The sequence below is a fragment of the Dendrobates tinctorius genome, unplaced genomic scaffold (assembly GCF_039654945.1).
Source record: "Dendrobates tinctorius isolate UK_male_01 unplaced genomic scaffold, ASM3965494v1 ptg000043l, whole genome shotgun sequence".
Lineage (NCBI taxonomy): Eukaryota > Metazoa > Chordata > Amphibia > Anura > Dendrobatidae > Dendrobates > Dendrobates tinctorius.
In genome coordinates this window covers 6,717,123-6,983,441 of record NW_027361711.1, presented here as the reverse complement: position 1 = coordinate 6,983,441, position 266,319 = coordinate 6,717,123, and the positions used below count along the sequence as shown (strand labels likewise).

Below are 266,319 nucleotides of genomic sequence, written 5' to 3'. Positions count from 1 at the left end.
CTATAAAGACCCCAGAGGCCGCTACCTCACCTGAGAGCAGCCTAATGTACGGGCAGAGACCCCGATTCCAACCATGTCTCACTTGGTTTTCTGGGTGCAGCAGTTGTGATACCAGACAAGCCATTTATTCAGTAATTCCTGTCCCACAAACAACGATACACCTTTAATTTTCAGTCTCGTTAAAGGGGTTGTCTAGGTGGGTCACGAAAGTCTGTAGTCAATCGTTATGGCCGCAGACTTAGGAAACCTAGCAGCACGTTGAGAGAATTGTTTGTGATGGCGCAGAGAGCGAGTGCTCATGTGACCATAACTCCTAGCTACAGCATGACTAGACGTGCAGCCTCGCTCGCCACTTGTATCGGGCCTTGCACGTCTAGTTGATCTGTGGCCGGAAGAGCGCGTACTTCTGGCCACTCGATCGCTCGCGCACTCTGCAAGGATTCCCACGTCTCTGGTTGTGTCGAGTGACTGCACACTTTTATGAAAAACTTAGACAACTCCTTTAATGGTGCAGTCCATATGTCACGAGCGCCATGTGCTTGGCCAGAAATGGAGAAATCCTGCACAAAACAAGAACGCCCTCATTGGAGAAATGGTGACCATCGAGGAGCTGCCATGACAGCTGAGCACTTATTTCATATGTTTTTAAAAATGTCCGTAACAAAATGAAATACTAAAAGAAGCAATATTCTAGTAACGGATTGCCAACACGCATGCAGAAGGTTCCTCACTGATCTCTTCCTTCTTTTTCTGGACAGCCATGTGACAGCTGCAACCAATCATTGGCTGCAGCCGTCACATTTTCCAAACCAGGCTGTTGCTGTTCTGTGCCGACGTGTTGCAGGATTTCTCAATATATGGCTAGACATAGGCCAACGGTAATAACTGACTCAGTATTATTAGTAACAGCAATGTTATAAAAAGTTTAGGTGAAACAAGTTCATTTTTATGTGAGTGCAGCACATAATAATCTTTATTTTTATATAGCGCTAATATATTCCACAGCGCTTTACAGTTTGCACACATAATCATCTCTGTCCCCATTGGCGCTCACAATCTAAATTCCCTATCAGTATGTCTTTGGAGTGTGGGAGGAAACCCACGCAAACACGAGGAGCATACAAACTCCTTGCAGATGTTGTCCTTGGTGGGATTCGAACCCAGGACCCAAGCATTGCAAGGCTGCAGTTCTATCCACTGAGCACTTTACTATGATCCAGTAGAATAGGAAGGAAGTCCTAGCATGACCCCATAGCATGGATGTCTAGGAGTAGGGACAGTGTGTGGTTGCATTTCTGTCATTCATTGGCCGCCAGTTCTATCTTTGCTTGCTTATGCAATGAAAGCCGCATCTATGCCTGGATATGCACCTTTCTGAACCCTTGACATAAAACACGAATGGGGTACGTTTTCTTGGTTCCATGCTTTCTTACTGATTGCTCATAGATTTGCTGCATATGATAAAGACCAGCTCTTAGAAATGATCAGATTGTATATATAAGGCCGGGGTCACACTTGCGATTGTGATGGGAGAAACTCGTGCATCAATACCGGGCACTCGGGACCAGAGAGTGCGGCTGCATGTGTTTCTGTGCAGCCGATCGCTCCGGTCCAAGCGCCGGGTACTGATGCGCGCGTTTCTCGCATCACACTCACAAGTGTGACCTTGGCCTAATTCTGCCTCCCACTTGTCATCCGAGGAACATCTGGGTCTCCAGTCTACAAAAGTGTTTCAAACTCACCCGTTTTGACATGCAAACTCTGTTTCTCCACTGACTTTTCTAAGTGGCTCTTCATCATGGCAGGAGGACAGTTGTTTAGTGGCAGTGTGGAAAAACCCATAAAGAGGTTAAATAAGTAAAGCTACTGTATGTATGATGGTGATGAATATCTATGCTCCCAATGCAGAGCGCTTCTGTAACGTGGACAAGGGGTACAGCAGCAATCAGCAGACACACACAAAGATTAGATAACATAATATGAATATGTACTACCAGTTTATAAAAACAAAGGAAAGAGTATAGCAGGTACAGTTACCAGAAATAACAGTTATATGCAAGCAAAATACATGCGATAAACCCAATCTATGCATAAATCAATATACAGTGTTGTTTCACTAATTGAATAATCGCCTACTCGGGGCAGTTTTTGAAGTGTCTCTTACAGAAGAGGCCTTTTCTGCAAACTATCTAGTCCTCTAGTAAGTTATTTATACATGCACATATATGTTCAGATATAAGATGTTCCCGGTACATCCTGAGACTGAAGTAGAAAGGCCCTTGCTGGGCTGAGTCCCGAATAATCAGAAATGCTGACTTGGAGCTTTTAGGGAATGCCAATCTCTCCATTCCAGAGCTTCTCTAAGTCCTTAGAGTTAAGGCCTCACGTGGCCTAGCACAAGATGCTGTGTTCTTGGTTGTCCTTACCAAGTCTACTCATGTCAAGCCGAATAACGCATGCCAGAGTTACCAAAAACAAATCCAGAGTCGCACTGCTCTATCCAGAACTTTTTCCAACAACAGCTTTACTCTCTCCTTGAACTCCTCTAGCAATCGTCACCAACTGCCAAACCCCCATGCTGCAACTCCGGCCTCTCCGCTGCCGTCTAATGGCCAGATCAAATTTTACATTGTACTACATACATGGTGGAGAAATCCTGTTCTGGTAGGCCATCAGTCAGTGATGAGTCTATAGAGGCTATGCGGGATAGCTACCTAAGGACCCCTAAAAAAATCTGTGCGTGTGCTCAACAATTACACCTAAGCAAGACTACAGATCATAAGGTGTTAAAGAAATGTCTCTGTTTTACGGGGTACAAATTGTGGCTGTTGCACGCTATCAAACCGGCGGATAGACCCAAACGATGCTCATTTGCTACAGATATGCTTCATGAGATCGACAATGATGCAAGATTTTTGCAGAAGATTGTGTTTAGCGGTGAGGTGACCTTCCATATCTGTGGACATGTTCATGGCCATAACGTCCGAATATGGGCTGCTGAACATCCTCATGCTTACGGTGAGTATGAATGTAACACCCGTAAAGTGAACGTGTGGTGTGGCCTGACGCATGATAAGGTGATAGGCCCATTTTTTTTCGTGGAGCAGTCTATGACAGCAAACACGTATCTTGACATGTTGGAATTGTATGCAGTGCCACAATTTCCAGAAGGTGTCGTTTTTTAACAAGATGGCGCTCCTCCACACTACACCACCAATGTTTGTGAGTTTCTGGATAGAACATTCCCCCAGCGGTGGATAGGCAGGGGTTCTGTCAAGCCATGGCCACCACAATCCCTGGATTTGACGCCCTTAGACTTTTACTCTTGGGGTTATGTGAAGCAACAAGTGTACAATAAGAGCCCAGGGAAATAAGTTCTCCCCTGATTACAGCTTTATGAGCTTCCCAAATATTAGGTGTTAGTACACCTTTTAGTTATGTTTTCATTAAAAGATCATGTGATGCTATCTCTTAATTTCCCTACATTGTCCGGGTTGTCCAACAACGATTCATTTAGCCTCCAATTCCCCACCGCACGAGGTAATGTGGTGATTTCAATACTCATGAAAACAGGTGCATGGTCCGATATTGTTATCTCTCCTATATGAGATGATCTAATTAAGTGGAAAACTTTCGTTTGTACAAAAAAGTAGTCTAACCGATGATACGAGAGATGCGGAGGGGAAAAGAAGGTGTAATCCTTTGTGGTGGGAAATAGCCCGCCAGGGATCAACTAAATGTAATGACTTTCGTTTATTTATGAATCTTTGTCTCTGTTTCCAAGAAATAGAAAGAAATAGAAATAGAAGACCCACTCGAAGCATCCAGGTTTGGTTGAACTGTTAGATTCCAATCACCTCCCACTATTAACATACCCTCTTGAAAAAGTTGGAGGGTGTCTAATGTTTTAATTATCCATGAAACCTGGTTCTGGTTGGGGGCATATACATTTGCAAATGTCACCTTCGTGTTTGCCAAAATACCTTTGACAAAAACGAATATGCCTTCCGGGTCACTTAGGCTATCTATAATTGTAAAGGGGAAACCCCTTCTAAAGGCAATGCTCACCCCTTTAGACGCTGTGGAGGCACAGCTGTTATACCATATAGGAAAATGAGAGAAAGACATATTGGGGACTCTACCAAGTTTGAAGTGGGTTTCTTGGATGAAAGCCACTTGTGTTTTTTGCTTTTTCAGGAGTGTAAGCATTTGGCTGCACTTAGCAGGGGAGTTGATACCTTTGTCATTATGAGTTGCCACAGTGATCGAGCCCGAACCCCTCCGACTAGTCATTTAAAGTGTCACCAAAAGAGCTCTCTGTCACATCAAAATGCCTGAAATGATAACAAATACAGAAAAGAACATCATTTAACAAACTTTTTACATTAACATGCTCGCCCATCGCGGGGCGGGGTATAAAGCACCCAAACATGAGCGAGAGAGTCCAAGTGGTGATCTTGGATTAATCAAATAAAAACATTGCAAGGAAAACTATCAAACATACCGATAGTGTAGAAATCTAATAGTGTAATAATATATTCATATATTTGTAATAAGTAAGATATGTCTTCGCTGGAACATTCCAGAATCTCCCATTGTTACACTACAGATGAGATCCTGCCTGTCACGCAGCTGCAAACCCCTCCTTTTCCCTCACACACAAAACCAGTCTAAGCCCTGTTTCACACATCCGTTTTTTGTGTCTGCCAAACGGATCCGTTTCCGTTTTTTGCCGCTAACGGATCCGCGGTAGCCGCTAATGCAAGTCTATGGGGAAAAAAAACGGATCCGCCAAAAACATGGCGGATCCGTTTTTTAACGGAAAACGACGGATTTGGACGAATTTAAAAAAACGGAAGTGTGATCCAGGCCTAACCTGAATCCCCAGTGTGAGCTCCTTCCTGCCTCACGGTGGGGGGTCTCTGTCTCTGAACCATGTGCTCAGCTACTCCCATACAAAATAATGGAGATCTAATCATTCGGTCATAAAACGCGGCGTGTTTATGATAAAGATATGAAAATTACATTTCTGCAAAATGCATCGACCCAGTATTCTGGCCCATAATTTGCATGGTTGTAACACCCCCAGGATCCGAGAAATGGATTCCTCCTTAACGGTGTGACATAACTACTGCATTTTTGGTTCTGAATTATTGTATTTGGCAAACTAAAAAGAATGATACCATGTGCGTGTTTATACGAGGTACCCTCTGCGAGATATAGTCATTATAAGTTTTGTAGTCAGAATTGTAACTTAGAGCAGGGGGGAGGACCGACCCCAGACGGACCCATTTATGATGTCAAAAACCCAAACCTATAAGGTACTCACCCCTGAAATTAGTCGAGCTGGAGGTTTTCATGCCTAAAGGACCCCAGATGCAGGGCGACGTGTGGCCTCGCCTCCTCCCCACATGGCTAGCCTACAGACCATCTAAGCAACTGTAAAGGCCCCATTACATTTAGCGATGCACCAGCGATCCCGACAGCGATCCGACCCGGTCAGGATCGCTGGTGCATCGCTAAATGGTCGCTAGTGAGCTGCCACACAGGCAGACCTCACAGCGATGTAGCGACGCAGCAGCGGTCGTTACTTACCTTTCAGACGCGGCGATCCTGACGTCCTCCCACCTGCGTCTACGCGTCACTCGTCGGCGCCAGCAGGAAGGGCCCGACGAGAAATGGAGCTGCGCGATCAGCGATGGACAGCGGGGGAGCCGGTCAGAGGTAAGTATCACACATAGCGATATCGCTGCTGCGTCACAAAATCGGTGACGCTTTAGCGATATCGCTATGTGTAAATGCCCCTTAAGTGTTGAATTATGTTAATCCATTTTATATTTGCATTGTACATACCTAATGTCTCAACTTTGTAACATTTTTACCTGTGTAATCACTGCCCGCCTTTTTTGGGAATAAATTCTAAAACTTATTAGTCTGTCTTCATGCTCTAAGAATGAACACGTGCCTTTAAGATAATTACACTACTGATTGGGTTGGCGTCGAACCAATCTATTAAGTCTATATCTTAAGCAGAGAAATCTGGAGCTGGTGGCAGCATGGTGTGTTTTGGTTGGTTGGGCTAGCTGGCAGTGACGGAGGGGTTTTATAAGCTGATTGGGTGGCTGCGGCCAAAGCATTGATAATTCCCTCACTGCAGCGGTCTAATCGTCCATGCACAAGCAGCAGCCCGTCCGGCGACTAATTATCCTAGGTGTAGTTCCCTGACTGACCTGAGGATAAGGGGGGCACCGGAGAGCTGCGAGTTCCAAAGGGGAACTGAAAAGTGGGATACACATAAATCCCCGCAGTTCGTGGCAGATTGTTAGCAGTGGTGGGACATCCAAAATAACCCCCTGCGATAAATTGTTAGGGCAAGACTAGCTTGCTGTTTTTATCACCTGGTGCCAGCGGTGGGATAACTAAGATAAGCCCCCTGCGCCTGTGATAGCCGTGTGTCGGCAGTGCGTCACATCCCTCCGTCCGTGACATACCGGTGTCAGCGGCGGGATCGTGACATTGGCGGCAGCGGTGGGATCGTGACAATATTCATATATTCAGAGGAACAAAAACCCATGATCCCTCGACTGAGGGTTCCCATGTCTCTGAAGTTTCCCTCTCCCCGTTGCATACAGACATAAAATGTCCTGCCCAGCACTGTCTAAATCAAACAATCTAGAAGAGTCTGAAGGAGCAAAGAAGGCATTTTCAAGAGTAGGAGCTATCCGAATGTTTACGGGCCCATACAGACCAAGTATTACAACTTCTATTCGACCCAAAGGGATAGCACAGGGCCAGGCCTAACGTTTTCTGGAGTCAGACTTTTTGGTTTAGGTGACATTTGTTTTTTCTTGAGAGACCACTCCTGTGGTCTTGTCAGTTGGGGCAAAGACCATCCAGTGTCAATCGGCTTCCAGGAGGGGATATCAATAGGATCAATACCCAACTTTTCCCAGGCTGTCTCCAGATCTGTCGGAGATCATAGTGTGATTTGGCGGTTATTCACAATGATCGCTAGGCCTAAAGGATACAGCCATCTATAGGTCAGCCCCTTTGTTCTGAGCTGAGTTAAGAGAGGTTTGAGAATGCGTCTTTTAGCAAGAGTTGAGGGGGCTATGTCCTGGAAAAGTTGGAGTTGTGAGTCGTCAAAGAGAATTTTATCCAGTTCTTTAGCACTTGCAAGTATGGCTGCGGTATCAACAAAGCTGAGAAGACTGCAAATAATGTCTCTTGGGGGGTCGTTTGGTTTCGGCCTGGGTTTTAAAGCTCGATGCACTCTCTCGATGACTATCGAGTCTGCACATTGTTGACCGAGCAGGTTGGCATAAATTTCTTTAGAGACGTTAACCAGTGTTTCATTCACAAAAGATTCCGGAGTGCCTTTCAATCGCATATTTTTTCTCCGACTTCGATTTTCTTGGTCCTCCGCCACCAACAATGCAGTGTTTAGTTGTTGTTGCTGAATGACTTGATCTCGGAGACATGATATCGCGTCCACTGCTTCCCCACTGGAGGATTCCAAGGCTTCCACTCTCAGACCTAGTTGTTGGAGGTCCGAACGTAAGCCTGTCAACTCCTCCATAAGGGGTTTCATGTTTTGGGCCAGTAATTTTTTCATAAATGATCTGGAAATTGGTGTAGGGTCACACTGATCCAAGTCACACTCCGAGTCAGCACCACTGGAATCTGACCCATCCATATTATCAGAGGAAGCAAGTCTCTTAATGGACGTTTTGCGGTGGCCTGCTGTAGCATCCGCTGTTTTTTTAAATATTTAGCAAGATCTCCCTGTGCTTTATGCATTTGTTCCTTAACTGAAGATTTAGCTGCCTGTTTGCCACGCTCTTTATTTGTTTTAACCATAATTGAGCTTCTGATAGCGTGGTGTGCAGAGATCACCACTTGAACATAGAGAAAAAAAGTTAGTTATACATGGCACCTAAGTATGCAACATTGTTCATATAATGACCAGTAGATGTCGCTATTGTGCTGTGATGAACAAAACGGTGCACACTTAAAATACCAGAAAACGAGATTTGGCTTGTATCCTAAGTCATACTACAAGACTCGTTAAAGGGTTGATTGTGACTTGTAGGATCGCTACTACCAATAGGTGGCGCTGTAGAGTAAAAGTCCTCTTTCTTTCTGAAGAGGCAATTTGCATATTATTTTCCCAGAGGAGCATTGCACGGCGAATAAGTCTCCTTACCTTGACAAGCCACAGCTGGCATGTCACTCTCCGCAAGGAGAAACCTTACTTCTTAGACCCTAGTCCAGAGCCTCTCACCTTGCCAAATCAGATCTCATACTTTGCACTGATGAGAGCCAACAGCTCAAAACACTGTGTCTGCAAATTGAGATTCTGATTTGGCTTGTATCCTAAGTCATACTACAAGACTCGTTAAAGGGTTGGTTGTGACTTGTAGGATTGCTACTACCAATAGGTGGCGCTGTAGAGTAAAAGTCCTCTTTCTTTCTGAAGAGGTAATTTGCATATTATTTTCCCAGAGGAGCATTGCACGGCGAATAAGTCTCCTTACCTTGACAAGCCACAGCTGGCATGTCACTCTCCGCAAGGAGAAACCTTACCCCTTAGACCCTAGTCCAGAGCCTCTCACCTTGCCAAATCAGATCTCATACTTTGCACTGATGAGAGCCAACAGCTCAAAACACCGTGTCTGCAAATTGAGATTCTGATTTGGCTTGTATCCTAAGTCATACTACAAGACTCGTTAAAGGGTTGGTTGTAACTTGTAGGATCGCTACTACCAATAGGTGGCGCTGTAGAGTAAAAGTCCTCTTTCTTTCTGAAGAGGCAATTTGCAGAAAATGAGAAGGAATCTATAATCCTGGAATGCTTATAAAAAACTTAGCTGAATGCTTGCCGTTAGCGGCGTGGGCTCAGATAAGGGATGTGCACTCAGTTCTTATGGAATGAGTCTCTCTAAGCAGCTTATGTGGTGACAGGTATCTTCCAATAGGGCGCTTGTTGTTGTTCCTTTTTAAAGATGGCGCCGTCCGCTCAACGGCTGGAAAAAAGAAGAGGACCGCACAGTACCGTGTATCTCACAAGGGTGAGCCCCCGCAGTGTCCCGGACAGGCTCCAGCCAGTTTGGTCACGCCACCGGGTTCAGAAGCTTCCCGCAGCACCTCCTCCGTCCGCTCACAAGAGCTGCAGCCGTGGCTCCATGAGTCTCCCTCTTCCAGCCACGCGCGCTCCCAGGCCGCGGCTAGAGAAAACAGCTCCGCTGCCACCGGGCAGCGCTGGTTAATCAAGCTCTTGCTCGCCTCCGCTAGACGTCGGGGGTCAGACTCCTAGCAGCCCAGCCTACCCTTTCCTCTGTCACAGCACTCGGGAAAAGGACGGCGTCCCCAGGCCTTCCACCAGAGCAACCACTCCGGTGAGTCCGCGTCCTCACTCCCCTCTCAGGGCTTCAGATAGGGGGTATTATGATCCGTTTGGCTTGTAAAAATCCTTTTTATAGCGGATTTTTGTGGCCTCAGAGTGGGAGCTCAGACAACTCACATCCTGCTCTGTTGCTGCCTAGGCCACACCCCCTCTTTTTTCTCGAATTTTTTAATAGACTTTTTCCTTGTCTTTTTTTCTCAACTTTTTTTTTTTTTTTTTTACTTTTTTCTCAACTTTTTTCCACTTTTTTAATCGACTTTTTTCTTGACTTTCTCCACTTTTTCATGACCTTTTTTTCTCAACTTTTTATTCGACTTTTTCCTACTTTCTCTTTGTCGACTTTTTTCTTGACATTTTCATCGACTTTTTTTCAACATTTTTCTCGACTTTTATTCTCAACTTTTTTTGTCGACTTTGCCTCGACATTTTCATCGATTTTTTTTTTTTTTTTTCTCGACATTATCAACTTTTTCTTCACTTTTTATCGACTTAATTTCTTAACTTTTTCTTGACTTTTTTATCAACTTTTTTATCTAATTTTTAATCGGGCTTTTCCTTGTGTTTTTTTCTCGTTTTTTTACTTTATCGACTTTTTCTTTGACTTTTTCCTCAACTTTTTTTTTTTTCCTTATTTTTTTCTCGATATTTTCATAGACTTTTTCTCATTTTCTCGACTTTTTTCTCAAATATCGACTATCGACTTTTTTTCTCAACTTTTTATTCGACTATCGACTTTTTTTGCACTTTTTCATCGACTTTTTCTCAACTTTTTTTTCAACATTTTCGACTTTTTTATTGAATTTGTAATCGACATTTTCCATCGTCTTTTTTTTTTTTTGCAATTTTAATATTAGGAAGTGGGCTTCCCATACTATTTGCCTATGCAATGGCTGCCAAAAATTTGGATGCACCTCAATACCCCTTGCTGAGATGTACAGTAGGGCCTAATGAAATCAATGTTCCCCGCGGGTCTCCTATACTTGTAATGCCCATGCAATAAGTGTATGGGCTGACAAACATTTACCCCTGGGGGGTGTACAAGAACATACTGCATAACGATTTTTTTTGGTACGGGTGTAGGAAGACGGACCGGACCGTGGGTACCTGCCCTGCACTGGGTTCGGAGCTTTCGGGGCTGTTTCCTCTGTTGTCTGTGGGAAAGCTTAGATAACCAGACTGACCTTTGCCTCGGGAAGTAGGGGGTGTGGCTAAGCTGCTGGGGACTCACGCGCAAGGAAGCAGTCAGCGCACAGCAGGGATAAGTGTGTGCTCGGTACCTAGGGTACCGTAGCAGTGCAAGCCCTTGCCCAAGCGGCCCCTCTGTCATCCGCAGAGACTGTGACCATATACAGTACATGACGTGTGCCAGTTGGTCCCCGCAGGACAAATTGCCAAACACTCTGGGCCCGTTAGTGCTGCGCATGTACTGCCAAATAGAGACTAGGTGGGTGACCATGAACTGTGTCCTGACCCCCGGTGTATGGTTACCAAGCCACATTGGGCTCAGATGATGCTGTGGCCTGTACCCCTTCTGTCACATCAGTATACGGACTGAGGACTCCACAGAAGATATCAGAGACTAACCGCTGCCACCAAGACCTGGCCCATCTTCATCTTCACTGGACCAACCACACGCCGGTCGCTGCTGGCGCCATCATTTGCTGTGTGGTCCCGACTGCCTGACGGGATAAGTTACACCTTACTGAACTATACTATTGCCAAGTTCGCTGTTAATTTAAATCAATATATCCTGCTCCTCCGTACTACCTGTTTTCCCCCATTAACCTTTTAAACTCCCTGCGCGGAGTATAATTATGTTAATTAAAAACATTAACCCTTGCTCTGACTCCTGGCCATCAATGCATCCTGTAACCTGCTCACACTTGGCGTAGTCGGCAGGATGCAGTTAACCAGTACCGTGGAGACAGACCAAGCGGCTGGGGGTGCCCTAAGAGCCAGCATATCACTGAGGGCAATGTTGAGTAACCTCCCAAAATTTACATGAAGCAATACTCTGTTGTGTGACTGGATTGAGCGGGTGAGGGGTATGTTGAGGATGCACCCCATGACCCCCACAATGGAGGCTGAATGGAGAGGCGAGGAGCCCTGTCATGTTACGGCCCCCTCCATGGTCTGAATGAAAGAAGAAACCTTCAGTACCCCTGAACTCTTCCGGAAGCAGAACTGACCCTGATCCTTGCCGGGAAAGGAGAACGCCTCGCACAAATGAGCAGCCAACCTGCTACAATTGTGGAGACATTGGACATTTTGCTCGGGGCTGTGCACGACGTGGACGGTCTCTTCAATGCTGTCCGCTAAACTACCGGGCTTCGTGGCAGGGGGACGCTGCCCGGAGCCTGAGCAGTTAAGAAGGAGAACAAGAAGTCCCACAAGTTTAGTTTCCGAGTCCTCTGGTATGGGCCGAAATGGATGGTCGGGCCATCCGCTGCCTAGTCGATACCGGTTCGCAAGTCACCACTATGCCTGAGACCTACTTCAGATGCCATTTTCCCCAGACGATGTGGCCTGAATGGGGCCCATTGATCGTTCACAACTACTAATCAGTTGCCCATCCCGGTCACATGGGTGGTTTGGATGCAAATCACGGTGTGTGGCAAAAATGTAGGCTGCAAAAGGAGTAGTATTGATTGCTGGGGATTCTGGCAATGGCCCCACTGACTTTGGGGATGGACGTTCTGAAAGCGCTCCAACAATTGATCCGGGTGGTCCATGCCCAAGAAACCTCGTGTTAAGGAAAAACCTTGGGTTCTACCACCAGGTCAAGCTGTGCTCACCCTGCCTATCTGAGCCTGTACCCCTCTGAAAGGAGTCAAAGTCCAGATAGAGCCAGCTTTTGTGGAGCAGCTACCTCCAGGTCTTCTCGTTGCACGGGCGTTAGCCACTGTTCACAACGGTAATGTACCAGTGCGATGTGTCAACCTCGAGGAGGCCAATCTCATGCTTCCATCCAAAAAAGAAGTATGTCAGATTGTGGGCATGCCGGAAGAACTGATACCCCTAAAAGCTGTTCAACTGGTGGCGAAACAGGGGCACCCTTGGACAGTGGCTGTAACAATGTCCTCCGAACCAGAGTCCAATCACCTAAAGGAAGGATGCCGAATTTTGGAGCAGATGCGGGCCGAGCTAACTGAACTCTCACCACAACAGGTGCAACAGGTGGAAGCCATGCTAGAGCGATACCAGGACATTTTTGCTCATCATGACGAAGATTTTGGGTGTAACACAGCTATCACCTACAAAATCCCTACGGGAAACACTGCACCCATAAGGGAACGGTATCGACAGATCCCGCCACAAATGTACCAGGAAGTGAATGAGATGTTGACACATATGCTGCAGAGTGGAGTAATCTATGAGAGCCAAAGTCTGTGGGCTGCACCCATTGTTCTTGTACAGAAGGACGGGACTCTGCGCTTCAGTATAGACTATCAGAAACTGAACGCCTGCACCGTGCGAGACTTGTATCTACTACCGAGAATTGAGAAATCGTCTGCTCTGGGAAACGCGAAATACTTCTCATCAATGGATTTGGCCAGTGGATATTGGCAAGTGCCCATGTCCGTGCATGACCGGGCGAAGACAGCATTTATACTGCCCATGGGGTTGTTCGAGTTCAACCGGATGCCTTTTGGCCTTGCTAACGCCCCCGAGACCTTCCAGCGACTGATGGAAAGATGTCTGGGAGACTTAAACTTTGAGGAATCTCTGATCTACTTGGATGACATCATCGTTTATGCAGCCACTTTTGAGGAGCATCTGCAAAGGCTGGAACAAGTGTTGAGTCATTTACAGAAGCATGGCCTGAAAGTAAAGCCCCGGAAGTGTCACCTTTTCCACACACAGACTGAATACCTGGGACATGTCATCTATGCTGAAGGAGTAAGACCGTCCTGTGAAAAGATTGCAGCGGTGCAGGACTGGCCCACCCGAAGACTGTAAAGGATGTTCAGGCCTTCCTGGGACTCACTGGGTACTACCGACGGTTTGTGAAGAACTTCACTCATATTGTCAACCCACTACTGGAACTGTTGAAAGGAGTATCGTCTGGCGCAAAGAATAGGACCATTCAGTGGGGAGACAGCCAGGAAGAGGCGTTCCGAGCCTTAAAGATGGCTCTGACTGAAGCACCCGTACTGGCCTACGCAGACTTCTAACCATCCATTCTTCACACCAATGGGAGTTTACATGAATTAGGAGCCGCGCTGTCACAGATACAGGGCGGAAAAGAGCGAGTGATCGCTTATGTGAGTCGGTCTCTCCATAATTCTGAACGAAAACCAGACAACTACAGTTCATTTAAGCTAGAATTCCTGGCGTTGGTGTGGGCCATGACCGAGAAGTTTGCAGAGTACCTGTCTGGGTCCGAAGTCTTGGTATGCACCAACAACAATCCCTTAGCTCACCTGGAAAATGCAAAGTTAGGGGCCCTCGAGCAGCGGTGGGTGGCCCGGATGGCTAAGTACCGTTATAAGATCGCTTATCAGAGAGGAACCGAGAACACACACGCCGACGTTCTCTCCAAAGCAACACATGAGTGACCTGAACCCAACCGGGACGAAGAGCTTAGAAGATCCCTGAGTCACGTAAACCGGCAGGACAGTGGTGACCACACAGGGATAGATCAGGAAGGCGCCCAGAGAATGCACCCTGGGGTGACCCCTTGACAAGTGGGTCCGACATCAACAGGAAGATGGGGAACTTGCTCAGATGAGGCAGTGGGTGGCTCTTAAACAACTACCCAAACAAAGAGAGAGAGAGACACCAATCCCCGGGAATGCTGCACATCCTTCAACAGTGGGAAAGGCTCCAGCTAAAAGATGGTCTATTGTATCAGAAGATCCAGTTGAACCGAGAACTAGGAGTTACCTGGCAAGTGGTGCGTCCCGAAACATTGCTCCACAAGGTGGCCACGGAGGCTCATGAAAGAGGGACCCACTTTGGCCTGGAGAAGACGTCCCAGTGGTTACAGAAGTTGGCCTATCATCCTCGACTAAGAGCTGGGGTAGAAGCCTGTCGGCAGTGTAGAATCTGTGAGTTAGCCAAGCCTCTGGAACAGAGCTCCTACGCAAACCATCATGACTTCTGCTCCCCTAGAGGTGTTGATGAAAGATTACTTGACCATAGGTCCGGATCTCCTTGGATATAAACACTGTCTAGTGATGACCGACCACTTCACCAAATTCGCTGTGGTGACTCCAACTCGGGATCAAACTGCTGAATCAACGGCACAGAAGATTTGCAGGGACTTCATTCAAGTGTATGGCTGCCCGAAAGTATTCACTCAGATCATGTTTCCAAGGACGAATGATGGAAGAACTGTATTGCATGTATCAGATTGAGAAATGTCGGACGACGCCTTACCATCCTCAAAGGAATGGGGCCTGTGAACGGTTCAATCGAACCTTAATCCAGCTGCTGAGAACACTAGAGGAAGACCGAAAAGTTTGCTGGCCTGAGTTTGTGGCTGAACTAGTTTGGGTGTACAACAATCAAGTACATCGCACCACTGGGCACACCCCCTACACCCTACTGTTTGGCCAACCGGAACGAGAGATCACAGATAGAATTGGATCCCGAGGAGGACTACCAACCGCGGATGGGGATGTCCACCTGGGTCAGTGAATATCAACACTGATTGCAAACTTTACTCCACCTTGTACAGACCAAGCTCCAACAGCTTGAACATCCGGAGACAACTCCTCTGTGAGGAACAGCTCTTGAAGCTGGAGACCGGGTGTTAGTCCGAGACAAACGACCTTGAAGCAATTTGGACTATCGGTGGGAAAAGACCTCATATCGGGTGAAATGGCTTGGAACTAAAGGTCCTGTTTACGAGGTTCAACCTGAAGGAGAAGACGCTCCCACTCGAGTAGTACATCAGAAAATGCTACGTCCCTGCTTGTTACAAGACCCTCACCTGAGAGAGCACAAGTTATTCCCGAACCAGTCCCTGCTGCAGCTTTTGACTATAACGAAGAATTCTCAGACTCGCCATCCATTGACCCAGAGGAACAGGAGCCTGAACCTCCCGAAATGGCCGCTCCATTGAAACTGGGTGCGTCCCCGCCCACTCAACCCGACTCCACTACTCAACATGACTCTACTACTCAATCTAGCTTAGGCCACTTTCACACCAGTTTTTTTGCCATCAGTCACAATGTTAAAAAACCGGATCCTGTGTAGATTGCAAAAAAACTGATGCACAGGATCCGTTTTTTTGACGGATCCGTCACAGCAGCCGTAGGAATTTTAAAGGAATAGAATTCTGGAGAGCGAGAGAGAGAGAGATGGATTTTGGGGTTAAATTAAAGGAACAGAAATTATTCCGGGCATGCTCAGTTGCAAAAACCGGAATCTAGCGACGGATCCTGCGCCCATAGGCTTCCATTGTAGCCAACGACGGATGGAGCTGGATCCGTCGCTATCCGACTTTTCAACGTACACAAAAAACATTCTTATGTCCGTTGTATCCAGCCAACGGACAAAGAATTTCGGACGGATCCATCAAAAGACGTATGAAAAGTGAGGCCATACGTCACAATCCGTCGCTAATACAAGTCTATGAGAAAAAAACGTTTTTTTAACAAAACGACAGATTGTGACTGATGGCAAAAAACTGATGTGTGATGTGTGAAAGAGGCCTTACACGGCACTGTACGGACAACAGCTGGAATACTACCCAATCGATACGAGTAAGACCAATTTATTTGGCAGCGAATTATTCGAGAGATGGAAGAATGTCAACGTCTGCTACAAGAACTCTCGCCTGTGGAATGGCGAGCAAAAGTAGAGGGGGAGTGTAGGAAGATGGAGCGGACAGTGGGTAGCTGCTCTGACCCCCCCGGTGTATGTTTACCAAACTATGTTGGGCTCAGATGATGCTGTGGCCTGTACCCCTTCTGTCATATCAGCATATGAACTAAGGATTCCGCAGAAGATATCAGAGACTAACCGCTGCCACCGGGACCTGGACCATCTTCATCTACAGGACTTCACTGGACCAACCCCGCGCCGGTCATTGCTGGCGCCATCGTTTGCTGCATGGTCCCGACTGCCTGAGGACCGCCTGACGGGATAAGTTACACCTTACTGAACTATACTATTGCCACGTTCGTTGTTCATTTAAATCAGTATATCCTGCTCCGTACTACCTGTTCTTCCCCATTAACCTTTTAAACTCCCTGCGTAGAGTATACCTTTGTTAATTGAAAGCATTAACCCTTGCTCTGTCTCCTGGCCGTCACTGCATCCCGTAACCTACTCACACGGGCATCATAAACACCCTTTAATAAAATTAAGTGGATGTTGCATAACGGAGCACGGGCACCCTGGTGATATGGTGGTGTAGGATGAGGAGAAGGACGAGGACAACAGAAAATAGCCAAAATCAGGAAGCGTATACTCATATGTAGGTGTGAAGAGGTGCATGGGAATAGACCTCCCAAAAAAAGACACTGGATTTGAGTTTATGCTACGCTGCTATCATTCAGTGGTGTTGAGAAGTCTGGCCCAATCCAGCCCTTGCTCATTTTTATAAGTCAGCCTGTCAGCATTTTCACTTGACAGACGGATGCGCTTATCAGTTATAATTCCACCAGCGGCACTAAAAACCCGCTCTGACAAAACGCTAGCAGCAGGGCAGGCCAAGACCGCCAAGGCATAGAGAGCCACTTCATGCCACGTGTCCAGCTTGGATACCCAATAATTATAAGGCACAGAGAAATCACGGAAGATGATGGTACGGTCAGCAAGGTACTGCCTCAGCATCTTCCAAAACTTCTTGTGACACTACCCTGCGCCTCAGGGCCAGTGTGATGGGAGGGTCTGAAAAATCTCTCCCACAACTTTGCCAGTGTTCCCCTGCCTCTGCTGCATTGGAGTTGTGTCTCTCTCGCCTGTACTTCTTGCTTGTCCAAAGAACTGTGACCTCTGCTGCCAGCGTTTTCAGATGGGAATTTTTTTAATAATTACACAAGGGCCCGCTGGTACTGCCCCATTTTAGTAGCCCTGTCTGTGTCAGGAAAAAGAGAGAGAAATTTCTCCTTGTAGCATGAGTCTAGAAGTGTCACCAACCAGTAATTGCTGTCACACAAAATTTTGAGAACGCAAGGGTCACGGGACAGGCAGTGTAACAACCTCAGCCATGTGTACCAGACTGCTAACAGGCAAGACTTCTGCGTCCTCCCCAAGAGGATGACTGACCATGCTCTTCTACTCCTCCTCCTCTCTGTCCTCAGGCCCTCCACGCTGAAGAGACAGTATGAAAGTTGTGCTTGTAGTACCGTTTAGAGCGCATGAAAGTAGCTCCTGTTCTTCTTCCTCCTCCTCCTCTTTCTCATTGTCACCCTTTGCACGATGGGATGAAATGAGGCTGGGCTGTGTGTAATCACCCTATATGGTTCCTTGCTCCGTCTCATCAATCTCCACCCACAATGCATCCTCTTTCATTGTGAGCAGAGAACGTTTCAGAACACAGAGAAGTGGGCTGATGACGCTAATTATGGCGTTATCGCCGGGCTCACCATCTTGGTGGAGCCCTCAAATGCCACAATTTTTAGCCCACAGATAGGTAAGCCGTGTGAAGGACATACCAGACTTTAAAGGGGTTGTCCGGGCTTTTCACATAATCTCAGTGCATATCTGGGCTGCAGAATGCTGACAATAAGTAATTTACCTTCTGTGGCCAGTTTGCAGGGTTTGCTAGATATCAACTCTTGCTTGTAAGAAAAACGTCCAGGGGGGTGTGTTCTGGCATTGAAATGAGAACTGGTCGTTTCCTCCTACTCTACTAAAAACATGCCCTCTATAGCAACATCCCCACCCTCCATAGCAACAGGCCCTCCCCGTCCACATGAACAAGCCTAGCCCTCCTCACACAGTAACAAATCCTCCCCCTCTAGCAGCCTCAGTGCAGAGAGCAGCTGCTCCTCCCCCAGACACAAGCTGAACAGTGATCTATGGAAAGTGAAACTATTGAGGAAACGACCAGTTCTCATTTCAATGACAGAACACACCCCCCCTGGACGTTTTTCTTACAAGCAAGAGATGATCTCTAGCAAACGCTGCAAACTTGCCAAAGAAGGTAAATTACTTATTGTCAGCATTCTGCAGCCCAGGTATGCACTGAGATTATGTGAAAAGCCCGGACAACCCCTTTAAGTTATCTGTCCTCAAATTTTTTTTTGTTTCACAGCAAAATTATTTCAATAAGTAGGTTAAGACACAGCAAACAAAATTCAATGGAGCCCTCAAATGGCACAATTTGTAGCTAGATGAGCCGTGTGACGAAGATACCCCACTTTCAAATATCTGGCCTGTATTTTTTTTTTTTTTTTTCACAAAAAAATTGTGTCAATAACTAGGCTAAGACACGGCAAAAAAAGTTCAACGTAGGCCTGAAATGCCAAAATTTTTAGACAACAGATAGGTGAGTCGTGCGACTGAGACACCAGACTTTAAATTATCTGGCTGGTATTTTTTTTTAAAACAGAAAAATAGTGTCAATAACTACCCAAAGACACAGTGACAACAGTTCAATATAGGCCTGAAATGCCACAATTTTCAGCCCAGATAGCTGAGTCATGTGACGGAGATACGGCACTGTAAAATGCATTTTTTTTTACAATGAAATAGTGTCACTAACTAGGGTATCACACAGCAAAAACAGTTGAATTGAGGCCTCAAAAGCCACAATTTGTAGCCCACAGATAGATGATGCGCGTGACGGAGATTCCCCACTGTAAAATATGTGGCCTGTATTTTTATTTTTTTTTACAGCAAAATAGTGTCAAGAACTAGGGTAACACACAGCAAAAACAGTTAAATCGAGGCCTCAAATGCCACAATTTATAGCCCACAGATAGATGAGGCATGTGACAGAGATACCACACTGTAAAATATCTAGCCTGTATTTTTTTTTTGTTTGGCCAGTAAAATTGTGTCAATAAGTAGGCTAAGACACAAGAAAAACAATTCTATGGAGGCCTGAAATGGCACAATTTTGACTACAATGATATGCGATCCGCGTGACGGACAAAACCCTGTGGAAAATATCTGCTGTAACGTCCCTGTCGGCATCACTGAATATCTTTCCATCTCTTATCAGGCAGATACACCATCTTACTTAACCCTCCGGGTCATGCTGTGAGTTCTGTCCTCCACCTGCTCCATGCTATGAACCTCATATCTCCTGCCTGTGTGCTTAGGGTGGCGGCGCCGGCACTTCCTGAATCTTATTGGGACAGTGTGCATTTTCCTAAGATGTGCCCAGCCTACTGCCAAGAGGCATCAGGTACTAAAGGCATCTCCACCCATAGGGGGATGAATGAGAAACCAACTGTCAGTCTGTACCTTGCAGCTGAGTTGCCAAGTCTTGTCCTGTTTGCCGCCTCTGGGGGCTGCATACCCAGACCCATTTCTGTGCTCATTGTGTTTTAAGTTCTTTCTCCCTGAGGGCTGCATACTCAGGTCCGAACCCCGTGTCTCGAGCTTGTTCCTGTGTCAGTCCTTGTCTGTACCTAGTCTGTTCTTTGTACGTTTTCATCCCTACTCAGTTTGTGTAGCCTTGTGTCTACTCCTTCTGCTTTGCTCTTTGTTCTGCACCTTGCGGTGCTGCTCTGCTCCTCACCTTGCCGCCCCTGCTCTGCTCCTCGCTCCGCACCTTACGGCCCTGCTCTGCTCCTCGCGCCGCACCTTACGGCCCTGCTCTGCTCCTCGCTCCGAACCTTGCGGCCCTGCTCTGCTCCTCGCTCCGCACCTTGCGACCCTGCTCTGCTCCTCGCTCCGCAACCTTGCGGCCCTGCTCTGCTCCTCGCTCCGCACCTTGCGGCCCTGCTCTGCTTCTCGCTCCGCACCTTGTGGCCCTGCTCTGCTTCTCCCCTTGCGGTCCTGCTCTGGTCTTCGCAACTTGCGGTTCTGCTCTGCTCTTGTTCCACATACTGAGGGTCTTGTTCCTTCTAGTCTATACTACTTCCTAACAGTCCCTGTCCCTCCAGTCTGAACTGGTTTCTAACAGTTCCTCTCTTTCCAGTCTGAACTGGTTTCTAACCTTCCCAGTTCCTCCAGTCTGAACTGGTTCCTCCAGTCTGTGCCGTGCTCACCTGCCTAAGTGCCAGCCGTGCCCGCCTGCCTGAGTGCCAGCCGTGCCCGTCTGTACTTGTCCGCACCTGTCATTAATGTTCTGTCCCCCAGTGGGATCAGCTGCTACAGCCAGACAACGCCCTGGACCTCACCATTAGAGGCTCCAGTGAACTCCAAGGTAGCTGTTTAGTCACTCCCCTTCCATCGTCTGGTTTGGGGCACAGTGGGGCCACAATTCCACGCTTGGGCCACCTAATCATGGCGTGAGCGTTACATCTGCCCTGTAGCTAAATATTTTTTGGGCAGCTAAATTTTTTTTGGCAGCAAAATGGTGTCAAGAAATTGTATAAGACACTCCAAAAAATTTTTACAGTACCACAAAAATGGCAGAATTTTCTGCACACTCAGATGTGATCATTGGGACTGTATTCTGCTGTGTCAACAAGCAAATGGAGAAAAAAATGTGCTCTGAATTGCTTTTACCAAGGTTTTGTCCCTCGGACAATTTTGAGTGTTACTGATAGATTTTTTCATGCTGATTTCAAAAATGACTTCAGATTTTTTCTATCACGTAAGGTTTTTGAGAAATGATACGAAAAATTACAATATTCTGTTATAATTCTAAAAACTCATATGAACTTTTTCGGAAACAGTATATTCTGATTTTTCCACTGAAATAACAAATCGCTGATCTACACATATGCAAGCAGTTATTATTCGAATTCCGCGCAGGCTCAGTGAATAATTCGTCTGACTGTGTACAGAGCATACCACATCTCCTGGGCAGGGGAGGAATCAAAAGACAATACTGACACATACTTTGAGCATGGCTGAATGGATCACGACCTTCAATGCCGTTCACTGTCCCAATGATATGGCGAGAGCAGAGAGATCATGTAACAGATTGCTACTTCTGCCTTACAAATGTAACAGGATATTCAGCAAAGAACAAGAAATCAATAGAATATCCTAATCTTCCTTCAGCCATAAGACCAGTGCCACACAATGAAAGTCTTCGTGTTCCAAAGCCGCCCAAAGTATGGACAATGGAGGACGACGAAGATGAACTAAATGTCAGTGGAAAATGAAACTGCTGCAGACCAAGACTTTGAGCCTTCTACATCTAATCCACATCTGTTCAGTCAAGCTGATCTGAGTGACTTGGTCAGATTTGAAATTGTCAAAGAGGCAGGCAGAATTATTGGGATCAAGGCTACAAGAACAGAATCTCTTATTACCAGGAATAAGAGTTTCTCTTTTTTGCAGTGGTCAAGAAGACCTTAATCAATTTTTCAACCATGTCGACAGTTTAACCTTTTGCAACAATGTCTTGGGGTTGTTTGGTGCTCTTGGATGCGAACATCACCTGAAGAAATGTCGACTATTCATTGACTTGTCAGTTTTAAGTCTAAAGGCCGTTTTATTACACAACGGAAATATCTATGCTTCTATACCTATTGGACATGCCGTACACATGAGAGAAACGTATGAGAATATGGAGTTACTGTTGACCCACATTAATTATAGAAATTATAACTGGAACATATGTGGTGATCTAAAAGTTATTGCACTTCTTAATGGACTGCAGGTTGGATATACCAAGTATTGTTTTATTTGTGAGTGGGACAGTCATGCACGAAAAATGCCCTATTTCAGAAAGGACTGGCCACTTCGCGAAAACCTGGTTGCTGGACAGAAGAATGTTAAACATAATCCCCTCGTTGATCCAGCAAATATATTTCTCCCTCCTTTGCATATTAAACTTGGGCTTATGAAGAATTTTGTCAAAGCAATGAACAAAGAATCGGAAGCCTTTTTTATTGGCCCACAGATCAGAGATATAATGAATGACAGTAGCTTTGATGGCCTTTTGCAAGGTGCTGGCACCGAACTTTGAACAACTTGTGGACATGCTCATAGCATATCATTTGATGAAATGCAATATGTCACTAAAAATGCATTTTCTACATGCTCACCTGGACTTTTTTCCAGCCAATCCTGGTGCTATTAGCGATGAACACGGTGAAAGATTTCACCAAGACATTGCGCTGATGGAGAAAAGGTACCAGGGAAAGTGGAGTACGTCAATGATGGCTGACTATTGCTGGAATCTTATTCGAGAAGCATCTGACACGGATTATAAACGAAAGTGCAAAACACTTTTGAACAATTGCTTTTTCTACTGACATAGATGCACATGTATGTAGTGTCTTGGACGTCATAATGTAGACTATATACTGTTCGTTCTTAACACCTTACTGCCAGCTGATGGAAGAGTACGTCACGTGACAGTATTCCCCGCTTTGAGGTGGACTCCGGCAGTGAGCCCACCTCAAACCCGCTACATGTCAGCTGTTTTTAACAGCTGACATGTGCCCGCAATAGGCGCGAGTGGAATCATGATCCACCCGCGTCTATCAAGTAGTTAAATGCCACTGTCAAACTCTGACAGCGTGCATTTAAATGCACATCCGGAGACCGGTCAGGAAATACACACAGCGACGACCCCCGTCACGTGATTGGAGGTCATCGCTGCGTTGCCATCACATCCAGACGTCTCCTCCAGTCCTCTATGTTTGATGGCAGATTGCTATGAGCGCCACCCTGTGGTCGGCGCTCATAGCAAGCCTGTAATTCTGCACCATAGAGGTTATCTGAGCATCACCTCTATGTAGCAGAGGCGATCGCACTATGGCAGCTTCTAGTCTCCTATGGCTTATGAAGCATGCCAAAAGTAAAAAAAAAAAAAAAAGTTTAAATATATTTAAAAAAAAAAGTTCAAATCAACCTCCCTTTCACCCCAATTAAAATAAAACAATAAAAAAAAAATCAAACCTACACATATTTGGTATCGCCGCGTTCAGAATCGTCAAATCTATCAATAGAAAAAAAGAATTAACCTGATCGCTAAACGGTGTAGCACTAAAAAAAAAAAAAAATCAAAATGTCAGAATTACGTTTTTTTGGTCGCCGCGACATTTCATTAAAATGAAATAACGGCAATCAAAAGAACGCATCTATACAAATGTGGTGTCATTAAAAATGTCAGCTCGGCATGCAAAAAATAAGCCCGTGCCCAACCTGAGATCACAAAAAATGGAGAAGCTACGGGTATTGGAAAATTGCGCAATTTTATTTAAATTTTTTTTTTTTTTTTAAGCAAATTTTGGAATTTTTTTTTCAGCACTTAGATAAAAGGGAACCTAGACATGTCACATGTATGGTGTCTATTAACTCGTAATGACATGGAGAATCATAATGTCAAGTCAGTTTTAGCATTTAGTGAACCTAGCAAAAAAGCCAAACAAAAAACAAGTGTGGGATTGCACTTTTTTTGCAATTTCACCGCACTTGGATTTTTTTTCCCGTTTTCGAGTATACGACATGGTAAAACCAATGGTGACATTCAAAAGTACAACTCGTCCCGCAAAAAAAAAGCCCTCACATGGCCATATTGATGGATAAATAACAAAGTTATGGCTCTGGAAAGAAGGGGAGCGGAAAACGAAAAATCTAAAAAAAAGTTCTGGTCAAGAAGGGGTTAAAAGCCTTACGTGATACAGACTTTTGGAGCAAGTATTCATGTTCAAGCATATCAAAATCTATAGGATACAATAAAGTTCTCTCAGGGGACAAGAACTTCCCTGAAATTTGTTGCGCAGTGTAATCAGGATTAAGATGCAAAAAAAATGATTCCTGGCCACTGATAACTGGAGCTATGTATATATGTAATAGGCGCCGGCGGCAGCAGCAGACAGTAATGGAATGGACCCTCGATGTATGCAATTAAGTATGCCACATACAATGCCTGCCTGACTAGCAATGATATCTATATACCCACATACAGTGCCTGCATGCCTTGCACTGATATGTATATACCCATAGACACTCCCTGCCTACCTAGCACTGCAATCTATATACCCCGTAATTAGTCCTTAGAAGGACTGTTGATTTAGCTGGATTTGTGTATTCAATTATGGTATACCCACACTAACTTATATACCACCTATTCTGTCCCTATCTCTGCAGCAACTCTCCCTACACTGGTGATTCTGGAGCTGACAGGGACAAGTAGGGCGGTGCCAGGTCTGATATAGACCTGATGATGCTGCACAGCCAGTCAATCACTCTAATACCACAACCAACAATGCTGCGGCATTACAGTGCGTGGAAGACAATCCCTGCATGTTGATTGGCGCTCTAAACAGAGCCAAACATGCAGGACGGTGACCCGAACTCCCGCCCAACAATCCCAGAAATGCTCGATGAGAACAGTGATGCTCGGGCGACCACTGAGCATTACCGAGGATGCTCGCTAATCACTAGTCATAATCATTTCATGATGTCATAATCAACTCATGATGCCTATGATGCAGTTGGGAGAATTTTATTTTAAGTATTCTTCCACTACAGTGATATCTAGTCAGAGAATATAGAGTAGTCTTAAAGGGGTAGTCCGATAACTATAATGCACTTTATACATTTCTATCTTTAAGCCCTAACCACTTTTGTAATTTGCTTTACTAGAAAATTCCCTACTATTCTTCCTGTAGCTGCGTTTTTTCCCTTTACTTCCTGTGATGGTTCGTTTGAGAGGAATCTCGAAAAATACGTCACAGGAGGATGGTCTTGCTCTCACTTCTATCACTCCCCCTGAAACGGGATATCATCAGGTGATGGCGCTGCAGTCACCTACTATACCTTCTGTCACCATGGTCTCTGATGATGTGCAGTTTCTGGGGATAATGGGAAGGTGACCGCAGCTATTATCCCCACCGCTGTCCACATCTTGTGTGGCTGCCGCCACACTGCTTCTGTCCCTGCCGCCACAGTCCCTGATCCTGATACTGCCACCTCCTTCCCTGAAACAAATAGTCAGGGGGCAGTGATAGAAGCAGTGTCAGTGACAACGCACCATCCCCTGAAATGAATAGTCATCAGGGGAAGGTGATAGAAGCAGGGTGAGTGACAGTAAAGTCACCCCCAATGATGATTCGTATTGTGCCAGCCACTGGAGAAGCAGGAGGTGGGGATGGAAGCTGTAATGCTGCCCTCTGATGGCTCCCTGCTCAGGGTGGTGTTAAAAGTTGCAGAGAAGCAACTGCTGGGCTATCCTCCTGTGACATTTCATTTGAGTATCCCATCAAACTAGATGTCACAGGTAGAAAAGCAAAAAAGCACATATATTGGATTAGCTATATAGGAAATTTTATAACAAAGCATATTACACCAATTGATAGAGATGAACAACAGATATTTATTAAAGGGGATAAGAGGTATCAGACAACCCCATTAATGATCATCAGCCTATCAGTGTTATCTTTTGTAAATGAACAACAGAAACCAATGTTGCAGCTGTAAAGCAGACATTAGTTCTAGCACCTTCAGTTATTTTCACAAACAGTACGAAAAAGTAGAATTTTTTGACACAAATTTTATTTCACAATAATTAAAAACACTGATTTCCAAAATTATTTACATGTAGACAGCCAGTTAAATTTATATACCAACAGTATAGCTTCATTATCCTTTTACTGATTTACGGGTAGGTTATTTTAATCAAATTAGTAAATGTCTCCCACTAGCAAACTGCAAAGTGAGTCGCAAATAGAGAAGAGATGTGGAGAAAGAATGGTTTTAACATCCATACATGCACAAAACTGCGGCGTGCCTTCTGTACAGTAAAAGCTCAGTTTTGTGTGGAGCAAAACCATTACATTGGAGTGCAAAGCAAGGTCTCAAATTCTTCATTATGATACATTACAGTAAAGTCACAAAGATGACAAAAGATTCTCTGTACACAGGCACTTGACTTGTATTTACATAGGCAAAACAAATAAATTCCTATGTTACACAATTGGACATTGGTTACAATTTTAACACGGATGCCGTTTTTGTGGAAGAGAAGCAGAGCAGTACAAAATGGAGTGCAACTAGTTCATTTTCTTGTCATGCCATGACTGGACTGCCACTTTTACAGCACCAACCATAAAAGTGTTGTCGTTTCATAATCCTTTGGTTTTAAAACTGAGAAGCTGAAAGCATAGCCGTGACCGCTAGCAGATTCTCGCATATTATATTCCAGTGGCTTTGACATGCTACTTTCCCATCATCCGCGCCCCTTGCAGAATTCCTGTGCAGGATGCTCCCTCCATGAGATAATACCCATTAAGAGAAACCATCTAACCACAGCCAGAATGCTCAGCCCCGCTCATTTTGTGCCACAGAACATTTTTTAGTCTTCTGTCTTGCTGAGATTCTGACAGTCACATACTTGGTGATGAGGTAGTCTTAGAAGCAGCAATTCCTGTCTACACTTTACTTCTTCCTGGGCTGATTTCAATCTGCATTCTTCTTCGAGGAAAAATCTTTCTTTTAAGTGCAATTAACTGTGGAGCAGAAAAGTGATTCCGTTACAATAAAGCTGTTTAGAGGGAACCTGTCGGCTGGCCTAGCCCCCTTAAACTGTTACTTGTCTTTATTGCACCATATTTTCTATTCAAAACCATGGCTGCACTATGCAATTTATAGGATGACTAGTCAGTCTGGGGTGAGGGGTGTCAATTTTCTTGGGCTAATCCTTCCTCTCATCATGTAAGCACTCCCCTGTAGGCATGACTGTCAAGATTTGCAAGCGCTACGTCATCGCAGACTCTCTGCAATACTCATGACGTTCTGCCTCACTGGGCATGTGCAGTGAGAAATCAATGTTGTCCACTGATAGCACAGACTTAGGACCACAGAGATACAGAATGTGGTCTTCTTTTAAAGAGAATATGTCACCTCATTTTAGCCCTATCAGCTGCACCTGAAAGATAAGAAAAACAGTTATATTATACTCACTCAGGGGCGGTCCGGGTCCAGTCTTGGTCTGATGGGTGTTGCGGTCCGGTCCGGCGCATCCCATCTTGTAGCGGTGATGTCCTCTTCTTGGAATCCCATCGCGGCTCCGGCACAGGCGCACTGCTCTGCCCTGTTGAGGGCAAAGCAGAGTCCTGCAGTGCGCAGGCGCTGAGAAAGGTCAGATAGGTCCGGCGCCTGCGCACTTCAGTACTCTATACTGCCCTCAACAGGGCAGAGCAGTGCGCTTGCGCCGCGACGGGAAGTCAAGAAGAGGATGTCACGGCTACAAGATGGGAGGCGCCGGACTGGACAGTGACACCCATCGGACCAAGACCAGACCCGGACCTCCCCTGGTTGAGTATAATATAACTAGTTTTTCTTATTTTTCAGGTTACATCGGGGGCATTACAGAATGCTGTAGATAAGCCCCTCATGGCGGTGCCAGCAGCTGATAGGGCTAAAAATAGGTAACAGATTCCCTTTAATGTCTCCATTTTTAATGGCGAAAAAGGGGGGGGGGGATTTTAATTTTTATGCATTTTATAATGTAACAGCAGTGATTGCAGCTTGGCTTAGGTCCATTCGCTGTTGTTACAGGTGGATGCAGAGTTTGGTGCAGGCTCAGCTCCTCAGACCACTCCTACCTCACATCTGGCGAGAGATGAACATGGTGGAAATGGGTAATGACATGTTGGGCAAGTAAGAAAAAAATAGGGATTTTTGTGTCTACTCACCGTAAAATACTTTTCTCCGAGCAAATCATTGGGGGACACAGGACCATGGGTGTTATGCTGCTTGCCACTAAGAGGACACTAAGTGAACACAGAAAAAGTTAACTCCTCCTCTGCAGTATACACCCTCTCGCTGGCTGAGATTTCCCCAGTTCGGTGAAAAAGCAGTAGGAGCATTAAACAAATAACAGTAACTATGCCAACAGGGTGTGTGCCAATGATTGGCTCAGAGAAAAGGAATTTATGGTGAGTACATAAAAATCCCTATTTCTCCTACGCCTCATTGGGGGACACAGGACCATGGGACGTCCTAAAGCAGTCCCTGGGTGGGGAACATACAACTGCTAATACCCCATGTACCACTGACTTAACGCTGTGGTACTGCCGATTGCAGAATGCGTCTGTCAAGAGCTGCATCCGCACAGGCCTGAGAATGAATTTGGTAATGTTTTGTAAAGGTATGCAGACTGGACCAAGTTGCAGCCTTGCAGACCTGTTCTGCCGTCGCATGGTGCCGAATGGCCCAAGAGGCGCCCACTGATCGGGTAGAATGCGCCTTAATCCCTGCTGGGACAGGTGTGTCCCTGACACGGTAGGATTCCTGAATAGCCAAGCGAATCCACCTGGCTAGCGTGGCTTTTGAAGTGGCTAGACCCTTCCTATGCCCCTCTGAAAGTATGAACAGGGCATCTGACATGCGGAAGGGAGCCGTCCGCGAGATGTATCGTCTTAGAGCCCTAACCACATCCAGAGTGTGGAGGGCCTTCTCAATGCGATGGACTGGTGCCGGACAGAAGGAAGGCAAAACAATTTCCTCATTGAGATGAAAGGAAGACACGACTTTGGACAGGAAAGACGGAGACGTCCTCAGAACTGCCTTGTCCTGATTAAAATTCAGGAACGGAGAACAGCAGCACAGGGCCGCCGATTCCGAAACTCGTCTGATTGACGTAATCACCACTAGAAAGACAACCTTCCAAGAGAGAACAGTTAGTGGTACTTCCTGCAGTGGTTCGAAAGGGGCCTCCTGCAAGACTCCGAGAACCAAGGTAAGGTCCCTTGATTCCAATGGCCTTTTAAAGGGAGGCGCCACATGGGAAACTCCCTGAATGTCTTCACCTGCAATTTGGTGGCAATTTTGCGTTGGAATAGAACTGACAAAGCTGAAATTTGGCTCTTGAGCGAGCTAAGCGCGAGGCCTGACTCTAATCCGGATTGTAGGAATTCCAATATGGAAGGAATGGAGAACACCAGAGGGGATCGTCCATGGTCCTTGCACCACGAGAAGGTGGTTTTCCAGGTGCGATGATAAATGCGCATGACACGGGCTTCCTAGCACTAGTTATGGTGGAAAAGGAGAGAAACCAGCCTGTGCTAAAATCCAGGATTCAACAGCCACGCCATCAAAGACAAGGCCCCAGAGTTCTGGTGGTAAATCGGCCCTGTGAGAGTAGATCCATGCGATCTGGATGTCGCCAGGGAATGTCGGCGACCAGTTGCACTAGTTCTGCGTACCATGCCCGGCGTGGCCAATATTGTGCGACTAGAATCACTGGTACTCCCTCTGCTCTGATTTTCTTGATGACCCTTGGGAGCAAGGGAAGAGGGGGAAAAATGAACGGGAGCTAGAACCGGTGCCACGGCAGAACTAGGGCGTCCACTCCAATGGCGCATGGATCACGCGATTGGGCAATCAATCGAGGAACCTTGTTGTTTAGTCTTGAGGCCATAAGATCCAAATCCGGAGTCCTCCAGCGATGGCAAATCTGCTGAAAAACTTCCGGATGAAGAGACCACTCTCCTGAGGCAAGGCCTTGGAGACTGAGAAAATCCGCCGCCCAATTGTCTACCCCCGGGATGTGGATTGCGGAGATGGGCGAATGGTTGGCCTCAGCCCAATGGAGGATGTGACTCACTTCGTGCATGGTAATCCTGCTCCGAGTACCCCATGACGGTTGATATACGCCACAGCTGTGGCATTGTCGGATTGGATCCTGATGGGGTGACCTGCGAGGAGATGGTGGAAACTCTGTAGAGCTAGTCTGATCTCTCGTATCTCCAAGATGTTGATGGGGGACGTGACTTTTGAGTTGACCAACGACCTGGTGCCGTGTGGTGACGGTAGGGAGGACTTCTTTGTCCACCACCTGAGGGTCTGTCTGACCCGCAGAGACAGACGGAACCGACGGTCTAGGGAGAACGGGTTCTTGCCCCAAGTCAACAGCAACGCATGTTGTAAAGGGCGGAGATGGAATTGTGCGAATGGGACCGCTTCCATCGCTGCTACCATCTTTCCGAGAACTCTCATGCTGAAACGTATGGAGTGAGAAACTGGTCGGGAAAGAGTCCGCGCTCCCTGTTGTAAGGCTCATGTCTTTTCTGGAGGAAGAATGACCAACCCGCAGGAAGTGTCCAAGATCATTCCCATAAAGGAAATCTGTTGAGCCGGTGTTGGGGAAGACTTCTCGAAGTTTATCTTCCAACCCAGGCGAGATTCCACGCCGGCTAGAAGGGACGGACCCTTCTAGGATCAGTATGTCGTCCAGATACGGCAGTACCACCACTCCCCGAGCGTGAAGAATGGCCATGACAGTCGCCATGACCTTGGGTAAAGACTCTGGGGGCGGTTGCGAGTCCGAAGGGCAAGGCAATGAACTGGAAGTGTTCTTTGCGAATTGCAAACCGCAGGAACTGCTGGTGGGACGGACAAATTGGGATGTGAAGGTAAGCATCTTTGATATCGTTGTCGCCTCTTTTTCCATGGAGGCGACAACTGACCGGAGAGATTCCATTCGGAATCGCCGTACCTTGAAAAACTGATTTAACAGCTTGAGGTCCAGTATGAGCCGCATCGTTCCATCCTTCTTCAGAACCACAAAAAGGTTTGAATAAAAACCCTGGAACCTTTCGTCTTGAGGGACCGGAAAGATGACTCCGTCCTTTTGCAGCGCATGAACGGCCCGAAGGAAGGCTGTTGTCTTTGTCTTGGAAGGTGAGGACCGGAAAAAACGTGTCAGTGGGGGAGAAGAAAATTCTAATTTTGTTTCCGGAGGACACCAGCTCCCTGGGCCCACTCGTCGTGGACGACCGCGAGCCAGGTGTGACTGAATGAAAGTGGACGACCGCCTACTTTGTCGGTGTCCGCCGGATACCGCAACAAGTCATTGTGTAGAGGATCTATGGGATCTGGCTCCCCTAGATCCAGATGCCCTTGGCCTGGGTTTCCAAGAGCGGTTAGGTCTGTATGAGAACTGGGAACCTCTGTCTCCACGCGGGGACCGACCTGATCCAGAAGAGAAGGTTGTGGAGGACCAACTGGAATTGTTGCGAAAAGGCCGAAAATGAGTCTGCTGTTGATTCCGAAACGGCCGGACAACCTTTTGTTGGGGAAGGAATTCACTCTTCCCCCCGGTAAAGTCAGAAATGAGCTGGTCCAGTTTCTCTCCAAATAGGCGACCAGTTTGATAAGGCAGAGAAGTCAACGACCTTTTAGAGGTGGACTATGCCCGCCAGTCACGGAGCCATAGGGCCCTTCTAATGGAGACTGCATTTGTGGCTGCCTGTGCAGCGCAATTGGCGGCATCTAAAGAAGCGTCCACTACAAAGTCTCCTGCGTGAACTATCTGCCTGGCGACGCTGACTGCCTCCGGAGAAAGACTGCTATCCTGGATGGCAGTAACTAACACCTCTGACCAAGCGGCCATAGCCTTAGCCACCCAAGTCGCCTAGAAAGATGGAAAAAGTGCCGCTCCCGAAGCGTCAAAGACTGAGTGAGCAAGGTAGTCCATCTTGACTGAAGAACCTTCAGAAGTGGATAGGAGCGTTTTGGAAGCAAGACGCGATATAGGAGGATCCACAGAAGGGGACTGTAACCGATCCTTCATTAGGTCTGGAGCAAAAGGGTATTTAGCCTCAATAGGCTTTTGACCTGAGAACCGTTTATGTGGCTGGTCCTTATGTCTCTGGACAATGCTCTTAAACTCTGGATGGCTGGCAAAAACCCTGCGCACACGTTTAGTCTTTTTAAAAAAAACAACGTGTTCCGGAGCGGGAGTATTCTGCTCATCCAACTTCAGAATCCTGTTGACTGACTCTATAAGAGAATCAAATGATTCTTAGTCATTTGGGGGATTCTGAGGTACTGACGTCTCAGAGTCGTGTTCGCTGCGAACATTAGGAGAGGGAGAGCTAGAGCCAGAGCTCGCAGATGCTGAAGTGCAGGCGTGACTGGGGGACGCGTCATGAGTCTGCTTTCTAGATACCTGACCATCCCTGGAACGAGTACGCCCCCTGCTGGTGGACGGTTCCCGGCCGTCACCAGAGCCCTCCTCGGTCGGCGAAGGCGCGTTCTGACTTAAAGAGGTTTCCCGGAGGGAGTCTATAGCCTTGGTCAGTGACTCCACAGACCATGACAGGGACGCAGCCCACTCAGGGGGACTAAATACAGGGGGCCCGGTGGCAGCGGCGGCGGATGGCACATGAGCACAAGCCGGGTCACAATGCGTGCATAACAGATTAGTTTGGGCACTGCGCAAGGCAGTCTTGCAAGTGGCACAAAGTGTGCTTTTTAGTAGCCCTTTTGGCTTCCTTAGATTAAGACATAGTGCAGGGTTACAGGCAGAGCCTGGGCTGCATATAAGGTGAGAGTGCAGAGAAGGGGTTAAGCTTTCTTGCTAAGGCAGAAGCAGCTTACCCACGCTCCTAATGCTGTGTCCCCAGGAGGAATAGTGGTGGCCCTGCAGCGTCGTCAGGTGCTGTCACTCAGTGCACACCCCCCGAAGCCGTCCCAGAGCAGGCTGAGGTAAATAACATGGGCCCCGAGACTAATAGGGCGCTTCTCGTTCAGAGAGAGAGAAGCGGCAAGGACGTGGGCGGCGGCGCCAACGGTGGGTAGCGCTATGTAAATCGCGGCCTAGTCCGGCCGAAAAGCCGGGGACTAAGTTTCTGGGCCCTCCAGCACTAAGCGCCGGATGAAAGGAGAGAACGGAGGCGGCGATGGGGCGCCGATGTACCACCGCTGACACTAGGTCAGCGCCTCTCCCAGGAACCAGGACCCAACCCCATAATCCGGTGCTCACACAGGCCGCGCTGTCCGGGACTTTCCAGCTGCAGATTTCATCCTCCCGGGCAATGTAGCAGAGCCGGAGGAGTTCTTAAAGGGGGTATACCTCTATCGATCCACTCTATGGTCAGGGGGATGGGGAGTCCATGGGGCTAATTTAGGGCATCAGAAGCGCTCCTCAGTGTGGTTCTCCGTGCACTCCATATGCTCCGTGCGCTTGCCCTTTTGTCCGTGCGGGGAGATCGGGACCGCAAAGGAACTATCACCCTGAAGAATCAAGTATGCCCCAGTCGTCGCAGGATTTGGTACGGGGAGGTATACTCCGCGTTCTCACCTGTTGTTGGTTCGGGGGAGAGCAGACCCTTGAAAGGAACCGCCGCCCCCTTCACTCCGTTAATTAAAAAATAAAACTTTACAGAAAACTCAAAATTGAAAATAAAAACGGTGGTGTCTGAAGCCAGACCCAAGTGCCTCCTACAGACACTAAGCAAGAACTGGGGAAATCTCAGCCAGCGAGAGGGTGTATACTGCAGAGGAGGAGTTAACATTTTCTGTGTTCACTTAGTGTCCTCCTAGTGGCAATAGCATAACACCCATGGTCCTGTGTCCCCCAATGAGGCGTAAGAGAAAACTTCATAGTAAAGAGAAGTGTTTTCAAGAGTTACTCAAATGTTACTTACAGTTCAGATGTGAAATTTTATTGCAAAGTGGATTTTGACTTTAATTCCTTATACAAACTTACTTCGGTGAGCAATGTACTGCAGTTGTTTGCCATCTGAACTGGTGATGTGCAGAAATAGTAGGTCTTAAAGAAGCAATTTTTATAGTGCAGCTTGGGCCATTTATAAAGAGATAGTGTAGAGGTTTTGTTTATGACTCAGTGTTAGCGGATTTATTTTGTTTTCAATCTCGAATCCTTCCTCCCTCGCATATGGTTTCCCTAATGCAAAGTCCTTTTCCCATAATACCTCTGGCTTTGCAGAGAAAGCAAAGTCTGATCACATTGCTGTTATTCTTAAGGGCCTTTTACACTTAACGATATCGCTAAAGCGTCACCTATTTTGTGACGCAGCAGCGATATCACTAGCTATCTCGCTCCATGTGATACTTACCTCCGACCGGCTCCCCTGCTGGTTATCGATGATCGCACGAGAACATCCTGGGCCGTTTTCTCGTCGTAGGCTTCCTGCTGGCGCCGACGAGCGAGCCATGGACGCGGGCGGAAGAAGTCATCAACGCTGCGTCTGACAGGTATCGACCGCCGCTGCATCGCTAGTGAGATCTGCCTGTTTGGCAGCTCACTAGCGACCATTTAGCGATGCACCAGCAATCCTGAACGGGTCGTATCTTGGTCGGGATCGCTGGTGCATCCCTAAATGTAACGGGGCCTTTACAAATGGCAGTAAGACAAATCAGTGATTTAGAACTGCCGTCCCCTGTTGCATACATCAGTCTCAGTATCTTCTTTGTGAGCAGCTTTAGAACACAGAGTTTTAGTGACTCTGTGATGTAGCTACATGCTGCACATTCTCAGAGCATCATGTGTGATCATACTATCTCTTTCCCTGTCAGATTTTAGCTGTGTGAAGCTTCAGCTCATAGAAATACACTGGAGCCTAAAGTGATCCTGTTAACAGGTTTCTGTTATGAAATCTGAGAGCAGCATAGCGTAACGGCAGAGGGCCAAATTCCAGGGATCTTTCACTGGACTGCTTGGTGCAGTTTTGATAGAATTCCTGTTTTCTCCGCTGCAGATGTGTTAGTGGTCAGAACGCTAAACTGTTTGTAACCCCTCCCACACTACTGATTGGCAACTTCTGATGTACAGTGTAGATTGTGTCAGCAAGCTGTCAATCCGTGGTGGAGGTGGGATTACACATATTAGCTGGACTGCCTGGCATGGGATAGCTAGTCCACTAGTGATAATCTGCTAATAAAACACACAAGTGATATCTTTAGTTGTGTGTAAGGACATAGAGAGGGGCAGAAAGACTGACCTGGCTATACGTATGATCATGTACTAGACTAGGTGGCAGACTGGAGCTCACGGGAAATGTATGGATGCAACTAAAGACCCCGTCTCACATAGCAAGATCGCTAGCGAGATTGCTGAAGCGTCACCAATTTTGCGATCTCACTACATGTGACACGCAGCGGCAATCGGCTCCCCCCGCTGGATATCGCTGATCGTGCTCGAATGTCCTGGGCCATTTTTACATAGTCGGTATCCCGACGAGCGACCTCGCTGGCGATGCAGAACTCAGGCGGGACTCATCAGAAAAGCTGCTGTGTGACAAGGTACCAACGACCACCGAGGTCATTATACGGATCGCTGGAAGATTGCTGTGTCGTTGAAAAGATCTGCTTGTTTGGCAGCTTACTAGCGACCATGTAGCGATGCACCAGTGATCCTTACCAGGTTGTATCGTTGTCGGGATCGCTGGTGCGTCGCTATGTGAAACGGGACCCTAAGGCAAACTGGATGAAATAAGTTACATTGCTGAAATATTGAGAGTTTTCACTATACAGTACTGTGCAAAACTTTTAGGTATTCTGGCATAAAAAGCTTTGAAGGGTCGCATACTGTTGGTACAACTGATGGTTGCATTAAAGGGGATTGGAGTAGGAGTAGAGGCGTGTGCCACTTGTCCAGCGCTCCTGATTCATGAAGAGGTTTATGCCTCATTAGAGATAAGTGAGTGTGCCCGGATATCCTCTTATCAGGGCATGCTTGGGTGTTATATGAGTATCTTTGGCGTGCTCGAGTAATATGTTCAAGTCCCCGCAGTTTGCCTAACAAACATGCAGCAATCAAAGCTTGCTTAGCTTAGAAAATCTGCAAGTAAAGAAATATATATAAGGGAATGTTTCCACGCTGTGTAGTAGCAATGCTTAGAAAGCAGCGGAAAACCCGCTCCGCCCAAAGCGCTGCCCCCTTTCTTAGGCGCGGTTATAACGCATGTGTTCATTGAACACATGCGGAATCACCGCATCCTATCCATAGACTGGGTTATTTATTTTGTGGCGACTGAGCATCTCCGCAAGATAAGTTGACACGCTGCGGTCTATAAAGACGCAAAGCATGTCCGGTTTCGTGGGTGTATCACCCGCGTCTTTGTACGCATAGTGGAGACGGGATTTCATAAAATCCCCTCCACTATGCTGTAACATCTGGCTGCTGCAGATTAAGCGCTGCGGCTGTACGCAGTGTTCAATCGGCAGCAAATCCAAATATATTATGCCACGTGGAAACATACCCTAAAGCAGCTCATACTTGTGTTGCTTTATTGCAGTTTACCTATTTGAAGAAAATAGAGAAAGTGCCTAGAAAAAAAAATAAAGAGTGCATGCAGTAGTTACCTGTTCAGCAAAGAAAGAGATGACTGTAAATACAATCAATGTTCCCAGGACACAATGAGTCCAAAACTTCAACTTGTCTCTATAACTTCTCCTTAAAAATATAACAAGAAATTGTCATTATCCGTGCATTTCTTTGCTCACAATTAAAGGGAACGTGTGCATTTACAGTCTGGTATGCTTTTCTATGCAACGCTACAGTGTTTCAGAGTAAACACACTTTGGAAAGCCGGCCAGCAACTGTGACTTGGCTGACTACTCTTAAAGGGAAGGAGCTGAGATTTTAATTTTTGCATTAATAATTATACAATCAATTGTTTTTAATACAAAATTAAATTAACTACTTTTATAGTTTTTTATTAATTGCCATTTATGTTTGCCACTGTGGGGCTGCCATTTTCATTAGTCTGGGCACAACACTTGCACACCTCAGATATGGCAGCCATGGGCATAAGAGCCAACCGTCGAACTCTGACCGTGTCGCTTACATTGAGGCCACTTCTCCTGCCTCTTAGCTGTGACCTGGGCATGCCCTCCTGAGCTGTCCAGGTCACAGCTGTGGGAGGAGATCGAGGCCATTTTGTTGAAGCCCGCAGAGTATGCTGTGGGCTTTATTTTCCCCTGTCATTGAACACACTGCTCAGTGCATGCGATAACAGGAGATGGGGGGGGTCATGCTGTCACATGTCAGCGTTACCCCGCAGCTGTGACTGTCACCTGCAGTAACGCTACAGCTGGTATTGTTGGTCACAGCGCTGCAGGATTATGCTGGCAGATGTCAGCGTGATTCCGCAGCTGACTGCGATCCGCTGCGGTGACCTTCAGTAAAAAAGCAGGTGCGAGCCGATGAGACTACTGCTCCCATTGGGCTATGTCTGCTGGGAGAGTAGCATCATCTGCCGGCACCTGTGCTCACAGTTGAGGGAAAAAAAAAAAAAAGTTACATTACATATTCACATAAAAATAAAAAAAATTATACTCACCTAACGCCAAATCCCCAACGCCCTCATCTCCTAGAAATAATGTAAAATAATAAACCAACATATACTCCCTGTCTACTGTAGTCCAAGGTAATCCAGATTGTCCCACGGCGATCTCACGTGTAGAACAGTCACATCGAGAAATGTAACCGCTCTATCCGGCCTCCGGCGATACACTGACAGGAGATGATCGCCCCCTGCAGTGCATCACTGTGCCGCCACGAGAGTTCACCGAAGTTCATTAGCTCAGTGCTCTTTCTTACGGCACCGCTGTGTGGGAATGTTTGCCACGCAGCAGTGGTGCCATAAAGGGAGAGCACCGGAACTAATGAACTCTGGTGAACTCTCATTGCAGCTCAGTAATACACTGCAAGAGGGATTACCTCCTGTCAGTGTATAGCCGGTTGTCTTTGAGAGCAGTCATATCACTGGTGTGACTGCTCTCAAAGTGATCAGGATCGTCGTGGGACATTATGGATTATCTTCTCTTCGGACAGGTGAGGAATATTTGTGGCTTATTATTTTATTTTTGTTGCAGGAGATGACGGAGTCAGGGCTTAGGTGTTCGGTAAGTATGGTTAATTAAGGTTAATAAAGGACTTTATTCTGGCTGTGTCTTTATTTACCATATAACTGTTACGCCCTGGAGAAGGCAAGTTCCAAGAGTGGACCGTCTGGATCATGGTACCGAACTTCCCTAGAGTGAGCAAACCAGGTGGGACAAACCCCTATACAGGCATTGTTACAGACAGGCCCAGGGGTTTCAAACACCACAACTGCCGGTACAAGAGGGCGGCTCGTAGGAAGCACAAACTATAATACTCTAGGCAGAAGGTACAAGGAGGGCAGCAGGAATGGACACAAACGGGCTACAGAAGGACTAGAAGCGGAGAGGGACAGCAGCTAGGAACATGATCCGGGGACGGAGGGGACAAGAGAACGAAAAAGGTGCAGGGACCACCAGGAGCGGACGGAGGAGACTAGGGCTGTAGGAGACACAAAGGAAGAAACACAAGTAACCACAGGGAAGCCTGAGCAACAGGAGGAAACATACAAGAGAGGACCTAAGTACTGGCACAGGATAGTGCACAATAATCAGGTGCCTCCACTAAGAGAGGGTGGCCTGAAATACCTGGTGCAAGTACTCCATTGATCAGGCGGTGCTTCCGGGTCAGGTCATCGCAGCTGCTAAAGGTCCTGAAGGCCGAGCACTAAGGCGCATGCACGAGACTGCTGTGCGCGAGGCTGACCGTGCAGGAGGAACGCACCACGAACCCCGGGATGCAGGAGCAAATGGGTGAGTAGCGGAGGACCGTGCGGACACAGCGCTCGCAGCAGGAGACCGGGCAGCCACAGTACTGGCAGCAGGGGACCGGGTGGCCACCATTCTAACAATAACTATATGATTTGTAATGGATAGGTGTCTTATAGACACCTCTCCATTGCTAAGCCATGTGCTTGATGTCACCTGACAATACAAAGGTGACATCAACCCCACAAATATTACCCCACCTGCCACCACTACAGGGCAAGTGGGAAGAGCAAGGCTATGAGATGTGCCATTTTGGGGGCGGCTGACAGCTAACGTTTTTAGCCTGGGGCGGGGGCCAATATCCTGGTCCCCTTCCTAGACTATTAATATCAGCCTACAGCTGTCTGCATAGCCTTTGCTGGTTATTAATTATAGGGGGAACAACATGTCATTTTTTGCTGGGGTCCCCCATTTTAATAGCCAGTAAAGGCTAAGTATACAGCTGTGAGATGATATTAATAGCCTGGGAAGCTCCATGGATATTATCCGCTTCCCAGGCTATAAACATCAGCCCTCAGCCATCGGCTTTCCCTTTGCTGGTTATTAAAATAACGCGGGAGCCCAAGCAATTTTTTTTTTTTAGTTTTTTTCTTTAAAATTAAGTTGCTGTCTGGTTACAGCCTATGTACATTCGTTCAGTTAACGCTTCTACATTGGCTGGCGACAATGTGTGCATAGGTTTGTGTGTAAAAACACAAGTCCCATAAATAAATATTAAAGGGCTATAGAGGCTTAGGTATGATAAAAACGGAATATTTAGTTATGAATATTTAAAAGAATTTAATAAAATTTAAACAAAAGGGATAAAAACAACGGTAACAAGATATAACCAATTGAAGGAAACTGGGGGCTTAGCAGCAGTAAAGTCAATTTAATTAAAACCCTAGGCTGTGAGCTGAAGGTGCATAAAGACAAACACCTCTGTGATGGAAGCAATATGCTGCAGCACAATCACATAAAACAGCACTGTACTTACACACGAGTGTGCCCGGCTTTTGGTACCGTGAATACCACCTCGACAGCGCTGTTTCGCCAAGAGGGCTTCTTCCAAAGGGATTACATACAGCCCAGCACTTAATTCTCCGTACATATTGAAAATATAATTTGCTTATGTAAGGTTTTCTTTAAAATTATGGGCACGTCTTTATAATTTTTTCTTGCAGTTTAGCACTTTGCACTTTTTTCAATATTTATTATATGATTATGTTTTATTTAAATTGGCTTTATTGCTGCTAAGCACCCAGTTTCCTTCAATTAGTTATACCGAAATACAGCTGTTTCTATACCCTTAGTTTAAATTTTATTAAATTCTTTTAAATATTCATAAATAAAATATTCAGTTTTTGTCATACCTATGCCTCTATATCCCTTTAATATTTATTTCTGGGACTTGTTTGGTTATATAGATTTTTTGAGGTTGGTCGGAATAAATTTTGGATGTATGTGAATAAATAGGTTTGTGCGTGTTTATGCTTACTTATCGACTTAGTAATGACGGTGTCAGGCAGAGTGTGAGTGTTAGCATTTGAGTGAGAGCGTCATCGCGAGTCAGTTTGTGAGCATCTGCCTGAGAGTCAGCGTGTGAATGTTAGTGTCAGAATGAGCGTGTAAGCATGAATGTCAGTGTGAGCATCAGTCAGCGTGAGCATCAGCATGAGTGTCGGCGTGTGCATCAGCGTCAGTGTGTGAGCGCCAGCGTGAGTGAGCGTCATCGTGTCAGTGTGTGAGTGTCTGCCTGAGTGTCAGCGTGTGACTGAGCATCAGCGTGTGAGCGTCAGAATGTCAGAGCTTGAGCATCAGCATGAGTGTCAGCGTGCCAGCGTGAGCACACTCACACCATAGACCAGCACATTGCTCTCCTGAAATACTCTGTGCTGCTCTCACCCTGTTCCTTCTACCATATATCTCTCTCTCTGTGACCCCTCCTATAGACCAGCACGCGCTCCTGAAATACTCTTTGCTGCTGTCACCCTGCTCCTTCCACCATGCATTCCTTTCCCCCCTGCATGTCACTCACCCCATGGGTCGCTCTCCCTCCTATGCACTCCTCTTCCCACTGTATGTCTCTCTCCCCTTGAGTCACTTTCCCTCCTATTCACCCCTCTCCCCCCTGCATGTCTCTCTCCCCATGGGTCGCTCTCCCTCCGACGCACTCCTCTCCCCCTATGGGTCACTCTCCCTCCTATGCACTCCTCTCCCTCCTGCATGTCTCTCCCCATGGGTCGCTATCCCTCCTATGCACTCCTATCCCCCTAAATGTCTCCCTCACCTTGGGTTGCTTTCCCTCCTATGCACTCCTCTACCCCCTGCATGTTTCTCTCCCCATGGGTCATTCTTTCTAATATGCACTCCTCTCCCCCCACGCCTGCTTGATACAGCGAGCAGCACCAACTAACAGAATCGTCGCTACCTGCCCTCCTTGGTGACTGTCTACTTGTCAGTATAACTTTGCAGTCACCAACAAAATGGCTCCACACTGTGTTCCTAAAGGTCATCCTCTCTTATCCCTTAGCAAACACCCAGAAGGGGAGGAGAGGAGTTGTAGTGCTAAGATAGTAATGACTATCGGGAACCCATACTGGCAGCCTGTCTTTAAAGACTTCTTTAAGACAGCCTGTCTTTGAATATGCCTTTAAGACTTTTTGTTAAGAGATATTAGACAGTAACTCTCTTGACATCTGGTTATTAATGTTAGTCTGTTATCAGTGTTCAGAGAGAACATGTTTATAGTACCAGCCAATTACAGAAGTTCGCTATCAGTGTGCCTGTGTGATTAATGTTATTGAGAAACAAGTCTTATTGGTATTCAGTATGTAAAGGCCCCGTCACACTAAGCGATGCACCAGCGATCACGACGACACGACCTGGCAAAGATCGTTTGTGCGTTGCTACATGGTCGCTAGTTAGCTGCCAAACAGGCAGATCTCCTAAACGACGCATCAGCGGATCAGCGATATGTATAACAACCTTGGCAGTCATTGGGACCTTGTCTCACAGCATGTAGTGTTTTAACGATTCAACCTAGTCCCGCCTGCGCTGCAGAGATATGAGTCGCCAACGAGGTCGCTCGTTGTTTATAAAGGGTGTCAAACTCAGCGATTCAGGCGCACCAGCGGGACACCAACGATCAAAAAACGGCCCAGGACGTTCAAGCACGATCAGCGACATCGCAGCGGGGGCCACATTGCCGCTACATGTCACACATAGCGACATCGCTGACGATGTCGCTGCTGCTGCGTCATCAAATCAGTGTCGCTTAAGCGATATCACTAGCGATCTCGCTTAGTGTGACGGGGCCTTTAGTCTTTGTATTATGGTAGACTATTCAGTGCCAGGAAAGCTTTCGGGCATGTTTTGTGCGATGACTTATTTGTCCGGGGTAGATTGACATCTGATGAGCTGGCCACTCAGAAGAGAGATACTATACTGGACAAACAGAATTTCTTAGCGTTTGTGTAACGCTTGGTTAAGCAAGCATTTTTGCAAAAGTCAAGTTATAAAGCAGTGAAGATTTCAGCTAAGACAGAAGCCTGTAACCTATAGATCAGAAGGGGACGCCCGTGTGGGTCTATAGTGTAGTGTGGATATATCCCAGGAATTCTTTGTCTTCAACGTTTGGCTTCTCACGGTTGATGTTATGGATAGATGTTGCCCTTTCCTGGTGAAGTTTTTCTTGTGTAGTGTGTAATGTAAGTACTTTACCTTTGTAATGTACATTATGCAAAAGTGTACGCAATTTCACACTATTTCCCATTTTCTGTAATCATTGAATTATTGTCATAAAATTAATCGCCTTCTTTAAAGCCGTAACCGATCCCTTTGAATACTTGGCAAAACAGAAGTAACATCACACCCGTCAGCAGATTCAGCCTATATTTACTGCAGTGCAGTAACGTGAGCTAGTTGTACACTAGGTTTTTGTCAAATTTCAGTAGCTGCTTCCCTAGTGTTTAAAAGTAGAAATATCAAACCTTTTAAAATTATTTTTCATATTTTACTAAATTAGAAATAAATGATAATATTTTATAGGAAAATTGAAACATTAATTCTTTACATTTTTTCAATTGCTGAAAAAAAATCAAAAACTGATGGCACCTTCCCTTTAAACAAGTCCCTAGCCATCTTCTCCCTGCCCCAATTCCTTTTATTCACAGGTCTATACACTCACATAAGGAGACTCCTGTCAGTCTAGGAGAAGCTTCCATGTATCTGCCCAAGACTGGTCAGCCGAAGCAAAGAGCCTCAAAGCATGTTCATCAAACTACGTCTTCTCTGAAATACTGCAGCATTTTAGACCGTAGACTGCAGAACACCTGACCATAATGGCACAGCCTATATCAGGTTCATGCTTCCTGTGGTTTGGGAAGCGTTACTCTACTGCCAGGTTCCCTTTAATGTTAAAACAGAAAAGCAGTTTACCATTCCTGTAACTCGTGCATGTGTAAAAAGCGGTTGCGATATTCTCTTGGCAATTCAAACTGAGACGGGATTGGAAACATTGATTCATAGAAGTCTCGCAGGACAGCCTTCACGGTTTGTGCATCCTTATGATTGTGATTAATGTTATCATTCAAACAGATGAATTTTCTGTAAGAGGCCAAATGTTGGTTAGAACATATATGCATCTAACAGAGCAATTATCAAAGTACAAGACTGCACTAGTGACAGATTTTCATGTCTTGGAAATAATCATTCTAAAACGTAAATAAAAAAACAATTTTAATTTTTTTATGAGAAAAAAAAACCTTTAAGGCTGTGTTCACACAGCGGTTTTTTAGCGGTTTTTACCGCGGTTTTCGCTATAAAACCGCTAAAAATAAGCTGCACAGTCATTTCTATGCATTTTGCACTTTTTGTGCACATTGATGCGTTTTTTACCGTGAAAAAAACGCATCGCGGTAAAAAATGCAGCATGCTCATTAATTTTGCAGATTTTCCCCGTTTTAGGCCTCTTCCATGCGGTTTTAAACCGCTGCGGAAAAAACCGCATCAAAAACGCATCAAAACTGCGCAAAAAACGCAAGCGGAAAAATAGGTGCGGTTTCTGGGAAGGGATTCAGGTTTTTGAGCAGAAAATTTCTGCAACGTGTGCACTTAGCCTTAAAGGGGTTATCCGAGACTATCTGAGGCCAGTTTCACACTAGCATTAGGAGGCGCAGAGCACGGTCGCTGTACAGCTCCGCCCCCTCCAGTCAGCTCATCCTATGGGTGCATGACACTGCATACGACTTGCGTACCCTATCGCTAGCATTGGGTAGGCAGGCCGTGCGCTGGTATGATTTTGACGGCGCATGCGCCCTTTTAACGGTGCGCCGAGCACACCAAAATGCCACACGGTGCATTTGGCGCACGTCGGCGCACCGTCAAAAGGGCGCATGCGTCGTCAAAATCATACCAGCGCATGGCCTGCGTACCCAATGCTAACGATAGGGTACGCAGGTCGCATGCAGCGTCATGTGACCATAGGAGGAGCTGACTGGAGGGGGCGCAGCAGCGGGCGGAGCTGCACAGCGGCCGTGCACTGTGCCTCCTAACGCAAGTGTGAAACTAGCCTAATTTGGGGTCATCTGCATGTTCTTACAGACCGCTCCAGCAGGCGGTTCTGCGGCTTCCATGGACGTAACATTGACAAACTAGTAAGAAAAAGTATAGAAAAAAAGTCAGCGCACCCATCAGTAGGTCCTGGAATCCAAGCAGGAAACTGCAGTGTAGCAGGAAAAAAAGTGAGTCATGAAGGTATAATCCAGCTCAGGAAGGTCCATTAATTTTATTTTTTACTGAAAAAATATCTTTCATAAAATTGATTACATGTCATAAAAGAAATCACAACCCCCATGTGGGAATATAACGTGGGCAGACTCGTTTCTTAATCCTTGCATGACAGTTCTTAGTCATGCAAGGACTAAGAACTGTTGTTCGAAACGCGCCTACCCACGTTATATCTCAGAGAGAGACGTGTTTGGGAGTATAAATTTATGACGACCTTTGACACTCTCAGTGCTGGAATGAATGTGTCGCATGGATTTATGTCTTTTTACATCAATTAAGGAATTTGCTTTCAAGACCTGGTGGGGGCATCACAACACATTAGGAGACCCCAATCAGAGGACTATAAAACATCCGGACTCCTTATCTATATACTGGTCCAATATTTATGTTTCTCCCTCTCCCATATTGATAGTTCTGCTTCACGTCACTTGTCTTATCCATTGCATTTTTTCTGTGTTGTATTGTGCATAAATATGTGACTCTTCAGATTTTGTATTAGTCTAGCCTGAAGAAGAGACCTGAGTAGTCTCGAAAGTTTGCAATGTGTTACCATCTTTTCAGTTAGCCATTAAAAGGTATCAACCACTGAGGACTCTCACATGGGGGGTTGTGATTTTTTCTGACATGTAATCAATTTTATGAATGATATTTTTTCAATGAAAAATAACATTTTTAACGGACCTTCCTGAGCTGGATTATACCTTCAATGATTGACAAACTAGTGGTTTCTCTTCTGCTATGTTGGCAGAGCTTGACTGACGAGGTTATCATGATTGACAGCCGTCTCTCAGTTCCCCAACTACCAGGAGCGGCTGTAAATCAACATGATGCTGGAAATCATGCACTATCAACAGAGAAGCCCGGAAGAGGAAAAGCTGCTCTGTTAACGTGGAGCAGCTGAATTGCAAGCAGGAGGGTCGGTTACCGCTCTGAGCCAGCGGGTAGAACAGGTGGGAAGTTAGCAACTACCTGCCTGTTAATTTTCAGGCCCATAGTCAAAAAAAAAAAAAAAAAAATAATATATATATATATATATATATATATATATATATATTACTGAACAACAACTTTTATATTTTTCTTACAGCCCCTTGAAAATTCTTACCGGGGGTTTTTCCTTATATCATCTAACTGGCCGACCACATGGGATACATTAGTACGAATCATTTTGAATGCAATGTCTTCTTCCCCCATAATTTCAAACCTTAAATAAAGAGTGTATCAATTACCACATTATATCAGCCATGATTCACATTACTATTTTCAAAAAAGCATTTGCAAAATTATTGCTAAATAATAACTTTTACATGCAAAGATAATCAGTACACTATGACTGGGTAAGAGTAATGATTGCAATTCGTTACAATGGCACTTAAAAGTTTGGGCACCCGGGTCAAGATTAATGTTATTGTTAACAGTTCAGTTGAAATGATCTCTAAAAGACCTAAAGTTATAGAGGACACATTTCCTTTGTATTTTAGGCAAGAAAAAAAAATTTCATCTTTTACATTTTAACCCCTTCACTACCAAGGGTGGTTAGCACGTTAACTCCCGGGCCAATTTTTACAATTCTGACCACTGTCCCTTTATGAGGTAATAACTCTGGAACGCTTCCAAGGATCTCGGTGATTCTGACACTGTTTTCTCGTGACATATTGTACTTCATGTTAGTGGTAAAATTTCATTCAAATAACTTGTGTTTATTTGTGAAAAAAACAGAAATTTGGTGAAAATTTCACAATTTTCCAACTTTGAATTTTTAGGCCCTTAAAGGGGTTGTCCGGGCTTTTCACATAATCTCAGTGCATATCTGGGCTGCAGAATGCTGACAATAAGTAATTTACCTTCTGTGGCCAGTTTGCAGCGTTTGCTAGATATCAGCTCTTGCTTGTAAGAAAAACGTCCAGGGGGGGGTGTGTTCTGGCATTGAAATGAGAACTGGTCGCTTCCTCCTCAATAGTTTCACTTTCCATAGATCACTGTTCAGCGTGTGTCTGGGGGAGGAGCAGCTGCTCTCTGCACTGAGGCTGCTAGAGGGGGAGGATTTGTTACTGTGTGAGGTAGGATAGGCTTGTTAATGTGGTCGGGGAAGGCATGTTGCTATGGAGGGTGGGGTTGTTGCTACAGAAGGCATGTTTTTAGTAGAGTAGGAGGAAACGACCAGTTCTCATTTCAATGCCAGAACACACCCCCCTGGACGTTTTTCTTACAAGCAAGAGAGTGATATCTAGCAAACCCTGCAAACTGGTGACAGAAGGTAAATTACTTATTGTCAGCATTCTGCAGCCCAGATATGCACTGAGATTATGTGAAAAGCCCGGACAACCCCTTTAAATCACAGAGATACAGCACACAAAAAACTTAATAAGTAACATTTCCCACATGTTTACTTTACATCAGCACAATTTTGGAACCAAAATTTTTTTTTGTTAGGAAGTTATAAGGGTTAAAAGTTGACCAGCGATTTCTCATTTTTGCAACACCATTTTATTTTTACGGACCACATCACATTTGAAGCCACTTTGAGGGGTCTATATGATAGAAAATACCCAAAAGTGACACCATCCTAAAAACTGCACCCCTTAAGGTGCTCAAAACCACATTCAAGAAGTTTATTAACCCTTCAGGTGCTTCACAGGAATTTTTTGAATATTTTAAAAAAAAATGAACATTTAACTTTTTTTCACAAAAAAAATACTTCAGGTTCAATTTTTTTTATTTTACCAAGGGTAACAGGAGAAATTGGACTGCAAAAGTTATTGTGCAATTTGTCCTGAGTACGCTCATACCTGATATGTGGGGGGGAACCACTGTTTCGGTGCATGGCAGAGCTCAGAAGGGAAGGAGCGCCGTTTGACTTTTTCAATGCAAAATTGGCTGGAATTCAGATCGGACAAAATAATGTACAAGCCATCACGCCACGTCACGGCAATTTATTTTCTCAGTTCAGACTTCAGTTTGGGTGTGACCGCCCTTTTTCTGAGCTGGGAAAACCATCCAGTCTGGCCTATGCTTTTACTAGTGGGTCAGTCCCTCGATCCTTGTTCACATTCACGTCACTTGGCAAGTGAAAACGTTTTAAATACTAGAGTAGGACTGTCTCACAAGGGTTGCCGTGACGTGGCGGGATGGCTTGTACATTATTTTGATCAAAATTATGTTTACTAAATACCCTTATTATTATTATTACCTTTATGCATTATTTGCAGTTTATTTTTTACTTTTTATTTGTGTTTTTTTGCTTTTTGTTTTCTCTGGTTAATGGTCATGTGTTAATATGCCCTTATATGGTGCATACACATTAATTTATTTTCTCAGTTCAGACTTCAGTTTTTTTATTTGGGTGCATGGCAGAGCTCGGAAGGGAAGCAGCGCCATTTGACGTTTTTGGCTGGAATTGAGATCGGACAATATGTCGCGTTTGGAAAGCCACTGATTTACCAAAACAGTGGAAACCCCCCACAAATGACACAAATTTAGAAACTAGACCCCCAAGGAACTTATCTAGATGTGTGGTGAGAACTTTCAACCCCCAAGGGCTTCACAGAAGTTTATAACGTACAGTCGTACAATTAAAAAATCATATTTTTTAAACAAAAATGAACTTTTCACCCTCAATTCTTATTTTTCCAAGGGTAACATTACCCTAAAAGTTATTGTGCAATTTGTCCCGAGTACGCTGATACCCCAATATGTGGGTGCAAACGACTATTTGGGTGAATGGCAGAGCTCAGAAGGGAAGCAGTGCCATTTGACGTTTTTGGCTGGAATTGAGATCGGACACCACGTCGCGTTTGGAAAGCCCCTGATGTACCTAAACAGTGGGAACCCCTCACAAGTGACACCATTTTGGAAACTAGACCCCCTAAGGAACATATCTAGATGTGTGGTTAGCACTTTAAACCCCCAAGGGCTTCACAGAAGTTTATAATGTCCGGGCGTGAAAATAAAAAAAATCGTATTTTTTCCACAAACATGATCATTTAGTCCCCAATTTTTTTTATTTTCCCAAGGGTACCAGGAGAAATTGGACCCCAACAGTTGTTGTTCAATTTGTCCTGAGTACGCTGATACCTCATATGTGGGAGAAAACTACTGTATGGGCACACGTCGGGGCTCGGAAGAGAAGTAGTGACGTTTTGGAATGCAGACATTGATGAAATGGTCTGCGGGTGTCGTGTGCATTTAGAGAGCCTCTGCTGCTAAACTATTCAAACTCCCCACAAGTGACCACATTTTGGAAACTAGACCCCCACGGAACTTATCTAGATGTGTGCTGAGCACTTTGAACCCCCAAGTGCTTCACAGAAGTTTATAACGCCTGGGCGTGAAAATAAAAAAAATCATATTTTTTTCCTCAAAATTGATATTTTTGCCCCCAATTTTTTATTTTCCTAAGGGTAACAGGAAAAATTGGACCCCAAAAGTTGTTTTGCAATTTGTCCTGAGTAGGCTGATACCCTATGTGTGGGGGTAAAACACTGTTTGGGCGCATGGCAGAGCTTGGAAGGGAAGGAGCACCATTTGACTTTTTCAACGCAGAATTGGCTGGAATTGAGATCAGACGCCATGTTGCATTTGGAGAGCACCTGATGTGCCCAAACAGTGGAAACCCCCCCAATTCTAACTCCAACCCTAACCCCAACACACCCCTAACCCTAATCTCAGCCCTAACCCTAGCCCTAACCCTAACCCTAATGGGAAAATGGAAATAAATACATTTTTTAAATTTTATTATTTTTCCCTAGCTAAGGGGGTGATAACGGGGGGGGTTGATTTACTATTTATGGCGGTTTTTATGTTTGGCAGCTGTCACACGCTAAAAGACGCTTTTTATTGTAAAAATAGTTTTTGCTTCACCACATTGAGAGCTATAATTTTTCCATATTTTGACTCACTGAGTCATGTGAGGTCTTATTTTTTGCGGGACAAGTTGACGTTTTTATTGGTATCATTTTCGTGCACGTGACATCTTTTGATAGCTTTTATTCCGATTTTTGGGACGCAGAATGAACAAAAACCAGCGATTCATGAATTTCTTTTGGGGGGTGCGTTTACACCGTTCCGCGTGCGGTAAAATTGATAAAGTGGTTTTATTCTTCGGGTCAGTACGGTTACAGCGATACCTCATTTATGTCTTTTTTTAAGTTTTAGCGCTTTTATGCAATTTTATATAAAAAATAATTATTTTTGCATCGCTTTATTCTGCGAGCTATAACTTTTTTAATTTTTCGCTGATGACGCTGTATGGCAGCTCGTTTTTTGCGGGACAAGATGACGTTTTCAGCGGTACCATGGATATTTACATGCGTATTTTTGATCGTGCGTTGTTGCACTTTTTGTTCGGCGGTATGATAATAAATCATTATTTTTTGCTTCGTTTTTTATTTTTATTTTTTAAGGGGTTTGCTAAAGGGGTTAACTAATGGGACTGTTTTATAGGGCAGGTCGTTACGGACACGGTGATACCAAATATGTGTACTTTTATTGTTTTGTTTTTTTTATTTCCAAAAAATGAATTTATTAGGGAATTATTTTTTTTTTAATTTATTTAGCGATTTTTTAAAAATTATTTTTACACTTTTTTTTACCACAACTCCACAGTTTGCTAAATCTTTTTGAAGGTCTCTTGCAGTCAAGCTGGGGGGTCTGATTTGCCTCTCAATCCTATGAGCAGTTCTCACTGAAACACCAAGGTTACTTACCGGTGGCCGGTTTTTCCGGAGCCCATGACGGCACACATGAGAGAGGGGATCCGCCCAGCCAGGACAGGAACCCTACTGAAGATAAAAGTGCGGTACCTCTCCCTCGCTTCAGTTGGTTTACAGAGCATGAGAGGCCCCCCGGATTAGTACACATGGTAAAACTATCACCACATTATATCTAACTAAAAAAACAACACCCAAACTATAGTGCACACCAATGGAGTGATAAGGGGGGGAATATACAGGTGCCGTCATGGGCTCCAGGAAAACCAGCTACCGGTAAGTAACCTTGTTATTTTCCCGTCTCCCATGATGGCACACATGAGAGACTTTTGTAGAATAAGACACCATTAGGGAGGGACCACCGATTGCAGCACGCTTCAACCAAAGGTTAGGTCAGTAGAGGAAGATAGATCAAGTCGTTAGTGCTTAAAAAAGGTCGAAGGTGAGGACCAAGTAGCGGCTTTACAAATTTATTCAATCGATACCTCAGCCTTCTCTGCCCAGGAGGTAGCCACAGCTCTGGTGGAGTGAGCCTTGATAACTTCTGGAACCGGAGCGCCACTTGCAGAGTAGGATAACATAATGGCCTCCCTGATCCATCTGGCAATGGTACTCTTAGCTACCACGTGCCCTTTTCTACTACCCTGAAAGGCTACAAAAAAGGACTGATCTTTCCTCCACTGACTAGTTACTGATATATACTGTAATATGGCCCTCCTTACATCTAATGTATGGAACTTTTGCTCCCCCGGGTTTCTAGGATTATTACAGAAAGACGGCAAGGAGATTTCTTGAGTCCTATGAAACTTTTGGACTACCTTGGGGAGGTAGGCCGGGTCTGGTCTTAGATCCACTCGGTCATCCAAGGTCTGCGTATATTGAGGGAATATAGATAGAGCTTGCAGATCGCTCACTCTACGGGCCGATGTTAAGGCTACCAGTAACACAGTTTTAAGTGTGAGTAATTTGACGACAGCTCTAATAATGGTTAAAAGGAATCCTTGGTTAAAGCCTCTAAGACTAGGATGAGGTTCCAGGGTGGCATCTTTGGGATAATGACCGGCCTAGACCTGCCACAAGACTTTATGAACCGGGACACCCACATACTGGCTGCTAGGTTGCAGTTAAATAGGGCCCCCAGAGCTGAGACTTGGACTTTGAGGGTGTTAGTGGCTAACCCAAGTTGCAGCCCCAACTGTAGGAATTCTAGAATAGGTCCCACTGGAGCTACATCCCCTAAAGGTTCCCCCAGGAAGTCTAGGAACTTTTTCCATGTTCTACTGTAGATTTGGGATGTTATAGGTTTCCTACTTTTCAACAGGGTGGAGACTAACCCTGAAGAGAATCCCTGGCGACTCAGTAGCGCCCTCTCAAATTTCAGGCTGCTAGATGGAAGCCCTTCACCTGAGAGTGGACCACTGGTCCCTGGGAAAGCAGGTCTGGAACCTCCGGTAATATCCATGGATCAGTCACTGACATGAGTCTCAGAAGGGAGAACCAAGGCCTCCTCGGCCAAAATGGAGCTATAAGAATTATTCTCGCACGATCCTCCCTGATTTTCCGGACCACTACTGGGATCATTGTTATCGGGGGGAATGCATAGGCCAGGATAAACTTCCATGGTATTTCTAGGGCATCTACTGCGAAGGGGTTTTCTCTTGGATTTAGTGAGCAGAACTTCCTGACCTTTCTGTTGCGTGCGGTGGTGAACAGGTCTATTTCTGGTTTGCCCCAGGCTTGAACTATTTGTTGGAAGACTTAAGGGGTTTAGAGACCATTCCCCCTGTCTTAGGTGCCTGCGACTCAGGATGTCTGCCTGTGTATTCTCTACCCCCTTTATATACAGTGCTGTGATGGATAACAGATGTTGTTCTGCTAATTGGAAAAGTAGATCTGATATTTCCATAAGGCCCCGAGATCTCGTTCCCCCCTGGTGGTTGATGTAGGCTACCACTACCTGATTGTCCGTCATGACTCGATTGTGGCGGCCCCGAAGCAAGGGGAGAAAATGTTTCACGGCTTTTTCTACTGCGCATAGTTTTTTTACGTTTGAATTGTGATCCTTTTCTAGCGAGGACCAGGTTCCCTGTATTGAGTGGGATCTTAGGTGTACTCCCCATCCCATGGCACTCGCATCGGTTGTGATGATGTCGTCAACTGGTTTTTGCCACGGAACACCGCCTGTTAGATGCTTTTCTACAGTCGACCAGAGCAGGGAATGTCTTACAGCCACTGAGAGACATAGTTCGCCCTCTAAATGCCCTTTCAATTGTTTCAGTGCTGACAGAACTTCCCACTGTAGTTGTCTTAAGTGGTACTGTGCCCAAGCTACCACGGGTATGCATGATGTCAACGAGCCTAAAAGGGACATTGCGTTTCCCAGTGTCATAGCTGGCCTTTGTATTGCTGTGTGAGATAGGCCCCTTATCTTGGTTACCTTATTCTCTGGTAGGAGGCAGCGTTGTCGCTCGGAGTCCAGTATTAAACCTAGGAAGGATTGCACCCTTACTGGTGTTAATCTTGACTTGGGGTGTTAATCTTGACTTGGGGATGTTTACAATCCATCCTAGTCCTACTAAGGTTGATATCACTTCCTTCACTTGGTGTGTGCAGTGGGTCTCCGACCTCCCTATGACAAGAAAGTCGTCCAGGTATGGGACGATCACTATGTCCCGGGAACGAAGAAAAGACATTACTTCGGCCATCACTTTGGTGAAAACTCTGGGGGCTGTGGACAAGCCGAACGGAAGGGCTGTGTATTGGTAGTGTTTTACCTGACCTTGGACATGGAGCACTACTCTCAAGTATTTTTGATACCCCGATGAATCGGGATGTGATAGTAGGCATTTTTTAAGTCTATCACTGCCATGAGGCAGTGCTGGAACAGGATTTTTGTGGCCGTATTGATTGACTTCATTTTGAAGGAGCAATTGTCTACCCACTGATTGAGTCTCCTCAGGTTGACTATGGTTCTCCAAGAGTCGTCTTGGTTTTTGTATCAAAAAGAGGGGGGGAGTAAAACCCCCTTCCTTCTTCTTGCACTGGGACTTCTTGTAGGACCTGTTTTTGCACTAGTCCCAGGACTTATGTCTCCAGGGCCAGCTGCTGCTCTTGGGCTCTCTGTTGTGAGTTCATTCTCACCAGTTGTGAGTTCCCCTTCTGGACTCCCTCTGGTGGTGACGGGAGGTGGTGCGGCTGGTTTGATCGATGGAGATCTGCCACCTGAGAATGAGGATGACGATTGGATCTCAGGATTCTCAGATTGGATTTAAGACAGCCGACGCCCTATTCAGTTGCTGGTGATTCCTTCTGGCTTGTCAGCTCTTGGTTTTCAGCTCTGTTCCAGTCATCTAAAGCTAAGTTTTTCTGCTAATGTTCACACTTGATTTTGTTGGTCAATTCAGTTTTTTGAGTGGTCTGCCAGCCCCGGCTGGGGGCTGAGCTGAATTTCCACTCTTACTTATCAGTATTTTGCCAATTGGCTTTTTGTCCCTTACTAGTTCGGTCTCTTTTTGCTCTGTCTCGGAATATTCCAGAGTTCTGATATAGTGGGAGAAGTCTAGTGACTTCACGGTTAATTTTGCTATCAGAAGTGTTGGACATTATTTTTGAAAGGTTTTTTGCAGGTTGCAGACAGTGACTTGCCTTTCCTTTCCTGTCTAGTTAGTTTGGGCCCCATCATTTGCTCAGCCTATTTTCCTGCCTGTGTTTGTGCCTTCATCTTGTTTCACCGTCAATACATGTGTGGGGGCTATCTATTCCTCTGGGGTCTGCTCTGGGGCAGTTAGTTTTCCCTTTTCTTGCTTTAGGCTTATGTAGTCCTCCGGCCGTGACGAGGCGTCTAGGAAAATCGTAGGCACGCTCCACGGCTACTGCTAGTTGCGTGGTAAGATTAGGGATCTGCAATCTGCATAGTTACCAACTTCTCTGGTTGTCTGTGGCTTGTTTTTTTTTTCTCTCCTCGGTGACCCATTCATAACAGCTCTCCTTCGGGGTGTCATTATAAAGGTATGCCTGGGCGGACGGGTGAATTTTATTTTTAAGCCGTCCTTGATTATGTTTAGGACCCATGTACTGGGGGAGATATTTGCCCAGGCGGAAAGGAAGAGAGAAAGCCTTCCCCCTACCTCTGACCTGATGTCACCGGGGAGATTTTTTGGAGGAAGTAGAGGGCCCTTTAAACATATAGCCCGATCCTCTCCTTTCTTTAAAGTCCCAATTTTTCTTATCTCCCATGGGACGCCCCCTGTTAAATCTTCTCCTCCGAAAGGGCTGCTTTTTGACTTCTCCTGGAAATCAGGGAAAGCCTTTCTTCCTATCCCCCGCATGTTCCAAAATTTCCTCTAGTTTTTTTCCGAAGAGGAATTAGCCATCACATGGAATGGAACATAATCTATGTTTCGATGGCAAATCTCCTGGACACCCCTTAAGCCACAGGGCTCGTCTTGCCGCATTTGACAGGCTTGCTGCTCTGGCTGTCAATCTCGCGGAATTTGCAGAAGTATCCGCTAGGAAAGCCGCTGCTCCACGTACCAGTGTCAGATTAGACAGTATTTCATTCCTAGGAACTCTATCCTTATTCTGGTCCTCTATTTGCTGTAGCCAGACCATGAGGGCACGGGCGATACAAGTACCAGCTATCGCTGGTTTTAATCCACCTGCTGAAGCTTCCCAGTTATGCTTCAGGAAACCGTCTGCTTTTTTATCAAGCGGGTCTTTCAGCACGCCAGAGTCCTCTAATGGTAAAGATACCTTTTTTGAGGATTTGGCTACGGCTCCGTCAATTTTCGGGACTTTCTCCCGATTCTCTCTCTGAATCCTTTTGCTCAAAAGGGTACCTCCTTTTTGATGTAGAAGCCAAGCCTCCTGACATCTCAGGTTTTTTCCATTCCCTGTCAATTAAGGCCTTTATCTTATTGTTTACAGGGAAGGTGCGTTTTTTCCTTTCCTCCAGTCCTCCAAACATCACATCCTCCAATGATTTAGGAGTCTTTTCCTCCTTAAGGCCCATAGTAGCCCTGATGGCTTTGACCAGCTTTTCCACGTCCTCTGTTGGGAAACACGGACGGCCCCCTATATCGCTGTCCGAGGAGGATTCTGAGGACTGAGAAGAGGAAGAGGAGGTGGAGGGGAATCTGGATCTCTCCCGACCTTTCTGCACTAGCGAGGCCTCCGAATCAGAATCTCTTCTACGGCTTTTTCTATCCTTCTTTTTAAGGGCTGCCTTTAGGGAGCCTTTTCCCTCCTGTTGTAGTAACGCCTTAAGGCTAGTCACCAAATCAGGGGTTTCATCTTGTATGGTTTTATTTATACAGTCAGCATAGAGGTCTTTCTGCCACTGATCTGCCAGCGGGTGTTTGCATAGGGAGCACTCTCTATTCTTTGTTTTGCCGCTAGACTTCCTCGACCCTTAGAGATCAAACAGAGAAAATGGAACCCCGTTACCATAAGGGTGATAGTCACGTAGATCACTCACCACCGCTGTCACTCAGGGGTACCGATCTTGGAGGCTCCTCAGATGCACTTGTGATGTTTTTTTCTGGACGTCTCAGAGTCATGCCGTTTACGACTGCCGCTCCTACTTGAGCGGCTGCTCCTGGTTTGCTGGCGGCTCGGCCTGGCATCTGGCGACAGCTCTAGCTGCTAATGCTGCCGCTGCTGCTGCTCATCCTGCCCCACTTCCATTGTGAAGCTTTTGGCATGAGTGCGTCTTCTGTGGTCATCCCCCTTATAAGGGGGATCCACTGTACTGTCCGCCTCCTCCAGTTACCCACACAGCCCCTCCCCCCCCCGCCACGCCGCAGGGATCTTCTTTTCCCGGCCGGCGTTTTCCTGATGGGCGCCGCCATCTTGGATTTCGGAGACGCCTCATAACGTCACGCAGGCACGCCCCTCCCAGCGTGCCCTGCATGCAACGTCAGAGGGGCGCGACCCGGAAGCGGCCGCTCCTGTATTCATGGCAGAGGTGGGAAGGGCGGCGCAGCAGCCACGGCCACAGCAGAGCCCCTGGACACCGGGCCGTGCTACTCCTACGCCCGCTCAGACGCTGAGCCCCCGGGGGACCCTCGGACAGCGCTTCCCCGTCCCGAGGCACAGAGCCCAGGACCCCGCCTGTTCTTCCACGCCGGCACGGGAGAGGGGCAGGTGCGTGCTCCATCTTCAGCACACGGGTCCCTGTCAGGACAGGAAACACAACTGAAGCGAGGGAGAGGTACCGCCTGTAATGTATAATAATTAGATCTGTCTCTTTAAGCAAGCCAGACTTATGGGACTTGGGGGGTGGAGACAAGAGGGATGAGAAGGGAAGTTTCAGTTTCACTTCTGTGTAGCATGGGAATGCAACTGTTATGCTGTGTGCTGGAGGACGGAGAATAAAACATATCTAAAGTTTAATACCTTGAATTCTTCATAACGTGTGGATATTACAACTGGCGACGAGGATGGGATATAATCACCTACTGCTGTGAGTACAGACTATATTTTACCGCTTCACACGCCAGCACCACTGAGAGACTCTATCATGGCTGACTACTTGCACACATTCCCACAATTTGATATGACTGATGTCATTAATCTCTCCCATAACTGGAGAAAATGGCTAAACAGATTTGAGAATTTCCTAGAAGCCATGGACATAAAGGAGGAGAAAAGAAAGAGAGCTTTGTTCCTGCATTGTGCAGGCACAGGAGTCTATGACATATACAGTACGTTACCTGCAGCAGAAACAGACACATACAGCAACTGCACTAAAGCTCTCACTGGCTACTTCAACCCCAAACAGAACATCAGATATGAAAGAAATAAATTCAGGATTGCCAAGCAGCTTCCAGAAGAATCCATAGACACTTATGTCACACGGCTGAAAGAGTTAGCACATGGATGTGCCTTTACAGATGTAGATGATGAAATCCTAACTCAAATAATTGTCACCTGCTCGTCTAATAACCTAAGGCGTAAGGCTCTGCAGCAGGATATCTCTCTACATGATTTGCTCAAAATGGCCCGTGCTATAGAAATAGCAGATCATCAGGCTACCGTAATGGAGAATGGGGATAAATTACATGTGCATAATCTCAAACAGAAAAATTTACCAGACAAACAAGACCAGAAACAGAAGAAATGTTATAGATGTGGACAGGATTTCCCTCACCACCAGAACAAATGTCCAGCTATGGGACAAACCTGCAGTAAATGTGGAAAAGGGAATCATTTTGCAGCTGTTTGCAAATCAGCGCACTACAAGCCTCCGCTGCCTATGACAAAATCTGCAGATGTAAAAGTGATAAATCAGGACACAGAAGAAATGTCTGCGACTGAGAACTATGTGTTCACTACCTCTGTCACTGGTTCAGTACAGTCTCCCTGTGTTACACTCTCGATCTGCAACACTGACATTACCTTTACAATAGATACAGGAGCTTCAGTGGATATCATAGATGGCACTACATATGAACAATTGAAAACAAGGCCAGTCTTACAACAAGTGCAGACTAAAATCTTTCCTTATGGATCTAAAACACCTCTAGCTATAATGGGACAATTTGATGCTGAAATTAGATATAAAGAAAACAGGCAGAAAACCACTTTCCACACATTACAAGGATCGGGAGGCTGTCTTCTCAGCTATCACACTGCCTTGGAGCTAGGGCTCATCCTGATTATTCATACCATAACTGACCCTGCGGATATGGATGTACAAACTATGGTGAACAGCTTTCCCTCCCTATTTAGTGGTTTGGGAAAACTAAAGGACTCTCAAGTACACCTTCATGTGGATGACAATGTTCGTCCAGTAGCCCAGGCTCACAGGCGTATTCCATTTCACCTGAGACAGAAAGTAGAAAAGGAACTCCAATTGCTCATGGATGAGGACGTTATTGAAACTGTTACTGGTCCCACTCCGTGGGTCTCTCCACTTGTGGTAGTTCCAAAACCAAAGACTCCTGATCAAGTGAGACTGTGTGTTGACATGCGCCTGCCCAACACCGCTATCCAGAGGGAAAGACATATCTCACCTACGATTGATGACATCATTCATTTATTAAATGGAGCCACCGTCTTCTCAAAGCTCGACCTCAATAAGGGATATCATCAATTAGAACTGAGTCCAGAGTCCCGATACTTGACCACATTTTCCACCCATGTGGGCCTCAGAAGATACAAAAGATTGACTTTTGGAGTCTGCTCAGCAGCAGAAATTTTTCAGGATGCAATAAGGAGTGTCATTCAACACATCCCAAATGCCTTTAATTACAGTGATGACATATTGGTTTTTGGTAAAACTCAAGCTGAGCATAATCGTGCTCTATATGTTATCTTCGAATGTCTGCTTTCTGCTGGACTCACTTTAAACAAAGAGAAGTGCGAGTTTGACAAGGGTTCATTAGAATTCTATAGTCACATCTTCTCGGCAAAAGGAGTACAACCAGACCCCAAGAAAGTGGAAGCTATCAGAACAGCTTCAATTCCACAGGATGCCAGTGAAGTGCATTCTTTCCTTGGAATGGCAAGTTACTGTGCTAGATATATTCCGAATTTTTCAACAATCAGCAATCCACTATGGGAACTTACAAAACAAAGTTGTATTTTTCAATGGTCTCAAGACTGTCAGGCCTCTTTTGAAACAATTAAAAATGAACTCTGCTCGACAACCATTATGGCTTATTTTGATCCAGCTCTTCGAACTGAACTGATTGTGGACGCCAGTCCCGTGGGACTGGGTGCTATTATAGCGCAGTACAAGGATAACAATCAAAATCCTCACATCATTTCTTATGCAAGTAAGAGCTTAACAAACACTGAAAGAAAATATTCTCAACCTGAAAAAGAAAGCTTGGCAGTTGTCTGGGGATGTGAACACTTTCACTTATTTCTCTATGGAGCTCCCTTCACCATTGTCACAGATCATCAAGCACTTCTTACAATTTTTGGAAATCCCAGAGCTAAAATGCCTGCACGAATTGAACGATGGGGCCTACGTCTACAGGACTACAACTATAACATTGTTCACAAACCTGGAAAATACAGCAATCCGGCTGATTATCTTTCAAGACATCCTACTAATGATGATATACCTGTGCATTCCTCCATTGAAGAATACCTACGTTTTGTTACAGATCATGCCGTGCCAAAAGCACTTTCTCTTGATCAATTTATAAATGAAACAACAAAAGACAAGACACTCTGTACCCTAATACAAATCATCCAAAATCGAAGGTGGCATGAAATTCAAAAGGAAAAATTTCCTGATTCTGAGATTGATCTGAAAGAGTTAAAACTATTCTCAAACGTACGTGAGGAATTATCAGTCACTGAAGAACACCTCATTCTTCGAGGTACCAAACTAGTTGTACCTAAGACTTTGCGTAACTTAGTCATACAGATAGCACATGAAGGTCATTTAGGAATTGTTGGCACAAAGAAGTTACTCAGAGAAAAAGTGTGGTTCCCAAATATGGATCACTTGGTGGAAGAAAAGATTAGACGCTGTTCTACTTGTCAATTAATCACTCCATCATCAACCTTAGAGACATTACAAATGTCTCCGTTACCCACTGCTGTCTGGGAGGAAGTGGCAGTCGATATATATGGACCATTGCCAAATGGCCAATACATTCTCGTAACAATTGATGAATATTCTCGATACCCTGTCATTTCATTTATCTCTTCAACATCTGCTAATAATGTCATACCAGAGCTGGACGACATTTTCTCGGCATATGGTATTCCAAGAGTGGTCAAAACCGACAATGGACCTCCATTCAATGGACATGTGTTTACACAATTTTCTGAATACTTGGGATTCAATCACAGGAAAATCACACCTTGCTGGCCGCAAGCCAATGGAATTGTGGAACGTTTTATGCGCACTCTGGGGAAACGTATCAAGGCAGCGAGTCTGGAGCACATCCCACTGAAACAGTCATTATACAAATTCATGCGTAATTACCGCAATACGCCACACTCCACTACTAATGCTGCTCCAGCTCATTTAATGTTCAGCAGAACCCTGCGTATACGTCTCCCTGATGTGACCAGCCATCCCCGACCGAGTGACTCCTCAGTGAGATCCACAGATCCAACAAACAAGCCATGAAACGTTATGCAGACAGAAGGCGAAGGACACAGTCAAGTGCCATCGAAAGAGGGGATGTCGTGGTGGTACGTCAAAGACCAACCAACAAGACCTCACCTGTATATGGTCCTGCAAAATATTATGTTACTAAAAGGAAAGGCAGCATGATCACAGCTGAACGAGATGGACACTCCATAACGCGAAATTCTTCATATTTTAAAGTCATACCGCAGAATGATGACAATGAACTCTCTTTGGTGGAAGATTTGGTATCCGATGGTGGAGAGGACCAACAAGAGGTAGCTGGTCCATCAATAATGAACCCTCTCAATGAGCCCAGACGTTATCCTACACGAGAGAGAAGAGCTCCATCGAGGCTTATTGAACAAGTGTAATTACAGTTTTGTTTTGTTTTTTTTTTGTTTGTTTCTCTGGTTTTGGAATTGAACAAATAAGACAAAACGGACATATGATTTCTTTGGACGTTTTCATGTTGTTGCATTTATCAGTAATATGGGTTATTTATAGAAAAAAAAAAAAAAAAAAGGGGATGATGTAATGTATAATAATTAGATCTGTCTCTTTAAGCAAGCCAGACTTATGGGACTTGGGGGGTGGAGACAAGAGGGATGAGAAGGGAAGTTTCAGTTTCACTTCTGTGTAGCATGGGAATGCAACTGTTATGCTGTGTGCTGGAGGACGAAGAATAAAACATATCTAAAGTTTAATACCTTGAATTCTTCATAACGTGTGGATATTACACCGCCCTTTTATCTTCAGTAGGGTTCCTGTCCTGGCTGGGCGGATCCCCTCTCTCATGTGTGTCGTCATGGGAGATGAGAAAATTTTGCTTGGTCTTTTAGACCTCATTTTGACCACCACTGTTCCTGTTAACTGCCATTTGCCATTTCTTAACCCCTTCTAAGGGGTTTACAATTCTGACCAGTCATTTTATGAGGTAATAACTCTGCAACGCGTCAACAGATCCCACTGATTCTGAGACTGTTTGTTTGTCATATTGTATTTCATGAAAGTGGTAACATTTCTTTGATATGACTTGTGTTTGTGAAAAAAGATGTAAGTTTAGCAAAAACATACTTTTTTTTGTCAGAAAGTTATAATGGTTAAAAGTTGACCAGCGATTTCTTATTTTTTCAACAAAATTTACAAAACCATTTGTTTTAGGGACCACATTACCTTTGAAGTGACTTTCAAGGGTCTACATGACACAAAATACCAAAAGTGACACCATTCTAAAAACTGCACCCCTCAAGGTGCTACACACCACATTCAAGAAGTTTATTAACCCTTCAGGTGCTTTACAGGACTTTTTAGAATGTGGAAGGAAAAATGAATATTTAATCTTTTTTTTCACAAAAATGTTAATTTAGACTCAATTTTTTTTTATTTTCACAGGGGTAACATGTTGCTTTGGAGTACCCCTGATGTGCCTAAATAGTAGAAACTCCCAACAAGTGACACTATTTTGGAAACTAGACGCCTCAGGGAACTTAACAAGATGTGTGGTGAGCACCTTGAACCCCTAGGCGCTTCACAGAAATTTATAATATTGAGCCGTGAAATTTTAAAAAAAAAATCTTTTTTCCACAAAAAAATTTTTTTTAACCCTAAATTTATCATTTTTACAAGGGTAACAGGTTAAATTGTACCATATAATTTGTTGTAAAATTTCTCGTGAGTACGCCAATACCACATAGAAAACTACTGTTTGGACGCATGACAGGGCTTGGAAGGGAAGAAGCGCCATTTGACTTTTTGAATGCAAAATTTCCTGGATTAATTAGCAGACGCCATGTCACGTTTGGAGTGTTCGTGATGTGCCTCAGTAATGGAAACCCCGCAAAAGTGACACCAATTTGTAAACTAGACACCTCAGGGAACTTACCTAGATGTTTGCTGAGCACCTTGATCCCCCCCAGGTGCTTTCCAGAAGTTTATAACGTATAAATAAAAAAAACATGAAAATAAAAAAAGGAAAATACAATTTTCCCCTCAAAATTTTTCTTTTAGTCCCAAATGTTTTACTTTCACAAGGAAACAGTACAAAATGGACCCCAAAATGTGTTGTGCAATTTCTCCTAAGTATACAAATACCCCATATGTGGTGAAAAACTAGTGTATGGGTTCAGGGTAGGGCTCAGAAAGGAAGGAGTGACGTTTTGTAAAGCAGATTTTGATGGAATGGTCTGCAGGTGCCCCTGATGTGCCTAAGGCCTGTTTCACACTTCCGTTTTTGACCATCAGTCCGGATCCGCCATTTTTTTTTGCAGATCCGTTTTTTCCCATTGAGTTGCATTACCGGCGGATCTTGACGGATGGCCATCCGTTGGATCCGTTTTTTTGCGGATCCGCCAAATTTTTTGCCTGGAAGGACCCTGCAACTTTTTTTTGCTGCAGGATCCGCATTTTACAGTGCGCATGCCCAGAGAAAGGAAGTCAGTCGGGAATTTAACCCTGAAATCCTTTCTGGCGGACGAAAAAAATTCTCTCTCTCTCTCTCTCTGGCAGCGGTTCCTTTAAAATTCTTCATTCGGCGGATCGGTGAAAAAACGGATCCGGTGGCATCCGTTCACATCAGTTAGGAACGGATCCGCTTTCCGCCTTTTTGGCGGATTTTGACTGACACAAAAAACTGAACCCCCATAAGAGACGCCATTTGACAAACTATACCTCTCAATTAATTCATCTAGGTGTGCAGTGATCATATTGACATCATAGGCGGGTTAAAGAATTTTATACTATTGGGCAGTGAAGAATAACGGTGTTTCTCGGAACCCATGACAGCACCACGGAGAGAGGGGATCCGCCCTTCAGGGACAGGAACCTACAGAAAAAGGGCGGTACCTCTCCTCCGCCTTCAGTTGGTTACAGAGCATCAGAGGGTCTCCAGGTTAGTTAGACAACAGAAATACATACACAATATTATAATACTGCTTACTTATCAAAGCACCGTGCCTAAACGGAAACACTCTACTAACAATAACACGTGCTCACCATACTCGTGAAGGGGAGGGGAATAAGCGGGTGCTGTCATGGGTTCCGAGAAACACCGTTATCGGTGAGTAACTAAGCTATTCTCTCTCACCCATGACAGCACCACGGAGAGAATTTCAGAGATTGGTAGCTTAGGGAGGGACCACCGCCTGAAGGACCCTTCTCCCGAAGGTCAGGTCAGATGTAGAGGCTAGATCTAATCTATAGTGCCTAAAAAAGGTCGAAGGTGATGACCAGGTGGCCGCCTTACAGATTTGTTCTATTGATACCTTAGATCTTTCAGCCCATGAGGTCGCCATTGCCCTTGTGGAATGAGCTCTCAGCCCTTCTGGGATGGTATTCCCGCTGGATGAATATGCCAGGGCAATCGCATCCCTTATCCACCTTGCCAGGGTACTCTTGGATGCTTTGAGCCCCTTCCGAGGACCCTGGAAACATACAAAGAGAGAGCCTTCCTTCCTACACTTTTTGGTGGCCTCTAAGTACTGTACTAGGCACCTTTTAACATCTAAAGTGTGGAACTTTTCTTCCCCCTTATTTTTTGGATTTGGGCAGAAGGAAGGAAGGACTACCTCCTGGGACCTGTGAAAATGTGATGACACTTTGGGTAAATAGGCTGGGTCAGGTTTTAAGATAACTCTATCCTCTAGAATTTTTGTGAAAGGAGGCCCCGCTGACAAGGCTTGAATATCGCTCACTCTTCGGGCTGATGTTAGTGCCACCAGAAGCACCGTTTTAAGAGATAGGATTTTTAGGGGTGCCGAGTGAATTGGTTCAAACGGAGGGCCTGTCAGTGTTGAAAGTACAAGATTCAGGTCCCATGATGGTAATCTTTGACTGGCTATTGGCCTCGATCTGGTTGCGGCTTTAATAAACCGTGCTACCCAGGGGTCACCTGCCACATCATGGTTATAGAGGGCGCCTAATGCCGCTATTTGTACTTTTAATGTGTTGACCTCCAGACCCTGTTCTAGGCCCACTTGTAGGAATTCTAGGATCTTATCAATCTGAACCCCGTCCTGAACCTTTGCCCTAGAGGTGGATAGAAATTTTTTCCATATTCTACCATAAGCTCTCATTGTAACCGGTTTCCTACTCTTGTAGTGTAGTTATCAGGTTTTCTGAAAAACCCCTGTCCCTCATCAGTGCCCTCTCAAATTCCATGCTGTTAAATGGAGGTTCGGTGCCTGAGGATGTAGCACTGGGCCCTGCGATAGCAGGTCCGGGAGATCCGGTAGGACCCATGGGTCGGTTACTGAGAGCATTCTTAGCCAGGAAAACCAGGTTCTTTTGGGCCAGAAGGGGGCTATCAGTATCATTCTTGCCCTGTCCTGCCTGACTTTATTTAGGACTGCTGGAATGAGCATGATTGGGGGAAAGGCATATGTTAGATTCTGTGTCCATGGGAGCATAAATACGTCCAGAGTTAGAGGATTCCCCCTGGGATCTTGGGAGCAGAAGGCGTCTACTTTTTTGTTTTTGAAGTCCGCGAACAGATCCACGTCTGGGGTCCCCCACATTTTTACAATCTGCCGAAAAATGGACTGCTTTAGTACCCATTCCCCCTGTCGCAATTGGGTGCGGCTCAGAAAGTCTGCCCTTTGATTCTCTGTACCGCGGATGTGTAGGGCTGTCAGAGATAATAGGTTTGCCTCCGCTAGTTTGAGGATTTTGGCGGATGTGTCTATTAGGGTTCGGGACCTGGTTCCCCCCTGGTGGTTTATATAGGCCACTGTGACCCGATTGTCCGAAAGGATACGGACATGGTGGTTCTGGAGTAGGGGTAGGAAGTGTGTTAGGGCATAGCCTACTGCTAGAAGCTCCTTTTGATTTGAGGAGGCTCTTAATTCTTGATTTCCCCATTCGCTCTGAGTCACCTCGTTGTTCATGTGCGCTCCCCATCCTGTGGGACTGGCATCTGTTGTCACTACGTGTTTTATCTTTGGTGCCCAGGGGATCCCTTTGGACAGGTTCTCCTGGTTTCCCCACCAAGCTAGGGAATGAATAGTGCTTGAATTTAGGGTAATGCGACCCTCTAGGTGTCCCCCTACTACTGCCTGGTTGGCCAATACGTCCCACTGGAGATTTCTCGTGTGTAACTGAGCCCATTGAACTGCGGGTAGGCAGGCAGATAGTGAACCCAACAGTGACATGGCCTTCCTTAGTGTCATGGAGGGATTTTGGATTGCTCTTGCTGTAATTTGAGCGATCTTCTCCTTTTTGTGGTTTGGGAGGCGACACTCCTGAATGCTTGAGTCTAGTGTTAGGCCCAAGAATTCTTGTACCCTGCTGGGGTCCAATCTTGATTTTTTTAGATTTAGAAGCCAGCCCAGGTCTTGTAGAGTGTTCATCACCCTGTCTCTCTGTTCCCTGCATTTTTGAGCCGAGCTGCCCGCTATTAGGAAATCGTCTAGATACGGGATTATTATTATATCTTGTTCCCTTATATGAGCCATCATTTCTGCTACTATTTTGGTGAATACTCGCGGGGCTATCGATATTCCGAACGGCAGGGCTCTGTACTGAAATTCTTTGACCTTGCCTTTTATTGAGACGGCTAACCTCAGATACTTCCTGGAGTCTTTGTGGATAGGGACGTGATAATAAGCGTCGCTGAGGTCCAACACAGTCATGTAGCAGTTTGGGAACAGGACTTGGTGGTAGATTTGATCGACTCCATTTTGAAGCTCTGGTTCTTGACGTATTTGTTTAGCTTTCTCAGATTTATAATTGTACGAAAGGTGCCGTCTGGTTTGGTCACTAGAAAAAGAGGGGAGTTAAACCCTCTGCCCATATCCTGCAGGGGGACCTCCTGGAGGACTCCTTTTTTTACTAGGCCTAGAACCTCGCTTTCTAGCGCTTCCTGTTCTCTCATGCTGGATCTCAGCGGCGTTGTTACATATTTTTGAGGCGGGAGAGAGAAAAAGTTTATCCTTAGGCCCTCCTGGATTAGGTTTATTATCCAGGGGTTTGTTGAAATTCTCCTCCAGGCTGGAAGGAAAAAGGATAACCTTCCTCCCACCCTTGGCGTACTGTCACTTGGAGGGCTTTTTGTCCCGGGGAGAGTTATTAAAGAAGAAGCCTCTATCTCTTCTTTTATCATCCCACTTTTGTTCCCTTGGTGGTCTTCTCTGAAAAAACCTCCTATTCCGAAAGGGTCTTTTAAATGCCGCTGGCCCTAAATTTGGGAATCCTTTTTTCTTGTCCCCTGCTTTCTGGAGGATGTCATCTAACGTTTCCCCAAAAAGGAATTTTCCTTCACAGGGGATGGAGCATAATTTCATTTTGGTCTGAAGGTCCCCTGGCCAACTTTTAAGCCATAGTGTCCTTCGGGCCGCGTTTGAAAGTGCTGCTGTTTTGGTCGACAGTCTGACTGAATCGGCCGATGAGTCTGCTAGGAATGCAGCCGCTCCCCTTATTACTGGGATAGAATCTAGAATTTTATCTCTAGGTGTCACTTCCCTCAGCTGTTTCTCAAGTTGGTCCACCCATACCATTAGGGCTCTTGAGGTGCATGTCGCCGCTATCGCTGGCCTGAGGTTACCGCCTGCAGACTCCCAAGCCCCCTTTAGAAAGGTATCTGCCTTCTTATCTAGGGGGTCCCTGAGGGTGCCCATGTCCTCAAAGGGAAGGGCGAATTTCTTTGAGGCTTTAGCGACTGCCACATCGAGTTTCGGGGCTCTGTCCCAAGACGTGGATGTCTCCTCCTCAAAGGGATATTTCCTTTTAAGGGAAGGGACTGTAGTATTTTTCCTGTCTGGCTTGTCCCATTCCCTTTTGATTAGACCCTTGACGATTTCGTTTAGCGGAAATACTCTCCGTTTTTTCTGGCCTAGCCCCCCGAACATTATGTCCTGGACTGTCTTATCCGGCCTCGGGTCCAATACCCCCATGGTAGACCTTACAGCTTTCACCAAATTGTCTACCTCTTCTAGGGGAAAACAATGGCGTCCTCCTGTTTCCTCGTCTGAGGATGAGGAGCCGGATTCTGAGGATTTAGTCGAGATTTCTCCCGATGTGGAAGAGTCTGACTGGGAGGTTTCTACCGTGTCTTTTTTCCTCGTTTTATCCTTATGTTTAAGGGATTCGAGGGCACTCTGGACCTCTGATTTAATTGTGGCCCTTAGGTCAGATGCGAAGTCCGGAGTCTCCTGACAAACAATTTCTTTTGTACAGGACTTGCATAGTTTTTTCTCCCATGATACCGGTAGGGGTTTAGCGCAAGTGGGACATTCCCTGTTCTTCTTTTTAGCCTTCTTCTTTCCCTAATAAGGGAGAGGGATTGCATTACAAGGGTGACATTCACGAAGATCACTTACCCCAAAAAAAGGCGCGCGGCTGCAGGTACCGGTTCGGGAGACGGAGTCAGGTCCTGTATAGGCTGATCTCCTGGTGGCGTTCTGCTCCTCGCTGCTGACGTGCTACGCCGCGTGGAGTGACTGCTGGAACGGCACTCTGTGTTTCGTTCCTTTTGTCGGTGGTGGTGTTGGTGGTGCTGCTGCTGCTGTTTCAGCTGCTGCCTCTGCTCCTGTTGCTGGTCGCTATCCTCCATTGTTAGGATCGCTTCCAGCCAGGAGTTTCTGCACCTCACCTTTTTTAAACTTGGCGCCGCGTGACGTCACCGCTCCCCCTGCACGCGCTGGTCGGGAAGCGCGCTCCTGCGCATGCGCCCGGTTCCGGGACTCGGAAGTTGTTGGTCTACTTCCGGGGCAGCAGCCATCTTGGTACTCTCCGTACCATGGCGCTGCCCACGCTCCACCGGGTCCCGCTGAGCCCCGACCTCCTTTCCGGAGCGGCGACTCCGGCGTCTCTCCCCCCCGCTCACTCGGCAGCCCGCATCGGCCCCGGCGGTGTCGGCTTCGGGCACCGCACCTGCCGCGACAGGGGCCTCCCCGCTGCCGATACCCGGACAGGCCGGCCCCGGACTCCTCACAGGTACGCCGTACTGTGGGTCCCCCCGTCAGGGACAGGAACCCAACTGAAGGCGGAGGAGAGGTACCGCCCTTTTTCTGTAGGTTCCTGTCCCTGAAGGGCGGATCCCCTCTCTCCGTGGTGCTGTCATGGGTGAGAGAGAAATAAATAATTACATTTTTACCACCAAATTTTGTTTCAGCCTCAAATTTTATATTTTCATGAGGGAAAATGGTACCAAAATGTGTTCCACAATTTCTGCTGAAAATAGAAATATTCTAGATATGGCTGTACAGTACTGCTTAGCCACACGATGAGACTCGGGAAGGACGGACAGAGTGCCATTTGCCTCCTGGAGCACAGATTTTCCTAGAATAGTTTGTGGACTCCATATACACAGCCCCTAAGTGCTAGAATAGCAGAATCCCCCTTCAACTGACACCATTTTGTAAATTATGCCCCTTTGGGAATTTATCTACAGGTGTAGTGACGATTTTGACTCTATGGGTGTTTTCCAGAAACAGGCAGCAGTGGATGTTGCTGAGAGAAAATTGCAAACTGCTGTTGTAGTGACCAGTACATTGTAGTGACCAGTAGCCTGTATCCACAGCTTGTGCGTCTGTAGACATGCCCCCGTAAATTAGGCAAGCTCTCATTTCTACAGAAATGCCAAACATGTGGACACTAACTACGGTTTAGGCACACTGTGATGTTCAGAAGGGAGGCAAGCTTAGAATTCGCTGGATATATTTCTATTGACAGATGATGGACCTGAGTAGGGACTTGCTGATTTTTTTGTGGATTGAGTTGGGATCGCATTTATTTGACACTCCTCGCTGACCACTTATATCAGGGTTTACATCTACGTCTCTGAGCGATGTCATTCAGATAAAATTTCCGAGGGGTCTATTTGCTATAATGAGTCAGCAGAGTTACTGTGGACTCCGTCTGGTCTCTGTTTAGCGTTGTCCTTCTTTTCAGAAGTGCATAAACTGTGGCTGACTGCACTTTTATGCACCCCCTAAAAAGACGAACACCACTGGTTCACAGGTCAGACGGCGTCCACACTGCCTCCGTCTGCCTCATTATAGGGAATCTACCACTGGTGGTTCCATCTGAATCATGTTTTTCAGAGATTTCAGCGCAGGATAAATGTGAGCCCAACCTTACTATGATGTTTGGGAGGCAGAATGATCAAATCAGCCACAGGTGAAGAATTGGTTTTATTTATTTTTTATGCCATTCGGTATAAGTGATTAGATTACTTTAGTCTTCGGGTTGGTGTGATTACAGCAGTACCAGATTTATATAGTCTTCTTTATGCTTGCTGTCAAGCATCAAAAAAATGCAATTTTTGCAAAAACTAGTTTCTGCATCGTTATATTTTGAAAGCTATAATTTTTCCATGTATTGGACAACAAAGTCATGTGAAGGACTGATTTTGCGGGACGAGTTGCCGTTTTTATTGGTACCATTTTCAGGCACATGACAATTTTTGATCGCTTTTTATTCCAATTTTTGGCAGACAGAATGAACAGACATCAGCAATACAGGAATTTTTTGTTATTTTTTTTTTATTTTCTGTACGTGGTAAAATTGATGAAGCAGCTTTATTTTTTGGGTCAGTACGATTACAGAGATACCACATTTATATTTTTTACGTTTTGTCACTTTTACACAATAAAACTATTTTAAGGTAAAAAATTACTATTTTTGCATCGCTTCATTCTGAGAGCTATAACTTTTTTATTTTTCCTCTGACGTAGCTGTATGGCGGCTTGTTTTTTTTTTTCGGGACAAGATGTCGCTTTCGGCGGTACCATTTTTATTTACGTTTGTCTTTCTGATGGTGTTTTATTCCACTTTTTGTTTGGCGCTATGACAAAGCATTGTTTTTTTTTATTTCATACGGTGTTCATTAAAGGGGTTAACTAGTGGGACAGTTTTATAGGTGGTCATTCCACAAGCAGAGCTACCAAATGTGTATTGTTTATTTTTTCTCATAAAATATTTATTTATGGGAGATGTACAAATATATATGTATTTTTATTATTATTTTGTGATTTTTCTTTTAAATTTTAACAATTTTTTTTTTACTTTGTCCCACCATGAGACTTTCACACTTTTGCAGGTTGATCGCTTGTAAGGCTTAGGGTACCGTTACACTAAGCAATGCACCAGCGTTCCCGACAACGATATGGATCGCTGGTGCATCGCTAAGTGGTCGCTAGTGAGCTGCCAAACAGGCAGATCTCACCAGCGACATCGCTGGGGTCGGGGGGTCGCTACTTACCTGTCAGACGAGGCGATCCTGACGTCCTCCCGCCCGCGTCCACGCGTCGGCGCCACAGGAAGCCCAGCAGGAAGCGCCTGACGAGAAATGATCCAGGACGTTCTCGCGCGACCAGCGATGAGCAGCGGGGGAGCCGGTCGGAGGTATCAGACATAGCAATATCGCTAGCAATATTTCTGCTACGTCACAAAATCGGTGACGTTACAGCGATATTGCCAGCGATATCGCTATGTGTAACGGGCTTTAGGAATGCAGGAGCAATGCAGGAGACCTATGCTTTACAGTGCTGCACTGAGGGAGACGTAGCAAATTTGCTAACTCTGGTGATGACATCGGGTCACCCTAGCAATGATGGGCCCGCCGTGATGACGTTACGGGGGGGGCGCTGATCCAAGGGCAAAGGGGGCTTGCAGCATTTAGGGGGTTAAAGTGCCGGCTGCGGTGCAGAATCAGCCGACACCTGGAGGCAATTGCGCACGCACAGCCCCTGTGTGCGGGCAAATCGCCATGACGAACCCATATGTCCAAGGTTGTTAAGTTTGCTATGCAATCCATGCACGTATGGCGGCTGTCAGCTGCGGCGACTCGAGCATTTTTTCGAGGACGCTGAAAATACTCAATTAGGACACCTTATCTGAGCACGCTCGCTCATCACTAATCTAGATGTATAAGTGACAAATGCCCCTTACCTGTATTTATTCTTATCTTTGTATGCCTTTCTTATTAGATCAGTAACCGGTTTACAATTAACCACAAGCTGCTTGGTCACCGGAGGCTATAAAAAAAAATTTGATAAGATTCACAAACATACATACATACATACATACCAGAATGCAATATAAATAGTAAACCAATAATATATACAAGCTGATACCGGACCACCTTACACATAAGGCGTTGTGATCAAAATGTACATTCAATTCAAGCTGAAAATCTCATGTAGTAGACTACAGTTTTCCACAACTGAAGCTTAGGTTTAACAATAAGTGGGATACTGAAGCAAGTAACCGAACTAGGGTGGACAACTGTAGTCATCTGTGCAATAAAAGAACACATTGGCTGGATTGGATCACCACTCCTAAATACCCTTTTTTTCCTTGGAGTGACTTATATACATGTTAAACAGATGATTTGTGATACATGTTGACTCTGCATGAACAGCTTATCATATTTATTGGCTTACAGTACAGAGTCCCACTGATGGGGAAAAGTTCAATTTGGAGGCAGGATAAATGAATCATTACACATTACCTAGTCCAATTAATATGATATGTCTGTGCATAGCACAGATATGCCGGATCCTCACAGTGATTATTTATAACTGCTTTCACTGTGAAAGTCCTTTAAAATAGTGCATTTGAGTTATTTTTCTGTTTTAGTGACTATAAATAACAATGCATAAAGAAAGCTGGGCATTTTTTAATTTAATGCATATTTCTGATTAAGGCTTTTTTTTTTTTTGCAATAATCAAAGAAAATGGAACGAGTTAACAGTGAATCAGTCAGTGAGCTTATTCTGATTGAAATGTCTGTAATACTTATCTTTCTTTTGAACCATCTTCTAAGCCGATTTATGACCTGTTGAACGTTCATCTTTGATGTGGTCATAATTCCTCTTAGAAGATTGCTCAGGAAAAGAGAGATATGGGTTGCTGACCTGAGCTGTAAGGATCCGCTCACTGATAAATTTAGCTTTTAACTTATTCTGCAATCTATGTACTGGGATACACAGAGTCTATAGAAGCCAACTGGCCCAACATTTTTAACGAAACCCTACTGCAAAAATGCTTTTCAACCCAAAATATACCCATTTAGCTAAAAAATGCCCCATGTTTCCAAATCCTTTGAGACCGACACCTTCTGAAAACTATCATGGCTGTAGAGAACTTATAATTGGGATTTCACTAGGTTTTTTACATTCACGTCCATATTTTATGATGGTGATAGTTGTTATTAATATTCTTGGTACTGATTAATTAAATTAATGAATTATGAATTCTATTTCAAAAAACATACAAAAAAAAAATGACTTACCAAATTTGGATCATAATATGATTCTTGTGTTGCTGGAGCGATGGATTCCCCTGTGCTGTTCAGCTGGAGTGTTTTGGAGCAGTTAATAAGCATATGTTCCAAGCCAGTCAGATCCTAGAACACACAATTATAGGATAGTTAATATGTAAAATCACCAAAAAATGTGAATGTGTTAGGCTACGTTCACATCTCCAACGGTAGCTCACTTGCCGCAGATCTGTCCAAAAAGGACACAATAGTGCACATAGATCTAAAAATACCTGCAAACTCAAAGGTAACTGGTGTATCCTTGTAGCCAGCGTTCGTATTTCTCTATCGGACAGAATTCCTGACCCATCAGTGTCTACTTCATAGAAAATCTGGGAGATGTTTAGTGGCTGGATTGCACTCATTAAATAATAGAAAAAAGAAAAGGCGAACTGCATATCTTCTGAGTGACGCACTTTATGGGCAGACGTCTTGTCAAACTCCGCTGGATACCTGCAAAGAACAGATCAAACACAAAGGAGAATGCATGAAAGCTGATGTCAACTTTTGCACCACATCTTTATAACTTCTTGAAGGAACACTCCAGGCAAAACTGAAACAGTGGGGGCAGATTTACTATTAATGTTATGCCAAAATTAATGGGGCTGTCGAGCCATAGGCTACAAGTCTGCAGTCACTCTATGTGACCACAGACTTGTGAATCTTCACATCGTAATTTGCACACATGTGGTCACATGCCGACTAGATGTGCACGCCCTCCCTCATTGCAAGTGCATTGACCAAGACAGGACACAGTCTAGTTGGAGTGTGGCCAAAAGTATGCAAATCGCAAGCTTGTGGCTACATGACCGCCTGCTCCTGACGCCTAAGAATCCTAACATCCTAATACAAAGTGACTGCAGACTTGCTAGAAAACCCATTTAAAGTATTAGTTGTGACAAAATGCTGGTGCAGAGAAAGAAAGCAGATGTTGATGTCTTGCCAAACATTTAAGGCAAGATTCATCAAAGCTTTTATGCCAGAAAACTGGTGTAAAACTTTGAAAAACACAAAATATTTGACTTTTGCCGCTTTCACACACCTCCAAAATGGACGAAGCTGGGGAGAAGCCGGGGTGGGGTAGGGTGTGGCTACGCCTGACCTTCACATTCATCTACACTGATAACATTTCTTATGCGAGACATGCTACTCTAGTCCATGACTGGAATGGTATTTCTGGCAAGGGACACGCCAGAATAAAAGACCCCTCAATTTTGTTTAGCTGAGCCAAATTTATTACCAATGTGCTCCACCTTTTAGGCGCAAGGCACTGGTGTAAAGTATACCACATAAGATGTAGTATAAGAGAGGAAAGAGTTCGATGTGTGCCAAATCAAATCATATGCGCCACTCTGACAGATTTGGCACATTTCTGACTGCCTCATGTATGCTTAGTAAATATACTCTACTAGGTGCTGCTTTAACCCTGTACCATGCAACTCTTCTTCAGGTCCTGCACTACGCATAACAGTATTTAAAAATTCACCTGGGTATTCATTTAAGTTTGGTTATTGTAAAAAGGTCAAATACCTATAAATGTAATTATGGCACCATACTGAATTTATATTAATGTTAATAGTTCAATTCAAGACATAATTCTCTGCTTTAGATAATGAGAGCATTTCCTAAGTTTCTTCAGCTCTATGAACTCTTCGGCCAATTAGAGGCCACTGATGGGCTGCGGCGCTCAAGTGATGCCCACACCTACTGATGATCTCAGCAGACCAGGCACATATCACTGACTACTGAGGAGCACAACGATCCGGGTCGAGAGCATCAGGCTTTTTTTCACCACCAGGGACTCATTAATAAAGTGTTGTCCCAAAGTAGATTGCCATTTCTTTTTTAACTATAAATTTACAAAAGCTGAAACGTAGGTGAATAAAGGATCGTTTTCACTTTTTTTTTTTCATCTGATTGGATGTGCTACCTCACTTTTGTAGAGCTGCTAAAAAAAATTAGCAGTGCTTGAAAAAGGCTCCTTAGGCTAGTTTCACTGACCTGCGCACGGCTGCCGCTAAGCTCCGCCCCCGGCCACGCCTCCTCCCGGCCGCTCCGCCTATGGGCGCATGACCCTGCATGCAACCTGCATACCCTATCTTTAGCATTGGGTACGTAGGCTGTGCGTAGGTATGCGTTTGCCGGCGCATGCGTCCTTTGGACAGTGTGCCGAGCGCACCAAAATGCAACACGGTGCATTTGGACCGTCAAAAGGACGCATGCGCCAGCAAACGCATACCTGCGCACGGCCTGCGTAAACAATGCTAAAGATAGGGTACGCAGGTCGCATGCAGCGTCATGTGCCCATAGGGGGGGAGCTTAGCGGTGGCCGTGTGCAGACCGACGCAGGTCAGTGAAACGCTAGTGTGAAACTAGCCTACAGAGTGGAAACTTAGCGGGTGTGGGTGAAAAAGGATCACTTTCACGGTTGTCTTCTAATTGGATGTTGAGAAGACAGGGTACAGATCAGGTTACGGTTGGAGAATTTTCGTACCCGCCTAAGCTGTGCTGTGGCTTTTTGGACTATATAAAAATGACAACATATCTGACGAACACCATATTTGTAACCTTGAATGATCGGGCTCACAAGGTATTTACTCATGCTTGATCTTTGCAATACCTGGCACACTAGCAACAGTTCTTCCAACTTAAAGACAACTCTTCAAAGCCGGCCACCTGGTGATAAAGTATACTCACAAATCCTGGAGATCCTGCATAACGATACGGTCAATCATGTGTGGCATGTGAGCAGGAACTTTCCGCGATGCAAAGCCAAATTTACTATTAAGGAGCTTATTCACATAGCGTAGGGAATCGGCAAATGTGTCTTGGAGCTTTCTGCCAACTTTCTTGCCATCAGTCATGTAAGAAATCTCACGCCGCAATGCATCTCCCTCCTGACAAAAAAAAAAAAAAGACTATGATCACACTGTCACATTGTGATTTTAAGTAAAATGCTAAAATTACATGGCTAAAAGTGAAGTTTTAAAACTTTCCTATTACTATATGAGAAATTTCACCCTACTTGGATTTTTTTTCCTGATTTACATTACACAGTTTTTATAGTAAAATGATTGGGGTCATTCAAAACTACAACTTAAAGGGAACCTGTCAGGCCTGATAACGTTATTAGCCTGTAGATATAGGGTTATGAAGATGACCGGCAGCATTACTGAAAGTGGGGCACCCAGGAGAAAATGAACTATTTCTCCTAGGAGGCGCCAGCTTTCCATCACGCAGGTGTGTAGAGAGCAGTTACAGTCACCTATCAGCAATGAGAACACGCTCTGCCACTAACTGACAGCCAGCTCCGCAGTGCATCAGTGTAGAACCGGCTGTCAGTCAGTGGCGTTGCATGCTAACAGCTGTCACTCTCAGTACTGTGAGGGGTGACTGACTACTCCGGGCATGTTTGAATGACTGAAAGCTGGCGACTCTGCGCTTTCAGTACTGCAGTTGGGCACCCTCATAACTATATTAACCTGAAGATTAACCCTATATCTGCAAGTTAACAGTGTTATTAGACCTGATAGGTTCCCTTTAACCTGAAAAAAAAAGAAGCCCATGTAAGGCTATTAAGATGGAAAAATAGAAAAAAAATAGTGACTTTTGAAAGGAAATAAAGAAAAAAAGGCCCTATCTCTAAGGCTTCATTCAGAGGTCTGTTTTTGTTCTCGTGCGTGATACAAATTTTCACCAGTGTTTGGTCAGCCTGTTTGTTTTTAGCATCAGTGTGTCATCAGCGATTTTGTAGATTGCTTAAAATAAGTAAATAAAAAAAATAGCAAAGCTTCTATCCACTGCATTGTTAACAACAGGCAGCACATAGATCGAAAATGGATGGCATCCATGTGCTGTCGGACATTTTCACAGATACACAGACCAGATTTCGATGAAGGACATGCTATGGTTATCCATCACATAAAACAATTATTCCTGTTCATGTGACATCACGCCACATGACTGTTAAAATGGAGTATGTCAGCACAGAATGACTGCTGAAACCCAGTACAGGCGCTTGGTGCTCCATGGCGGAGCCAACTATTTATTTGGACCTTCCCACCTGCCTGGTTCCCATCTATCTCTACCATTCTCTGAGTCTATGAAACCAGAGCTGTCAATCAAAGAAGAGGGGGTGGAGACAGAGCAAAAGCAAGCATGTGGGAAAGTGTATATAAATGACTGGCCACGCCATGACGCACCGGGCTACGTGACTGTCAGCACAGAATGACTGTTCAAACTGAGTCCCTTTAAAACTGTATTGAGCCAACAATTAGATACTCACATCTAACAGGTCTTTAAAGTACTTTTTTCTTTCCCATGGCAGGAAACCTTCATAATTTGGCTGATATTGTAGTTTTCTCCCAGGAACGATACTATCCTCTTTATTTCTTGCCAAAGTACCTAAGTAATTAATTCCTTTTTCCGGTTTTGAACCCTGTTCTCCAATCCTATTTAGTGTGGATTCACCTCTGACAGAAACTTTACCATTTTCCAGCTCTGATACTTTTGAATCAAATGTGTTTTTTTGAGGATTGTCCTTAGTTTTTGACGTAATTTTACCTTTAGGTGTAGGTGTTGGTCCCTTCAACTCATTTAAATGTTCCTTTGTGTGAGGCGATAAGGTGATAAAAGGTTCAAGCAGAACTATTTTTGATAGATTATATCCCTTCAATGTGATATCACCATTGCTCAGTTGAAGGTCAAGATTATGAAGAGCCAGCTGGACTTGGTTAGGAAGGGAGGACACATTCACATACTGGATTTGGACATGTAAATTGTGAATGTCATCTGGTTTCTGTTTCTTCAGCTTTGGAAACCGGTCTTCTTCTGGGATGTCCTCAAAAAGGATTTCCGCTTCTGGTGTTGGAGTAGTAACGACTGTGTCTTTCTGCCTTTCTGTGGGTTTTGTATTGTTGCGTTTATAGTCTTCTGCCGTATCAACATCTATGAAAATCTGCATTTTGAAAACCTTGTCATTTTGATCCTGAAATGTAATATTGAAGTGTATCACAGTGGCATTCATTCCAGGATACATAATGAGATGGATGGTTTTCCACTTGTTAGCGATAGAAGAGTGACGAATAATTGGGTTATCGCTGTAGACTCCATCCACTGCCTTCTTAGCTATATTAGCAAAGCTAAAGTACGGCAAATATTCCCCTTTTGGAACCACATAATGGGTTTGATTTAGAAGCAAATTCAACTTGTGTAACTCTCCAAAATGATCTAGGAAGAGAGAAAGTGGATAATATGAGCAATAATTGCAGAACTGCTCCCTCAAAATCAGAATATAGCAAAAATGTACCAACTTTAAGATTACCATGTGTGGGAAAAAAGAGCAACATTTTGGCTCCAAAGAGCCTTTGTCATTTTTTCGCAAACAAGACAAACACAGGAAAGGCTACTGAAATACTAATTTTCAAAAAAAATATATATATATTTTATAGTCAGTCTAGAGAAAGATGCTAAGAACTTGACGCCACCTCTAAATGCCGTACCTTGCCCACAATCTCCTGCATCAAACCCACAACCGAGCACATTGCAAGCCTGGTCACAGAACTTATCAGCGAGCCATGAATTGGCACAGCCCTGGTTACAGTATGATATACCACTTAACCCAACTCCAGGCTGCCAAGCTTGTCCATTAAGAAGACCTGCACCAGCCATTGCTGGAGCGAAACGACCGGCGGCATTGTTTCCTGTAGAGATACAAAAAAGTCATCATCAAGCACGCTAAGCAGATGCAAAAAATGCAGTGAAGTAAACATCAATGATATATCTTATCATTGAATACAATACACTAATTAATAAGCTCACCAAGGCAATCACCACCATCCCAGTCACATGCAGAATTATTACATGCTTTGTCACAGTAACCATCCTTGATCCATGATCCTGGACATCCCTCTGCACAGTTGGGAACAGGCCAAGTCAAGTAAACCTTAAAATGTGTGTAAAACCACATACTATGTTACGACATTGATGGCATATTGCTGTGCATTTCACAAATAAGCTACAGGGATATACTATGCGGCATGCCAGTGAGTTACCTTTTGTCCCTTTGAATGGCTAAAGAAGTCATCAGGCCAGACATGTGTTCCAAACATTACATCATCGTTCATGTATATGAATTTTTGGGATAGTCCTGGTATTCTGTGGATGTGACTTTCAATGGCAGGAGAACTAAAGGTGGGTAGATGGCTGGTGTTCAAAAAGATATCCTACACAAAAAAAACAAGCATCACTCACTTTGTCGTTCATGATTTATTAACATACTAGCCAACAAGGTGCATGTGAAGAGATTGTTCCTTTAAATAGTGTATTATTGGGGGAAGTTGAGATTTATATACCTCCATCACTTCCATTTCAGTGAAAGGGGCACATAAAGAAAGAATCATCTGCACATAATTTATGGACCCTCGTGACACTTAGAAGTTACAATAACTCATTTGTGATTCCTTAGGTGATGCAGACATGTACATGAATACAACAACCACACATGCCCAAAGAGTGTCCCTGCTTACCTTCTCCGCAAGCACGTATACAACTTCCCACCTGCTTGTTTTCCATCTATCTCTGCCACCTTCCGTTGCTTTGATCGACACTCTGACTTTATAGAGCCAGAAGAGAGCAGAGTTAGATGGAAAACAAGTACATGAAAGGTGTATATAAATGCTTGGCCGCGTCATGAGTGCCTGTACTTCGTTTCAAGTCATTCTGTGCTGACAAACTCCTTTTCAGTGGCTAATCTCCTCAAGGAGAAACTCTACCCCCGATAGTTTTGGTTTAAAAAACTTGGTGCTAAACTGAGCATGATAGTCTGCTTAGCACGTAGGCCAAAACCAGACATAAGAGGCTAATAATCGGTAGAGGTCAAAGACAAGAATTCACAAGAATCATGTCTGTCCTCAAGACACATCGAGTTCAACAAGTACGATTGATACTTACAAAACGCATTACAGCTATACAACATTGACTCGTTTATAGAGTATATTCTAGCTGCCAACCCTACATGTTAAGTAATAATAAATCACAGAAAAAAAAAAGCCAAACACAAACATGGCAATTCTTACTTGGTGAGATACAATGGTGATGCGTGGATTATCAAGATTCAGCCAGGATGGGATCTGGCCATTTGTCACAATAAAAACATGACGAACCCAAGGAGCGTGTTTCTCAATAGATCTTAAAGAGTACCGTAATTCTTCATTATCCTCAAAACGACTGGCGGAGACGTCACCATCCTCCTTGAGCTTTTAAAATAAAAGTAAAATAAAGTGTGAAAACTAAGTCTGCTGTAATTTTCTGCTACTTAATGTAATCTATGAATCACCTGAGATGACGTCGCGGTCTCACGAGCGTGACGTCATCTGGGTTGATTCTCGCAATGCATCCCTGGGACTGGAACGTACCGGGAGCGTCGCTGAGATCGGGGGGCCATCGGAAGGTGAGAATAACCATATTTTTAATTCTTTTTTTTACATTGTATCTTTTACTATTGATGCCGCATAGGCAGCATCAATAGTAAAAAGGTGGTCAAACTTGTCCAGCACTATGCGTGTGACCAACCTGTCAATCACCTTTCCAAGAGATGCTTCAAATCACTTGGAAAGCGCCAGCATTCTGCAAGCTAAAAACGCTTGCAAAACGCTTGTGTTTTGCGGGAAAACGCATGCGAATTCCGCATGCGTTATTCCCGCGGCAGAGAGTTGCGGAAATGCTGCAGACGTTTCTGCTGCATTTCTGCAACGTAGGAACATAGCCTTACAGAACGAAATAGAAAAAAAACAGCAATTATGTTTTTAGACATTTTCAATTTTACAATTTCATTTGTTGCACAATTAACGAATTGACTTAATTCTGCAGGTCAGTAGGAGGAGTATAGGTTTGTGGTTGTATTTTTTTTTCTTTTTTCTTACAACACTCTGGGTCCATTACAATAAATTTCTTTAGTGGTAGAGAAACCCATTAAATTAATTATATGGATCCTATTAAAATACAATTTAGTAGCTGGATCTCTATTTTAGAACTCCAAAGTGATTTACATACAGCAAATGTTTTCCTAAATGTCTGTAATCTCCTGAATGCCACGCCTACCCTGCCTGCAGAACACAGAAGATTTCTGGAAACTCTGAATTAGCTTTGTGTTAATGACTTAAGGCCCCGTCACACATAACGACTCACCAGCGATCCCGACAACGATGTCAACGTGTCAGGATCGCTGGTAAGTCGCTATGTGATCGCTGGTGAGCTGTCAAACAGACAGCTTCACCAGCGATCAGCACAGCGACGCCGAGCGCGCGCGTCGCTGTGTACGTTAGTAACCAGCGCGCTGATGCAGGGAGCTGGTAGTAACTAACGTACACATCGGGTATCCAAGGGATGTGCATCCCTTAGATACCCGATGTGTACGTTAGTTACCAGTAGATCGCTGGTCTCCCGCCTGTCAAACGCAGCGATGCGTGCTGGCCAGCGGGAGACCAGTGACCAAAGAAAAGTCCTGGGCTTTCCTACAGCGATCAACGATACCAACAGGGGGGCCGGTCGCTGAACGCTGTCACACACAGCGATCTCGTTGGTGAGATCGCTGTTGTGTCACAAAACTTGTGACTCGGCAGCGATCTCGCTAGCGAGATTGCTATGTGTGACGGGGCCTCTAGAATAATACTATAAAAAAGGGCTTATGCCAGGTTGCACAGGAGTTGCATGCAGATTCTAATGTCCTACAAGTGTAAAATCATCACAGGTTCTGAAATCTAAAAACAAAAATCCTTGAAAAAAAAAAAAAAAAAAAAATAGTATACATAATACAGAAAACAAAAACTACAGTAAAAGCAAAACTGTTGCATCTTGAATATATAGAAAAAATTTGGTGTGCACTCGGTAATGAGGAAAGGCAGGTGCTGGTGGATCCGGCAGGGTGAGAGGTATCCGCGCACCAAGACCATGGTGAATCTTCAATATAGTCATGTTTGGCAAGTGAAAAAAATATAAACGAAGCACAAGAAAAAGGGTTGCAATGCTAAATATATCTACTATGGGGGCGTGGCCTAGCTGCACTGGGGTAAAGACGTGGCTGACAGGAGCTCCTGCAAAACCCGAAAAATTTCAGGAAATAAGTGAGCCTTGTGTGCTAAATTGATCCCCAAGATCAATCTGAACCCATCCTGCATCAGGGTCAAGTAAACACTGGGTGACCAGACCTATAATTCTGGATCTGCTGAACTGGGAGGGGGAATTGGAGACTTTATTTCAAGTATGTGATAGAACCGATATATATGTTATTGGTGGATCGGATGGATGAGAGTATGGGAATTCTAGTTATGCCTATGCTTCAGTTTAAAGAGGTTCATGGGCATCCCTTGCTGTTTTTTCATGACCATTATTGGTTAGTGTTTTTTTCTTTAATCAGGAATTTAGCTGGAAACACATGTTGCATCTTTACTTTATTATTTAGGAAAGATATATATGTAACGGAGCTGATGGTGAAAGAGGTGAATATTATTTTGGGCACAAATTTGTTGTGGAGCCCTCATGGCATTACTTAAATTTTTTTAATGGAACATAAGGGGGCTGCTAGGAAACGGAATATGGTGTTTTCTCAGATACGTAAGACACAGGCGCAGATATCTGCCTCCAAGAGACTCACCTGACACCAGACACTATATCTAGAATGAATAAACCTTGGATACAATGGCAGAGACATGTCACACATACGTCCTATTCTAGGGGTGTAGTCATCATGATTCATAAATCCTTGCGGTGGTCGGCACACGTAGTGAAAAGAGATCCGGAAGGTAGATTTATCTTCATTTATGCATTCATAGATATGGTGCCTTATGTACTGCTTAATATTTATAATCCGCCAGCAGCTAAAGGTACTGTCACACTTAGCGATGTACCAGCGATCCCGACCAGCGATATGACGCGGTCAGGATCGCTGGTGCATCGCTAAGTGGTCGCTAGTGAGCTGCCACACAGGCAGATCTCACCAGCGACATCGCTGGGGACGGGGGTCGCTACTTACCTGTCACACCAGGCGATCCTACGTCCTCCTGCCCGGCTCCACGCGTCGCTCGTTGTCACAGCAGGAAGCGCCGCAGGAAGCTGACGACGAGAAACAGTCCAGCCTGTTCTCGCGCGATCAGCGATAATCAGCGGGGGAGCGGGTTGTAGGTAAGTATCAGACATAGCGATATCGCTAGCAATATCGCTATAACGTCACAAGTTATAGCGATATTGCCAGCGATATCATCTCTTAGTGTGACATGCCCTTAAGATGGACATACTCCAACAGGCTGCGATTTTTGTTGCACAATACCCCGAGGCTAAAATGGTATGCACAGGAGACTATAATATGATTCTTAAAGCCCATTTAGATAGACTAAGTCCTACAGGTTCTAGGTCTGGTAACCAAAACACTACTATACTGGAGGCTTTTATAACAGAGCTGAGATGGGTGGATTTGTGGAGGCAACGACATCCCTTTAAGAAAGAATTTTCCTGCTTCACGCCGGCTGCCCGCTGTTTGTCCAGAATTTATGACGCATTTGGAAATAATGCTATATTATCGGATTTAAGTGAAATTGAGTACCTCCCTAGGGTGATATCTGACCATGCTCCACTAGTGATCTCCTTCTGTTTGGGTGGCCCTGATAGACCCAAGAGATTTCGCATACACCCATTTTGGCTTTCCCTCATAGGGGAACAGGACAGAATAACGGACCAGCTGGAGGTGTTTATAACGGACCGCGGCGACTTCCCTGATAGATTGGTGGTATGGGATACACTCAAGGCATATCTAAGGGGGTGTGTTAGATCCACGATCTCATATATTAAAAGAGAATCCTGTATCAGGGAGCAGAGACTTGCTGGGGAGTGTAAACTTTTGGAGGGTGAATATATTAGTAACCCCTCTGACGATTCTTTACATAGATGGCTTGGGAAAGGGAGGAAATATCTGTTGCATCTGCAGGAAAAAGCCCAGAAAAAACTTTTTTCTCTAAACAGACTTACGTCTAATTGGGTAACAAGTCGAGTAAATTCTTAGCATATATAGTCCAGTAAAATCAATTGTCCCCACCTGTACTAACCATTAATACTAAGGAAGGAACCCCGCTACTTAAATCTGACGAAATTGCAAATAGATTTGAAGAATATTTCAAGATCTGTATGATTCACAATTGAATCATACTAAAGAAGAAATCGACGCGTATTTAGACCATATAATATTCCCCACACTGTCGGATGAGGATCAGATGTTTTTAGATAAAGATGTCACGCTGGGCGAGATCCGGGAGGCCGCTATGTCCCTCACTAATGGGAAAACCCAAGGCCCTGATGGAATGCCCACAGAACTCTATAAAAGATATATTGATCAGATAGGTCTGGTTTTGTTGCAGACCCTTTCCAAAGCATTGGCTGGACACTCGCTCCCCCAATCTTTTTATGATGCCACTATAGTGGTAATCCCAAAAACAGATAAGCCTACTGAGGAGTGTGGCTCACACCGTCCCATATATCTCTACTCAATACTGACTATAAAATACTCACCAAGGTTATCGCCAATAGGCTTAAAGCAATAATTCTTAACATAATACATGAAGATCAGTCCGGCTTTATTACAGGAAGATCCACCTCCTCTAATATTAGAAGGGTGCAAGTATTAACACAAACAGGAAATTGTGGCGCTCCTGCGGGTCCAGTAGCCACAGAGGTACTGCACCTCACCCAGAGGACCCTTTATGGCCCCTGCTTGGAACACGAAGAGTGCTGGGAGGTGGGCGGAGCTTAGGAAAAGAGCGGGAGATTTGTAGTCAGTTGGTGAGTTCCCTCAGAGGGAGGGGAAGTGACAGGACGTGTTTGGAGCAGCTCCTGTCAGGAGGAGCTGCTAGACGGGTTGGCTTTGAAGGAAAGCTCCCTGAAGGAAAGAGTGGTTCTTCTAGAGGCACGGGTGGAGAGTGCTCCCCGTGGGGCTCGTCCCACGCTGACAGCTGTCAAGTAGGGGAAGAATCCAGGTCGCAGAAGGGTCTCAGCCCCTAGCCTAGTAGAGTGTATATCGTGACTTAACTAGCAAGCTGACAGCTGTGTCTACTTTATGGGCCACAGCGAATTACCACAGTTATCTTCGCCAGAAAAGCAGCCACATAGGATCAAAGAAACGCCTGAGTCACGTTATCTGACAGGATCCGCGGCAGCTGGCCTGGGACACTGACTGTGAGATGCTGAAATGAAAGAAAGTAGCAGGCAGCATTGTGGAGACAGCCAGGGAAGGTTCAAACTGACAGGGAGTGCTGGAAGGGTGTACTTTATTTTGCCTGGGAGTTGACTGGACCCCCTTGCCTGGAGGACTTAGCACTAAAACAGGCATCTGTATCGCGAACAGGACTGTGAGTAAAGTCTTGGAAGTGCATTCAACTGCGTCATCTGTTTCCTTCCTGTGTCATCAACCCGGCACTGCTTCAATTTTCACTCCCCACTACATCACCACCTCAAAAACTACTCTCAACGGCCCTGGGACTGCTGCTTTGCCTGTGGAGAGCTATTGTCACCTCAACTGCGTCATTGTCACCTCAGCTGCGTCATACCAACGGTCCCAGGGGAACGGCATTGCAGCGCTGGTCACCTCTGACCAGAATACCACAGGTGGCGTCACGAATCACATATAAACTTTATTCTCATTTAATTACACACCAAACTACATGACCGCCTAGGGCCACGGACCGGGTCACTGCCACTGTGACATTTCCCATTGAAGTTAACGGGCCCGGTACTGTGCATCCCATGGCCCCTGGGGCGCTTCAAAATAAATATGAGAAACCTTGGGCGATAGCCTCTTTGGACACTGCAAAAGCTTTTAATTCAATGGAGTGGGATTTCTTACAGCGAGTGCTTCAGAAATTTGGCTTCTCGGATAAGTGTCGTGGGTTGATTAAATTACTCTACCATAGACCTAGAGCCAATATCCTTGTTAATGGCTTATTATCGAATTATTTTGAGTTGGGCAGGGGAACTAGACAGGGCTGCCCACTGTCCCCAATGCTCTTTGCTCTTGCAATTGAGCCGATTGCATTGAGGATCAGACAGGATGCTGGGGTGGAAGGAATATAAACTCCAGGATGGATAAGGTGGGATCATATGCTGATGATCTAGTACTTTTTCTGGATAAAATAGACCAATCCTTGCCAAGGGCAATTGACCTCATTAACAGATTTGGGGAACTATCCGGTCTTAAAATCAACTGGGGCAAGTCGGTGATTATGCCGCTGGTGGATAACATACCTGTGCCTATGCTATGTGGCCTACAGGTAGTACAAAAATTTAAATACTTAGGTATCATAATAAATCAGAACCCAATCAACGACCTTAAAGATATTATCTACCCCCTGGGAGATATGATCAGGAAAAAATTTGAGACATGGTCCCGACTTCCCCTATCTGTTGCGGGTAGAATTGGATTAATCAAAATGATAATCCTTCCCAAATGTTTATATATGCTGGAGCATATATTAATAAGGGTTCCTAAGGGTCTCTTTAAACAAATAAATAGTATGATGGCAACGTTTGTATGGGGATCATATAGATCTAGATTGAGTATTGGATCCCTGCAGAGGCCCCAAAATCAGGGTGGATATGCTCTTCCGCACCTGTATTTATACTATTTAGCTGGTCAATTACGTCATTTAAAACACTGGTTAATTGGAGCGAGACTCAGTAATGCAGAGGCACATCTTGTGCACTTTCTGGATGGACATACACCGTGGACAATATTGGAAGGTTCATGCAGACCCCCCAGAGATTATGATTTGCACATAAATTAGCGATACAAATTTGGCAAGAAAGTAAGCGTATTGCGAAATTCACTTATCAGATTGGGGATGTTCAGATATGGGATAATCCAGAGTACCCACACCTTCAGAACTTGCAAGATCCAAAATTTTGGAAACAGAATGGAATAACAACACTTAGGCTGCTTTCACACATCCGGCTTTTTGAATCCGGCACGATGCGGCGAAATTTGGAACAACCGGATCCGGCACCGGATCCGGTTTCGTCCCATAGAGCTGTATTGTCGGCGCACCGTGCCGGATGGTTATGCAGCGCATCCGGTGTTTGCCAGATACGGCAAGAAGTAGCCATCCGGCGTCTGCAAAAAACGTTCGCTGCAACGTTTTTTGACAGCGCCGGACCGGTTTTTCTCACAGCGCATGCGCGGAGACTGAGTCTCGCGCTGCTCTTTTAAATGTGGGCGCCACCGTATCCGGCCACGCAGGCATCCGGTGTCTCCGGCACATCCCGGATCCGCCCCTACGGCTTTTCGCCGCACGGCGCCGGAGACACAAAGCCGGATGTGTGAAAGAAGCCTTAGTCAAATTTTTGAAAATGGAATTTTATTATCGTTTGAACAAATGCATGTGAGATTTGGAGTCTCTTACAGAGAATTTTATAGATATCTGCAGCTGAGACACGCCATAATGCATCAATTCCCGCATCCTAGAATGAGAATATCTAAATATCCATTGATAGGAATATTATGAACTCAGGGACCTACGGGGATGATTTCCTCTCTCTACACCTTTTTATTGAACTCTAAGATTGCATCCACTCAGCTCGTTGTAGAAAGTAAATGGCGCCGCTTGATACCTGCTATCACTGATGAACAGTGGAATGACGCCCTGGAGGCACATACGATGATGGCACCAGCTGCAAACAACAAGTTAATGCAATTGTATATTCTTCACCAGTCGTAATTGACCCCAAGTAGACTTCATAAATTCGGTAGAAGAGCAGCGGATGAATGCCATAGATGTTGGGAAGCCGGGGCAGATTTTTGGCATCTTATTTGGAGCTGTGGTAGTATACGGGGGTAATGGAGAGATGTCATGTATACGTTGGAATGAATATTGGGAATACCAATTGAATGCACTCCTGAGTTATGTCTTCTGGGTGTTGAGGAAGAAGAGATGTGGGTTCAATATGATAGAATATTTCTTTGAGAGGTTTTATTTATGGCTAGGAAGGCAGTGGTGTTGAGATGGATGGGAGGGAGTTCCCCTTCGATTAATCAATGGAAGAAATTGGTAAATGACATAATTCCTTATGAGAACATATTATATAAAAACAGAAAATGTCCCCAGAAGTTCCATAGGATTTGGGAAAGGTGGTGTGACTCCCCTTTGATACACTTGGCTCCTAATGATATGGTCTCTTTGATGTCGAGATATGGTCCATGATGTGTGTCACTTCTAGACCATGCAAGCTTTGATTTATGTGAATTTTGTATCTTCTATAATCCGACCTGATAGGAGCTCAAGGATCCTAAATAGACCCTGTAAGCAAAAACTGCAACAAATGGTATACTGTACTGAGTAAGAATATTCTGTTTTAACTGTTTTGTTTGTTTCTTATTACTGAAATATGATATCATGGTTATGTCACTATGAATAACTCTGACTCTGTATTGTAATGTTTTATGTTTGATATACTACGTTGTGGAATCCTTTATTAAAGAGAGTTTTAAAAAAAATATATATATATACCGATTATGTATATAAACGCTATACGCTTTTAAACCATGTATTATTGCATGTATAATGTCAATGCCAGACAAAATAGCAATAAAAGTATATACAGACATAGGTCATCTTTAGTCAGGTGTCTTAAAGGGAATCTGTCACCTATTTTTAACCCTATCAGCTGCTGGCACCGCCATCAGGGGCTTATCTACAGCATTCTGTAATGCTGTAGATAAGGCCCCCCCCCCCATGCAACCTGAAAGATAATAAAAACAAGTTTCTGACCGTGTACAGAACATACCACAGCTCCTGGGCAGGGGAGGAAGCAAAGGACAATACTGACATTACAGCAGGAGATCGCAGAGGATACATTTTGTGAGGTAAAATATTGTTTAAAAACAGTCAGTGAAATATTTTACCTCACAAAATGAATCCTCTGTGATCCCCTGCTGTAATGTCAGTATTGTCTTTTGCTTCCTCCCCTGCCCAGGAGATGAGGTATGCTCCGTACACAGTCAGACACAGTCAATTTTAAAAATGAACTTTCATATGTGGGAAAACCCCTTTAATGTGACCAGCTTCCTATGCCTGTAGACATGTCGCACATCTGCCGCCAGGATCAGCTGAATGATTCACTGCGCCTGCGCGGAATTTGCAGCCTGCGCGGAATTTGCACAAGCGCAGTAAATCAGACCGCCGCCATCTTTGTGCAAACAGATAGTGGCGGGCACATTAAAAGTGTGCATGCGCTCCTCCTGCACAAAGATGGCGGCGGTCAGTGAATCATTAGGCTGATCCCGGCGGCAGAGTGTCCGTGACGGTGGTGTTCCGCCGGTGGTACCGCGCAAGAGGCTGCGTATGGCGTATATAGTGTGTGCGTTGCGTACGGCATATACAGTGTGTGGTGCGTACGATGTATACAATGTGTGTGTGTGTGTGTGTGTGTGCTGCGAGGGTGTTCCGCTGGTGCAACCGAACATGAGGCTGGTACTACCAACAGTTTCCATATTGAGACACCCATCACTTGGGTGTCCCAATTAGGCGGTCGGTGAACTTCCGCCGCTTGGAATTCTGGGACCCGGATACATCTGGACGGGACAGGATGTGAAGACATTACAACGTAAGTATATATTAGTTATTCTCTAACTGGGTCGCTGTGACCAGTGGGGTACCGTTGAGTCGGTGTTGGGACTTATTCTCTTCAACACATTTATTAATGATCTGGTAGAAGGTTTACACAGTAAAATATCAATATCTGCAGATGATACAAAACTATACAAAGCAGTCAATACAAGAGAAGATGGTATTCTGCTACAGATGGAGCTGGATAAATTGGTAACTTGGGCCGAAAGGTGGCAGATGCGGTTTAACAATGATAAATATAAGGTTATACACATGGGAAGAAGGAATCAATATCACCATTACACACTGAACGGGAAACCACTGGGTAATCTGACATGGAGAAGGACTTGGGGATCCTAGTTAATGATAAACTTACCTGGAGCAGCCAGTGCCAGGCAGCGGTTGCCAAGGCAAACAGAATCATGGGGTGCATTAAAAGAGGTCTGGATACACAAGATGAGAGCATTATACTGCCTCTGTACAAATTCCTGGTTAGACCGCACATGGAGTACCGTGTCCAGTTTTGGACACTGGTGCTCAGGAAGAACTAGAGCAAGTACAAAGGAGGGCAACAAAATTAATAAAGGGGATGGGGGAACTACAATACCCAGAGAGATTAGCAAAATTAGGATTATTTAGTCTAGAAAAAAGACAACTGAGGGGCGATCTAATAACCATGTACAAGTATATAAGGGGACAATACAAATATCTCTCCGAGGATCTGTTTATACCAAGGAAGGTGACGGTCACAAGGGGCAGTCTCTGTGTCTGGAGAAGAGAAGGTTTTTCCACAAACATAGAAGAGGATTTTTTACTGTTAGGGCAGTGAGAATCTGGAATTCCTTGCCTGAGGAGGTGGTGATGGCGAACTAAGTCGAGGGGTTCAAGAGAGGCCTGGATGTCTTCCTGGAGCGTAACAATATTGTATCTTACAGTTATTAGGTTCTTTAGAAGGAGGTAGATCTGGGGATTTATTCTGATGGAATATAGGCTGAACGGGACGGACAAATGTCTTTTTTTCGGCCTTGATATCTATGTTACTATGAGGAAAGAGGCACAATGGTTGTTTCAATTGAGAATGGTTAAATCCACTGGGTCCCAACAAATGCATATCCTATACCCCCTTTATCTAGACATCTGGGACCATTGGATTTGGACATTGGGAATGTATTATCTACAGTGGGGATATGGTATTGATAATATGGGGACCTGTTGTAAGGGATGGTGAAGTGTTTACCTTGCAATGGAAATGGATTAGAGAAGGAGGCTATGGAGTGGTCTAATTATGGGATATGCAATGAGACAAATATACAGTTAGGTCCATATATATTTGGACAGAGACCACATTTTTCTAATTTTGGTTCTAGACATTACCACAATGAATTTTAAATAAAACAATTCAGATGCAGATGAAGTTCAGACTTTCAGCTTTCATTTGAGGGTATCCACATTAAAATTGGATGAAGGGTTTAGGAGTTTCAGCTCCTTAACATGTGCCACCCTGTTTTTGAAGGGACCAAAAGTAATTGGACAATTGACTCCAAGGCTATTTCATAGACAGGTGTGGGCAATCCCTTCGTTATGTCATTCTCAATTAAGCAGATAAATGGCCTGGAGTTGATTTGAGGTGTGGTGCTTGCACTTGGAAGGTTTTGCTGTGAAGGAAACATGCCATCCTAAGGCTACTTTCACACATCAGGTTTTCGGCGTCAGGAGCGTTCCGGCAAGTATTTAGTAAAACCGGATGTGACGGATCTGTTTTTCTGCCGGATCCGTCTTGCGCTTGACAGCCAAAACCGGATCCGTCTCATCCGGTTTTCGATCCGTTTTTCAACGGATTACGCCGGATCCGGTTTTTAAAATCGCCCCTTGTGGCCTTCCGAAAGGGATTGGCTACTGAAAAACAGGATTTTTGGGTTGCTTACCGTAAAATCTGTTTCTCGGAGCCTTCATTGGGGGACACAGAGACCATGGGTGTATGCTGCTGCCACTAGGAGGCTGACACTATGCACAAAAAAAAAGGTTAGCTCCTCCTCCGCAGTATACACCCCACCAACCGGCAGGAATTTCCTCAGTTAGTGAGAAAGCAGTAGGAGAAGTAACAGAATAGATTGAAACAGAACAGACAACTCAACTGTACATAACCAACAACATAAGAACAGGAGTTGTAGAACATGGGAGGGTGCTGTGTCCCCCAATGAAGGCTCCGAGAAACAGATTTTACGGTAAGCAACCCAAAAATCCTGTTTTCTCGTTTGCCTTATTGGGGGACACAGAGACCATGGGACGTCCCAAAGCAGTCTCTGGGGTGGGAAACAAACTTCCATCAGGCCAGTGGACTCACCACCGCTGTCTGCAGGATCCTTCTACCTAGGCTGGCCTCCGCCGAAGCGTAGGTGTGGACCTTCTAGAATGTCACATACGTGTGAACAGATGACCAGGTTGCAGCTTTGCAAAGTTGCAGCGCGGAAGCTCTGTGGCGCACCGCCCAGGAGGCACCCACTGCCCGGGTAGAGTGAGCTCTAATTCCCTGAGGGGCCACTCGATGCTTGATCCGGTAGGCCTCCAAAATTGCCAACCTGATCCAGCGAGCAATAGTAGCTTTGGAGGCTGGCTGACCTTTCCGCGCCCCATCTGGAATGATGAAAAGAGAGTCTGACTCCCTCAAACGAGTCGTTCTAGCTAGGTAGACCTTCTTTGCCCTGACCAAGTCCAGCTTGTTCAAGGAGCGCTCCCGAGGGTGAGTTGGACCCGGACAAAGGACGGGAGAACAATATCCTCATCCAGGTGGAAAGTGGACACCACCTTAGGAAGGAAATAAGGCGGAGTCCGTAGAACTACCTTGTCCTGGTGGAGCACCAAGAAAAGGGAACGACAAGAAATGGCTGCCAATTCCGACACGCGCCGGATGGAGGTGACGGCTACTAGGAAGGCTACTTTCCATGAAAGGATAGGGAAACTTCCCTGAGAGGTTCAAAGGGAGGACCTTGCAGAACCTCGAGAACCAGATTAAGATCCAATGGATGTACGGGCGCACGGTAGGAGGAGCCGCATGAGCCACTCCCTGAAGGAAGGTCTTGACCTGAGGACGGGAGGCCAGTGTGTTCTGGAACAAAATGGATAGCGCCGAGACTTGACCTTTTAAAGAGCTGAGGGCAAGGCCCGCATCAAGGCCTGCCTGAAGAAACGCCAGAACAGAAAGGGGAGAAAATGACATGGGCGGAATGTTATTGGCCTCACACCAAGTGAAATAGGCTTTCTGGCCCAGATCATGGTATGAATAACCTGATCGCTTCAAAACCTTGGACTCAATAGCCACGCCGTCAAATTGGGCTGCCGAGAATTGAGGTGGCAAATCGGGCCCTGAGACCGCAGATCTGCCCTGTCTGGAACCTTCCAGGAGGAGTCCGCGAGAAGGTTGACGATGTCCGCGAACCAAGACCTTCTGGGCCATTTCGGGGCGATGAGGATGACTGGACTTCCTTCTGCTTTGATTTTCTTCAACAGCTTGGGAAGAAGGGGAAGGGGAGGGAACAGGTAGGGGAGCTCGAACTAAGACCCAGGAATGGTCAGAGCATCGGCGCCCCTGGCGAGAGGATCTCGAGCCCTGGATACAAACTGTGGGACTTTCCTGTTGAGGCGAGACGCCAGCAGGTCAACGTCCGGAGTTCCCGAACGACGGCAAAGCTGATGAAATACATCCGGATGTAAGGACCACTCTCCCGCCGCGGGACCCCCGCGGCTGAGAAAATCGGCGGCCCAGTTGTCCATGCCGGGAATGTGCACCGCGGATATTGGTGGAACTGAAAACTCTGCCGAGTGAAGAATTTTGAACACTTCCGCTAGGGCTGAGGCACTCCGTGTCCCCCCCTGGTGGTTGATATCTGCCACAGCTGTGGCAGTCTGTCTGAATATGGATTGGCAGGCCCCTGAGAAGTCTCTCCCAGTGAACGAGAGACAGATAGATCGCCCGTATCTCGATGACGTTGATCGGCAGAGCTGTCTCTATTCGACCACCGACCCTGAACAGTGTGATTGCGAAATATTGCCCCCCCAGCCGAGGAGGCTGGCATCCGTTGTCACAATCTGCCAGTGAATGAGAAGGAATGACCGTCCTAGGGCAATGAGAGGTGACGTCCGCCACCAAATGAGGGACTGCCTGACCTGGTATGAAAGGCGAATTGGACGATCCAGGGAAAGAACAGACCTGTTCCACCGAGACGGGATGGCCTGTTGGAGGGGTCTGGAGTGAAATTGAGCAAAGGGAATCGCTTCTGTCAACGCCACCATCCTTCCTAGAACTTTCATGGTTGTCCGGAGAGATGGAAGTCGTGTGATCTGCAGCGACCGTACATCTCGCTACAGAGAAACTATCTTCTCCTCTGGGAGAAAAACCGTCGATCGACGAGTGTCGAACCATAGGCCCAGAAACACCAGACGTTGTGTCGGAACAAGGCAGGACTTCTTTTTGTTGACGAGCCACCCAAAATTGGACAGGGTGTAGAGGACGATGGTAAGATTTTGGCGAGCCTGGTGAAAAGACGGAGCTTTGATCAGAATGTCGTCGAGGTACGGAAAAAGAACGAGACCTCTCATCCTCAACAAGGCCATCAACGCCGCCATGATCTTTGTAAAAACTCTGGGTGCGGTGGCGAGACCGAAACGGCAGTGCAACGAACTGGTAGTGGTCCTGGTGAATCGCAAAACACAGGAATCTCTGATGCCCGGGAAAGATGGGAACATGTAGATAGGCATCTTGAATGTCTATTGAACACATGAACTCCTGCGCCTCCATGGAAGCGATTACCGACCGAAGAGACTCCATCCTGAAATGACGCAATCGGACCCTGTTGTTCAGTAACTTGAGATCCAGGATGGGACGAACTGCACCATCTTTTTTCCACACTACAAACAGGTTTGAATAAAACCCTGTGAAACGTTCTGATTCGGGAGCGGACAAAATCACCCCGGAACTGAGGAGAGAGGTGATGGATGCGAAGAAACCCGGACTAAGGCAGGGTCTTTTGGATGGACTCGAAGAAACGATCCCGGGGACGAGAAACAAACTATCTTGTATCCTGGGGATACAACTTCCCTGACCCAAGCGTCCTCTACTGAGGCAAGCCAGACGTCTCTGTAGAAAAGGAGTCGACCGCCCAGTTGGGAAGGACCCTCAGGACTTCCTTGATAGTCATGCTGCTGTGGACCGACCAGATCTGGACCTGGAGGATCTGCCCTGGGATGAGTGAGATCGCCAGGAGGGAGTGGGTCTGAAGGAGACCTTCTTTCTATCCTGGCGTGCCTGCGGCCTCTGTTGGTAGACCGAAAGGGCCGAAACTGACGCCTTAGCGGAGGCCTACAAGGCTTGGACTGAGGAAGGAGGGAACTTGTGCCTCCAGTGGTGTCCCTAATAATCTGGTCCAGCTGGGATCCAAAGAGACGCGCTCCCTGAAAAGGCAGATTGGTAAGGGACTCTTTGAAGACAAATCCGCCTGCCAAGCCTTGAGCCAAATTGTACGCCGGATTGTCATCACGTTGCTGGACGTCTGAGCCGCCCAAGACGCGGCATCCAAGGAGGCAGAGAGCAGATAATCCCCTGCATGGGAGATCTGGTTAGCCAGTTTGGCCGATTGCTCCGGTTGGGCTTTATCTAGGATGCCCTTGCGGAGATCCTCCTCCCAAGTAGCTATGGCCTTTGCTACCCAAGATGAGGCAAAGGCTGGGCTTAGCGCCGCCGCAGCCGCTTCGAATACTGACTTTGCTAGGGATTCTATAATTCTGCCATTAGAATCCTTTAGCGACGTCACACCTGAAATCGGAAGGACCGTGTTGATAAGATAGTCAGGACACGGGAGCGTCTACAGAGGGGGAAGCCGACCATTTGTCGGTGAGCTCTTTTGAAAATGGATAGAGCACGCCGAGACGCTTCCCTCTTTGAAAGCGTCTGGTCGGATTTTTTCTCTCTCTCCCTGGTAAGCATCTTGCCAAACTCAGAGTGGGAGGTGAAGACTCTGGAAGGTGTTACTGCCCGTCTGAACGAAACCTCCTGATCTGAGCGTTTCGAGGGGAGTCTGTATTTCGAAGGTGTGGTTAATCGCAGCAACGAGGTTCTGTACCGAAACCTTCATGTCCGCGTCCTGGTCCGAATCCAGCTCTAAAATCTCTTCGGATGACGCATTCGAGAACGCTTCACCTGACTCGGGTGAGGAGGCACGGGAAGGCGACTGCTGGGAAGGACAATGTGGAGAGACCAGGCCAGGAGAGGATTCCGGCCGGAGATCCTGCCTGGGTCTTTTGCGACTTCTGCTGGCTGGCTCAGATGGAACCCCTTGCGACCTGCTGGACCTTGCGGAAGTGTCCAGGGGCAACTTATCAAGAATGGCCACTAGGGACAGACACCCTGGTGAGGTCCGCCACTGATTGTGATAAAGAGGCCTAGCCAGGAATGGGGGGGGTGTTCACACTCACGTGGCGCAATAGATGGTTCCTGGACGGCATCGGGCTGAATTGCAGTCTAAACCGAGGGGAATGGGAAAGTTCTCTGTGCTGGCGGACGGGCACGTTCCGGGGGAAAGAACCCCGAGGAGATGCCGGAAGGTTGAGGGAAAGAAGGCAGAGGAGGGTGTCAGTCTGCAGTTGCAGAGCTACTCACAGTCCGGTGGCCCGAAAGGCGATGTGCCCAGCTCGTCTGAGATGCATGGCCGCAGTAGAGGATAACGAGGAACCCCTTTCCGCTGCCCGGTGTCTTCCAAGGCGTCCGGCTGACAGGCTGCAAAGATGGCGGCAGCCTGAGGTAAAAGGAAAGCGCGGTTAAGGAGAGAAGAAGAAGAAGGGCGGAGCTAGCCGCCTGACCCAGAGAAAAGACCGCCCGCTGCCCAGCTACAGACTAGGAGGGTGGGTGGTCCTAGAACGGGCGGGAGAGCAGCTCGCCTATAACAGAGGGCGGGGGGCGTGGCCGCGACGGCCGAGTAGGCCCGAAATGAAGCCGGGGACTAAATTAGTATCGCCGGCCGCCTGTCAGCGCGGGGCGGCGCGGAAGTCCTGCAGCGCTGCCATGGCCACCCAAGAAGAAACCGCCGCCCGAAAAAAGCCCTCAGGATAGAATGAGGAGGGCGGCGGCGGCGGCGGCGGGTGGGGGGGACAAGGCCTGCGCCGCAGCCGGGGCCTGGCATGTGGCGCAACAGAAAGTGCGGCGGCTGCCGGGAGGCGCAGGCAGCTGAGGACCCTGCGGCACTGCCCTGTGCCGCTCCGAAGAATCCTCCAGTGGTGTCTTCAATAAAGGTACCTTGTAAATCCAAAGCTGTCTGAGTCTATTTTCCCAGTGTCCGCGCCTCGTCCGACCGACAGGCTCTGGTAGGCGAGTGGGTGGGAGGCGGGGGAGCAAGGACCATCCATATAGCTGGCACGCACCTGTGCAAAGCTCCTGGTCCTGCTGCGGAGAGCTATGAGGATACGGGGTGGCAGTACACGCCGTACTCATAGTCTCTTGTGGGACTACAGATGTGACTATTCACTCTGTATCCCTCCGGGACCCTGAAAAGGAACTATGCACACCGAGGTAGATATGGGTCTAATGAAAGACCCGTGTCCACCTCCTACTGACACTAAGCTAAACTGAGGAAATTCCTGCCGGTTGGTGGGGTGTATACTGCGGAGGAGGAGCTAACCTTTTTTTTTGTGCATAGTGTCAGCCTCCTAGTGGCAGCAGCATACACCCATGGTCTCTGTGTCCCCCAATAAGGCGAACGAGAAAACTATATATAGCGTGTTCCTACAGCCCTTCTTTGACAGGTTGTAGAAGAGAAAGTGCAGGTTGGAGAGAAGAGCAAGTTACTGGCGAAGATGGATGTTGTGATTGGAAATATTTTGAAGAATTTGGCGGATTTTACAGCAGAGGCGAATCGTTTGAGGGTGATTGTTCTGGAGAAGGAGAGAGCGAGACAGCAGCGCATCAGGCATCGTAGACGACGTTTGTGGATCCACATATTCTACACTCTGCATGGACCTTAGACGAAACCCGGATAAATTTTTTGGATATGTTCGGATGAAAATGGAGAATTTTGATTACTTGGTGGAGCGCATTGCACACCTCATAAGAAAATCGGACACCTATTGCCGCTTCTCTGTTTCACCCGCAGAGCGTCTGATGGTGAATTTAAGGTAAGCAACATTTATTGGATATGCTCGCATCAGAGCACACTTTCACTGCAATCTTGTTGGTGGTAGTTTGTATCTCCAAGTGTTATAGCTGACTTTTGGTATGTAATGCTGTGATTTTAAACTAATTGATTGTTTTTTAATTCCCCACAGATTTCTTGCAACTGGAGAATCCCTTTCGTCACTGCATTTACAGTACAGACTCGGGATTTCCACCATATCTGGAATAGTGAAGTACATATGCCGTGCACTGTGGGACTCCTTAGCTGAAGAGTTTTTACCAGAGCCCACAACAGAGAGGTGGATTGAAATTTCAGAAAAGTTTCAACAGATATGTCAGTTTCCGAACTGCTTGGGCGCTGTGGACGGGAAACATATCCGCATTGTAAAGCCAGCCGGATCGGGATCGGAATATTTCAATTACAAGAAATATTTTTCAATTGTCCTCATGGCCATCGCTGACGCGGAATACAAATTTATTGCTGTTGATATTGGGGCCTATGGTCGCTCAAATGACTCTCAAGTTTTCAAACTGTCTGCCATGGGGCGTAAACTGTATGGAAAAACCTTCCAGTTCCCACCCCCTAGACCGCTGCCGCAAACATCTGGTCCACCTATGCCATTTGTCTGTGTAGGGGATGAAGCCTTCCAGCTGTCAGAACACCTTTTGAAACCGTACGGTAGCAGAGGATTGTCAAGAACAAAACGCATTTTTAATTACAGCCTCACAAGAGCAAGAAGAATGGTTGAATGTACCTTTGGTATTCTGACAGCCAAATGGCGGGTCCTATTGACTGCGATCAACCTCAAGACAGAAACTGTGGACGAGGTGATCAAAGCTTGCGTGGTACTCCACAATCTTGTTATCTGCAAGGAACCCATTTCCATTGAGGACACCTCTGAAGAACCCACCTTGCAAGATTACCATGACATTACCACTAGAAGTTCTGTGACGGTTTCAGTAATGAGGGACAATTTTGCACTATACTTTATGTCACCTCAAGGCAGAGTACACTGGCAGCATGACAGAGTGTGAAAGATTTGTGCCCTTAACCAAACTTGTGTACCTTCTGTACCAACAGTATATACCTTTGCCAACCAAAGTTGGCTATCTTGTCATGGTCTTACTATTTTTACCTTTAGGCCACAGGTGTGTACCTGGTTGTGTTTGATGCAAAGTATTTCACCTTTTAACAAAAGTTGTGTACATTGTTAGGAAATCACCAACAATAAACACAACTTTTTAGGTGAAATACTTTGCTTCAAACACAACCAGGAACACAACTGTGGCAAAAAGCTAAACTTTACCCACAGTTATATACCTGATTTTGAATACCTTTTTACCTTTGAAATACCCTGTATTTAACCTTTTTTTTAAACATAGTTCGACGCAGAAAGAAATGACAGACAACCATTGTGAAACGATAATTTAACTTTTATTTAAAATATTTTTTTTTTTTGTAAAATGTTTTTAAAGTGCAAAAAACTTTTTTAATAAAGGTTTTAAACCCAATGGGCATTTTTATTAAAAAACACACATTACAAATCTGTGTAGTGTGGGGTGGAAATACTGCTGGAGGGGCTGCGGGACACTGGGTGTGTGGAGAGAGGACTGGGATCGTGGTGGGGGAGGAACAGTTAGAGGTGAAGGTGTGGAAAAAGCTACAGAATGGGTGGACATGTGGGAGGCAGAAGAGGTGGTGGGCGGTGGAGTGGAGGGTTGGGCAGGGACTGTAGGAGCAGATGATGTTGATGGAAAGTTGTATGGGGAAGGAGTTTGGTACGGGGCAGGTTGCTGGAAGTGGGGAGGTTGCTGGTACTGGGGAGGTTGCTGGTACTGGGGAGGTGGCTGGTATGTAATAGGAGGGGGAGGATGGAAAGTGGCTGGAGGGGGTGCAGGTGGAGGAACTACTGGGGTGGGAGGAGGAGGTTGGGAGGTAACGTGCTGTAGAGCACCGTGGCACGAATGCATTACATGCATCTGCTGGGTAGGAGAGAGCGTTGCCATGCGCTCCACAACAGACCTGAAAAAGGTGTGGTTTGGCAAAGATCTTGCTTCTGAATGCATGGTTTGCAGAAGTGTCTTCATCTCCAGAATGCTGGAGTTGATCTGCTGAAAGCCTGAGGAGATTTGCTCTGACAAGACTTTTAGACAGTTCTGGAAAGATGCATTCAGATGCAAGAACTCTGGCGCATAAGTCTTTTCCTGACCCCTCTGCCGCTGCCGCCTAGTACCCGCAGGTGTACTAGAGGTGGCAGGGGCAGAAGGCTGGGGTAAAGGGAAAGCGATCTCCTCACCAGCAGCTTCATGTAATGTAGGCGGCCACGATGCTCCTGTGCTGGTGGATGGGACAGATGGGTCGAATGTGTGGGAAGGCTGGGAAGGTGCAGATGTACCGGGGCGGTCGAAGTGTCCCTCGGTGCCGGTCTCCTCAGGGATCGCCTCAGAAGGGTCCAATCGTGCAGGCTCCCGAGTGCTGCTCACCGTGCTGTGGAATAAAGAGAAAAAAAAAACAATTAAAATAGTGACATGGCATGGCCATGGCTGAAAAAAAATTGTTACATCTAAACATTTTTTTTTCACATGTGGTGTGTAATATTTACCTTCTGGTGACCATTGTATCCCGGAGGAACGACAGGGCTCGTGCGTACTTGTACTTGCTCCTGCGTCCTCCAGATCCACTCGGGGCCCGCATCTCTTTATTGAACTCCTTCTTGAAACGATCCCTCACAGACCGCCACCGCTTCACAATTCTGTCCCCTGAAACGAGAAAGGACAAAGTGGTTAGTATACAACATCGGTGTTTCCCAAACTCCAGTCCTCATGGTCCCCAGGGGTCATGTTTTCAGGATTTCTATAGTAAATAGAAATCCTGAACACATGATCCGTGGGGACCACGAGGGCTGGAGTTTGGGAAACACTGGTTTAAATCAAGCAACCGGTACTGTATATACTTACGCTCTTTAATCTGGGCCCGAGCATCGAGGTCCTCCCAGCGGGCCACAAGGAGCGAACAGATTTCCTCCCAGAGTCGTCGGGTAACGATCAGGTCAGCATGGCGGCGGTCAGCCATATTCCATAGCGGCTCCCTTTCTCTGACGAGATCGATGAGGTGGTCCACATCTATTCCTCCATCCTCACCGTCTGAGTCGGGAGCACGCTGTGAAGGCTGTTAAAGTAAAAGAGAAAAATAGCAAAATTAGTCACCACACTTAAGACATGAAATAAAAAGTGTACCAAAATTTCACTTAAATATTACATTTACACGCTGGTGACTGCCGCGTTGCTGTCGCCGACGACCCTGGGAGGCACTGCGAGGACCTCTTGGCCGAGCACCAGATTGGGAAGACTAGAGAAGAAAAGAAAAAAATGTATGTGTTTGGATGTAGGCATTTGTTTGCTGTGTGTGGTCTGCAGAACATTGTTTTCTATGTGTTGTGTGTACTGTGTAGTGTGATGTTGTGTTTCTGCGTTTGATGCAAAAAACTTACCAATTGTGAGCCCACTACAGGTGTCTGTCCACCCCTTCCTTCTTCTTCTGGGAGCTCCTCTTCAGCTTGTGAATCCTGTTTTGAAATAAAAGGCAATGAATAGACATATATTCCAGAGATGATGGATTTTGGAAATAAAAACTTACCGTCAAACGCTGACGATGCCAGGGAGGGCTCTCAGAAGATGATGTGGTGTCCTCCTGCTGGCCAGACTCCATGGCTGTGGGTGGTGCTGTTGCTGCTGCCAGTGCTGCCACTGCTGCTGCTGCTGAATCTCTTGGGCGGCTGTTGAATAAAGAGAAACAAAGGGCCAATGAATATCTTGATATTCCATGGCCCTAGTTTTGAGGAATGGGGGATTTGATAATTACCTTCTCTCATCTGCTGCTGGACTCCCCTCCCGTTGTTCAGCATGCTGCTCCATTTGGGGGGGTGGTGGTGGTGGTGGTGCTGATGGTGCTGCAGTGGTCTCCTGCCTTCTCCTGCGCCTGGTTGCTGTCTTGGGTGGCATGTTGGGTGTGGCTGAGGGTCCCACTGTCATGCTTTTATATATGTGGCTTGTGGGCAGAGCTACTGAGCATGCTCAGACCCAAAAAACCGGATCCGGCGCATTGCGGCGCTCATAGGCTTTCATTGTGTGAAAAAGCCGGATACGGCGTGTCCGGCTTTTTCGCCGGAGACAAAAAACGTTACAGTAGCCGTTTTTTCCAGACGACGGATTGCGACACATTGCCGGATCCGGCGAAAACCGGATGAAACGCATGGCCATCCGGCCCGATCCGGCGCTAATGCAATTCAATGGGGGGGAAACCGGATCCGGCATTGCATTTCGCCGGATCCGTTTTTTATCAAAAGTGCCGGATCGCGCCTGACGGCGAAAACCTGATGTGTGAAAGAGGCCTTAAGCTGCAAAAACAGAAAAAACCCATCCGAGAAATTGCTACATTAGGAGTGGCAAAATCTACAGTTTTGTACATCCTGAGAAAGAGAGAAAGCACTGGTGAACTCATCAATGCAAAAAGACCTGGGTGCCCACGGAAGACAACAGTGGTGGATGATCGCAGAATAATCTCCATGGTGAAGAGAAACCCCTTCACAACAGCCAACCAAGTGAACACCACTCTCCAGGAGGTAGGCGTGTCGATATCCAAATCTACCATAAAGAGAAGACTGCATGAAAGTAAATACAGAGGGTTCACTGCACGGTGCAAGCCACTCATAAGCATCAAGAATCAAAAGGCTAGACTGGACTTCGCTAAAAAAAAATCTAAAAAAGCCAGCACAGTTCTGGAACAACATTCTTTGGACAGATGAAACCAAGATCAACCTCTACCAGAATGATGGAAAGAGAAAAGTATGGCGAAGGCGTGGTACACCTCATGATCCAAAGCATACCACATCATCTGTAAAACACAGCGGAGTCAGTGTGATGGCTTCGGCATGAATGGCTGCCAGTGGCACTGGGTCACTAGTGTTTATTGATGATGTGACACAGGACAGAAGCAGCCGAATGAATTCTGAGGTATTCAGAGCCATACTGTGTGCTCAGATCCAGCCAAATGCAGCCAAACTGATTGGTCGTCGTTTCATACTACAGATGGACAATGACCCAAAACATAAAGCCAAAGCAACCCAGGAGTTTATTAAAGCAAAGAAGTGGAATATTCTTGAATGGCCAAGTCAGTCACCTGATCTCAACCCAATTGAGCATGCATTTCACTTGTTAAAGACTAAATTTCAGACAGAAAGGCCCACAAACAAACAGCAACAGAAAACCACCGCAGTGAAGGCCTGGCAGAGCATCAAAAAGGTGGAAACACAGCGTCTGGTGATGTCCATGAGTTCAAGACTTCAGGCAGTCATTGCCAACAAAGGGTTTTCAACCAAGTACTAGAAATGAACATTTTATTTACAATTATTTAATCTGTCCAATTACTTTTGGTCCCTTTAAAAAACAGGGTGGCACATGTTAAGGAGCTGAAACTCCTATACCCTTCATCCAATTTTAATGTGGATACCCTCAAACGAAAGCTGAAAGTCTGAACTTCAACTGCATCTGAATTTTGTTTAGTTTAAAATTCATTGTGGTAATGTCTAGAACCAAAATTAGAAAAATGTTGTCTCTGTCCAAATATATATGGACCTAACTGTAAGTGTCAAATATTGGCTTTTTATGTATAGGGAGTTTGTGGAATGGGGTAAAGAATGGAGAATTAATGGGACTAATGTGGTTTGAAATAATTCTCTATTTTCCTCCTGTTTTTTTTCTATCCCACACCTTCCATTCAAATGTCCGCTATAGACAATAAGTTATAAGTACAATATCAATTGCATTCTTGCAAGGAGTTTATTGAATTAATTGGTTAATGATATTGAATGAAATAAGGGAAGATGGGAATTTCTCCTCCTGCTATGTTCCTTTCACTCCTTGTGTTGCTGTGTATATCACAGCCTTCATTGACATTTATATTAAGAGAGGGGGTAATGCATATCCCCTTCTTCACAGTCCTTTGTTCCTCTTTAGACCATTCTACTGTCTGTAATGTATCGAATGTGGCAATATGTAAAGTGAATCTCAGCGTTGCCTTATGTCAGCTTCCTTCTCTATTCTATCTGTGTACTTGTTACCTAGCAACAGCCGTCTTCCTGCTGAAGCTATGGCACCGTCACTACACGTTGCCGCCTCCCATTGATTCCTTGTTAGGGAGCATCTGGTTGGCCAGTATGTGTGCGCGTCAGAGGTGAGAGGTGGTGAGTTGTTTATACATCCAGGGTATCCGTGCCGCCGGGCGGCTCTCATCCTGGCCGGGCCCCAGAAGTATGACACTCCTATGTAAATCCATAAGCACAAAGCTAAACAGATGTACACTATTATAAGAGTGTAGAGCAAAACGCATTGAGGCGACAATAGCGAGGTGTGACAGAGCCCATTATCATGGTTCAGCACTTCTGTTAGGCTGTGAATATAATCAGGGCCGCTATCAGGGCATTACTGCCCTGACTGGCATATGGGGCCCAATGAACAGAGGGGGCACGCATCGTGCCCTCTCTCCTCTGCTCAGCGGGCCCTAGCGGCAGGATTCTGCTGCTGCAGTAACTGAAGATGCGTCCAAGACACAGGATCAGTTACACTCTATTGCCGTGCGGGCGCGCACGGCAATAGTTAATAGCCAGCAGCTAATCGAAGGTTGTCAGCTGACGGCAGCGCGCACGTCGCCGGCGTATGACGTCAATGTCATTCGCCGGCGAGTGCGCGCTTGAACTGCACGGAGGGAGCATCGCTGCAGGAGCACAGACAGGTAAGGAGAAAGCTTTTTTTATTTTTATTGAAAGCGGCATGGTGGCAGGATGGAAGACACAGGGGGCAGGACGGTAGACACAGGGGGCAGGACGGTAGACACAGAGGGGACAGGACGGGAGACACAGGGGGCAGGACGGGAGACACAGGGGGCAGGACGGGAGACACAGGGGGCAGGACGGGAGACACAGGGGGCAGGACGAGAGACACAGGGGGCAAGACGGGAGACACAGGGGGCAGGACGGGAGACACAGGGGGCAGGATGGGAGACATTATTTTTATTGAAAGCGGCAAGCCGCAATATGTTTCGACGGCAGGATGGAGACACATGGACCATGCGTCTCAATCCGGCCCGGGGCAGAATGGAGACATGGTGCAGAATGGAGACATGGGGCAGGATGGAGAAAGATGGGGCAGGAGGAAGACAGATGGGGCAGGATGGATACAATGAAGACAGATGGGGCAGGATGGATACAATGAAGACAGATGGGGCAGGATGGATACAATGGAGACAGATGGGGCAGGATGGATACAATGGAGACAGATGGGGCAGGATCACGGGACACATGGGGCAGGATCACAGGACAGATAGGGCAGGATGGGACATCACAAAGGGGCAGAATGGATAGTCATGAGGGCAAGATGGGAGAACATATGGGACCAGGATGGGAGAACATATGGCTGGAGCCAGGAATGAGACACACGAGGGCTAGGATAGGGGATATTATTACCATAAGGGCTAATTAAGGGATATTATTACAGCAGTGATGTATTTTATTTTATTTTTTGACGATACCGTTTTAAATGGGGGATGCAGATCTGTTACTGTGCAGAGAGACACTATGTCGCCTTTTTTCCTTCATCTGGTGTAGTTTAGAAGTTGGGAAAAAATCAAGTAATCTTTTCTGCAAGATAACTGTGTTATTTCCTACAGAGACGAGCCCTGGTTGGATGAAAATGAAAAGCAAAGATGAAGGACTTCACCTAGAGATGTCACTGGTGTGTCAGTGTGTTATCTGTACACTGACACTATACACTGTATACTATATACAGAGCTCCTCTGTACAATGTCACCAGTGATCACTGTATTACCTTTACACTGACACTATATACAGAGATCCTGTGTATAATGTCATTGATAACAGTATAACTTGTACAATATATACAGAGATAGTGTGTATAATGTCACTGCTGATCACTGTATTACCTGTACACTGATACTGTATACAGAGCTCCTGTGTATAATGTCACCAGTAATCACTATTACCTGTACACAGACACTGCATACCAAGTACAGATCTCCTGTGTATAATGGCACTTGGTGATATTAGTATTGTGTTTTTTAATAATGATCAGTATTGTAGTATTCAGTCACTATGTGGTGGTAATATGTTGCCCGGCCATGGTGTGGCGTTATTTGATCCTTCTATGTGCTATTATTTGGTCACTATGTGGTGGTAATATGTGGTCATGATGTGGTGGTATTTGTTCCTTGTATGTGATATTATTCGGTCATTGTGGTGGTAATATGTGGTCTGGACATGGTGTGGCCGTATTTGTTTCTTGCATGTGGTATTATGGGGTCTGGTCATGGTGCGATGGTATTTGTCCCTTGTATGTGATATTATTGGTCATTTTAAAAATTGAAAAATAAATAAAAATATACCTAAATTGTATTGGATATTTTAAAAAATGATTAATAGAATAGAGCAGAGAAGAGCTCGGCCAAAAGAGTCTACTTTGTCGTGGTGGCGGCTTAGGCTACTTTCACACATCAGGTTTTTTTCCGACAGGCAGGATCCAGCAATTTTTAGAAAAACCGGATCCGGCGAAATCTGCCGCCGGAACCGGATTTCTCTCATTGAATTGTATTAGCGCCAGATCGCACCGCATGGCCTTCCGTTTCTTCCGGTTTTCGCCGGATCCAGCTAAAATTTTGATTCCGGCGTCTGGAAAAAACGTCTCAAGTAACGTTTTTTGTCTAAGGCGGAAATCCGGAGAGGGCCAGATCCGGCGCTTCCAGATTTTTGCTACAATGCAAGTCTATGGGCGCTGGCATGTGCCGGATCCGGAAAAAGAAGGATCCGGCCACCGGATAGTTTTTTTTTTTTTTTTTTTTTTTTTTTTAAGTCTGAGCATGCTCAGATCCAATTGGCCAGCCCCCAGAAAACAGATATGAACAATGCCAGTGAGGCTAGACGGATACAGCGAAAAAACAGATCCGTTTCATCAGTCTTCCACAATTTACGCCGGATCCGTTGCTCCGGCGCGACGCCGCATCCTGCCTGTCGGAAAAAACCTGATGTGTGAAAGTAGCCTTAGAAAGTCTTTTGGCCAAAATGAAAGCTGCTGGCTATATGTGTGATCTGGTGATGGGAACTGTTAATGTGTGACTAGTGAGAAGTGGAGTTTTTCCAAGAGAGAGCGGTGGGGCTTTGGACAGTTCGAGGGGTGGAGCCTGGGCGGAGTCTCAAGGGGGCCACGAAAATTTTGCTAGTACGGGGCCACGAAATTCCCAGTGGCAGCCCTGAATATAATAGTCCCACACTAAATCACAGGGACAATACGTGCCTATGGGGGGTGCCCTCTAAGGACTGAATGAGTGTGAGGCAATCTCTTCAGTAACTGGATGTCATTCTCTTGCCTCATGTTGGTAAAGGATTTTTTAGTTGTAGTCTCTCGTTATAGTGACACTGTATCAGAACACTAGGTGGTACTACAAATTTGTCACTGATTTTCTAATGATATTGACACATTGAATGACGTATAAGAGATAGAATAGTGACATTGGCTGGATTTTAAGAACTTCAGTGTCCCACTGGTATGTCCAATGGGGAAAATGTGCAATAACATAAGCACTTTAGTCTACTGATAGTCTACCTATGAATTGGATGTCAGTAACTGTATTAAGAATGATACATTGTTATATCCTCAAGATAAAAGCACAGTGCATTAACTGTTACGCACATCTCGTAATAAATGATACCTAGTGTTACTTTCCCTCATCATTAAAGATATAGTGGGGTAGAGGATGATTAGAGGGAAAGGTTCATGTGTCCATGAATGTGATTACGTAGTGTCCTAGTTTTACCTATATCATTGTCCTCTGTGAACCCCTTTTATAGGGGTCTGGTGGACAGACTGCACACAAGTACAGTGGATGATTTATTTATTAATATTATTAAAAGTTTCATCATTTTTCCATCACTGTCAGTGATTTTTGCTGAATTTGGTGGGATCCTAAGTTGGTCCTAGGGTGCCTTTTCAGTGATATACCCACACTGGGATACGGCCGTTCTCTGAGCCGGATGTCAAGCCGACTCAGAGAAGGTGCAACGCGCCAGCTCCCAGTTAACAATTTCAGACACGAGTGCAATTGAAGCTCTGACCAGAACGGCATCAGCAGTGTGTTCAGGTCATGGGATCACTCTGCTGACGTTACTCGCCGGCGCGATTAAATGTAACAGGGGGAGATTTAGCGTGTGGGAAGGAAAATATACTGTGTGGGGGGATTTACTGTGTGGAGAGATTTAGTGTGGGGGGAGTATTGGGGAGGTCTGGGGAAGATTTAGTGTAACGGGGGAGCAAGAAAGGGACAGGTGCAGACACCGTATGGCGAGTGGGGGATGGTGTGGACAAAGTATGGTGAGGAGGGATGGATGCAGACAGTATGAGGAGCGAAGGGGGAATGTATGACGGGTGATTGGTGCAGACAGTATGGTGAGTGGGGAGATAGGTGGGGACACAGAATGGGGAGCGAAGGGAGGAAAGTATGCGGAAAGTATGGGGAGCATGTTAGGCGATGGATGCAGACAGTAAAGTGAGTGGGGGGATGGGTGCGGATACATTAAGTATCGAGGGAAAAAATGTATGCGGACACAGTATGGGGAGCGAGAGTGATGGGATGGGTGCGGACACTGTATGGAGAGTTGGAAGATTTGTGAGGAATCAGTATGAAGATGATAGGAGGGAGACTATTGAGAAAAATGTGAGTGGGCACAGAATAAAAACTGAGTAGTGTGTGTGTGGGGGGGTAGCAGGAGGGGGAGTGTGATGAGTGGGCACAGTATTGAGACCGGGCCCTATAGGGGGGACACACTGTGAGAAAAAAGTGTTAACAGGAGGTCCAGTATAGAAAGGAGAGGGGAGTGTGGAGGGCATGTACCATAAGAGGGACAGCGTGAGGTCATACAGCTCTGGCAAAAATTAAGAGACCAGTGCAAAATTTTTATTTTGTCCGATTTTTCTCTTTATAGAAATATTTTTGAGTAAAATGCAAATTGCTCTTTTATTCTATAAACTACTGACATGTCTTTGAATTTCCAAGCACTAAATTTTGTATTTATTTTCAGAAAATGAGAAATGGTCAAAATAACAAAAAAATGCAGTGCTTGCAGGCCTCAAATAATGCTAAGAAAACACGTTCAGACAACAATACTAATGGTTTAACTTGGGAAGAGTTCAGAAATCAATATTTTGTGGAATAACCATGGTTTTTAATCACAGCTTTCATGCATCTTGGCATGCTTTCCACCAGTCTTTCACACTGCTTTTGGGTGAGCTTTTGCCAGTCCTGGTACAAAAATTTAAGCAGTTATTCTTTGTTTGATGGTTTGTGACTATCAATCTTCCTCTTGATTACATTCCAGAGGTTTTCAATGGGGTTCAAGTCTGGAGATTGGGCTGGCCTTAACAGGTATTTGATGTGGTGGTCCTTCATCCACACATTGATTGACCTAGCTGGTATGGCATGGCACATTGTCCTGCTGGAAAAAACAGTCCTCAGAGTTGGGGAACAATGCCTGGGCAGAAGGAATCAACTGTTTTTCCAGGATAACCTTGTATGCGGCTTGATTCATACGTCCTTCGCAAAGATTAACCTGACAAATTCCAGCCTTGCTGAAGCATCCCCAGATCATCACCGATCCGCCACCAAATTTCACAGTGGGTGCAAGACACTGTGGCTTCTATGCTTCTCCAGGTCTCGGTCTAACCACTAGACGACCAGGTGTTGGGCAAAGCTGAAAATTAGACTCATCAGAGAAGATTACCTTACTCAAGTCCTGTATGGTCCAATCCTTATGGTATTTGGCGAACTTCAGCCTGGCTCTCCTTTACTTGTCATTGATAAAAGGCTTTTTTCTAGCTTTTCCTGGCTTGAGCCCTGCCTCTAGGAGCCTGTTACGAACTGTTCTTGCCATGCACTTCACCCTTATTTTTTCATCCCTATTACTTTTGGGTTATTACTAGCACTTGTTTTGCCATCCAGCTTGTCCTATTGCCAGAGGATTGTGAACACCACAGAAGGGTTTTTTATACTTTCCTTCGCTAAATAAGATTTGGTTCAGGTGATCACCTAACCAGAAGCACATTAAGAAGAATGAGGTGTACTCTGGTTGGAATTCAACTGAGTCTGGAATGGAATGGCTGTCAGACATGTAGAGAAGCTTTTTTAATAAAAGTTTTTTTTATAAAACTGTGCAGTGGTCTCTTAATTTTTGCCAGAGCCTTATTTTGTGAAGGGAATACAGTGAGGGGCAATTATTTAATCTGTGGCTCAGTGTAGGGCAGATATTTTTATTCAGGAGCATTAAGGTATGATAATGACACTGTTATCTTTAAAGATAATCATGTAGGGATGTGCTGGAGAAGACATGTCTGTAGAGAAGACTTGTGGTTGAGAAAGGTCATCATCGAGTCTGGACACGATGAAGAAAAGAAAGAACAACTCCAGAGACAACATCAACTATCGGGCACCTGGATGCAAATGTTTTTTTGTAATACTAATACTCATACTTTTATTTACATTAGGAACATTTAAGGAGGTTTTTCCAAGTGTATGATGAGTCTGCAGTCATCCTATGTGACTGCAGACTTCTGAATTCTCACAGTGCACACTGCACGCTGTCAGCATTCTCTTGTGCCGGCGATTTGCATCCATACAGTCACGTGCCGACTAGACATGCGTGACCTTACTCAATGAAAATGTATTGAGTGAGGCTGGACACGCCTAGTCGGAATGTGACCAGAAGAAAACAAATCTCATACTTGTGCTGACATGACCATCCACTGGCAAGGGAGAAATCCCAAGTGTGTAGTACATGCGCTGTGAGAATCCAGAAGCCTGCAGTCACAGAGTGACTGCAGACTTTCATCTCAAACCTGAACAAGCCCTGTAAAAAATGACGCCTTGCAGCCATTCCTAACAGTGTGTAATATACTCACTGTCAGGTTTCAGCTCTGCTTGCTGTTTCCAGCAGTCATCACATGGGCACTGCACTCATATGCAATTTACAATCTTACGGTCACGCCACACCTAGCTTCTTTTCCTGATTCCCTCAGTTTTTCACTGAAAATTTAGACAATTAGCTAGAGCAGCTAGTCGGCACATGGCTAACTGTGCAAATCACATATGTGCTTAGGGAGGATCGCCAAACAATTCTTGCACCGGGTGCAGGAAAACCTAGATACACCTTTGGTTTGACGGTTGACATAGGAATTACACTTTAAACTCATTAAGTAAATAAGTTGAATACCATTTCACATTTTGCTTGTGTACACCTAACAATATGGCAGTAGTTCCTTTGAATTACATATGTAAAAAACATTGAATGTTCACAGACTGGATTCTTGTCTACACTCCTTCTTATAGTGTGAGTTAATGGTCTCTTCATTTCTGAGGCTCTCTGCAGCTTCTATATGTTAAATGACTTGATGAGTGCTCATATGACCCCTATTCCTGAATATTTCAGTTGGGCTTAGCAGAGCATACAAGTTATACAGCCCTATCTATCTTCCACCACCAGATGGCTGACTTTGCCAGGCATGAAAAATTAGCTGTGACCTTTGAGCCATAATTATATTCAAGGTAGTTGTCAATTAACATGTGATGTTACTTAGAATTCAGGCATGTAGACTTCTAAATTCCCAGACTGGAAACCCTAAGAAGTTGGTCAATTGCATACCTGACTGATAGCACTAAGATCCCAGAGCAAGTACGCTGGACTCAATGTCACCTCTTTTCCTTCTATAGTCATGTTTTTCTTTGTTTGTATGTTCAGCTCCTGGAAATCTTTGGGATTGTTCAGCTGTAAAAGTGCGACACTAGCTTCAGAGTATAGTTGTATCTGCAGAAAAGTGAAAATAGTGAGAATTAAGAAAATATGACTAATTAATGTTAGTTTTCCACCTTTATTCATGTTCATGACCAACTTTTCTTTTTCACAAGATTAAAACGAACCTGTCAGCTGTTTTGGCCACTATAAGATGCGGCCCCTGCCTTTCAGGGCTTATTTACAGCATTCTATAATGCTCTAGATAAGACCCCAATCCGACCTGAAAGAAAAGAAAAATAAGTTTTTATTATACTCACCAGGGAGCGTTCCGGTCCGTTGGTGTTGCAGGTCCGGGGCCTCTCATCTTCTTGCGACGCCGCCCTCCTGGTTGCTTCATAGCTCCCTGGCATCGCACTCTTGAACAGGCGTACTTCTTTCCTGTTGAGGGCAGGGCAAAGTACTGCAGTGGGCAGACGTCGGGAAAGATCAGAGAGGCCCAGCGCCTGCGCACTGCAGGAATTTGCTCTGCCCTCAACAAGGCAGATAAGTACGCCTGTGCAGGAGAGTGATGCCGGGGAGCCATGAAGCTGGTTGCGGGGCGTCGTCGCATGAAGATGGGAGGCACCTGACCAGGACCTGCGACACCTATTGGACCGGACCGCCCCCGGGTGAGTATTATAAAACTTATTTTTCTTATCTTGCAGGTTGGATCGGGGGCTTATCTACAGCATTATAGAATGTTAAGCCCTGCTTGACAAGCTGAATACATGTGGGAATTCCCTAACAAACAGGCATTCCACACATGTATTCAGCCTGTCTAGCAGTCGCAAGTCATGCAGCTGAGATGACGAAAACTAAATCACCGAGCATGCCAAAATACTCGGGGAGACCCGAGCAACGATGCTACTCGCCCATCACTAGTCGCCATGCATCCCCCAGGATGAGGACGGAGTCCTATTAGACCCGCTGGAGTGCTTTGTGTTCACAGCAGGACGCCTGTGAGTCACAAGGCAGACATAAAAGTGAGCATAGACCTGGTCGGGATATTTGGCCAAGGCATTATTCAGTAAAACCAGGATTGGGCTTTTATTTTTGGAGGGATCTACAGGATGGTAGTGGAGCTAGTCGCTCCACTCCAGGGCTGGGTTTTACAAGTGGCCATGGCCACAGATTCCTGTACACTGCAGTATAGGGTTTTGGGTATGTCAGTTAAGAGTGTTATAACTTGCAGAGCAGAAGACTTTTGCAGAGCTCCATCTATGTGAGCTAGCACAGAGCCAAAGGAGCAAACTCCTGGCACCCTGCAGTGTGATACGGTGGTGTCATCGCCCTCAGCAACCGGAATCCCACGGACTGTTATTTCCCGGCTGTGATCCGGAGGTTGCCGCATGCTGTACCTTAGGTAAGTGTGGACATTAAAGCACATTTGCTGTGAACTGTTCCTGTCGTCACTGTCTGTCACACTGAAACCATCCCCGCAGAACTACATATGTTGCAGAATGCAGGCAGTGTGAATTGAGGTGTACCCCAACGCCAGCTGCATGTCTGTCATTAGGCCTGTCACGTTGCAACCCAGGCTGCAGACAAAATGGAGGCGATCCTGAGGCAGCTGGTCCTCACACAGCAACAACAGCAACAAACTAATAACCTGTTGCTGCAGCAAACTGCAGCCCTGCATGAGGCACCTCCAGCACAGACATCGGAACGCTGCGAGGCCCGAGACAAGGTTCACTCCACTTTGAGGAAACTGAGTCTGGAAGATGACATGGAAGTTTTCCTCACTGTCTATAAGCACACTGCAGAGTGGGAGGAACCTGCCAACGTCACAGTGGGCCGAAGTGGTGGCTCAGTTCCTGAGGAGTGACGCACTAAAGGCATACTTTGACCTCAATCGGGAGGACGCCCAGGACTACGCCAAGTTAAAAAGGTGAGATCCTTGCCTGACAGGGGGTTAATACCTACGTGAGAGCCCAATGGGTATTTTCATGGACTTTTGTGGAAGCCCAGCCTGCCCAGTTCTCTGGTTTATGACTTGCTGCAGATTGTGAAAAGGAGTCTTCAACCTGATACTTTAACCCCACTTCAGATAGTGGAGAGGGTGGTGGTCGACCGGCTGGTGAGGGCTTTGCCAGCAGCCATACAGCGTTGGGTGGGACAAGGCAACCCAGGCACCCTGGACCAGGTGGTAGGACTGATAGAGTGGTATACGGCCACTCAGGACGTTATACGGAACACCGCTCCACTTGGGCGGTTACGTAAGGCCCCGCCAGCTCAGGAGTCTGAGTAAAGTCCAGGACCACCCATCAGGCCAATACGGACCATGCCCGCACTGAGGGGATAACACGGAAGGAGAGTGACAGACCCGTGTGTTATGATTGGGTCACCAAGGAGGAGAGCAAGACAAAGCTAAGCCACAGAAAATCAGAGAGGTTGGTAACTAAGCGGAATGCAGACCCCTGATCCTATCCACACAACTAGCAGTAGCCGTGGAGCGTACCTACCATGATCTTAGACGCCTCGACACAGCTGGAGAGCTAAATAAGCCTAAAGCAAGAAAGGGGAAATCTAAACTGCCCCAGAGCAGACCCCAAAGGAATAGATAGCCCCCAAACATATATTGTCGGTGAGACAAGATGAAAACACAAACGCAGGTAGGAAAATAGACTGATCAAACGATGGCGCCCACACTAACTAGACAGGAAAGGAAAGACACTGTCTGCAATCACGCAAAAAACCCTGCAAAAAATGTCCAACACGTCTGATAGAAAAATACTGAAGTCGCACGACTTCGCCCACTATATCAGCACTCTGGTATATTCTGAAAGCAGAGCAAAAAGAGGCCAATCTAATAAGGGACAAAAACAAACTGGCACAAGCAGTAACATATGGATGAAGATTCAGCACAGCCCCAGCCGGAGCTGGCTGACCACACAAAACTGAAATAGACAAAACCAGATCAAATGAGAGCAATAACAAAAGAACACTTAGCTGAGCATGCAGGGACTGAGCTGGAAACTAAGACCTCAGGAGACAGGAAAAAAATCACCAGCAGGGATAGAGGGAGTCGGCTGTCTTAAATCCAGTCAGAAACTCCAGATCTCCAATCGTCGTCCTCATTATGAGGTGGCCTCTGTTAATCAAATCAGCTTCATTACCTCTAGTAACCACCAGAGGTAGCCCAGAAAGAGAACACGCGACCCCTCTGTCAATATAACCAGCTCCACTACCTTCACTAGTAACCAGAGGTAGGCCAGAAAGCAAATTCACAACACCCGTGTCACCTAAATTGGCCCCAAGGTCCCCTCGTATCGCAGTTATTAAATGCCCCCTGAAAGCAGAACCTATGGATTGCTGGTATACTCGCCATCCTCGTGTGTCTATGTTTGCCCAGCCAGTCTGCGCTGCCAGTACAGACCCTGCCAGTACCGAACCCCAGAGAAGGACATGTGGTGTGTACTTCCAGGCCGCAGCATGTCAATTTATATTTAAAAAAAAAAAAAAAAATAGGGTGGGGTCCCCCTATATTTGTTAACTAGCCAGAGTAAAGCAGACTACTGGGACCGGTATTTTAGGCTGGTAGGGATCCAATATGCATGAACCTTACCAGCCTGATAATACCTGACCGCAGCAGTCTGCTTAGCTTGGATAGTTAGAAAAAATTGTGGGATCCCCTCCATTTTTTGTTAACCAGCCAAGGAAAAAGCAAACAGCTGCGGCCTGGTATTCTCAGGCTGGCGAGGCCCATGGATTTTGGCACTCCCCAGCCTAAAAATAGCAGCCCGCAGCCGCCCCACAATTGGCGCATCCAAAGATGTGCCAATTCTGGCACTTTACACGGCTCTTCTCACTTTTCCTGTAGCGGTGGCAAGTGGGGTAATATTTTTGGGGCTGATGTCACCTTTGCATTGTCAGATGACATGAAGCCTACAGGTTAGTAATGGAGAGGCGTCTATAAGACACCTATCCATTACTAATCCTATAATTACATGGTTAAATAAAGACACGGCCAGAATAAAGTCTTTTAATTGAAATAATGACACAGACTCCTTTAACAGATCTTAATGAAACCATACTTACCGCATCGCCTAATTCCACCGACGGCCTCGATCTCCTGTAAGAAATAAAATAAAAAAGCAACAATATACTATACCTGTCTGCCGAGAAAATACACATACTGTCCCACAAGTCCAGCACTGCTACATCTGGATGCCTTTGGCTGAACGGTGGCATTATGCCATCACTCAGCCAGACCTCCAGATACAGCAGAGCTTGAAGATGATGACCGCTGATGACCGGAGATAGCTTGGTTCCCGGCGGTCACATGCACTGCAGTTCTCGTGATGAGATCAGCTCATCGCGACAACTGCAGTGTACACGAACTTCCAGCTGAAACAAGGTATGACATTATTTAAATTAGTAAACATGTGTAATAAGCTGCGTTCCCGCACTTAATATGCATGTGACTAAGATGATAGTGCGGTTTTACCGCATCTAATGATAGTGAATGGGTAATTTACGCAGCGGAGACGGAGCGTCTCCGCTACATAAATAGACATGCTGCGGTCTGGAAATACGCTGCACATGTGAGTCTCCACAGGGATGTCGGAGGCGTCTCAGGACATATAGTGGAGATGGGATTTCATGAAATGTGGAACATCTGGCTGCTGCGGGTTTGACACTGCGGAGGTACGGAGCGTCAAACCCGCAGCATATACTGACCATGGGAACATACCATAACAGGTTCATTTGGAAGAGAAGTGACTCCCGACTGCAAGATCACACTAAATACTAAGGGGGAAATTCATCAGCAGAGACATTTTTGAAGTCTTGTAGTTTTACTTGTGACGGCGTTGTCATTATTTTGCCACATTTATCAAAGCGTAGAACAGTACTTGATAAATCTGGTGTATTTTTGGATATAAAACTTCTGTCTAGAGTCATTTTTTTCACTTTTCATAGAGTTGACCCTACTGGAGAGCGTTTACAACTAAGAAAAAAAAAAGTTACAATTCATAAATCTAGTTTAACTATATACATAACCAACTACACCCACGGCTTAAAAGTGGTGAAAACGGAGAAAATAGAAATAAGCCCTAAACGTTTGAGCAACAATGGCATGTGACAAATTTTCCACAAAGTATATGACCTACAAACATGGAAACACATTTGTCTGCATTGGAGCTGCATACACAAAACAGTAAGCTATGTTAATCAATAATAATGTCAACATTTCTTATTTTTCCAGAACTGGACTCATAAAAACGGTTATAAAAGTGTCCTCGAAAACCCTACATACATTAGATTATTGCTGATCGATCACAGTAGCAGATTTTTTCCTGTTCGGTTCTCTGAAATTCTGTTTCCATGATCCAAACCACACCGATTCCAACAAAAGCCAAGATTTTAGACTTTTCAGATTTTAAAAAAAGCTGTAAAAAAGCAGCATTGTGACTGTCATCTGACACTGACAGGTTCTAATTTTGTAGTAGGGCAGGGAAAAGCGGCATCAAAAAGCCTTCTAAAAACAGCATAACACTGGCACTGAGGCTCGTAGACAATACGTGCGGAAGCAGCTGCCCATGGTGTAATGTTCCCGTTAGGCCTGTTTCACACTTCAGTTGTTTGACGTCAGTTGAAATCAGCCGAAGTGTGAAAAAACGGATCCGTTTCCACAGATGCACCGGATCCGTTTTGTGGACGGATCCCCCAGTGTATCAAATTTAAAGGAACAGCACTGTGGAACAAGAGAGAAAGAGATAAAGAGAAAGAGAGAAAGAGAAACAAATTTAAAGGAACAGCACTCTGGAACAAGAGAGAAAGAGAAAGAGAGAGAAAGAGAAAGAGAGAGAAAGAGAAAGAGAAAGAGAAAGAGAGAAAGAGAAAGAGAGAGAAAGAGAGAAAGAGAAACAAATTTAAAGGAACAGCACTCTGGAACAAGAGAGAAAGAGAGAAAGAGAAAGAGAGAGAAAGAGAAACAAATTTAAAGGAACAGCACTCTGGAAAAAGAGAGAAAGAGCGAAAGAACGAGAGAAAGAGCGAGAGAAAGAGAGAGAGATTTTTTTGCCGCTGCCAGAACGGCGTTTAGGGTTAAAATGCATCAAAGGAAAGATCTTCCGGGCACGCGCATTTTAAAATAGCGGTTCCGCCGCTGAAAAAAACGTTCCTTTGTCAGTCTACTCCAGACGGTGGACGCTAAAATTCAAACGGATTACCATCAGTCATAATACGCTGCTAATGCAAGTCTATGGGATAAAAAAAAACGGATCCGCCAAAAAAATGGCGGATCCGCTTTCTTCTAAAAGCAGCGGATTTTGACTGACGTAGAACACCTGAAGTGTGAAAGAGGCCTTATGTGGCATGGATGCTTCTGCTATCCAGGAAGAGCAACCGGCAGGCAAAGACCTGACAAGCGCAGATTGCATTTCATCTTACTACTCTACTATAGTGGGAGGAAGATTTGCAAAACACACAAACACAGCAGCGGACCATCTGCTATTTCAGGAACGAATATTACAGAATTTGTACTTGGAGTTCATAAGTGTGTCTCACAGATGGTCAGCTACGTTGTCTGTGCGCACAAACCTTCTCTACTGGTATAAGCCATTACTACATGAAGATGCAGCGGCATTTTACACTAATAAAACCCAGGTTCAGTTCATTACAAGCTATCAAGTCTCTGCAGCCGATGCCATAGTCTAGTACACAGAAAGTGCAGCACACTTGGCTTTCCTAGTCAGAGAAAGAAAAACGTAGGCACATGTACTAAGCCGAATGGTCACGCTTTTGGCCTTCGTTTTGTTAACAGGGGACTATGTATACTTTTGGCTCAGGGGTGGGGAGTTATTTTTCTGCCAATGGCCATTTGAATATTTATACCATCCTTCGGGGGCCGTACAAACTCCGCCCACAAGGAACATCCTGATGCTGGCACTGGTGTCACGACGTAATCTTTCATTGCACACGCCTGAGCGTTCGGTAGTGCACACTGCGTGCGCGCAAAGCAAGAAGAAATTAAAGGGCCAGCAGCTGTCAAAATACAGCTGCCGGACCAAGCACTGTGGTTCCTGGGCATCTGCTCGGGGGCCAGATAAAAAAGGCCATCGAGGGCCATAAATGGCCAGCAGGCATGAGGTTCCTCAGCCCTGATCTAGGTGCTTTCCTGGACATATGAATTTGCTTTGAAAATGTGATCTGAACAAAGTTTATTAATTGGTTATAGACAAGCATTGTAATCTGTGACTCCGGCTAATTCCAGGAAATGCATACCTGTTTTTTTTTCAGTCCTGCTGAAAATCCAAATCCCCTGCACCTGTCTGACTAACCTTCTGGCGTTTTTATCTGTCACAGTCAGACAACCATATAAATCAGAGCGAGGTCGGAAGACAGTGCATGGACTGGCTGGCGGCTCTCCCAACTAGAGCGCAAGAGGATCATGTATATCTATGCAGCTGTCATGCTCACCACACACCCCCAGCCGATGGATGGGTGTGCTAAGTTGTGGAGCGGAAAAGCACAGCTCCATCAACTGTGTAGTGGCCGCAGTGTGGTACTGCAGATTCAACTTTATTCATTTCAATAGGGGCGGATGTGCAGCTACCTGAAAAACAGCTGATCCAAAGGGGGGGGGGTGCCTGGTGTCGCACCCCCACTGATCAGTTATTGATGATTTATTCTAAGGACAGGTCATTAATATTAAATTACTGGACAACAACTTTAATAAATAAATCTCATGTGTCCTGGCGAGAGAGGCGTACTTACCTTAAAAATCCAAACAGAAAGCTGTACAGTCATGGTCAAAAGTTTTGAGAATGACACAAATATTATATTTTCACATGATCTGCTGGCCTCTGGTTTTATGTGTGTTTGTCAGATGTTTTTATCACATACAGAAATATAATTGCAATCATATTATGAGTAGCAAAAGGTTATATTGACAGCTAGAATGAGTTAATGCAGCAAGTCAATATTTGCAGTGTTGACCCTTCTTCTTCAGGACCTCAGCAATTCTCCCTGGCATGCTCTCAATCAACTTCTGGATCAAATCCTGACTGATATGCTTTTATTTTGTCTGAATTTGAAGGTTTTTGTTTGTCCACCCGTCTCTTGATGATTGACCACAAGTTCTCAATGGAATTAAGATCTGGGGCCAAGGTCCCAAAATCTCTATGTTTTGTTCCCTGAGCCATTTAGTTATCACCTTTGCTTTATGGCAAGGTGCTCCATCATGTTGAAAAAGGCATTGTTGATCGCCAAACTGCTCTTGGACGGTTGGGAGAAGTTGCTCTTGGAGGACATTCTGGTACCATTCTTTATTCATGGCTGTGTTTTTAGGCAACATTGAGAGAGAGCCCATTCCCTTGGCTGAGAAGCAACCCCACACATGAATAGTTTCAGGATGCTTGACAGTTGGCATGAGACAAGACTGGTGGTAGCGCTCACCTGGTCTTCTCCGAATAAGCCGTTTTCCAGATGTCCCAAACAATCGAAAAGGGGATTCATCAGAGAAAATGACTTTACCCCAGTCCTCAGCAGTCCACTCCCTGTACCTCTTGCAGAATATCAGTCTGTCCATGATGTTTTTCCTGGAGAGAAGTGGCTTCTTTGCTGCCCTCCTTGAGACCAGGCCTTGCTCCAAGAGTCTCCGCCTCACAGCGCGTGCAGATGCACTCACACCTGCCTGCTGCCATTCCTGAGCAAGCTCTGCACTGCTGGTAGCCCGATCCCGCAGCTGAAACACTTTTAAGAGACGGTCCTGGCGCTTGCTGGTCTTTCTTGGGCGCCCTGGAGCCTTTTTGGCAATAAGGGAACCTCTCTCCTTGAAGTTCTTGATGATGCGATAGATTGTTGACTGAGGTGCAATCTTTCTAGCTGCGATACTCTTCCCTGTTAGGCCATTTTTGTGCAGTGCAATGATGACTGCACGTGTTTCTTTAGAGATAACCATGGTTAACAGAAGAGAAACAATGATGCCAAGCACCAGCCTCCTTCTAAAGTGTCCAGTGGTGTCATTCTTACTTAATCATGACAGATTGATCTCCAGCCCTGTCCTCATCAACACCCACAACTGTGTTAATGGAGCAATCACTGAAACGATGTTAGCTGGTCCTTTTAAGGCAGGGCTGCAATGATGTTGAAATGTGTTTTGGGGGATAAAGTTCATTTTCTAGGCATATATTGACTTTGCAAGTAATTGCTGTTAAGCTGATCACTCTTTATAACATTCTGGAGTATATGCAAATTGCCATTAGAAAAAATGAAGCAGTAGACTTTGTAAAAATTAATATTTATGTCATTCTCAAAACTTTTGGCCATGACTGTAGAATGCCGTATGAAAATGTAACTAAATCTCTTTCCATCTAGCCTTACAGAAGGCTCTTGGTAGGTAAAGATTTAATACACTGAGACTTAATAGCTATTCCACCCCAGCAGGACTCCTAAAATTCTCATCTTAATATCAGTGACAACAATTCTGACTTGGGATTTTCAAAGTAAATACACCAGTATTATCAAGTCTAAGAGATCTATTAATAAAAGCAGCTTGTTTACCGAAATCAGGTGTCAGAGCTACTTTAAATCGACCGTGTCCAACGCCCATAATGGCTTGTGTTAGGACTAGATTTACTTAACAGCTCTGATCACTAATCCTCCAACAAAGGAAATCTATAGCGACCGTTTAATGCGGTTTTGCAGAAAATCATATACCAGCATATGGGTGTCCACAACAAAGCAGAAAATTTTTGTTTGCTTTTTTTTTATTGAAGGTCGCATACAACAGAGACAGCAATACTTCTAACGGCAATACAAACAGTATACAATGTAACAGATTGTTACAGCAAAGTGCATTTGAGTTGGGAGACGGAGACAAGTTTCTGCCAAAAAGGGACTAAAGACACAATAGATAAATTAATAAACATGAATGATACACTTGGATAAATATTTTAATAGGTCAAGCCATCCCAAGTGTATTGCAGTCATACTGCAATGTCAGAAACCACAGGATGGGTTTAAGGTAAAAGGACAAAATAATTAAACAGAAAAACCTAAATTGTACAAATCAGATGTTGTATTTCCATCAGTACGTAAATGCCATCAATCCGCAAATGCAACACCGACACAAAGAGAACCCTATGCTACTCTGCACTATAGAGTGCCAATATACTACATAACCCGGATTACTGGCAGAACATGGACATGGTGTTTTGGACAAAGTAGTTGTCTGAAGACTAGACCTGATGCAGAATGTTTCTATTCTTATGAGGCTACACATCTCAGTTCAGTTAATTATTTTAAAATCTTCAAATCCCATGCAGAAGCCATTGTGGCTACAGACATAGGTACAGAGCCCCACCTAGTGGTCAAAGCAAACATACGCAATGTGACACCAAATCATTACCATAAAACATTATAAATTAATTCCTCAAGATCTACACCGCAGTTATGAGGCATGCAGGCAGGGCTGGTTGTGTTCTATTACCAGTATGCCCATAGTAGTAGCTCAAAGTTGTCCGGGGATGACCCAATCTCTTTAAAAGGTTTGGTATTTCCACTTTTGAACACTTTGGGGAGCAGCTGCTTAAATTTGCCATGAAAATCTAGTGTACTGCGTACTCCTACTACGACTGCAGTGAAAGTGGACAAGGTCTGGTCACGTGTGTGATGTCTCCTCTCCTCCCCTTCTGGGCGTATGCAAAAGGATAAGGAAAAATGAGGTTTAGGATCACAGTGCAGAGCCATTTTGTTGGTGACTGCAAAGTGGTACTGAGATGCGGACAGTGTCATCGAGGACGGTGTTAGTTGGCGAGGCTCACCGAATCACACTCTGGAGTTTGATATGAAGAGTGTATCAAGCTGGATTTAGATACATGGCTCAGGGTAGTGTATGACATGAAATGGCATTAGATCAGAGGAAAGTATCATATGCTGAGATTAAAGCCCCCGTTACACACTGCGATATCGCTAGCAATATCGCTATAAAGTCACCGATTTTGTGACGCTGCAGCGATATTACTAGCGATATCGCTGCATGTGATACTTACCTCCGACCGGCTCCCCCACTGGTTATCGCTGATCGCGCGAGAAGCTCCTGGACCATTCCTCGTCGGTCACTTCCTGCGGCGCTTCCTGCTGTGACGATGAGCGACGCGTGGAGCCGGGCGGGAGGAAGCAGGATCGCCTCGTCTGACAGATAAGTAGCGAACCCCGTCCCCAGCGATGTCGCTGGTGAGATCTGCCTGTGTGGCAGCTCACTAGCGACCACCTAGCGATGCACCAGCGATCCTGACCACGTCATATCGCTGGTCGGGATCGCTGGTGAGTCGCTAGGTGTAACGGTACCCTAAGATACGTGGAGTGCATCACATGATGGGATTAGATACAGGGTTCAGTGGAATTTCTCACACAGTGTGATTAGATGCATATATAGATAGATAGATACAGTCATATGTAAAAGTTTGGGCACCCCTATTAATGTTAACCTTTTTTCTTTATAACAATTTTGGTTTTTGCAACAGCTATTTCAGTTTCATATATCTAATAACTGATGGACTCAGTTATATTTCTGGATTCAAATGAGGTTTATTGTACTAACAGAAAATGTGCAATCTGCATTTAAACAAAATTTGACCGGTGCAAAAGTATGGGCACCCTTATCATTTTCTTGATTTGAACACTCCTAACTACTTTTTACTGACTTCCTGAAGCACTAAATTGGTTTTGTAACCTCATTGAGCTTTGAACTTCATAGCCAGGTGTATCAAATCATGAGAAAAGGTATTTAAAGTGGCCACTTGCAAGTAGTTCTCCGATTTGATTCTCCTATGAAGAGTGGCATCATGGGCTCCTCAAAACAACTCTCAAATGATCTGAAAACAAAGATTATTCAACATAGCTTTTCAGGGGAAGGATACAAAAAGTTGTCTCAGAGATTTAACCTGTCAGTTTCCACTGTGATGAACATAGTAAGGAAATGGAAGAACACAGGTACAGTTCTTGTTAAGCCCAGAAGTGGCAGGCCAAGAAAAATATCAGAAAGGCAGAGAAGAAGAATGGTGAGAACAGTCAAGGACAATCCACAGACCATCTCCAAAGACCTGCAGCATCATCTTGCTGCAGATGGTGTCACTGTGCATCGGTCAACAATACAGCGCATGCATAACGATTTTTTGTATGACCAAACAACTCAATCTTTGTTTCATCAGTTCACAGGACCTTCTTCCAAAATATAACTGGCTTGTCCCAATGTGCTTTTGCGTACCTCAGGCGACTCTGTTTGTGGCGTGCTTGCAGAAACGGCTACTTTCGCATCACTCTCCCATACAGCTTCTCCTTGTGCAAAGTGGCTGTATTGTTGACCGATGCACAGTGACACCATCTGCAGCAAGATGATGCTGCAGGTCTTTGGAGGTGGTCTGTGGATTGTCCTTGACTGTTCTCACCATTCTTCTTCTCTGCCTTTCTGATATTTTTCTTGGCCTGCCACTTCTGGGCTTAACAAGAACTGTACCTGTGTTCTTCCATTTCCTTACTATGTTCCTCACAGTGGAAACTAACAGGTTAAATCTCTGAGACAACTTTTTGTATCCTTCCCCTGAAAAGCTATGTTGAATAATCTTTGTTTTCAGATCATTTGACAGTTGTTTTGAGGAGCCCATGATGCCACTCTTCGTAGGAGAATCAAATAGGAGAACTACTTGCAAGTGGCCACTTTAAATACCTTTTCTCATGATTTGATACACCTGGCTATGAAGTTCAAAGCTCAATGAGGTTACAAAACCAATTTAGTGCTTCAGGAAGTCAGTAAAAAGTAGTTAGGAGTGTTCAAATCAAGAAAATGATAAGGGTGCCCATACTTTTGCACCGGTCAAATTTTGTTTAAATGCAGATTGCACATTTTCTGTTAGTACAATAAACCTCATTTAAATCCAGAAATATAACTGAGTCCATCAGTTATTAGATATATGAAACTGAAATAGCTTTTGCAAAAACCAAAATTGTTATAAAGAAAAAAGGTTAACATTAATAGGGGTGCCCAAACTTTTACATATGACTGTAGATAGATAGATAGATAGATAGATAGATAGATAGATAGATAGAGAGAGCATATAAGGAGCTGGGATTAGATACGAGGAGTGTATCAAATGCTGGTATCGGATATGCTGCTTTGTGGACTGCATCACACATGGTGGGCATTAGTTACACAGCACTGTGGGCTGCATTACACATGATGGGGATTAGAAACACTGCTTTTCAAGCTGTATTACACCAAGACAGGCATAACATTTCTTTAAGAAGGGGGAAAAAAAGGGAGGCGTCCCAGCTCCTTAAAACTTGAAAAAATTCTTTATTACAAATCCATTAAAAATAATTGACAAATGGCTACTCCTCAGCAGTGACAGTGCACATGAAGCATACAGGAATGCAGCGACGCGTTTCGATCACTAGGATCTTTATCACAGCTGACTAAATCATATACCATACATAATTATATAGTCCAAACTAACCAATAGGATCTTAGGGCCAAATCACATGATTCAAATATTCAGGTCCTTTAACCCTTGTGAGGTAGCGCTGTCATCTAAGTAGGGGATCCTCGCTAGGCAGTGAACAAATCACATCCGGCACAGGTTTTCCAACAAAACATAGCAGTCCATGCGGTTTATTATGCAGCATAAACCATCACAGCAACAGACAGTTCATTTCACCAGCATAGCGTCCATTACAGAGTTTCCCTCTGATAGCAATGTCCAGCATACATAGGCTCTTCAGCCTCATCATTATCTCACACACTTCAGGGTTCTCTCATGGCTGTTAATCCACGCTGCAGACATCCACTCTCTCCTCTGGGACTCTCAGACGCTGGCGGCCATTACACACAGCCACTCCACACACAGGCTGTTAGCCAGGAGACAACTCTCCTCACGGGACCTTCCGCTCTGGACCAACCAGGTCCCTGCATTCACCACATGTGACCTACCCTGGCCACATTATATGGTCTATAGCCACGCCCACCGGGTCACATTACTATGACCTCAGCACAGGTCCTTCACACACTCACATAGCCTTTTACTACAGGCGTTTTCAGACCCACCCCTGGGTGGGTTTGTAGGTAACCAGGCCCCCCCAACTCTCTAGTTACCTGAAGACTTCTCCCTCACATATTAACGCAGCACCTCAGCAATGTCCTTGCTGATCACACATACATAAGTCTCCATCTCAAAGCCACCCACTTTGAGATACATAACGGCCACTCAACACTCTGCCATTCATCTCTTCTCCTGGAACCTCCACACAGAGCCCCCTAGCAGACACAGTGGTTACTACACCACACCCTTTATACCGTATATACTCAAGTATAAGCCGAGAATTTCAGCCCATTTATTTTCAGATCAGGTGAACAAAGTGGGCATGTCATTATTTTTTCTTCTTTTAGACCTTTACTGGCCAGCCACGCTGTGGAGTATTTGGATGCATGTGATGGAGCATTGTCCTGCATGAAAATCATGTTTTTCTTGAACGATACCGACTTCTTCCTGTACCATTGCTTGAAGGTGTCTTCCAGAAACTGGCAATAGGTCTGGGAGTTGAGCTTCACTCCATTCTCAACCCGAAAAGATCCCACAAGTTCATCTTTGATGATACCAGCCCATACCAGTACCCCACCTCCACCTTGCTGGCGTCTGAGTCGGAGTGGAGCTCTCTGCCCTTTACTGATCCAGCCTCGGGCCCATCAAGAGTAACTCTCATTTCATCAGTCCATAAAACCTTAGAAAAATCAGTCTTAAGATATTTCTTGGCCCAATCTTGACGTAATATCTTATGTTTCTTGTTCAAAGGTGGTCATTTTTCAGCCTTCCTTACCTTGGCATGTCCCTGAGTGTGGCACACCTTGTGCTTTTTGATACTCCAGTAACGTTGCAGCTCTGAAATATGGCAAGACTGGTGTCAAATGGCATCTTGGCAGCTTGACGCTTGATTTTCCTCAATTCATGGGCAGTTATTTTGCGCCTTTTTTGTCAACATGCTTCTTGCGACCCTGTTGGCTATTTGCCATGAAACGCTTCATTGTTCGGTGATCACGCTTCAAAAGTTTGGCAATATCAAGACTGCTGCATCCCTCTGCAAAGACATCTCACAATTTTTGACTTTTCAGAGTCCGTCAAATCTTTCTTCTGATCCATTTTGCCGAAGAAAAGAAAGTTGCCTAATAATTAAGCACACCTTATATAGGGTGTTGATGTCATTAGACCACACCCCTCCTCATTACAGAGATGCAAATCACCTGATTTACATAATTGGCAGTTGGCGTTCAAGCCTATACAGCTTTCAGTAGGACAACATGTGTAAAAAGGAAGATGTGATCAAAATACTCATTTGCCTAATAATTATGCACACAGTGTATATGGGGTGTATTTTGAATGGAGCATCTTATGGGGCCCATCATCAACTGTATGGAGCATTATATGGGGCTCCTGATTCAATATGGATATTCAAAAACATTTAACCTACTGATGCCTCAATTAATTTTACTGGTATCGGTATCTATTTTTATTTTTGAAATTTACCAGTAGCTGCTGCATTTTCCACCCTAGGCTTATACTCGAGTCAATAAGTTTTCCAAGTTTTTTGTGGCAAAATTAGGGGGGGGGGGCGGCCGACTTATACTCAAGTATATACGGTATATACAAAAAAAAAAAACCATTGTAAATCCTCAGTAATGGAACATGATTTTGTTTGTTTTATTTAAACCCGATGGATATCTTGTTTCCAGGCTATAAATCCAAAACACCTCCCGAGTAAGGAGGCGTCTCCTAATATCACCTCCCAGTTTAGGATTTCCTAATTGTTCCAAACCCATAACCCTAAATGATGAAATATTTTAATTGTGCTGAAAGATAAAATGCTTAGAGGCCATGGAAATATTACGGTTACTAATATTATTGTTAATTATGTCTCTTGACATGTTCAGAGATACGAGTTTTTAATTTCCTAGTGGTGCACCCTATGTACATTAAACTGCATTCAGTGCATTCAATTTTGCAAACAATATTTTTTGAATTGCAATTGATGAAGTTATTAATATTATGAATTTGTGTGCCATCCTGATTATTAAAAATCTTATCAGTTTGCACATATTTACACATTGCACATTTCGTATTACCGCACTGGAAAAAACCTTGACATTGCAACCAATTGTTTTTGCTTGTTTTAGAGTTAAAAATACATGGTGAAATAGTATCTCCTAAAGTAGGGGCACGCCTAGCTACCACATTGACACCAGAATCTAAAATATCAGCCAATATTTCATCCTCATATAAAATAGGCAAGCATTTAAAAATAATTTTCCTTATTTCATTAAACTCTAAATCTCCGAGTGAAATGATTCAGATGAAACCCCCGAGGGAGCCACTCACTATGGGGCATCAAACTTACCCTGTACTCCGTCTGGCCTCTGTTCAGCATTGTTCTTTTCAGAGGTGCACAAAACTGCAGCCAACCCCGCTTTTATACACGTTTAAAAAGATGGACATCGCTGGATCATAGGCCAGATGGCATTCACAGTGGAGTCTTCCGCCGCAGTTTCCGTCTGAATCATGTATTTCAGAGATTTACACGGAAACCACGGTGTAAGTGCTCAGCGCAGAATAAATGTGAGCAGAGCTTTACTGCAATCTTTGGGAGGCAGAATAAAAAAAAAAACCAACAGCAAGTGAACAATTGTTAAATAGCTTGACAGTCTTATAGGTCGGGTCATTCCGGACAGGGCGATACCAATTGTGTGTTTTTTTACATACATATACCTACTGTATTTATTGGTTTATTTTTTTTTTCATTTTGTTATGTTATATTAAAATATATTTTTATATTTGTACAATTGATTTTTTTTTACATCATTACTAAATCTCTCTTTGAGACTTTAACTTTTATTACTCTGATCGCTAGAATAATGCAATGCAATAGCATTACAATGCATTATACCAGACACAGGCCTCCATAGTTGGAAGACCATGGCAATGATTGAAACGATCGGGTCCTCGCGATGAATTCACGGGGGTGCCGATTGCATGGGAGAGCAACCCTCCTTCCTCTTCCAGCCTTCTAAATGCTACGATTGTGGTATTTCAGGGGTTAAATGGCCAGAGGCAGTGCTTGTTATAATTTAGGCCAAGCTCCCAGGTGATCGTGCGGGCACAGCTCCAGTGCCCATATGATCGCTATGACGTAAATTTACATCATTTTACGGGAATCCCTTCCAAACCATAATGTAAACTTATGTCAAATGTCGTGAAGGGTTTAAATAGTAAATGTGAAGTCACACATAATAACTGAATAGATTTTTTTTACCCTTTTAATCTTAGAGGACAGATTTTCCGGTAGTTTTGACTTTAGTTGATTTGTGTCTTTGAACGACGATGAAAATCCACTAAGGAAAACTAGGTCCTGCATGAGTACCAACCCCGGAGAATCTTTGTCAGTGGTCTGTAAAAAACAAAGCACAATGTCAAATAGTATACTGTATAAATATAGTGTAATTGAAAAACGTCACATTTATATATTATTTATATAATTTAGTTTCTTAAGGTTGAAAGTAGACACCAATCCATCAAGTTCAACCTATAGCTTAATATGTTGATCCAGAAGATGTAAAAACCCCATGAGGCAGATGCTAATTGCTTCATGTTAGGAGAAAAATTCCTTCCGATTCAATCAATACGGCAATCAGACTAGTTCCCTGAATCAATGTCCCATCACTGAATCTAGTACTCTTAATTTGTAATATTATATTTATCAAGGCATTCAGGTCTTAGTAATACTTTTTTAGTGAATCAACCATTAGAACATCATGTGGCAGAGCGTTCCATAGTCTCACTGCTCTTACAATACAGGATCGCCATGTATGATTATTTCCTCTAGACGTAGAGGATGCCCCCTTGTCATCACTACAGGCCTAGCTATCAAAACAGCATTAAAAAGATCTCTGTGCTGTGCCTTAAGATATTTGTACATTGTAATAAGATTCTTAGCCTTCATTTTTCCAAAGCGAATAAGCCCAAGTTTGATAACCTACTCTGGTACTGCAGTCCAAAACCATTCCCTTAACTCTTCTCTTCACCCGCTCTCGTTCAGGTATTTCGTTCTTATACACTGGAATCCAAAATTGTACACAATATTCTAAATAGGCACCCTTAACATGGAAAAATTACACACAAGTGGGTAGGCACTGTGTGATCCTATATGGAGAGAGTAGGCACTGAAGACAAGACAGAGAGATGAGAGAGCACCCACAACGACACTGCCTGTTCAACTCATGCTGTGTCTGGGCAAGAAAACGCTAAGGGGAGGCGAGTGGCATATTGATTGAGGGGACGCACCAGGAAGCCATCAATTATATATAATATTTTTTTTTGTCCAACTAAATATAGAATACAATAAAAAACAGCAACTGACTATTTGGTTATTGGAAGGTCTTCAAGTCTATAACTAACAGTATGTCAATGAACAGTATGTACAATGCAAAGTTTTATTCTCATGTTCAGTAATAGTTAAAACTGCAAAGAGGGGACAGGAAGGCGAGAGAAGAGAGAGAGGAGGGCGCCAGAGGGAAGGCGATAAGGGAGAGAGAAAGAAGGGAAGGTGAGAAGGGAGAGAATGAGAAAAAGGGCGAGAGAAGGGAATGCGAGAAGGGAGAGAATGAGAAAGAGAGAGAGAGAGAAGGGAAGGCAAGAAGGGAGAGAATTAGGGAGGGGAGAGGGAGAGACAAGCGAAGGGAGGGAACAGAGAGCCAAGGGAGGGGACAAAGAACCAAGGGAGGGGACAGAGAGCCAAGGAAGGGGACAGAGAGCCAAGGGAGGGGACAGAGAGCCAAGGGAGGGGACAGAGAGCCAAGGGAGGGGACAGAGAGCCAAGGGAGGGGACAGAGAGACAAGGGAGGGGACAGAGAGCCAAGGGAGGGGACAGAGAGCCAAGGGAGGGGACAGAGAGCCAAGGGAGAGAGCCAAGGGAGAGAGAATGTAAGTGTTGCTCTGAAGCTGGTCAGATTGCGCAACTTTACTATTTGCTCCTGATCTGGCCAAGTTCAGTGAAACTATGTGCCTTTGGTGACGTATAGGCAAAGTTGCCTCTGCTTTCAGCATTGGAAAATACTCAGTTCGGGCCAGCAACACGATGGTGACTATGGTTTGAAATTGGAATAGGAGTTAACCAACCCATGACAAGAAAGGCACACTGAAGAAGAGGAGGAGTGTGCTCCACAATATAAGATGAGAAAGCCCCTTGAAAATATATTTTGCATTAAAATGCTAATGAATGACTTCAATGAGATGTAGGAATAACATTATTGAGGGCTTAGGAACTGCGTCCCCAAGATACGAATGTGCTTGACCAAGTTAGTAAGTTTACAGCAGACTTGAGTGAAATAACTTAGCAGATCGTTATAATTTCATTTCTGAATGTGTATGGACAGCAATGTAATAAAAGACTGAGCAACAAGTTCAGACATCATCATATTCATATATATGGTCACCACGGTATAATAAACCTACCATATAAGCTCGCCAAATTGTTTCCTTTCTGGCTTCAAAAAGTGCATTCACTTGTGCAGTTTCGGCTGTAAAGAAGGCAAGAAAATAATACAGGTTAAATAAAGGGAGTTTGTAAAGAGAGATGCACTCCATACCTCAAAATAAGCCTGAAATTATTGGATATTGAAGATATTTCCAAACCCTTAAATGTCATAAAAAAAAAATCACTCATCTATATGCATTAGACAGCTAATTATCAAGAGGTAATGTCCCACCACAAGCCTCCTAGAAGGTACCAAGCCGAAGTACTAGCAATTAATAAATACTCTATTTTATTTATGCGTCTAGAATGAATCACCTCAGCGTAACAACTATTTTACAATCTCCTGCTTGATATTTTCAAAATCAGGTGAAGAGACATAACATGAAGTTTCTCTTAAAGTAAAAGCCTTTTTTACAGCTTTCGTATCTTTAGGTCCAACATTATGTGCCAGTAATTTTTAAAATATATCTTTATAGGACACGGTGTATTGATACAGATCCCTTGTTTCTTTCACACAGAGTTAAAATACTTGTCTCAACAATAAAAATTAATAATAATAATTTTATTTCTATAGCACCAACATATTCCGCAGCACTTTACATTTTAGAGGGGACTTGTACAGACAATAAAAGACATTACAGATTAACAATCACATAAATCAACAGACACCAAGAGGAATGAGGGCCCTGCTCACAAGCTTACAATCTGTGAGGAACTAGGAGAGACACGAAAGGTGGATGGTAACAATTGCTTTCATTGTTCTGACCAGCCATAATGTAAGAAATCGGGTGTTCATGTAATACTGCATTAAACGGTAACCAACCAGTATGTGCAAAAGTACAGACACAGAGGGCTATTAACTGCATAAAGGGTGTGAGAACAAATGATACAAGGGTCCTTGTTCTGAAGAACATTTTGAATGGGCAACACAGGGATAGTTAGATAAATGTGTTGAGGCGGTAGGCCAGTCTGAAGAAATGCATTTTTAGGGCACACTTAAAACTGTGGAAATTGGGGATTAATCAAATTAGCCTGGGTAGTGCATTCCAAAGAATTGGTGGAACACGTGGCACGTCTTGGAGAAGGGAGTGAGAGGTTCTGATTAATGAGGATGTTAACCGCAGGTCATTAGCAGAACAGAGGGCATGGGTAGAGTGGGTAGGCTGAGACGAGGGAGAAGATGTAGGGTGGTGCTGAATCGTGGCACACTTTGTGGATGAGAGTGATAAGTTTATATTGAACTCTGGAGTGGATGGGTAACCAGTGCAATGACTGGCACAGGGTAGCGGTATCTGTGTAGCGGTTAGTGAGGACTATGATCCTGACTGCAGCATTCAAGAAAAACTGGAGAGGGGAGGGTTTAGTAAGAGGGAGACCGATTAGTAGAGAGTTAGAATAGTCCAGACGAGAATGAATAAAAGCTACAGTAAGAATTTTTGCAGAGTTGAACGTAAGAAAAGGTCGAATTTTAGAAATGTTTTTGAAGTGTAGATGACAAGAGCGAGCGATTGGATGTGCGGAGTGAAGGAAAGATCTGAGACAAATATAACCCTAAAACAGCAGGCATGATGTTGGGGAGCAATGGTAGAACCACATACAGAAATGGCAATGTCGGGCATAGGTAGGTTAGTGGAAAGAGGAAACACAAGGAGTTCGGTTCTTGACTGTTTCAGTTTCAGATAGAGGGAGGACATGATGTTGGAGACAGCGGTAAGACAATCACTGGTGTTTTGTAATAAAGCAGGTGTGATGCCAGGAGTACAGGTGTATAATTGGGTATCATCAGCATAGAGATGGTACTGGAAGGCAAATCTACTGATTGCTTGACCAATAGTGGCAGTATACAAGGAGAAGAGGAAGGGGCCTAGAACTGATCCTTGAGGAACCCTGACAGTAAGGGGAAAAGGAAAGGAAGTGGAGCCAGCAAAAGATACAGTAAAGGAGCAGTCAGAGAGACAGGAGGAGAACAAGGAGAGAACGGTGTCCTTGAGGCCGATGGAGCAGAGCATAGTGAGGAGGATCTGGTGATCCATAGTGTCAACTGCTGCAGAGAGATCTAGGAGAATCAGCAAGGATTAGTGACAGTTAGATTTAGCTGTTAGGAGATCATTAGATACTTTAGTAAGGGCAGTTTCATTAAAGAGTAAAAAGCGGAAACCGGATAGAGGGTCAAGAAGAGAGTGATCTGAGAGATAGCGAATTAGATGGAAGTGGACCAAGTGTTCCAATACAAAGCACACGTTTCTCCACTGGATGCAACAGAATAAATGGATCACTACTTATTGAGCACTGAAACTAATAGGAGACAACATAATAAATGCCAGATTCAGCAGGTCTCCACCCGTGCCAATACTTCCACTCGGATATCCAAATGCCTTTATAAAGTATATGGATTGTGAGACAACACCATCAAATGATAAAACGTTGGTAGAGTGCAGCAGTTACAGAAATGGAAAACATGGAGCTACTGAAGTAAAGCTATATTTGTAATATAGTTTGTACAGAACATACAATGATAAACAACCAAAGGTCTCCTATTATGGACATTTTGTTTACACCTTTGAGCGACCTATTGTTTAAATCAGTATTTTTTGTGTTGCATGTATTTGAAAAAATGTTTAGGCAATGCTTTTTTTTTTTTTTTTAAGATTACGATCTTTATTAGAAAAAACAAACAACTCTGTAATCTTGCAATTTTCGCACTGGCCACTGGGGGCGTATTTACACTTGTACTTATTAGACTTGTACTTCCAGAGGCATTATTACAGTGACAATGACAGATGTAATGCCTCTACACATAACAGATAACACAGGATCCACAATAGGCAATTTCACACCAGACCCTGCTCTCCTACCATTCACAATGATCTTAGCATAGGAAAAGGAGGAGTTTAAATAAGCACCAGTGTCCAATGTGAAATTTGCAAGATTTGAATTTTTAAATTCTTAACAGAGATTGTGATATGTTAAAAACAACTACAGTTGTGCTCAAAAGTTTACATACCCCGGCAGAATTTTTGCTTTCTTGGCCTTTTTTCAGAGAATATGAATGATATCACCAAAACTTTTTCTCCACTCATGGTTAGTGGTTGGTTGAAACCATTTATTGTCAAACTACTGTGTTTTCTCTTTTTAATGACAACCCAAAACATCCAAATGATCCTGATCAAAAGTTCACATACCCTGGTGATTTTGGCCTGATAACATGCACAGACTTTGACACAAATGGGTTTGAATGGCTACTAAAGGTAACATCCTCACCTGAGACCCGTTTGCTTGTAATCAGTGTGTGTGCATAAAAGCTGAGTGAGTACCCTGCGGCGGCCACTATCGGTAGATGGACAGCTCTGTAAGTGAGTACTTCCAGCCGGCTCCTGCCGCCGACACAGACAACAGCTGATCGGCAGGGGTACTGGGTGTTGGACATGGACCGATCAGAAACGGATGACCTCCCCCCTCCTAAAGAGAGGTCATCAATGCTAAAGTAATGGACAACCTCTTTAAGACAGTGACTCATCTGTGTTCTTAGTTCATTTGTGACTTTGCTAACCAAAATTACATTTTAATCCACATGTCTCAAACAGCAAACCAAATGAACATTTATTTACAAAAAGAAGAAATGCAATTGGATGAAGCAAGAAGACCTTAACGGAGACATTCTGCACCAGGCTTACAAATAAAATACACATTGGGAGACACAGCCTTGTGAAAGTGACTAGCATAATTTAGTTTACCCAAAAAATAGCAAATTACGTATAGTCAATAACATGCTTACCATCCTGCTGAGATTCAAAGACTATGACGGTGACATTGGTTGACGGATTCTTGGGTTTTGCAACATGAAATATTGATATGGCAGCATGATAGTATGGCATGGCCAACAAGTCCTTCACAGTGGTGTTGGCAGGAAGGGCTGGGTCTAACACAATCATTGGGACACGGATGCAATGTGTAAGGAGACACTCCAGCATCTTGTCACTAGAACTAGAAGACATGAAATACAATATTAATAGCTGCAGTAATGTGGATGATGAATAATTTGTGTAACCTGTATAAGTTTCATATACATTTCACCAGTCTAAGGTTTTCCCATCAACTCTGAACTCATTAGGTTGCTCCAACTTCCCGCCACTGTTACAATGCTCCAATGGTGCCCGTCAGTCTGTTTACATGCTAGAAGCAATCATGTGACGGCTACTGTTGTCTCATGCCGTATGCACATCATCATTCTTAAAGGAGCTATCCGGGACTTTAGAAAAAAAGGCATGTTGTTAACAGAGGCAAATACCTGTTTGTTGAACCCAGCGCCAGCCATTCACTGCTCCTGCCAGAGATTCAGCTACTCCATGTCAACAGAGCAGCAGTTTCTCTTCCTGTAGACTGGGCAGGTCTACTGATGTCACGCTGATTGACAGCCGACTTCCGCTGCCTAATTGGGGAAATGTTATGGTTGGTTTGCGGGCGCCATGACCCACTGGAAGGGCCCCTGAGGTGCCAGAACAGCAGAATTCCACCAATAAGTGACCCCATTTTACAAATTACACCTCTCATTGAATTCATTTAAGGGTGAAGTAATCATCTTGACACCACGGATGTATCACAAAATTATATATCATTGGGCCGTGAAGAAAAAAATATTTTTACCACAAAAATTTTGTTTTAGTCCTACGTTTTCTTTTCACACAGGCAAATGTGTAAAAATGGCACCAATATTTGTCACAATTTCTGCTGAACGTGGCAATACCCCATATGTGGCGGCTTTGTACTGCTTATCGCTCTTTCCTTTCCGTGTGGCTATTAGGGTGTGTGCAGACGCTGCGGAATCCGCTGCGGATTAATCCACACGGATTTTGCAAAAAACGCAGATAAACCGCAGATAAGCCTGCGGTTTGGTCCTGCGGATTCACCATCTCCACAATGGTGGAGATAGGAACCCGCTGCGGATTCCGCAGAAAGAATTGACATGTCACTTCTTTCTGCGGTTTCAAAACCGCAGCAAATCCGCGCGGATTTTTCCGCAACGTCTACACAGCGTTTTTTTTTTTACCATTCATTTGAATGGTACTGTACACCGCAGCTAAAACTGATGCGGGTCCGCAGCGGCCAAAACCGCTGCGGAATCGCAGCGGAATCCGCAGCGTGTGCACATACCCTAAGACTCTTGGAGAACAAAATTACCACAGAACAGTTTGCAGACTCCATATACAGAGCCCCCAAGTGCCAGAAGAGCAGAATCCCCCCCGAAGCGACCACATTGTAGAAGTTATACCACTATGTGAATTTATCTACAGGTGTAGTGAGGATTTTGACTCCATGGGTGTTTTCCAAGCAACAAGCTACAAAGGATTTTTGTGGGGTGAGAATTGCAAATCTGGAAGTGTAGTGCCCAGTATGTTGTAGTGCCCGTACGTTGTAGTGCCCAGTACATTATTGCCCAGCTCATGCTACTGGAGAAAACACAATCAAAAATTAAGCAGGCTCTCATCGCTGCAGAAATGCCAAACATGTGGATGCTAAATGTGGTTTGGGAACACAGGGGCTCAGAAGGGAGAGGGCATTTGGAGTTGGGATCATCGATTTAATCACTATATATTACAAATAACAAGGTTAAAACATTTCTCTTAATGAAAATACTTTAAAAAAAATTGGTATATATAGATAATAAAAATCATTATACATAGCCAACACTATTTTTTGTCTTGAAGTGACAGAGAAAGTATAGGATAACCCTATTAAGATGCTAGTGCCTCCCTACGCTGCAGCGCAAGTAGGCACCCTATATCAGCGCCGAGAACCCCAACTCACCGTTAGCTTTCCCTATCTAGCCTTACCAGGCCCTATAAGAAAGGGAGAGAAAGTATCAGTGTAAACAGACATAAATTAGGCACATGGAAAAGGTTTGTCATATATTTGGGCATGTAATAACATGGTATCTGATATTTTTCAAAGCTACAGCTTTATACATATTTATATTGGTTGCTTGCCTCTGTTGACTACATAGTAATCCCTACATTTACCTGACATTCTGTATGCAACCTACTGGGATTTCATAGTATTTTTGGCATAACTTGAAACAGTATATTATTACTGCCCAAATATACTACAAACTTTATCCATGTACTTAATTATTGCTGTCTGTTTACACTGATGCTTTCTCTCCCTTTCTTATAGGGCAGACGGTAAGCGGGGGCACCATCTGCGCAGGTATAGAGTGCCAACCTCCATGGCAAGATAGGGAGACACTAGCTTCTTAATATGGTAATCGTAGTATACTCTCTCTGTCACTTCCATACAAGCAATACTGGTGGCCGGGTATCCTTGTTTTTATTATCTATATGCATCAATGTTTTAGCAATTTTCATTTAAAGTGGTCTTTTAACCTTGTTATTTGTAATATATAGTGTTTAAGTCGATGACCCTTTAGAATTCTTGCAGTTATTATTTGCAATTCAGTGAAAATTGCATTTGGATTTGGGAGAGCAGTATTCACTTGATTTCTTTTGGGGTCAAGGAACAATAGCGCTTTTCCAAAGCCTTTGTACTACCAGTAACATGGAAACCCCTATATATTCATTGACCTATCACGGACCTGAGTGGAGACTTAATTTTTTGTGGAATGAGTTGAAGCTTTTATTGGGAACATTTTACATTTTGGATCACATTTATCCTGTGCTCCACACTGAGCACTTACATTGGGGTCTCCATCTAAATCTCTGAGTGACGTGATTCAGATGAAATCCCGAGTGATCCATTCACTATAATGAAGCAGCAGAGTTACGATTAAAGGGAATCGGTCACCCTTTTTTTTGGACTATCAGCTGCCGGCATTGACATCAGGGGCTTATCTACAGCATTCTGTAATGCTGTAGCTAAGCCCCCGATGCAACCTGAAAGATAAGAAAAACAAGCTAGATTATACTCACCGGAGGGGGCGGTCCGGTACGATGCCTCCCATCTTCATACGATGTCGCCCTTTTCTTCCCTTCCTGTAGTGGCTCCGGCGCAGGCGCACTGGTCTGCCCAGTACTGCGCACTGCAGTATTCTGCTCTGCCCGCAACAGGGTAGAGCAGTGCGCCTGCGCCAGAGCCACTACAGGAAGGGAAGAAGAGAACGGCATCGTATGAAGATGGGAGGCGCCGGACCGGACCGCGACACCCATCGGACCGGACCACCCCCTCCTGTGAGTATAATCTAACATGTTTTTCTCCTCTTTCAGGTTACATCGGGGGCTTATCTACAGCGTTACAGAATGCTGTAGATAAGCCCCCTGATGTCAATGCCGGCAGCTGATAGTCAAAAAAAGGGTGAAAGATTCCCTTTAAACATTTTTACAATTTTTTTTTTTTTTTTTTACTAAGGCCCTCTGTGGGACTTTAACTTTTATTACTTTTAATCACTGCACCAGAATTGCAATGGATTATAGCTGTAAGTATGACAGTAAGAGAATGCCTTTTAGACGATGCTGCTGGCTTGGTCCAGCACTACAACCTATGTAGCAGACCCGAAGGTTGGCATTTGACCTCGAATTGTCATGACAACAATTTACAGCCCTCGTAAATGCTGCAATCGCTATTGATCGCAGTATTTAGAGGGGTAAAACAGCCGGGGGCAGTGATTGTCTCGGCTATCACTTAAGGATAAAAAATATACAGTATGACCATTGTGGCTATGTACATGTGGACAAGGACACAAGGATATGACCATTGTGGCTATATGTTGCTTCCTAAAACAAAAAGGAAAATTGCAAGGTTTTTGTTTTTTAAACAAATTGTGCTATGCAAAAAATTTTTTCTAGAAAATGAAAAAAACACATTTACAACACAAAACCTTGATTTGGTTAAAATGTAGCTTAAGTTATAAGCTTAAAGGGGTACTCCCATTTCCAAGATTGTATCCCAATATGTAGTAGGTGTAGTAATAATAAGACGCACTTTTATGATCTGCAAAATTAGGGGGAAAATCGGGGTGCATCTTTTAAACCGAACACTGTTCTTACGGATACTGCGGGCCCGAAGCTGGGGGTGTTGCAGTGGTGGTGCGGCAGTCCTACGCTGTGCAGTGGTGGTATGGCGGAGAGCGGTGGCGGCAAATGGTGGCCGCCATTCATCCGGGGTCTGGCTTTAAGGTGCAGATTGAGGAAAGCTGAGATCTCCATCCACACCTGCCTCTACGCAATGTCTCCAGGAAAATGGCCGCGGATGCGGAGCATATGGAGCTCTCAGCCCGGCCTCAATGATGTCGCCACTGGTCAAGGATACTGCGCTCGCAGCAGCTCATTCACCAGTGGTTTTCAGCCGGGATAGTTTCATTTTGGCACCGTCCAGGCTGAAAACTGTTTATTCCCCGACATGGACTACGGCGTGGAACAGGACAACGGACAGGTATGGTATATTGTTGCTTTTTTATTTTACTTTTATTACAGGAGAAGGAGGGCTTCGCTGGAATTAGACAATTAAATAAAAATGGAAAACGGTGTTTAGTCTTATTTCAAAAAAAGGACTTTATTCTTGCTGTGTCTTTACTTACCAAATAACTATAGGATTAGTAATGGATAGGTGTCAATACTAAGCCGTGAACGTGATGTCACATGACAATACAAAGGTGACATCAACCCCACAAATATGAACCCCACTTGCCACCGCTACAGAAGAGCCGGGCAAAGTATTAGAATTTGCCCATCTAATAGATGTGCCTTTTTTGTTCAGCTGTAGGCTGCTATTTTTAGGCTAGGTGGAGCCTATATCAATGGCCCCTTACCAGCCTGAGAATATCAGCCCCCAGCTATCTGCTTTAGCAAGGCTGGTTGTCCAAAATGGGGAGGACCCAACGCCATTTATTTTAATTATTTATTTAAATAATTAAAACTAAGGCATGGGGACCCCTCTATTCTTGATAACCAACCATGTTGAAGCTGACAACTGAGGGTTACAGCCCCCAGCTGTTAGTTTTGCTGACTGGTTATAGAAAATACAGGGGAACCCACACTGGGTTTTTCATTCATTTATTTAGTTATATTGCAGGTGGCGGGTGAGGAATACCCCCATCATCCGCTCCTGCTGTCACTGTTATTTGCGGCAGCAGGTGTAGGTTGATGGGAGTAATAGTCCAAAAAGCCCCCACTAGCTGTCATTGTTCAGACTTGACTATAACTCTCATCATTCTCCTCTGCTCGAAACGATCACCGGCAGAGCAGGGGAGAGTGATGAGGGCCATCTTCAGAAACACACTGAGATGTGCACAGACGCATTCACTTGAATGGTTCTACGTGTGTCAAAGTCTCCGGTACGTGTGAAAACTGTCACCATAAATACCGGAGATACTGACGTGTGAAAGAGGCCTGAAGCTGAGGAGGGAGAGAAAAGCGATTCTCCTCCTCCTCTGCAGGGATGGATAGTGATTGGTGGAGGGAACTGTTGCTGAACTACCTCCACCAATCACATATCTGTCCCTGCACACTATTTAATGTTGTAACTACGGAACTCACAAGTCCGAGATGCTTTTAGGAAAGGTGAGCAAACAACCCCCATCGTCCTTCAGAATATACTATATATTAATGGGTATATTCTGAAGGATGATGGGAGTTCTAGCCATACTTAGTGTAAATATACACCGTAATATAGTGTCCAAAGTGTTTACTGCCAATGTGACTACCACCTCCCTCATCTTTCAGAATACATCCATTTACACAGTAAGTGGGTGCATTCCTGAGGATAAGGGAGGTGGTAGTCACAATATACGGTACTGCAGGCACTGTACTGTAATTCACAGATCCCCATAACAGAGCATCACCTACAGATAATATTTTTGTATTTTATTAAAGGTTTTTGCACACTATTTGGCTCAAAATAATTTTTTTTTATTTTCCTCTCTAAAATCTAGGTGCGTCTTATAATCAGGTGCGTCTTTTAAAGCTAAAAATACGGTATCTCAAATTAGAAACGTAGTATAGTTTTTCTGACTCGCTGTCTCTTTCCTCATGTGCAGGCATCCCAGGACCTTAGGTATCCATCGGTACGACCACTAGCAACTAGCTAACTGTCACTTTATAAGTGGTCGTAAATCATGGATACCTAAGGTCCTGCAATGCCTGCACAACACTAGAAGCCTATCCAGCACAGCTCAGGTTACCCATACCAGTGATCAATTAAAATATCTATGGTGCCAATTTATCAAAACAGGAATTTTATACACCGTCTTGATGCAGAGTGACTGTCAGTGAATTTGGCTGATTGTCAATTGTTGTAGCTGAAAATAAAAATACTTCAGTCATGGACCGGAGCACATTTCTGCGTTAATTTGCATCATCCCCATGGCATAAATTAAAATTAACTTGCTGGTCCATGTTATGCCACATTCCTCCCACTAAGCTATACCTTATTTAAAAGAAAATAGTTGGTGAAGCTTTTATAAAAATGGCCAAAGGGGCTACCTTTTTGCGCACACGAAGTTGCTTTTAAAAATAAGTGGAGCTTAGTCGCAAGGATGTAACTTAGCATTTGCAGCAGTTTCACAACTGTTTTTTCAAGCAAACTGATGAATTGGACCCTTATATCTATTAAAGGGGTTGTCCAGGCTTTTCACATAATCACAGTACATATCTGGGCTGCAGAATTATGACAATAAGTAATTTACTTTCTGTCACTAGTTTGCACGGTTTTCTAGATATTCTGAACAGAACGTCCAAGGGGGAGGGGGTGTTATGGCATTGAAATGAGAACTAGTCGTAACCTCCTACTCTACTCCAAACATGCCCTCTATAGCAACAACCACACCCTCCATAGCTACAGACCCTCCTCGTCCACATGAAGAAGCCCTCATCACACAGTAACAAATCCTCCCCCTCTAGCAGCCTCACTGCAGAGAGCAGACCACCCAGCTTCTCCTCCCCCAGACACACGCTGAACAGTGATCTATGTAAAGTGAAACTAGTGAGGAGGGAAAATCGTCCTGTATTCTGGGCCACTCCATGATTACAATACATAACTCATTATCAGTAATTCCTTCCCTCACTGTCCCAGGCTGCTGGCAGCAGTGAGAACAGACGGTGTGATGTCCAGTGATGGGGGTCTGCAGCTTCTAGTCTGCACAGGGATGGCAGTCACTGATGAAATCTGTTGTGTGACAAAGCCTCTGCTGTGTGAATGAGACAGCTCTGTGTCACTGATGTCTTCACACAGCAGCAGATTTGGTGCAGTGTATGTGTGAGCACTGTGTCTCTAATGACACAAATACTGATGGGAGCAGCCTGTCCAATCAGCAGCTGTAACAGTGTGAAGTGTTGGGGGGTGTATGTATGTATGTATTGTGCTGCTTTCACAAATACAGGATCACTGCTGTGTTCTTTCCAATGCTGGAATGATGATAAAGATGAATGCTGGTGCAGTTTACTGCCAGCCAATGAGTGGGCAGTGGGTGGTGCTGGTCACTGGAACTTGCTGGGAGTTTGGTGGAGCTTCGCACATACACTGCACCAAATCTGCTGCTGTGTGAAGACATCAGTGACACAGAGCTATCTCATTCACACAGCAGAGGCTTTGTCACACAACAGATTACATCAGTGACTGCCATCCCCTGTGCAGATTAGAAGCTGCAGACCCCCATCACTGGCCATCACACAGTCTGTTCTCACTGCTGCCAGCAGCCGAGCCCCATCACTGCCAGCAGCCTGGGACAGTGAGGGAAGGAATTACAGATAATGAGTTATGTATTGTAATCATGGAGTGTCCCAGAATACAGGACGATTTTCCCTCCTCCTCACTAGTTTCACTTTGCATAGATAACTGTTCAGTGTGTGTCTGGGGGAGGAGCAGCTCTCTGCTCTCTGCACTGAGGCTGCTGGAGGGGAAGAATTCGTTACTGTGTGATGAGGGCTGCTTCATGTGGACGGGGAGGGCCTGTAGCTATGGAGGGTGGGGTTGTTGCTATAGAGGGCATGTTTGGAGTAGAGTAGGAGGTTACGACTAATTCTCATTTCAATGCCATAACACACCCCCCTTGGACGTTCTGTTCAGAATATCTAGAAAACCGTGCAAACTAGTGACAGAAAGTAAATTATTTATTGTCATAATTCTGCAGCCCAGAAATGTACTGAGATTACGTGAAAAGCCCGGACAACCCCTTTAAGGATATATTGTATTTCCTACCATTGGACAACAATCAGAAACAGAAAAAACATATATATAAACTAATGCATATACTGATGCCCTGGAAGAAGCCAGAATTGTGGCGAAACCCTGGCCAGGCTTATCAATCTGCATTGCCACAAGGTGACTGTGAAATTGACGTTCAGAATTTGATCAAAGCGCTATTTTACTTTTGTTTATGAGTATAACTAATAAACCATTTGTTACACAAATTGTTGGATCTACATCTTTCCATTTTTCATCAACCAGTTATCTGCCACAGATGCAATCTAAGATGCTACCAGATTTGGAGACATCGGAGGTTTAAAAATGAATAAAACTCATATATACTTACACTCTCCTTGTTGGTTCTGTCCTGTTACTTCCAATTAGTTCCCTTGAAGGAGATTATGAAATAATTAATACTTTGTACACAGAATAGATAAGTCCCAAATGTTATTTAGACTAGAAGAACACTAGAAACAAAACTGTAAATTAAAGCATGCCAGTAAAATACGCAATGCAGTATCAAGCAACACAATTTTATATACATTATCATTTCTTACTAAAAATTTGTTAAATTATTGCTTAAAAAGTACCTCAAAGCCCTTTGCTCTTCTTCCATTTGTTCTCGAACATCCCGTAGCTGCTTTACAAGCTCTGGATCAGTGCCATTAACCCAGGTATATACAACATCTATGGGCATGGGGAGACAAAGCCTGTATGAAACCCACGCAAACATAAAAAGAATAATGAATGAGCAGAAACTATTTAAAAGATTGACTTATTATTCAATATCTCTTCTAACGGAGAAACGCAATATCAAGGAGATACCAAACGTCATTGTGAGAAGTAACCACTAGAGTTGAGCGAAACAGGTCGGTCAGATTCAAAAGTCGCCGAGTTTCGCCGAAGTTCGGTTTCGCCGAGCGAAACCCGACCATAGCGTGAGGTCGACCATGCGGTCGTCAACCCAAGCGCCAAAGTGGGATTTCACAGAATGCTTGCACGTGACAAGAGAGAGAGAGAGATTTCGCGCACTTTAAAAAAACGGTCTGGCATGTAGGTGTCCTCCACTCCCTGCCGACTTTGCTTCCCCAATGACTTGCATTGGGTTTCATGTTTCAGTCGGACCTTCGACTTTTCCCGGTAGTCGGACGATTTCGTTCGACCCGACTTTCGACTCGACCCTAAGAAAGGCAAAGTCGCTCATCTCTAGTAACCACCTGTACCACGATGTAAATGTACGTTGGCGGGTAGGGCAGCGCGGGAATGGTGTCTGTGACATGCAGCAGGAGCCAGCTGTATACATGACTGGGCTTTCACTGCAACGGCCAGAATCATAGACCCAGATTATACAATATTACCAATTGTATCCCAAACAATGAATGGCCACAAGGCCGATTTTTATTCATCTGCCAGAAGAAAAAAAAAGAAACCGTAAAGAGATCAAAAAGCCAAATGGCACCAGTAAAACATACCCTACATCACGCGAAAAAACAAAACAAGACACACCACAGTCAACAGATATACACTCAACAACATTAAAATTCCAAAACTAATAGTGAAAAGTGGTGGAATTATGAAAATCACGGGATGGATAGACATGTTAATGATATGCAAATAATGAAAAAATGGAAACTAATTTTTTAAAGCATCTCCATTTATTCAGTATGGAGTATGAGGGCCACATGCAGAAATACACGCAATTATACGCCTTGCCTGCCATCAGTGAGGCCATTAACGGTTGTCTGAGGAAGGTTCTGCTGCCATGAAGGCACTTGGGCACGAAATCAGCAATATCCGCAGCTTGTCTCTTTTTGATTTCTGTGCCTTAGTGCATTCAGCGAGACAGCCATTAATAACCTCATTAAAAAAAGCCCTGCATGGAGATTTTTTTTTTTTACAAACTATGGTTGTAGTGTAGGGTGCATGTGTTAATACCCATCCCGCTATTCTTCACAGTGATATAGCCATTCTCCAGACTAGCCGGCCCACTTTATGCATCAGCCGGAAGTCTCTCTTACAATTTAAGTCTATCGAGCCTTGTTCTGGTGCTTCATAGGCTTACAGAGTAAAAGCAAGATCCAGGTCAGTGTGGAGAGTCTGAAGAGCGATGATGTCACTGAGCAGAGGAGCAAAACGGTGCTGGAAATCGGAGAAGACAGTATATATTAATAGATTTATTTTAAAAAAAAAAATCTTCATGAGAGGGCTTCTACAATAGAAGCAAGGTGGGTAAATGCCTGCATTACTGCACATGGCATTCAACCTCGATAACGAATAAATCAAGACGTATTAAAAGTTTTGATTCCATTTTTTCGTTATTTGTATATCAAAAACACAACTTTTCCTTCTTTGTGTTGCAATATCAATGTGCCAAAAATAAAAAAAAAAATAAAAAAAATAAATTGTTGCTCCCAGAATTGTGCGACGCAAAAATAAGGGTTTTTGAAAAAATACGCATACATATTTTAGTGCAAAAGCAGTAGAATGTAAAAAAAACTATGTGAATTTTCTATCTCTGTAATTGTAATGACTCACAACAATGTTGTGTCAATGCCTTCACATAGCTGATGATAGAAAAATATAAAAAGTTTGGAATATAAAAAAAAAAATTAAAATCTTAGTCAAAAAGTTAAATGATGCCATTGATAAACACTCAGATCTACATTTTCCGCAAAAAATGTAGCTAAAGCGACAGACAAATAAAAAAGTTATGGCTCTTAGAATTCGATGATAAATTTAAAAAAAAAAAATGTATTGTCTTAAAGTTAATAAAGCAGATTATTAAATTGATCGCTGGTATTTTTTTGTGCATTTTCATATGGTCTCTGTTCCTATTTATCTGCTGACAGTCTCCTATCCAATCATTAATAACATCAAAATAAATGGCAAACGAAAGAAGAAGTAATGCATTAATAAAGTTATAAAAGGTTTTTCTACTCCACTTATTGAACTTTGCACAGCCAAACAGGTAGTCCAATAGAGAATTATGATTTTTTTATTTATGTCAAAACACAGGTTCATTTTACTCACTTATATAGCGCCATTAATTCCACAGCGCTTTACTTATCAGCACTGTCCCCGATGGGGCTCACAACCTAGATTCCCTATCAATATTTCTTTGGAGTGTGGGAGGAAACCGGAGTACCTGGAGGAAACCCACGCAAGTACGGGGAGAACATACAAACTCCTTGCAGATGTTGTCCTTGGTGGGATTTGAACCATGTTAAATAAATGTTCATATGTCACTTCTGTGAACAAGCAGCATGCCTGAAAATTTGCAACACAGCAAAAAAAAAAGCTCCAGCTCATTTACCACGCTGACCTAGTCAATGATTTCTCTAGGGTTTTAATATCAGACAAACTTCAAATAAAGCCATTTCTTTATGTGCAGAAGATAGACTCTGAGAGCAGTACCACATTATGCAAACAAAATGGCTTCCAAGATCAAATTAAGCACCTGAAGGAGTAATGCTTATAACATATTGATAAAACAGTGCTTTGCTCACACTGCCATCAGCAGCAGTTCCTGTGATCATATACCCTTGTACGACATGCTAGTCATGGTGCGAATTCCATCTCCAGTGGTCAATACCATCTTTGATTTCTGGTGGTCCTATTTGTTATCTTTGTAGTGAGGAAGCAATGGCTGTTTTGCCTTGATATTTTGGACAACTAAGGCCTGTTTCACACTTGCTTTTTTTTGCAGCGCGTTTTTCCCGCAAAAAAACGCATTGAAAAACGCATACAAAAGCATACAACTGCTGCGTTTTTTTCAAGCATTTTTATGAGCATGCATGAAAAAAACGCAGCGTTTTTAAGCGTTTGTATGCGTTTTTAGCGCGTTTTTACCGCGTTTGCGTTTTTTTCCAACATTAGGTGGCCACTCACACTAACCCAAACCATGACTTTACTAACCCTAACCCTGACCCTGACCCTAACCCTAACCCTAACCCTTAACCAAACCATACTTAACCCTAACCCTGACCCTAACCCTGACCCTAACCCTAACCCTAACTTTACCCAAACCCCTAAATTCCATAGTCTAAATTAATGGTAAAAAAAAAAACGCATGTGCAAAAAAAGCATACATAAGCATGCCAATGCGCACATATGCTCACCATAGACTTATAATGGGTGTCTTGCTGTAAAAAAACGCATTGCGCGCGCATGCGTTTTTTTGAGGCAAATCGGAAGCACAAAAAATGCAACAAGTTGCATTTTGTGCGCCCGAGCGCATACCGCAAAAAAACGCATGCGCGGTAAAACGCATACAAACGCATGTGTATGCACACATAAGCGCATCCCATGCAAAGTATAGGAAAAAAAACGCATGCGCTATTTAGCGCTAAATTACCGCGAAAAAAAACGCAAATGTGAAACCAGCCTTAGTACTTAGGAGTTCTTCTGACTATTTGTTGGACGTTTGTCCTATAATACAGAATGTTTCACCTGTACTTATTACACTGCATTGAAGACGTGGAGAATTTGTGGATACTTTCCTAGCTTACGATTATTGAAGACGTCTGTTCCCAGGAATTTATTAAAGGGAATCTGTCACCCTTTTTTTTGACAATCAGCTGCCGGCATTGACATCAGGAGCTTATCTACAGCATTCTGTAATGCTGTAGATAAGCCTCCGATGTAACCTGAAAGATAAGAGAAACACGTTAGATTATACTCACCGGAGGGGGCGGTCCGGTCCGATGGGTGTCGCGGTCCGGTGCCTCCCATCTTCATACGATGCGGTCCTCTTCTTCCTTTCCTGTAGTGGCTCCGGCGCAGGCGCACTGCTCTGCCCTGTTGAGGGCAGAGCAAAGTCCTGCAGTGCGCAGGTGTTGGGAGAGGTCCAGAGCATGCGCACTGCAGTATTCTGGAAGGCGTCGGACCGGACCGCCCCCTCTGGTGAGTATAATCTAACGTGTTTCTCTTATCTTTCAGGTTACATCGGGGGCTTATCTACGGCATTACAGAATGCTGTAGATAAGCCCCTGATGTCAATGCCGGCAGCTGATAGTCAAAAAAAAAAGGGTGACAGATTCCCTTTAAGCATGTGTTTGTAATACAATGCATTTCAAAGTGACATGCACTTCTTCCTCAGGAAACAAGCACATTTAAAAGAAACAATTAAAAGGAAAAAAAAACATATTTGGTATCGCTGCATCCAGAAATGTCTGATGATTTATCAAAATATTAAATAAATTAATCCAGTCGGTAAACAGTGTAATGAGAAAAAAAAATCAAAGCGTCAGAATTACATTTTTAGGCCGCCGCAACATTGCAATGGAATGCAGTAAGAGGCGATCAAAACATTGCATGTGTCCCAGAAAGGTATTAGTAAAAACGTCAGATCAGGGCGCAAAAAATAAGCCTTCACACAGCCATATAATCCGAAAAATAAAACATTAATGGCAACACAGGAAAAAAGATTATTATATATTTTTGATTTTTTTTTCACCACTTAGATTTTTTATTTAAGTTACTCACCGATAATAGGATTTTCTAGAGCCCATGACAGCACCACCTGAGAGGATCCACCCATCCAGGGCAGGTAACCGGCTAAACTAAAAGGGTGGCACCTCTCCCCTGCATCAGTTGGGTTACAGAGCATGAGAGGACCTCCAAATAGTTATATGCACATACCAACACCAAACTATAACCACACTATTAATCTAATCACTTAACTTAAATAGTGCATCCACAACCAGTGATAGGCCTCTTTCACACTTCCGTTTTTGACAATCAGTCAAGATCCGCCGATTTTGAAAAAAAAAAACGGATCCCCCATTTTTCTTTGCAGATCCGTTTTTTTCCCCATTGACTTTCATTATTGACGGATTGCCGTCCGTTGCATCCGTTTTTGTGCGGATCCACCAACATCCTCAAAGATTTCCAAACGGAGCTTGCAACGTTTTTTTGGCCGGCGGATCCTCCAGACGCTGATTTAACCCGAAATTCTGTCTGGGTGCCGGACAAAAAAAAAAAAATTCTCTCTCTCAGCGGTTCCTTTAAATTTCCTCATTCTGTGGATCCGTCAAAAAACGCATCCTGTGGCATCCGTTCACATCAGTTAGGAACGGATCCGCTTGTCCGCCTTTTTGGCGGATTTTTAACTGACACAAAAAACTGAAGTGTGAAAGAGGCCATAGGGGGGAAATATAAGGGTGCTGTCATGGGCTCTGGAAAATCCCATTACAGGTGAGTAACTTACATTTTTCCCTTCACCCATGACAGCACCACCTCAAAGATTTAGAGAGAAAACCATCCACCTAAGACTAGTTTCACATTAGCGTTTTTTTGCGCAGCGCATCGTGAGCATAAAAAACGCAAAGAAAAACGCAAAACAAACGCGCGTTTTTTTAACATCATGCGCACGCTGATGCGTCAAAAAAACGCAGCGTTGCTTGCGTTTTACATGCGTTTTTGCATGCGTTTGCGTTTTTTTATGCACATGCGTTTTTAGGTGTGACATTTTTTCCATTGTCTAGAGAACATTCTAGACTTGTTTCACTCAGAAACGCATGCGCAAAAAAACGCAAGCGTGCGCAAGACCATGCGCACGCATGCGTTCCCATAGGCTCCAATGTGGTGTTTTTGCGCATTCCGTGCGCAAGCGTGCGCATGCGTTTTTTTGACGAGACAGGGCGGAACCAAAAATGCAACATGTTGCGTCTGGCGCGCCTGGCGCAAAAGACAAAAAAACGCATGCGCACGAAAACGCAAGTATGCGCAAGACCATGCGCACGTCATGTTAAGTATAGGTGCGCAGTGCGCATGCGCACGGGTGCGCACGATGCGCTGCGCACAAAAGCGCTAATGTGAAACCAGCCTTAGGGAGGGACCACCAATTGAAGAAGCCTTCTACCAAAGGTTAGATCACTGGAGGAGGATAAGTCCAGCCTATAGTATCTATAGAAGTTTGAAGGAGAGGACCAAGCTGCGGGATTACACATTTTTGGTCGATGGACATCTCCGCCTTCTCTGCCCAAATGGTTGAGATTGCACAAGTGGAATAAGCTCTTATACCTTCTGGAACTCTTCTGGAACTGACACATTACTAGCATAATAATCAACATTAATGGCCTCCCTAATGCATCTTGCTAGGGAGCCCTTTGATTCGTTAAGCCCTTTTCTAGCTCTCTGAAGAGGCACAAACAACGATTGAGTTTTCCTCCATTCTTTAGTTGCTTACATGAATTAAATTAGGGCCCTTCTAATGTCCAGAGTGTGGTATTGCTCCTTTCTTTGGTTTCTAGAGCTATTACAAAAGAAGGAAAGTACCTGACACACAGAAATAAGTGCCAGAAGTGGTCACAGACCGCTCCCGGAACTTTAACTCCGAAAATACTGCAATCGAACGCAATCACAGCATTCCGGGAGCACAGCCCTTCTGCCTTTGGATCGGAGACCCAGCGGCTTGACCAGGGTCCCGATCGCTGCTATGGTAACCCAATGTCGTCATGATGACATCCGGGTTAGCAGAACTGAGAAACTTCCTGTCATGCGCAGTGCATGTAAATCAAGAGCTGCGTAGACACCATCACTTGTTTCTCAATGCAAGCAATGACTAGCCAGGTCTTTCACCGGGAAGGAACAACCACGGGAAGGGCAGTCTCCAATGAAGGAAACCACCTATGCCAAAACATGGTATCCATCCACAGACAGCTGTTTCGGGGTATTGCCCCTCATCAGTGTGGAGTAGGAAACTGACTAGTAGGAGCAATGCCTAGTAAAAGACTGTGAAAAATGAGGATGAATGAACTCATGGAGATCAACATCCAACACTGCGGAGACGCCATCACATGTTTCTCAACGCAGTGATGCTAGAGCATTGCCCCCATCCCTTATGGGAAATATGCAAAAACATGTAAATCAAGAGCTGCGGAGACACCATCACATGTTTCTCAACGCAAGCAATGACTAGCCAGGTCTTTCACCGGGAAGGAACAACCACGGGAAGGGCAGTCTCCAATGAAGGAAACCACCTATGCCAAAAAATGGTATCCATCCACAGATAGCTGTTTCGGGGTATTGCCCCTCATCAGTGTGGAGTAGGAAACTGGCTAGTAGGAGCAATGCCTAGTAAAAGACTGTGGGGGCAATGCTCTAGCATCACTGCATTGAGAAACATGTGATGGTGTCTCCGCAGTGTTGGATGTTGATCTCCATGAGTTCATTCATCCTCATTTTTCACAGTCTTTTACTAGGCATTGCTGTGGAACGAGGTGGCCAAATCGCTGTGGGATGGATGGGACAATGCCTCAGCTAGGGGACAAAAGGACTTTCGTAAGTATTGCAACAAAGCGGCAGTGAAACAGTTGGCCGTGATCACACAACCGTGTGTGATGTAATGAACTCATGCGAGTTTATTGCATCACATACGGTTGTGTTTTATCACGGCCAAAAGTGCAATTGTTAACATTGTTTTTCCTTTCACAGTGAAGAAAGTAAAAACTAGATGGCGTTCCATGAAGGACCGCTTCAATAGGGACCTGAGGCAGGAGGGCCAGGTTCGAAGCGGTGCTGCTGCCGCAAGGACCAAGTACAAGTATCATCGTCTGCTCAGCTTCCTTAGACCTGTCCTTTCACGCCGAGCGTAAGTATTTTGTTGTTGTATTCCATTGTGTTGTGTTTACCTTATGTGAATTTTTATATTCCACAGGAGTTGGCGAATGTAAATTTTAAATTTAAATATACTAATGTTTTCCTTTTCTTTTCACAGAAGCCACAGCAGAACCGTAGAACCTGAACCGACATTAGGAGCGGTCCTTCATGCAACGCCATCGGACTTGTCCCAGCCATCCCACAGCGAAGCGGTAAGTAGGCCTGCAGCACAGTCTGGAGAACCAGCAGCCGGTTCATTCGGTCTTTCCCTGTCCGAGTCCTCTGCCCCTCCTTTTTTTGGCTCTTCCCGCCAGCGGCAGCGGGGCTCGGACTGGCCACTCATGCCCGAGTTTTTACATTTGGGCACGGTCTTCCAGAATTGCTTCAAGTCGCTGGGTGACAGAGTGGAAACTGGTTTTTCCAATGTCATCCGACGCCTTGAGCAACTGGAAGTCGAGCTCCAGAGACCGGCAAGACATTTCTTTAGTGCCATAGAGAAGGGCATGTCGGAAAACTTAACGCCAGAACTCCAGATTGCTGTGATGCAGGCCTGCAGTGCTGCATATGTCAATGCTATGCAGCAGACTCTGTTCATGCAGCCACCACCAGCGGCGGCCTTTCCACCAGTACCACAGCTGACAAGTCTAACCATACCGAGTTCTGCTGCATATCATTGTGCGGCCACCACCATGACCACAGACGCCCAACACCACTACACCATGCCGGGTGCTGGGGACCGCCACTACACCGCTCTGCCGAGTCATGCTCATGCAAGGACGTCCACCACCACCAGGCCAGCCCACCACACAGAGCAGACGCCGGGTCCTGCGCATGCAAGGAGGTCCACCACCACCAGGCCAGCCCACCACACAAAGCAGACGCCGGGTCCTGCGCATGCAAGGACGTCCACCACCACCAGGCCGGCCCACCACACAGAGCAGACGCCGGGTCCATTGACCACACCCACCACCAGGCCAGCCCACCACACAGAGCAGACGCCGGGTCCATTGACCACACCCACCACCAGGCCGTCTACAAGCACCCAAAGACAGTGGAGCCACCGGTCAAAAAAAAGAAATTTAGGAGAACTGTCCATGTGTCTCCACCATCACCTCCCTACCACTTTGAATTTACCTTCCCATGTTTCACCTGCCAATGTGTCAACCTCCAGTATCCCTGATCTTCCATCAATCTTACTTGGCACCTCCCCTTCGCCCAACCCAAACGAATCTCCAACGTACTAATCCCCCTTTGCCCATAATTATTCACCTTTTTATCAGCCACCTACTTAATTTTTGAAAATAAATGGGTTTTTTTCCCCAACCAATGACTGGTCTTTGACTCTTCCGTCGCCGGCAACGCACCGTGCGCCGTATACACAAAACGTTTTTGACACCTCATAGCTCCATGTCAGTTCCAATGTACAATGTACTCCTTCTTTTCTGTGTTTGCTCTGCAGCTTTAGGTGTCTTTCATTGAACTATGAGGTGTCCAAAACAACACAAAGAGGAGACAAAATCCTTTTTTAAACAAAAGGAGGTCAGGGGTCAGGTCACCTTGCCAGTTGTCGGCACTATTGGCCTCAGGATAGTTTACAGCATTTGTGAACTGCTGATCACCTTTTTTTTTATTTTTTTTTTAAATAGGTTATCAACATTTCAAATGTGGAGGTGTAATGAAACATAAAATGGACATTTTGTAAAAACAAAATAAAGGTGTATTTATTGGTTGCAACATTAAAAAAAATACAGGCACTAGGTGTTTTACAGCACAGGAAAGTAATTAACAAATAAGCACACAAACACTAAACCATTTGATCTTGCCATGACAAACGGCCAACATCGGAAACAAAATAGGCCGCAATTCTATCCCTCATTTGTCCTATTTCCACTGTTTTCCTCAGAGGGTGTTGCTGGTAATCTGGCAATGGGTTAGAAATAGGTTCATCAAGTTGAACATTGGGTCGCTCTTTAGCCATTATGTAGTTGTGGAGAACCACACACGCCTTGACCACCTCATCCACTGTTTCAATTTTAAGATTAATTGCTGTTTGCAAAATGCGCCATCTTGAGACCAGGATACCAAAGGCTCACTCCACAGTTCTTCGTGCCCTGGTCAGTCTGTAGTTAAAAATCCTTTTAGTATGGTCCAAGTCCCGACTGGAATATGGTTTAAGGAGGTTGGCACACATCTGAAAGACCTCATCCCCAACCACAACAAACGGCATTGCAGGTCCTTCAGTGTTGGGAAGAGGATGTAGCTGTGGGAAATTGAAAATATTCAGATACAATCGATGGCCCATGTCCGAGTCTTTAAATGTTCTCGAATCATTAGCACGTCCAAATGATCCAATGTCCTCGGCCACAAAGCTGCAGTCCGCACCGGCAATGGCCATGAGCACTGTTGAAAAATATTTTTTTATAATTGAAGTACTCAGATCCAGTTCTTGCCGGTTTGGTAATCAGGATGTTTGCCATCCACTGCTCCAATACAGTTCGGAAAATCACAAACTTCCTGGAATTTTGCAGTTTTGTCCTTCCATATTTCCGTGGTGGGTATTGGTAAAAATTCCCCACGAAGAACGTCCCACAAAGCCAGGCAGGTGTCTGCAACAATCCCAGAAAGTGTTGAAATTCCAATCCGGTACTGAAAATGGAGCGATGTTAATGTCTCTCCAGTAGCCAGAAATCTAATAAACAGAGAAATAATTAAAAAAAAAAAAAAAGTACATTGCCGAACAATAATTATGAGACGCATTTAGTTTGAAATATTACGTACCGTAGTGTCACCAACAGATGTTCCTCAGCAGGAATCACTCTCCGGAGCTGGGTATCCTGCCTGGTGATGGCTCCTTCAACGCATCGAAGCAAATAACGGAAACTGTCTTGACACATCCTCGTATAGTCGTAATATTTTTCCAGATTGTTATTTAGCTCGGTGAATAAAGAGTGGTAAGCTCCAAAGCTCTCAGGGACTTCCACAATAGGGTGTCGCCAAAATCGCCGACGCCAGCTTCTCAGGAGCAAAATGGGAGGATTTCATCTCTGCAAGGGTATATATACAGAAATCTCATGACATGCGCCCACTTGTGTCCCATTGGTGGTGTTTATCATTAAATTTCATCTGTACTTTTTTTTTTCTTCGATCGCATGCGCATAAAAACGCAAACGCATGCAAAAAACGCATACGAACGCGTGTAAACGCTGCGATGTTAGGCTATGTGCCCACGTTAGCGTTTTTAAACGCTCAGGAAACTGATCCCCTTCCCAGAAAACGCGCGTCTTTTTTCCGCGCGCTTCTTGCGCAAAAGACTTGCATTTTGACGCGTTTTTTGACGTGCGGTTTCTGGGAACATTGGGGAAGGCTAAAAACGCTCAGCAATGCGGAAATGAATGATCATGCTGCGTTTTTAGCCGCAAAGCGATTCCTGAGAGTTTAAAAACGCATGCATTGGCACAAAAAGCCAAAAATGCATGCAAATTAATTTGAAGCTTCTTTTAAGCGTTTCTGCAGCGTCTGAGCCGGCACAAACACTGCGGAAATGCTTAAAAAAACGCAACGTGGGGACACAGCCTTAAGCACATGCGTCGGAAAAAGGGTGCGTGGTCATGCGTTTGTCACGCGTTTTTAGGTGCGCATGAAACGCTGCGCACAAAACCGCTAATGTGAAAGCAGCCTAAGCCACAAGGTCAGGCCTGGGATCTTTTATCAGCCACTCCTCTTCATCTTGAGGGCTCCAATCAAGGACAGGAAACTGAATTGATGTGGAGGATAGATGCCACCCTTTTATTTCAGTGGGTTTCCTACCCTGGATGGGCGGATCCTCTCAGGTGGTGCTGTCATGAGTGAAGGGAAAAAAAATCTATACATCTTTGGAATCTGTGTACATGTACTGACCAGGAGAATCGTACTGCCAGGTCAGTTTTATCATATTGTGAACATGGTAAATAAAAAAAAACTAATTGTGGAATTGCAGTTTTGTGCAATTTCAACGCACTGGGAATTTTTTCCCTTCTTTCCAGTACATCACATGATAAAATGAATGGTGTCATTCAAAAGTACAACTCGTCCCAAAAAAGCAATCTCTCATACAGCTCTGAGAACAGAAAAATAAAAAAAAGTTATGGCTCTTGGGGAAAAAAAAAGGAGGAGAAAACAAAAATGAAAACATGGAAAATCACAAGATCATGAAGGGGTTAGTGAGCCTTTGATATGACTTAGAATAAAAAGCCAAAGCAAACATTCCATAAGCAAACATTTCAGGTTCTTCTTGTAACACGTGTCCGTAAATGGAGGGTCTGGTTTGAATTTTTATTCTAAGACATATGGCAAGGATTGTTAAAGGGTTGATATTGCTGCACTGTTATTTCTGTGGGTTTCCTACCCTGGATGGGCGGATCCTCTCAGGTGGTGTTGTCATGAGTGAAGGGAAAAAAAAAAAAAACTATACATAATTGGTATCGCATAACATGTACTGATCAGGTGAATCATACTGCCAGGTCAGTTTTATCATATTGTGAACATGGTAAATACGTAACACGTGTCTGTAAATGGAGGGTCTGGTTTTCTGGTTTCAATTCTTATCCTAAGACATATGGCAAGGACAGTTAAAGGGTCGATATTGACTTTTAGAATTGCTACTTTGAATAGATAGCCCTAGATTTGAAATCCTCTTCTTCTTTAACAATAAAAAAAATGTACATATTTAAATTCACAAATGAGGATTGAATGGCCTATAAGTTTCCTTACGCCGGCTTAAGAAGAAATGTTCCCCTTTAGACTTCTAGGCTCTAGCAATTTTCCCAACTGAATGACCTTCATGTCTTAAAGTAATGACGGGCTGTTGTTTCTCTTTATTTAGTTGAGTGGTTCTTGCAATATTCTGGCTTAGAACATACTGAAACAGGGCTCTGCACTGTATGGAACTGTGTACTAACACTGACTATAGAAAACACATCTGAGAGCCACAAATCCTTTCTGAAGGACATTGATTCCACACATGAACTCCAGACAAGTCACGCCTGTTCCTTAGAAGTCATTCCAAGTACCGTATTTTTCGGATTATAAAACGCTCCCCAAATTGTGAAGAGAAAAATAGGAAAATTTTTTTTTTTTAATAAAATGGTGGTGCTTCTTATAATCCACGCGTCTTACTGCTTATCGGGTGTGGTGGCTGCGGTGAAGCAGGGTCCCAGGGTCGCTGTTTGAGGAGGCAGGAGTGGGGTGATGATGCAGGCCGCAGGCTGGGCTGAGAGGGCATTCCGATGTGCAGCGTGCCGCTGCTGGTGTCTGGTGCTAGTGCGGGTGTCCGGCGTGCTGCCCGTTCCTGCTGCGTGTGTCTCCGATGCTGCTGCATGTGTCTCCTGTGCTGCCGAGACTCTGACGACATTTTGTGAACGGCCAGTTCTCCGGCAGTTCTTACATGGTTTCCTGTGCGTTGGACTCTGGGAAAATAGCCGCCGGGGGCGGCGCAAGCGCAAATGGAGATCTCGGCACCAAGATCTCGGAAGATGAGATCTCAGCGCTGAGATTTCATCTCCCGAGATTTTGGTGCCGAGATCTCCATCAGAGACACACGCAGCAGCACCCGAGACACACGCGGTATGCGGGGACCCTGGCCTTTCACAAAATGTCGGCATAGGCAGCAGTGGAGACACCCGCAGCAGCACCGAGCAGCACTGCCGGACACCCCCCGCAGCACCGGACTCCCCTTCATCCCATCCCTACAGTCTGAATTTACAGTGTGTCCATTGCAATAAGAACAAGGAAAACCATCCATGAACAACAGACTCTGTATAAACAAATGAATGTACCGGTAACTGTTTTGCAGTTTTAGAGGCAGATACCTCTGAGGACTGGCCGCTACTCCACACTACTATTGTAATGTACAATATATAAATACTCAGTTGTGAAAATCTACAAACATGTATTGGTTTTTAATTTTTTTTAAGGTAATTTGCAAGTTTAACTCAAGCGTACATTACCTGGTCTGAAATGACTTTCCAGCAATGTTGTCCCGATACGTATCAAATAAAACATGATACTGATCTCGACTCCACTCCAACACCACCTGAAACAAAAATGTTGCACGTGTGAGAATGCTTTCAATGTTCAGGTTTTATGGGGCAACACTGGCGCTGTTTGAAAATAAATTTCCAAGCCATCATGTCCTACATGGCTCTTCTACAAGCCTGCGGAAGAAAAGCACCGGTCAGGCCCCCCAAGACTTCCAAACTGCCCCATAATGATCTAAAGCTAGAATTCAGCAATCACAACCCTGACTTGGCGTGCAGTTAAAAACATTTCATTTTCATGAACATAACTTATCAGCCTGACACACGTATGCTTATAATCTTGGACTAGTCAGGGCACTGCTTTCACAGACTAGTCCAGCTTCACAGTACCAAACTGACGAACAGTCTCCACATTGCAATTACCTAAAATGATGTGGGCAATCACTCAAGTGACTCTGGTTGCACAAGGAGTAATGATGTTGTATAAAAGCTTGAGATTGCCCACATCATCATCTTTGTTGACAGCATTTTTGTTGTGAGCTCATCTGTTCATTCACCTTTTGTGTCCGAGGATCTCCCTCTTCTGGTGAAGGAAGGTAGTGAGGCTGATTTGGATGAAAGAAACCAAACACCTGATCAGGTGGATTGTGACTGGGTAACGGGAACTTCAGACTGGATATAAGGCAGCCAACGCCCTTCTGAGTGGCTGGTGATTTCTCTGCTGTATTCTTGGAGACCAGTCTGATTTCTGCTTCCCAAAGATAAGTTTTTGCTCTGCTATTGAACTTATTAGTTTTGCTTTTGTTTTCCTTGTTTACTGAGTTCAGCCATCCCCGGCTGGGGGTGTGCTGGATTCTTTTTCCTTGATCAGTGTTCTCTTTTGCTCTGCTTTCAGAGTATTCTGAGTGCTGATATAGGGTTTGAAGTCTAGTGACTTCAGGGTCCTTTTTGCTTACCAGTTGTGTTGGTGTTATTTTTGGCAGGGTTTTCTCGGATTGCAGACAGCAGCTTTTCTATCCTGTCCTTTTTAGTTAGCTTGGGCCCCATCGTTTGCTCAACCTGTCTTTCTATCTGTGTTATAGTTTTCATCTTGCTTCACCGTCATTATATGTTGGGGGCTGCCTTTTGCTTTGGGGTCTGCTCTGGGGCAGTCAATTTTTCCCTTTTCTCTCTTTAAGCTTATGTGGATCTCCGGCTGTGACGAGGTGTCTAGGATCACCGTAGGAACACTCCACGGCTACTGCTAGTTGTGTGATAGGATTAGGGGTCTGCAATCCGCTAGTTTCCAACCTCTCTGATTTTCTGGGCTGAGCTTGTGTTTTGTTTTTTCCTCCTCGGTGACTCAATCATAACAATTTTGGAGAAAGTCCGTTGACTAGGGACTGAGAACCTGGACTGAACTGTGAAAGTAACACATTGCCAGACTTGTCCAAGATAATCAGAATATGCCAAAAAAAATGAGAAAAAGGCTAAGTGCCCACGTTGCGGAAATGTCAGCAGCATTTCCGCAAGTCCCTGCCACGGGTAAAACGCATGCGGAATTCACATGCGTTTTCCCCCAAAACACAAGCGTTTTGCAAGCGTTTTTAGCTTGCAGAATGCTTGCACTTAGAGATATACTTACATTCTGTTGGCCCCCGGCACTCAGCAACGCTCCCGACAAGCTCCATTCCCAGGGATGCATTGCGAGAATCACCTCAGATGACGTAGCGGTGACACGATCGTGACGTCATCTGGGGTGATTCCCGCAATGCATCCCTGGGAACGGAAGATGCTGGCAACGTGGCCGGGGCCGTCAGAAGGCGAGTATATCCCGATTTTTTATTTTAATTGTATTTTTTACAGGTTTATGGTACCCAGGGAATGGAGGAGTCTCCTCTCCTCCAGACCCTGGGTGCCATCCGCACATGAAGCGTTCACTTCACGCATGGTGGGCATAGCTCCATGCGGAAAGTGAGCGTTTCAATGCATTCCTATGTGAGCGGAATCGCCGCGATTCCGCTTAAAGAATGAACATGCTGCGTATTTTTCCTGCAGCGCTTTTGCACAGCAATGCGGAATGCCATTGAATTTAGGGGTATGCGTTTTGTAAGCATTTTCGCTGCGGAAAATCGCGGCAAAAACGCTTACAATCCGCAACGTGTGAACCTAGCCTATTTTGCCCAGATATATAAATAAGTGTATGGTACATTAAGAGTATGAGTTTAAAGCAGGATAAGTCACTATTGTCTGTCAAAAATTATAGGAAGTGACAAAACTGAACATGGAGAAATATTTTTCACAACAGATTAGGTAACTGCATGTACTGTATAACTTCCTAATTATATAACTGGTATATATTACAGCAGCAGAGTATATGTTCAATTAAGAATATATATTAGCTGGATTGTTCAGTCAGAATATACTGGCGATAGTGATGAGCATGCTCGGACAACGCCTTATTCTAGCACATTCACTCATCACTAATTGGTGACCTATCATAAGGATATGTCTTCAATATCAGATTGGTCTAGGGTCTGACACCTGGCACCTCACCATTTAGCTATTACAAGTTCTGGCGATGGGCAGCTGTAATAACATTGAATAGAGCTGCACTATGTAGCTAACATTTAGTGTAACAAATAAGATCAAATTTAAAAGAATAGAAGCTGTTCTGCAGTAGCCAGCAGTGACCACTACACATTGAATGGAACTACACAGTGCAGCTCCATTCAATGTGCTTACATCCAGTTACCTTCAGATGTTGCAAAAGTTGATTGGTAGCGGGGGGGTGTCAGACCCGCACCGATCTGATATTGATAACCTGTCATCAGGTCATTAATATTTGACCAGACTACTCTTTACAGGAAATGCTCTAAAACGATTTCCTTCAAGAAAAGCACAATTAAGGCATGTGTACGTTATAATAACAACTACCGTATGTAACTCGAAAGAAAAACATGGATTTTTGTGATAAACTCACTGTAAAATCCTTTTCTCCGAGACGCTCATTGGGGGACACAGGTACTGTGGGGTGTATGCTTCTGCCGCCTGGAGGCTGACACTAAGTGAAAAAAAAAAAAGAGGATAGCTCCTGCTCCGCCGTATACACCCTCGTCCCGGTTGCGGGCAGAATCAGTTTGGTGCAAAAGCAGTAGGAGATCAAACAAAAATCAGACAATATCAACCTTAATGCAGGTAACAACATGTCTAGAAAAGACACCACCCTAATATTTAAAAAAAGCATATTAATTAAACAAAACAGAAACCAACTTGGCTAACAGGGTGGATCCTGAGTCCCCCAATGAGCGTCTCGGAGAAAAGGATTTTACGGTGAGTTTATCACAAAAATCCATGTTTCTCCTTCGCCTCATTGGAGGACACAGGTACTGTGGGATGTCCTAAAACAGTCCCTGGGTGGGAAGTTGACTCACCAATCCAAGCTACATGCACCTCATGTCTAAAGGTGCGCCACCGCTGCTTGGAGAATCCTTCTACTCAGACTCGCATCTGACGAAGCCTGAGTATGGATATTGTAGTTCTTTGCGAATGTGTGCAAGCTGGACCAGGTTGCAGCCTTGCAAACCTGTTCCGCCGATGCCTGGTGCCGAAGTGCCCAAGAGGCGCCCACTGCCCGATTAGAGTGCGCTCTGATCCCTGCTGGAACTGGTGTGCCTCTGATGCGGTAAGACTCCTGAATAGTCAAACGAATCCAGCTGGCTATGGTCGATTTTGAGGCAGCGAGTCCCTTCCTGCGCCCCTCAGGAAGCACGAACAGCGTGTCCGTCTGACGAAAGGGTGCCGTCCATGACACGTACCTCCTGAGAGCTCTCACCAGGTCCAACGTATGAAAAGCCTTTTTCCACACGGTGTACCGGTGCTGGACAAAAAGAGGGCAGGACAATATCCTCATTAATGTGGAATGAGGAAACGACCTTCGGCAGAAAAGGAGGGGCTGGTTTGAGAACCACCTTATCTTTGTGGAAGACCAAAAACGGAGCTCGGCAGCATAGAGCTGACAGCTCTGATAACCGTCTGATTGACGTTATTGCCACAAGAAATTCTACCTTCCAAGACAGGTAGGCTAAAGAGACCTCCTGTAACGGTTCAAATGGAGCCTTGTTATGAATGAGTCACCGTAGGAGGCAAAAGCAGAAATACAAGCTAAGTCCAGAAAACCATAGAAGTTGGCAACTATCAGATTGCAGACCCCTGAACCTATCAACACAACTAGCAGTAGCCGTGGGGGGTTCCTACAATGCCCTAGACCCCTCGATCACAGCCGGAGAATTACATAGCCTAAAGACAGAAAGGGGAAATCTAAACTGCCCCAGAGCAGACCCCAAAGCAATAGGCAGCCCCCAACATATAATGACGGTGAAGCAAGATGAAAACACTAACACAGACAGAAAGATAGACTGAGCAAAGACGGGGCCCAAAACTACCTAGATAGGAAAGGACAGGAAGGCTGCTGTCTGCATTCTGCCAAAACCCTATCAAAGACATAAGCCAACAAGCTGATATGAAAAAGGCCCTGAAGCAGCTAGGCTTCAAAAACTAAATCAGCACTCAGGTATTTTCAGAAGACAGAGCTAAAGGAATTCAGCACACCCCAGCAGGGAATGGCAGAAATCCAGAAAAAAAAACAAAGCAAAACAAAGTCAAAGCACAAATGCAAAAGGCCGAGCAGCAAACTTAGCTTTAGAGGAGCAGGAATCCAGACTGGTCTCGAAGGATCCCACAGAGAAATCACCCGCAGGGCAGAAGGGCGTCGGCAGCCCTATATCCAGTCAGTAACTCCACTCAGCCAGTCATCATCATCAGCCTCAGGTGTTTGATAATCAGGCTCACTACCTTTCTTAACCAGAAGGGGGAGTTCCTCGGGCCTCAGTAATGAAGGGGAAAATGAACTCACAACAGAGCCTCCTGTAGGACACTTAGGACCAGATTAAGGTCCCAAGCGTCCAGGGGCGCCCTATAAGGTGGTACCAAGTGGGAGACCCCGATTGAAGGTCTTTACCTGCAGATTGGTAGCAATCCTGCGCTGGAACAGAACAGATAAGGCTGATATTTGTCTCCTGAGGGAACTTGGGGCCAAGCCTGAGTCTAGGCCAGACTGGAGAAAAGCCAAGATGTTGGGAATAGAAAATCTCAGTGGAGAACTACCATGGTTCCGACACCATGTGAAAAAAACCTTCCAGGTGTGGTGATAAATACGTGGTGAGGCCGGCTTCCGAGCGCTAACCATTGTAGCGACCACATTGGGGCCGAACCCAGCCTGGGTTAGAATCCAGGATTCAACGGCCAAGCCGTCAAACACAGGGCCCCTGAGTTTAGGTGGTAGATCGGGCCCTGGGACAGTAGGTCTAGGCACTCTGGCAGGCGCCAGGGAACGTCGGCAAGCAGCTGTACTAGGTCTGCGTACCATGCCCGACGAGGCCACTCTGGGGCCAGCAGAATCACTGGCACTTCTTCCACCTTGATCTTCTTGATGACCCTCGGAAGTAGTGGCCACGGGGGAAATAGGTATGGGAGGCGAAACTGGTTCCATGGCGGAACCAGCGCATCCACGGCAATTGCCTGCGGATCCTGGGATCGAGCGACAAACGCTGGTACCTTGGCGTTCACTTTGGAGGCCATTAGGTCCACATCCGGCGTCCCCCATCATTGGCAAATCTGCTGAAAGATCTCGGGGTGAAGTGACCATTCCCCGGATGCGAGACCCTGCCGGCTGAGCAAGTCTGCCGCCCAGTTCTCTACGACCCGGAATGTGGACTGCCGATATCGCCGAGTGGTTTCTCTCGGCCCAATGAAGCACATGCCCTACCTCGCGTATGACTGCCCTGCTGCGGGTGCCCCCCGGATGATTTATGTAAACCACAGCCGTGGCGTTGTCCAACTGAATCCGAACGGGCCGGCCTGCTAGAAGGGGATGAAACTTTTGCAGAGCTAGCCGGATTGCCCGTATTTCCAACAGGTTGATTGGGAGGCGTGCCTCCTGCAGCGACCACCGTCCCTGGGTCGTGTGGTGACGAAAAACCGCTCCCCAGCCGAGGAGGCTGGCGTCGGTTGTCACCATCAACCAATAGTCTGGGGGATAGGGCTTGCCCTGGAGAAATGAGGCACTGGTTGTCCACCACCAGAGTGCCTGTGTGACTCGCGTGGGAAACCGGCACCGGCAATCGAGAGAATGGGTTTTTGTCCCATAATGATAAAAGGGCGTGCTGCAGGGGGCGAAGATGGAAATGGGCAAACAGAATTGCCTCCATCTTTCCTAGGACCCTCATGCAGAAGCGGATGGTATGAGGGACCGGTTGGCGCAGCTTCCGGACTCCCTGCTGGAGTGATAAGGCCTTGTCCTGAGGGAGAATTACCAGCCCTCGGAAAGTGTCGAAGATCATTTCTAAGAAGGATATCCTCTGAGCTGGCACAGGGGATGACTTTTTCAGATTGAGCAACCATCCTAAGCGGGAAAGAGTATCTAGCGTGATGCTGGCACTCTCCTCACATGCCCGAAAAGACGGGCCTTTGACCAAGAGGTCGTCTAAATAAGGAAAGACAACTATGCCCCAGGAGTGCAGGGTGGCCATGACGACTGCCATAACCTTTGTGAATACTCTGGGAGCGGTGGCCAAGCCGAAGGGCAGTGCTGCGAACTGAAAGTGTAGGCCATTGATGGCGAAGCGCAGGAACGTTTGGTGCGGGGGAAAAATGGGGTTGTGTAGGTAGGCGTCTTGGATGTCGATAGAAGCCAAGTATTCTCCCCTCGCCATGGAAGATATGACTGAACGGAGAGACTTCATCTGGAAATGTCTGATCCTGATAAAGCTCCTAAGCAAGTTTAGGTCCAGAATGGGCCTGACGGCCCCATCCATTATGGGCACCGTGAACAGATTGAGAGTAGAACCCCGGATATTTTTCGTTCTCCGGAACGGGAACAATGACACCGTTGTGCTGGAGTAATTTTATGGCCTTGAGTAAAGCCCTTGCTCGGGCAATTACTTTGGGAGGACAGGAAAGAAAAAACCATCTTGGGAGGTATTTGATGAATTCTATCCTGTACCTCGAAGACACCAGCTCCGTTACCCACGTGTCGTATGAGACAGAGAGCCAGGCGTGGCGAAACCAAAGCAGGCAGCCGCCTACCTTGATGAAGTCACCTTGAGATTGCCTCGAGTCATTTGGCTGCAGATCTCTGGGACCTAGGTCCTCTTGATCTGGGCTGGTGGGTACGCATTCTCCCCAATGGGTTGGCTCTATATGAGACCTGCCGGTCCCTTTCCTGGCTGGGACGACCTGAAGCGGCGGGATTGGACGCTGCAGCCCACCCAGGGTTGCAAAAGGACCTTAACCGTGTCTGAGATTGGTGGCGAAACGGCTGTTTAACCCTTTGTTGAGGGAGGAAACTGCTCTTTCCACCTGTGGAATCAGAGATGAGCTGATCCAACTTCTCCCCGAACAGACGACTGCTTTGATAAGGCAAGGAAGTCAGGGATTTCTTGGAAGTTGAGTCTGCCCGCCATGTCCTCAACCATAAAGCCCTCCTAATGGAGATTGCATTCGCTGCGAGAGCTGCGCAGTTGGCCGCATCCAAAGATTCATTAATTAGGTAGTCCCCGGCCAAGGTGATCTGATTTGCGATCTCTGATACCTCTGCTGGTAGGACCATACCCTGCAGGGCTCTGTTCAATGATTCTGACCAAGCCATCATGGCCTTTGCTACCCAGGTTGCCGCAAATGAGGGGGGAGAGTGCTGAACCTCATGCCTCAAATACTGAGCGAGCTACGCTCTCTATGAGATGGTCAGTGGGATCATTGATAGAGGACCCACTAGGTATAGATAACAGGGGTTATAGAGGCCAAGCGTGACACGGGTGAATCTACCATTAGGGACTCTGCCCACTTCTTACGGAGATCAGGGGCAAATGGATACCTCGCCTCGAGCTCCTTTTGCCCTGAGAACCGTTTGTCGGGCCGCTTTCTGTGTTGTTGTACTATGTCCTCAAACTCTGGGTAAGAACTAAACACTCTATGCGGCCGCTTTGCTCGCTTAAATGAGACCTTATGACCTGAGGCCAAGGTGGAATCAATCATCTTCGATCCCAAGGGTCTGGTTGACGGCCTCAATGAGACTGTCAATTGTTTCCCGGTATTCTGGAGTACCCGAAACAAGCGGCTCATCCGAGTGGTAATCTGAGCTCCCGTTAACGACCCTTGGTGAAGGTGATCGAGAGGCCGAACTTATGGATGCCGAAGCACCAGATGGACCGGGAGATGCTGTGTGGGTTTGTTTCCCCCACGTCTGCCTGGAGTGAGAGCGGCCCCGGCAGGCCGGAGGCTCCTGTGAGGTGGAGGAACCCTCTAACACAGGCGAGCCGCTATCCCTGCCCCTATCTGGGGCCCGAAGGGACTCGATTGCTCTCATAAGCGATGCCATGGACTGCGACAGAGACAGGGCCCATTCCAGGGGGGCTCGATACACTGGCCTTGGTCGCAGTGGAGGGCTCCTGGGCACGTTCGGAATCGCAGGCTTTGCAAATCTGCTTGGTTTGCGCCCGTGGGAAGGCGAACTGACAGGAGGTGCACGCAACATATAAGAATGTGTGTGCTTTTTAGGACATGATGGCTGCTAAGTGAAATGTCAAGGTCCAAAATACTGCTTAGCCTCTGGAAAACACAGAGGGTGGCCTTCCTCCAGGGGTAGCACTTACCCCAGTCCTGTGTCCCCCGTCCTGGCCTGTCAGACATCCAGCCCGCCGCCCAGCTGTTACTTCTTTAAAAAACAGCGCTCTCCGGCATGTGAGCGGGCCTCCGGATGAAGAGGCGGCCCAGAGGACGTCATGGGGCGGAACTTACATCCGCGGCCTAGTAACTGGCAGAAGCCAGGGACTAAATTTTGTCGTCCGCCCAAGGCCCCAATGGGAGGGTCCGCCGGAAGTGGCCGTGTCACGGGGGGCGGGACTTCTGCCCACGGCGTAGCTCCGGGAAAAGCTGGGGACTAAATTTCCGGCCTGTGCCCGGACTCGGGGCGGGACCGCCGGACACCGGACCAGGAGCCTGCACCGCCAGATGCCACACTATGAGGCGCAGCCAGGGATCCTGGGAATGCATAAGAACGGCGCCAGGAGCGCCGACCACGGGGGTCCGCAGGAGCCCTCCCAGCCCACCTCCTTCCATACCTCACCCCTCGACGTCCACCTTCATCCTCATCCTCAGGTTAGGGGGGGAAGGGGGGCCGAAAAAAAGTTTAAGGACAGTGCAGGCACCCTAGTTCCATCTTCCCTTATAGTGGATGAGGAGAGGGACCGTCCGCCACCTTCCATCACCGCTGTCTGGCATTGGTGATGCAGTGGGGGGGGCCGCACGGACTGTTCGCAGGCCTCAGTACAGCCTAGGGTTTCACTACCTTAGGGTGGTCAGGGCTCAGTCCGGCATCATGTCCCACGTAGCGGGAAAGGATACGTGGAGGCGACACTCGCACGTGCTCGCCCGTTGTTGGTTTGGGGAAATCGGACCCTTTCAATAGGATCCGTTGCCCCTGTCTTATCTTCATGGAAAAAATGACAGAGTCTGGAAAAAAAGACGAGACGTGTGCTTCCAATGGACACTATGCAAAAACTGATTCCGCCCGCAACCGGGGCGAGGGTATATATGGCGGAGGTGCAGCTAACCTCTTTTTTTCACTTAGTGTCAGCCTCCAGGCGGCAGAAGCATACACCCCACAGTACCTGTGTCCCCCAATGAGGCGAAGGAGAAATGTAAGACTAAAAGATTGTTTATTCTGCCTTGAATCTATTGACCACATAGTATCTCCTAGTCTCATGGGCGGACACTGACAGCTTGGGGCCCCTGTGCAAGAAATGTGTCTGGGCCCCCTTCCTTTTATGGCGATATAGCTACATACATACATATATATATATATACAGTATATATATATATATATATATATATATACACACACACACACACTGTATATAGCCACACACATACATGTATATATATTACATAGTCTCCTTTATTATGTATATACCTGTCTCTTTTACAGTGCTCTCTCTTGCTATGTATAGCACCGTCCCTTACATATTGGATTATACAGAGCCCTGTTTTTTATTACATACTGTCCTGTCTTGTTAGCTGTATAATGCAATGATGGCTGTCATCCCCTGAGGAAGAAGTAGTTCTTACTTCGAAATGCGTTGGGAATAAATGATTAATCTGCTATCATAATTGGAATCCTGTATTTTGTCAAGCAGTGCATGGAAGTCCAAAAATAAGTTCCATAAGAATTGATGGCTGATGGAGCATGGGAAAGCTTCTTTTCTAATGGAGGAGCTGATGGACTGGTAGTCTGGTCACCGGCTCCGTCATCAGCAGTCATTTTATATCTAACAAGAGAGCGGACTATGTAATAAAAGAGGGCACTGTGAATAACAAAAATAACAAGAATACACTATGTAAGAGACAGCATTGTACCCAACAGCAGAGGAAGCTATATAATAAGGGACAGCACCACATATAACTAGAGAGGATGGTATGTAATTAGGGACGGTGTTATACATAATAAAAGAGAAAACTATGTAAATAAGGATGGTATTATACATAAATGAGTACACTATATACTAAGGGACTGTGCTATACATAAGTGAGTACACTATATACTAAGACTTGCTGTACATAAAAAGGGACAACACTATATACTACTGAGGGATTGCTCTATACCTAATTAGCGAGTATACTATATACAAAGGGACTGTGCTATACATAAGTGAGTACATTATATATTAAGATGCTGTGCTATGTATAAGTGAGTACACTATATACTAAGGGACTGTGTTAAAAATAAGTGATAATGTTTTCCTCCACCTCCTCCTGTTCCTAAATCCATTATAAAACCCCCTTCCTCCCTTCCTAATCCCTCACACCCCTCATTGTCCTCCTCTCCTCACATCCCATTATTTTCCTCTCCCCTACCCCCATCATTGTCTTCTCCCCCACCTTCCCCATCATTGCCCTTTCCACCACCTCCATCATTGTCTTCTCCACCACCACCATCATTGCCCATTCAACCATCTCCCATTATTGTCCATTCTACCACTTCCATCATTGCTTTCTCCCCCATCATTGCCTCCTCCCCCACCACCCCCCATTATTACTCTTTCCACAACCCCGTCATTGTGCTTTCCACCACCTCCACCATTGCTTTCTCCCCCACCACTCCCGTCAATGCCCTCTCTGTCACTCCCATCATTGCCTTCTCCCCCATCACCCCCATCATCGCACTCATCTCCACCTACACACACAGACACACACAGCACCATTCACCCCTCTGCACGTTCCCCCACAGCATCACCATCGGCTTCCTCTCTCTGGTACAGCCACGGCGCTGAATAATGATGGCATCCAGTCACGGCTGACTGCTGTGAGACAGGACGCGAGGGCAGGGAGCAGGATGGATCGCTGCAGCTCCGCTGCCATTTTCTCTTGTAGAGTGCAGAGCTGAAGGGATCTCTCCCTGCCCGCCACACATGTGGGCAATCTGGCCAGGGGCCCTCAAGAGCCTCGGGGCCGCATAAACAGGTCAGATTGCCCTCATTATTAGCCGCCCTGCAGGGGCCCCCCAGAGCCTCTGGGCCCCAGTGCAGCTGCATCGGCTGCACATGTGGTATGTACGCCCCTGCCTAGTTTGCAACATAAATCTCATGTAATAGGACTGTAATGGGCTAGCAATCCAAAGTAAATGTCTAAAGATGAGCGTATAAGTTTGCAGAATCCTTGTCCAGCAGCCAGATCAGTATTTTGTGGCTTCTGTACAGGAACACAGGAGCCCTTCAAACTGTCCGTAACTACCAACATCCCCAACACCTCTATTGATTAGCTGTGGGTGTGACACGCTACAATAAATACGTCGCACCAGGCCGGCTAACCAAAGGAAGAGCACGGAGAACAGCAGGTGGGAGGCAGTTCGTAGAGCTCCCATCCTGTACCCACGAAATACACCCCTTATCTCCAATCATGCCTAGGCATATTTTAGTGTTGCCATATCTATTTTAATCATTAAATAATGGATTTGATCTTGTGGATTGAATATGGCTCACTTCCTTCAAAAGTAAAACGCTTAACACCTTAAAGTCATTCACCCATTTTAATTTTTCCTCCCCTTCTTACAAGAGCCATAATCTTTTATTTTTCGGTTCACATACGGTAACTGTATGAGGGCTTATTTTCTGCGGCACTAGTTTTATTTTTGAATGACACCATTCATTTTATTATGTGATGCACTGAAAAGCGGGGGGAATCCAAGAACGTTAAAATTAAAAAAAAAAAAAAGGGGCAACTTCACAACGGATTTTTTTTTTTTTTTTTTGGTTAACATGTTCACTACATGGTAAAACTGACCTGACAATATGATTCTCCAGGTCAGTACAGTAACGCATATACCAAACATGCATAGTTTTTCTATGTAAGAGGTGAATAAAAAAACAACAACAGGATATAGTGCTGTGTGATGGCTTTAATTTTCCACTCTGATCTGACGCTTTCACTGACACCATTTTGGGGGAGATACAATGTTTTGATAGCCTCTTATTGATTTTATTGCTATATTGCAGAGGCCAAAAAAAACATAATTCTGTGTTTTTTTTCTACCGATTGGATGAATTTTATATTTTGATCAGCCTTTTACAAATGCAGCAATACCAAATAAAGCCATGGCCAAAAGTGTTGGCACTCTTTAAATTCCTCCAGAAAACGAAGTATTTCTCCCAGAAAATTCTTGCAATTATATGTTGTGCTATACTAGAACAGCGCCAAAAAAAAAAAACCTAAGAAAAAAAGGCAAATTGGACATAATTTTACACAGAAGCCCAAAAATTAGTCAGACAAAATTGTTGGTACCTTTCTAAATTGTGGGTAAGCGATTCTGTTTCAAGCATGTGATGCTTGTTCAAACTCAATTGTGGCAAGTAACAAGTGTGGGCAATATGAAAATCACACCAGAAACCAGATAAAAAGGGGAAAAGTTGACTCACTGTTTGCAAAATCCCCCTTGGCAAGCATCTTGTGGACATGAGACCAAGTTAGAGCTTTGTGGCAAAACACATTCTACTGTTTACTGAAAACGAAATGAGGCCCACAAAGAAAAGAACACAGTAACTACAGTTAAATATGGTAGAAGTTCAAACTGGTTTTGGTTTATTTTTGCTGCCTCTGGCACAGAGTGTCTTGACTGTGTGCAAGTCATCATGAAATTTGAAGATTGCCAAAGAATTTTGGGGCCAAACGAGTGTCCAGCATCAGAAAGCTGGGTTTGCATTATATGTCATGGATCTTTCAGCAGGACAATGACCCCAAACATACTTTAAGAAGCACCCAGAATGGATGAAAAAATGCTACGGAGTTCTGAAGTGGTCAGCCATGAGTCCAGATCCAAATCTAATTGAATACCTGTGAGGAGAGCTTAAAATTGTTGTTGAGAGAAGGCAACCATCAAATATGAGAGACCTTGAGCAGTTTGTAAAATAAAAGTGGTCCAAAATCCCAGTTGAGAGTTGTAAGGAGCTCGGTGATGGTTATAAGAAGTGATCTATTGCAGCTACAGTTGTGGCCAAAAGTATTGACACCCCTGCAATTCTGTCAGATAATACTCAAGTTTCTTCCTGAAAATGATTGCAAACACAAATTCTTTGGTATTATCTTCATTTAATTTGTCTTAAATGAAAAAACACAAAAGAGATTGAAGCAAAAAGCAAAACATTGATCATTTCACACAAAACTCCAGAAATGGGCCATACAAAAGTATTGGCACCCTCAGCTTAATATTGGTTGCACAACCTTTAGCCAAAATAATTGCGACCAACCGCTTCCGGTAACCATCAATGAGTTTCTTACAATGCTCTGCTGGAATTTTAGACCATTCTTCTTTGGCAAACTGCTCCAGGTCCCTGATATTTGAAGGGTGCCTTCTCCAAACTGCCATTTTTAGATCTCTCCACAGGTGTTCTATGGGATTCAGGTCTGGACTCATTGCTGGCCACCTTAGAAGTCTCCAGTGCTTTCTCTCAAACCATTTTCTAGTGCTTTTTGAAGTGTGTTTTGGGTCATTGTCCTGCTGGAAGATCCATAACCTCTGAAGGAGACCCAGCTTTCTCACACTGGGCCCTACATTATGCTGCAAAATTTGTTGGTAGTCTTCAGACTTCATAATGCCATGCACACGGTCAAGCAGTCCAGTGCCAGAGGCAGCAAAGCAACCCCCAAACATCAGGGAACCTCCGCCATGTTTGACTGTAGGGACCGTGTTCTTTTCTTTGAATGCCTCTTTTTTTCTCCTGTAAACTCTATGGCCTTTGCCCAAAAAGCTCTACTTTTGTCTCATCTGACCAGAGAACAATCTTCCAAAACGTTTTAGGCTTTTTCAGGTAAGTTTTGGCAAACTCCAGCCTGGCTTTTTTATGTCTCGGGGTAACAAGTGGGGTCTTCCTGGGTTTCCTACCATACAGTCCCTTTTCATTCAGACGCCGACGGATAGTACGGGTTGACACTGTTGTACCCTTGGACTGCAGGGCAGCTTGAACTTGTTTGGATATTAGTCGAGGTTCTTTATCCAACATCCGCACAATCTTGCGTTGAAATCTCTTGTCAATTTTTCTTTTCCGCCCACATCTAGGGAGTTTGGCCACAGTGCCATGGGCTTTAAACTTCTTGATGACACTGCGCACGGTAGACACAGGAACATTCAGGTCTTTGGAGATGGACTTGTAGCCTTGAGATTGCTCATGCTTCCTCACAATTTGGTTTCTCAAGTCCTCAGACAGTTCTTTGGTCTTCTTTCTTTTCTCCATGCTCAATGTGATACACACAAGGACACAGGTTGAGTCAACTTTAATCCATGTCAACTGGCTGCAAGTGTGATTTAGTTATTGCCAACACCTGTTAGGTGCCACAGGTAAGTTAAAGGTGCTGTTAATTACACAAATTAGAGAAGCATCACATGATTTTTCGAACAGTGCCAATACTTTTGTCCACCCTCTTTTTTATGTTTGGTGTGGAATTATATCCAATTTGGCTTTAGGACAATTCTTTTTGTGTTTTTTCATTTAAGACAAATTAAATGAAGATAATACCAAAGAATTTGTGTTTGCAATCATTTTCAGGAAAAAATTGAGTATTATCTGAATAGAATTGCAGGGGTGTCAATACTTTTGACCACAACTGTATTTATCCCAAAGTGTGTGCAATCAAATATTAAGCTGAGGATTTTTTCCTAGAGTCCACCGCACAGGAATCCATGGAACTGCCGAGGGCAGACCCCTGATTTCCCTATAAGCTCACGGATGTGCCAATGGGAGCATGGAATGACGTGTGTCCCCCCCCCCCCAACCAGCACTTGATTAGGTGATACATAATTAATTAATTTGTTGCACAAGCACTTTTTCATGATCTAGGCTGTATACACACAATAGACCTTTTTTCATTTCCTTATGTATTTATATCAGATGTAATTTAGGTTATATATTGGACCACATGGTTAATTACTTATTATCATATTGTTAATAATTTGTTTTTTTGAGTTCATATTATGCACATCAGTCATCCTTCCTTGTGTTATTGTTATATTTTCCAGATTCCCCCACATTTTTAATGGTGTGGTGGTTTTATTTATTGTACACATAAAATTCTTTTTTCTATATTAGTCAGAAAAGATAGCAAAAACCTGGTGACAGATTTCCTTTAAAAGCAGTCTTTATGGGCATGCAGGTTATAGAAAGGTGAATAAAATGATGCCTGGACATTTACAATACAATTACTTATCCCACATTTCACTTTTTCTTTATGCAAATGAGTTAAGATCTATCGGCCGGACATATATATCGTAATGAGAATCTGCCTCCAGGGCGTTTTCTAAATGAAAGGGAAGGTTACCAGTGTAAGACATGTAATGACTGACAGTCCGCTCTCCTGAACTACATGTCTCACACTGGTAATGCCCCCTTTCATTTAATCCCTTTACCCCCGAGGGTGGTTTGCATGTTAATGACTGGGACAATTTTTAGAATTCTGACCACTGTCCCTTTATGAGGTAATAACTCTGGAACACTTCCATGAATCCTGATGATTTTCTGAGAATGTTTTCTCATGACATATTGTACTTCATGATAGTGGTAAAATTTCTTTGATATGTCTTGCGTTTATTTGTGAAAAAAAATGGAAATTTTGCAAAAATTTTCAAAATTTCGCAATTTTCCAACTTTGAATTTTCATAGCCTAAAATCACAGAGATACAGTGCCTTAAGTATTTGGCTCCCTGGAACTTATTAACCTTTCCCACATATCATGCTTCAAACATAAAGATACCAAATGTAAATTTTTGTTGAAGAATCAACAAGTGGGACACAATTGTGAAGTTGAACAAAATTTATTGGTTATTTTAAATTTTTGTGGAAATTCAAAAACTGAAAAGTGGGGCGTGCAATATTATTAGGCCCCTTTACTTTCAGTGCAGCAAACTCACTCCAGAAGTTCATTGTGGATCTCTGAATGATCCAATGTAGTCCTAAATGACTAATGACGATAAATATAATCCACCTGTGTGTAATCAAGTCTCTGTATAAATGCACCTGCTCTGGGATAGTCTCAGGGTTCTGTTTGAAGCACAAAGAGCATCATGAAGACCAAGGAACACAACAGGCAGGTCCGTGATACTGTTGTGGAGAAGTTTAAAGCCGGATTTGGAAAATTATTTCCAAAAATTTAAACATCCCAAGGAGCACTGTGCAAGCAATTATATTAAAATGGAAGGAGTATCATACCACTGCAAATCTACCAAGACCCGGCCGTCCCTCTAAACTTTCATCTCAAACAAGGAGAAGACAGATCAGAGATCAGAGATGCAGCCAAGAGGCCCATGATCACTCTGGATGAACTAGAGAGCTCTACAGCTGAGGTAGGACAGTCTGTCCATAGGACAACAATCAGTCGTACACTGCACAAATCTGGCCTTTATGAAAGAGTGGCAAGAAGAAATCCATTTCTCAAAGATATCCATAAAAACTGTTGTTTAAAGTTTGCAGCAAGCCACCTGGGAGACACACTAAACATGTGGAAGAAGGTGCTCTGGACAGATGAAACCAAAATCGAACTTTTTGGCAACAATGCCAAACGATATGTTTGGACTAAAGGCAACACAGCTCATCACCCTGAACACACCATCCCCACTGTCGAAAATGGTGGTGGCAGCATCATGGCTTGGGCCTGCTTTTCTTCAGCAGGGACAGGGAAGATGGTTAAAATTGATGGGAAGATGGATGGAGCCAAATACAGGACCATTCTTGAAGAAAACCTGTTGGAGTCTGCAATAGACCTGAGACTGGGACGGAGATTTGTCTTCCAACAAGACAATGTTAACAATTGTTAACAATTCCGAAAAGAGGGAAGAATAGGAAGCATTTAAGGAAACCAGGGTGGATGAACACAGAACTTAAGCACATTGCTAAAAAGGAAGAAAAATGTTTATAAAATGGAAAGAGGGAGGCATATCTAAAGAAGAATATAATGCTGTCTGCAGAACTTGCAGGGCACAAATCAGATTAACTAAAGCTGACAATGAATTGAGGCTTGCAAGAGACGTCAAAAGCAATAATAAAGGATTTTGGGGATATGTCAAAAGTAAAAGAAAAGTCAAAGATGCTATAGGATTTTCACAGGATGAAAATGATGAAATGGTAAGACAGGATGTTGAGAAGGACAAACTATTAAATTCCTATTTTGCATCCGTTTTCTCTCAGAAAGGAAATGTAACATCAACTGTTCTTCACTGTCCTATTAAGGGAATAGAAGAATCCAGGATATCTACAAACAGAAAGATAGTGAGGAAACACTTAGCTAACCTAAATGAATTAAAGTCTCCAGGTCCAGATGAATTACACCCCAGAGTACTGAAGGAGATAGCAGAAGAAATTTTTTAACCCCTCTCCACAATCTTTGAAAATTCTTGGAGAATAGGAGAAGTCCCAGAAGACTGGAGAAGAGCAAATGTTGTTCCTATCTTCAAAAAAGGGGAAGAAGGTGGACCCAGGCAACTATAGGCCGGTGAGTCTGACTTCTATGCCAGGAAATATCTTTGAACAAATTATTAAACAACATGTATGCAAGTACCTGGATAAGAATGAAGTGATTAAACAGAGTCAGCATGGGTTTATAACTAATAAATCATGTCAGACTAACTTAATTTCCTTCTATGACAGAATCACTGATTGGGTGGATCAGGGAAATGCTGTAGATATAGTATATCTTGACTTCAGCAAAGCATTTGACAAAGTATCTCACACAATCCTTATTGAATAAATGGCTAAGTATGGAATGGACAAGGCAACTGTTAGATGGATTCATAACTGGCTTAATGATCGGACCCAAGGAGTGGTCGTAAATGGCTGCACATCCAGTTGGAAGAATGTCTCAAGTGGGGTACCACAGGGCTCTGTCCTGGGCCCTGTATTGTTCAACATCTTTAACAACGATTTAGATGAAGGAATTGAGGGTAAACTGATTAAATTTGCTGATGACACAAAGCTAGGAGTGATAGCTAATACTAGAGAAAAGAGAGAGAGGAGTCAAAAAGATATAAATAAACTGGAGCAGTGGGCAGCAACTAACAGAATGGTTTTTAACAGGGAAAAATGCAAAGTACTACATCTGGGCAATAAAAATGAAAAAAGCATATACAGAATGGGAGTAATAGCGCTGAGCAACAGCACATGTGAAAAAGACTTGGGTATACTAATAGATCAAAGACTGAATATGAGTCAACAGTGTGATACAGCAGCAAAAAAGGCAAATGCAATTCTAGGATGTATTAACAGAAGCACACAGTCTAGATCACGTGAAGTCATTATTGCCCTCTACTCCTCTTTGGTCAGACCTCATCTGGAATACTGTGTCCAGTTTTGGGCACCACATTTTAAAAAAAGACATCAACAAACTGGAGCAAGTTCAGAAAAGAGCGACCAGAATGGTGACCGGTCTGCAAACCCTGTCTTATGAGGAAAGGTTGCAGGATTTAGGAATGTTTAGCTTGCAGAAGAGAAGACTGAGAGGAGACTTAATAGCTGTCTACAAATATCTCAAGGGCTGTCACATTGTAGAAGGATCATCTTTATTCTCATTTGCACAAAGAAAGACTAGAAGCAATGGGATGAAACTGAATGGGAGGAGACACAGATTAGACATTAGAAAAAACTTTTTGACAGTTAGAGTGATCAATGAGTGGAACAGGCTGCCATGAGAGGTGGTGAGTTCTCCTACAATAGAAGTCTTCAAACAGAGGCTGGACAGACATCTGTCTGGGATGATTTAGCGAATCCTGCTTTGAGCAGGGGGTTGGACCAGATGGCCCAGGAGGTCCCTTCCAACTCTACGATTCTATGATTCTAATGATCCCAAACATAAAGCAAAATCTACAATGGAATGGTTCACAAATAAACATATCCAGGTGTTAGAATGGCCAAGTCAAAGTCCAGACTTGAATCCAATCGAGAATCTGTGGAAAGAGCTGAAAACTGCTGTTCACAAACGATCTCCATCAAACCTCACTGAGATTGAGCTGTTTGCCAAGGAAAAATGGGAAAGAATTTCAGTCTCTCGATGTACAAAACTGATAGCGACATACTCCAAGCGACTTGCAGCTGTAATCACAGCAAAAAGTGGCTCGACAAAGTATAAAGTTAAAGGGGCCAAATAATATTGCATGCCCCACTTTTCAGTTTTGGAAAATAAACAAAAATTTAAAATAACCAATACATTTCTTTCAACTTCACAATTGTGTCCCACTTGTTGATTCTTCACCAAAAATTTACATTTGGTATCAATATGTTTGAAGCACAATATGTGGGAAAAGGCTGAAAAGTTCCAGGGAGCCGAATACTTTCGCAAGGCACTGTATGTCACATAAAATACTCAATAAGTAACATTTCTCACATGTCTACTTTACATCAGCCCAATTTTTTTTTGTTAGGAAGTTATAAGGGTTGAAAGTTAAACAGCGATTTCTCATTTTTGCAACACCATTTTTTTTTAGGGACCACATCACATTTGAAGCCACTTTGAGGGGTCTATAAAATAGAAAACACCCAAAAGTGACACCATTTTAAAAACTTCACCCTTGACGGTGCCCAAAACCACATTCAAGAAGTTTATTAACCCTTCAGGTGCTTCACAGGAATTTTTCGAACTTTTTTTTTCACAAAAAATTTACTTCAGATCCAAATTTTTTTTATTTTACCAAGGGTAACAGGAGAAATTGGACCCCAAAAGTTTTTGTGCATTTTGTCCTGAGTATGCGGATACCCCATATGTGAGGGTAAACCATTGTTTGGGCGCATGGCAGAGCTCGGAAGGGAAGGAGCGCCGCTTGACTTTTTCAACGCAAAATTGGCTGAAATGGAGATCGGACGCCATGTCGTGTATGGAGAGCCCCTGATGTGCCTAAACAGTGGAAATTGCCCACCAATGACACCGTTTTGGAAGCTAGACCCCCCCAAGGAACTTATCTAGATGTGTTCCCAGCCGGGCTGAGCTGCGATGAGATCAGGTGAGATCCCCGCTAGCACAGTGAGCGTTCATGGTTTTAGCACAGATCTCACCGAAGTCACCGCAGTTCAGCCCGGCTGGGAACGCAGCGTCAGTAACCGGGGGTGACGTCACAGAGGTTACATCCGGTCACTGGGTTCTATTCTTGATAATCACCAGCCTTACTGAAGCTGACAGCTGAGAGTTGCAGTCGCCAGCTGTGAGTTTTGCCTGGCTGGTTATAGAAAAAACAGGGGAACCCACGCCATTTTTTAAAAATGATTTATTTACAGCGCAGGAGCGACTTATGAATACTCCCATCTGCCACTCATGCTGTCACTGTTATTAGCAGTAGCAGGAGTAAGTTGATATGAGTAATAGTCCCATCAGCCGCCGTCTGCTGTCTCTATTACTTAAATGTAACTCGCCAACAGAGCAGGGAAGAATGAGGAGAGCCATGTTCAGCACCCAACGCCGGGAAACAGCGCTTACCGTAATGCTTCTTCCCTGGCACCCGTCCATGTGGTACTGATGCGACAAACGCATGCCACACGTGTGCCGCAAAGTATTACACACACGGACACTGACCTCTCATGTGCCGGAAATATCAGGACGTGTGAAAAATGCTTTATAGCAGGTTTTATGTTTGGCTGCTGTCACACACAAAGACGCTTTTTATTGTAAAAATAGTTTTTGCACCATCACATTTTGAGACCTATAACTTTTACATATTTTGGCGCACAGAGTCATGTGAGGTCTTGATTTTTGCGGGACGAGTTGATGTTTTTAATGGTACCATTTTTGGGTACATGAAATTTTTTGATCACTTTCTATTCCGATTTTTGTGAGGCAAAATGAACAAAAAACAGCATGTTATTCCACTTTTTGTTCGGCGATATGATGTCGGGTTGTTGCGGACGTGGCAATACCAAATATGTGTACTTTATTGTTTAGATTTTATTTTCATTCAAATATTTATTTAGTGAATTCCGGAAGCCAGCATAGAGCTGACAGCCCCTCTGCCTTTGGATATTCTATCACTAAATAAATATTTGAAAAAATCTCAACAATAAAAGTACACATATTTGGTATCGCCACATCCGCAACAACCTGACCTATTAAACTGTCCCACTCGTTAACCCCTGTAGGAAACACCATAAAAAAGGCAAAAAACAAATGTTTTATCATACCACCGAACAAAAATTGGAATAACATGCGATCAAAAAGACAGATATAAATAAACATGGTACCGCTAAAAACTACATCTTGTTCTGCAAAAAACAAGCCGTCATAGAGCTCCATCAGCAGAAAAATAAATAAGTTATAGCTCTCAGAATACCATCTCCCCTATCTTGTATGCCGCAGTCCATGCAATGAATGATTATAGCTTTCAGAATAAAGGACTTTTAACCATGAAGATCCGGTGAGAGTTCTGCTTTTCATCTTTCTTTTTTGCAATATTCACCTGAAACTTAGCATTTGCACCCACCGATTATGATCTAAAAAGTTGCCATGTTTATTGAACAATTGTATAAGCCATTGTGAATTGGTGCCTTCATACTACTTTTTTCTTGCATAAGATTCTCAGGGAGATCACTGTCTGGCCTATAGATCTTAACAGCTCATTACATACAGTGGGGGAAATAAGTTTTCAATCCCTTGCTGATTTTTTAAATCTGCCTACTGATAAAGACATGAACAGTCTATAATTTTCGGGGTATGTTAATTTTTGAGCTATAGAACATCAAAAATAAAATCCAGAAAATCACATTGTATAAATTATATAAATTTATTTGTATTTTGCAATGAGAAATAAGTCTTTGATCCCCTACCAACCATTATGAGTTCTGGCTCCTACAGAACAGTTAGACGCTCCTAAGTCAACTCGTTACCTGCATTAAAGATAGCTGTCTTACATTGTCACCTTTATAAAAGACTCCTGTCCACAAATTCAATTAATCAGTCAGACTCTAACCTCTACAACATGGGCAAGACCAAAGAGTTTTCTAAGGATGTCAGGACAAGATCATAGACCTGCACAAAGCTGGAATGGGCTACAAAACAATAAGTAAGACACTGGGTGAGAGGGAGACAACTGTTGGTGCAATAGTAAGAAAACAGAAGAAATACGAACTGACACAGTTCAGTGGGACAGTGGTTTACCTGCATATATGGAGTATCAGCATACTCAGGACAAATTGTACAACTTTTATGGTCCCATTTCTCCTGTTACCCTTGGTAAAATAAAACAAATTGGATCTGATGTAAATTTTTTGTGAAAAAAGTTAAATGTTCATTTTTTTAAACATTCCAAAAATTCCTGTGAAACACCTGAAGGGTTAATACATTTCTTGAATGTGGTTTTGAGCACCTTGAGGGGTGCAGTTTTTAGAATGGTGTCACTTTTGGGTATTTTCTATCATATTGACCCCTCAAAGTGACTTCAAATGTAATGTGGTCCCTAAAAATAAAATGGTGTTGCAAAAATGAGAAATCGCTGGTCAACTTTTAACCCTTATAACTTCCTAACAAAAAAAAATTGGTTCCCAAATTGTGCTGATGTAAAGTAAACATGTGGGAAATGATACTTATTAAGTTTTTTGTGTGCCATATCTCTGTGATTTAAGAGCATAAAAATTCAAAGTTGGAAAATTGCTAAATTTTCAAAATTGTCACCAAATTTCCATTTTTTTTCACAAATAAACGAAGTTATATCAATCAAATTTTACCACTAACATGAAGTACAATATGTCATGAGAAAACAGAATCACCAGGATCCATGGAAGCATTCCAGAGTTATTACCTCATAAAGGGACAGTGGTCAGAATTGTAAAAAATTGGCCCGGTCATTAACGTTCAAACCACCCTCGGGCGTAAAGGGGTTAAGGTTATATAAAAGAGTGTTTCGATACTCCAGCATTTGCGAGTCCCTTTCTAGGATGGGAATCATCTGTAAAAATTTGGAATTATAACGCGGATCTAATAGAGTGTCAACCCAGTAGTCAACATTATTCCTAACTAACTATACGGGGATCATGTTGCAGATAGTGCAGCAAGAAGGCACTGTTCGTCTCTACCATGAGGTCCAAGCCCATGCTGTGTGGGTGGCTGGGTAACAATGAGGCTCGTTTCCTCCATCCCCTCCCGCCAACCACGAACAACAGAGAAGGGAGGATTATCCTCTTCATTCGACAGTTGCTCACCCATAACCTCTTCCTCCTCCATTTGCTCCTCTGATCTGGCACCTTCGATAACAGTTTGTCTGTTATCAACAGCCCCCCTCGATCGCAGTAATCCACCCTCCCTTGTCATCCGCCTGTGTGACGACAGTTTGGAACTTTGAGATAATGTTATCCTTTCCGCAGCCTCCTCTGCTTCCTCCTCTTCTCCTAGGACCACCATCTCCTCCCACAGGCTATTCAAAGTCTACTCCAGCATATAGATTACCGGAATAGTGATGCTGATGACGGCGTCAGCGCTAACCATCTTAGCAGCCATTTTGAAACTGTGCAGAAGGGTGCAGAGGTCCTTAATCTGTGCCCACTCTGTAAACGTGGTATGTGCCACCTCCGTACTGCCTCGGGCCAGGCTATACGACATGACATACTGCGTCAGGGCTCGTTGCTATTGCCACAGTCACTGCAACATGTGCAGAGTAGAATTCCACCGTGTCGGCACATCGCATATCAACCTGTTAACTGGCATGGACAAAGACCTCTGTATCAATGCAAGTCGATGAGCACAGGGGTGCGAATGGTGGAAATGCGCACACAGCTTACCTACTTTCTGGAGCAGCTCACCCAAGAGAATAGTGGCTGAGAAAACGCTGTATAACTAGGTTGAGGATGTGAGCCATGCAAGGCACGTGTGAGCTTGCCTCGCTGTAGGGCCGCCACCAGGTTCGCACCATTATTGGACACGGCCTTCCCTGGATGCAGGTTCAGCTGAGAAAGCCATTGATCAAATAGATACCAGCGCTGTGGTAACCAAGGTAAACAGCGGGTTTATAAGCACCGCAGCTCACCAGCGATCATGTAGCGACACACCAGCGATCCTGACAAGTGCATATCATTGTCTGGATCACTGGTGAGTCGCTATGTGTGACGGGGCCCTTAGCAACAAAAAATTAGATTTTAAACTCTGCACCACCTCTGCACACAGGGCTGTGGAGTAGGTGAGCCAAACTGCCAACTCCTCAATTTCCATGACACCGACTCCAACAAAATTGGTTCCGACTCCGAATCAGCCCTGCCAGAGCTGTGAAGTCGGTAAGCCAAACCTCCGGCTCCTCAATTTACATGACACAGACTCCACCAAAATGGACTCCCACTCTAACTCTACAGCTCTGTCTGCAAACAGCTGAATTTCAGGGACAGTAAATTCAAAGTTGAAATATGGCATGCTGCACCATGTTAGGTTGCTTTTACACTTACCGTGTTTTTGTGGGCTGATTTTGCTGCCCCAATAGATTCCTATGGGGCCGCAAAATCAGCCCGCAAAAATTCCATGGTGCGCCATCTACCATACGGCCATGGGGGCTGTATTTGCGGCCGTAATAAAAAAATCGAGCTTGCTCGATCTTTTATACGGCTTACGGACACTGCCCCCATTGAAAAACAATGGGGCTGCAAAAACAAACGGAAGTTTGTTTTTAAATGCACCATCACTTCCGGTTTTGCGGAACGTCGTTTTTTTTCCCCCAATACTATTTCCATAGTATTGTAAAAATAAAAAACGGCGATCCGCAAGCTTTTTTTGCGGCTCGTTATTGCGGCGGCCCATACGGCCGACAAAAACGGCGATACGGCCCTCTAGAACGGGCCGCAAAAAATGCAGTAAGTGCAAAAGTAGCCTAGTCACAGAAAAAAGAATTATCTGAGTGTGGATGAGGCCTGTATGACAAAGAAGTTATGCTGCAAACAATCTTAAAGTTAGGTCACTTACTGTATGCCGTTAATAACAATTTTTTTGTGGCCTATGGATCAGGCCTCTGTAACAAATTAGATGCTACAAACTATTTTTGAAGTCAGGTCCCTTACTATAAGACGTTAATAACAAAAGAATTTTTGTGGCCTCTGGATCAGGCCTCTACGGCTTAATTTCAACACAAACAAATGACAAAATGTGATACGGTGGGTTGTCTAACTTTTTGCAACTGAAAAATTATAATTTTCTTTTATGTGCCTTAGGTCTGCACACAGGTTCATATTACCGCCACAACATGACAATGTGGGATACAGCAGGCTGCTTCACATTTAGCAACAGAAAAAATTATAACTTTATGTGCCTTAGGTCTGCAGACAGTTTTATTTCACCACAGCACTAAATGACAAGGTGGGATACAGCAGGCTGTTTAATATCTTTTCACTAGCTACATGTGAATTAGAATGCTATACTCATGCATGGATCACAATAGAAGCAGCGCACAACACGTGGCCTCCTGGATTGGTCTGTGGACCTCAGTAACGTCAAAAATAGCAAAAAAAAATGCTGGAACGTAAATTTCACAGCCACACTGGACACAAGCTACCTACAGTATCTGACTGATATCAAACCTCCTATCTAACTAGCTACAGTGTGGGATACAGCAGGCTTTTCCACATTTAGAATGCTATACTCGTGCATGGAGCACAATAGAAGCAGTGCACAACACACTTGTAGGACAAAAAAAGTTGTTGGATCACACAGCTGAATAATAAAAAAACAATTCTTCTTTACTTCACACCATCATAAAAACATGTAGATATATCCACAAATAGATAAAAACAGAGTCACATTCCTACGCGTTTCTGGCTATCAGCCCTTAGACCACTTGTAGGACATGTGCTCTGCTGGCTTTGTCTGAGAACCTCAGAAATGGCCCCAAAAAAAAAAAAATTCCATAACGTAAATTTACAGCCAGACTGGAGACTATGTAGCTACACTATCTGACTGTTATACAACCGCCTAACTAACTAGATAAAATCTTGCTGTTAACAGTTTCAGCATCAGGAGCAGCCTCTCTGCGCTGTTAGAGTGTCAAAATGGCGCTAAAACAAGATGTCCGCTATTTATATGGAGAGGGACATGTGATTTCAGCAGCCAATGACACAAACCGTAGTGTCAGGACATTGTGGGCGTTTCCTGTGCCCTGATTGGCTGGCCGCAACGTGCATACATAAAGTTAGGAAAAAATATATAAATGACTGCTGTGCTTACAAAAACACCGGCTCTGAAAACCCCATCCCCTCATCAAACACGTACCAAACACTTTTACCGAATGTTACCGATTTTATAACATTTTGCTCGGGTGTCCGATCACAAATCCGAATGTGCCATATTCATGCCGAATTTATGTTTGGCGATCGTTTTCAGAACAATTTCGCTCATCACTAGTCGTGAACTGCCATGGCAAACATCAGGACCACACAATCATGTTCTCAGGATGCCAATGGGGATAAAGAGGTATGATAGCCCCCACACTCTTTTAACCATTTATATGAAGTAGTCATTATTGACAGCAGCATCTAAGGAGATAAACAGATATGGTCAGTGCCAACACTGATCGAGGCTGATGCAGCAAGTTGTCAGCTGTAGTGTACAGCCGACAGCTGCTGGATTGTCACCTGTATGGGAATGCTAGTCTCATATCTCAGGTCAGTTAAAAAGACGTATTGGTGGTCATTAAGGGGTTAAAAAAAAATTATATTTTCCTTTAACACTTCTGATAGATTTCATATACATACTGACAAATCACATGTCTGCTTGAAACTGATAAACAGATTATTTATATGGCCATCTGACAATGTCAAGAAAGATAAAAAGAGAGCGGTTGCTTGATAAAACTGCCCAGACATTAAACCCCCACACAATAGAAGCAATAAGTTGTAAGCTTCCTAATTACAAAACGGAGGGTCACCTTAGAGAATATATACAAGCGAGAGATGAGTGAATCGATTTGCAGGACCGCGATCCAGTGGGCACAAAAGTAATCACTGACCGCTGGACAGAAGACCTGCCTTCCAGTATTCACAGTACCTCTTCTTATTAGTAAGCCCAGTACAACAACACGCATTAGGCACTCCACAATGATGACATCAGGCCTGCAAATCAGAAGAAGTGCTGGTCATTCCAGCAGGTAAGAAGTGGTTCTCAGGTCTACCGTCCGATGGACATGGAATACTGATGTGGCTTCTGGATGGCGCATGCAGCATTTCTAACAAACACCAGTTATCTTATAGTCCAAAAACACCCCAAGCACTAGTGTAGGGGATATACAGTTGTGGCCAAAAGTATTGACACCCCTGCAATTCTGTCAGATAATACTCAGTTTCTTCCTGAAAATGATTGCAATCACAAATTCTTTGGTATTATTATCTTCATTTAATTTGTCTAAAATGAAAAAACACAAAAGAGAATGAAGCAAAAAGCAAAACATTGATCATTTCACACAAAACTCCAAAAATGGGCCAGACAAAAGTATTGGCACCCTCAGCCTAATACTTGGTTGCATAACCTTTAGCCAAAATAACTGCGACTAACCGCTTACGGTAACCATCAAGGAGTTTCTTACAATGCTCTACTGGAATTTTAGACCATTCTTCTTTGGCAAACTGCTCCAGGTCCCTGATATTTGAAGGGTGCCTTCTCCAAACTGCCATTCTCTCCACAGGTGTTCTATGGGATTCAGGTCTGGACTCATTGCTGGCCACCTTAGAAGTCTCCAGTGCTTTCTCTCAAACCATTTTCTAGTGCTTTTTGAAGTGTGTTTTGGGTCATTGTCCTGCTGGAAGACCCATGACCTCTGAGGGAGACCCAGCTTTCTCACACTGGGCCCTACATTATGCTGCAAAATTTGTTGGTAGTCTTCAGACTTCATAATGCCATGCACACGGTCAAGCAGTCCAGTGCCAGAGGCAGCAAAGCAACCCCAAAACATCAGGGAACCTCCACCACGTTTGACTGTAGGGACTGTGTTCTTTTCTTTGAATGCCTTTTTTTTCTCCTGTAAACTCTATGTTGATGCCTTTGCCCAAAAAGCTCTACTTTTGTCTCATCTGACCAGAGAACATTCTTCCAAAATGTTTTAGGCTTTTTCAGGTAAGTTTTGGCAAACTCCAGCCTGGCTTTTTTATGTCTCGGGGTAAGAAGTGGGGTCTTCCTGGGTCTCCTACCATACAGTCCCTTTTCATTCAGACGCCAACGGATAGTACGGGTTGACACTGTTGTACCCTCGGACTGCAGGGCAGCTTGAACTTGTTTGGATGTTAGTCGAGGTTCTTTATCCAACATCCGCACAATCTTGTGTTGAAATCTCTTGTCAATTTTTCTTTTCCGTCCACATCTAGGGAGGTTAGCCACAGTGCCATGGGCTTTAAACTTCTTGATGACACTGCGCACAGTAGACACAGGAACATTCAGGTCTTTGGAGATGGACTTGTAGCCTTGAGATTGCTCATGCTTCCTCACAATTTGGTTTCTCAAGTCCTCAGACAGTTCTTTGGTCTTCTTTCTTTTCTCCATGCTCAATGTGGTACACACAAGGACACAGGACAGAGGTTGAGTCAACTTTAATCCATGTCAACTGGCTGCAAGTGTGATTTAGTTATTGCCAACACCTGTTAGGTGCCACAGGTAAGTTACAGGTGCTGTTAATTACACAAATTAGAGAAGCATCACATGATTTTTTGGACAGTGCCAATACTTTTGTCCACCCTCTTTTTAATGTTTGGTGTGGAATTATATCCAATTTGGCTTTAGGACAATTCTTTTTGTGTTTTTTCATTTAAGACAAATTAAATGAAGATAATAATAACAAAGAATTTGTGTTTGCCATCATTTTCATGAAGAAACTGAGTATTATCTGACAGAATTGCAGGGGTGTCAATACTTTTGGCCACAACTGTACAGGCGCTTCTCACAAAATTAGAATATCATCAAAAGTTCATGTATTTCAGTTCTTCAATACAAAAAGTGAAACTAATACTCTATAGACTCATTACAAACAGAGTGATCTATTCTAAGTGTTTATTTCTGTTAATGTTGATGATTATGGCTTACGATGAAAACCCAAAAGTCATTATCTCAGTAACTTAAACTAATTAACAAAAAAAACCTGCAAAGGCTTCCTAAGCGTTTCAAAAGGTTCCTTAGTCTAATTCAGTAGGCTCCACAATCATGGGGAAGACTGCTGACTTGACAGATGTCCAAAAGGCAGTCATTGACACACTCCACAAGGAAGATAAGCCACAAAAGGTCATTGCTAAAGAAGCTGGATGTTAACAGAGTGCTGTATCCAAGAATATTAATGAAAAGTTGAGTGGAAGGAAAAAATGTGGTAGAAAAAGGAGATCAAGCAACTGGGATAACCTTGGCCAAGGAGAAAAAGAAGTGGACTGTTGTCAGTGGTCCAAGGTGTTGTTTTCAGATGAAAGTAAATTTTGCATTTCAATTGGAAATCAAGGTCCCAGAGTCTGTATGAAGAGTGGAGACACACAATCTAAGCTGCTTGAGGTCTAGTGTGAAGTTTCCACAATCAGTGATGGTCTGGGGAGCCATGTCATCTCCTGGTGTAGATCCACTGTGTTTTATCAAGACCAAAGTCAGCACAGCCATCTACCAGGAAATTTTAGAGCATTTCATGCTTCCCTCTGCCGACAAGCTTTTTGGAGATGGAAATTTCATTCTACAGCAGAACTTAACACCTGTCCACACTGCCAAAAGTACCAACACCTGGTTTCAAAACAACAGTATCATTGTGCTTCATTGGCCAGAAAACTTGCCTGACCTTAACCCCATAGGGTGTTGTCAAGAGGAAGATGAGAGACACCAGACCCAACAATGCAGACAAAAGCTGAAGGCTGCTATCAAAGCAACCTGGGCTTCCATAACACCTCAGCAGTGCCACAGGCTGATCGCCTCCATGTCATGCCGCATTGATGCAGCAATTGATGCAAAAGGAGCCCCAACCAAGTATTGAGTGCATTTACTGAACATACATTTCAGTAGGCCAACATTTCGGATTGTAAAATAATCTTTTCAAGCTGGTGTTATAAAGTATTCTAATATACTGAGATAATGACTTTTGGGTTTTCATTAGCTGTAAGCCATAATCATCAAAATTCAGATAGTAGTATGACGGTCAAAAGGGAGCGCCAGCCGTGCGTAGTTAGCGGAACAATGCAGCTCCAGCCGGGTGCCTTTAGAGAGGAGGGTAATTGCAATTCTGGATAATAACCCGGTCAAAAGGAGCGCAGAGCAGGGAGATGGTGGATTTAAAAGCTTCTTTTTATTAATGCATAGTCCACAAGGCGTTTCAATAGAGTCATCTGTCTTCCTCAGGTGGCACATTTTAGTGGTGGCTTCAGTTCATGATGGAAGCCACAACACTGAGCTGATGCTTCATACAATGTCACCCCATTGACTTTTTTATGGTCAGTGTTCCCGCCATTTAGATGGAAAAATTTGTGAGGTATGCTGTGTTTGTGGCCCCAAAGTTGCTACACCACTATATACTACTTCTGACCTTTCAACACTACATCCTGCATTTTTAGAAATTACAACTTTGGTTAAAATTTTTAACCCCTTAGTGACAGAGCCAATTTTGTACTTATGACCAAACCAATTTTTACAATTCTGACCATTGTCACTTTATGAGGTTATAGCTCTGGAACGCTTCAACAAATCCCACCGATTCTAAGAATGTTTTTTCGTGACATATTGTACTTCATGTTAGAGGTAAAAATTCTTTTTATGAAAAAAATGGAAATTTGGCAAAAAAATTGAAAATTTTTCAATTTTAAAACTTTTAATTTTTGTGCCCTTAAATCAGAGTCATATCACACAAAATAGTTAATAAATAACATTTCCCACATGTCTACTTTACATCTTCACAATTTTGGAAACAAATTTTTTTGTTAGGACATTATAAGGGCTAAAAGTTGACCAGCAATTTCTCATTTTTCTAACAAAATTTACAAAGCCATTTTTTTAGGGGCCACCTCACATTTGAAGTAAGTGTAGAGGTCCGGGTGGCAGGCTGGGGCGGAGGGTAGCGTGCTGTGGTATTTAGGTGGTGTGGCTGGTAGGCGGCGGAGGTGTGCTGTACTCACAGGAATGGGGGGTGACCCGCTTCTTGACGTCGATAGGCACGAGACAGAGGCAGGAATTGTATTCAACAGGTTTGCTTTTATTGGCCGCCCTCACGACGACCAGAACAAAACACGACAGATGTTTCACACTGTTATCCTCCTGCAGACAGGCCCCGGTACCTTCACTTGTACACTTTCTCCATCAGGCGTACTTCGTGGCTCTATCCGCCATGGCTGCCCTAGGCCAATCCACCACGGCGTTTCACCTTACAAAGTCCACCAATAATCCAGGTCCTCACAGGCCGTCTCTGCCTGTGACCAATGTCCTATAGGGTCACCCCCGTGACCGTTTCCACTGTCCAAAGTCTCTGAGGGGTTTCCTTTGTGTGACAGACTCTCCTAACCTGTGAGCTCCCCTGGCTGACTGAAGCTTCTGGAAGCTTACCTCAGTATTTATTCAGACAGACCAGGTAGCCCCACCCTCTGTCACCTGACAGTCACCTCTGCCCAATCAGAGGTTCCTTGACCTCTGGCAGTTATGTAACACTCAAATGACAGTTACAAAATCACTGCCATCGGCGCTCTCCAGTGACCTCTGATGGGCAGACTGCCACATGACACCTGCTGTCAAACTCTCTGTCTCCCATCACAGACAGAACCCATAAGTTTGGGGGGTCAATATGGCAGAAAATATCCAAAAGTGACAACATTCTAAAAACTGCACTCCTCAAGGTACGCAAAACCATATTCAAGAAGTTTATTAACCCTTCAGGTGCTTCACGAGAACTAAAGAAATGTGGAAGGAAAAATTTACTTTGGAACCAAACTTTATTATTTTCATAAGGGTATCAGGAGAAAATGAAACACAAAATTTGTTGTGCAATTTCTCCTGAGTACATAGATACCCCGTATATATGGGGGAAAGCCACTATTTGGGGGCATGGCAGGGCTTAGAAAAGGGGGGGGGGGAGCACCATTTGACTTTTCGAACACAAAATTGGCTGAAATCAATGATGGCCACTATGTCGCGTTTGGAGACCCCCTGATGTACCTAAACAGTGGAAACCCCCAATTCTAAGTCCAATTCTAACACAGCCCTAACCTCAACCCTTACTCCAACACATCCCTAACCATAACCCCAACACCACAACCCCAACCATAAACCTAACCCTAGCCCAACCCTAACCCTATGTATAACCCCAACCATAACCCCCACACCCTAGCTATAACCCCAACGGAAAAATGGAAAAAAATATTTTTATATTTTATACTTTTTACCTAGCTAAGGGGGTAAAGGAAGGTTTGATTTACTATATTTTTTATTTTGATCACTGTGATAGGGTCTATCACAGTGATCAAAATGAACCAATATAAGAAATTTATTGTTGCTGGATGCCGGCCGGCAGATCTCGGCGGGAGCACTGCACACGCGCCCACCATTTTTTTCCCGGAAGAAGAATCCAAGGGCCGGGGGGGGGACCCAATTTAATTTCTCTCTTTTCTGATGTGCTAGATCATATTAGAGGGGAAAGAAATAAATGAGAAAAATTACTTTTTTTTTTTGCGGTCACCATTTTTCAATGAATAAAGGTGATCGCAACACTGGAGCAGAAAAAAACCGACCCGAATCATGTTCTCCGGGGTCTCGGCTACCCCTGGTAGCCGAGACCCCGGAGATTTTCCAATGCTGGGGGGCGCTATAACCTTATTTCTCAGTGCCATTAAAAAGTGGCCCTGAGGAATAAGTACCCTTAACTGCCGCCATTAAAAGGCGTATCGGCAGTCGTTAAGGGGTTAAACTGCAGAAAAACCTGAATTTGATCTGATGTAATCACAGGTGATCAACTGTTAAAGAAAGCGTAAACTGCTGGCCTACCCACTTACTTATACATGTAGATGAGAATACTGGTTTATAACTCAATAGAGTGAACAAAAAACTGGGCATGTTGAAACCAATGGGTATGCTTCCATGCTCAGTATTTGCTGCAGACTGGACGCTGTGTACGGCCGCAGCGTCCAATCCGCAGCGGCCAGATGTTACGGCATAGTGGATGGGATTTTATTAAATCCCATCTCCACTATGCGTTCAAAGACGCAGGTGGCAGATCTGCGTAACCGGACATGCGGTGCGACTTTATAGACCACAGCATGTCTATTTATCTTGCAGAGACGGTCAGTCTCCGCAAGATAAATAGCACCGTCCTATGTAAAGGAAGCGGTGATTCAGCATGGTTCAATGAACACATGCGGAATCACTGTGCGTACAAAAGCCGGCAGCACTTTGGACAGAGCGGGGATCTGCTGCCTTCAAAGCGCTGACAATACTGAACGCGGAAACATACCCTAACACACCTCTATCCCCTAACATCTGCCAATGGCGGACAGTCATTATGACTTCCTGCACATCTTTGTTAATTAATCTCATCAATATCGGTGGTCCATACAAGTTTTCTATTATGTGTATGGCCTGCAGCAGAGGACATCACCATTAGAAGATGGGAGGTGCCACTGATTATTGGGTGCCAAAGGCCTGGAAAAAATTTGACAGCAGAGTTCCTCCCATGCATGGAAGACCTGAGATAAAGATGACAAACTGAAATAAACAGATAATCCAGCATCCAATGAGCTTTTCATAAAATCAGCCAAATTTATGCATATAAAAATCCACATAGCGCCAGTGTGTATAGTCTAGCCAACATGTTTCATTCACAAGTAAGGACTGAAACTGTCCCAAACATGTCGTATAGACCATACACACTGGCTCCATGTGGATTTTAACATGATTTAAATAAGGTTGGACGTTTACATGAAAATCTCCCTTGATGATGGAATTTTTTTTCAAGGGACAGCCTCTTAAAAAAAAAAAAATCTTCCAAAACAAGTGAAAAAAAGCAGAAAAGCAGAAACATTTGTCTCACTGTGTACAGATAATGCACACGGAGTTTGCGGCCATGGCCCAGCATATATGTCGGACAGTGCCTACAGGCCGGGTCACACTAGCATGTGCAATGCGATAAACTCGCACGAGTCTCTCGCCTCAATACCCGACACTGCCGCCGGCGGTTCGGACCGGAACGCTCAGCTGCACAGAAATACATACAGCCGCACACTCCTGTCCCGAGTGCTGGCTATTCATGAGAGTTTCTTGCATTGCACACGCAAGTGTGACCCCGGCCATAGCCTACATGGATGTTGTGGGGGAAAAAAAGGAAGTACACCACATGTTATATCTTTTCTAACGAGGGCTCTCTATACAGGACAAAGCAATTTGTTGCATTTTCCTATATAGGAAAAGAAACAGTAGAAAGACAAAAACAGATGAAACAGAGGCCAAAAGGACAATCTATTAACCCCTGTCTGGTGAATAAGGGCTTATGGTAAAGTATTCCCTTTTCCAGGCTTATATGTTCAGCTAAGTGCACAAATGCAATGAGCATTATATATGTCCATGTTGCAAACAGACAGCATCCTATCCACCCATCTTTCCCTTGCAAGGCTTTAAAGGGAATCTGTCACCCCATTTTCGGCCTATGAGCAGCGGCCACCGCCATAAGGTGCTTATCTATTCTGTAATGCTGTAGATAAGCCCCCGATGTAACCTGAAAGATAAGAAATACGGCTTAGATTATACTCACCCAGGGGTCGGTTGCGGTGGGTGTCGCGGTCCAGTTCAGCGCCTCCCATCTTCTAGAGATGACGTCCTCCTTCTTACTTCTGCTGCGGCTCCTGTGCAGGCGTACTTTATCAGCCCTGTTGAGGGCAGAGTATAGTACTGCAGTGCGCAGGCGCTGGGAAAGGTCAGAGAGGTCTGGCGCCTGCGCACTGCAGTACTTTACTCTGCCCTCAACATTGCAGATAAAGTACACCTGCGCCGGAGCTGCGGCAGAAGTAAGAAGGAGGACGTCATCTCTAGAAGATGGAAGCGCCGGACCGCGACACCCATCGGATCGGACCGGACCGGACCCCCGGGTGAGTATAATATAACTCATTTTTCTTATCTTTCAGGTTACATTGGGGTCTTATCTACAGCATTACAGAATGCTGTAGATAGATAAGCCCCTGATGGTGGTGGCCACAGCTCATAGGCCAAAAAATGGGGTGACAGATTCCCTTTAATTGCGAGCTATGCCTGGATTTCTTTCACTCCCCCTTCAGATGGGACCTGGTTTGGCACTATGAGACGTAAAACAGTCATAGGGTCCACCCAAATTCAGGCACAACTTGATGTGGTGGGACGGCTTCTGCACTCTTTGATCAAAAAAAGCTAAGTACCTTTACATTCTTAACATTTACAAAACCACTGGAGTTCATGTATTCATTAGTCACAGTGTGCAGACACATCGTGTCTGTTTGCATCTGTGCATTGTCCATTAACACCACAAACCCATTCAAGGTTTGATTTGCAAATGAGACCAAATTCAGACTTGCCTACATATTTTTTTTTTTGCTGACAATATGTCTGCAGAAAAAAAAAAAGGACCATTGGGTATAATGTGTCTGTGTGCTTCCATAAAAATGAAACAGATAGCCCATTACAGCACAGTACGTGAAGAATTGAAATGTGAATTCATTGTGTGCCAGGATGGATATATACTGACGCAATGATGCTCCCCATGAGCACAGACTACAGATCGCCACATACAGAATACACTACACTATCCAGCTTCTATGACACTGAGGATAACGCTAATAAATCGGCCGCTTCTGAAGAATTTCCCACTAAACAGGAAATAATAAGGACCACTTTCCCGTGAGAACCGGCCAGAAATCATTATCTCGCACTGCTCCATATGGCAGAACATTATATCAGAAACGCTAACATGGGGTCAGCCCTACACAAGTGCAGAGAAAACCGTCTACTGGTGGTCGGTAATCATCCTGAGCGAAGAAGCACAATATTCCGGGACCACAATGGGGCGAAGGTCAACAGCAAGTGTCATCGGGGGGAAGGAGGAGACAGACTGCAAGAAATGAGTTCATACAGCAGGAGCTGCTCACATGTGCACCCAAAATATTATATATACACACACACATTGTGAGCAGCAACATACTGTATGGACTCATATATATATATATATATATATATATATATATATATATATATACACATTGTGAGCAGCAACATACTGTATGGACTCATATATATATATATATATATATATATATATATACACATTGTGAGCAGCAACATACTGTATGGACTCATATATAATATATATACACACACACATTGTGAGCAGCAACATACTGTATGGACTCATATATATATATATATATATATATATACACACACACACACATTGTGAGCAGCAACATACTGTATGGACTCATATATAATATATATACACATACACATTGTGAGCAGCAACATACTGTATGGCCTCATATATATATATATATATATACACACATTGTGAGCAGCAACATACTGTATGGACATATATATATATATACACACACACTGCAAGTTTGCAGACGAAAGACATATATATACACAGACAGGGTGAGGCAGAAGTAGGTTTGGCCCACCGTAATGTATGTATGTGCAGATATATATTTACACATACATACAAACAGCTGGCAGGTGTCAAGGAAAGGGTTACCCACCTCTCCAAACTGCAGAGCCGAGACGATCATCAGCACCATGCCCCCAAAGCAGAGGTAGAGGCCATACCTGTGGGACAGGCAGGTATAGGTCTGTCTCTGCAGGAGTTTCAGCACGGAGTTGAGCACCATGGCAGGACGGGCAGCATCCCTCAGCCACCTTCGCCAGTCCCTGCCACCAAGTCACGTGTAACACAGCCAGACGCTGTCACCAACTCCCGGAACCAGACCTGAGCAACCGAGCTCCGATACTGCGCACACTCACACAGTCGCGTGGAGCGATGACGTCAGCGCTCGATTGTATGCCCTGGGCCGTGTGGGCTGGGCTGTGCGGGGTGTGTGTCGGGTGGGTGACGGAAGTGGTAGACGCCGGCTGAGTTTACGATTGTGCTGAGGACTGAAATGAGGAACTTCATCATGGAGCCTTGTGAAGGGAGGACTGAGGGGCTGCACTATGGTCCCTTGTACAGATGGGGATGAGGACCTAGGACACTGAGGATGTATTTTGGAAAGGGTTAAGGTAACTTGAGGGGGGGTGCATAGGGAAGATTATGATGAGGAACAGTGTGGAGAAGGGGGGAAGATGAGTGACTGTGGAGAAGGGGGGGAAGATGACGGGCAGTGTGAAGAAGGGGGGAAGATGAAGGGCTGTGTGGAGAAGGGGGGGTGATGAGTGACTGTGGAGAAGAGGGGCTGTGGAGAAGGGGGGGATGATGAAAAAGGGGAGTGAGACAAAAGCCTCGGTGCAGCAGGAGAAATTTCTTAACCTGAACTGCGGTGAACTGTGTGCTCGGCCCTGCACCTTGCTTTCTCACAGTGCTAGCGGGTATCTCACTGAGGTCACTATAGTTCAGGGGCCCAGCTGGGAACGCAGCCTCAGCGACCGGCAGTAACCTCGATGTCGTCACCACTGATGCGCTCGCAGCAGCTCAATCCTGAGTGGTTCTCAGCCTGAACGGTTGCATCTTGGCACCGTCCAGGTTGAAAACTTTATCCCCAGACATGGATTATGGCGTGGGACAGAACGATGGACTGGCGATGGATATGGTTTGGTTTTTATTTTATTACAGGAGACGTCATCTTCTCCCGCAAAAAACGAGCCGCCACACAGCGTCATCAGCGAAAAAATAAAAAAGATAGCTCGCAGAATAAAGCGATGCAAAAATAATTATTTTTTATATAAAATTGTTTTCATTGCATAAAAGCGCCAAAACATAAAAAAATCGACCTAAATGACGTATCGCTGTAACCGTACTGACCCGAAGAATAAAACCGCTTTATCAATTTTACCGCACGCGGAACGGTGTAAACGCACCCCCCTAAAAGAAATTCATGAAACGCTGGTTTTTGTTCATTCTGCGACCCAAAAATAGGGATAAAAATTGATTAAAAAAAATGTTACGTGCCCGAAAATGGTACCAATAAAAACGTCAACTCGTCCCGCAAAAAATAAGACCTCACATGACTTGGTGGGTCAAAATAAAGAAAAATTATATCTCAATATGTGGTGATGCATAAACTATTTTTACAATAAAAAGCGTCTTTTAGCGTGTGACAGCCGCCAAGCATAAAAACCGCCATAAATAGTAAATCAAACCCCCCGTTATCACCCCCTTAGTTAGGGAAAAATAAAGTTAAAAAAAAAAATGTATTTATTTCCATTTTCCCATTAGGGTTAGGGCTAGAGATAGGGCTGAGATTAGGGTTAGGGGTGTGTTGGGGTTCGGGTTGCAGTTAGAATTGGGGGTTTCCACTGTTTGGGCACATCAGGGGCTCTCCAAATGCAACATGGCGTCTGATCTCAATTCCAGCCAATTCTGCGTTGAAAAAGTCAAATGGTGCTCCTTCCCTTCCAAGCTCTGCCGTGCGCCCAAACAGTGTTTTACCCCCACATATGGGGTATCAGCCTACTCAGAACAAAATGCAAAACAACTTTTGGGTCCAATTTCTCCTGTTACCCTTAGGAAAATAAAAAATTGGGAGCAAAAATATTTTTGTGGAAAAAAAATGATTTTTTTATTTTCACGCCCGGGCGTTATAAACTTCTGTGAAGCACTTGGAGGTTCAAAGTGCTCACCACACATCTAGATAAGTTCCGTTGGGGGTCTAGTTTCCAAAGTGGGGTCACTTGTAGGGAGTTTCCACAGTTTAGGCACATTAGAGGCTTTCCAAACGCGACATGTGAAAAATGAGGATGAATGAACTCATGGAGATCAACATCCAACACTGCGGAGACACCATCACATGTTTCTCAGCGCAGTGATTCTAGAGCAAAGCCCCCATCCCTTATGGGAAATATGTAAACATATGCAAAACACAAGCCGCGGAGACACCATCACATGTTTCTCAACGCAAGCAATGACTAGCCAGTAGTGATGGGCGAGTCCTAAATTACTCGGAATCGCTTGACTCTAGCGAGTCCGAGCCCGGGACTCGCTACTCGTTGCGAGTCTAGCGAGTCCAATGTTAATGAATGGGGAAGCGAGTCTTAGCGAGTAATGTGCGATTTACAAATCGCAGATGTGTCTCGGAAAGCGCTTGCATTGGCGATTTGTAAACCCCACTCGCAACAGTTTGTTGCTGCTGTGTCCGAGTCCAAACTCGCATTTGTTTGTCTTATTTAGCGCCAATGAGGCGAGGGAAGCGATTTTCTCTAGCACACACCATGCTTTGAGCAAACAGGAAATAATCCGAGTCGAGTTGACATACGCACACACACACAGAGCAATACAGAGCAATCATGGCCCGTGTCACTGTCAACACGCTGCAGTTGATTGATCTGGTGGATGCTCGGCCCCTGCTTTGGCTCCCCACTGACCCTGCCTATGGGCATAACATCCAGCGGACTACAGCCTGGAGGGAGATCGCTCAAGTGATGTTCCCTGCACTGCTACGGCCACGACCTCGTCCCTTTGCAACCTCTTTTTTGGGAAATTGTGGTTTTTGTGACATTGTTGACAAATGCACAGTCACCGAGATGGAGTTAGGTGGTGCTGTAGGCGTCACTTGCTGGCGGGGTAAGTGTGTGTGCTGACACCTAGCAGTGAAGCTGCACACTAGTCCCTGCACTGTGCACTGCACTGTAAGGCTTGATCCTCCCTGCCTGCCTGCCTACAGTCTACACAGTACTCCTCTGTCCTGGTAGCTCTCGGAAGAGCTGTTTGGGTTTAATATAAGGAATCTTGAAGTTTCCCTACACTAACTGACAATCCCTATGATCTGCTCAAGCATCTACCTCACCCTGCTCTATCTCAGATCTCTCAGGAATGTAGAGGAAATGGCGGTGGAAAAGGCTTATATACAGCCTCGCCTCTCATACATGACATAGGCATCACGATGGACAGAAGCCAATCATAGTCCTGCCACAACCAACATTACTGAATATGATTGGCTAACATGCTTGTCCATCTAAAAAAGTTTTCTGACCTAACACGCTAGGCTGTCTCGGAAGCTTTGTAGGAACATAACAGATTCTATATTTGCGAGTCCTGAATCCAGTATACAGGACTCGGGATTCGTAGACTCGCTCAGACTCGCTCACAATCGCTGTGTGTTGACATAGGCTGTCTTGGAAACTTGTAGGAACATAACAGATTCTGTATAAGCGAGTCCCGAATCCAGTATACAGGACTCGGGATTCGTAGACTCGCTCAGACTCGCTCACTATCGCTGTGTGTTGACATAGGCTGTCTTGGAAACTTGTAGGAACATAACAGATTCTGTATAAGCGAGTCCCGAATCCAGTATACAGGACTCGGAATCGTAGACTCTCTCAGACTCGCTGTTGACAGCGATGTGATATAGCGAGTCTAGCGAGTGAGAAAAAAAAACTCTGACAAAACTAGGATTGCCATTGACTTGCATTGGACTGTTACTGTGCGAGTAATCACTGGGAGACTCGCCGAGTAACGAGTCCAGCGAGTCCCTTACTATTCGCCGAGTAACGAGTCCTAGCGAGTAGACTCGCCCATCCCTACTAGCCAGGTCTTTCCCCGGGAAGGAACAACCACGGGAAGGGCAGTCTCCAATGAAGGAGACCACCTATGCCAAAACATGGTATCCATCCACAGACAGCTGCTTATTGCCCCTTATCATTGTGGAGTAGGAAACTGGCCAGTAGGAGCAATGCCTAGTAGAAGACTGAAAAATGAGGATGAATGAACTCCTGGAGATTAACATCCAACACTGTGGAGAGACATCACGTTTCTCAACGCAAGCAATGACTGTCACGGTCACGCGTGGCTGGACACGGCGCCTCCAACAGGGCGGATTTAGATGACACACGTGACCCTAGATACACCGCCTCCAGAGGGGCGAATTTAAATAAAACGTGCAGCTGGATACGCCGCCTCCAACTGGCGAATTTCAATATTACACGTATATATACAATAAGGGTAAAACCTGGGTAACATTAACAATGAGGGCCCTGCAATAGGTAACGGGAAAGTGGAGACCTCCTGAACTCCCCTGAGCCAGAGTCCCTGCACTCCTAACGTTCCTATGCCGGTTCCGCACCGGGCAACGCACGCGTACCTCAAACCCTGACTCGCCCTGCACCTAAACCCTCACTAGGGAATAGGTCGGTGCAGAAACTAATCCCACCACTGCACTAAACACACAAAAGGGAAAATGACAATACAGGGGGACACCCTTTATGCTCTGTTGCTTACGCTCCCTGCAACAGAGCCCACCACCTGTGTGCATCTTCTCCAACCGGATCTATCACCATAACCGGATCCATCACCATAGTGCAGCCTTGGAGCAGAGTCCACCACCAGTTGCAGCTGCCCAGTAAACAGAGTCCCATGGATGAGTCCAGCTTCTGCCAAAAAGTCGAGCATGCTCGAGTCCAACTTTTCTGCCAATAAGTCAAGCATGCTTGAGTCCAGCTTTCAGCAACCAAGTCCAGCATGGTGAGTGCAACACTATACCATAGTCACCACTCCACCAAGCCATGCAAGCACTTCCTGCCGACACCATAACTGCGACTCCACCACGCCATGCCAGCCCTTCTTGCAGACATCATAGTTGAACTCCACCAATCCATGCCAGCACTTCTTGCAGACTCCATAGCTGCTACTGGAACCCTCTGACTGGGCTGCCCAGGACTCTTTGTTAGGAGTGGTGGAAGACACTAAATAAAAAATATAAATAAAGTGCCTTCACCACTCGGGGTCCACCGTGCGGTGGATGGAAAAACCGCTGCTAGTAGAGGCAGAGCACAGGGTTAACTGCACCAACTGTGCACTGAAGCAGACTCTGTTATATTCACAGAGCTGCAGGCAAAAGCATACAGAAAACGCTGTGTCTGTTTACGGTCACAGACCCCAGCGATGCAGACACGGTATTCCTGGTCACAGGAGTAGCCTTAGACGACAGGACTACTCCGTCTAGACCTACCGTGAAAATAAGGTCCGTGGCGTTGCAACTGCGGGCGCTGTAGTAAGCTGCAACTGCAGCGCGGCAAGAATTGAGCCGCTGGCAATGTGCTGCAAACACGCTGGCGCAATGCAGACGCTAAGCTGCTGACTAAGACGGAGCTAGGCGCGCTGGCGCTGCTACTGGTGGAACTCAATCACTCACACAGACGTAATAACCAAGGTAGGGGGTATTTAATGAGTCATTAACCAGTCCAAGCATCCATCAGCAAACATACAGCAGCAAGTAAGAAATACTGGCGCATGGCGGAACAGCCATGTGCGCTTTTTATACCAAACGGGACCATCCGGAAATCTCCAAGACTCCAGGAGGAGCCAATAGGATTCGACACAGGACACAGGACCTGAGCACCTGACTCCCGAACTCCAATGGGAGTTCATCCCATGAGCATGCTCAGTTGAGGGAACAGAGGACTTGGCCTTTGGAGAGAGTTGCTGCAAGGCACTCTCCTCTGCAATCTCCTCTGCAGCAGATGAAGCGCAGGAGACTGCAGCAGATGAAGCGCAGGAGACTGCAGAATGTAAGGGTCTAGATTTCATCATAGGAAAGGAAGAAATCTGACTCCTAATATTACCCCCCCTCCTAGGGCCCCCTCCTCCCTGAGCCTTCCGGACCATCAACCTGGACCCTATGGTAGCATAGGGCTCAAACTCGGCCGAAGGCGAGCTTGGTGTCCCGGTAGGTGTTACAGTGGCCACCAGGTTTCAAAAGAGACACCTGGGAGATGGCAGGAGCAGGCGAGGTAACAGAACGCCGCCGTGAATCGGCGACCGTCACCACTCTCCGCCTAGGAAGGCTGTCCTGAGCACATGAGGTGCAAGCCTGGATAAATTTTTTAATGTCCCGAGCTCTATGAGACCATCAATATGGTGCTCCTTCCCTTCCAAGCTCTGCCATGCGCCCTGTGGTGTAGTAACCACTATGTCCGCTAGGGGGCGCTGTGTGGAGGTTCCAAGGGAGAGGATGAGTGGCAGAATCCTGAAGGATGGTTGTGTATCTCAAAGGGGGTGGCTTTGAGATGGAGACTGAGTTATGCGTATTTATCAGCAATGGTATTGCTGAGGGGTTATTTCAAGGAATAAGGGATAAGTCTCTAGGTAACTTGGGAGTTGGGCAGGCCAGTTACCTACAAACCCACCCAGGGGTGTGTCTGAAAACACCTGTTGTAAAAGGCTATGTGAATGCCTGAAGGACCTGTGATGAGGTCATAGTCATGTGATCCGGTGGGCATGGCTATGGACCATATAATGTGGCCAGGGTAGGTCACATGGGGTGAATGCTGGGACCTGGTTGGTCCAGTGTGGAAGGTCCTGCAGAGATGGAGCTTCCTCCCAGACAGCACGTGTGAAGTGGCTGGGAGCAATGGCGATGTGTGCCTGAGAGTTCCCTGGAGGGAACGAACGTGTGCGGAATGCTGCAGCCGCATGAGGAGCCCTGACTTAAGTGAGATAATTGTGAGGCTAAGTGAGCCTGCGTACTGGACATTGATAATAAGAGTGAAGCATTATAATGGACGCTATGCTGGTAATGCTATTAAGTGAACTTTCTGTTGCTGCTGTGGTTTATGAGGCGTGAATAAACCGCAAGGACTGTATGATTTGATGGAAAATCCGTGCTGGAACTGGTTTTTGTTCGCTGCAAGCGAGAATCCCCTAAGTAAATGACAGCGCTACCTCACATTTGATGGAGAATGCGGGCAATGCTGTAGCCTTGTTGCTGGGAGCAATGGAAGAGGACTGCAAAGTCGGTTGCTAAGGGCAACGGTTTCCAAAAAGTGCATGTTGCAGTGCTGGCAACGCTGAGCCAGGAAGGCTGACGAGGAAGCCACTGCCCGGCTGTGGTTCTGGAACCGTGGGGCAGCCTAGTGAATAAGGTGCTCTCCGAATCGATGAGCCCAGTGCGGCCATTTCCTCAGTGAGAAAGACTGTGGATTGCTGTAGGGTGCCTCTGCGGATAAGAGGTAACCGAGAACCTGTGTGGCCGACACAGGCAACGGACTGGTGTTCGTGTGGTACTGGCCTGGGTCAGTGGGAAAGACTGTGTTCCTGGAGGGTTCAGTGAGCAAGGTCCTGGAGGGTCAGTGTTGGGAGGATCCCTGGAGCACGTGATATGACCTTGGACCTGGTGAGGCGTAAGTGTTGGGCAGTCTCAGGCCGAGACGGATGTCCTGAATAGCACCCGCTAAGCCCCTGGACCTGGTGAGGCCGGTGTGTTGGGAAACCCTGGAAAGAGGGTCGGCTCCCTGAATAGCACCCGGTGCGCCCTGTGTGTTGGACAGTCTCAGGCGGAGAGGGTGCGTCCTGAATAGCACACAGACAGGACACTTGAGTTTTGTGTTGGTGAGGCCAGTGTTGGGAAACCCTGGGAGTAGGGTCGCTCCCTGAATAGCACCCGATGTGCCCTGTGTTGGACGGTCTCAGGCGGAGACGGTATGTCCTGAGTAGCACACAGAAAGGACACGTGAGTTTTTTTGTGTGGTGTTTTTCTTTTCTCTACTCAGCCGGCGGTGGCTCAGTGGGAGTCAAGAAGGTGACAAGCGGCTTGATGTGGCTCAGTGGGGTCACGAAGGTGACAAGCGGCTTCTGGTAACTCGGCGGGGTTAAGAAGGTGACAAGCGGCTTCCGGTGGATCGGCAGGTCCACAAAGACGGCGCAGCAGGTGCTGCAGTGACTCCAGCCGCTGTTTGTGTGAACAGCAGCCGGTGGTGTCGGTGATCAGTGACAGCAGGAGCTGTGGTGGTGCCAGCAAGGACTTGTGTGGTATTGTTAAGACATAAACTGTGTTGTGTGAACTGTGGTCTGAGAAGACCGGTATAACGGACATGGGGAGATCCTGAAAGGGGGTGGAGTCCCAGAAGGGGGTGGTGACCCCAAGTGGGGTGCTGGTCCAGAAAGGGGCCAAGTTTGAAGGAATGACAGCAATGGGTGACTCAGTGGGTATGTCTGCAGAACTGCAGTGTTCATGTATGTTATTTCCAGAATGTGGGATATTCTTTCCAAGTGGTGACCGGCCGCAAGTGTGTTCCGTGATGCTACTCCGGGAAGGGATCTCGGGACGGATGGACTCAGAGTCAGGTGACGCTGGTAGGAAATCCTCTCGCTCTCTGTCTGACCGAGAAAATGGTCCAGGTTCGCTGTGCACATGGGGTCACAGGGAACTATGCGGTAGACAGAATAATGATTGAGGGGCTCGGAGACAGGGAGTGCCAAGGGGGCAGTATACCATCTGACTTAGTGCATACCTTGGAGTGGGGCCGAGAGTGGGTCAGGTTTGATGACCTATGCCAGGAGGATAGAGACGTGTCTACGGTAGGGCTAGCAGACGCTGACGCCTCCTAACGTGGACAGGCCAGAGGTAGGGGCGACCGGAGAAAGAATGGCGTCGGACGAATTTACTGACCTGACGTCACATGAAGGGTACATCAGTGTGAATGAGAAGGGTGTGGTAAACAAAAAGAGCAGAGTTGAGACACAGTCAGTGGGTAACTGGGGGGTTCACTCGACTGACAGGACTAACCCAGGGGTACCCTTAGACGATATGATTAAAGAAGTAATGGTGCAACACATACTGGCCAAAAGAGAACTAGAGCAGGAGATACAGGTAATAAAAGAGACATTGAAGGAACAGCTCGAACGAGAAAGTGTGATGAGACAAACGGCCGAGCACAGAGTGGAGGAGCTTGAGAAAGAAGTCCTTAAGCTCAGAGGTCACCTGTCAACGTGGCACAGCGTAAAACAACACCTTAAGAGAGGATGTGGTAGGGCTTGAGGAAAAAGTCTTGGCGCTCAGTGGTCACCTGTCAATGTGGCAAAATGTGAACAAGACATTTAGGGAAGAAATGGAAGGACTCAGAGGAGTAGTTAAGTTTTCTGCGGGAGAAATTGGACGAAGACTTACTGCGGGTGAGCGTAAGTGATAACAGGACAGAATGGCCAGTAGCCCTCGTGGCAAAGGGTCATGAAATGATCAAATCGTGTGAAGTTGAGGAGTTAAGAGTGGAAGAAGACAGGCACCCGGTAGGGTCAACGGCAGTGAGGGAAGTGTCCGTGGTAAAGCTAGAGCCTTTGGTCCAGGAAGAGAGCAAGACCACAACCTTCCAGTTGGTGATTGACGTACCAGAGGACATGCAAGAAGCCTGTGCGGAGGAAGGTGTGCATGAGGCTTTCAAAGAAGCGGTCAAGGCGTGTGAGGTGCACTGGGCACCTGAGACACGGCAGTTGGTGATAGTATCGGACAGAGAAGATACATCAAACCGAGTAGCTGTCCTAAAAGAGATGCATCTAAAATGTCTCTACGCCAAACAGCGGGTCAGGCAGAGTAATGAGAAGGCTGCTCGACGCCTAGAGATAGCAAGGGAGGCTATGGATCAGCTGGGTTTGCGGAAAGATGTGGTGCCGGTACCCAAAGCTCTGATTGGGAGAATCATTGGAAGATCTGGGAAGGTAATGCAAGACCTTGTGAATATCTCCGGTGTAGTGCGAGTGAGGATCCCTCCTGATGATGAAGACCAAGTATCTAGTGAAGTGGGTAGGATTCCCATCCTAGTGGTTGGCTCCGGGGAGAGCCTGAGACTTTCGGATGCTATTGGAGTATCGAGTGAGGTACCTGCAAGAGATTGAGCAGTTGAGGCAGGACCGCCGGCAAATTAATAAAAAAGTACGGAATACCAGGTGGCGGCCGCCTGCAACCCTACAAGATGTAAGGACCCGGAGAGTTTCGCCAAGAAGTGACAGGGCAGATGGCCAAAGAATGTCAGCAAGTGGTAGTTCGACTGGCAGGATGACGTTGAGAGACCGTAGTTCCTGTGAGACCCTGAATGAATCAGACTCAGGCCAGACAGTAGGCCTGATTAGGACTGATGACCGTACCAACCGGGGGAGCTGGTCGGGGACGGAACAAACAGAGAGAGGAAGGTGGTGACTGGACCGTGTCTGATGATGCACTGTAACTGGAGGGTCAAAGAGCAGGACCGATATTTTGACCGCTGGGGGCGGGGGAGGCCTAACGTAGAGAGGAGGCCGTAAGACAGGTGGAAAAGGTTCTCTCGACCTGTAGGGCAAGGTGTGATGAGTGCCGGGTCTCGAGAGCCTGATGTAATGTTGTGTGTTCAACCCCACAAGTTTGAACAGAGGGGCGAGGTATGTGGTGTAATCACTATGTCCGCTAGGGGGCGCTGTGTGGAGGTTCCAAGGGAGAGGATGAGTGGCAGAATACTGAAGGATGGTTGTGTATCTCAAAGGGGGTGGCTTTGAGATGGAGACTTAGTTATGCGTATTGATCAGCAGTGGTATTGCTGAGGGGTTATTTCAAGGTAAAAGGGAGAAGTCTCTAGGTAACTTGGGAGTTGAGCGGGCCAGTTACCTACAAACCCACCCAGGTGTGTGTGTGAAAACGCCTGTTGTAAAAGGCTATGTGAATGCCTGAAGGACCTGTGATGAGGTCATAGTCATGTGATCCGGTGGGCATGGCTATGGACCATATAATGTGGCCAGGGTAGGTCACATGGGGTGAATGCTGGGACCTGGTTGGTCCAGTGTGGAAGGTCCTGCAGAGATGGAGCTTCCTCCCAGACAGCACGTGTGAAGTGGCTGGGAGCAATGGCGATGTGTGCCTGAGAGTTCCCTGGAGGGAACGAACGTGTGCGGAATGCTGCAGCCGCATGAGGAGCCCTGACTTGAGTGAGATAATTGTGAGGCTAAGTGAGCCTGCGTACTGGACATTGATAATAAGAGTGAAGCAATATAATGGACGCTATGCTGGTAATGCTATTAAGTGAACTTTCTGTTGCTGCTGTGGTTTATGAGGCGTGAATAAACCGCAAGGACTGTATGATTTGATGGAAAATCCGTGCTGGAACTGGTTTTTGTTCTCTGCAAGCGAGAATCCCCTAAGTAAATGACAGCGCTACCTCACAGCCCACACAGTGTTTTACCCCCACATATGGGGTATCAGCCTACTCAGAACAAATTGCAAAACAACTTTTGGGGTCCAATTTCTCCTGTTACCCTTAGGAAAATAAAAAATTGGGAGCAAAAATATTTTTGTGGAAAAAAAATGATTTTTTTATTTTCACGCCCAGGCGTTATAAACTTCTGTGAAGCACTTGGAGGTTCAAAGTGCTCACCACACATCTAGATAAGTTCCTTAGGGGGTCTAGTTTCCAAAGTGGGATCACTTGTTGGGAGTTTCCACAGTTTAGGCTCATCAGAGGCTCTCCAAACGCGACATGTGAAAAATGAGGATGAATGAACTCATGGAGATCAACATCCAACACTGCGGAGACACCATCACATGTTTCTCAACGCAGTGATTCTAGAGCAAAGCCCCCATCCCTTATGGGAAATATGTAAACATATGCAAAACACCAGCCACGGAGACACCATCACATGTTTCTCAACGCAAGCAATGACTAGACAGGTCTTTCCCTGGGAATGAACAACCACGGGAAGGGCAGTCTCCAATGAAGGAGACCACCTATGCCAAAACATGGTATCCATCCACAGACAGCTGCTTATTGCCTCTCATCAGTGTGGAGTAGGAAACTGGCCAGTAGGAGCAATGCCTAGTAGAAGACTGTGAAAAATGAGGATGAATGAACTCATGGAGATCAACATCCAACACTGTGGAGACACCATCACGTTTCTCAATGCAGTGATTCTAGAGCAAAGCCCCCATCCCTTATGGGAAATATGTAAACATATGCAAAACACAAGCCGCGGAGACACCATCACATGTTTCTCAACGCAAGCAATGACTAGCCAGGTCTTTCCCCGGGAAGGAACAACCACGGGAAGGGCAGTCACGGAAGGAGACTGTCACGGTCGCGCCTTGGCTGAATGGCGCGAGCCGGGGGTTGTGGCCCCACTGTGCCACAGACCAGACTACCCTGGAAGGGGCGTGACTGCGACAGCTACCTTGGTCTTCACTGGAGCCTCTGATGGTGAGGTCAGGCTTGTGCGGCAGATAGCTGTCGGGTGCCACTCCAGGGTGGTGTCTGGCTGTGGCTGCTGATCCCACTTGGAGACAAGTCACTTGGACAGATGTGACTGACAGGCAGACTGAGACACAGGGCAAGAAGGTACGACAGATACAGGGCAAGCAGGCGTGGCTTGGAGACACAGGACAGGCGGGCACGGCTTGGAGACACAGGACAGGCGGGCACGGCTTGGAGATACAGGACAGGCGGGCACGGCTTGGAGACACAGGACAGGCGGGCACAGCTTGGAGACACAGGACAGGCGGGCACGGCTTGGAGACACAGGACAGGCGGGCACGGCTTGGAGACACAGGACAGGCGGGCACGGCTTGGAGACACAGGACAGGCGGGCACGGCTTGGAGACACAGGACAGGCGGGCACGGCTTGGAGACACAGGACAGGCGGGCACGGCTTGGAGACACAGGACAGGCGGGCACGGCTTGGAGACACAGGACAGGCGGGCACGGCTTGGAGACACAGGACAGGCGGGCACGGCTTGGAGACACAGGACACGCGGGCACGGCTTGGAGACACAGGACACGCGGGTACGGCTTGGAGACACAGGACAGGCGGGCACGGCTTGGAGACACAGGACAGGCGGGCACGGCTTGGAGACACAGGACAGGTGGGCACGCCGAGCTGACGTTTTAAGATCTTTTGATCTTTTGCCGTTTAACAATCAGGTTAATCTTTTTTTTCATTGATAGATCAGGCGATTCTAAATGCGGCGATACCAAATATGTGTATATTTGATTTTTTTTTGTTTTATTTTGAATGGGGCGAGGGGGAGTGCCTTGAACTTTTATATTTTTTTATTTTTTTTATATTTTCAAAAACATTTTTTTTCACTTTTGGCATGCTTCAATAGTCTCCATGGAAGACTAGAAGCTGCCATAACCCGATCGGCTCTGATACATACATACAATGATCAGATCACCTCAATATAGCAGAATACCTCATGTGGGGCACCCACTATATTAGGCATGGGGGCCAACCGAGGTCCCAAGGCACACTGGAGGATCGTCTGGTGTTCTGGTGTGCCAGTTTGACCCTGGGGGTCAGGCATGATATGTGTGCAAGGTGGCCAAGCTTCAGAACCGCCTCCAGGTTATGGCCATTATCATACACGGCCATGCCTGGTTGTAGATTTAGTGGTGAGAGCCACAGATCTGTCTGCTCTGTCATACCTTTCCACAACTCTGTGACAGTGTGCTGTTCATCAGCTAAACAAATTAGTTTCAGCAGAGCTTTTGCCGTTTCACCGAGACAGTGGTGCAGTGCTTCCAGTTTGTGACTGATTTGGACAACGTGCTCCGAGATGACAATTCGCAGATGGAGTATAAGGAGGAGGGGGTGCAGGAACTGGTGTAGTAGGTGGAAGAAACCCTGATGGAATTATGGCCCGCAATCCTAGGCATCGGTAGCAAGTGTCCCATCTCAGGGTCCAACTCAGTCCCGTCCTCTACAAAGTTCACCCCACATCACTCGCTACAAACCCTTGTCCACGTGTCGGTCATTAAGTGGACCTTCCCAGTAACTGCATTTGTCAGAGCATGCGTGATGTCATGGGACATATGCTAGTGTAAGGCAGTAAGACTGGACACCGGGAAAAAATAGGTGCAGCCAGGTACCAAGTACCGACAGCCGACATGAGGTTGTGGAAATCCTCAGTGTCCACAAAACTAAATATCAACATTTTCATGGCAAGCAGTCTGGAAATTTGCCCATTTAGTGTTTGGGCCTGTGGGTGAGTGGCTGGGTATTTGCGTTTGCAAATCTGGGAGACTAAAGAGGTATTCCTATCTCCAAGATTCTATCCCAGTAAGTAGTAGGTGTAATAATATTAGCAAATACCTCCTGTTAGGCGTCAGGTTCCTGCAGCAGCTCAACAGGAATCCAGAGCCTCACATTCTCCGGTCTCCCATTGTCTATCGACCGCAGAGGAGTTTGCTCAGCAGTCCCAGCGTTCCAGACGCTCTGCCCAGACCTGCTCTGTGTGTCTGGCTGTTGCTGCCACCTTTGGGTCAGTAATAGCAATGCAGGCTGCTCAGCAGCAAATCGCTCCTGAGGCTGTCCTTCTGTCGCTCTACTGAGCATGCTCACGAGACAATCTCCCATTGGAGAACGGGAGTCACATGTCCAGGTCCTTCTCCAGACCTGATTGGTTCATCTCAGGGATCTGGAAGCTTCCGAAAGGTCCTGGCTCTAAAAGGTTTGCATGACCGCTCGGCCATGCGCTAGTATTGTCTCTAGTTGCTACTGTGTGAATGATGATGGATGCATGAACCTGCGAATGACTCATTAAGATCCCCTCCCTCTGATATTACGAGTGTGTATAGGGACTTAGGTTTAGAGTCAGCGCCAGCCAGTGGCAAGCTACAGCCACAGTAAGCATCCTCCACAGGGCTAGCGTCCGACATTGCACCCCCTCTAAGGCATTGTCGAATAGCGGCTGTGTCTCTTGCCGCGCTGCAGTCTGCAGCTCCTCTTGGCGTCGGCAGTTGCGACGCCGCATGCACAGTAGGTCTAGATGGACTCTGACTCTCTGCCTGGGCCCCAGCTCCTGTTACCTTATATCGTGCGAGCACTTCTCTGAGTCCTGTGAGTTCAACAGGCTCAGCATTTATGTTAATGCCTTAGGCGCCTCTGAGCTAACAGAGTACGTCCAGTGCACACCGGGTGACGTTCAACCCATGTGCGATATACCGCCATATAGCACGTCTGCCATTATCTAGCAGCAGTGTTAACACCTTCTGCACGGTGGACCCCGGGCGGCGAACGCACTTTCTGTTATTTAATATTTAGTGCGTTCCGCCGTCCCTAACACCTCCAATTAGAAATGTAGTATAGTTTTTCTGATTTGCCATGTTGCTTAACTCATGTGCAAGAATTGCTAGACCTTATATATCCATGGATACGACAACTGATATGGTGACAGTTAGCTAGTTGATAATGGTCGTAACCATGGGTACTTATGGGCCTACAATACCTGCACATGGCGTAAGTGGAATAGTGAATCAGAAAAATTATATTACATTTGCTAATATTATTACACCTACAACATACAGTCATATGTAAAAGTTTGGGCACCCCTATTAATGTTAACCTTTTTTCTTTATAACAATTTTGGTTTTTGCAACAGCTATTTCAGTTTCATATATCTAATAACTGATGGACTCAGTTATATTTCTGGATTCAAATGAGGTTTATTGTACTAACAGAAAATGTGCAATCTGCATTTAAACAAAATTTGACGGGTGCAAAAGTATGGGCACCCTTATCATTTTCTTGATTTGAACACTCCTGACTACTTTTTACTGACTTCCTGAAGCACTAAATTGGTTTTGTAACCTCATTGAGCTTTGAACTTCATAGCCAGGTGTATCAAATCATGAGAAAAGGTATTTAAGGTGGCCACTTGCAAGTAGTTCTCCTATGAAGAGTGGCATCATGGGCTCCTCAAAACAACTCTCAAATCATCTGAAAACAAAGATTATTCAACATAGCTTTTCAGGGGAAGGATACAAAAAGTTGTCTCAGAGATTTAACCTGTCAGTTTCCACTGTGAGGAACATAGTAAGGAAATGGAAGAACACAGGTACAGTTCTTGTTAAGCCCAGAAGTGGCAGGCCAAGAAAAATATCAGAAAGGCAGAGAAGAAGAATGGTGAGAACAGTCAAGGACAATCCTCAGACCACCTCCAAAGATCTGCAGCATCATCTTGCTGCAGATGGTGTCACTGTGCATCGGTCAACAATACAGCGCACTTTGCACAAGGAGAAGCTGTATGGGAGAGTGATGCGAAAGAAGCCGTTTCTGCAAGCACGCCACAAACAGAGTCGCCTGAGGTATGCAAAAGCACATTTGGACGAGCCAGTTACATTTTGGAAGAAGGTCCTGTGGACTGATGAATCAAAGATTGATTTGTTTGGTCATACAAAAAGGCGTTATGCATGGAGGCTAAAAAACACAGCATTCCAAGAAAAACACTTGCTACCCACAGTAAAATTTGGTGGAGGTTCCATCATGCTTTGGGGCTGTGTGGCCAATGCCAGCACCGGGAATCTTGTTAAAGTTGAGGGTCGCATAGATTCAACTCAGTATCAGCAGATTCTTGACAATAATGGGCAAGAATCAGTGGCGGAGTTGAAGCTACGCAGGGGATGGATATTTCAGCAAGACAATGATCCAAAACACTGCTCCAAATCTACTCAGGCATTCATGCAGAGGAACAATTACAATGTTCTGGAATGGCCATCCCAGTCCCCAGACCTGAATATCATTGAACATCTGTGGGATGATTTGAAGCGGGCTGTCCATGCTCGGCGACCATCAAACTTAACTGAACTGGAATTGTTTTGTAAACAGGAATGGTCACAAATACCTTCATCCAGGATCCAGGAACTAATTAATAGCTACAGGAAGCGACTAGAGGCTGTTATTTTTGCAAAAGGAGGATCTACGAAATATTAATGTCACTTTTATGTTGAGGTGCCCATACTTTTGCAACGGTCAAATTTTGTTTAAATGCAGATTGCACATTTTCTGTTAGTACAATAAACCTCATTTAAATCCAGAAATATAACTGAGTCCATCAGTTATTAGATATATGAAACTGAAATAGCTGTTGCAAAAACCAAAATTGTTATAAAGAAAAGAGGTTAACATTAATAGGGGTGCCCAAACTTTAACATATGACTGTATTGGGATAGAATCTTAGAGATGCGAATTCTTCCGTTAAAGCTTTATCCTGTAAAGAGAACACGTGTAACCTGAAGATAATTGTGCATTTGTCGGGTGTTGTTGAGACCTATAGTAATATACAGTCCTTATGACAAATATAAATCCAACCACTATTGGGAAATCCTTGTACAACATCAATGTGCTGTATTTTTTTCATTATAAGATGCACCCCCCCAAATGTGTCAGGAAAATGGGGGGGGGGGTCTTGTAGCCCGAATGCAGACTTACCGGGTGGTTGTGGTGGTGGTGGAGCAGGGTCCCTTCCTCAGGCCGGTGGCGACAGAAGTGTGGCAATACTGAGGGCCTGGTGTCGGTGGTGAGCGGAGTGCATCATTGGTTTCCTGGTGGACCATTCTCCTGAAGCCATGGGCCGCCTCCAGTGGCGTATGCTCAGATTGGGATCTCAGCTGGGCTGAGATCCCAATCTGGACATGCACCGCCTCCAGCGGCCATTTTCCTGAATCTGTGGGTACACTTCTGCTGCTGTCAGCTTCCTGTACTGTTATTGGTGGGGAATGCTGCTCCTAGATTGAAGATGCACATGTTTCAATCAAAAGGAACATGGATAGAGTAAAGGAGCTGCAACTAAAAGCTAGAGCTATATCAAGGAGGCATGGATACTCTTATTCTGGATGGGGTCTATCGGAGTTTGATTAGACAATATACTCTCAATCTTCCTGGCATAAAATCGTGCTGTTGACGGCTAGCTCCTGCTAGTATCATCTCCCCTGTTGGCCCCCTTTCGGACCCTGGCATTCACATACCAAAGTGTGTGGGGTTTCCCGTGCGCGCCTCTGGCGCCCTCCTACCCTGCTCTCCTAGACGGGCAGAGAAGTAGATCGCCCTCCCAGGGCTGTGGGGTACTCGGAGCCGGGCCCGGTGGATTTCAATGGGAGTTGTCACGGTAGCTGTGACCCGGTCCGTGGCCCTGGGCGTCCATTGTAAAAGGGGGATGTTGAGTGTGTGGATGATGACTAAAGTTTATTAGTGAATGATTCGTGACGCCACCTGTGGTGTTCGGCAATAAAGATGTTAAGTCGACGCTGCAGACAAATCCTCTGGGACAGATGGTGTTGTGCAGCAATGATGTTGTGGCCCTCCACAGGTAGGGCAGTAGTCCCAGGGCAGTGTAGATGGGGAGATAGGGAGGAGACGTAGATGGTGCGGTGTCAGGCACAGCGATGTAGCAGCGCTGAGTGTGTTGGCGCAGGAATAAGTGGAGGACACCAGGGCATGTAGTTCCAAATCTTTACTCACAGTCTGTGATGCATACAGATGCCCGCCTCGGTGCCATGTCCTCCAGGTCAGGGGCTCAGCCAACCACCAGGCAAGATGAAGTACTCCGTTCCAACACTCCGCCAACATAAGTGCCTTTTCTGAACGTCTGCCTTTTGTGCCTATAGTGAAGTACTCTCAGTACTGAGTTACACTGGAGTTCCTCCTGTCAGATGTTCCTATGAACTCTACTTGTACGGCAGACAGCTGTAGCCTGCTTCGGGGACTCCTTGCTACCAAGTCCCGGCTCACTATCTTTGCTGTTGTGCCCCCAAGTCTTGTGTGGGAATAAAGTGGTGACAACTTCTATTCCTCCGGTGTCTGTCGCAGGACCATTAGTATCCATACAACCTCGGGGACTGGACCCCGGCCTTGCGCTGTGAACTTGGGAAGGGTTCTGCTCTAACCCTGATCCTTAGTCCTCCTCTCCTCACATTCCGTACTAATCCTTCCTTCTTATGGAGAGAGTCAGGCTTTCCTTCAATGTCTCTTTCCTGTGCCAGCGGACCCAGGTCACTGAGGTCAGCTGCAGCACTTCCTTCATCCATCCCACTCAGGGGATCTTCACTCTTCCACTGACTCTGTCAGACTGCCCTACTCCTAAACTCTTCCCGCACTTTTGTTGCCAGCTAACTCCACCCACCTCCCAGCACTCTTCGTGTTCCAAGCAGGGAGCCACCAAAGGGTGCTTTGCTACACTACTATGTTGTGTGGGATGCAGGTGTTGGAGCGTGGTCAGGTGTCTCCACCTTACCTGGATGGTGGGGTACCACACCTCAGGAGGAGGTGCAGTACCTCTGTGGCGACTGAACCCTCAGGGGCGCCACATAAGCACTTGCCGGCGAGCGACACACTGGACATACTTACCGCTGTGAGGTGGTTCCTCTCTGCCCTCCCTTTCATCTGTCGGGGTCCTGGTTTTCTGGTATCTGGAGTAGCGGCGGCGGTGTCTGGGATTTTCCCTCCTCCGGCCGGCGCCATATTGGAAAGCACACTTACACGCTGAGAACCAGGGCGGTGAGGTCTGTTAGCTGCATAGCACTGGCAGGACATACAGGGACATAATATAATCACTGCTATTGCCCAGGAGTGGATTATTTAATGACACAGGGAAAGGAGAATGTGCATCATTAAAGGAGCAGAAGCAGGAAGGGACAGAGGAAATAGAGTTTTAAACCAGAAGCAATCTACTTGGCCAATGTTCCTAGAAGTTCCTGTCTCTTTGGTTCCCTCTTTAATATCCTTGAAATACTGTGTTTCTAGATTACTGCATAGGCACCAGAGTGAGGGTATGTGCACACATTGCAGATGTGTCTGCAGAATTTCCTGCACAGAATCTGCATCTCTTGCCAGAAAAAGCAGGTAAAAATCCGCCCATTTTTGATGCGGATTTGATGCGTTTTTTGTAAGCTAAATAAAGATATGTTATTTAACAACAAAAATAAAGTTGTGATGTCATTTGTTTGTGTGGCGCCCCTGAGGGTTCAGTCGCCACAAAGGTACTGCACCTCCTCCTGAGGTGTGGGACCCCACTATCCAGGTAAGGTGGAGACACCTGCACCCAACACCACAAAGTAGTGTAGCAAAGCACCTTCAGCGGCTCCCTGCTTGGAGTGTAGCATAGCACCCCTTGGTGGCTCCCTGCTTGGAACACGAAACGTGCTGGGAGGTGGGTGGAGTTTAGTTCGCATAAAAGAGCAGGAAGAGTTGAGTCAGTCAGTCAGTCTTTCATTCAGTCAGTGAGTGAGGATGTAGAAGGACAGAGAGTGAGAATGAGAAGATCCCTGGGAGAGAGATGGAAGAAGGAAGTGCTGCAGCAGGCCACAGTGATCTGGGTCTGCTTTCACAGGAAAGAGACAGAGAAAGGAAGCTTGATTCTCTATTGGAAAGAAGGATTAGTACGGAACGTAAGGAGAATAGGAGGACTAAGGATCGGGGTTGGAAGAGAGAACCCTTCCCAAGTTCTAAGCGCAAGGCCGGGGTCGGTCCCCGAGGTTGTATGGATACTAATGGTCCTGCAGCAGACACCGGAGGAATAGAGGTAGTGACCACTTTATTCCCACACAAGACTTGGGGGCACAACAGCAACGATAGTGATCCGGGACGAGGTAGGAAGGAGTCCCCGAAGCAGGCTACAGCTGTCTGCTGTACAAGTAGAGTTCATAGGAACATCTGACAGGAGGAACTCCAGTGTAACTCAGTACTGTGAGTACTTCACCCAAAGGCGCTATAAGAGGAGACGTTCAGAACGGGCACATATGTTGACGGAGTGTTGGAAGGGAGTACTTCATCTTACCTGGAAGTTGGCTGAGCTCCTGACCTGGAGGACACAGCACCAAGGCGGGCACCTGTGTGCACAGCAGACTGTGAGTAAAGCTTTGGAACTACATGCCCTGGTGTCCTCCACTTATTCCTGCGCCAACCCACTCAGCACTGCTACATCCCTTACGCCCGACACTACACCATCTAAGTGTCACTTCACCTACTTTGCCCTGGGACTACAGCCCTGCCTGTGGAGGGCTATAACATCATTGCTGCACCACACCATCTGTCCCAGAGGACCTGTCTGCAGCGTCGGCTTACATCTTCATCGCCGAACACCATAGGTGGCGTCACGAATCACTTATAAACTTTCCCCTTTTTACAATGGGCGCCCAGGGCCACAGACCGGGTCCCAGTTGCCGTGACATCTCCCATTGAAGCTCATCGGGCCCGGTACCGAGTACCCCATAGCCCTGGCGGGCGATCCATTTGTCCAACCTCTTATTTTGAATACTCCATTACACACATAGATAGATAGATAGATCTATAGATAGTAAGATAGATAGATCTATAGATAGATAGATATATCTATCCATATATCTATCTATATCTATCGATAGATATATCTATCGATAGATAGATATATTGTGACGCCTAGGGGGTTGCGTGCTTCCGAGAGTGGACCCTCTGGGCCGCGGCACTGAAGCTCCTTCAAGCGAGTGGACCAGGTGGGACCAACCCCTGTACAGGGATCGTTAGGAGCAGACCCGAGGGAGACAGGTACCATGACAGCTGGCACCAAGAGGGACGGCTCAAGGTGGCGGCAGAGAAGCCACTCGGACTGGACGGGAAGAACGGACGAGGCACAACCAGGACGGAGCAAGGGAACAGGACTACCAGGACGGAGCAGGAGGACAAGGGACTACCAGGACGGAGCAGGAGGACAAGGGACTACCAGGACGGAGCAGGAGGACCAGGACGGAGCAGGAGGACCAGGGACTACCAGGATGGAGCAGGAGGACCAGGGACAGACTTAGGAGAACAATGACATAACAAACAGAGGGAGTAGTGGGCAGAATCCACGAACACAGCTAAGACCATGAATGAGGTGCACACGATAATCAGGCGCCTCCAATTTGGAGGAGCCACCTGATATACCCTGTGCCAGCACCTGATTGCAGCACCAGTGCTTCCGGGTCAGGTGCTGCAGGGATAAAGGAGTGAGGGAGAGACCCCCGAGCAGCAGGAGCAGAGTGGAGCGAGGCGGGCAGCCGCGCGAGGTGGGCACGGCAGCGGGCGCCGTCATGACATATATCTATAGATACCGTAGATATATCTATAGATAGATAGATACATAGATATATCTGTCCATTTAGAGTGTGAGCCCCATCGGGGACAGTGATGATAATGTGTGCAAACTGTAAAGCGCTGCGGAATATAATATATATATATATATATATATAAATAAAGATTATTATTATCTATATATACCCATAGATATATCTATCTATAGATATAGCTATAGATATATCTATTTCTATAGATAGATAATCTATCCATATATCTATCTATATCTATCTATAGATCTATCTATCCATATACTGTATCTATCGATAGATATACCTATACATAGGTAGATATATCTAGAGATAGATATATCTATAGATAGATATATAATAGCAAGGCCGATGTTTATTAATAAACAATATGTGTAATTTTTGGGGAAAAAAAGGGGAAAAAATGGCGTGGGCTCCCGTGCAATTTTCTGCACCAGAGAGGGAAGGCCAACGACAGGGGGCAGATATTCATAGCCTAGGAAGAGACCATGGTTATTGCCCCCCCCCAGCTACAAATATCTGCCCCCAGCCGCCCCAGAAATGGTGCATCTGTAAGATGCGCCAATTCCGGCACTTAGCCTCTCTCTTGGTGGCATATGGGGTAATAAGGGGTTAATGTCACCTTTGTATTGTAAAGTGACATTAAGCCCGGTTACTAATGGAGAGATGTCAATAAGACACCTATCCATTACTAATCCTATAGTTTTTAAGGGTTAAATAAACACACACAGCCAGAAAAAAGTATTTTAATGAAATAAAATACTACAGTTTTCCCATTTTATTGTACGCCTAATCCATGTGACGCCCTCGATAACCCAATGTCAGTGTTCTACATGGGAGATCGACGTGGGACACTCGTTATTAACTGGACTACGGCGGAAAGGTAAGTATAGGTTGGTTTAATATTTTTATTTTTATTAGGCGATCGAGGGCTTCAGGGACTAGGTAATTGGTGAGTATGTACTCTATGTTATATGTTGTATGTACTGTCTGTAATGTATGTGTATATGTACTGTATGTTCTGTGTTTTTTTTACACTTGACATGCATTGTCTGATGGGACTACTTTCTCATCATTGGCAATGCAGTAGTCCCATCAGGCAATGGCTGTACAGAAGACACGCACACACACAGGGACACACAAACACGCACACACACAGCCCCGCAGACCCCCACACACAGATTCATGCAGACACTGGCACACACACATACACACGCAGACCCCGCCCCGCACACAGACACGCACACAGTCTCTGCCCACACTCCGTCCACACACTTCCCTCCTCCCGATCTGCCGCGTTTCTAGCACCCACATCCGCAGCAAATCTGCAGATCTTTTTTACATCTGTGGTTTTGCTGCTGTTGTGCCTGACTCAATGGAAGTCAATGGGTGCAGAAACGGTGCAGATCCGTACGAAGAATTGACATGCTGTGGAAAAAAACGCTGCGTTTCTGCGTGGATTTTTCCGCAGCATGTGCACAACAAATTGCCATTTCCCATAGGTTTACATTGGCTGTGCACTATACTGCGGATTTAATGTGAATTCGTGCGGCCAAAAACGCTGCGGATCTGCAATAAAATCCGCAATGTGTGCACATAGCCTTAACAGAGAAGGAAATCAGGAACTTTCATATACTTTCCACGATCAGAACTATTTTTGGGCAAAGCGACATCTAGTGGTCTGCTAAAAATCTGCACCCAAAAATACCTCAAAATAAAAGGGAACTCTACCTGACTCTTCATCCTCTGGAAATGTAATTTTTTTCTCACTCCCAACTTCATGCATTGAAAGGCCATGTTTGGTGCCAGGATAATTATTCACCAGGGATGAATTTGAACGTCTCATAATGTTCAAAATTGCAATAGAACCTCAGGGGCCACCTCCAGATCCAATGCTTCTCTTACCCAAATGGGCATGAATAAATTCCTTGATAAAAAGCAATAAAGTATGGTTGTCTACCAATAACATTCGGCTGAAAGTTCCTTCCACTATGCTAGGTCCCAGGTTTATACGCCCTTATGAGGTAATTGAGGTTGTCAATTCAGTTGCCTTTTGCTAATGTAGAGGTGAGGGCCGAGCTGGGGGGTGGTCCCTCTTCTTACCGCGCAGAGATAAAAACAGAGACACGATGGAGGCAGATTCTGGGTGCAACAGGTCCAAGTTTATTGTTCACCGTCCGACTGACGGCCCTCGCAGCACACCGCAATATCTCTCTCTCACAGCCCTCCGTGTCCAGGGCCGCTTCATACACTGTGCATTACACTAGGGAAGTATTTATACGTACCGTCCCTTCTCACACTGTAACAATCCTGACAGCTCAGTCACTGTGGCCGCCTTAGGCCCGTACACCATCAGCACTTTACTGGCCAGTTTCGTCATTACACATACGGTGTCCTTCACCCAAAGCCTCGTCTCTACTGCGGTTCTTTCCTGTCAGGACCACCCCCCTGACGTTCTCTCTCCTCAGTCCCCCTGGTTTGGTTTTCCTCAGAGTGCAAAGACTGTCGCAGTCCTGTCACTTGAGCTCCCCCTGGGGACTGGAACCCTCCCTCAGTATTTATAGCTCTCCCGGTCCCCTGTTACCGTAACCCCGCCCCCCATGACCAACGGTTTCTAAAGCCCTAAGCTGTTGTCAAGTCCTTTGCTCACACTCCTCCCTGCCATCTAATGGTCAACCCAAGGTACTGCACGTCCACTACACTTTCCTAGCTGTTTCCCCACTGTAATAACTGACACCTACCTACACTGTGCAAACCTTTCCTAGGCCTCTTTCACACATCAGTATTTTTGATCAGTATTTCATCAGTATTTGTATGCCAAAACCAGGAATGTCTCCAAAATAAGGAACAGGAGTCAGTCTTTCAATTATATTTTTTTCTCGGTAAGTTCCATTCCTGGCTTTGGCATACAAACACTGATGCAAAATACTGACCAAACACTGACGTGTGAATGAGTCTTAAGACTCAGTCTGGGTTCAGGTTGGCTATTTATTGCCGCCACTTCCTGCAGGCGGTCAGTTATAGTTTTTGCCTAGCGCTTCTGTAGCTGACTCTGATTGCTCTGATTTGTCCTGCTGCATTTGCTGTCTGAATCTGTGTCTCTGTTTTCCCCTATTCCCATCTTGACTCAGTGTTTCCCTTTAGTGTGCTGACTCCCTGGTTTTGACTTGGCTTGTATCCTGACCTGCTTCTGTCATTTGTCTTTTGGCTTATCCGCTCCTGATTGTTACTGATTCCCTGGCTTGTCTCTGACCGTGAGTTTGCTTATTCCTTTGGTACTGCGCTACAGTCTAGGCTTTGACCCGGCTTGTTTGACTATTCTGCTGCCACCTGTGATAGCTTCACTGCTGCACTGCAGGCCAGCTCTGTTTAGGTGCAGTCCTGCTTCCACTCTACTGCCATCTAGTCAAGCCTGCACCTACCTGCATTGCAGCAGCATGATATTGCGGCCATACTTCAGATGTACTCCCAGCCATCGGCTAAAATTAAGATTAATAATTCCCTTACCGAGTCATTTGATATCCGAAACAGGACAAGGCAGGGCTGCCCCCTTTCACCACTGATATTCATAATGGTGATGGAACCCTTGATCAAGTCTATCAACGCATGCAAAGACTTAATGGGTGTGAATATACAAGGAATATCCCATAAAATGATGGCATTCGCTGATGAACCTACTAGTTACTATGACATGTCCCCATAGAGGTATATCCAAGTCTGAAGCCTTAGGACTAGAGTTGAGCAACTTTTGTTTTTTTAGGGTCGAGTTTGTTTCGTGAAACCCGACTTTTCCAAAAGTCGGGTCGAGCAAGATCGGCCGACTATAGGGAAAAGTCGGGGTCGTCCCGAAACACGAAACCCAATGTAAGTCAATGGGGAATAAAAGTCGGCAGTGAGAGGAGGATAGGAAACACACCTACAGTGCCCATTTGAATGCCAAAAGCATCAATTCTTCTTACTTAAGCTTGTCAACCTTAATTAACTTTATAATACAAGTTACGCACTGAAAAATGGGGGTTATTTGGCTAAAGTTGTGGGGGGGGTAGGGCTGGCTCCAGGTTTTCATGTGCCCTGGGCGAAAGAGCGCCCCTTTAACACATACCACAACTCATCATGCTCCGATACGGCAGAGAAATAGCGGTATAGTACAATGAAAAATACTTCACTTTTTACATCTCATGACAAGGCCCATCTATTTCTTCATACAGAATCATTGGTCCCATATAATGTTTGAAACAGTATATGATGAGCTCCACATAATGCTACAGTATATGTTGGTCCCCATGGATGAAGCTCCACTGTCTTATGGGCCCAATAATGCTCCAAACATAATGGGCCCCATTTCTAATGCTCTAGTGTATAATGGGCCCTGTAAATGCTGCTCCAGTGTCTGATGTCCACCTTTGGAATGTTCCAGTGTATGGTGGGCCCCATCTATCATTCTCCAGAGTATAGTGCTCCCCAAAAATTGCTGTCCCAACATTGAAAACAATCAAATAAGTCTCCTCGCTAGGGAATCCCTGTACTAGTCTGGACTCCTCGTCGTTCCCATCTTCCATCTCACTGCACAGTATTTCAACCTTGCAAGTGCTGTGATCCTGAGCAAGCAGGGGGGGCCCACTCGTTGGCTACGGCACTGGCACAGGGCCCCTGATACTACGGTGGTGTGTCTGATGGCGGGTGGGCCGAACCTGCACTTTCATCTGCAGCTTCCTCTTTGTCACCGTGTAAGATGGAACTGTATATGGGAAGGGTAACCTGAGTTTCATCAGGGTCAGATTCAGGCCGTGTAGCGTGCGAGGGGAATGTAGTGGTCTGGGTCAATGTACCAGCAGATTCATCGAGCAGTGGCTGGGCATCAGTGCACTTGTGTCGCCCCCAGGAGTACGGTCGCCACAGTGGCATTACCTTCCTCCTAGGGAGTGTGATGTCATGCTTGGGAGCAACGAAGGATCTCTCTAGCAGGTTAACTGATTGGGCGGCATTACTCCCACGAGTCATGACCCTCCAAACAGCGTTCATGAAGGCAAAGTGTTTGTTTTACGTGGGCAGTATGGTTGCAAAGCTGAACCTTAAAGGAATGTCCAGAAGGACACCACCAGGAGTGGAGCCTATGGTTTAATTCGACTCCACCTGGGAAACCTCAACCATGCCAGCTACAGAAAAGATGCACACATTGCAAGCTTAATTCCGTTAACGAACGAGACTCCGTCATACCCCGCGGTCCGAGTCCGGCTTACTAGAGGGACACGTGAGGCTCTGGCACTTGAGATTGGCCAATAACTGGTGTGTCATGCCCTTACATGTCCGTGGCTGCATGTGCGCTACACTGAAAAGGCCAGCGTTTGTCGCTTACAGGTGCAGATAACCCGCTGAACAACGTTAGTGATGGGGATCTGTGATTACAATTATTACCCGCGAACGATGATTTGCCAGTAAGTGCAGGTCAACCGCAGTTCCGGAATTAGGCCTAACCGTCATTCCTGAAAAAATGAAAAACTTACGTGTGCAAGCCACAGGTGCTGTAGCTTGCTTAACAGCTCGCCAGCCGTTCTCAGGCCCAGTATGGATTACACGTGATTGCACAAAGGTGAGAAAGGGTACCGTATCCCCGGATAACGTATGGATAGCATAGTGTACACATTCAAAATATATGTCTATACATCAGGAGGAAGGCTCAGACGGTGTTAGGCCCAGTATGGATTGCACGTGATTGCACAAAGGTGAGAAAGGGTACCGTATCCCCGGATAACATGTATGGATAGCATAGTGTACACATTCAAAATATATGTCTATACATCAGGAGGCAGGCTCAGACGGTGTCAGGCACAGTATGGATTTGACGGCCCAGACTACACAGCGGAGGAGCAGGGAGAGGTAAAGATTGCAAATGCTGGGGCCCTGCCCAAGCAAGGGGGGCCCACTCGTGGGAGTCGGTACTGGCACTGGGCCCCTCATAGTACGGCGGTGTGTCTGAAGCCGGGTGTGCACCACCACCGTCAGAGACACTTGATTGCACTATGAGGGACCCTGTGCCAGTGCCCGCGCCCAAGAGTCGGCCTACCCACCTGTCCAGGGCAACGGCACTCGCACGGTGTCGTGCGCTAGGTGGTGACCCCGGCCATGGGGGGGGGGAGGCAGCACAGTTAGGGAGTTTTAGAAAGTGGCATATGTTGATGTTGGACATTCAGCTGATGCAAAAGGCGAAATAGGTCAAGTCCCAGGAAGAGGTGGACCAAAGCAAGCCATTTTTCTGTCACCCTATGTGTCATCAGGGGAAGGTGGGACAAAATCCTTGGAAACCCATGCATGGTTCATTTTAATGAAGATTAGATCATCCACATTTTGGGTTGACAGACGGGTCCTTTTTTCTGTCAGGATTGATCCAGCTGCACTGAAGACTCTTTCCGATAGCACACTTGCAGCTGGGCAAGCGAGCTCCTGTAAGGCATATTGTGCCAATTCAGGCCAGGTGTCCAGTTTAGCGGCCCAATAGTCAAAGGGGAATGACCTGTGGGAGAACATCGATATGGGAGGAAAAGTAGTTTGTAACCATAGTTGACAACTGCTGTCTCCTGTCACTTTCCATCGATGCAGTATTACCAGTTGTGTGAGCGGTACTTGAAAAATCAGTCCACAACATTGTCATGAAACCCCTGTCTCCGACGCCACTTCTGCTGTGTGCACCACGAACACCTCTGCCAAGCTGCCCCGGCCCGTACGGCTCGTGTGAGAACCATCACCGCTGCTGTGTGCTGGGAATGCCTCAAGCAACCGATTTACCAGAGTTGCTTGTTTATTAGCCAATATTAGGTCAAGGTTCTCCTGTGGCATGATGTTTTGTAATTTGCCTTTATAGCGTGGATCCAGGATGCTGGCCAACCAGTAGTCGTCATCGTTAATCATTTTGGCAATGCGGGGGTCCCTTTTTAGGATCTGCAAGGCATAATCTGACATGTGGGCCAATGTTCCCGGTGTCAATGATGCACTGCGAGTGCTGGTTGGAGGAGCACTTTCTTGCAAATCCACATCCCTCCAGTCACGCACAAACCCTGTACCAGACCTTGCCACGCCAACATTTTCACTTGCCCCACGAGATGCATCCTCCTCCCCTAAGTAATCATCCCCATCATCATCCTCCTGTTCCTCTTCTTCCTCCACCTCGTCCAGGAGAGGTCCCTGAGCAGACAATGGCTGAATGTCATCAAGGATTCCCTCCTCGTCAACATTGGCTGCAGACGCCTGCTTCTTTAGGTGCGTCAAAGTTTGCATGAGCAGACGCATAAGTGGGATGCTCATGCTTAGGATGGCGTCGTCTGCGCTTACCAGCCGTGTGCATTCCTCAAAACACTGAAGGACTTTACAGAGGTCTTTCAGCTTCGACCACTGCACACCTGTCAACTCCATGTCTGCTCTCAAAGTGCCTGGCCGTGTATCCTCCCACAAATGCATTATGGCCTGCCTCTGCTCGCACAGCCGCTCAACCATGTGCAGGGTGGAGTTCCACCTTGTTGCAATGTCGATAATGAGGCGGTGGTTGGGAAGGTGGAGCAATCGCTGCAGCTTCTGCATACGAATGGAGTGTACAGGCGACCGGCGGATGTGCGCGCACAGTCTTCGCACCTTCTGGAGCAGGGCTGTTAACTCCGGATAATTTTTGAGGAAGCACTGCACCACCAGGTTCAAGGTGTGAGCCAAGCAAGGTATGTGGCTGAGTTTTGAAAGGGCTATGGCTGCCACAAAATTACGGCCGTTATCACTAACTACCTTGCCTGCCTCAAGATGTACACTGCCCAGCCATGACTCAGTTTGTCGCTGAAAGTACTCGGCCAGCACCTCGGCGGTGTGTCTGTCGCCCAAACACATCATCTGCAACACAGCCTGCTGACGCTTTCCACTAGCTGCTCGATAGGGGGACACCTCGTGTGCAACAGTGGCAGCTGCAGATGGAGTGCTCGTACGACTGCGCTCTGTAGACGAGCTTTCGCTTCTGGAGGAGGAGGAGGAGGAGGGTCGAACGCCTACAGCCAACTGTTTCCTATACCGTGGGCTAGGCAGCACTGTCCCACCACCGCTGTCCCCTGTGGACCCTGCATCCACCACATTAACCCAATGCGCAGTGATGGACACGTAACGGCCCTGGCCATGCCGACTGGACCATGCATCAGTTGTGAGGTGCACCTTTCCACTCACTGACTGCTTGAGTGCATGGACAATGCGGTCTTTCACATGATGGTGGAGGGCTGGGATGGCTTTGCGAGAGAAGAAGTGGCGACTGGGTAGGTCATAGCGTGGTACTGCATAGGCCACGAGTTCGCGGAAAGCTGCGCTTTCCACCAACCGATAGGGCATCATCTCAAACGAGATTAGTTTGGCAATGTGGGCATTCAAACCCAGTGTACGCGGATGAGAGACTGAGTACTTTCTTGACCTACTCATAGTGTCTGGGAGGGTGAGCTGGACTTGAGAGCTGCATATGGTGGAAGTAGCGGTGGACAGGGCGGACTGAGAGAGGGTTGATGATGGTGATGGAGTTGGTGTTCTTTCTGATGGCCTAGATTCAGTATTTCGTTGATATAACAGTGGGATTCCCTGACTGCTGTGGCCTTGCAACGACACCTCAACATTTGCTGCTGTGCTGACCGGTGAGCTTACAGTGGGGGAAACAATGTAGCATTGCTGACTACCTTCTTTGTGATCAGTTGCACATGTGGTACTTGAGGTTTGGTGTTGTGTCCATGCTTGCAAGTGCATGGTGGTTAAATGTCTAAGCATGCAACTGGTATTCAAATTTTTCAGATTTTTCCCTCGGCTAAAGGTCTTTGCGCACTTCTTACAGATAACCTTGGCCTGATCATGAGGATTTTGTTCAAAAAAGTGCCACACTGCACTCTTCCTACTTTGGCAGACATTTTGCGGCCTAGCACGCTGTGATATTTTGACCCTCTGGACAAGCTGTCCAGCAACTCTTTTGATTTTTGGAACCTGTCTTTGAAGTGCTCCGTGCCTGCCAGATAACAGCTGTTGCGATGTCGATGTCTGCTGTGGATGCTCCTCATCTGAGCTATTGGAAGCAGCACCCTCTTCCCCAATGGATGCCAATCTGGGTCAACAACTGGGTCATCCATCACCACCTCTTCAATGTCATGTGCACCTTCCTCTGTGTCACCGTGTATGGTGGTATAGTGTGCTGGAAGGGGCACCTGAGTCTCATCAGGGTCAGAATCTGGCTCTGTACACTGCGAGGACAATGTAGTGCTCTGAGTGAATGTACCAGCAGAATCATCTATCAGTGGCTGTGCATCAGTGCACTCCATGTCAGATTCATCTTGGCCTGGGTAATTCACCATTTCACTTGATAATCCAGGCATGGTATGTGAAAACAGCTCCATGGAGTAATCAGTAGTATGGCCTGCGTCATCCTTCAACCTTGGTTGGGGTGAAGGACACAAGGAAAGGTGTGGTTCATGAACATGAGCCTCCAATGACGACTCAGTGCTTTTACTTTTTACAACTTCAGAAGAGGAGGCGATAGAGCTGGAGGCTGAGTCAGCAATGTAAGCCAAAACTTTTTCCTGCAGCTCTGGCTTTAAAAGCGGTTTGCCAACTCCTAGAAAAGTAAGCCTTCGAGGCCTTGTGGAGCCAGACGATGACGCAGGCTCAACACCTCCTGCATTCGGTCCTATTTTGCTTTTGCCACTACCATCAGATCCACCACCAACACCATCATTACCAGCTGCCAACCCCCGCCCAATTCCACGGCCTCTTCCACCAGCCTTCCTCATTTTTGGTAGAAATGTAGACAAAATCCAACAAACTATATAGTAATGTAAAATAAGGTACAAGGTGTCTATAGGACAGGGGAGATTTTGAACTTCTGCACACACTTGTGGACACTGGACACTTATGGATTGTGTGAGGCCCACTGAATATCAGAGCGCTATGTCACAGGCTCGATGGCACAGGTGTGAAAAAAGTGACTACAGGATAAGGGAGATTTTGAATTTCTGCACACACTTGTGGACACTGGACACTTATGGATTGTGTGAGGCCCACTGAATATCAAAGCGCTATGTCACAGGCTCGATGGCACAGGTGTGAAAAAAGTGACTACAGGATAAGGGAGATTTTGAATTTCTGCACACACTTGTGGACACTGGACACTTATGGATTGTGTGAGGCCCACTGAATATCAGAGCGCTATGTCACAGGCTCGATGGCACAGGTGTGAAAAAAGTGACTACAGGATAAGGGAGATTTTGAATTTCTGCACACACTTGTGGACACTGGACACATGGATTGTGTGAGGCCCACTGAATATCAGAGCGCTATGTCACAGGCTCGATGGCACAGGTGTGAAAAAGTGACTACAGGATCATGGAGATTTTGAATTTCTGCACACACTAGTGGACACTGGACACTTTTGGATTGTGTGAGGCCCACTGAATATCACAGCGCTATTTCACAGGCAGAAATTGGCTAGTGTATCACAAACTACAAGGTGTATATAGAATTGGGCAGAATAGGAATCTCCCTAGAGTGTAGGTCTGTAAGAACGGAACAAGTCCTCCACTTATCCTTCCACAGTGACACACAGATAGCTTCACTGTGGCCGTGATAACAGCCGTTACACGGTACTGAGAGGAGCGTGCACGTACACGGCTGTCCGGTGTACGTAAAATTGTCAAGCTCCGTGTTTTTTAAGTATACGGACTGACACACGCTGTCTCTCTATAGTTTTGAATGTGATCAAACAGCAAATATATTTAACTGTTTGAAAGCTAGACAAAACTAGAAGGTGCAGGTCTGTAAGAACGGAACATGTCCTCGACTTATTCTCACAGAGTGACACACAGATAGCTTCACTGTGGCTGTGATAACAGCCGTTACACGGTACTGTGTGAGGAGTGTGCACCGCTGTATGGTGTGAAAAAATGCACGCTCAGTACCTCAGCAGGACAAAAAAAAATTTGGGATTGCGTTTAAAAAAGCAGTTTGCAGAGCAGTGGGTAAACAGCAATGCAGCCGTCAGGAAGCCTTAGAAGGCAGCCTAACAACCAACACCGCTGATCCACCAAAATATAGCCTCCCCTTGCACTGCACACACAGTGACTGGTGTGTTGTACAGGCAAAATCGCTAGCAGCAGAAGCAGTTTTTTTTTCTTCTTCTCTGCCTAACGCTCTCCCTACAGAATCAGCAGCAGCAACCTCTCCCTATGCTAAGATCGGCAGAAGTAAGATGGCGGTCGGCGTGCACGCCCTTTTATACCCCCTGTGACGCCCACCAAAGCAAGCCAATCACTTGCATGCCCTTCTGAAAGATGGTGGTGACCCCTGCCTATGTCATCACATTGCCCACAGTGTCCGTGGATCCTGATTGGCTGAAAAAGAGCGCAAAACAAAATTTTGAAACGCGACTTTGGCGCGTAAGTCGCCGACCTCGTGGCCGACCTCATCCTAGGGTCGGGTTTCGTTTCATGAAACCCGACTTTGCCAAAAGTCGGCGACTTTTGAAATTTTTCGACCCGTTTCGCTCAACTCTACTTAGGACTAAACCTACCTGCTAGCACTTTAAACCGCTTCAAATCTCAGTTCCCTTTTCACTGGCTAGGTGAATATGTCACATACCTTGGTATTAAGATAAGTTTGACTTACAAAGAATTATTCAACCTAAATTACAAACCACTCCTCACGCTAGTCGTAGATCATACTAAAAAATGGAGGGTCCCATATCTCTCTTGGATGGGTAGAAAAAACCTAATTAAAAGCATTCTCTTACCTAAACTTATCTATTTATTTCAGATGCTACCTGTTGCGTTTCCCAAGGCATTCCTGACCCAAATCAATTGTTTCTTCTTTAACTACATTTGGAATAAACATTGCCCAAGACTTAACTCCCACACACTCTCACTACCTAAGAGACATGGTGGTATGGGAGCGCCCAATATTCATATCTACTATGTTTTTTTTGTTTGTTTTTTTTTTACATTCAACACATTAGCCGGATGATTGGACTACTACTGTCCCATCATTGGCTAATGTGTCAATCACTGTCATTGTAGCAGGCATAGCCCGATGGGACTTGTAGTCCCATCGGACGATGCCTGCACACACACACACAACCCCGGGCAGGCCCGCACAGACCCCCGGCAGCCCATACAGACCCCCGGCAGACCCGCACAGACCCCCGGCAGGCCCGCACAGACCCCATGCAGGCCCGCACAGACCCCATGCAGGCCCGCACAGACCCCCGAGAGGCCCGTACAGACCCCGCCCGCACACACAGACACGCACAGTGTCCTCCCACGCACCGCCCACACTCTTCCCCCCTCCCGAACTAAAAGTGCAAGTAAAGAAAGGGTTTATTTACATTCCGATATTTGTGCCCCATTGACTTGCATGGGTTTCCGGTATCAGAATCGGCGATACCCGATATTTTTGGGGTATCGGTCCGATCCAATCCGATCCGATATTTCCCGATATCGGAAGGAATCGCTCAACACTAATGCTTACTTTACATTAATGCCAGAGCACATCTTCCTTAATGTCCCGATAACTCCAAGTAACAAATACACATCTAAGTTGGCCTCCTTCACCCTAACAGCTAATAAACTTCTTATACTCACGTTACGGCGCTCACCCAATATCCCAAGCAAAATGCAGCTGATCCTTAAGATTGAGCAACTGTACCATACCACGGAATTGTCAGAGCTCTCAACACACAACCTTCCCTCCTTTTCACGTGTCTAAAATCCCTGGGTCGATTATAGTTATTCTGATAATCTCCTATCCTTAAGTGTGACAGATTTACATATTGATACTATCATCTTCAAATTACCAAAGGACATCTTTACACCCCTCCCCCCTATTCTTCCCATCTTCCTGGTTTCACTTTAGCCCCCTTGTTTCTCATTCCCCTTACTATTTCAGGAATATTGACTTTTAGTACTCATAGTTACTTAATCTTTGCTTGTTCGTCAAAATGATAAATAAGAATCTTTCATTTTTGTGTTAATCATTAGTGATGGGCGAAAACTAAAATGCTTGGGTCAAGCAAATTGGAATACACGGGTACTCGACAAGAGCAACGAGCCCAATGTAATTCTATGGGAAAACCAAGGGTCCTTTTAAAGTCTAAAAACGTCTGAAAATTATGGAAACAGTGCTCAAATGACATGGTAACATCATGGTGAAGAAGCAGTTCTGATTCTCAGGGCATTGCTGTGACCAATGTTGTCAGAGTGTGACGCCACTTTTACAGGCGCACACAAAAACATACAAAAACTAATCCAAAATGGATTTTCCAGGGAAATATGATAAGAAACATAATTTCCAGGGTAATGACTTTTATATAAGGCAAAATGAATAACCCAAAACAAAAATATTCCTCCAACACTTGGGCTATGTTCACATGTAGCGTTTTTGATGCGGTTTTCAACTTTACCATTGCTTTCAACTAAGACAAATGCATTCACTGCGAAATGTTACTTTAACAGTTTACAACCTTATATGGCCATGTGATGTGTGACATATCATCAGACACATCCTGTTTCATTTAATTTATAAAGGAGAGACTCTGAAAGTCACAAAGTCTATATTTATAGGGCCAGCAGTCGGCCCTTGCTATTCTTAGAGAGACATCAGCCGGCTATGCTTTGTTGTTACCATTATTAAACATTGGGTCCCTTAGACTGTTATTGCATAAGTAGTGAGTGGCAGGGCTGCCCAAAATTTGGATGCACCCCAACAACCCATTGAACAGACGTCATGGATGACCACATGCAACCAAAGTTCCAAGTATTCATTTTGTACTCCCATACTGTTTGCTTATGCATTGAATGCAAGGCCTGCCCTGCACCAAAGTTACACGCACCCCAATAAGCCTTTGAACCCACGTACTGGATGGCCACAGAAAAACCAAGTTAACATTATTCATTTGGTACTCCCATACTGTTTCCTTACGCATTGAAGTTGAAGGCAAGGCCTGCTCTGCACCAAAGTTTCACGCAACCCCATAAGCCTTTGAACCGAGGTACTCGATGGCCACATGCAACCAAAGTTCCCAGTATTCATTTGGTACTCCCATACTGTTTGCTTATGCCTTGAATGCAAGGCCTGCCCTGCACCAAAGTTACACACACCCCAATAAGCCTTTGAACACACATACTGGATGGCCACAGGAAAAGCAAGTTCACATTATTCATTTGGTACTCCCATACTATTTGCTTATGCATTGAATGCAAGGCCTGCCCTGCACCAAAGTTACACGCACCCCAATAAGCCTTTGAACACACCTATTGGATGGCCACAGGAAAACCAAGTTCACATTATTCATTTGGTACTTCCATATTGTTTGCTTATGCATTGAATGCAAGGCCTGCCCTGTACCAAAGTTACATGCACTCCAATAAGCCTTTGAACACACGTATTGGATGGCCACAGGAAAACCAAGTTCACATTATTCATTTGGTAGTCCCATACTATTTGCTTAAGCATTGAATGCAAGGCCTTCCCTGCAGTGGCGTAACTACAAAGTTATGGGCCCTGGTGCAAACTTTCAAATGGGGCCCCCCATGCCAAAATATACTCACATCTTCGCTCTGTACACCTCGTACACACGCAGCTCCACTCCGTCCATCTCGTGCATGTGCGGCTCCGCTCCGTCCACCTCGTGCACACGCGGCTCTGCTTCGTACACACGCGGCTCCGCTCCGTACACCTCGTACACATGCGGCTCCGCTCCGCACACCTTCTACACCTCGTACATACGCGTTTCTGCTCCGTACATACGCGGCTCTGCTCCGCACACCTCGTACACACGCGTCTCTGCTCCGTACACACGTGGCTCCGCTCCGTAACCTCATACACACACGGCTCCGCTCCGCACACCTTGTACACCTCGTACACATGCGGCTCTGCTCCGTACACCTCGTACATACGCGGCTCTGCTCCGTACACCTCGTACACACGCGGCTCTGCTCCGTACACCTCGTACACACGCGGCTCTGCTCCGTACACCTCGTACACGCGGCTCTGCTCCGTACACCTCGTACACACGCGGCTCCGCTCCGTACACCTCGTACACATGCGGCTCCGCTCCGTACACCTCCTACACACGCGGCTCCACTCAATACACCTCCTACACACGCGACTTTGCTCCGTACACCTCGTACACACGCGGCTCCGCTCCGTACACCTCATACACACGCGACTTTGCTCCTAACACCTCGTACACACGCGGCTCTGCTCCGTACACCTTGTACACACGCGGCTCTGCTCCATACACCTGGTACACACGCGGCTCCACACACCTCGTACACACACGGCTGTACCTTGGGCTTCAGGAAGTGGCATTTGGATGGCTTCACTTTCAGGCCAAAGTTGGACAAGGCTTCAAACACCTCAGCCAGGTGCTCCAGATGATCTTCATACGTCTTGGAGAAAACAATGACATCATCAAGGTACAGCAGAACTGTCTCGAAGTTCTTGTGTCCAAGACAGCACTCCATTAGCCATTGAAATGTCCCTGGGGCGGTGCAGAGCCTGAACGGCATGTAGTTGAACTCTCAGAGACCCATTGGTGTGGTAAGCGCTGTTTTCTCCTTGTCTGCCTCTGCCACGGGAACCTGCCAATACCCACTAGTGAGATCTAAGGTGAAAAAATAGTTAGCAGTTTTAAGTGCAGCTAATGACTCTTCAATTCTGGATAATGGGTAGGCATCCTTATGTGTAATGCTGTTAATTTTTCTGTAATCAACACACATTCTTATCGTACCATCTTTCTTTTTCACAAAGGCTATTGGAGCTGCCCAGGTGCTACAACTATCTCTGATCACCCCAGCTTCCTTCATTTACCGCAACATACTTTTGGCACATTTTGGCACTGAACTTGAAAGGGTTCAAAGGCGGGCTACTAAAATGATAAATGAAGTTGGTTCACTACAATACCCAGAAAGGTTATCAAAATTAGGTCTATTTACTCTAGAAAAGAGAAGACTTAGGGGAGACCTAATAAATATGTACAAGTATATCAGAGGGCAATACAGAGATCTCTCCAATTAACTGTTTGTACCAAGGACTGTGACAAGAACAAGGGGGCCTTCTCTTCGTTTGGAGGAAAGACAATTTCTGCACCAGCATAGAAGAGGGTTCTTCATGGTAAGAGCAGTGAGGCTCTGGAATTCTCTTCCTGAGGAAGTGGTGATGGCCAACTCACTGAATGAATTTAAGAAAGGAAGGGATGCAACAGTATAGAAGGTTACGAATAACATAATATTATAGGTAGATGGTTGTCCCAGCTTTGGGGAAGGAACTTTTTTCCCTATGGAGAAAATTGGCTGCTACTCTGTGGGTTTTTTGCCTTCCCCAGGATCAACAATGCAGAACAGCTGCACTCAAAATAGGCTGAACTAGATGGACATAAGGTCTTCCTTCAGCCTTCAAAACTATGTAACATTGATATTGTGTTGGGGGTATAGGCAGGTACCTTTCTTTGATGGGTGGATGATCTCCAGTGGGGATATGGTGTTGAACCCCTTTTGCCTTCCCATAGTCTAAAGGGTGTTTACTGAATACCCACTCATACTCCTGAGCCACTCGGTAAACCCAATTCCTTTGGTATGAAGGGGTGGAGTCAGTTCCCACATGCAGCTGCTGACACCACTCCTCCAGCTGCTTTACAGAGCCATTGTCCCCTGCCTGGTTGGATGAGACCAAGGGCTCTGCTGCCTGTATTGCATTGTTACTGACAGTAAGCAGCTTAGCAACTGTGGCATACCGAGGTATTGTGGCCTCCTCCTCCCCACAATTCAAGAGGCGTACAGGTACTCTCCCTTTGCGGACATCAACTACCCCTCTGGCTGTAAGGACAGTGGGCCGGCTATCAGAGTACACTGGCTCTACCAATGCTTGGTAATCTTTTCCTCTGAGACCTATGGCTGCCTGTTATGATGAGTCACCGCAGGAGGAAAAAACAAAATACCAGCTAAGTCCAGAAAAACCAGAGAGGTTGGCAGCTATTGGATTGCAGACCCCTGAACCTATCCACAACAACTAGCAGTAGCCGTGGGGGGTTCCTACGGTGCCCTAGACCCCTCGATCACAGCCGGAGAACTATATAGCCTAAAGACAGAAAGGGGAAAAACTAAACTGCCCCAGAGCAGACCCCAAAGCAATAGGCAGCCCCCAACATATAATGACGGTGAAGCAAGATGAAAACACTAACACAGATAGAAAGATAGGTTGAGCAAATGATGGGGCCCAAGCTAACTACATAGGACAGGATAGGAAAGCTACTGTCTGCCATCTGCAAAAACCCTATCAAAATGAGAAAACCGACTGATAGGAAAAACAGGCCCTGAAGTCGCTAGGCTTCAAAAAGGCTATATCAGCACTCAAGTATATTCTGAAGACAGAGCAAAATATCAACAGATCAGAGGCAAAAATGAAATTCAGCTCACCCCCGGCCGGGGATGGCAGAACTCCCAAAAAACAAGGCAAAACAAGAACAAAACTGAAGAGTACAAAGCAGAACAGAAAAACTTAGCTTTGAGATGCAGGAATCAGAATGGTCTCCAAGAATCCAGCAGGAAAAACACCAGCCAGGAGGACGGTCGTCGGCAGCCTTATATCCAGTCCTCAATTCCAGCCACCCAGTCATCATCTAGCTGCCCAGGTGTTTGGTAATCAGTCTCACTACCTTCCTTCACTAGAGGAGGGAGTTCATCAGACCTCAATGGTGAAGGGAAAAATGAACTCACAACAGTACCTCCCCCTTGAGGAGGGGTCACCGAACCCTCATCCACGCCACCAGGGCGATCCGGGTGAGACCGATGAAAGGCACACACCAATCTTTCGGCATGAATATCAGAGGCAGAGACCCAGGAATTATCCTCCTGACCATAACCCTTCCACTTAACCAAATACTGGAGTCTCCGTCTAGCCAGACGGGAATCCAGTATCTTCTCTACCTCATATTCCATGTTACCTTCAACCAATATAGGGTCAGGAGGTGCCACCACAGGAACTACTTGTTCAACAAACCTCTTCAACAAGGACTTATGAAACACATTATGAATTTTAAATGTGACAGGAAGAGCCAACCGAAAAGAGACCAGATTAATAATCTCCAAAATCTTGTAAGGTCCAATAAATCTAGGCTTAAACTTAGGAGAAGCCACATTCATAGCGATATTTTTTTATGACAACCAAACCATATCACCCACATTAAACTGGGAACCAACGGTCCTACGCCGGTTGGAAAACCACTGGGCCTTTTCCTGGGAGAGAGACAACTTATCCACTACTTGGTCCCAGATCTGTTGCATTCTCTCCACCACAGTGTCAACGCCTGGGCAGGCAGAAGGCTCCACCTGCCCTGAAGAAAATCGAGGGTGAAAATCAAAGTTACAAAAAAAAGGTGACATCAAAGTGGCAGAACTAGCTCTATTATTTAAAGCAAATTCGGCCAAGGGCAAAAATGAAACCCAATCATCCTGATCGGCAGAAATAAAACATCTCAAATACGACTCCAAAGTCTGGTTTGTTCTCTCCGTCTGCCCATTGGTCTGAGGGTGAAATGCAGAGGAGAAGGACAACTGAATTCCCAGCTTGGAACAGAAAGTCCTTCAAAATCTAGACACAAACTGAACTCCTCTGTCAGATACAATGTTCTCAGGAATCCCGTGCAAGCAAACCACCTGTTGCAAAAACAAGGGCACCAACTCAGAGGAAGATGGCAACTTAGGGAGTGGTACAAGATGGACCATCTTAGAGAATCTATCACAAATCACCCAAATAACAGTCATTCTCTGAGAGACAGGCATATCAGAGATAAAATCCATTGAAATATGGGTCCATGGCCTCCTGGGCACCGGCAAAGGCATCAACAAGCCACTAGAGCGAGAACAAGGTTTAGACCGGGAGCAAGTCCCACAGGTATGCACAAAATTCCTGACATCACGAGACAATGCGGGCCACCAAAAAGATCGACTCACCAGATCTCTAGTACCAAAAATACCTGGATGACCAGCCAATGCAGAGCAATGAACTTCAAACATCACTCTCTTCCTCCACTGGTCAGGAACATACAACTTTCCACTGGGACAACACTCAGTTTTGTCCTCCTGAAACTCTTCCAGAGCACGCCTCAAATCGTGCGAGATGGCAGAAAGAACTACCCCCTCGCCTAAGATGGTAGCAGGCTTAGTCACCACAGGAGAATCAGCAAGGAAACTCCTAGAGAGGGCGTCTGCCTTGACATTCTTAGTGCCCGGAAGAATAGAGACCACAAAATCAAAACGTGTGAAAAACAAGGCCCACCTAGCCTGTCTAGGATTCAAGCGCTTGGCCGACTCCAGGTAAATCAAATTCTTGTGGTCAGTAAGGACCACGACATGGTGTTTGGCTCCCTCCAACCAATGTCTCCACTCCTCAAATGCCCATTTCATGGCCAACAGTTCCCGATTACCCACATCATAGTTACGTTCGGATGGGGAGAACTTTCGGGAAAACAAAGCACAAGGATTCATTTTAGATGTCACAGGATCTTTTTGGGACAACACCGCTCCTACACCAATCTCAGAAGCGTCCACCTCCACCAGAAGCGGGAGTGAGACATCAGGTTGCCGCAAAACCGGAGCAGAAGTGAATCTTCGCTTCAGCTCCTGAAAGGAAGAAACAGCCTCCGGAGACCAATTCAGCACATCAGCACCCTTCTTAGTCAAATCCGTCAATGGCTTGGCAATACCAGAAAAATTAGCTATAAATTTCCGATAAAAATTAGCAAAACCCAAAAACTTCTGGAGGGCCTTCAAAGAAGTGGGCTGAACCCAATCATAAATGGCCTGTACCTTGGCCGGGTCCATTTCAATAGTTGACGGAGACAAAATAAATCCCAAAAATGAAATCCTCTGTACTCCAAAAAGGCATTTCGATCCCTTGACATACAGGGAATTCTCTCTCAAAATCCGGAACATAGTCCGAACATGTTCCACATGAGAGTCCCAATTCTTGGAGAAGATCAAAATATCATCCAGATAGATAATCAAAAATTTATCCACAAAGTCTCAGAAAATATTGTTCATGAAGCACTGGAAGACAGAAGGGGCATTAGTGAGCCCAAAAGGCATCACCAGGTACTCAAAATGTCCCTCCGGAGTATTAAACGCCGTCTTCCATTCATCCCCATGCTTAATGCGAATAAGATTATACTGAGGTCAAGCTTGGTAAACCAGCAAGCACCTTTAACTCTGGAGAATAGATCAGAAATCAGGGGTAACGGATACTGATATTTAACAGTAATTTTGTTGAGGGCACGATAGTCAATACAAGGCCTTAATGAACCATCCTTTTTAGCCACAAAAAAAAAACAGCACCCAAGGGTGAAGAGGATGGTCTAATATGACCCTTCTCCAATGCCTCCTTAATATAGGCTCGCATAGCCTCGTGCTCGGGTACAGATAAATTGAAAAGCCGACCCTTGGGGAATTTACACCCCGGGTTCAGCTCAATAGCACAGTCATAACTCCTATGAGGAGGCAAAGACGCAGACTCATTCTCACTAAATACATCATAAAAGTCAGCCAAATAGTCAGGAACATCATGTGACTGGGGAGAGGTGGAGAAAACAGGAGCATCACTAAGGGCACACCGACAACCCCAACTCACCACAGACAAAGATTTCCAATCCAGAACTGGATTATGGATTTGCAACCAGGAAAACCCCAGAACAATGGTATCATGCAAATTATGCAACACCAAAAATCTGCAATTTTCTTGATGGTCTGGGGCGACCCGCATTACCACCTGGGTCCAAAACTGAGGTTCATTCTTCGCCAAAGGAGTAGCATCAATACCCCTCAAAGGGATAGGCGTCCGCAGAGGTGTCATAGGAAATCCACAACGTTTAGCAAAATCCAAGTCCATCAGGTTCAGAGCTGCTCCTGAATCCACAAAAGCCTTGGCGGAAAATGTGGACAGGGAGCAGATCAGAGTAATTGCCAGAAGAAACTTAGGTTGAACACCACCCACAGAAAACGTGTGTGCACAACGTTTCTCTTGTTTAGGGCAGACAGAAATAATATGCGAGGCATCTCCACAAAAAAAACACAGCTTATTACGCCTTCTGAACTCCTGACGTTGCTCCCTAGACAAAACTCTATCACATTGCATAGGTTCAGACATTTGTTCAACAGGTGGTAACATCTCTCGTGTAGTTTTGCGTTCACGTAAACGCCGATCCACCTGAATGGCTAATGACATAGAATCGTCAAGACCAGAGGGAACAGGAAATCCCACCATAGTATCTTTTATAGTTTCTGACAAACCCTTCCGAAAGAGGGCTGCCAAGGCACCATCATTCCAGGTAGTAAGGACTGCCCACCTTCGGAATTTTTGACAGTACAACTCTGCCGAATCCCGACCCTGGCTTAATGCCAACAGGGTCTTTTCAGCCTGATCAATAGCATTAGGTTCATCATACAACATCCCCAAGGCTTGAAAAAATGCATTCACATTATTCAGAATAGGATCATCAGGTTTCAAAGAAAACGCCCAATCCTGGGGATCGCCGCGCAGCAAAGAGATGACAATTTTAACCTGCTGCACGGAGTTCCCTGACGAGTTAGGCTTCAAGGCAAAAAATAATTTACAATTATTCTTGAAATTCAAGAATTTAGACTGATCCCCTAAAAATACATCAGGAGAAGGAATCTTTGGTTCAGCAGCATGTGAATGAGCAAGATAGGTGGAAATTCCCCGCACTTCAGCAGCGAGCTGCTCCACACAATCAGACAATTGCTTCATCTCCATTGAGAGAAAAATTCCCCCTACGGCCTCAGAGATATAGAGGAAAAAATATGCACACAAAAAAAAAAAAATTACAATTCTCTCCTGCTATTGAGTACCCTAGGATCTGCTGTATGGCTGGTGATTCTGTTATGATGAGTCACCGCAGGAGGAAAAAACAAAATACCAGCTAAGTCCAGAAAAACCAGAGAGGTTGGCAGCTATCGGATTGCAGACCCCTGAACCTATCCACAACTAGCAGTAGCCGTGGGGGGTTCCTACGGTGCCCTCGACCCCTCGATCACAGCCGGAGAACTATATAGCCTAAAGACAGAAAGGGGAAAAACTAAACTGCCCCAGAGCAGACCCCAAAGCAATAGGCAGCCCCCAACATATAATGACGGTGAAGCAAGATGAAAACACTAACACAGATAGAAAGATAGGTTGAGCAAATGATGGGGCCCAAGCTAACTACATAGGACAGGATAGGAAAGCTACTGTCTGCCATCCACAAAAACCCTATCAAAATGAGCCAACCGACTGATAGGAAAAACAGGCCCTGAAGTCGCTAGGCTTCAAAAAGACTATATCAGCACTCAGGTATATTCTGAAGACAGAGCAAAATATCAACAGATCAGAGGCAAAAATGGAATTCAGCTCACCCCCGGCCGGGGATGGCAGAACTCCCAAAAAACAAGGCAAAACAAGAACAAAACTGAAGAGTACAAAGCAGAACAGAAAAACTTAGCGTTGAGATGCAGGAATCAGACTGGTCTCCAAGAATCCAGCAGGAAAAACACCAGCCAGGAGGACGGGCGTCGGCAGCCTTATATCCAGTCCTCAATTCCAGCCACCCAGTCATCATCTAGCTGCCCAGGTGTTTGGTAATCAGTCTCACTACCTTCCTTCCCTAGAGGAGGGAGTTCATCAGACCTCAATGGTGAAGGGAAAAATGAACTCACAACAGCTGCCCGACACCAAATTAACATTTCACATCTGGGGGGGTCTCTCAATGGGGAAAGAATCACTCACTCTGACGCTGCCAATTTCTCCACCAGACAGTTCTACCTGCTGTCTTTGCATCAGGGCCTTGATCTCCTTCTGCAGGACTCGTTGTTCACTGGAACCAGCAGTCTCAGCTACCTGTTGCAACAAAACAATAACCTTGGCAAGACAATTTTCAATCACATCAAGGTCATCATTGGGTTACATTCTCGTCGATAAATGTCTACAACTATCAGTCCTTGAGATTTTAACTCCACTCACCCCACCTTAATGGTAACCTCTTTACATCCTACTTGTGGCAAAGACTGACCATTGCTGGCAACTACTGTCAGCTCATCACTTGGGCCGCGAGTAAGTTCAGAGTCAGCCCAATACCACTTGTAAAGGATATTGTCATGATCCATGCTGGATCATGTCAGATAAAAGCACTGGTAACTTTTTTTTTTCTCTCTAAGCTTTGTGCTCACTCACGTTGGTGATATTATTGTTGGTCTTTTCCAACCAGCCTGGGTGAAGGATGGAGCTGGAGGAGAGTCCAGGACAGCTCAGTCAGAGTCCTGGAGTGGCAGCTATGGTGTCAGCGAGGAGTTCGGGTAAAGCATGGTGGAGTGGCAGCTATGGTGTCAGTGAAGAATTCTTGCAAAGCTTGGTGGAGTGGCAGCTATGGTGTAGAGCTGCACTCAGTTTGCTGGACTCTGTTACTGGAAAGCTGCACTCAGGTGCTGGACTCTGTAGCTGGACAGCTGCACTCAGGTTCTGGACTCTGCTGCTCCAAGGTGGCACTCGGGTGCTGGATGCTGTTGCTGTAAAGCTGCACCCAGGTGTTGGAAACGGTGGGAGGAAGATGCACTAAGGTGCTGGACTCTGTTGCCTGGAGCAAGTGCATCAGAGCAAAGCTAAGTGTTTCCCTGTTTGTCACTTTTCCTCATGTTCGTGTTAGTACAGCGGTGGGGCCAGTGCCTACACCACCCAGCAACCTAGTAAGGAATAGGTGTAGGGTGACAGGTATCCTGATCGGCGACAGGGAACGTTAGGAGTGTTAGGGACACTGACTCGGGAGTGCAGGAGGTCTCCACGTCCCTCAATAAATTGCTCCTTTATCAGCCTGCCTCCATCTTTCACACTGTCTGGGTCATTCTGCTTTATGGCTCACAGCGCCTCCTGCAGGTTAAGAGCATAGTCCCGTATACTGTCCTGCACTCTGCTTACACCCAAAGAATCTCATTTTTATTTCAGCTGCAGTGCGAGTGTCAAAGGTGCTTTTTAGCTTAGCCAGAATCTTTTTAACAGTCTCTTTATCAGTGTCCTGCCAGGACTGGTATGATTGGGAAACCGAGGAGGAAAAAAAGGCAACAAGCTAAGTCTCAGAATACCAGAGAAGTTGGTAACTTGTCAGTTAACTTGGTAACTTGTCTGGGTCATTCTGCTTTATGGCTCACAGCGCCTCCTGCAGGTTAAGAGTATAGTCCCATATACTGTCCTGCACTCTTTGCTTACACCCAAAGAATCTCATTTTTATTTCAGCTGCAGGGCGGGTGTCAAAGGTGCTTTTTAGCTTAGCCAGAATCTTTTTAATAGTCTCTTTATCAGTGTCCTGCCAGGACTGTTATGATTGGGAAACCGAGGAGGAAAAAAAGGCAACAAGCTAAGTCTCAGAAAACCAGAGAAGTTGGTAACTATGCAGATTGCAGATCCCTGATCTTACCCACACAACTAGCAGCAGTCGTGGAGCGTTCCTACGTTGGTCCTAGACGCCTCGTCACAACCGGAGAACTACATAAGCCTAAAGCAGGAAAAGAGGAAAACTAACTGCCCCAGAGCAGACCCCAAAGGAAAGACAGCCCCCCACATGTATTGACGGTGAAACAAGATGAAAATACAAACAAAGGCAGGAAAATAGGCTGAGCAAATGATGGGGCCCGGCTAACTAAAAAGGACAGAAAAGGAAAGACACAGTCTGCAATCTGCCAAAAAAAAACTACAAAAATATTGTCCAACACTTCTGATAGCAAAATTAACCCTGAAGTCACTAGACTTCTAAACCTATATCAGCACTCTGAAATATTCTGAGACAAAGCAAAAAAGAGGCCAATCTAATAAGGGACAAAAAGCAGATTGGCAAATACTGATTAATAGGAGCGGCATTTCAGCATAGCCCCAGCAGAGGCAGGCTGATTACACAAAAAACTGAATTGACCAACAAGCGCAAATGTGAACATTAGCAAAAAACAAACTTAACTTGAGAAGACTGGAAGAGAGCTGAAGTCCAGGACCTGAGAAGCAGACTGAATCACCAGCACCTGGATAGGGCGTCGGCTGTCTTATATCCAGAGATCCAATCGTTATCTTCCTCATCAGGTGGCAGATCACTACCATTTAAACCAACCGCACTACCTCCTGTCACCACCAGAGGGAGAACGGAAGGGGAACTCTCAACTCGTGGAGCAGAAAATGAGTTCATGACACAGGACCTTACTTCTCTTTGCGCTGCACCAGTTAGCTGCCTAATAAGGATGTTCACTTTTTGGCTTTCAGACAGAGGATACACTTCAAACAAACTGCACAGTCTCTCTTTGTATTCACTCAGGGTATGTGACTCCCCTGAGTACTGCGGTAAGCAGGCCGCTCCCAGTATATAGGGCATGGACAGCGGCATTATGGGGACGGCTGCGGTGGGCGCTTGTTCTTGCGTTGCTCTGGAGGCGGCGCTGGCCTCTGGATTCTGTGGTGCCATTGGAGCCACAGCTGCGCTCACCCCTGCATCTTGCGGCGCTGTAGGGGGTGCGGTGGCATTCACTGCTGAATCTTCTCTTGCCTCAGACATTCTTTTCCCCCCAATTAACGTTGGCCAGGCCCTGTGTTGCGCTGGCTTACCGGTCGCCGCTCCGCAGGCTGGATGGCCGGGACTGCAGGTCTCTGCTCCTCACATCCCGCCCGCTGATCTCTTCCCGCGCAGCACCTCACTTTTCGTGCTCTCTGGCAGGCTCCGCCCATGACGGCACGCCCCTTTGGCTTCCCGCGTGCGCCAAGTGGCGGGGTAATGGCGGCAATTGCACAATAAGTCTATGGCACACAATACAGTCTCTGGCACACAGGACCCGGTGGCACCGGGCTTCGTAAATCCTGTTCGTGACACCAAAATGGATCGCCCGCCAGGGCAGTGGGGTTACTTGGTACTGGGCCAGTGTCTCAGAGGGTTGTGTCACAGTGGCAGTGACCCGGTTCATGGTTCTGGGCGTCCATGCAAAAGGGGTGAAACGTGGCTGAATAAAGTTTATAGACGGATGATACGTGACGCCACTTGTGGTGCTCGGCAATGAAGGGGTTAAGCCGACGCTGCAGGCAGATCCTCTGGGACAGATGGTATAAGGCAGCAAGAAGTGAGAGCTCCCCACAGGTAGATCTGTAGTCCCAGGGCAGTAGTAATAGGTGTTGAGGAAGAGGGTGCAATGTTAGGCACAGAGATATAGCAGTGCTGAAGGGGTTGCAGGAAGATGGCAATGACACAACAGGGTGCAGTTTCCTTTACCTTTACTGTGCTTTGTAAGGGCAGTCCAGGATCCAGATCACTGATGGAACAGGAGTTGATTAGCCTGAAAGCAACTTAGGAATCTCTCTATGCAGATGGGTTGTGTAGTCTCCTTCCAAGCACTTATCTGAGGTACCTGTAGTACTGAGTTACCCTGAAGTTCCCCTTGCTTGTTTTCTTTAGAACGCCCCTTGTATGGCAGGCAGCCATAACCTCTAATTTCCTCTGGCTCACACACGTTGCTGCTGTGCCTCCGGGTCTTAGTTGGGAACAGAGCATTTACAGCCTTCTGTTCATTCGGTTTCTGCTGCAGGACCATCAGCATCCATACAGCCTTGGATTCCAGACTCCGGACCATCCGCTTTCAGCCAGAAGTGGGCCTGAATTCCCCTCAATCCTCCAGCTCCTCTTTTCCACATCCACAATCTTTTCCCTCCTCACAGAACTGACTAACTTTCCCTTCCTGGCCCCCAGAGAGCAGCTCCTCCCCCAGTTTGGTTCAGAGCTCCCTCTGCTGGCCTGGAGTGGGAACCGTGCTGTGTGTTGTATTTACCTGATAGAGAGACCCTTCATTGGTTCCAAGCATGACATCACACTCCCTTGGGGCGCCACACATCCCAATAGGCCTTTGAACACACGTACTGGATGGCCACATGAAAACCAAGTTCACATTATTCAGTTGCTACTCCCATACTGTTTGCTTATGCATTGAATGCAAGGCCTGGCCTGCACCAAAGTAACACGCACCCCAATAACCCTTGGAACACTTGTTGAGTTCAGGAGTTGCAGAAGTTGTGTTTGTAAGAAAGGAAGGCGTCTACAAAAAATACTACAACAGATACCTACAGTAGATGGGCAACCAATGAAATGCAATCTTCCTTTGAATGGTAGTGAGATAACTTCAGAACAGCCCATTCTTCTAAGATTAAGTGACACCCCATAAAAGTAGGAAGGTGAATCTAGAAGAAACACAACCTCTTCCTTCAGTGTTGCTTAAAATCCTCCAGCTGAAGTTGATCTTGATACTATCTTAACCCCTTAACGTTCAATGACGGACACAGTCCGTCAATGGACGTCTCCTTTGCTTTGATGTGGGCTCTGGCGGTGAGCCCACATCAAAGCTGGGACATGTCAGCTGTTTTGAACAGCTGACATGTGTCGGCAATAGGAGCAAGTGGAATCGCGATCCACCCGTGCCTATTAACTAGTTAAATTCCACTGTCAAACGCTGACAGCGGCATTTAACTAGAGCTTAGGGCCGGAAATGTGCGCATCCCTGACCCCCGTCACGTGATCGGGGGTCAGCGATGCATTGGCATAACAACCAGAAGTCTCCTGGCGACCTCTATGGTTGTTAATGCCGCATTGCTATGAGCACCACCCGGTGGTCGGTGCTCACAGCAATGCATTAATTGAGCTACATATAGGCGATCTGCTCATCGTCTATATGTAGCAGAGCCAATCAAGTATGGGATGCTTCTAGCCACCCATGGAGGCTTTTGAAGCATGCCAAAATTAAAAAAAATATGAAAAAATATAAAAGTTTAACCCCTTTACTCCCAAGGCTGGTTTGCATGTTAATGCCCGGGCCAATTTCTACAATTCTGAAGACTGTCCCTTTATGAGGTAATAACTCTGGAACGCTTCCATGGATCCCGGTGATTTTGACATTGTTTTCTCAGGACATATTGTACTTCACGTTAGTGGTAAAATTTCATTCATATAACTTGCGTTTATTTGTAAAAAAATGAAAATTTGGCGAAAATTTTGAAAATTTTGCAATTTTCCAACTTTGAATTTTTATGCTCTTAAATCACAGAGATATGGCTCTCAAAAATCTTAATAAGTAACATTTCCCACATGTTTACTTTACATCAGCACAATTTTGGAACCAAAATTTTTTTTTGTTAGGAAGTTATAAGGGTTAAAAGTTGACCAGCGATTTCTCATTTTTACAACACCATTTTATTTTTATGGACCACATCACATTTGAAGTCACTTTGAGGAGTCTATATGATAGAAAATACCCAAAAGTGACACCATTTTAAAAACTGCACCCCTCAAGGTGCTCAAAACCAGATTCAAGAAGTTTATTAACCCTTCAGGTGCTTCACAGGAATTTTTTGAATGTTTAAAAAAAATGAGCATTTAACTTTTTTTTACAAAAGAAATTACTTCAGGTTCAATTTTTTTATTTTACCAAGGGTAACAGGAGAAATTAGACTGGAAAAGTTATTGTGCAATTTGTCCTGAGTACGCTGATACCTGATATGTTGGGGGGGAACCACTGTTTCGGCGCATGGCAGAGCTCAGAAGGGAAGGAGCACCGTTTGACTTTTTCACTGCAAAATTGGCTGGAATTCAGATCGGATGCCATGTCACGTTTCGAGAGCTCCTGATGTGCCTAAACAGTGGAACCCCTCCACAAGTGACCCCATTTTGGAAACTAGACCCACAAAGGAACTTATCTAGATTTGTGGTGAGCAATTTGAAGGGCTTCACAGAAGTTTATAACGTACAGCCGTACAATTAAAAAATCATATTTTTTCCACAAAAATGATCTTTTCACCCCAATTTTTATTTTCCCAAGGGTAACAGGACCCCAAAAGTTATTGTGCAATTTGTCCTGAGTACGCTGATACCCCATATGTGGGGGTAAACCACTATTTGGGCGGATGGCAGAGCTCAGAAGGGAAGCAACGCCTTTTTTGGCTGGAATTGAGATCGGACGCCATGTCGCATTTGGAAAGCCCCTGATGTGCCAAAACAGTGGAAACCCCCCCAATTCTAGCTCCAACCCTAACCCCAACACACCCCTTACACTAATCTCAGCCCTAGCCCTAACCCTAGTGGGAAAATGGAAATAAATACTTTTTTTTATTTTATTATTTTTCCCTAACTAAGGAGGTGATAACAGGGGTTTTGATTTACTATTTGCAGCGGGTTTTTATATTTGGCAGCTGTCGCATGCTAAAAGACGCTTTATATTGTACCAATACTTTATGCATCACCACATTTTGAGAGCTATAATTTTTCCATATTTTGATCCACCGAGTCATGTGAGGTCTTATTTTTTGCGGGACGAGTTGATGTTTCTATTTGTATCCTTTTCAGGCACGTGACATTTTTTGATCGCTTTTTATTCCGATTTTTGGGACTCAGAATGAACATGAATTTCTTTTGGGGGGGTGCATTTACACCATTCCGTGTGCGGTAAAATTGATAAGGCGGTTTTATTTTTCAGGTCAGTATGGTTACAGCGATACCTCATTTATGTCTTTTTTTATGTTTTGGCGCTTTTATACTATGAAAAAATTTTTATACAAAAAATAATTATTTTTGCATCGCTTTATTCTGCGAGCTATAACGTTTTTATTTTAACGGGCGATCAAAAGATCGTATCTGCACAAAAGTGGTATCATTAAAAACATCAGCTCGGTGCGCAAAAAATAAGCCCTCACCCAACCCACCCTTGCTCACATATTTTTGAGTAAGTTTGGATCTGCAGTGTATATATGAAAATTTTTTTTCTGTTTTCTGCAGTTCCTTTTCTTTTTTCACTTTTTGACATTTTCTTTGATTTTGATATACCTGTAAAAGAAAATAAGGATGTTGAAATACTAAAATGATGATTTTTTTTATTTTGTATCTTTCTAACATACATTGTCATCTGTTGTATTATGCGCCAACCCTATGAACTTTGACACTGTTCTGACATGCGATTATCTCTTGGCGCCAGATTTGAATGTCTGCATCTATATAAACAGTATGTAAGGATATTGTACACTTATGCATCTCCTGAAGAAGAAATTATGTGAATTTCGAAACGCGTTGAGAGAATAGTGAATAAAATACTATTTGCTTTTCCATATACTGGATACTTGTGATTTCTACAGCAGCGCGGTTAATATCCACGTTTCCTTCTATCTGCTATACAGAGGAATGCTGGGAGGACACAGATTGTGGTTTTCTATCAACATCATCTACATGTAAAATTTTTTATGTAATGCTGGTAATTAAGAAAAAGTTACTCTAGTGTTGGCAGGGTGCAGTGCCATAGCACAACTATCTATTTCCTCTTCCTGTCCAACCCTATGATTTTTTTAAAACTGATAATTATTTGAACTCATTGGGAGGGGGGAGACACAAGAAACGATAGGTGAACTCTGCAGAGACCACAATCACCCCTTTGCAAACAATAACGTGGCTGTTGCATCACCGATCACCCTGGAGTTCTAGTGGTTGTGTCTGAAGAGGCGTGGAGGATGTGTGGTGCCGGACAAAGTGGCCATTTCTATGGGATACCAGATATATTGTGTATTTTCATGTTAATGCTGTGCATTTTTATGTGGACTCGGCATTTAAAATACTTTGTGTGTCCTGCTGTCAGGCAGAACAACAAGGGTTAATCTTCTCTTCCCAGGCTTGATCAGGTGACCCAGCTCTGTTTTAATATGCAGAAGGTTTCAGGCCTCCATATAATTATTTTTGCTGTGTCTTAGCCTACTTATTCACACAATTTTTCTTCCCTAAAAATAAAAAAAACTTGAAAGATATTTGAAAGGTGGCTATCTCCGGGGGATACAAATTGTGGCGTTTGAGGCATTTGAGTCCTCCATTGAACAGTTTTTCCTGTGTCTTACCCTAGTTATTGACAACAGTTTGGTGAAAAAAAATTTTTTACCGACAGGACACATTTATTTTAAACTGTAGTTTAAACGCACACAGATCACATATCAGTTGGCTTAAAATTCAGCCATTTGTAGTGAACGTGGAAAAAAATTCTAGTCCATTTAAAATGGCCAAGGCACCTGGCAAGGGTTGGGGAAGTGGATGTGATGCTCATGGTGCATGAGGAGGCCAAGGCCGTGGGAAAGCTGAAATGTGGCCACAACAAGCACCCACATCTCCTCGCTTCACCTTCCTTTCCCAATTACTAGGGGACCGCAGCAGCCCACCACTATTGAAGCAAGAGCAGTGTCAAAAGGTTGTTGGATCGATAGCGGATAATACTTCCAGTCACTTTGCAACCACGACCAGCACCCTGTCTTCCACATGGTCCAGTCTGAGTAACTGTGACTCTGGATCGCATATTCCTCACCCTGAACCTCCTCCTGCAATGCCGATTGCCCGGATACAACTGATCCCACAATTGGACACTCTGAATGTTCACTTTTCCATTTATAGATTCGGGCCTCTCACCTGGTCCACTTGAAGCGGGGCTAGATGATATTGCATGTTGCGATGCCGAAATATTTGAGCAGCCATCATCACACTAAGGCGACGGTGGGAACGTGTCACAAGAGGTGGACGATGAGGAGACACAATTTCCAGAAAGTCAGGAGGAGGACCAGGGTGTGTAAGTGGAATACAAGGTGGTGAATGATATTATTATTGTTATTAGTCCTTTTAATAACACCATTTATTCCATGGTGCTTTACATGTGAAAAAGGGGCATACATAGACAAGTACACTAAACATGAGCAATACAAGGCACACGCAAGTACAGAAGAAAAGAGGACCCTTCCCGCGAGGGCTCACAGTCTATAGGGGATGGGTGAGGATAGACTAGTGGAGAGTAGAGCTGGTTGTGTGGTGGTTCAGTAGACTGAGGATCACTGCAGGTTGTAGGATTGTCAGAAGAGGTGGTTCTTCATGTTTATTTTGAATGTTTCCATGGTAGGCAAAAGTCTGATGTGTTGGGTTAGAGAGTTACAAAGTATGGGTGAAACACGGGAGAAATCTTGTATGCAGTTGTGGGAAGAAGGGATAAGAAAGGAGTAGAGAAGGAGATCTTGAGAGGATTGAAGGTTGTGTGTTGGTAAGTGTTTGTGTTTTCATCTGCTTTTCACCGACAATACATGTTGGGGGCTGTCTATTGCTTTGGGGTCTGCTCTGGGGCAGTTTAGATTTCCCCTTTCTTTCTTTAGGCTTATTTAGTTCTCCGGCTGTGATCGAGGGGTCTAGGGCACCGTAGGAACCCCCCACGGCTACTGTTAGTTGTGTGAATAGGATCAGGGGTCTGCAATCCGATAGCTACCAACCTCTCCGGTTTTCTGGACTTAGCTTGTATTTTTGTTTTTTCCCCCTTCGGTGACTCATTCATAACAGAATCACCAGCCGCCCCCAACATGTATTGTCGGTGAAAAGCAGATGAAAACACAAACACAGACAGAAAGACAGGTTGAGCAAACGATGGGGCCCAACTAACTAAATAGGAAAGGACAGAAAAGATGCTGGCTGCAATCCGCAAAAATACTGCCAAAATAATGTCCAACACGTCTGATAGAAAAAAGGCCCTGAAGTCACTAGACTTCAAAAACACTATATCAGCACTCAGGTATATTCTGAAGACTGAGCAAAAGATCAACTTGACCAGAGACAAAAATGGAGCTCAGCCTGAACCAACAAAGGCAGGCAGAACAAAAACACTAAGTAAACAGACAATATCTCATGGAAAAATAAGAGAGCAAATACTTAGCTTTCAGAAGACAGGTACTGAACTGGTTTGCAAGTGCTCAGAGCAGAAAGGATCACCAGCACCCCTGTAGGGCGTCGGCTGCCTTATATCCACTCAGTGATTCCGGGTGTCCAATCAGGCTCCACCTGTTCAGATGACAGGTTCTTCCCAACCCAATCAATTTCACTACCTCTCTTCACCAGCAGAGGGAGTTCATCAGACATCAACGGTGAAGGGGAAAATGAACTCACAACAGTACCAAAAATATACCGCAGATTCTAGGGTACTCAATAGCAGGAAAGAATTGTAAAAAAAAAAGAAGAAAAAAGTGTCAGAATTTTTTTTTTTTGTGTATATTTTTTCCTCTATGTCTTTGAGGCTGTAGGGGGATTTTTTTTCTTCTCAATGGAGATGAAGCAATTGTCTGATCGTGTGGAGAAGCTCGCTGCTGAAGTGTGGGGAATTTCCGCCTATCTTGCTCATTCACATGTTGCTGAACCAAAGATCCCTACTCCTGATGTGTTTTTTGGGGATCGGTCTAAATTTTTGAACTTTAAGAATAATTGTAAATTATTTTTTGCCTTGAAGCCTAACTCATCAGGGAGCTCCGCGCAGCAGGTTAAAATTGTCATCTCTTTGCTGCGTGGCGATCCTCAGGATTGGGCGGTTTCTTTGAAACCTGATGATCCTATTCTAGCTAATGTGAGCGCATTTTTTCAAGCCTTAGGGCTGTTGTATGATGAACCTAATGCTATTGATCAGGCTGAAAATGCCCTGTTGGCATTGAGCCAGGGTCAGGATTCTGCAGAGTTGTACTGTCAAAAATTCCGAAAGTGGGCGGTCCTTACTACTTGGAATGATGGTGCCTTGGCAGCTCTCTTTCGGAAGGGTTTGTCAGAAACCGTAAAAGATACTATGGTGGGATTTCCTGTTCCCTCTGGTCTTGACGATTCTATGTCATTAGCCATTCAGGTTGCTCGGCGTTTGTGCGAACGCAAAACTGCACGAGAGGTGTTGCCACCTGTTGAACAAATGTCTGAACCTATGCAATGTGATAGAGTTTTGTCTAGGGCGCAACGTCAGGAGTTCAGAAGGCGTAATAAGCTGTGTTTTTTCTGTGGAGATGCCTCGCATATTATTTCTGTCTGCCCTAAACGAGAGAAACGTTTTGCACACACATTTGCTGTGGGCGGTGTTCAACCCAAGTTTCTTCTGGCAATTACTCTGATCTGCTCTCTGTCCACATTTTCCGCTAAGGCTTTCGTGGATTCGGGAGCAGCTCTGAACCTGATGGACTTGGATTTTGCTAAACGTTGTGGATTTCCTATGACACCTCTGCGGACGCCTATCCCTTTGAGGGGTATTTATGCTACTCCTTTGGCGAAGAATGAACCTGAGTTTTGGACCCAGGTGGTAATGCAGGTCGCCCCAGATCATCAAGAAAATTGCAGATTCTTGGTGTTGCATAATCTGCATGATACCATTGTTCTGGGGTTTCCCTGGTTACAAATCCATAATCCAGTTTTGGATTGGAAATCTGTGTCTGTGGTGAGTTGGGGTTGTCGGTGTGCCCTTAGTGACGCTCCTGTTTTCTCCACCTCTCCCCAGTCGCATGATGTTCATGACTATTTGGCTGATTTTTATAATGTATTTAGTGAGAATGAGTCTGCGTCTTTGCCTCCTCATAGGAGTTATGACTGTGCAATTGAGCTGAGCCCTGGGTGTAAATTTCCCAAGGGTCAACTTTTCAATTTATCTGTACCCGAGCACGAGGCCATGCGATCCTATATTAAGGAGTCGTTGGAGAAGGGTCATATTAGACCATCCTCTTCACCCTTAGGTGCTGGGTTTTTTTTCGTGGCCAAGAAGGATGGTTCATTAAGGCCTTGTATTATCGTTCCCTCAATAAAATTACTGTTAAATATCAGTATCCGTTACCCCTGATTTCTGATCTATTCTCTAGAGTTAAAGGTGCTTGCTGGTTTACCAAGCTTGACCTCAGGGGGCGTATAATCTTATTCGTATTAAGCATGGGGATGAATGGAAGACGGCGTTTAATACTCCGTAGGGACATTTTGAGTACCTGGTGATGCCTTTTGGGCTCACTAATGCCCCTTCTGTCTTCCAGTGCTTCATGAATGATATTTTCCGAGACTTTGTGGATAAATTTTTGATCATCTATCTGGATATTTTGATCTTTTCCAAGGATTGGGACTCTCATGTGGAACATGTTCGGACTGTGTTCTGGATTTTGAGGGAGAATTCCCTGTATGTCAAGGGATCGAAATGCCTTTTTGGGGTACAGAGGATTTCATTTTTGGGATTTATTTTGTCTCCGTCAACTATTGAAATGGACCCGGCCAAGGTACAGGCCATTTATGATTGGGTTCAGCCCACTTCTTTGAAGGCCCTCCAGAAGTTTTTGGGTTTTGCTAATTTTTATCGTAAATTTATAGCTAATTTTTCTGGTATTGCCAAACCATTGACTGATTTGACTAAGAAGGGTGCTGATGTGCTGAATTGGTCTCCGGAGGCTGTTTCTTCCTTTCAGGAGCTGAAGCGAAGGTTCACTTCTGCTCCGGTTTTGCGGCAACCTGATGTCTCACTCCCGTTTCAGGTAGAGGTGGACGCTTCTGAGATTGGTGCAGGAGCTGTTTTGTCCCAAAAAGATCCGGTAACATCTAAGATGAATCCCTGTGCTTTCTTTTCCCGAAAGTTCTCCCCATCTGAACGTAACTATGATGTGGGGAATCGGGAACTGTTGGCCATGAAATGGGCATTTGAGGAGTGGAGACATTGGTTGGAGGGAGCTAAACATCAAGTCGTGATCCTTACTGACCACAAGAATTTGATTTACCTGGAGTCGGCCAAACGCTTGAATCCTAGACAGGCTAGGTGGACCTTGTTTTTCACACGTTTTGATTTTATGGTCTCTTTTCTTCCGGGCACTAAGAATGTCAAGGCAGACGCCCTCTCTAGGAGTTTCTTTGCTGATTCTCCTGTTGTGACCAAGCCTGCTACCATCTTAGGTGAGGGGGTAGTTCTTTCTGCCATCTCGCCCGATTTGAGACGTGCTCTGGAAGAGTTTCAGTAGAACAAACCTGAGCGTTGTCCCATTGAAAAATTGTATGTTCCTGACCAGTGGAGGAAGAGAGTGAAGTCTGAAGTTCATTGCTCTGCATTGGCTGGTCATCCAGGTATTTTTGGTACTAGAGATTTGGTGAGTCGGTCTTTTTGGTGGCCCGCCTTGTCTCGTGATGTCAGGAGTTTTGTGCAGACCTGTGGAACTTGCTCCCGGTCTAAACCTTGTTCTCGCTCTAGTGGGTGGCTGATGCCTTTGCCGGTGCCCAGGAGGCCATGGACCCATATTTCAATGGATTTTATCTCTGATATGCCTGTCTCTCAGAGAATTACTGTTATTTGGGTGATTTGTGATAGATTCTCTAAGATGGTCCATCTTATAAGACTCCCTAAGTTGCCATCTTCCTCAGAGTTGGTGCCCTTGTTTTTGCAACAGGTGGTTTGCTTGCACGGGATTCCTGAGAACATTGTATCTGACAGAGGAGTTCAGTTTATTTCTAGATTTTGGAGGACTTTCTGTTCCAAGCTGGGAATTCAGTTGTCCTTCTCCTCTGCATTTTACCCTCAGACCAATGGGCAGACGGAGAGAACAAACCAGACTTTGGAGTCGTATTTGAGATGTTTTATTTCTGCTGATCAGGATGATTGGGTTTCATTTTTGCCCTTGGCCGAATTTGCTTTAAATAATAGAGCTAGTTTTGCCACTTTGATGTCACCTTTTTTTTGTAACTTTGGGTTTCATCCTCGATTCTCTTCAGGGCAGGTGGAGTCTTCTGCCTGCCCAGGTGTTGACACTGTGGTGGAGAGAATGCACCAGATCTGGGACCAAGTGGTGGATAGGTTGTCTCTCTCCCAGGAAAAGGCCCAGCGGTTTTCCAACCGTCATAGGACCATTGGTCCCCAGTTTAAGGTGGGTGATATGGTTTGGTTGTCATCAAAGAATTTCTCTATGAAGGTGGCTTCTCCAAAGTTTAAACCTAGATTTATTGGACCTTACAAGATTTTGGAGATTCTTAATCCTGTCTCTTTTCGATTGGCTCTTCCTGTTACATTTAAGATCCATAACGTGTTTCATAAGTCTCTGTTAAAGAGGTTTGTTGAGCCAGTAGTTCCTGTGGTGGCACCTCCTGACCCTGTATTGGTGGAAGGTAATGTGCAATATGAGGTTGAGAAGATACTGGATTCTCGCCTGGCTAGACGGAGACTCCAGTATTTGGTTAAATGGAAGGGTTATGGCCAGGAGGATAATTCTTGGGTCCCTGCATCTGATATTCATGCCGAAAGATTGGTTCGTGCTTTTCATCGGGCTCATCCTGATCGTCCTGGTGGCGTGGATGAGGGTTCGGTGACCCCTCCTCAAGGGGGAGGTACTGTTGTGAGTTCATTTTCCTCTTCATCAGTGATGTCTGATGAACTCCCTCTGCTGGTGAAGAGAGGTAGTGAAATTGATTGGGTTGGGAAGAACCTGTCATCTGAACAGAACAGGTGGAGCCTGATTGGACACTCGGAATCACTGAGTGGATATAAGGCAGCCGACGTCCTACAGGGGTGGTGGTGATCCTTTCTGCTCTGAGCTCTTGCAAACCAGTTCAGTACCTGTCTTCTGAAAGCTAAGTATTTGCTCTCTTATTTTTCCATGAGATATTGTCTGTTTACTTAGTGTTTTTGTTCTGCCTGCCTTTGTTGGTTCAGGCTGAGCTCCATTTTTGTCTCTGGTCAAGTTGATCTTTTGCTCAGTCTTCAGAATATACCTGAGTGCTGATATAGTGTTTTTGAAGTCTAGTGACTTCAGGGCCTTTTTTCCATCAGACGTGTTGGACATTATTTTGGTAGTATTTTTGCGGATTGCAGCCAGCATCTTTTCTGTCCTTTCCTATTTAGTTAATTGGGCCCTATCGTTTTCTCAACCTGTCTTTCTGTCTGTGTTTGTGTTTTCATCTGCTTTTCACCGACAATACATGTTGGGGGCTGTCTATTGCTTTGGGGTCTGCTTTGGGGCAGTTTACATTTCCCCTTTCTTTCTTTAGGCTTATTTAGTTCTCCGGCTGTGATCGAGGGGTCTAGGGCACCGTAGGAACCCCCCACGGCTACTGTTAGTTATGTGAATAGGATCAGGGGTCTGCAATCCGATAGCTACCAACCTCTCCGGTTTTCTGGACTTAGGCTAATTTCACACTTGATTTTTTTTTCAGCGCGTTTTTACCACAAAAAACGCATAGAAAAAACGCATACAAATGCATACAAACGCTGCGTTTTTTTCAAGCATTTTTAAGCGCATGCAGGAAAAAAACGCAGCGTTTTTATGCGTTTGTATGCGTTTTTAGTGCCTTTGCGTTTTTTTACAGATTTTAGGACAACCCCCAAAAAAAGAAAAAAAAACCCTTCAACAACACAAAAGACCAATGGGACGTCAATGTCGGTGTGGTATGTTAATATATAGACCCTGTCTACAGTATTCTTCTGATTTGCTTGATTCTTCTCGTGTCACCATGGATCTGCGCTGGAAGAGTTTTCACTTCAACTTGGATTTGGACATCGCGATGGCTCAGGCGTATGCAGTTGCTTGCCATGAACAAAGGAAGAAAGAGAGGCAGCAAAGACGGCAGCGGCGGCGTATGTGGATTCATCCGATTGTTGAACTCCGGGAGAGCCGTGGGGCATACCACACCCTCTACAGTGAGCTACAGGCAAACCCGGATAAATTTACAGATTATATCCGGATGTCCCAAGAAAGCTTCAGGGATTTGCTTGCTCGTGTCCAACAATACATCCGGAGACAGGACACACAGCTCCGTCGTGCAATTCCTCCTGAGGAACGGCTACTGGTGACATTACGGTAAGTAATATTTAAAAACCAAGGGGTGCTGTCTGATGGGTTTTTTTTAAATTTAGTATTCAAAACCAAAAAAATATTTAATTACAGGCTGACCAGGGCCAGAAGAACTGTCGAGTGTGCTTTTGGGATTCTTGTCTCCAGATGGCGAATTCTCGGCACGGCCATTAATCTTAAACTTGAAACAGTCGATGAGGTGGTGAAGGCCTGTGTGGTTCTACATAATTTTGTGATGGCTAAAGAGCACCCGACCTTTGAGATGGACGATGATGCTCCTAACCCATTGCCTGAATTCACTCAGCACCCTCTCAGGTCATCCGTTGAAGTTGGCCAAATGAGGGACCAATTTGCGGCCTACTTTATTTCTGATGTAGGACGGGCGCACTGGCAAGATGAAATGTTGTAAGAATGTTTTCGTTTGTTTATGGTAATAAAAAACCTTATTTGATACCATTACTGAGTGCACTATATTTTTTACACTCCAATTAAATAAAAAAATTCCCATGTATACCGGTGAATTTTTTGATGTTCTCACACTGGGCAGGTAAATACACATATGAGTTAAAATGCAGCATTGCTAGTCTGCGTGAAATAGATTGGAACGTAAGCAAAGCTGCATGTTAAATATGATGTGTATTAACCAGGCCATGATTGATAACTATAACCAGGCCATTATTGATAAATAGTTATGATTATGACTTTTGAGTGAGTGACGTAGGTAGGATCGTGTTTCAGGAAAACAAATTTTTTCAAAAGAAAATTGTCAAACTAGTGTAAAAAAAAAGTATGTGATTCGTTCAAAACCCAACCACAATGCAAGTCAATGGGGAATAAAAGTCAGCATTGAGTGGATGAATGTAATCAGCTCAATTCCAACTTTTATTTAACATTAACTAAAATTGTGGTAGTGTTTAGAAAGAAAATTTTTTTTTTTTAGAAAGAAACTTATTTTTTTTATACAAGTTTCACCACAAGTTTCACCAGTTTGTTTTTCAGGAAACCAGATCCTAGTCGGTAAAACTCGAGTTATTATACTAGGCCTTGGTATGACTATACTAGGCCTTTGTATTTAACATATGACTTTACTAGGCCTTTGTATTGAACATATGTTAAATACAAAGGCCTAGTATAGTCATATGAGTAGACTAGGCCTTTGTATTTAACATATGTTCAATACAAAGGCCTAGTATAGTCATATGACTATACTAGGCCTTTGTATTGAACATATGTTAAAAACAAGGCCTAGTATAGTCATATGACTATGCCTTGGTTTTTAACATATACGTGTATTTACCCATCAGTGTGTGTGAGCGGCGCCAAAAACATTAATCAAACTTTGTAATGGTGAACCACAAATGTAAATTTATTTTTAAACACAAAAATATAAAAAAACTTTATTTTTTTGGCGTTTGGGGGCAGATGGTTGCAATTTGGGGGTGTGCAGGGAAGATGCAACACTTGCAGTTGAAGATGGTGCTTGAGGGGAAGGGGCAACAAAACTTGTGGGGGAAGGTAGTCCAGTTAAGGGAATTAAACTAGGAACACTTGGAGGAGAGGAAATAGGTTCAGGAACATTTCTTCGAAGTGCATGTCGCCGTAGGCTTGTCTGCCTGGACCTACTTTGCCCCAATGCCCGCCTTGATTGACTTTGCCTAGAACTTGGGGCAAATATTGAATGGAGGTCCCCCGTCTGCTGCTGTGGCTGCTGCTGCTGCTGTGGTTGCTGCTGAGGTGGCTGCTGCTGCGGTGGCTGCTGCTGAGGTGGCTGCTGCTGCTGCTGTGGCTGCTGCTGAGGTGGCTGCTGCTGCGGTGGCTGCTGCTGCGGTGGCTGCTACTGCGGTGGCTGTTGCTGCTGTGTCTGCTGCTGATGCTCTTGGTTGGCAGTGCTCGTCCTTGTAGGAGGACTGGTGGCGGCAGTGATGGTCCAGGTTTGCGGAGTGGTGGTGGCAGGGCTACTACATGTTGTTGTAGCGGCAGGGCTGTTCCACGTTTGCCTAGTGGTGGCTGAGCTCTACGCATGCATGGGGGTGGCGGTGGTGCTCCAGACAGGAGCAGCGCTTGCCATGGTGGTGTTGGTGAATTGACCAGCTGAACTCAGACTTGTGGTGGTGTAACGGTGGGTGTCCTGGCTTTGAATAGAGGTGTCCGTGCAGTGGTATGCAGCACAAGTCGGTAGTGAGGTGAAGCGAGTCAATGGTGGCACAGGTGGAAATGACACCACTGACTGCTGACCGTACCGATTATGCTGCATACCCTGCAAGAAAGCATTGTTGCAGGCCTGCAGCACATTCAGCTGTTGCTCAGGACTAAGGTGTTCCGCCATGCCCTTTTCAATCTTACTAAAAAAATGGTGCGCTGGTCTGTTGAGGTCGGCCTCCAGACGGTCAAGGCGCTGTTCGACAGAATTGAAGCGGTGTTCAAAGTGGTTAAAACCACGTTCCATGAGTGCAAAACCGCTTTCAACTCTGTCGGACAGCGACTTGAGGCTGGCATTAAAGGCCTCGCTCAAGTGCATAAACTCGGGCAAGACATTCCTGTCCAAGGCCCTCTGCCGCTGGCGGGTAGTGCCCGCATAACCAGTGGCAGAGACCTGGGACAGGGGAACACCTGATGGCCCAGCTTCCTGGTCACCAGCTGTGTGTGTGGCTGACCTGCAAGGTGCTTCCTGGCTGTCGGATGGCTGGGACGGGTCAGAGGACGTCCGAGGAAGGACCGCTCCAGGGCCAGGTTGCAGGGTGCTGCTCCAGGTGCTGTGGAAGAAAGGAAAATCATTACTACCATGCCTTTACAAGAAGCATCAGCTGTGGATTAGAAAAACACAGATTAATAAAAATAAAAACCCAAAATTTTGAATACTTACGATCTCATAGCAAGGACCGGTCTTAGGAACTGCAACGCGTGATAGTGACGGTATCTAGTTCTGGTCCTTGACGCAGATCCACTGCGAACCTGGCCCTCAGCACGAACATCACTGTTGAAGCGGTCCTTGATCGATCGCCAACGTGTTCGGACTTTGTCCACTGTTGGAAAAAAATAAACAGTGCCATCAAGGACAACAGTCACTGCGGCACAATACAGCAATACAATACTCAAAGCAGTCACTGTAGAGCCCGATGACACTGTTGGGTTTCATGCTAGAATATATCTAGCACGAAACCCAACAGTGCCATCAAGGACTACAGTCACTGCGGCACAATACAGCAATACAATACTCAAAGCAGTCACTGTAGAGCCCGATGACACTGTTGGGTTTCATGCTAGAATATATCTAGCACGAAACCCAACAGTGCCATCAAGGACAACAGTCACTGCGGTACAATACAGAGCAGGGAAATACTTACTAAACGCCTTTTTGGAGGATGCTGTGGCGCTGTCCCAGCCATCCATCAACGCTGCGGCCACCTCATTCCATAGCCGCCATGTCACCACATTGTCCTTGTACAGCCGGTCACGGCTGTCCCACAACGGGGCACGCTCCTGGACCAGGCTGATGGGCTGCTCATTATCCAGGTAGACGTCTTCATCCCGTTGTGGAACCTAGACAAAACACATTCATTAGAATAATCAAATTAAATAGAATAAAAAGTTTAAAAAAAACCCAGAAAAGATGAAAAATAGAAGATAAAAAATAAAGAACATTACAAATCATTTCATACATACATTCCGTATCACCACTGGGACTTGGCTTCGCTGCTCCTGCTCTTCGCCCTCAGTAGTCCCGTCCGCAGAAGATGATGATGATGTCTTAAAAAAAATAAAAACAAAAGTAAGAGATTTGGAGTAGCAGCAGATATACTTATCAGATGCGCGAAAATAATCACCTGACGGTCTGCTTGCGCCAATTCCTGCCGCGATGGGGAATATTCTGATTCCGAAGACATGCTGCATGTAAAAATAATAAAAATCATTAGTACATACACAATTGAAAAGGACAGGCATACGATGTAATAATACTCACATTCTTGACGCTGATAGAAGATGGGTTTGTTGGTGAATGTCTGCTCTCCAATCTGTCATTGTAGTTGTGGTAGAGTGTTGGCAGACACCTCCCTTATATAGACTTTTTTTTGGGACTTTAAAATTTTATAACTTGTCTAAAGAGTGGACACCACCAAAAAAACGCAGCGCTAAAAAAACGCATACATGCGCATGCCAGTGCGCACGTATGCGCATCCATAGGCCATAATGGCCTTTTTTAGTGCAAAACGTGCGCATACGTGCGCATGCGCTTTTTTGAAGTGGTTGGGCGGACCAAAAAATGCAACATGTAGCATCTGTAAAATAAAATCGCACACCACAAAAAAACGCAGCGCACGAAAAACGCATACGTGCGCATGCCAATGCGCACATGTGCGCACCCATGTTAAATATAGGGGAAAAAAGCGCATGCGCACGTATGCGTTTTTTTCCAGCGCAAAAAAACGCAAATGTGAAACCAGCCTTAGCTTGTATTTTTGTTTTTTCCTCCTTCGGTGACTCATTCATAACAGAACACTCTCTGAACTGCGCACGCAGTGCGGCGAGGATAGTGCCACGGGGAAGCACCGCTGTACAGGAAGCGCGATGCAAGACGCTTAGCTGCTGGTAAAGCTGAAGCTTGAGCGCGCTGGCGCTAATACTGGCTGAACACAATCACTCACACAAACGTAATAACCAAGGAAGGGGGTATTTAATGAGTCATTCACCAGTACAAGCATCCATAAGCAAACACACAGCAGCAAGTATGAAAATAATAGCGCATGGCGGAACGGTCATGTGCACTTTTGATAGCGTACGGGACCTGCCAGAAATCTCCAGAGCCTTGAGCAGAACCAATGGAATCAGGAGCAGGACCTGAGCACCTGACTCCTGTACTCCAATGGGAGCTTGTCCCGTGGGCATGCTCAGAAGCTGGGAAGAAGGACTTAGCCTCTGGAGACAAATGTGAGGATCTAGATTGCTGCATAGGCGTGGTAGAAACTAGATTCCTAACATTACCCTCCCTCCTAGGGCCCCCTCTTCCCTGAAACCTCCGGTCCACCATCATGCGCCCAACAGTGGCATAGGGCTCAAACTCATCCAAAGGCGAGCTTAGTGTTCTGGTAGGTGTTAACGTGAACCGGGACACTTGGATGGCATTAGTGGAATCAAGGTTACCAGGTTTCAGAAGGGAAACTTGAGAAATAACGGGAGCGGGCGCTGTAGCAGAGCGCCGCCGTAAATCGGCGACTGTCACCGGTTTCCGCCTAGGAAGGGTGTCCTGAGCACAAGAGGTACAGGCCTGGATAAATTTTTTGATGTCCCGAGCTCTATGGGGCCACCAATACGCTCCGGCCAAGAGCTTCGAGACTTGCATGTAGCCTCTATGGTGAGACGTATTGGACGCATGCGCCCACGTGCTCTGCTAGACCTCGCCAAAAAACTGGGATAAGGGCCTTGTCGAACCATTCCAACTCAGACGCCAGTGTCCGAAACTGAACGGCATACTGGCTAACCGAGAGTGACCCCTGAGTAAGGGCGAGTAGTTGCAGAGACGTGTCGTGCATGACCCGCGGACCGAGAAATACTTGCTTGATGACAGATAGCAAGTTGGCAGCGGTCCGAATCTTGGGGTCACCACGTTCCCATAGCGGCGTAGCCTATTCCAGCGCCTTGCCCGACAGTAGGGATATAATGAAGGCCACTTTGGCCCGCTCCGTAGGGAATTGCACAGCCAGCAGCTCCAGGTGGATCGAGCACTGGCTGATAAAACCCCTACAGGAGGCGCCATCCCCAGAATATTTCTCGGGTAACAGGAGGCAGGTAACTGTCGGCGCAAGGGCGGACATGGACATACACCCTACCGCATCTGTAAGTGCTTGAACAGCAGCATCCGTGGCCTGCGAAGCTGCGAGAGCCCTCTCAAGGGTAGCCAAGCGAGCCTCGAGCTGTCGCACGCATTGTAACAATTGCTGCTGATTAGCCATCTCCAGCCAGACCCTGGTGCTAGTATTATGTTAGGAGCAGTGGAACACACGAAATAAAATTATAATAAAGTGCGTTCACCGCTCAGGGTCCACCGTGCGGTAGATAGTATAACCGCTGCAAGAGGATAGCTGAGCAAAGTAGCGGTGGTGTGCACAGGGTTAAAGGCGTCACCCAAGTGCACTGTGCAGGCTCTGTACACACACAGAGCTGCAAGCTATAGCACACGTAGTGGTTACACTTGAAGCAGGCTCTGTTTCACACACAGAGCTGCAGCATGAACATATGCAAAAGTAACGCTGGAGCAGGCTCTGTTTCACACATAGAGCTGCTGCATAAACATAAATACAACACGCTGAGTCTGTTAACCACTCACAGAGGCTCAGCGAGACAGACGCGGTAATCGGTCACAGGAGTGGCCTATGCTGGCAGGACACACTCCGTCTAGACCTACTGGAAGTCTGTAACAGAGACGTTGCAACTGCGAACACTCTCTGAACTGCGCACGCAGTGCGGCGAGGATAGTGCCGCGAGGAGGCACCGCTGTACAGGAAGCGCGATGCAAGACGCTTAGCTGCTGGTAAAGCTGAAGCTTGAGCGCACTGGCGCTAATACTGGCTGAACACAATCACTCACACAAACGTAATAACCAAGGAAGTGGGTATTTAATGAGTCATTCACCAGTCCAAGCATCCATAAGCAAACACACAGCAGCAAGTATGAAAATATTAGCGCATGGCGGAACGGTCATGCGCACTTTTTATAGCATACGGGACCTGCCGGAAATCTCCAGAGCCTTGAGCAGAACCAATGGAATCAGGAGCAGGTCCTGAGCACCTGACTCCTGAACTCCAATGGGAGCTCGTCCCGTGGGCATGCTCAGAAGCTGGGAAGAAGGACTTAGCCTCTGGAGACAAATTTGAGGATCTGGATTGCTGCGTAGGCATGGTAGAAACCAGATTCCTAACACTTACACTGTTATTGCGTATGCAGTGAGTGTCAGGGCTGCCCAAAATTTGTACCCACCCCAACAATCCATTGAACAGACGTCATGGGTGACCACATGCAACCATAATTCCCAGTATTCATTTGGTACTCCCACACTGTTTGTTTATGCATTGAATGCAAGGCCTGCCCTGCACCAAAGTTACATGCACCCCAATAAGCCTTTGAACCCACATACTGAATGGTCACAGGAAACACAAGTTCACATTATTCATTTGGTTCTCCCATACTGTTTCCTTATGCATTAAATGCAAGACCTGCCCTGCACGAAAGTTACACATGCACCCCAATAAGCCTTTGAAGACACATACTGGATCGCCACAGGAAAACCCACTTCACATTATTCATTTGGTACTCCCAAACTGTTTGCTTATGCATTGAATGCAAGGCCTGTCCTGCACCAAAGTTACATGTGGGTCGCCCTCGCACACCCAGGGCAGCGGGGGTACTCGGTACCGGGCCGGTGTCAAGGCGGGAATTTGTCACAGCAGCGGTGACCTGGTCTGTGGCCCTGGGTGCCCAATATCAATAGTGGTGACGTTAATGGTGTTAAAGTTTATTAGAATAGTTCGTGACGCCACCCGTGGTGTTTGGCAAGTAAGATGTTGAGCCAACGCTTGATACAGATCCGCTGGGACTGATGGTAGGTGCAGCTTAGATGGTAAAGTGTTATGAATGAGTCACCGTAGGAGGCAAAAACAGAAATACTAGCTAAGTCCAGAAAACCAGAGAAGTTGGCAGCTATCGGATTGAAGACCCCTGAACCTAACAACAACAACTAGCAGTAGCCATGGGGGGTTCCTACGGTGCCCTAGACCCCTCGATCACAGCCGGAGAACTACATAGCCTAAAGACAGAAAGGGAAATCTAAACTGCCCCAGAACAGACCCCAAAGCAATAGGCAGCCCCCAACATATAATGACGGTGAAGCAAGATGAAAAAACACTCACACAGATAGAAAGATAGGCTGAGCAAATGATGGGGCCCAAGCTAACTAAAAAGGACAGGAAAGAAAAGCTGCTGTCTGCAATCCGCCAAAACCCTCTCAAAACCAGGGCCAACAGACTGATAGGGAAAAAAGCCCTGAAGACGCTAGGCTTCAAAAAGACTATATCAGTACTCAGGTATTTTCTGAAGACAGAGCAAAAAGGAATTCAGCTCACCCAGCAGGGAAAGGCAGAAATCCAAAAAAACAAGGCAAAACAAAACCAAAACACAAATGCAAAAAGCAGAGCAGAAAAACTTAGCTTTTGAGGAGCAGGAATCAGACTGGTCTCCAAGAATCCCTCAGAGAAATCACCCGCAAGGCAGAAGGGCGTCGGCTGCCTTATATCCAGTCAGCAATTCCAGTCACCCAGTCATCATCATTCTGCTCAGGTGCTTTGTAATCAGCCTCACTACCTTCCTTCACCAGAAGAGGGAGTTCATCAGACCTCAATGGTGAAGGGGAAAATGAGCTCACAACAGTAAAGCTCCCCACAGGTGGAGCTGTAGTCCCAGGGCTGTGTAGATGTAGCTGGCACGGGGATGTAGCAGTGCTGAAAGCGTAGGGAACAGACAAGACACAGCGGTTGTAGTTTCTGTACCTTTACTGAGTATATGCAGTCCTGAGTCCTGATTACAGATGGTATTGGGGCAGGTTAGCCTGGAAGCAGATCAGGATTCTCTCTCAGCAGAAGGACTGTGCAGTCTCCTTCCTAGCGCTTTGTAGTGTGAAGCACTCCAGTACTTAGTTACTCTGAAATGCCTCTCTTCAGATGTTCCTAGAACTTTACTTGTATGACAGACAGCTATAGCCTCTCTCGGGGACTCCTCTCCTGAGTCCTGGCTCACTAGTCAATTGCTGTTGTGTCCCAAGTCTTTGCTGGGAGCAGGGCATTTACAGCCTCCTACTCCTCTGGTGTCTGTGGTAGGACCGTCAGTATCCGTACCACCGTGGAGACCAGGCTCCAGTTCTGTGCGCTCTCAAGCTGAGGGAGCTCGCCTTCTGCAGCTCAACCTCTCAGCTTCGCACCTCCCATCCGCACACTTCACCCTCCGCAGACTATCTGATCTTTCTTCCTCCTGGCCCTCAGAGGACACTACTCTCCAGAATCCTGGTTCAGAGTTCCCCCTGCTGGCCCCCCTAGTGAAAGTCAGCACTCCTGGGCTGAGCAAAAACATGAAAAACAACATATAACCATTTTAAACAACAATAATTGTACAAGATTTGAAAAAGAGAAAAAATGTACAAAAACCAAGAGCTCAAAAATGGTCCTATGATGATAAGTCCAGCATCAATGTCCATGGTCCATCCCTGGGCAAATGGTAAAAGTTTTTGACCACACACAAGTCCTGTGGTTCAGTGTCCATAAATCAAACCAAAGAGAACTCTTACAGGTCACCTGTAGATACAAAACTTGAAAACAGTTACATATTTACACAATTTCAACAATTACATTACTTTATATACGATATCTAACTGGTAGTATGCCTTGTGTGGTGCGGGTAGATCTGCGTAAGACTGGTGCAGTGGGTAATGTACTGGATACACTACTGGGTGTTCCACATGGCACAGGAATTCTAGATTGTCTAGTAACTCGTGGACTCACCATGGGCATAACAGGTTCGCCACTGGCAGGGCGAGGGTTCTCTGGCTCCACTGCTGGTGTGGCCTCTGTTGCCTGATTTTCTCGATCTTCAAGGTCTTCTTGAGTCCTATTCTCCTGTGCTTCTACTTGGGGAAATAACAACACTGGCACCACAATTGCATCATTAACTCTAGTCCAATTCGCAGGGAACTCTCCCAGCACGGTACTGACTGTCTTTTCTTCCTCTGTAGGTGGGATGTTATCTGATCCTCCCGCTTTTTCTTTAAACTGGTCAGGGCATAACTTCAAGTGATCCCTGGATACCGCTGCTGAGGTCTCTCCTCCATCTTTGCTAACAAGGCATACTTTGGCATTATCAAAGTTCGAGGGCAGAATTGTATACGGCTTCTCTTCCCATTGATCTTCCAGCTTATGCAGTCTTCTTTTTCTCTTGAGAACTTGTTCAACCGGTGAAAGAGGAACAGCAGGTGCATTTTGGTTATAAAGTCTCTCCTGCTTCTGCCTTGCCTGAGCCAGACTCTTCTCCACACACTCCTGTACCCTTCTTTACTGCTGCTGCCTCTCCTTGTCCCAGTCAGCATCTGGTGACGGTACTTCAGGAGTCAGGACTCCCATGTCCAAGTCAATAGGCAGCTTACCAGGCCTTGCTCTCATCAGGTACGCTGGAGTACAGTTGGTAGAGTTCACTGGGATATGGTTGTAGAGATCTACGAGATCGGGTAACTTTTCTGGCCACAGATTTCTCTCCTCCAAGGGCAATGTCTTCAGTAAATCAATCACTACCTGGTTCATCTTCTCACACATGCCGTTGGTTTGTGGGTGATAAGGTGTTGTCCGGATCTTCTTACAACCATACAAGTTGCAGAACTCATGGAACACTTCTGCCTCAAAAGCTGGACCTTGATCTGTGAGTACTCTTTCAGGATACCCATGTGGCCTACAGAAGTGCTGTTGGAAGGCTCTGGCCGCTGTTCTGGCCGTTAGATCTTTGACGGGCACAACCACCAGGAATCTTGAATAGTGGTCCACAATGGTAAGGGCATAGAGGTAGCCTGACCGGCTTGGAACCAGCTTCACATGGTCCAGGGCTACCAACTCCAGGGCCTGTTTGGTGATGATTGATGTAAGGGAGCCCTCTGGCTGTCTCGATCCTTTCTGCGCAGGTTACACTGTCCACACTCCCAGCACCACCTCTCAATGGCCTTCCGCATGCCAGTCCAGTAGAACCTCTCTCGGAGCAATGTTTCCAACTTCTTCCAACCAAAGT

At 45.5% G+C, this 266,319-nt stretch overlaps 1 protein-coding gene across 3 annotated transcripts; it reads right to left on the bottom strand.

The window, feature by feature from the left end:
- Nucleotides 1-25,920: 25,920 nt before the first annotated feature.
- GNPTAB (N-acetylglucosamine-1-phosphate transferase subunits alpha and beta) lies at nucleotides 25,921-195,100 on the bottom strand. 3 transcript variants are annotated; one of them, XM_073575174.1, is made up of 21 exons: nucleotides 194,790-195,099; nucleotides 157,543-157,628; nucleotides 143,548-143,667; nucleotides 143,304-143,345; nucleotides 134,601-134,809; nucleotides 130,804-130,868; nucleotides 128,606-128,740; nucleotides 111,176-111,337; nucleotides 79,700-79,879; nucleotides 78,677-78,847; nucleotides 78,444-78,567; nucleotides 78,125-78,325; nucleotides 76,909-77,852; nucleotides 75,321-75,520; nucleotides 72,857-73,076; nucleotides 72,597-72,710; nucleotides 71,252-71,337; nucleotides 45,666-45,764; nucleotides 43,211-43,378; nucleotides 36,503-36,593; nucleotides 25,921-26,895 (listed from the first exon to the last, which is right to left on the bottom strand). In XM_073575174.1, exons 1-21 carry the CDS (start codon nucleotides 194,916-194,918, stop codon nucleotides 26,818-26,820), a joined length of 3,624 nt encoding a protein of 1,207 aa, XP_073431275.1. In that variant the 5' UTR covers nucleotides 194,919-195,099; the 3' UTR covers nucleotides 25,921-26,817. The 3 variants fall into 3 exon arrangements, with proteins under 3 accessions (XP_073431275.1, XP_073431277.1, XP_073431276.1); XM_073575176.1 differs by having other exon boundaries at nucleotides 143,548-143,644; nucleotides 194,790-194,924; XM_073575175.1 differs by lacking the exon at nucleotides 36,503-36,593 and having other exon boundaries at nucleotides 194,790-195,100.
- Nucleotides 195,101-266,319: the final 71,219 nt, after the last annotated feature.

What these genes read in the sequence shown, in the direction of transcription:
- GNPTAB (XM_073575174.1), bottom strand. Translation starts at nt 194,918, where the DNA reads ATGGTGCTCAACTCCGTGCTGAAACTCCTGCAGAGACAGACCTATACC. An exon ending in ACAGAACCAACAAGGAGAGT is followed by an intron (nt 134,810 to 143,303) that starts GTAAGTATATAT and finishes CATGTCTTCTAG; the next exon opens with TTCTAGTGACAAGATGCTGG. An exon ending in AGTTACCTTTGAGTTTGCAG is followed by an intron (nt 72,711 to 72,856) that starts GTATTTTTAGAT and finishes TGTGTGTTCTAG; the next exon opens with GATCTGACTGGCTTGGAACA.